The sequence below is a fragment of the Phyllobates terribilis genome, unplaced genomic scaffold (genome assembly GCF_046119375.1).
Source record: "Phyllobates terribilis strain yellow unplaced genomic scaffold, ASM4611937v1 Scaffold_3__8_contigs__length_932513732, whole genome shotgun sequence".
NCBI classification, from domain to species: domain Eukaryota; kingdom Metazoa; phylum Chordata; class Amphibia; order Anura; family Dendrobatidae; genus Phyllobates; species Phyllobates terribilis.
The window spans coordinates 471098398-471360995 of NW_027362763.1; the positions used below are offsets into that span (position 1 = coordinate 471098398).

Consider the following 262598-nt stretch of genomic DNA (forward strand, 5'->3'; position numbering starts at 1 on the left):
GCCTCACTCTGCTGTGTTTGTCCGCCACATCTGTGGTTCTGTTCCAGAGTCCCAGTGTGTACTGGGTCCTATCCCGCCTGTGTTCCTACCTGCTAGTGCCTTCCTGTCTGCACTCTAGCCGTGCTTGCCTGTACCCCCCTGCCTGCATACCCGCCTGCCCGCATACCAGTCGTGCCTGCCTATTCCCACCAGTCTGTGTGCCAGCCTAACCAGTCTGTTCCTGTATTCCCCTGTGTGGGTCAACAGCCGTGTCCGGGGTCTGTCCTGGAGTAGCACCTGGTCCCTCTGCTCGGTTCCTCCTGGGTGCACTGGCGTCGTATGCCGTCGTGCGACCCTGGTCGGATCGGGTGAATACCTAGTTACGCCCCTCCAGGCATTCACTCTCCGGCACGGTCCAGTGGAATCACACGCACACGCCGCTCAGCCCGGGCGTGTGCATTACAGCATGCTCAGGCCATGGTTCCCGTTGAGCCCCACAGCCTTCGCTCTCTGAGATGTTTTCCAGCGAATACGTGCATTAAAAATAAATAAATAATTTTTTTTTCCCTTAGCTGAGTTCCAGGCGAATTACGCACCCGTCCAGATGGATCTATCAGCTCTCGTTCCTGCGGATCCGCCACGTTACTATGGGGATCCAAGACAGAGTCGTGCATTTGTGGAGCAATGCATGCTACACTTCAAGTTCTACCCTCTATGTTTTCCCACAGATCGGGTTAAGGTGGGATTCATGATGTCTTACCTAGCGGGTGATGCCTTGAATTGGATCATTCCCCTATGGGACGCACAGGATCCTATCGTCCTAGACATAATGGCCTTCCTGGTGGCCTTTCTAATGGTCTTCGATGATCCTAACCCGGAGGCTCCTGCTGAAGCTTCACTTCCCAGTATCCCAGAGCAGCCCCGATGGGTAATGTGTGTGGGTAGCGCAATAGTCCTCCAGCCCAATGAGACTACTGCCCACCCAGAATCCTCACAGGGTGACTACACTCTCCGGAATACTTCTCCCAACCTCAAGAGGCAGTCCAGACGTGCTAGACGTAGAGGCAAGCCGTCACGCCAGGGTCTGTCCTCCCTGAGACCTCCTGACCCCAACCTTGAAGTCCCTACTGAAGCTTCATCTCCCTGTATCCCGGAGAAGCCCCAACGGGTAATGTGCGTTGGTAGTGCACCAGTTCTCCTGCCCGAAGAGACTGCTGCCCACCGAGAATTCACACCGGAGGACCCCCTGTTGCCTCCTGAATCCCCCGAGATACCACTTGAGGACAATTGGAGAGAGACTTCCCTATACCCTGCACCTGATACCTCGCCCGCTTCGTCCAGTGAGTCCGACCTAGTGTTCTCCGAAGCAGAGGTTACCCCTGAGTCTCTACACCCCTCCGATCAGGCGGAGGATCTCCAGTTGTCTCCTGAACCCTTCGGGGTGCTACCTGATAGCGAATGGACAGAGACTTTCCTATACTCGGTACCTGATACCTCGGTTGCTTCGTCCAGTGAGTCCGACCTAGTGTACTCTGAAGCAGATGTTTTCCCTGAGCCTCTGCACTCTTCTGACCCGGCAGAGGACCTCCAGTTGTTTCCTGACTCCTCCAGGGTACCACCAGATAACAAAGAGACAGTGACTTTTTCTCACCCTGTACCTGATAACCCGTCTATTTCTTCCTGTGAATTTGACAAGATGTACCTTGAAGCAGAGATTACCCCCAAGTCTCTGCTCCCTTCCAACCCGGTGGAGGACTTCCAGTTGTCTCCTGTACCCTCTGGGGTGCCACCTGAAAATATGTGGAGAGAGACTCCCTTGTGTGCTGTTCCTGGTACTCCACCCGTTTCGTCTGTTGCTGAGGATGGCTGGATAGGAGGTAGCATCCTAGCTAACCAGATGAGACCAGTTTTTCCTGTGGACAGTGGAAGTGATCTCCTTGAAGTGAAGGATTGGCCCTCGAATTCCCTGCGGAAGATTCTGGCCGGCCTGAAGAAGAGGGGGCGTAAGGGGGGGGGTACTGTAACATACCTGGCGGCGCCCTTGCATGGTGGTCCATCTCCCACTGTGCAAGAGCGCGCACTTGATCTCCAGTCCAGAATGTCTCTCTGGCTTCCCTCCATGCTGTCTGTGTCTGTTTCTGCTGCTTAAGGGCGGCGCCCGATCACTTCCTGCTTTTTGTACCTGCTGTGGGTCACACCCCTTGTGCGTCCTCAGCCTATTGCTGTCTGTCACCTGGTATATAACCCAGCTGCTCCAATCAATCCCTGCCTGAGCATTGTGTTTCATTCAGTGTGTGCTTGCACTCTGAAGGTGTCAGGTCCCGTTCTGTGTTCTCTTGTCTGCCTATCCTGGAGGCTGTATTTCCAGGCCTGTCTGAACACGCTCCTAGCCTGTTCCTCCCGCCTTCTAGGGGCCGATTACCTAGACCCGCTCCTGTATCTTGTCTGTCCTATCTGAACTCGCTCCTAGCCTGTTCCTCCCGCCATCTAGGGGCCGATTACCTAGACCCGCTCCTGTATCTTGTCTGTCCTGTCTAAACACGCTCCTAGCCTGTTCCTCCCGCCTTCTAGGGGCTGATTACCTAGACCCGCTCCTGTATCTTGTCTGTCCTGTCTGAACTCGCTCCTAGCCTGTTCCTCCCGCCATCTAGGGGCCGATTACCTAGACCCGCTCCTGTATCTTGTCTGTCCTGTCTGAACACGCTCCTTGCCTGTTCGTCCTGCCTCTCTGGGGGCCGTATTCCCAGACCCGCTCCTGTATCCCGCTGCAGTGTCGGTCTCTTCCGTACACTCAGTTCCAGTCAGAACTCTCTCCTATCCTTTACCTGTTTTGCCTCTATGTCCGTTCCTTTCCTTTTTCTGCAGAGTCTGAACTCGTACCTAACTCCTGCTTGTTGTCTCTGTACTCCCGTTTGTGTGTTTGTGATCCACTCGCTACTTCACTGCAAGTTCCTTGTGGGTATCTGGCTCTGCCTTTCCCTTCCTGTCTGTTCCGTGTGAACAGAGCCCTGTTCCCCCTGCTCAGTCTCGCTCTGCTCCAGGTGGCCTCGTCCTGCTCTGACTCCTTGCTCACTGCTCCGGCAGTCTCGCTCAGCTCTGACCCTTTGCTCACCGCTCCTGGCGGTCTCGTCCTGCTCTGCTCTTGCTCACCGCTCCAGGCGGCCTCGTCCTGCTCTGCTCTTGCTCACCGCTCCAGGCGGCCTCGTCCTGCTCTGCTCTTGCTCACCGCTCCAGGCGGTCTCGTCCTGCTCTGCTCTTGCTCACCGCTCCAGGCGGTCTCGTCCTGCCCTGCTCTTGCTCACCGCTCCAGGCCGTCTCGTCCTGCCCTGCTCTTGCTCACCGCTCCAGGCGGTCTCGTCCTGCCCTGCTCTTGCTCACCGCTCCAGGCGGTCTCGTCCTGCTCTGCTCTTGCTCACCGCTCCAGGCGGTCTCGTCCTGCTCTGCTCTTGCTCACCGCTCCAGGCGGTCTCGTCCTGCTCTGCTCTTGCTCACCGCTCCAGGCGGTCTCGTCCTGCCCTGCTCTTGCTCACCGCTCCAGGCGGTCTCGTCCTGCCCTGCTCTTGCTCACCGCTCCAGGCGGTCTCGTCCTGCCCTGCTCTTGCTCACCGCTCCAGGCGGTCTCGTCCTGCCCTGCTCTTGCTCACCGCTCCAGGCGGTCTCGTCCTGCCCTGCTCTTGCTCACCGCTCCAGGCAGTCTCGTCCTGCCCTGCTCTTGCTCACCGCTCCAGGCGGTCTCGTCCTGCCCTGCTCTTGCTCACCGCTCCAGGCGGTCTCGTCCTGCCCTGCTCTTGCTCACCGCTCCAGGCGGTCTCGTCCTGCCCTGCTCTCGCTCACCTCCCTGGGCGGCCTCACTCTGCTGTGTTTGTCCGCCACATCTGTGGTTCTGTTCCAGAGTCCCAGTGTGTACTGGGTCCTATCCCGCCTGTGTTCCTACCTGCTAGTGCCTTCCTGTCTGCACTCTAGCCGTGCTTGCCTGTACCCCCCTGCCTGCATACCCGCCTGCCCGCATACCAGTCGTGCCTGCCTATTCCCACCAGTCTGTGTGCCAGCCTAACCAGTCTGTTCCTGTATTCCCCTGTGTGGGTCAACAGCCGTGTCCGGGGTCTGTCCTGGAGTAGGACCTGGTCCCTCTGCTCGGTTCCTCCTGGGTGCACTGGCGTCGTATGCCGTCGTGCGACCCTGGTCGGATCGGGTGAATACCTAGTTACGCCCCTCCAGGCATTCACTCTCCGGCACGGTCCAGTGGAATCACACGCACACGCCGCTCAGCCCGGGCGTGTGCATTACAGCTGTCATGTTGGAGAACCGCAGTCCTACCCGGTAGCTCTGAGAACACAGTATTCTGCTGCACCAGCGAGCGAGCTTCCTGTCGCTGCTGTTTAGGGAGAGCATCACTTATCCTGACCTCTCCCCCGGACGCACCCCTGGCTGAGGGTACACGTACTACCACCTAATCGCCCTTGTTACAAGATCTGACCATGGCTCTTTTATTATATGTGCGCCTCCGTGCTGCCTGGGCATCTAACAGATGTTCTTTCATGATGGGCATGACCGCCGCGATCCGGTCCTGCATACTATCCACATGTTCAATTATACTCCTATGTGGAGTCGGCTCTTGTTCCCACGTCTCTTTGGCTACGTCCAACAGACCTCTAGGGTGTCTGCCGTACAATAACTCAAAGGGAGAGAACAATGTGGAAGCCTGGGGTACCTCACAGACAGCGAACATCAAATAGGGTAGTAACATGTCCCAGTCCCTTCCGTCCTTAGAAACCACCTTTTTTAACATGGACTTGAGGGTTTTATTGAACCGTTCTACTAGCCCGTTGGTTTGAGGGTGATACGCCAAGGTGCGCAATTGTTTTGTTTTTAGCAGTTTGCACAGTTCCCTCATCACCTTGAACATAAAAGGGGTCATTTGATCCGTCAGGATCTCCTTAGGTAGTCCAAGGCGACAGAACATGGCAAACAGCTCCCATGCAATCAGTTTCGCCGAGGTGTGGCGTAGCGGTATAGCCTCCAGGTACCTGGTGGCACAGTCGACGACCACAAGTATATATCGTGGCCACGAGTGGATTTTACAATGGGCCCTACCAAGTCTATTACAATCCGTTCAAAAGGTACCTCTATCACTGGCGGAGGTACCAATGAGCTACGGAAGATTGAGGTGAGTGTGGTCAGCTGACATTCGGGGCAGGATTCGCAGTACTTTTGAACCTCCGCGTAAATCCCGGCCAAAAGAACCGTTGCAAGATACGCTCTTGCGTCTTTTTAACCCCTAAGTGTCCACCCAGCAGGTGTGTGTGTGCCATTTCCAGAACTGCTCGACGGTACGACTGAGGTACCACTAACTGTTCCACGACCTCGTCCCTGATTTTGTCTACCCTATAGAGCAACTCACCATTGACCACCATGCGTGGAATCACAGTATCTGCACCGGGCTGTTGAGCTACACCATTTACCTCTAGTACCCTTTTCCGCGCCCGAGTCAGGGTGGGATCCTGTAGCTGAGCTGTCCCAAATGTGCCCCGGGACACTTCCAGCTCTGGGATCAATGGGGTCTCCTCGACCTCTCCTGCCAGCACCTCTAGGGGAAACCTAACGGGGTTACACTCTGTCCCTAGGTTGGACACCTCTACGGCAGGTACCCCTGACTCGGGTTCTTCGGGTACAGTGCCCGTAATAAGTTTTACCGGGGAAGAGTGGTTTTTGTTTTTCCACAGAGACCAGAACAGGGGCAAGTCTCTTCCCAACACAGTCCCATAGGGAAGAGTTTCTACCACCCCCACCACATTGTTAGAACCCTCCTGTTTGTTTTTTCCATCTTGTGTTTTGCGGTCACGTGACCATCTGCCTTTATATTCCAGCTCCGCCCTTTTGGCTGTACTGGACTTCAGTGTTTGACTGTTTCTCTAGCCAGGTGCTTCTGTGCCTTTCTCTGTCAGTTCGTTTGGTCCTTCTGGGACCTCTAGTACTTTTTTGTCTGTTTGTCTTTTAGTGTTCTGCAATAATTTCTCTGTTTAGGAGGTGTCCCATTTTTGTCCCAGTCCTCAGTTCTTTTAGGGACCCCTCCCCTTAAGCTATAGGTCTTCGTTCAGACTAGCCGAGGACTAAGGCGGGTCTGTTCGCTAGGAACAGACAGCCCGCTACACCGTAGGGATTCAGCTTAGTCTTACTGTAGGGACAGCTTTCCACTATCTTTCCTTAGTACATGTTGCAGATTATAACAGTAAGTCCAGCCGAAAAAACTAAAAGGAAAGAAATTCGTGGATCAGTATGGTTTCCGTCCAAGATTTGGCTCAACGCCTGCAGGGATTGTCTCTGGAGGTGGCCGAGCTCCAGCAACACGTGAGTAGCTGTTCTGAAGCGCATTTTGTGGAACCCAAGGTAGGACTGCCTGATGTTTTCTTATCGTAAACAGCAAGATTATTTTTCCTTTAAAAATGCTTGTTTGTTATATTTTCGTTTGAGACCAAGATCCTCTGGGAATGAATCACAGCGCATTGGTTTTATGTCACTTTTGCGCAAAGAACCACAGGGGTTGGCCTTTTCTCTCCAACCTAATGATCCATGTTTAAGGTCTGTAGAAGATTTTTTTTCTGCTATGAGGCTATTATATGACGATCCTGATCGAATCTCTTCTGCTGAGGCAGAACTCAGGCGTTTGAATCAGGGGTCAGGTGATGTAGCAAATTATTGCACATACTTCAGAAGATGGGCCTCAGAAGTTAAATGGAATGATCCAGCTCGGAAATGTCTATTTCTTGCTGGTCTGAGTGAAAGGGTTAAGGATTTGCTAATTGCATTCCCCGCACCTGAGACTCTGCAGGATGCCATGCAGTTAGCTGTTCGTGTGGATAGGAAACTGAGATTTAGACAGAATGAGGTAAAGACTCCTGTAATGCCAGGTCCTAGTCCCCAGAAAATCTGCTCTAACGGCAGAGAACCGATGGAGGTTGGGGCGAAGTCGCTCCCCTCTCAGGAAAGAGACCGGAGGTTCGCCGAGGGATTGTGTCTTTATTGTGGTAAAGCTGACCATTTGATTAAGTATTGTGAGCTTCGTTTAAGTAAAGAAAAAAAAAAGGTCAGTTACGCCCGTATAGCTTGTTTATGCTCTGCAGGAGTATTTCTTTCTGGGAGTACTACTTTGCAGGAAAATGTGATTGAATTTCAGGTATTTGTGGATTGTGGTTCAACACTTAATGTGATTGATAAAGGGTTTTTGAAAAACCTTAAATTGAAATCCAAACCTTTGTCATCACCTATTTCTGTGATTGCAATTGATGACACTCCCTTGAAATGTATTATTCACAAGGTTGCTGCATTTCCCCTCACTATCAATGGAGTTCACCAAGAAATTTTGGACTTGGTTGTATTAGATAATTTACCCTCTCCAGTTGTTCTAGGATTGCCTTTGTTAAAACTGCACAATCCTTTGCTGGACTGGTCTACTAATGTGATTAAGTCTTGGAGTCCGAAGTACTATGATAAATGTTGTAATGGTCTTATTGCGGCTGTGGAAAAAGGGGAATTACCTGTACCTATTCAAGATTTTTGGAGTTTTTTTTCAGAGGAGAAGTCGCAAGTTTTACCTCCTCATAGGGATTATGATTGCGCCATTGAGTTTGTTCCTGGAGCTACTCTTCCCAAGAGTCGCTTAATTAATCTGACTATCCCTGAAAGAAAGGCCGTGGAGGAATACATACAGACTAGCCTGGCTGCTGGTCACATTAGACGTTCTAAGTCGCCTGTGGCAGTTGGATTTTTCTTTGTTAAAAAAAAAAAGGACGGGGGTTTACGTCCATGTCTGGATTTTCGTGAAATTAATAAGATTACCGTACGCAATTCCTACCCATTGCCGTTAATTCCTGACTTGTTTAACCAGTTGGTGGGGGCCAAGTGGTTCTCTAAAATTGATCTCCAGTGGCATACAATTTGTTACGAGTGAAGGAGGGTGATGAATGGAAAACTGCTTTTAACACTCCGGTAGGTCATTTTGAGAATCTGGTGATGCCTTTTGGTCTTACCAATGCACCTGCATTTTTCAGAACCTTATTAATGACATCCTGAGAACGTTGATTGGTAAGAATGTGGTTGTGTATTTGGATGACATTTTGATTTATTCACCAGATCTAGAGTCCCATTGGCAGAGGGTACGTGAAGTTTTGCAGTTATTGGGTGATAATTCACTCTTTTCTAAGCTGGAGAAATGTGAGTTCGCTGTGCAGAAAATTAGTTTTTTTGGGCTACATTGTCTACAGCGAGGGCTTTGAGATGGACCCAGTGAAGGTTCAGGCTATGCAGGAATGGCCTAGGCCTATTGGTTTGAAATCTAAACAGATATTTTTGGGTTTTGCCAATTATTACAGGAAATTCATTAAGAATTTTTCTGTAATTGTTAAGCCTCTGACCGATCTCACCAGGAAATGTGTGAATACGGTCCAGTGGACTACTGAGGCCATTGAAGCTTTTGAGTATCTCAAAGAGAGGTTCAGTTCTGCCCCTATCCTTATGCAGCCTGATGAGACCAAGCCTTTTTTGGTAGAGGTCGATGCTTCATCGGTGGGGGTCGGAGCAGTTTTGTCTCAGGAGAACAAGGATGGAGTACATCCTTGTTCCTTCTTTTCGAAAAAAATTTCGGAAACCAAACTGAATTATGATGTTGGAAATCGGGAGTTGCTGGCTATTAAACTCGCGTTTGAATATTGGCGTCATTTTTTGGAAGGCGCTAGATTTCCTATTCAGGTTTTCACAAATCATAAGAATTTGATCTATCTGGATGCTGCCAAGCGCTTGAATGCCCGTTAAGCTAGGTGGGCACTTTTTTTTCTCTATTTCATTTTTCTGTTACCTATATCCTTGGTACTAAGAATGTTAAACCCAATGCTTTATCTCGCAGCTTCTCTCCTACAGTCGGTGCCGAGGAGGAGGAGAGCATTTTACAGAAAGGAGTTGTGGTGGCGGCATTGGACTCCGTTTTGGAGAATGGGATTCTGAAAGCTCAAGATGATGCTCCATCTAACACTCCCCATGGGAGGTTGTTCGTGCCTAGAGCCTTTAGGAGAGATTTGTTTGTGGAGTGTCATGAGTCTCGGTTGGCAGGTCATCCAGGAATTTCGGAGACTAAGAGACTTATCAGTTGCAGTTTTTGGTGGCCTGGATGGCAGAAGGAAGTCATCAAGTGGGTGCGTCATTGTACTGTGTGTGCTAGGTCAAAGGCTTCACATACTCCTGCTGCGGGGTTGCTTTGCCCTCTGGAGCTTCCTAGTGCGCCTTGGACGCATCTCACAATGGATTTTATTACTGATCTTCCTGTGTCCGAGGGTTTTACTGTCATCTGGGTGGTCGTGGACCGTTTTAGTAAGATGTGTCATTTGGTTCCATTCATAAAGTTGCCCTGCGCCAAGACACTCGCTAAGGCGTTTGTTAAGGAGATTGTCAAGCTCCATGGCGTTCCCACGGATATTGTTTCTGATAGAGGACCTCAGTTTGTGGCTCGCTTTTGGCGTACTTTTTGTGACAGGTTGGGAGTCCATTTGTCATTTTCGTCTGGGTATCATCCTGAGTCTAATGGACAGACTGAAAGAAAGAACCAGGATGTTGAACAGTTTTTGCGTTGTTTTATGGTGGACAATCAAGAGGTGTGGTCTGAGTTTCTGCCTCTCACAGAATTTGCTCTTAACAATCATACATCCTCCTCTGCTGGGTGTTCTCCTTTCTTTTGTTCTACTGGGAGACATCCGTCTTTTGGTTCGTTCTCCAAATTGGGGTCGGCGGTACCGGAGGAGGAGAATTTTTCCGGTGATTTGGAGAGAGTTTGGACTAATGTACGTTGCAACCTTCAAGAGGCTAACAAGAAGTCCAAGAAGTATTTTGACAGGAAACGTAAGGAGGTTTTGTTTACTGTGGGTGACATGGTTTGGTTGTCCTCAAAAAACCTGCGATTGAGGATTCCCACTAAAAAACTGGGTCCTAAGTGTGTGGGTCCATTTAAAGTGCTTCAGGTTGTTAACCCGTCTGCTGTTAGGTTGGCTGTCCCTACTTCCTGGAAGATTAATCCTGTGTTTCATGTTTCCTTGTTGAAAAAGGCTGATGTATCAGATAGGGATGCCACTGTCTCAGTTCCTCCTGTGGTGGAAGATGGCGAATATGAAATTTCTCGTATCTTGAATTCTAGATGGCATAGAGGGAAATTACAGTATCTTGTCTCCTGGAAGGGTTTCGGTCCCGAAGACAACTCCTAAATAAGGACGGATGATGTCTCTGCTCCTAGGCTTGTTAAAGCTTTCCACAAGAGGTTTCCGGATAGGCCTGGGCCTGGAGGATCCTGAGGATCCTCATAAAAGAGGGGGTACTGTTAGAACCCTCCTGTTTGTTTTTTCCATCTTGTGTTTTGCGGTCACGTGACCATCTGCCTTTACATTCCCGCTCTGCCCTTTTGGCTGTACTGGACTTCAGTGTTTGACTGTTTCTCTAGCCAGGTGCTTCTGTGCCTTTCTCTGTCAGTTCATTTGGTCCTTCTGGGACCTCTAGTACTTTTTTGTCTGTTTGTCTTTTTGTGTTCTGCAACAACTTCTCTGTTTAGGAGGTGTCCCATTTTTGTCCCAGTCCTTAGTTCTTTTAGGGACCCCTCCTCTTAAGCTCTAGGTCTTCGTTCAGACTAGCCGAGGACTAAGGCGGGTCTGTTCGCTAGGAACAGGCAGCCCGCTACATCGTAGGGATTCTGCTTAGTTTTACTGTAGGGACAATTTTTCCTTATCTTTCCTTAGTGCATGTTGCAGATCATAACACATGTTTCGTGTCCACACATGGCGTTGACAAAAACTACCTCCGCGGTTGGGTATTCTCGAAGGTCCACATGGATACACACAACCCTGACGGTCCGTCCTCTGGGGTTTTCTCCTGCCACCAGCGACTCATGTACCAAAGTCACTAGGCTCCCTGCGTCTAAGAGGGCCTCCTTTGTGTACCCATTAACCAGTACCTGGCACATTTGGGGTTCACTCTCCGGGGAATCGGCACTCGCAGAGCAGACGGTCTGGGTGTACAGTGAAACCCGGCGGTTATACCCGCAGTCCATGGCCTCTGTAGTAAGGGGGCAGTTAGCAACCACGTCTCCCGGCCCCTGACACCACCAGCATCTAATGGTGGAGGTGCTGTTAGATCTTGTGACCTTTTGGGAGGGAACCGGTCTCCTGCCACTCTCACTCCGGGGTTCCCCTTCAGCACGGGTACGGTGCTGACTGTCCTCAGCAGAGGGACATGCCCCCTTTCCCGGTTCCTGGTCTGGCAGGGTCCGGCGTGACACCTGCGAGGGGGCAGAGTTCCGTATAAAGTCCTGAGTGGCCGAGTACCGCTCGATCAGGCTGACCACCTGGTCGAGGGTGCCGGGGTCCCCTTGCCCCATCCAACGTTGGATAGCGGCCGGCAGAGTCCTCACCAGCCGGTCGACCACCACCCTCTCCATCATCTGGGCTGGAGTCAAAGTCTCAGGCTGGAGCCACCTCTTTACCAGCTGCAGAAGGTCATAAGCCTGAGACCGGGTGGGTCGAGTCTCCACAAAGGCCCATGAAAATACGCGCTGAGCCCTCATTTATGTATTGACCCCCAGTCGGGCAAGGATCTCACCTTTGAGCCTCTGATAGTCCTGGGCGTCCTTCCAATTGAGGTCGAAGTAGGCCTTCTGGGCATCGCCGACCAAAAACGGAGCCACCACTTCTGCCCACTGGCCGGCTGGTAGGTTTTCCCGCTCTGCCGTGCGTTCATAGATGGTAAGGAAGGCTTCCACGTCGTCCTCCGGTCCCATCTTCCTCAACGCTGAGTGAACCTTGTCCCTGGCCTCTCGACGTTCTGGGGCTGGTGCCGTCGGCGTCTCCTGCAGGGCTGTGAGCTGCTGCACGATCAGCTCATTGGTGTGCTGCTGCTGCTTGAGCTGCTCCTGCTGCCTGAACTGCTCCTGCTGCTGCCGCTGCGTGAGGACCAATTGCCTTAACAGCTCCTCCATTTTGTCCACGGGATTGGGCTGAGGGTGGCCAGCTGGATTGTGGTCATGCAGCTGCCGGTGGGGTATGCCTCATTCACAATGCCCTCATTCTCCACCAAGCTGTAAGGCGGCGGTGTTCACACCATGCAGTAACTGAGGCAGTGACCCAAGCAAGTCCAACATAAGCAGCTTTTATTCAGCAAAACTTACAGGTAAACAGAAAGTCCTCCGGTTTGCAGCCAGGTTAACACAAGTCCATAACAATGGTTGCCGGGGGCAACAGCCACGCCTGGCCACTCAGAGCCTGACGGGTGCAGAGCCTTCCCAGGCGTGGGTTCAGCTACGCACAGGCCCGCCGAGCTTTCCTGCTATGCTCCTAGCAGGTCCGAACACTGAACAACACTAATCCTTAATGCAGGGTTTTTAATCCCTTTACCCCCGAGGGTGGTTTGCATGTTAATGACCAGGCCAATTTTTACAATTCTGACCACCGTCACTTTATGAGGTAATTACTCTGGAACGCTTCAACGGATCCCCCTGATTCTGAGATTGTTTTTTCGTGACATATTGTACTTCATGATTGTCGTAAAATTTCTTCGATATCACTTGCGTTTATTTGTGAAAAAAACTGAAATTTGACGAAAATTTAGAAAATTTTGCAATTTTCAAAATTTTAATTTTTATGCCCTTAAATCAGAGAGATATGTTACACTAAATAGTTAATAAATAACATTTCCCACATGTCTACTTTACATCAGCACAATTTTGGAGCCAAAATTTTTTTTTAGTAGGGAGCTATAAGGGTTGAAAGTTGACCAGCGATTTCTCATTTTTTACAACAAAATTTACAAAAATATTTTTTTTAGGGACCACATCACATTTGAAGTGACTTTGAGGGGCCTTTATAACAGAAAATACCCAAAAGTGACACCATTCTAAAAACTGCACCCCTCAAGGTGCTCAAAAACACATTCAAGAAGTTTATTAACCCTTCAGGTTCTTCACATGAATTTTTGGAATGTGGAAGAAAAAAATTAACATTTAACTTTTTTCACAAAAATGTTACTTTAGACCCAAATTTTTTTATTTTCACAAGGGTAACAGGAAAAAATGGACCCCAAAATGTGTTGTGCAATTTCCCCTGAGCACGCAGATACCCCATATGTGGGGAAAAAACACTGTTTGGGCGCACAGCAGGGCTCGGAAGGGAAGGAGCGCCATTTGACTTTTTGAATGTAAAATTTGCTTGAATAATTAGCGGACGCCATGTTGCGTTTGGGGAGCCCCTGATGTGCCTAAACAGTGGAAACCCCCCACAAGTGACCCCATTTTGGAAACTAGACCCCTTATGGAACTTATCTAGATGTGTGGTGAGCACCCTGAACTCCCAGGTGCTTCACAGAAGTTTATAACATTGAACCGTAAAAATAAAATGTTCACATTTTTTCAACAAAAATGTTTTTCAGCCCCCAATTTTGCATTTTCATAAGGGTAACAGGAGAAATTGCACCATGAAATTTGTTGTGCAATTTCTCCTGAGTAAGCCGATACCCCATATGTGCGGGAAAACCACTGTTTGGACGCACGGCAGGGTTCGGAAGGGAAGGAGCGCTATTTGACTTTTTGAATGTAAAATTTGCTTGAATAATTAGCGGATGTCATGTTGCGTTTGGAGAGCCCCTGATGTGCCTAAACAGTGGAAACCCCCCACAACTGACACCATTTTGGAAACTAGACCCCTCAGGGAACTTATCTAAATGTTTGGTCAGCATCTTGAACCCCCAGGTGCTTCACAGAAGTTTATAACATGGAGCCGTAAAAATAAAATTTTCACATTTTTCCCACAAAAATGTTTTTCAGCCCCCAGTTTTGCATTTTCATAAGGGTAACAGGAGAAATTGCACCATGCAACTTGTGCAATTTCTCCTGAGTAGGCAGATACCCCATATGTGGGGGAAAACTACTGCTTGGGCATACGGCAGTGTTTGGAAGGGAAGGAGCACCATTTGACTTTTTGAATGTAAAATTTGCTTGAATAATTAGCGGATGTGCCCCTGATGTGCCTAAACAGTAGAAACCCCCCACAAGTGACACCATTTTGGAAACTAGACCCCTCAGGGAACTTATCTAGATGTGTGGTGAGCACCCTGAACCCCCAAGTGTTGTACAGAAGTTTATAACATGGAGCCGTGAAAATAAAAAAATCAAACTTTTTCCACAAAAATTATCTTTTAGCCCCCATTTTTTTATTTTCACAAGGGTAAGAGGAGAAAATGGACCTCAAAAATTGTTGTGCAATTTTTCCTGAGTACGCCAATACCCCATATGTGGGGAAAATACAGTGTTTGGGCGCACGGCAGAGTCCAGAAGGGAAGGAACACTGTGTGACTTTTTGAACGCAAAATTAGCTGGAATCGAGAGTGGATGCCATGTCGCCTTTGGAGAGCCACTGATGTGCCTAAATAGTGGAAACCCCCCACAAGTGACACCATTTTGGAAACTACACCCCTCAAGGATTTTATCAAGGGGTATAGTGAACATTTTGAACCCAGAGGTACGACACAGAATTTGATAACATTAGGTCATCATATTGAATAAGTTGTCATTAGTCTTGAATGCAAGTGCTCGCTATTTGAGTTTGCATCGAGTGCTCAGGTATGCACCAAGTATCGCGGGTGCTCGAGTGACATGCTCGAGTCCCCGCCCAGCATGTTTCACGGTTATTAGACACCCAAAAAAAAACATGCGGGGATCGCTCGTGCATGGTAGGCAATCCCCGCAAGGTTTTTTTGGCTGTATAACAGCTGCAAAACATTTGGGGCATGTCACTCGAGCACCCACTATACTCACCCGATGCAAACTCAAGTAGCGAGCACTTGCGCTCAACATTAGTCGCCATATCGTCATTTTTTTTTCTTTATTTCTGAAAAAATCCCAACCCCAACCCTAACCTTAGCCCAACCCTTGTCCAACTCTAACCATAGCCTAACCCTAACCTTAGCCTAACCCTAACCCTAGCACAACCCTAAACCTAGGGCAACCCTAACCTTAGCCCAACCCCAACCCTAACACAACCCTAACCCAAACCCTAGCACAACCCAAACCCTAGCACAACCCTAACCCTAGCACAACCCTAACCCTAAAGTTCATTTTTTACGCCGTTCCTCGTGCGGTAAAAGTGATTAGACGACTTTATTCTTCGGGTTGGTGCAATTACAGCAATACCAGATTTATAGAGGTTTTTTATGTTTGACAGCTGTCACACACTAAAAGACGCATTTTTTTTCCAGACTAGTTTTTACATCGCCATATTTTGAGATCTATAATTTTTCCATATTTCGGCCGGCTTGTTTTTTGCGGGACAAGTTGACGTTTTTATTGGTACCATTTTCGGGCACGTGACATTTTTTGATCGCTTTCTATTATGATTTTTAGAAGGCAGAATAAACAAAAAACATCAATTCAGGAATTGTTTTTTTGAGTTTTGTTTTATGCTGTTCTGCGTATGGTAAAATTGATAAGATAGCTTTATTCTTTGGGTCAGTACGTTTATAGCGGTACTACATTTATATATTTTTTTATATTTTGGCGCTTTTACACAATAAAAACTATTTTATAGAAAAAAGAATTGTTTTTGCATCGCTTTGTTCTGAGAGCTATAACTTTTTTATTTTTCGACCGTGCCATGCCATGCAGCCTGTCAGTGCTGCACAGGGAGAAGTTGATTTGGTCGTGCACTGCACATAACCAAAGCAACTTCCTGCCTCCTGGTGTCCCGGATGTTGTCATGATGACGTCGGGTCACCATGGCAACATCCGGGACCAGACTCAGACGCCGCGAGACGCCGGCAGAGAAAGTAAGTATAGCGCTTGCCTCCTCTTGCCACCGGAATGCTGCGATTGATTTCGATCGCAGCATTTCGGGGGTAAATGTTCTGGGAGCGGTGCGGGACCGTTCCCTGCACATAGCACCGGGTGTCAGCTGTAATAATCAGCTGACACCCGGCGGCGATCTCGCCCGCACCGCTTGTGTGCGGGCGAAATCGCCAGGGCGTATTAATACGTATCAGTCCCATAAGGCCCAGGGCACAGATACGTACTAATACGCCCTGGGCCAGAAAGGGGTTAAAGGACCTGTGGCAAGAGCCACTGGAAAACCGGGTTGGAGGGAGGAGACCGCCCCACTGCCTTCCTATAGCCTCCTCCAAGAAATGAAGGCCCTGCCAGGTTTTACTAATCTGCCTTAGCCAGATAGCCTGACCAGGTCAATGCTCACCTTCATTCCTGCATTGCAGCTGCAGGTGTGTCTGTGACTGCAATGCACTCCAATGGATTTAATAGGTCTCTGTACACTTTCTGGGGATATATAACGTCCCTCGTATACGATCCCAGTCACTGCCTCACATCATGGACAGTATATCCTCAGCAGGAGCTATTCTCCACATATATTTACATTCCTGTGATCACATGGGAATACAACCATAAAACACTGCAATCAATACTAATCATGCTCTCATCCTAGAACAGTGTTCTCCAACTCTAGTATTCAGGGACCACCAACAGATCATGTTTTCAGGATTTAATTGTATTGAACATATTATGGAATTATCACCTGGGCATTTAAGGAAATCCCTAGAATTATTACCTGGGTAATAGTAAGGAAATCCTGAAAATATGATCTGTTGACGGTTCTTGAGGATACTGACCTAGAGGGATCTCCTTCTGTTATCCATAAAAGAACCCTGATTTAGCAACTGATGATGGTGATAACTGTTTTAAGCAGTTATATGGTGCAGCCGGACGGTCCCATCTCTTTTAATGAGGCTACCCAATGCACACAATGATGTCATCGGCCTGGGTCATTTCAAGCCAGTTCCTCATCTAGTTGATATCATGCTATTATTTTGTGCTGGGAACCTCCACTAATACAACTTTGCTACATCGTTGTTCCAGCACTGCTACTACAATTCTCCTACATCAGTCAACGCTGTTCCAGACCTGCTACATTGGACAATGCTGTGCCGTCTCTGCTACATCTTTCAACACTGTACAAGTTATTTTATAACAGTCATCACTGTTCCTGCTTTGCTACATCTTTCATCATTGTTCCTGCTCTGATTCATCAGTCATTGCTGTTGCACCTCTGCTGCATCAGTCATTGCTGATCCAGCTTTGCGACATTAGTCATTGCTGATTCAGTGCTGCTACATTAGTCGTTGCTGTTTCGGTCAACACCGTTCCATCTCTGCTACACCAGTTTGGCATATCCTCTACAGCCAGTTACATCTTGAACACCACATCCCTCCACTTCCCACGAAACTGTCCTGCTGCACCAGCATCAAATTGTCCATATTACTCAAGAACCGTCCTTCTGGACCAGGGTTCCTTAGAATGCACCTCACCAGATAAGACAAAACAACAAAAGGGGGATTCAGCTAAAGTGAACTTGTCCCTTTTGGGGACTGTATGTGGGAGAATAGGCTTTTGAAGTATCACCCATTTACCTATCTACTCTGTAGGCTTGGAAAGAGGAAATGTACATACTCAAAAGACATGCAGATAAATGAAAAAACACCCTAAAACACAGGTTAGACTGTATGACATCTAATGTAAATCTACAACTTGTCTAGTGAGGGAATGTTTAATATAATGCATTAATAAAAAGTTTTCTAGGATTTTACTATAAAGAGGACCTCTCACCACATTTATAAAAGGGGAACAGGGAAGAGTTAGATTAGTGAAAGGTGATAGACCTGTCCAAAGAGATGTGTTTTAGAGCACGCTTAAAAATATGGGTTCTAGGTATTAATCAGATTGTCTATGGTAGTGCATTCCAGAGAACTGGTGCGGCACGAGAGAAGTCTTGGAAACGTAAGTGGGACGTTCGGATTACAGAGGATGTTAGTCTTAGCTCAGTTGCTGAATGGAGAGCACAGGTAGAGTGATAGACAGAGATGAGGGAAGAGATGTATGGCGGTACAGAACTGTAGATAGTTTTTTTGGTGAAAGTGATAAGTTTATATTGTACTCTGAAGTGGATGGGCAACCAGTGTAATGACTTGAACAAGGAGAAGGCATCAGTGTAACGACTGGACAGAAATATGATCCTGGCTGCTGAATTCAGGATGGATTGGAGAGGAGAGTGTTTAGTAAGAGGGAGACCAATCAATAGAGTTGCAGTAGTTCAGACAAGAATGAACAAGATATTCCAAATAAAGTTGAGGGCCTATTGAATGCAATACTTCATTCAAAGCAATCCAATCATGAAAAAAGAAGTATAGATGCAAATAAAAATACTATTCAAATTATTAAAAAAAACAATCAATAAAAGTACATTTCTACAAAGGAGAAGTAAATAGAAGGATACCACAGTAAGTAGGTTGGAGGTATAATCCAACAAGATAGTAGACAGATATAAACACATCCAAGGTTATGTCAAGGCAGGAGAGGCCTGTCCAAACAAACAACCTTAATAAAGTGTCACATGCAATAAATAATAATAGTACTATAACAGTTCATAATAAAGAGGACCCAAATTATTAGGTTACTCAAAGAGATTCAACGGTATAAAAAACCTGTAAAGAGAAATTGTCATAGAACTGTAAAGTGTAGCGTGCAATGATAAGAAAAGTCCACGGATGATGCTATATCAGGCCTTAAAAATGGGGAAAGAGCCTCAAAATTACCACTGCCACAAAAAGCCCTGAAAAAACTAAGAGTTATGATAAAATGACATATGGCTAAGTGCCAGTTTGGAATATGATGTAGACACGTGTCAAAGAAAATCCATCATAAAATAAACACAAAATATATCATGACATAGTAGGTATATAGGGAGTGGAGGGAAGAGGCAATACAACCTGGTCACTGTGGAAGGAGGGATAACCCCAACGCGCGTTTCGCGTTCCGCTTCTTCGGGGGGAAGAATGAACAAGAGCAGATTTAAAGGTGAGAAAATGTCAGATTCTGGAGATGTTTTTAAGGATGAAGGACTGAGCAATTTAGGGAATAAACATCTCCTTAGAAGGTCTTAAAAATTAGACAAATACAACCTCAAATGAACAACAACATGACAAATTATACACTGTACTTATTTATTTAACAAAAATTAAGCCAAAATGCAGAAGCAGTGTGTGAAATATTAAGTACACCTTTACTGCTTCCATAGGAGTTAGGAGGGTAACTTGCAGCCAGATGCTGCTAAACAAATGCCACCTCTATGAAAGCAGAAGTTTTGGAAGTTTGCTGGTGTGGAGCATTTAGGTGTGTGTCAACACAATACCAAGGAGGAAATGTGAGCAATGATCTTAGAGAAGCAATTATTGCTGTCCATCGATAGGGAAAGGGCTATTGGGCCATTTCAAAACAATTTAGAGTCCATCATTCTACCGTGAGAAAGATCATTCACAAATAGAAAACATTCAAGATGGTTAACAATTAGGGTTGAGCGAGTATGTTCTGTCCGAGTATGCTCGGGCCGAGCTCCGAGTATTTACAGCTGCTCTGTGATAAGGTTAAATCGCTCCCGTGTGCATGATTTGCAACTGTTTCACAGATTTATTACATGTGAGGAATGTGTAAGAAATAGACATTCCTCACATGTAATAAAACTGTCAAACAGTTGCAAATCATGTTCACGGGAGCGATTTAACCTTATCACCGAGCAGCTGTAAATACTCGGAGCTCGGCCCGAGCATACTTGGCGAAAGGGTTAATAGAACATACTCGCTCAACACTATTAACAATCTTCTCAGGAGAGGACATCTCGTCATATTCACCTCAATATCAGGCCATGCAATACTCAGAGAAATGGAAGAAAACTACAGATTTTACCATTAGGGTATGTGCACACGATGCAGAAATGAAGCAGAAAATTTCTGCATCATTTCTGCATCTCCCTGGCAGAAAAAACGCATGCAGATTGTGCATGCGTTTTTCCTGCGGAATACATGCGGATTCACATGCGTTTCCGCATGCGGATTGACAAGCGCTTTCCAGGCGATTTTAGCATCACCTGGAAAGTGCTTAGGTCACACTATATAAATCCATGCAACCGGCATGAATTTATATAGTGTGACCCGAGAGAGTGGTAAAAATAAAAAATAAATGTATACTTTACCCTCTGATGGCCCGCGCTGTCCTGCTCAATCCGTTCTCCCTCGCCGGCAACTTTGAATTGAAAGACCTGCCGACGTCAGCGTCACGTGACCCGTCACATGACTCTGACGTCAGCACAGGTCCTTCAACTCACTGCAAAGTGCCGGGAACCAAGCAGGAGCGGTGCGCGGGCCGACAGAAGGTAAGTAGACATTTATTTTTTATTTTATTCTTTTTTTACAGCTATTTTAATAGTACCTGGGTGTGGAGGAGACTCTCCTCTCATCTACACCCGGGTACCATCCGCACATTAGAACGCGCCAATAGCGCAAGTACAAATGCAGTCTTGCGGAATTGGCGCGTTCTAATGCAAGTCAATGGCGGCGAAAACGCCGCGTTTACGCAAAATTAATTGACATGCTGAGGATTTTTGAGCGCAGCGTTTACGCTGCGGAAAAATCCGCATCATGGGCACAGCACATGTGGATTTCAATTGGGGAACATTGCTGCCCTTCTACCATGCGTTTTTAATGCGTTTCCGCAACTGCAAAAACGCAGCAGAAACACATTAAAAACGCATCGTGTGAACTCAGCCTTACTGGGATAACACAGGGCCGTTATTACTGATAAGATTATATGCAGATGAGAGGAGGGAGGAGCTCTGCCTCTAGCTCCTTTGTCTACATAGCAGCTGCTACTGATAAGATTCTATCTCCTATCTCAGTAATGGGAAAGTCTGTCTTCACCGAATACCGATTTTAGCCGCGGAATTGAGAATTTTTGATAATTACTGATCAATTCTGGTGGACAAAGAAGCAAATTTGTCTGATAAAATATGTTACAAAGTTGCTTATTTTCATGTGTACTAATGATTTATAAAATTAAAATGATGGTTACGCTTTAATTTCTGAGTGGGCTTTCTCTTACTCAAATTCTGCTAAAATATACATAGCATCTTTTTCTCCAAAAGGAGCCGGGCCCCTATAACCCTTTTACCTTCCAGGCTGGAAGGTGCTACAAAGATCATACTCTCCCTTAGCAAAGCTTTGGTCTGTATGATCAGACTAGGACATACGGACACCAGGTGCTGGTCGTACAGGCTTCAGTTGGTCACTGATTGGTTGCTGCAATCACATAACATTCACTGTTGAAAGAGAAAGCAAGGTGACAGGTGGGGGACATGGGTAATGCTACAGATGAGCACTAGGGCATAAGTAGTTGAGCATAGATTTGTTTATAATTATCTTCGAGCAAGCTGGGCTTTGTATTAGAAAAAAAAGTGATGAACAATTCCTTCAAACAGCCGAGCACACTGCACTTTTACTATATTAGCTGGAAGTCCACAATGAATACGCAACATCTGATCTCACTTAAAATGTTCCAAATTTGCTTGACATTATGATCTATTAATACGGGCATATTTTGTCAGCTCTTGGTGACAAATATTGCCGAACTAGCAGTACTGCTTTCACAATGAGTACTGTAATATAAACTGAATGCCAAGTTATAGAGATTGCACACTAAAATAGCCACAACAAAACTGCTCCAACAAATGATCTTGCAGCTGGAGTGCCAAGAGTTAATAAAACAAGCATTAGGCCCCCTTCACATGTCTGTGTCTCCAGTACGGGTGGCATCTGTTTTCACATTTACCAGAGACACGTATCCACAAGTACCTATTAAAACCTATGGTGATCTTCACATGTCCGTCTGAACCACACAGAGACATGTCCATTTTTTTCCTGGCCGCACGGATGACGAGGGCCAATACTGGTCAATGGGTCCATGTAAATTAGTACAGCACACGGATGACATCTGTGTGACACGTACCGGAATTAAATGTATTCAAGAAATCGCTGATTTTTATATGTTAAAGATGTGCAGAGATAATAGATATGAGATTAGATAGATATCAAAAGATATATAATTTGTGCCTTGCATGTGAAACTTATTGTACGGCTTTCTATTAACCTAATAAATGAAAAAAAATGACGTGAGGTCTCCCCTATTTTTGGTAACCATCAAAGGTAAATCAAACAGCTGTGAGCTGATATTATCAGGCTGGGAAGGTCCCTGGTTATTAGGCCCTTCCCAGCCTAAAAATACCAGCCCTCAGCCACCCCAGAAATGGAGAATCACATGAGATGCGCCAATTCTGGTGCTTCGCCTTTGCTCTTCCCGATTGCAATGCTGCAGTTGCAATCGGGGTAATGGGGCTTGGGGTTGATGTCAGCGGTGATTTGTCCAAAAACCCTGCTGCCATCAAGCCCTGGTGCTAGTATTGCAGAGGTGTCTACCAGACACCCTCATTACTAACTCAGTAATAAAAAGGAAAAACACTCATAAAATATTTTATTGAAATAAACACTCCCCGTCCACGGAGTCCAGCGAATCCGCCATACAAAGTTATGGAGCCTCACTTCGACGCTCCCTAGGCTTTGCAAACAACTTTCCAGGTCACGCAGCGCTGCACGAGACCCGACATGTATGTTTCCTTTTTATTACTGGGTTAGTGATGAGGGTGTCTGATTATCACTAGGGCTTGATGTCAGCTTTGTTTTTGGCCACATTACAGCTGACATCAACCCCAACCAGCATTACCTCGATTGCTAAAACACCATGGTATCGGGAAAAACAAAGGTGGAGCATCAGAATTGGAGCATGTAATGTGACGCTCCACTTCTAGGGTAGCTGAGGCTGGTATTTCTAGGCTGGGAAGGGCCCAATAACCACGGCCCTTCCCAGCCTGATAATATCAGCTCACAGCTTTACCTTTACTGGTTACAAAAAATGGGGGGGGGAACCCCATGTCATTTTTTCCCTTTATTAGGTTAATAGAAAGCTGTAGGATAAGCTATAGACTAAAGGCACTAATTCTATATCTGATGGATATCTATCTATTATCTCTGCACATCTTTAACACATAGAAATCAGTCATTTCTTGAATGCATTTTATTCTGGTACGTGTCACACGGATAGTAGACAGACCCTCTCACGCATACTTTTTTTAAGCGAATGTGTGTTCCAGAACCTGTGACTCTCCAGCGCCTGCAGAACTACAATTCCCAGCATGCCTGGCATCCTGTGGATTTCAGGACATGATGGGCGTTGTAGTATTTCATTAGCTGGAGAGTCACAGGTTGGGAAACACTGCTAAGAATAAACTAAATGATAAAGTAGTCCAAAGAATTCTTCGTAAACCGCATGTATTTCCCCCGGTCCAGGAGGGGCCGGGTAATAGTGAGCATTGCTGCGCTGGTCTGAGACACTGAGGCCAGGGAAGGTGATAACACCGCATCACTACACAGCACTGCTGCTCGGATTGTAGCTGTGTTGTTTTTTTTTTAACAACTAACTTTATTAAAACAACTGCGGCGAACACTCAGTTTCCGTCTGGATGGCTTCCCATGAGGCCGTGCGTCAGCGGGGATTGAATGACGTACTTCCGTCGGTGTCATGGCAGCTGGGGCTTCCCTTGTGTCTTACAGCAGTGGGTCTGAGTCTGAATGTGATGAAGACGAGCGGGCTAGCGCTCATTTACAGCCGAGCTCTGGAATAGTACGTGTGGTGGACTCTGCGCCGGAGGTAGCAGTGAAGGTGGGTGAGGGATGGGCGCTCTGCTCCCCTGTAGCAGGGGAACTTCTACTACACAGTCCAGAGCAACCGAGCAAAGGTTAACCCTTCCATGCCCCGGCTGCATAAGGAATGCTTATGGCTGCATTGTCGCCTTTGGTGGATTTTGTCCACGATGTTAATTAAAGGGGTTTCTAAGAATTGACCTGTACTTCCTATGGGAATAGATCAGTGTCTGATGGTGAGGACTAGACCTGTATGAGTGCAGTAAGGGGGCTCTGATTGGAGATGCACAGTACATGGCTCAGCTCTGCACTACGAGATACCCAAAGCATAACTGGCGCAGTAACCAGGCGCGGATGCTGCCCTGCATCTAAACATTAAAACTGAAGAGCCAAGGAGATGGTTTCGTGCCCGATACAGCAGAGGTGGACACTCCATTGGTGCAGCCTGGACAAAGAGATAAGTGGCCCACTTACACCTCCGAAGCAGCTACTGTCATAGAAACATAAAGGTGGGAATTATGATGGGTTACTGGACTTCAAAGGGACCCTCTTTTGTCTGTCTGTCCCCTCCACTTGTGCCTTGGATCTACATGCGCCAGCACACTCATGCAATGTAACTGATGTCTGGACTGAGCTGTGTATTTTTTTTTCTCCCAACTGTATACATTGAGATATATAAAATTATAGTTTACACCCGATTTGGACTTATGGGGCTGGACTTATGGGCTTTAGGAGGCTGCAGTTAAGCACACTAGGATGGTCATATAAGCAAATGTCTCTTCTGACACATATCACATGACATGTATGCGTTCAGGGTTTAACTAAGCATTTAAAATGCTTTTTTGACATTGTAGCCATTTGAAGGGGGGGGGGGGGGGTTGTAGGTCTGTACACCACTGTGTGCACAAGATAAGTACTTCTGCCCTGCTGTTTCAGTGATCTGTGGGTGTCTCATTGCCTGGACTGCTACAATTTAAAGGGATCCGGTCATGTAAAGAGATGCTGTTAACCTGCAGATATGGGGTTAATAGCATTCTGAAACTGTCCAGCGCCTGTAGTGAGATCCCCGTTACCGGGAGGAAATGAACTTTATTCCTCCTGGCAGCCTTGGGCTTTCAATCATAGGGGTGCGGCCGGCAGTCATCGCTCAGTGCATAGTGAGCGGCGCCTCATACCACACCCCCGGCACTGACTGACAGCACTGGGGTCCCAACATTGCCTTTTGTAAGTGAAGTGATAATGTTTATCACTAATGGATATAGATGATCAGTCACATAGGGGTTCTTCAGGACCCTTGTTCTCAGCAGGGCTGTGCAGTCGCTATAAAATGGACCAACTTCAACTCCTAAGAAGATACAGTGCATTGTGAAAGTATTTGGCTTTGAACTTTTCTACCTTTTGCCACATTTCTGGCTTCAAACATAAAGATATAAAATCCTATTTTTTTGGGAAGAATCAACAACAAGTGGGACACAATCATGAAGTGGAACGAAATTTATTGGATATTTTAAACTTTTTTAACAAATTAAAAACTGAAAAGTGGGGCGTGCAATATTATTCGGCCGCCTTGAGTTAATACTTTGTAGCGCCACCTTTTGCTGCGATTACAGCTGCAAGTCGCTTGGGGTTTGTCTATTAGTTTTGCACATCGAAAGGCTGAAATTCTTGCCCATTCTTCCTTGCAAAACAGCTCGAGCTCATTGAGGTTGGATGGAGAGTGTTTGTGAACAGCAGTTTTCAGCTCTTTCCACAGATTCTCGTTGGATTCAGGTCTGGACTTTGACTTGGCCATTCTAACACCTGGATACCTGATCTAAGGGTCTAGACTTTTAGCTGAGATGATTCTGTGCTACAGTAAATTTATCACTTAAAAATGAGCCATGTACAGTACAGACCAAAAGTTTGGACACACCTTCTCATTTAAAGATTTTTCTGTATTTTCATTACTATGAAAATTGTACATTCACACTGAAGGTATCAAAACTATGAATTAACACATGTGGAATTATATACTTAACAAAAAAGTGTGAAACAACTGAAAATATGTCTTTTATATTCTAGGTTCTTCAAAGTAGCCACCTTTTGCTTTGATGACTGCTTTGCACACTCTTGGCATTCTCTTGATGAGCTTCAAGAGGTAGTCAATGGAAATGGTTTTCACTTCACAGGTGTGCCCTGCAGGTTTAATAAGTGGGATTTCTTGCCTTATAAATGGGGTTGGGACCATCAGTTGTTTTGTGCAGAAGTCAGGTGGATACACAGCTGATAGTCCTACTGAATATACTGTTAGAATTTGTATTATGGCAAGAAAAAAGCAGCTAAGTACAGAAAAACGAGTGGCCATCATTACTTTAAGAAATGAAGGTCAGTCAGTGCAAAAAATTGGGAAAACGTTGAAAGTGTCCCCAAGAGCAGTTGCAAAAACCATCAAGCGCTACAAAGAAACTGGCTCACATGAGGACCGCCCCAGGAAAGGAAGACCAAGAGTCACCTCTGCTTCTGAGGATAAGTTTATCCGAGTCACCAGCCTCAGAAATCGCAGGTTAACAGCAGCTCAGATTAGAGACCAGGTCAATGTCACACAGAGTTCTAGCAGCAGACTCATCTCTTCAACAACTGTTAAGAGGAGGCTTTGTGCAGCAGGCCTTCATGGTAAAATAGCTGCTAGGAAACCACTGCTAAGGACAGGCAACAAGCAGAAGAGACTTGTTTGGGCTAAAGAACACAAGGAATGGACATTAGACCAGTGGAAATCTGTGCTTTGGTCTTATGAGTCCAAATTTGAGATCTTTGGTTCCAACCACCGTGTCTTTGTGCGACGCAGAAAAGGTGAACAGATGGACTCTACATGCCTGGTTCCCACCGTGAAGCATGGAGGAGGAGGTGTGATGGTGTGTGGGTGCTTTGCTGGTGACACTGTTGGGGATTTATTCAAAATTGAAGGCATACTGAACCAGCATAGCTACCACAGCATCTTGCAGCGGCATGCTATTCCATTCGGTTTGCATTTAGTTGGACCATCATTTATTTTTCAACAGGACAATGACCCCAAACACACCTCCAGGCTGTGTAAGGGCTATTTGACCAAGATGGAGAGTGATGGGGTGCTACACCAGATGACCTGGCCTCCACAGTCACCAGACCTGAATCCAATCGAGATGGTTTGGGGTGAGCTGGACCGCAGAGTGAAGGCAAAAGGGCCAACAAGTGCTAAGCATCTCTGGGAGCTCCTTCAAGATTGTTGGAAGACCATTTCTGGTGACTACCTCTTGAAGCTCATTAAGAGAATGCCAAGAGTGTGCAAAGCAGTCATCAAAGCAAAAGGTGGCTACTTTGAAGCACCTAGAATATAAGACATATTTTCAGTTGTTTCACACTTTTTTGTTAAGTATATAATTCCACATGTGTTAATTCATAGTTTTGATGCCTTCAGTGTGAATGTTCAATTTTCATAGTCAAGAAAATACAGAAAAATCTTTAAATGAGAAGGTGTGTCCAAACTTTTGGTCTATACTGTATGAGGGAGTCGGTGTCATGGAAATTGAAGAGTCAGAGGTCTGGCTTACCGACTCCACAGCCCTGGTTCTCAGGGTCAATGGGGGGGTCCCAGCAATCATTCACTTTTTTTCCGTATATAGGTGGCTACTCCACTCAGTCACCTCATCAAGACTAGTGTGAAAAACGCTGGTGTTGATGAATCGGGACCTACGTTTTTTTTTTCTGAAATTTCTCTTTTTTTCCGCTATTAGAAAAAAAAGATACAATTTTGGTATCACCGTAATCGTACTGAGATGAAGAATCATGTTGCCAGGTCATTTGTAACACAGTAAACGGTATAATAGCCCAATAATCAATGGCAGAATTCCTCACACTTTGATTTTTTTTCCCCATTTTTCAGTACATTAAATGGTAAAATGAATGGTGATATTCAAAAGTACAACTCGTCTCACATAAACAAGCCCTCGTATATCTATATAAACAGGAAATTAATAAGATATAGCATTTGGAGTAAGGAGAGGTAAAAACAATAATTGACCATCATAGTTTGGTCAGAATTTGATTGTTTTGTTTTTTTTCTGAACAAAAAAAACTGATGCTGGTTTTTCAAGCTTCTCGTATCAAACATGCCATGCAAAATGGAGAGCACATGGATGGGATCTGAATGCTTTCTGACTTTTTTTTTCACTTACCCATAGAAATGCATTGACAAGCTCAATCCAACACTCGGAACAAAATCGGACATGTCTCTGTGATTTTGTGCGGACCACTCAGCCGCAAAAAATACATGGACATGTGAACAGCCCAGTACACTACAATAGGTAGGAGTTCTAACCGTGAGTTTCTGGTTCTGGCTTATATCTTAAATCATGTGGTAAGGCTCGTTAAAGGGTCACTATTTACTTTTAGGATTGCTACTTCCTGTAGGTGGCACTAGAGTTCTAGTCCTCTTCCTCTCTGAAGAGACAATTTGCTTCTATCCATGAAAAACATGGATAGAACTCGTACGAGAAAAACTGAAATGGGATTCTTCACTTCGTAGAACATGTTTCCACCACACCGGAGTAGATGGTAGGGTGTTTTACGCCACTCCAGCTGATGCTTAGCATTGTGCATGGTAAACTTGGGCTGCTGCTCATGCTGATTAATCCTTACCATGACGCTCATGACACAGTTCTCCTGATGTCATTTGCAGAGGCAGGTTTGAACACAAGTGAAGGTGTAATAGGGGATAGCTGACTGTCACCAGGTTAAAAGTGACTGTATTTGTTATTTTATTCCCACTGACCCCCTGAGTATTCTATTTTATTTTTTTTTGTTCACCATATGGTTTTAAATGACGCTTTATATTTAGTGCTAATTTTTATTGTGCCAAGGCTCACAGGATTCTCTAAAGGTAACTTTGGACTTCTCCGCATTATTACCCTGTGACCCACACCTCCTTGTAAAGGCTAAACAAATTTGCACCAAATAAAGTGAATACTTTTATTTTTCCCCTGTCATAGCTGTGTAAGGAGTTGTACTTTTGAATGATACCATCCGATTTTACCAGAAAACAGGGGAAAAAAAATTAAAAGTAAGCTAAGATTGCAAAAAAAAAAAAAAATGCAATTTATCAAGTGTGTGTTATAACAGGGCTGAGGAGTCTGAGTCGGAGCCCATTTTGGTGGAGTCGGTATAAAATGGACCGACTCCTAAAATATATAATAAATTGAGTACAGTAGTAGTGTTGAGCCACCCCCGTAGTGTTCGAGTTCGGTTCGGTTCGTCGAACACCCGTGTGTTCGCCGAACTGTTCGTCGAACTGTTCGTCGAACACCTTCGAGCACCGTTAAAACCAATGGCAGGCAAACAAAAACACATAGAAACACATAGAAAACACCTTCAAAGGTGTCCAAAAGCTGACAAACTGCTCAGAAGACACAACTAACACATGGAAAAGTGACAAGTACATATAGTCATGCGAAAAGAAAAGAGGTGGAGGAGTAAAAGGAGGGGGAGACACAGATATAGGCATGTCATGCCCTTCTAAAATCCAAAAAGTGAGAAGCCGAGACGGCCAGTCCGCTCCTGCCCGTGCCACCTCCGTGTCGCCGGGTTTGTGCCAGAGCCGCGGTGAACCCTGACGGCCAGCCCCCCTCTCCCAATACTGGTGCCTGTCCGCTGGTGGGTCGAGAGAGCCCCCCTGTGGTGGAGGCAGCTCTAAGCTTTTTAATTTAAATTGTCCCTCTAATTTGAATGAATACACTTTAAATCCATTTACAAGGATCTATTGGAGGGCAAGTCTCATGCCAGCAGCCGCGTAATTCCAGCTCCAGTAGCGTCCACTAAAGCTGCTGCAGTTAAAAAGCTTTTATAAGGATCGAGCTCGGCTGTCCACCGCAAGGCATCCTAGTGCCAGTCCCAGCCCCTATGCCTTGGGGTGCCTCCTGATGCTCTTCACTAAGTATCCCGTGGTCCCGAAGCATTTCCTTTGAAAAAATTAAGTGTCCAAACTACAGGTGGTGTAGCTTGCTTAACAGCCTGGATAATCCGCTGACTAGCAGACACTGCTACTAGGCACAAAGTATTTCCTGGGCTAGATGCAGTTAAAAATTTGTAAGTAGATACTCTCGTTGGATGCTGAGAAAGCATTCCATAGAGTCTCCTGGCACGCCATATATGATTCTCTTAAAAAGCTTGGGGTAGGGGTCTAGGGGACCCTTTTATAGCCAAAATCACGGCCCTGTATCACAATACGTCACCTAGGCTGAAGATAAATGGAACTGTAGCACCGAGGGCTCGGTTGCTACAGACGTATTGCACCTCACCCAGAGGTGTGATATCTCACTCTCAGATAAGGATGGAGTGTGGATCAGGACCCGACACCTGCATGCATTACACCACATTGCCGTGGGGCAGGGCGACCAATATGCCCCTGAGATGGGCACGACAGTCCCTGTCCCTGGCTGGAGTGGGGGGAGGGAACACTGAGGAAGGGGAACCCTGCAGTGCAGGAGCAGGGAGGAAGCAGTTCCTGGGTGCATTGAGAAGGGAGTATAAAAGGTGGGCACCATCTTAGTTCAGTGCAGAGAAGTCTGAGCAGAAGTGGCAGGGAGCAGGGGCTCTGCATGAGCTCTGCTCCGGAGGCGGGCCTAGTAACAGAGGCCCAGGCCTGCAAGAGGGAGAAGGAAGGAAGAGGAGCGGAGAAGGCTCCAGGAACGAGGAATGAAGGGATCCCAGGGGTGCGGACGGGCGAGTCGCCACCGCACGCCCGAATCCACCTGCGTGGAGGGGTCAGGCCAAAGGGGGAGACCGGTCCCCGAACTAGTGGAGGCAGGAAACGACCCTCAGCTAGAAACCGGAGGCTCTGACATTTTATGTGGCGCAGCCCCTTGCTCCACCCGCTAGGAAGGCACCACATAGGGTCAGGGAAACTGGCGCCAAGTTTACCAAGAGGAGGCCCGAGGCAGCCGGACAGAAGTGTTGGTAAGAAAGGCCAGACAAAGGACACACAAAGGGGGTCCTGTGAAGCGCTCCAAAGTTATCTGGGAGTTGTCTGAGCCCCTCACCTGGTGAGCACAGTACGACGTGGGCAGCCGTTACCTGCAGACGTGGTCTGGATAATAAGAACTGTGAGTAAAGGCCCTGAACTGCATCACTGACTCCGTGTCGTTACTGCTGCTGCCCTGCACCATCACCCCCATCCTCCGCATACACTGCCCTGAGGCTATACTCCTCCCGTGGGGAGTTATGCTACGCTCTGCTGCACCCACAACACCAGCCTTAGCGGTCTGCCCTGTAGCGGCGGTTCACTCTGACCGCAATCCACGGGTGGCGTAGTCGGACATTTAAACATCAAAACCACATAAATAGTTCCGCCACTGGTTTGACCGCCCTGAGCCACGGAACCGGATCGCCGCCACGAAGACTACAACCACCAGCATCCACCAAAAAGGGTCCGGCTCCGGGTGTCCCAAGGCCCAGGGGGTGCGTCAGAACATTTTCATCACCTTTCACAATCACCAATGGGACAAGGCAGGAATGTCCTCTGTCCCCTCTCTTATACATCCTAGTGACGGAGCACCTGCTCTCATCAATTCGCCATAACCCCAATATTAGGTGGATTGAGGTGGGAGGCACCGAGTACAAGTGCTCTCTATTTGCTGATGATGTCCTAGTATATATCACTCAATCACATATATCCATCCCTGCTGTTATGGCTGAAATAGATCACTTTGTTACATGGTAAAATTTTAAAATCAATGCAGCGAAGTCTGAGGCCCTCGATGTCTCCCTCCCTAAATCCATATAGGATTCCATCCAGTCCAACTTTCCCTTTGCCTGGCCCTCACAGGGTATCAAATACTTAGGAATTCCTATTCATAGAGACCTCTCCCATCTATGTTATCTTAATTTTGGGCCCTTTATTGAACAATTCCATACAGACCACGGTTGGCAAGTTAGAACTGTAAGATTCACTACGTGAACCACTGGTGTTTTGTGGAAAAGCACATGTAAGATTCTGCAACAGTCTCTGCTGATACTCCTGCATGCGTGCATCCCTTTCTATGGCAGGAATAATTTCTGCAAATTTACTTTTGTACCGGGGATCTAACAGTGTGGCAACCCAGTAGTCAGGATTATTTCTAATTCTCACAATTCGAGTTTCATGTTGCAGGTAGTGCAGCAAGAAGGCACTCATGTGTGTTGCGCATCCAGGAGCACCAAGTCCCTGTTGTGTTGGTGGCGAGGTAACAATCATGCTTCCTTCCTCTGTCCTCTCCCCCCAACCTCGCACAACAGAAATGTGATCAAGGTCTCCCTCATCTGATGAGTCTTCCATCAGTTCGTCCTCCACTTCTTCCTGGGCTCCTGCACCTTCCTCACTAGTTTGGCTGCTACCATGCGCCCTGGTAAAATCATCTCCCCCACCCTCACATGCCTGCCGCCCTGGTGCTGCCGACCGTCTGGACCTTGCAGGTGTTAGCCCTTCCGCATACAACTCCTCCTCCTCTACTTCCTCCACCTCCTCTTGTGCCACCACCTGACTCCGAATTCTGTTTAACATGTGCTCCAGCATGTAAATCACCGGAATAGTCATGCTGATAATGTCATCGTCAGCACTGAACATCTTCGTCGCCATTTCAAAACTGTGCAGAAGGGTGCATAGGTCCCTGATCTGAGACCACTCCTCCAGCGTGATTTGCCCCACCTCTGAATCTCGTTGGCCCAGGCTATACGTCAGAACGTATTGCACCAGGGCTTGTCGGTGCTGCCACAGTCGCTGCAACATGTGCAGAGTTGAATTCCACCGGGTAGGCACATCGCATTTTAGCCGGTGAAGTGGCAGGCCCAACGACTTCTGTAGAGATGTAAGTCGCTGAGCTGCGGGAAGTGAGCACACAGCGACCGTGCCCTCTGCAGAAGGCCATCTAGTCTGGGATAGTGGGCTAAAAATTGCTGGACAACCAGGTTCAACACGTGAGCCATACAAGGCACGTGTGTGACATTGCCCCGGCGAAGGGCCGCACCCAGGTTTGCAGCATTGTCGCACACGGCCTTCCCTGGTTTCAGGTCCAGTGGAGACAACCATTCATGAAATTGGTTCTCCAGAGCTGACCACAACTCCTCAGCTGTGTGACTCACATTTCCCAGACATTTCAATGTAAAAACCGCCTGATGACGTTGAGCCCTACTGCCAGCATAGTAAGGAGGTGTGCAGGATCCCTTCTGCGCAGTTAGAAAGCTTGTAGCATGACCAGACAGGCTTTGGGTGCAGGTGGAAGACCGAGAGGAGGTTGAGGAGGCAGAAGCAGTGGAGGAAAAATGACATAAAGAGGATTGACGCACAACTCGTGGGGACGGCAAGACTTGGACAGCAGCCCCTTGTCCTGCTGTCACCATAGTTACCCAGTGCCCAGTCAGCGACATGTAACGCCCCTGTCCATGCCTACTCGTCCAAGTGTCTGTGGTGAAATGCACCCTGTCACACACAGAGTTTCTCAAAGAAGCGGTGATGTTGTGTGCGACATGCTGGTGGAGCGCAGGCACACCTTTCTTTGAGAAGTAGTGCCGACTGGGCATCTGGTACTGGGGCACTGCGACGGACATAAGGTCTCGAAAATCCTCTGTGTCCACCAGGCGGAAAGGCAGCATTTCTGTAGCCAAGAGCTTGCAGATGGTGAAATTCAACCTCTTAGCTTTCTCATGGCTAGGAGGAAATGGTCTTTTACTTGTCCACATCTGAGGGACCGAGGGCTGGCTATTGTGCTTAGACGGGGTTGATAAGGGTGTCCCCGGCAAACTGCCGGTCTGTGAGGAAGATGCAGGCGGACATGTTAGGTTGCCTTGATCCAAAGGTGGTGCTATCGATGTCGGACAGCGCTCAAGACCAGCTGGTGTTACCACCTCCAAAGAAAATGATGACCTGCCAATCACGCTGGCTGTTGCGGGTAAAGAGGTGGCAGGTCTGCGCCCCAAAACAGGTGTGACTGCTGTCCCCCCAGTCACAGAGGATGAAGAGGCCGCGGATGCACAAGATATGGCAGACGGTGGTTGGCCCGGCCGGCTAGACCGCATTGTAGCACACTGAGCTTCCCACTGCAACTTATGCTTCATGTCCATGTGCCGGTTCATGCATGAAGTACTCAAACTATGTATTTTTTGGCCTCTACTTAGCTTTTGCTGACAAATGTTACAGATAACACGAGTTGGGTCATCTTTATCGATCTGAAAAAATGCCCAGGCTATGCAAGGCTTAGCACCCATGCGACCTGAAGAGCCACCACGACTTGTGGTGAGAGGCAGAGTTGTGTTTGAGGATGCAGTTGTTGACGTGCTTCCAGTACTACGTCTCTGTCCAGGAAGGCGCAACCTGACCTCGTCGTCACTAGCATCTTCCTCCACCTCCTCTGCTGACCTCATCTCTTGGCTGACTGTGGGTTGACAGTAAGTGGGATCTCCGACCTCATCATCATCACCCTGTGCATTATCACACCCGTCGTCCTCAGAGCCAACCTGTTCCTGCCCTGACAAAAAACTAAAGTTGTCGCTCCAATCAGGTATTTGAGTCTTATCATCGTCTTCCTCATTGTCTCCACCAACAGGAGTTACAGTTTGGGAATGAGGGTCTACATTATGGTCAGAACCTTCTGCGTCTGGTCCTGGATCCGACTCATAAAGATTCTGGGCATCAGTGCAGATCATTTCCTCGTCTGGATTCACAGAAGCGCTGGAGTCGACCTCTGATTCCCAGGCTATAGTATGAGTAAACAGCTCTGCAGACTCAACCATCTGTTCTACCTCATACTCAGACGGGCAGCTGGAGATTTGGGAGCTGTGAGGAAGCAAGTGCGATTTGGGTGACACCTTTGAGGACTGGAGTATTTGTGATGTTGAAGTTGATGTGGAGGAGAGCCCACTTAAAGGAGCACTTGATATCCGTTGAAGCACCTGCTGTTTTTGTGCCTCATCTGGAATTTGTAGCGATTGGCGTGGCCGTAAGAAAGGGATCTTATCACATTGTCCGCTAAAAGAAGTAGACATTTTAGTTTGGCTGGAAGATGGTCTTTCTTCTGCACCTACCCCACGGACACAACCTTTTTTCCCCTTCCCAACACGCCTATTCCCCTTTCCACCAGCAGCAGGCCTTTTTCCACTCATTTTGGTGGTTAACTAATTCACAACTCTGGAGTTGTTTGCACAAAAAAACAATGGATGGTAACCGAGCAGAGCTGAGTGGCCAAACTGTGGTATTAGGCCAAAACTATTGGCTGGGTTAGATGCAGAAAAAAATTATTTTTAATTTGCAACCTGATGGAGGTCAGTATAGATGGACTAATAGACCAAGTCCCACACACCGCTAGAAGCCCAAATATTTTTTCAGAGCTAGATGCAGAAAATTTTTTTATTCAATTTGCAACCTGATGGAGGTCAGTATAGATGGACTAATAGACCAAGTCCCACACACTGCTAGAAGCCCAAATATTTTTTCAGAGCTAGATGCAGAAAAAAATTATTTTTAATTTGCAACCTGATGGAGGTCAGTATAGAAGGACTAATAGAACAAGTCCCACACACTGCTAGAAGCCCAAATATTTTTTCAGAGCTAAATGAAGAAAAAAAATATTTTCAATTTGCAACCTGATGGAGGTCAGTATAGATGGACTAATAGACCAAGTCCCACACACTGCTAGAAGCCCAAATATTTTTTCAGAGCTAGATGCAGAAAAAAATTATTTTTAATTTGCAACCTGATGGAGGTCAGTATAGATGGACTAATAGAACAAGTCCCACACGCTGCTAGAAGCCCAAATATTTTTTCAGAGATAAATGAAGAAAAAAATTATTTTTAATTTGCAACCTGATGGAGGTCAGTATAGATGGACTAATAGACCAAGTCCCACACACCGCTAGAAGCCCAAATATTTTTTCAGAGCTAGATGCAGAAAAAAATTATATTCAATTTGCAACCTGCTGGAGGTCAGTATAGAAGGACTAATAGAACAAGTCCCACACACTGCTAGAAGCCCAAATATTTTTTCAGAGCTAGATGCAGAAAAAAATTATATTCAGTTTGCAACCTGATGGAGGTCAGTATAGATGGACTAATAGAATGATGCTATGCCCAAAAGATTTTACTTCACTAGGTGCAGTAAAAAAATTGGTATTCTATACACAGGTGGTATATCTTGCAACACAGATAGGCTACTCCACTGACTAACACACTCTGCAATAGGCCAAAAAGGATTAGCTTTGCTAGATTCAGCCAAATGCTGTGAAAAAAACTTGCACAGCACTGGCACAGACCTGCCTGGCAAAAACTGATAGGAACTGATGTAACCTAGTCCTGAAAAGGACTCCAATTACAATTAGTCTTTACTCCCACAATCTATCTATTTAAGAGCACAGACCTGCCTGATAAAAGTCGTAGGAAATGCTGTAACCTAGTCCTTAAAAGGACTGCAATCACAACTATTCCCTACTCCCAAGGTATCTGTATATTTGTGCGAAAATTGGCTTGAAATTAACAAGGTATAGCGCACACAGCAACAGCGGTGCCGTCTAACACGCAGCTGCAGCAGTGAGAAAATGGTGGCGACGGGGAAAATGGCTTGGTCTTATAGGGCAAGGACATGAGACATACACTGCCAATCACACATGCCCTTGCTTGTGTGAAAAAAAGCACTTCGCTCCGTGTGTGCGCTGCTGATAGGCTGACAGATTGCACCTCCCCACTGCAAATGCGGGAAAGAGAATAAAAAATGGAGATCTTCATTGTTCCTGCAGAGATCCATCCCCTGCCCCTCCCCCCGCCCCGCTGTACACTCAAACTGCGTATTAACATTAATTTTCATCATTACTGAGAAAAAATCCAGTTATGATTTTGGTGCACGAACAGTTATCGAACATAACCTCGAACAGCCGAATTTTTCTCAAATTGTTCGTGTTCGCCGACCGGCTCGAACACCGCCCAAAACAGCTCGAATTTGAGATTGGCGAACAGTTCGAGTAGAACAACGCTCATCTCTATACAGTAGTTCAATGCAGTTTGTGGGGAATATTTTTTCAATAGAATTTGGGAAAGTTATGAAATGTCCTATAAATGTCTGTCCTATTCCTGATCTAAGGGTCTAGACTTTTAGCTGAGACGGTAAATTTATCACTTAAACATGAGCCATATATGAGGGAGTTGGTGTCATGGAAATTGAGGAGTCTGAGTCGGAGGTTTGGCTTACCGACTCCACAGCCCTGGTTTTTAGTGGCATTTAATGTGCAGTAAAAATGAATGACTTGGAAATATAATTCTTAAGATTATGGCGATCCCAAACTTGCATATTTAATACATTTTTCTTGTTTCAACATTTTCCAACTTTTTTTTTTCATTGCTGACTTTTTTATTGATGGTTATTGATTGGGGTAAATGACGCGTTTTGTTGCATTTTTTTTGACGGATTTTTCTTTCTCTTTACAGTTTTTATTGATCTATTTAATTTTTGCATTCTGATAGATTAGACTTTTATAAACTCAGCAATACCAAATGTTTTGTTTTTTTTTTCTCTTTTTATAACTTTCGTGGGTTCGGGGTGATTAAAATATATCTTTTTAAATATTTTGTAAAACTTGTTTTAATATTACTTTGTTAGTCCTTGTAGAGGACTCCAACATGTGATTGTCTGATCATGTGGTATTTAGTAAAAATTGCTGTCTCCTATCAATGCCAGACACTGGCTGGTCTTCATAGGAGCACCTTCATGACAGTCCCTGGTTCTTCAGCAGACACAAAGCTTTCTTGGCAGCCCATCAGCACGTCTTGGGTGGCCGGTGGGTGTTTAGAACAGTGGTATTTAACAGGTCAACAGCAGTGGAGCTCGGCTCCACCTGCTACTGTTAAAACAGCCATCATCTTCTCGGAATTGGGCATGAGATTTCCAGGCATGCGCACTGGGTGTACGTCCCGGCTTCATTGCGCATGTGCGCATGCTCCGGCGCCGCCGAACGTCACAATGATTCACGCGTCCACCAGCCACTGACTCTCAGTGGCTCCGGAGTATTTGCACGTATGATATGAAGCCGGGATGTACACCCAGATTCAGTGCATATGCCCGGAAAGCTGATAGACACTGCACAAGTGCGGGATCTGCTGGGAGATTTTGGTGACGTAGGGAGCAGTGAACAGAAGGAATTATGATGCGATGGGAGTGGAGAATTTGAAAAGGCATTTGACTGACCGTGCCTGGAAAGCTAGAGATCCCCACCCCTATGACTGAAACAGAAGGTATGTGGGGCAATCATCAAAGCATAAAAAATGTTTTTCGCCATAAATACTGGGACGTTTTGCTTGAGAAAAACATGTTAGTGATGCAATGTGATTCACTAACAAGACATTGGGGGCAGTTCAATATAAAAAAAGGACATAACAGGTTCCCTTTAAGTGTAAGCCACTCCATGGCTCAATCTGAGAGATTTTATGGACTGCTGCTATGTGATTGAGCTGGTATTACTCCCAGATACCTCTTCTTCACAATAAATGAATTTGCAATGGCTGGGAAGCTAGTAGTTAAACAATTTGATGAAATTCCATTTTGAGGGTTATGGGAATGCATCACTGTTGCCATCTGTTTGAAGTCAGGTTGCAGCATGGGGCCTTGAAATGCAACACAGGTAAGTAATGGGATAGTTAGGCTTGGCTCTGTCAAAGCATAGTTTAACCTCTTTAAGAGGGTGGCATGATTGTTGTCAGTGAACTCTTCAGGACGACCCATACTACTACAATTGTTTGTCTATAAGATTACGTGGCTGTGTTAAATGTATTTTGTCACTATATTTTCGCCTAATCTGAGAGCAGCTGTAGTTTTGATAAACTCATGCTGATGAAACGTAATTTTATTACCAAGGTCTAGTAAACCTGCTGCTATGTAGTCCTCCATATTCATGAGCTCTGCATAACTTCGCTGTCAGCACTGATTGGCAGCTTTCTGTGTACACTGGCAGCTTTCTGCCTATGCACAATCAGTGGTGTGGGCGGGGTTATACTTAGCTCAGTATTTAGAGAATTGATAGATCTGCAGCAGATAAAACTACAGCAAAAATCCAAGTAAAGCTAGGTTCGCAAGAGATTTTTTTTTTTCTTCTCTTACAAGTTCGGGTCTCTTTTATTTACCAGAACCCGAACTTCCACCGGTCCACCCATCCCTAATCAGGAGGTGTGCACAGTCAGGTTGGATCCTGACGAACCCGTCCATCAGATAGGCTCACTGTAGAGAAATAACTGCATGTTATATTTTTCTTTGCTGTGGCCCTCTGTATAAGAAAGCTCAGTCTGCTGCACTTTCCTATCCAGTTAAACAAACTGTGTGGAATCACATACCAGCCAGCTGGAGGCCCATGACACATTTTCAGCCTCTGTCTGGTGAATGGTCGTCAATAGTGATGTTACAGTATACATCAGGAAAAGCTCCTGTCAAATACTGTAGGCTATTTGAACAGATATAGTGTGCACCTAGACTAAGTGACACTTTGCTGGAATCAGGGTCTCTACCTCTATATCATGCTGCTCTCAGATTGAGTAGCAAAAACCTATTGACGGATTCCGTTTTAAGGAGTATTCCATTTTCAGAAAAAAAACCCTGTCACCAGGCAAAGTTTCAAAAAAACAAAAAACTTGTGTTACTCACCCTCCCTGGGTCCAGTGCAGAGTCTCCATTATTGCTTCTGGTGTATGTTATTGTCTGTAGCACTGATGTCACCAATTGGTGAATTTAGTGACTCTGCTTGACGACACAAACTGCTCAAAGCCGTTGAGCTCACTGATTGCCACTTTTCCCGGTATCTGTTATTGTCTGTACCATTGATTTCATGTTGATAGCACTGCAGTCAAAGTCTCAGGGGGTAGAGCCAAGCACAGTTGTGCTTTTTTTTTTAACCATGTGGTGATGGGTTTTCTGAAAACAGAACAACCCTTTAAATTTGTTTGACAGTTTGCATTGTATGAGGCTTAAACACCTGCTATGTTATTGGGATGTAACAATGCTTAGTGCATGAGGGGGCCCAAATACTCCCAATTATGTGTATGAGAATTGTATAAAAATTGAAGTCTAGCTGCCCTTACAGTTGTGCTCAAAAGTTTACATACCCCGGTAGAATTTTTCATTTCTTGGCCTTGTTTCAGAGAATATGAATGATAACAAAAGAACTTTTTCTCCACTTATGGTTATTGGTTGGTTGAAGCCATTTATTGTCAAACTACTGTGTTTTCTCTTTTTAAATCTTAATGACAACCAAAAACATCCAAATGACCCTGATCAAAAGTTCACATACCCCAGTTCTTAATACCGTGTATTGCCCGCTCTAACATCAATGACAGCTTGAAGTCTTTTGTGGTAGTTGTGGATGAGGTTCTTTATTTTCTCAGATGGTAAAGCTGCCCATTCTTCTTGGCAAATAGCCTCCAGTTCCTGTAAATTCTTGGGCTGTCAAGCATGAACTGCGCGCTTGAGATCTCCCCAGAGTGGCTCAATGATATTGAGGTCAGGGGACTGAGATGGCTACTCCAGAACCTTCACTTTGTTCTGCTGTAGCCAATGACTGGTCGACTTGGCCTTGTGTTTTGGATCGTTGTCATGTTGGAACGTCCAAGTACTTCCCATGCGCAGCTTTCGGGCTGATGAGTGCAAATTTGCCTCCAGTATTTGCTGATAACGTGCTGCATTCATCTTTCCTTCAACTTTTACCAAGTTTCCTGTGCCTTTGTAGCTCACACATCCCCAAAACATCAGTGATCCACCTCTGTGCTTTACTGTAGGAAAGGCGTTCTTTTCATCATAGGCCTTATTGACCTCTCTGCAAATGTAACGGTTATGGTTGTGGCCAAAAAGTTAAATTTTGGTCTCATCACTCCAAATTACCTTGTTCCAGAAGTCGTGAGACTTGTTTCTGTGCTGTTTGGCGTATTGTAGGTGAGAAACTTTGTGGCATTTGTGCAGTAATGGCTTTCTTCTGGCGACTCGACCATACAGCCCATTTTTCTTCAAGTGCCTCCTTATTGTGCATCTTGAAACAGCTACATCGCTAGTTTTTAGAGAGTCCTGAATTTCAGCTGATGTTATTTGTGGGTTTTTCTTTGCATCCCAAACCGTTTTCCTGGCAGTTGTGGCCGAAATTTTTGTTGGTCTACCCGACCATGGTTTGGTTTTTACAGAGCCCCTGATTTTCCATTTATTAATCACAGTTTGAACGCTGCTGACTGGCATTATCAATTCCTTGGATATCTTTTTGTATTCCTTTCCTGTGTTATATAGTTCAACTACCTTTTCCCGTAGATCCGTTGACAATTCTTTTGCTTTCCCCATGACTCACAATCCAGAAACGTCAGTGGCTGGATGAAAGATGCAAGAGTCTGTCTGGATCCCAGAAAGTCACTCAGCTTTTATGCACACACACCGATTACAAGCAAACAGGTCACAGGTGAGGATGTTACCTTTAGTAGCCATTCAAACCCATTTGTGTCAAATTATGTGCATGTTATCAGGCCAAAATCACCAGGGTATGTGAACTTTTGATCAGGGTCATTTGGATGTTTTTGGTTGTCATTAAGATTTAAAAAGACAATAAATGGCTTCACCCAACCAATAACCATGAGTGGAGAAAAAGGTTTTTTTTGTTATCGTTCATATTCTCTGAAACAAGGCCAAGAAAGGAAAAATTCTGCCGGTGTATGTAAACTTTTGAGCACAACTGTATGTATTCATAGCCCCATCTCTGGTGGATGGATTGTAGAAGCTAAAATCCCCATGCTTGGATATTGAAGGCTGAGATGGGAATAACCATTTAACCTCTTCCTGATACTATAATTTCTTGATTTTTCACTTTCCCCATCTTCAAAGAGAAATAAGTAACTTTTTTTTTCCATGCAGCTGATTTCAGGTCAGGTACACACGATAAAACTTTGTTACATGTCATATTTTTGGCAGATAAGTGAACTGTAGAATGAAAATTCTGGCATTGTTTTTTCACTACATCATTCACTTTGCAGGATATTTGAAACTTTGCATGTGATATTTTAAAATGTTGGTTTTACACATACTCAAATATGTATTTATTTTTTAGATTCATTTTTTTATTGTTTATTGGCTTAATGGGAACAGGGGGTTAATTTGAACTTTTATGAGCTTTTTACAATAATTTTAATCTGCTTTGCAGTGTATTGCTATGTTACTTACTGATTTTATGTGAAGCTACTAAGCCTGCTGAATGCACAAGCTTTTAAAACACACACACACACACACACACACACACACACACACACACACACACACACACACACACACACACACACACACACACACACACACACACACACACATTTTTCTTTCAGTCACATCCGCTTTGGCAATCCACACCAAAAACTGCATGCAAACTGCACATGTGCTTCCATATGCTGGGGCCCCGTATTTATTGCCTAGTTTACTGATGCCAATGGTTTTGAGAGTTTGGATAAATACCTGTTTTTGAAAGGGTTTCTCTAACTATCCACATAAAATGTTCTTTTTGATGGAACAGTGGAATTTTAATTTGTCACCTTGGAAACACGCTGCTAAGTTAAAAGCCGCTCTCCCACGCACAGCAGTTACCAGCTTTTCACTTTGTGGAGGCTGATAATTCATTGCCTCGCAGTACACCTATTGTAACACTGACGTTTGATGGATTTCAACTCTTGGGGGATATCTATTAACATTGTTGACCTCTAAAAAGAAGCAATGTTTAGCTGCTCAGAGAACTGGTCAACGTACAGAAGGTTACATGCTTCTTTTGCGTCATTAACATTTAATTAAAGGGGTTATTACACCAGGAACACCCCATGTAATTAGCTTCCATATGTGAAAGTGTTAATCTTCTTAAATACATTTATTTGAAAAATGCAAAAGTTATTAGTCAATGGGGCTCTGTGTGAATTGGGCAAGTCTATGAGGTGGAGATGACTGCTTAGAGGGGTTTAGGAGAAATCTGCAGTCCTGTAGAGTGAAGATCGCACACTCACAATACCGTGATCGCACACTCACAATACCGTGATCGCACACTCACAATACCGTGATCGCACACTCACAATACCTTTGCTTTTCCTGTGTGGGTTTGCAGTCACATTACTGCATACATATGGGCAAATGCCGACTAGTCTCATCCGTTTTCTCTCATTTTTCTTCTACTGAATGTTGTGCTCACAGTGACTACAAGAAATAACTTTCTCCCAAGCCACATCAGATACCGTTTTTTCTACAGTTTTTTCCTATTACTTACCTGATTGTACAGCTTCATAAAAAGGGGACCATTAAAGATTGTAAGGTAGCTTTCGATGTCAATGAATTTCAGCAATGTCATACAGATGGCAGGGTTTTGCTTTACATAAAACACAAAAATTCCTATCACAGCTATAAGGTGTGGTATAGTGTCGTGTCCAGAAATGCCCAAAACACTACAATTTTTGCAAATGCGCAAAGTAGTGATTTTCATGTATTTCTTTTTAGGGTCTGTGCACACATTGCAGATTTGTCATGTTTTCTTCGTGTTTTCTGCACAGATTTGTCACAAAACCTGAAGGGATTCCTGATGCCAGTAAAGTGAATGAGAATACTACAGTCTCATGCACACGTTGCTTATTTGTGACTTGCAGATTTATATCTGCAGCATGTCAGTTCTTCCAGCATTTTTGCTGCAGATTTCACCCATATGGGGAAAAGTCTGTATGAAAAACACTGCATTTTTCCTGCCAAGAGATGCAGAAATTTTGGCACCAAATACTTAACGTGTGCACATACCCTTACACAAGCTAGGAGTGGATTCTTCGTGGACAGGAATAAGCGCAGTCACATCCCCATTCAGCCATGTGCTGTAGTCCTGCCGTGTGCCATGTCCATCACGCTCTCTTCAGTTGTTCTGCATTGAATTGGTGGATATTGCACCACTAAAGACAGAGTATTTTTCCATACGAACATTTTGCTAATACTCCTGAATAGATCCAAGATTTTGGCAAAACTGCAATAAAATAATAAAAGTACAATAATGTAGCTCATGACTGTACATGGCATCCTTTTATTTACCATGGACCTTGAAGAGCATTATCCAAACTTACATACAGTTTTTAATTTTGTTCTTTGTTGTTTTTATTTTCATTAATAAATCCGACCGTTGTGATGAAGCTCTGCTGATAATTTGTACTTTGGATGTGTTGGATGGAAGCCGCTGAGTGCTACAAGCAGCCTTCTTCAGCTGGCTAATACAATAAACGAGAACATGTATTTATTGTAATTAAGCAGTGTGAATTTTAACTTTTTCCTCTTTGAATCATTGGTATAATAATACACTGTACTTTAGTGGTTGTTTTCCAGTGGTAATTATCAGTTTCCAATTAATTAGTCCTTACCATGCAGAATAAGGCCTTCTCCATTTTATATGCTTTCTACTTTGCTCAGCCATTTTCAGAACTCCCATCCAAGTGAATAGATTTTGGCCACCTCTTCATTACCAACGGTGCAAGATGGGGCCCGGGTTTTGACAGATGCAGGTCCCCGTGGGAACCAACTTATACTATTATTATTATTATTATTATTTATTATTATAGCGCCATTTATTCCATGGCACTTTACATGTGAAGAAGGGGTATACATACAAGAACAATTACAATAATCTTGAACACAATGTGACGGCGACTGGTACAGGAGGAGCGAGGACCCTGCCCGCGAGGGCTCACAGTCTACAAGGGATGGGTGAGGATAAAGTAGGTGAGGGTAGAGCTGGTCGTGCAGCATTATTTGTGGAGTGGTGGTTACTGCAGGTTGTAGGCTTGTCGGAAGAGGTGGGTCTTCAGGCTCTTTTTGAAGGTTTCCACGGTAGGCGAGAGTCTGATACTTTGGGGTAGAGAGTTCCAGAGTAGGGGGGAAGCACGGGAGAAATCTTGTATGCGATTGTGGGAGGAGGAGACTAGAGGGGAGTAGAGAAGGAGATCTTGTGAGGATCGGAGGTTGCATGCGGGTATGTAGCGGGAGACTAGGTCAGAGATATATGGAGGAGACAGGTTGTTAATGGCTTTGTAAGTCATAGTTAGGGTTTTGAACTGGAGTCTCTGGGCAATTGGGAGCCAGTGAAGAGATTGACAAAGGAGAGGCCGGGGAATAGTGGGGGGACAGGTGGATTAGTCGGGCAGCAGAGTTTAGGATAGATTGGAGGGATGCAAGCGTGTTGGAAGGGAGGCCACAGAGCAGGAGGTTGCAGTAGTCAAGGCGGGAGATGATGAGGGCGTGCACTAGTGTTTTTGCAGATTCATGATTGAGAAATGTGCGGATCCGGGAGATATTTTTGAGTTGGAGTCGGCAGGAAGTGGAAAGGGCTTGGATATGTGGTTTGAAGGAGAGTTCAGAGTCCAGGGTTACCCCAAGGCAGCGAGCCTGAGGGACTGGGGACAGTGGGCAGCCATTGACTATGATGGATAGGTCAGTTGAGGGGGTTGAATGAGATGGCGGAAAGATGATGAATTCTGTTTTGTCCATGTTAAGTTTTAGAAATCTAGCAGAGAAGAAGGATGAAATAGCAGACAGACATTGTGGGATTTTGGTTAGTAAGGAGGTGATATCAGGTCCAGAGAGGTAGATCTGTGTGTCGTCAGCATAGAGGTGATAATGATAGCCATGAGACTCTATGAGCTGTCCTAGGCCTAAGGTGTAGATGGAGAAGATCAGGGGTCCTAGAAATGAACCTTGGGGGACACAGACAGGGGGTGAGATGAGGAGGTGGTCTGTGAGTGAGAGACACTGAATGTCCTGTCTGTTAGATATGAGGAGATCCAGGATAGGGCCAAGTCTGTGATGCCGAGAGATGAGAGCGTTTTTAGTAAGAGGGAATGGTCCACCGTGTCGAAGGCAGATGACAGGTCTAGGAGGAGGAGGACAGAATAGTGTCGCTTAGATTTGGCGGTTAGTAGGTCATTGGTAACTTTGGTCAGTGCAGTTTCAGTAGAATGGTGCGGTCGGAAACCAGATTGTAGGCGGTCAAAGAGGGAGCAGGAGGAGAGGTGGGAGGACAGCTCAGAATGGACGTGGTGTTCCAGTAGTTTTGAGGCATAGGGGAGAAGTGATATGGGGCGATAGCTAGACAGAGAGGATGGGTCAAGGGAGGGCTTTTTGAGGATGGGTGTGATTGAGGCATGATTGAAGCATGAGGGGAAGACACCAGTTGTTAGTGACCAGTTGAAGAGGTGGGCTAGGGCTGGGATGAAGATATTGGTAAGGTTTGGGATGAGGTGGGACGAGATTGGGTCAAGTTTACAGGTGGTGAGGTGTGATTTGGAGAGTAAAGAGGAAAGTTGATCTTCCGTAATGGTGGTAATTATACCAGCCGTTCATGGAATATATCACCTACAGCTGTACTGAATATTATTGCGGATTTCAGTGCAAATTCTGCAACCAAAATTCTCAAACTTGCAATGTCTGAATGAGTCCCAACGGACATATCTAATGTCGATAGAAGCGCTATAGCTACCTGCAAATTGATGATTGATCTTTCACCAGAAGCTTTTGTGTGTGGGCCTAATTCTGTCATGCTTGTTAATGTGGTTTCTGTAATGTATTTACTTTTAGATATTTAGTTTCACTGCAGTGAATACAATCTTCTTTCTTTTGCAGGAAAATGTTGATATCGGAATTCATCTTGATCCCTCTCTTAAAGAAGTACAATTCAATCCAACATATGAAACCTTGTTTGCACCCGAGGTGAGTTTGTAACTTTTCGAAATCACACTCTCAAGCTCTTGGCTGGATTTTCACCAGGCATTTTCATTGTGAGTTTAACAATTTTTTTTTAGATGTACTTAATATGTACATAATAAATTGCATCTTTAAAACCGCATTTTTTTAAAAAAAATTTATAAAGTCGGATTTTCACGATATTGGCATGCAATTTTTGGTGAAATGGGTTCTTACAGATAAAACACATTTTTGGAATGTTTTTCATCTATAAAAACTATTTTTTTTTTTTATAAAACTTCTGCAACTCCCTGTAAAACTTCATAAAAAATGCAAAACTAATGTAAGTCTATGCTCACATGCAGCGTTTTTTGGTGCATTTTTTTTTTTATTGTCAAAACCTGTTCTCTTGACAGGTAAAACACTGCCTTAAAAACTTCTGTTTTCCGAGTGTTTGCTGTGTCTGTGACTTTTTTTTCTTGTGGATTTCATGTTTGCTTTCTCTATTATACATGTTTAATAAAGTTAGTTTTCTTCACTAGAAACGCCGCAAAAAATGCCATTGTGTTTTTTGCAACTTTTTAATTTTTTATTTATTTATTTTTTTTAATGAATTGACACGCTGCAAATTTAAAAACCGATGCAGTTCACAATTTCAGTCAGGAAAAAGAAAAAAGTGTGTGCATGAGATTTCTAAAATCTCATAGCTTTTGCTGGTACTGTAAAAAGCAGCTTTTAAGTTGCATAAGAAAACTTCAAAAACGCCGCATGTGAACATAACCTAAGGGGTACGTTCACATAGGGTGAAATTACTGTGGGAAACTTATGTAAAAAATTCCACCAAAAACCACAGTGACATTCACTACAGAAAATACGCACCAAATCATCCTGATTTTGTAGTGAATTTGCCACTGTACATGGGTACAAGTATGAAAAAAATAACTATACTTATCTTCCCTGGTAATACCAGCCTGTTTCACCCTTTCCTTGTCCTCTGCTGATTTCTGTAAAACTTGGCCTTCTGTAATGACGTCTTGACCTATGTGATTGGTAAGCATTCACGTGGGTATAGAGACTCCGAGAAGACCAGAGATGGGCGCAAGAGAAATATCAGGGGAGGCAAATCTTAAGTGTGGGGGTTTTGTTTGCTTTTCCTTTTAGGAGTTGTGAATAATATACAACAAATTAAGTTTGTAGGAAATTTTTGATTCCCAACCGGTTAGAAGGGGTGAATCTGCAGGAGTTCCACAGAAGACTTATATTCATCAATGGATTAACAATCTGCACCTCAGTTCCTGCGCGAATATACTACAATTATTTGGTATCACAGCATTCATAAAAGCCCATACTCTAAAGCTTCTTTATTTTTATACTGCGTGATGAAAAATATGAATAACAATGCCAGAATTGCCATTCCCATATATCTTGTCTCACAAAATTAATAAAAAGTGATCAAAAAGTTGCAAGAACCCCAACATGGTACCAGAAAACTACTGCTTGTCCTAAAAATAAAAAAAGTCTCTAATAGCTCTTAGATGATGATGACCGATTTTAAAATGTTTTTTTTTTCTTTAGTGATGTTCTTGTGAAAAAGTAGCAAAACCTAAAAAGACAACTATAAATTAGGTATAAAGATGATCATTTGGAACAACCCTTACCCCATCTAGAATAAATTTAACAGGTCAATTATACTGCATGCTGAACACTGTGAAAACTAAAAATTCCAGATATATTTTCTCTTTAGCAATCTTATCAAAAAAATTGAGTTAAATTTGATCATATGTCCCCAAAAAATGAGAGCTGCAAAGACCACAGGTTGTAAAAGAAAACAAGTACTCATGCAGTTGTGTAGCAGAAAAAATGGTCATTGTCATAATTGTGTTCACCCACCGAATAAAGTTAATGTGAATTATACTGAATGGTGAGCTGTGTTTAATAATTAAAATCCAGAACTGATGTGTGATAAAGTGATCAAACTCATGCATGCCACAAAATGCTATTCCACCATAAACTACATATTGTCTCGCAGAAAATAAGCCCTCATACTGCTCAATTGACAGAAAATTGTAAAATGTATGGCTGTCTGATTAAGACAACTCAAAAACGGTATTTATTGATAAAAGTAATGAAACCTTTGGAAAACTCTCTAAATTTGATATTGCTGTCATCACCACTGTCCAATGGGATCAAGTTCACTCTGTTTTTTCATTTGCTGCACGTACTGGCAGAATTGCTGTTAACTTTTGCTAGCTTTTTAGGCATAAAGCAGAAAATAATCTGAAAATGTATGCATACTCCAAAGTGGTGCCACTGGCAAACACAGATCATCCTGCCTGTGTACAGCTACATTGCCAAAGGATGAAAAATATGTCTCCTGGAATGCGATGATGAAAAAAGTGTGCCCCGTATGTCCGGACTGTTAGTTAAAGGGGTTGTTCCAACTTCCTTTCTTCAGGAGTGCACCGCTCCTGGCACTCAGCTATCTGCTTTGCAGAGGGCAGTGAGTTCCTGAAGATTTACAGTTTGTACCAGCGGGATGGTCACGACTTGCATCACTGGTCTCAACTGAGCACTTTCCCAGGCTGCTAGAAGGGGGTAGCTTTGCCTCTGCATCATGGGAGAAGTGCATTGGGACTGAGGTTTTTTTTAATAGAGGTAATTTGCAGAGTTGCTTGTTTTACAAGGACTTAGCAACTTTAACCACATAAGACCTTATTATTATTATTTATTTATATAGTGCCATTGATTCCATGGTGCTGTACATAAGAAGGGATTACATACAAAATACAGATATCACTTACAGTAAACAAACTAACAATGATAGACTGGTAAAGAGGGGTTGCTGATAACCCGCAGCATGGACCTCCTGAAGTCTGTGTGGCGGGCTCCATTAAACTAAGCAGCGTCCTGCTGCTAGGCTACTGTCTTGTGTGCGAGAATGAGCGTCATAGTATTTTACCGCACTCCCACACTGAAGACTGTAGCCTAGCAGCAGGAGCAGATCACTGCTTAGCTTATTGTAGCCTTCAGCACAGGCGTCAGTTAGCAGCATAAATTGCTAATATAGTGATTTAGAGAAATGATTATACTGCAGAGTATTTCACTATAATCATTTTCTTGTGACCGTGTTAGGTACACTTTCAGGAGTAAACCTTCTGTGCTTTGATTTAAAGTCTGTGTATAAAGTAGTCTCAAATTTGACAGCTGAGCTGAAGGAATGAAGCCACCTCACTTATTACTATCATTATATATGTAGTATAGAAGGTTTGATTAAAGTGTGTGCAGAAAATGATTTTATGTCATGTCATTGCAGCTTGGACCCAACAATCCATTTAAAAGTCAGCAGATGGCAGCTCCAAGGAACATGCTTTCAGGATATGCAGAACCAGCACACATAAACGACTTCATGTTTGAACAACAGAGAAGAACGTTTGCAACATATGGTAATCTATAGTTGTATATGAAAATCACCTTGCGAATGTTTGTGGAGGTATATCTATAGCATGTTTGTGCTTGCCGTAGATTCCAAAATTTGCTATCTATATCTATATCAAATAGACCAAGCGTTGCATATCGGAATCATGCTTGGCGTACTCCACTCACAAATATGATTCTGATATGCTTGGTCTATTTGATCTTATTTAGTCTCTATTTATGTTTAATGCTGCTAATAACTATATTCAAGGCTAGATGTGGAATTTATTAAATAACTGTTTTTCTATAAATGTAGCAAGTACAATAGTAAATGAGAAAATGGTCTTATTGGTGGCTTTTTAAGAGAATCTGTCACCCCCTGGGACGTATATAGCCTATTAATATAGGCAAACAGGTGATAGAAATGTTACTCTAGTCCTACCTGTATGCCTCGTTTAATGGTCTTTGTGTTGAAATCTTATATCTTTGTTAATGATTCTTTCCAGGCCTCAGGGCCAAAAAGAATCCCCTCCTCCTCTCTTCATTATAATACCATCCCCCTCACCTGCACATCAGTGTCCTGTGACGTGCTGTTGCGGTTCTATAATCTCACGCCTGCTCCTTGAACTCCCTCCACGATCCTCCCTTCTATGGGCGAAAGTCTCCGTGACTCAACGGCACCTGCGCAGAAGATCACGGACTAGTGTATGCCGTGATCTTATGCTCAGGCGCCGGCGGAAGGAAGTGCAGGGTGCAAGCGCGGGATTACGGCGCCGCAACTGCACATCACAGGGCACTGTCGCATGCAGGGGAGGAGGAAGCTATTATAATGAAGACAGGAGATGGAGGATTTCATCTTGGGCTAGGAGGAATCATTAACATAAATATATAAAATAAAATTTCACAACAACAAGACCATTAATATGGGGCATACAGGTAGGACTAGATTAACATTTCCATCACCTGTATGGCCATATTAATTGTTTATATATGTCCCAGGGGGTGACAGAGTCCCTTTAAAGAGGACCTTTCATCAGTTTTAGAATGTTATAGTGGCTGCAGAGCTAAATTAAAATGTTTTATTAATTTCTCATCTCTGTTTTAGAGAGATTTATTTATTTTACTCATGTAGCGCCAATAATTCCACAGCGCTTTACAGACATCATCATAACTGTCCCCATTGGGACTCACAATCCCTATTCCCTATCAGTATGACTTTAGAGTTGGCAGGAAACCAGAGAACCCGAAGGAAACCCATGTAAATATGGGGAGAACATACACACTCCTTGCAGATGTTGTACTTGGAGGGAGCTTGTATAGTTTGGATCCTAATTTCCCCTTCAACCAAGGGTTGTGTTAGCATTGAGTCACCTCTGGGAGTGAGCTTTTACTGGTTCCCCCTGTAATGTATGACGTTGATCAATTATAAGCAGGAAGTGTCATGTGGGGAAAAAAATTACATTTTCCCAGAGAATTCCCAGAACCATTTTTCTGTGTGAGGCATATATTGACACACAGCCCTATTCTCCTCCTTGGTCTCACTGCCAGTATGTACTGTGATTACAAGCTTGAGAGGGGAGTAGAGCAGAGATGTCATTACAAACACCTGCATCTGAAGCTCTGATCCCACAGCACTGTCAGCTCTGCTCTACACCCCCACACTAAGGGCTTTTTCACACGTTAGTGTCTCCGGTACATGTGGCGACACTGATACATGTAGACCCATTCAAATTAATAGGCCTGTGCACATGTCAGTGAGTTTCCATGGACCATGTGTACCCGTAGCGAGCAAGCCATGGACCTCTGCTGAGCTCAGCGAGCAGTGTCCTGTCACTCACTGAGCGCAGCTCCGGGGCCCGCTCACTGCAGCGCATCATTCTCTCCGGCTCCTCGGTGTGAGCGGTTACATGGATTACAGCGGGGGACACTTAGGATAGCTGAGTATAAGGATTTTTTTTATTTTATTATTTTTACACTTGGAGACAGCGGGAACAGACTACTACTATCAACATTGTCCCCTGCTGGTGCTGATCACAGCGCAAGCAGGGGACAATGATGAGGGCAGCTTTCAGCACCCGGCGTTTGGGAACAATGCTAACTGTACACTGATTCCCAGGCGCCGGTACGTGTGCTCCTGATGCGGCACACGGTTGCCACACGTGTGCACACAGACACGGATATCGCCAGTACTGGTTTTTCCAGTACCGGAAATATCCGAACGTGTGAAACCAGCCTTGCAGTGCATTGGGATGAGAGCTTAGGTGTAAATAGGTGATAACTTTTTTTTTTTTTTTTTCACTGAATAACCCTTTTAAGAAAACAAAATAGTTCTCAAAGGTGGACAACCCTCTTAAGTTTGTGTGTTGTCATAATGTAATGAAATGAATGCTCTGTGGTATGTATTTGTCATTGTTAATGTAGTTATTTATGGGAAATCCATTTTATCACATCTACAGGATGGGTGACAAATGGGACCCTTATTGATCACTAATGAGGGTCCCCTGTTCCTTCTACCTGCATATCTGCAGTAAGAAGACGATTGGATGGAGATGTGGATTGAGCCTGGACCCTGCCACTTCATTCATTGTGACGAAAACTGCCATTACAGCAGCCTCGTATTGAGGAGCAATAGGGGATTTGAGACTTCTGTTCTAGTGACTGATGGGGGTCTCAGAAAGCTTAGATTTATGATCTATCCTGTGAATTATTAAATGTTGTTTGTTGTACATTGTTTTATTTAAAAAAGTTTTCCATCACTATATTCCTGGATGTTACTCACATTTTATCAATAAAGTCTTTTTAGAATTCAGAGACTTTTACATTAATACAATTCTAGACATTTACATAATTTTCAAAATAATGACATTGTAATCACTTTCTGTTCCAGGCTATGCTCTTGATCCATCACTAGATGTTCAGGAAACATCCACAAAATACATTGGCTCAGTTGATGATGCTGAGAAGAATCAAGGTAAGAACATAACGGTGTATTTAAAGACTATTTTGACAACTCCACATTTATCAACATTTTAATTGTTTAATTGAATGTACACTCAAAAGTGAATTAAAAATGACAACCTCTTTATTGACATCTCTATTTTTGGATCCTCTGTTACTGTAGTTTGTCGCAAACCATGCTCCTCCATCACGCCTATCTCCTATAGTGTTGTTCCAAGCATGTTAGTTTTTCCCTCGTTTACTGCATTGTTTTTGTCCCTCTAGGTCTAACAGTATTTGAAACAGGGCAGAAAAAATCTGAGAAGCGGAGAAAGGTGAAAGGAACTGATGCTTCAGATATAGACGGCTTCTTGGGTCCTTGGGCAAAATATATTGATGAAAAAGATATTGCCAAACCATCTGAGGTTAATATTGAGCTTTCTACATGCATAGTAAAGGGGTTGACATTACATTTCAGTGCTGACTTTATGCATATACTGCTTTATTAATCCTAGGACGAGCAGAAAGAGCTTGATGAGATAACAGCAAAAAGGCAGAAGCGAGGCAAACAGGAGGATGATAAGCCTGCCGATGAGAAGACCATTTTGCATGGTAACCTATTTATAAATATTCACTATAGTTTTGTGTGAAGCATATTTATCACCACCTTCTAGATACATTTTCATGGTTTAAATATATATTATTAGTAAAAAATCCCTGCTATTTGTATAAAGATATGAATGTAGTCTGCTATTCCCAGCATAATTCGGTCACCAGGTTTTTGCTATGCCATTTGAGTAAAGCATGATGTAGTGGCAGAGACCCTGATTCCAGGGATGTATATCTTACTTTGCCTCTTGCTGCAGTTTTGGTAAAATCACTATTTTATCTGCTGCAGATCTACTATTTCTTTGAATGCTGGGCTCTGTATAACCCTGCCCACACTACTGATTGGCAGCTTTTGGTATACACTGTTCATAGGCAGAAAGCTGCCAATCAGTGGTGGGGGCATGGTTGGACTATATGGCAACAAGTTTACTAGTTCTCTAGTGATAATCGCTTGCTGTTAAAATAGTGATTTTATCAAAACTTTTCCAATCAGCCCAGTAAGTGACACATTGATGGAATTAGGGTCTCTGTCTCTACATTATGTTGCTACTAGAGTAGGTGGTAAAACCCTGCAGAGATTCTCTTCTCTTCTCTCTAAATAGATGATATGCATTCTTATAAAAGCTTCTTGAAACAGGAGAAATAACTTCATTTTTTATGCCACAGAGTCTTGCAGAAGGCTGACACATCTTGCTTTGTAGATCTCAATTTTCAGCATTCATAGAATTATCAATTGCAAGATTACACTTATAGACTTCTATATAGGTGTTGATCACAGCTGAACCTCTCCCCTCTCTGCACAATGACCTCTGCACAGATCACAGCATGCACACTACACTCTCCAATAAAAGTCAGAAAATCCTCTCCAAACCACAGGCTCCAATGGTCCACCAATCAAGTTTCTAGTTTGTTAGCAAAAATATATATGTAGAGATATATTGCCTATTAAAATGTGATTATTTAGAGACTAGGGCATCTGTATAAAGTTAGTTAACACTTTCATAATTACAGACTGGTTTCATGTACTGTGCTGTAAGCTTTCTGCCAAGAGTCATGTAGGGATTTCCCTTAGGCCGCGGCCCCACATTTTTAGAAAATGCATCACAAAACTCAGATTTCACTTAATACTGTCCATTTCACTATTTAACAATACCGTGAACTGTACAATGCTAGGCGCTACAATTTTTGTTTGCAAGCCAATTTCTTAGCGTGTGTGTGTGTGTATATAGATATATATATATATATATATATATATATATATATATATATATATATATCTAAATCTATGTGTGTGTGTATAATATATCAGCAATGCATAAAACTGTAGACTTTCTTTTTCTTTCAGTCAAAGAAATGTATGACTACCAAGGCCGATCATATTTGCACATTCCTCAGGATGTTGATGTTAACCTGCGTTCTACTGAACTGCCTGAGAAATGTTATCTTCCCAAGAAACAAATTCATGTTTGGTCCGGACATACAAAGGTAGTGTTACCATTGTGAATTAATAAATGGTTACAGAATGTATTTTTATTAACAGTTGAATTCTGTGTGAAAGAGGCTGGAATTCATAAATATGATCATCTATGAAACACAAATAAATATGAACACTGGACATATAGCTTAAAAAAAAAAAGTAGTAAAAAAAAGCAACAACGGAAGAGTACACAAATCTTGGGAGCAGGGTTCTCTCTCCTCCTGGTATCTGTTGATTTATGTGATTATTGTTATTCTGTAATGTCTTTTATTGTCTGTACAAGTCCTTTCTAAAAAGTAAGGTGCTGCCGAATATGTTGGCGCTATAGAAATAAAAATTATTATAGTTAATTAAACCTAAAATCACTCAATACATAGTAGAAAAATCCTTTTTAGAAGAAACCCAATACAAATACAGTAACTGGTGTAGGTATATTCTTAAAAATGCCACATAAAAACCCTTAGGACAGTGTGTACACTTATAAATGGCACAAAGCACAATGTTAATTGCAATCACTAATTCTATAAGGAGGGCAAGAAATCGCTGTAGTGCACAAGCAACCTATGGGAACTCAATTAAATCCCAAATGATAACTAAAGCCTAACTGGCCTCACTTAAATACAACTCTCCAGTATGTAGCCACCGAGCGCCATCACTGTGCCACATCTCACACACTGTCCAGCACCCATACACGTACTTCGCATCTCACAGGGGGGGGGTCAGAACTAAAATATACACTATGTTGGTGAGAATTTTGTAGGTTTTATGAAACGGTAATAGTCTAGTCAGTTTTCACATTTTGAAATATAAAAATGGAGAATAGCATTAACGCTTTGTATACAATCTGCTTCAATCCATTAACGCCTTATGATCTTTTTTAGTCTCAATCAAAAAAAGTGAATTGTTTTCAGTATTTTACTTTTTTTTGCATGAAAAAAGCAGGTCATTAAAAGGTATACTGCTTTTACAATGTCTGAAAGGTTTGCTATCTGTCTAACCAGTAGGGAGTCACTACCCCAGAATAGAATAAATCCTGTTGAGAGCGATCACAATTATCACAGCAATCCACTGAGACTTGATGTGTTCCATTAAAAAGTGCAGCCAGCAAAGTATTGCCTCCCCGTGTGCTCATTCCTGTGCTCGGCACTTTTTTGACATCCGATGAACAAAAAGAGCCTTAGTAATAAAGAACAAAACACATGTTAAAGATAAAGAATTAAAATAAAAGGAATCATTTCCTGCTTCTCTGCAAAACCCCTAAATATTATGAGCCCTGTCTCTTACTGAAAGGGGAAAATGAATGCAAAAAATAAAACACTATAGGTTGGGAAATGAAAGAAGTTGCCCATAAAAATCATTAATCTGCTGACCTGTTTTGTTTTAAATCTCTGTTTTTACTACGGCATGCACTTGCAGCTAGGATAAAAGTAGATCCAAAATTACATTTCATTTGAAATTGTTTCTAGTTTTATTTATTCTGTCTTTCTTTCAGGGTGTCAGTGCTGTAAGATTATTCCCCCTCTCTGGCCATTTGCTATTGTCTAGTTCCATGGATTGCAAGATCAAGGTTAGTAATAATTCTCAGACATGCACTGATCTTTAAATTAAAGTCCTTATTTGGGATCAGCCTAGGTGCGAGGCAGGGCTGTGGAGTCGGTAAGCTAAAACTCCTACTCCTCAATTTCCCTGACTCCCGACTCCAACTCCACAGCCCTGCCTCACTACTGAGCGTGTACTTAAAGTGCAGCACAGATTAACCTCAACCAGAAGCCGAGATCTTTACATCAGGAATACAAAAGACATTTATTGGACATTTCATAACTTTCCCAAATTCTTATGAAAACATTTACAGCAGATCCTGCATTTTCAGAGTCAGTCCATTTTATTCCGACTCCACCAAAATGGACACTGACTCCACAGCCCTGGTGTGAGGTCACCAAATAATTGCCAGTATAGTTGTGTCAGCCTGAAGCTTGAGCTTATATATACATTCATAAAAGGGTTGTCCAGTCTAAGGCCACGGCCCCACTATCAGTATTTGGTCAGTATTTTTTCTCAGGAGTGGGAGCCAAAACCAGGTGAGGAACAATCAGAGAAAAGGTATAATAGATGCAGAATTGGTTCACTTATTTCTATCAACCACTCCTTGTTTTGGCTCCCACCCCTGAGTTAAAATACTGACTAAATACTGTCAGTGGGGCAGTGGCCAAAGAAGAAAAGTCTGCAGTCACTTTTTGTAACTGCAGACTGCTTAGTCATAACAGTGTGCGATTCACCTGTATTTCGAGTGCGGCTGGTCACGAGACCGCAAATATGCAATCTGCTTACCAAACTCTCCTTGGCCTCTCAATATTTTAGCAGAGAATAGTCTTGTCTTATGTGACCTGTAAGTATGCTAATCGCTTACATGCATGACGTGACCACTCGCATGCATGGAGAAAACTGGAATTGAGTGTGCATCACCATTGATACGATTCGGCCAGTCTGCAGTCAGTGATTGCAGACTTTTCTTCTTGGACTGGACAACCCCATGTAATGCTTTTGTCATTTGAATATGCATTAATTAGCCTGGTACTTGGTAAACATTGATTTTTCAGTATCATTCCATATGACCTTTTTGAGGTGTTATTGTCATTATAAATCTGATCTTTTTACAGCTTTGGGAAGTGTACAATGAACGAAGATGTTTACGGACATTTATAGGTACAGTATGAAATCTAGTAAATGTCTAAACTTCCATGATGTCTGCTTGTAAGAAACTTCTGCTTAGTCACACAAAGCATCCTGCCGTACTGGGACTACTTATGTGTGCTCAATATTAGTGTGCATGTGGTCAGTAGGGTTTCATATGCAAACCACATCTTGTTCTGGTTTTGTATGCTTATTCCCATACTTATTGTACAAATGACAGCTCTTGCAACTACAGTCTATTGGGGTTGAACCATGCTTTAAAAACCCCGTTATTTCACAGGAAATTTGGCCGTCGGAAAACTTGTCAGAGTCCTTTCATATCTGCTTCATTTATTAGTTGGCTTGTTTGGTTATAAGGAAAAGAATGTTAAGAAATGGGAATCAATTTATGTCGTTATTCGTAACCTATCCAGTGGATAGGTAATTCACTGGACATTCGCTTCAAAGCGTCTGTCAGGGCAAAATTACATCCTTAAAGTACCACTCCAGCGTTTTTGTTTATTTTCCAGCGCTGGAGTAGCATTTTAAATGTAAGCCCCCTATCTTTGGTCATATACTCCAGCGTCTTCAATATTTTTTTAAGCACCACGACGGTCACCTTGTGACAATATCTTCTGACTGGCCGGAAGTCAGAAGCTGCGTCACAAGCTCTCAGTGCAAGTCTAAGCGAGCCAGAACGAGGTTTTCATAGATTTGCATTGAAGTGACCTCAGCTCTATGAAACACTGGAGCTACAGGTAGCTCACTTTTCACCAGAGACCAATGGAAGTGGTGATGAAAACGCCAGAAAGAGAGTATCAGACAGGTGGCATGGGAACACTCCAGCGGTGCAATTAATAAAACAAAAACCGCTGGAGTGCTGCTCTAAGTGATGGACATATTAATGTAGGACAAATTTATAGTCTAGATGTCCTGATAAACTTTTAAAAGTCTGAAAATTGGATGCTCGGTGCACCTCAGTCAGCCAGTTTCTCCCCCACTTCTTGATTCACTATGCTTGCTTCACTTTCACACATTGCTAGATTTTTGTCTTATAAAGTGGGTACAGAAAGTATTCAGACCCCTTTTAAATTTTTCAGTCCTTGTTTCATTGCAGCCATTTGGTAAATTCTAAAAAGTTAATTTTTTTTTCTCATTAAATTAAACTCAGCACCCCATCTTGACTGAAAAAAAAAAACAGAAATGTAGAAATTTTTGCCAATTTAATAAAAAAGAAAAACTGATATATCACAGTCCTACGTATTCAGACCCTTTGCTCAGTATTGAGTAGAAGAACCCTTTTGAGCTAGTACAGCCATGAGTCGTCTTGGGAATGATGCAACAAATTTTTCACACCTGGATTTGGGGATCCTCTGCCATTCTTCCTTGCAGATCCTCTCCAGTTCCGTCAGGTTGGATGGTGAACGTTGGTGGACAGCCATTTTCAGATCTCTCCGGAGATGCTCAGTTGGGTTTTTATTTCAGGGCTCTGACTGGGCCAGTCAAGAATGGTCACAGAGTTGTTCTGAAGCCACTCCTGTGTTGTTTTAGCTGTGTGCTTAGGGGCATTGTCTTGTTGGAAGGTGAACCTTTGGCCAAGTCTGAGGTCCAGAGCACTCTGGAAGAGGTTTTCATCCAGGATATCTCTGTACTTAGCCGCATTCATGTTTCCTTCAATTGCAACCAGTCATCCTTTCCCTGCAGCTGAAAAACATCCCCATAGCATGATGCTGCCACCACCATGTTTCACTGTTGGGATTGTATTGGGCAGGTGATGAGCAGTGCCTGGTTTTCTCCACACATACCGCTTAGAATTATCACCAAAAAGTTCTATCTTCGTCTCATCAGACCAGAGAATATTATTTCTCATAGTCTGGGAGTCCTTCATGTATTTTTGAGCAAACACTATGCGGGCTTTCATATGTCTTGCACTGAGGAGAGGCTTCCGTCGGGCCACTCTGCCATGAAGGTCCGACTGGTTGAGGGCTACAGTGACTTTGTGGAACTTCCTCCCATCTCCCTACTGCATCTCTGGAGCTCAGCCACAGTGATCTTGGGGTTCTTCTTTACCTCTCTCACCAAGGCTCTTCTCTTTTGATTGCTCAGTTTGGCTGGATGGCCAGGTCTAGGAAGACTTCTGGTGGTCCCAAACTTGTTCCATTTAAGGATTATGGAGGCCACTGTTCTCTTAGGAACCTTGAGTAATGCAGAAATTCTTTTGTAACCTTGGCCAGATCTGTGCCTTGCCACAATTCTGTGTCTGAGCTCCTTGGGTAGTTCGTTTTGAGCTTATGATTCTCATTTGGTCTGACATGCACTGTGAGCTGTGAGGTCTTATATAGACAGGTGTGTGCCTTTCCAAATCAAGTCCTATCAGTTTAATTAAACACAGCTGGACTCCAATGAAGGAGTAGAACCATCTCAAGGAGGATCACAAGGAAATGGACAGCATGTGGACTTAAATATGAGTGTCTGAGCCAAAGGGTCGGAAAACTTACCATATGATATTTCAGTTTTTCTTTTCTAATAAATTTGCAAAAATTTCTACATTTCAGTCTTTTTTCAGTCAAGATGGGGTACAGAGTGTACATTAATGGGACAAAATTATCTTTTTAGAATTTACCAAATGGCTGCAATGAAACAAAGTGAAAAATTTGAAGGGGTCTGAATACTTTCCATACCTACTGTATCCTAGCTAGTGATTAGCGAGCACTAAAATGCTCGGGTGCTCGAAGCTCGAGTCGAGCACATTGGAATACTCGGGTTCTCGACCCGAGCAACGAGCCCAATGTAAGTCTATGGGAAACTCGAGCATTTTTCTGGCGGTCCCCCCCCAGCGGTCTGCAAAAGGTCAAAAATTGCCCAAATCGATGGGAACAGTGCTCAATTAAATGTCAGGCAGGCAGGGTATATAGGAGGGTGCATGAAAAACATAGCAGGGCACTTAAAACACACTAGTGCCCTCCGATTTTCATGCACCCATCTCTTTAAAAAAGCCGGCCAGCAATTCATCAGCGGCATACACTGGTACCCGACAATTTAGAACAGAAAGAATAGAGCATCACACATAGATTAGATAGATATTATATAGGTGACTGACATGTTTCTAAGTACAGTGACAGTGTTGGTTACTGTACTTGTTATTTAGTATTAAAATAAAGGATTTATTAAAAAAAATAATAATAATGTTTTTGTCTCTTTAAAAAAAGCCGGCCTGCAATTCATCAGCGGCATACATCGGTACCTGACAATTTTAGAACGGAAAGAATAGAGCATCACACATAGATAAGATAGAAACATGTCAGCCACATGTATAATAAGTACAGTGACAGTGTTGGTTACTGTACTTGTCATTTAGTGATTTAGTGTTAAAATAAAGGATTTATTAAAAAAAAAATTGGCGTGGGATTCCCCGTAATTTTAGTATCTAGCGGAGGTTAAGCAGACGGCTGTGGCAGATGTTTGAAGCCTGGGAAGGGGGTAATACCCACGGAGCTTCCCAGGCTACTAATATCAGCCCCCAGCTGAATACCTAGCCTTTACTAGCTATTAAAATGTGGGGCCCAAAAAAAAATGTGGGGTCCACCCTATTTTAATAGCTAGCAAAGGCTAGGGAGACAGCTGGGGGCTGATATTAATAGCACAGGAAGGGTGCCATGAATATTGCCCCCCCCCCCCCCCCCCCCAGGCTAGGAACACCAGCCGTCAGCCGCCCCAGAAATGGCGCATCCAAAGGATGCGTCAATTCTGGCACTTAGCCTTGCTCTTCCCACTGCCTTGTTGCAGTGGCAGTGGGGTAATAGGGTTGGGGTTGATGTCAGCTTATAATGCCAGCTGACATCAAGCCCAGGTTAGTAATGGAGAGGCGTCTATAAGACACCCCCATTACTAACCCCATAAACACAACACAACACAAACACCCAGAATAAAGTCCTTTAATTGAAATAAAGACACATTCCTTTAACCCCTTAATAACATCTGACGTACTAATACGCGTCTGTGCCCTGGGACTTAAGAGCCAGACCCATATTAGTACGTCATCGCGATCGCGCGCGCGATCGCCGCCGGGTGTCAGCTGATTGTCACAGCTGACACCCGGTACTATGTGCAGGGAGCGGTCACGCACCGCTCCCAGCACATTAACCCCCGTGATGCTGCGATCGAAGTCGATCGAAGTCGATCGCGGCATTGCGGGGGCAAGGGGAGGTGATCGGCGATACTCACCTCCTCTTCCGGCTTCCAGCGCAGTCTGCAAAGGCTTCCCGGGTGTTGCCATGACGACCCGATGTCGTCATGACAACATCCGGGTCACCAGAGAGCAGGAAGATTGCTTGGACATGCGCAGTGCATCTCCAAGCAATCTTCACACTGTGCACTTCTGACAGCCTTCATGGCATAGGGATGGTGCTCCATTCCTGTGCCATGCAGGCGATCAGAAAAAAAAAAGTGAAAGTCCCAGAGTGGGACAAAGTAATAAAGTGTATAAACTGTGTGAAAGTGGAAAAAAAAATGTGCAAAAATATTATAAAAAAATTAAAAAAATAATACACCAAAAATAAAAATATAATGTACCCATCAATAAATATTATTATAAAAAAAACAAAAAAAAAACAATAAAAGTACACATATTTGGTATCGCCGCGTCCGGAACAACCTGACCTATAAAACTGTCCCACTAGTTAACCCCTTCAGTGAACACGGTAAAAAAAAAAAAAAAAAAAAAAAACCAAGCAAAAAACAATGCTTTATCACCATACCGCCAAACAAAAAGTGGAATAACACGCGATCAAAAAGACGCATATAAATAAAAATGATACCGCTGAAAACGTCATCTCGTCCCGCAAAAAACAAGCCGCCATATAGCTCCATCAGCCGAAAAATAAAAAAGTTATAGCTCTCAGAATAAAGCGATACTAAAAAATATTTTTTTCTATAAAATAGCTTTTATTGTGTATAAGCGCCAAAACATAGAAAAATGATACAAATGTGGTACCGCTGTAAACGTACTGACCCGAAGAGTAAAGCTGCCTCATCAATTTTACCACACGCGGAACAGAATAAAAAAAAAAAAAAAAAACAATTCCTGAATTGTTGGTTTTTGTTTATTCTGCCTCCCAAAAATCGGAATAGAAAGCGATCAAAAAATGTCACGTGCCTGAAAATGGCACCAATAACAACGTCAAGTCATCCCGCAAAAAACGAGCCGTCACATGACTGTCTTCCAAAATCTGGAAAAATTATAGCTCTCAAAATATGGCGATGCAAAAACTAGATTTTACAAAAAATGGGTCTTTTAGTGTGTGACAGCTGTCAGTCATAAAAACCCCATATGATTCTGGCATTGCTGTAATCACACCGACCCGAAGAATAAAGTCGTCTAATCACTTATACCGCACAAGGAACGGCGTCAAAAATAAACTCTTGAGTTAGGATTGGGCTAGGGTTAGGGCTGGGTTTGGGGCTAGGGTTGTGCTGGGGCTAGGGTTGTGCTGGGGCTAGGGTTGTGCTGGGGCTAGGGTTGTGCTGGGGCTAGGGTTGTGCTGGGGCTAGGGTTGTGCTGGGGCTAGGGTTGTGCTGGGGCTAGGGCTGGGGTTGGGATTTTTTTCAAAAGTAAGAAAAAAAGATGACGATATGGCGACTAGTGTTGAGAGCAAGTGCTCGCTACTTGAGTTTGCATCGGGTGCTCTGGTATGCATTTAGTATCGTGGGTATTTGAGTGACATGCTCGAGTCTCTGCCCCATATGCTTCGCGGCCAAAAAACTTTACGGGGATTGCCTGCCATGCACGAGCGATCCCCGCATGTTTTTTTTTGGGTGTCTAATAACCGTGAAACATGCAGAGCAGGGACTCGAGCATGTCATTCGAGCACACGCTGTACATGGTGCATACCTGAGTACCCGATGCAAACTCAAGTAGCGAGCACTTGCGCTCAAGAATAATGAAAACTTATTCAATATGATGACCTAATGTAAACAAATAATGTGCCGTACCTCTGGGTTCAAAATGTTCACTATACACCTTAATAAAATCTTTGAGGGGTATAGTTTCCAAAATGGGGACACTTGTGGGGGAGCTCCACTGTTTAGGCACATCACGGGCTCTCCAAACGCGACATGGTGTCCGCTAACAAATTGAATGGAAAATCGGCTCAAATTGTTAGCGGACGCCATGTTGCGTTTGGAGAGCCCCTGTGTGCCCAAACATTGGAGCTCCCCCACAAGTGACCCCATTTTGGAAACTAGACCCCCCAAGGCACCTATCTAGATGCATAGTGAGCACTTGGAACCCCTAGGTGCTTCACAAATTAATTCGTAAAAATGAAAAAGTGTTTTTTTTTTTCACTTTTTCATTATTACGAATCAATTTGTGAAGCACCTGGGGGTTCCAAGTGCTCACTATGCATCTAGAAAGGTGCCTTGGGGGGTCTAGTTTCCAAAATGGGGTCACTTGTGGGGGAGCTCCAAAGTTTGGGCACACAGCAGCTCTCCAAACGCAACATGGTGTCGCTAACAATTTGAGCCAATTTTGCGTTAAATTTGTTAGCGGACACCATGTTGCATTTAGAGAGCCGCTGTGTGCCCAAATATTGGAGCTCCCCCACAAGTGACCCCATTTTGGAAACTAGACCACCCAAGGCACCTATCTAGATGCATAGTGAGCACTTGGAACCCTCAGGTGCTTCACAAATTGATTCATACAAATGAAAAAGTGTTTTTTTTTTCACTTTTTCATTGTTACGAATCAATTTGTGAAGCACCTGGGGGTTCCAAGTGCTCACAATGCATCTAGATAGGTGCCTTGGGGGGTCTAGTTTCCAAAATGGGGTCACTTGTGGGGGAGCTCCAAAGTTTGGGCACACATGGGCTCTCCAAACACAACATGGCGTCCGCTAATTATTCAAGCAAATTTTACAATCAAAAAGTCAAATAGCGCTCCTTCCCTTCCGAGCCCTGCCGTGCGCCCAAACAGTATTTTTTCCCCAAATATTGGGTATCTGCGTGCCCAGGGGAAATTGCACAACAAATTTTGGGGTCCATTTTTTCTTGTTACCCCTGTGAAAATAAAAAAAATTGGGTCTAAATTAACATTTTTGTGAAAAAAGTTAAATGTTCATTTTTTTTCTTCCACATTCAAAAAATTCCTGTGAAGCACCTGAAGGGTTAATAAAGTTCTTGAATGTGGTTTTGAGCACCGTGAGGGGTGCAGTTTTTAGAATGGTGTCACTTTTGGGTATTTTCTGGCATAAAGACCTCTCAAAGTGACTTCAAATGTGATGTGGTCCCTAAAAAAATGGTTTTGTAAATTTTGTTGGAAAAATGAGAAATCGCTGGTCAACTTTTAACCCTTATAGCTCCCTAACAAAAAAAAATTTTGGTTCCAAAATTGTGCTGATGTAAAGTAGACATGTGGGAAATGTTATTTATTAACTCTTTTGTGTGACATATCGCTCTGATTTCAGGGCTTAAAAATTAAAATTTTGAAAATTGCAAAATTTTCAAAATTTTCGCCAAATTTCCGTTTTTTTCACAAATAAACGCAAGTGATATCGAAGAAATTTTTCCACAATCATGAAGTACAATATGTCACGAAAAAACAATCTCAGAATCAGGGGGATCCGTTGAAGCGTTCGAGAGTAATTACCTCATAAAGTGACAGTGGTCAGAATTGTAAAAATTGGCCCGGTCATTAACGTGCAAACCACCCGCGGGGCTTAAGGGGTTAATGTTCTAAATTAAGCCCTACTTATCGTATTGCCCATTCCAGCTGATGCCAATGTCTTCTGCAATAAAAGTAAAATAATAAACCAACCTCATCCTTACATTTCCATGGTTCCCAGGACAGCTTCAGCTCTGCTACATTGACATGACAGGCTGGATCATAGCAGAACGCTGCCATCCAGCTTGCCATGCCGCAGACACTGAGAAGCTGCTCAGTGTCTCGCTGTGACAGCATCCAGATGAGCCGAGTTCATGTCCAATGAACTCGGCTCACCTCATGCACGTCACTGACAGCGTGGGAGAATTCTCCTGCACTCAGCGCTTGAGCAGGAGAATTCTCCCACGCTGGGATGGCATTGAGATGACAGGCTGGATCGCAGCTGAGCGCTGCAATCCAGCTTGTCATCCTTCATAGACACTGCAGAGCGCAGGCATGACGTCACCGCTTGAGCAGGAGAATTATCCCATTATTATTATTTTTTTTTTAACTTTCACTATGGGGTTAGTAATGGGGGTGTCTTATAGACTCCTCTCCATTACTAACCTGGGCTTGATGTCAGCTGGTATTATAAGATGACATCAACCCTAACCCTATTACTCCACCCACACCGCTACAGAGCAGTGGGAAGAGCGAGGCTAAGTGCAAGAATTGGAGCATCGTATGGATGCGCCATTTCTGGGGCGGCTGACGGCTGGTGTTTCTAGCCTGGGAGGGGGCCAATATTTATGGCACCCTTCCTGGGCTATTAATATCAGCCCCCAGCTGTCTGCCTAGCCTTTGCTAGCTATTAAAATAGGGGGGACTCCACGTCATTTTTTGGGGGGGGTCCCCCATTTTAATAGCTAGTAAAGGCTAGGTATTCAGCTGGGGGCTGATATTAGTAGCCTTGGAAGCTCCGTGGGTATTACCCCCTTCCCAGGCTTCAAACATCTGCCCCAGCCGTCTGCTTAACCTCCGCTAGAGACTAAAATTACGGGGAACTCCACGCCAATTTTTTTTTTTTAATAAATCCTTTATTTTAACACTAAATGACAAGTACAGTAACCAACACTGTCACTGGTCTTATTATATATGTGACGGACATGTTTCTATGTATCTAATCTATGTGTGATGCTCTATTCTTTCTGTTCTAAATTGTCGGGTACCGAGGTATGCCGCTGACGAATGGCTGGCCGGCTTTTTTAAAGAGACGGATGCATGAAAACACTATTATTATTATGTTTTTTTTAATAAATCCTTTATTTTAACACTAAATAACAAGTATACACTGTGTGCAGAATTATTAGGCAAGTTGTATTTTAGAGAATTATTTTTATTATTGATCAACAACTATGTTCACAATCAACCCAAAAGACTCATAAATATTCCAAGCTTAATATTTTTGGAAGTTGGGAGTGGGCTTTTTTTTAGATTTGGCTATCTTGGGAGGATATCTGTTTGTGCAGGTAACTATTACTGTGCAGAATTATTAGGCAACTTAATAAAAAACAAATATAATCCCATCTCACTTGTTTATTTTCACCAGGTAAACCAATATCAGTGCACAAAATTTAGAAATAAACATTTCTGACATGCAAAAACAAAAACAAAAAAAATTAGTGATCAATATAGCCACCTTTCTTTATGATGACACTCAATAGCCTTCCATCCATAGATTCTGTCAGTTGCTTGATCTGTTTTCGATCAACATTGCGTGCAGCAGTCACCACAGCCTCCCAGACCCTGTTCCGAGAGGTGTACTGTTTTCCCTCCCTGTAGATCTCACATTTTATGATGGACCACAGGTTCTCTATGGGGTTCAGATCAGGTGAACAAGGGGGCCATGTCATTATTTTTTCTTCTTTTAGACCTTTACTGGCCAGCCACGCTGTGGAGTAGTTGGATGCATGTGATGGAGCATTGTCCTGCATGAAAATCATGTTTTTCTTGAACGATACCAACTTCTTCCTGTACCACTGCTTGAAGAAGTTGTCTTCCAGAAACTGGCAGTAGGTCTGGGAGTAGAGCTTCACTCCATCCTCAACCCGAAAAGGTCCCACAAGTTCATCTTTGATGATACCAGCCCATACCAGTACCCCACCTCCACCTTGCTGGCGTCTGAGTCGGAGTGGAGCTCTCTGCCCTTTACTGATCCGGCCTCTGGCCCATCCATCTGGCCCATCAAGAGTCACTCTCATTTCATCAGTCCATAAAACCTTTGAAAAATCAGTCTTAAGATATTTCTTGGCCCATTCTTGACGTTTTATCTTATGTTTCTTGTTCAAAGGTGGTCGTTTTTCAACCTTCCTTACCTTGGCCATGTCCCTGAGTATCGCACACCTTGTGCTTTTTGATACTCCAGTAACGTTGCAGCTCTGAAATATGGCAAAACTGGTGGCAAATTGCATCTTTGCAGCTTCACGCTTGATTTTGCTCAATTCATGGGCAGTTATTTTGCGCCTTTTTTGGCCAACACGCTTCTTGCGACCCTGTTGGCTTTTTGCCATGAAACGTTTGATTTTTCGGTGATCACGCTTCAAAAGTTTGGAAATTTCAAGACTGCTGCATCCCTCTGCAAGACATCTCACAATTTTGGACTTTTCAGAGCCCGTCAAATCTCTCTTCTGACCCATTTTGCCAAAGGAAAGGAAGTTGCCTAATAATTAAGCACACCTTATATAGAGTGTTGATGTCATTAGTCAACACCCCTCCTCATTACAGAGATGCACATCACCAGATTTACTTAATTGGTAAATTTCATGTCATCAAAATACTCATTTGCCTAATAATTCTGCACGCGGTGTAGTAACCAACACTATCACTGTACTTAGAAACATGTCAGTCACATATATAATATCTATCTAATCTATGTGTGATGCTCTATTCTTTCTGTTCTAAATTGTCGGGTACCGGTGTATGCCGCTGATGAATTGCCGGCTTTTCATGTGTCACTGTGAGCACTGTTCCCATCGATTTGGGCAATCACTGTAATGCCACAACCACCATGGCTGTGACATTAAAGTGAGTGGCAGACAATCCCTGCATGATTGGTGCTCTAAAGAGCTCCAAACATGCAGGACGGGGACCCGAGCTCCCGCCCGAGCATCTCGAAAGTACTCGGCGAGCTCCGAGCATCTCGAGTACTGAGATGCTCGGGCGAGTACCGAGCAGTGGCGAGCATGCTCGCTCATCACTAATCCTAGCTGGTCCAACTGACTGAGGGAAGGTGCTCTGGACTGTGGACTTTTTTTTGCATGCCCTACACAGAGATTCTTACTTTAGGATGTCATCTTGTCTTAACAAACTTGTCATTTAAAAAATCGCTAAATTATAACGATATATCGTTTGATTGTTCATTCACTACATTAGATCTATATAATTGTTTTTATTGATTTTTCAGGCCACAGTAAAGCTGTTCGTGACATTTGTTTCAACAATGCTGGAACCCAGTTCCTAAGTGCGGCATATGACCGCTATCTCAAGCTATGGGATTCTGAGACAGGTACTGGCTTCTATTTCTCGAGGGTTAATTTTTATTGCTGAAAATTGTCCCTTTAACGTAAGAGTACAGTGGCGACCAAAAGTTTAGCTTTTTTTTTTTTAAAGTGTGATTTTTTTTTCTGTTTGGTTGTTGTGATGCCATTTCCCTGGTGATGAACTGAAAGTGCATGAAGTGGTCATCATGCAAGACCTTAATTTTAACCAAAATGCTTTTGAATATAGGTATGGTCATTTAATTAAAGAAAACTGCCTGCCAAAAGTTTTGCATATACTATTTATTGATCACAACATAGAGAGCAATGCATTGCTAACAATGCCATAACTTTTAGTATTTTGTAGCATAACCTCTTGCTTTAGTTAATGCACCACATTGATGGGGCATTAAAGCCACTAGGGTATTCAAGACATCTTGAGGGATCTTGCTCCATTCCATTTTGCAAATCTGAAAATAATTCATCTTTATTGCTATGGGTACGGGCTCCAACTAGGTTGCCCTAACTCATCCCAAAGGTGCTCTATAGGTTGTAAATCAGGTGATTGGCTTGGCCATTGCAACAGGAGAACATTTTTCTTTGCTAACCAATTTTTGACTAAATTGGATGTGTGCTTAGGAACATTGTCTTGCTGGAATCTCCATCCCCTGCTTAGTTTGCTTTGGTTTTACCATGTGGCAGCATTACATTCTCCAGTATATCCTTGTACATGGTAGCATTCATATATCCATCAATTCTTTGCAGAGGGACAATGGCAGATACAGAAAAATAGCCCCAAATCATGACATTGCCACCACCATGTTTCACTGTAGGTGTTTGGTACCTTACATCATTAGGTTTTCAAATTGGGCAGTATATATAGTGCTTGCCATCACTACCAAATAGATTGAACTTGGATTCATCCAACCACAACACCTTAGACCAATCTGTCGCGTTCTGTTGCCTGTGTTCTTTGGCAAACTCAAGTCTGTCCTTCCGGTTCTTTGCAGAGATGAAAGGCTTCTTGACTGGAACTCGTGCATTCAGCCCTACTGCTCTTAGCTGTCACACCACAGTTTGGGCCTCACTTTGACCCCATATTCTTTGTTTATTTCGTGTGAAATCTGTACAGCACTTTTATGGATATCAGATACTGACTTTTCTTAATAATGTGATCAACTTTGGAGGAAGTTTTCCATGGTCGTCCACTTCTAGGTTTTTCAGATGTTCCATAACCTTCTTTTTCTTTCTTTAATATACATGATACTTTACTCAGAACAGTTGAATTATCTTCCTGACGTCTAGTGATAATTTTGGCTTTGTCTTTGCCACCTCAAAGCGCACACTTACACAAAAAATAAATACATTTTAGTCTAAATTCGACTACCCATGAAAAAATATGCCAAACATTTGGCCCAGCAAATGTTGAAAACTAACACATAAAGGGATAAAACAATATTAAACACAATAGCTGACAACCATTTGTTTCCGGTTTACTAAAATCACCAGGGAAATGGCATCACAGCAACCAGACAGAAGTAATCACACTTTAAAAAAAATGCTAAACTTTTGGTTGCCACTGTACATATTCCATGTTAAGACTATAGTCATGTGTCTATCTTGGAAGAGACTGTACTTTAATGATGAGAATCTTTAATTTCTTATTTCATATTTTTCCTGTAGAATATTTTTGGGCTCATATATTTGTAGGGTATTCTATAGCTCATATGCCAATCATCTCCTATAAGAAAAGTGTGTGGAATTGAGGGGTGCTTCCTACTTTAGACATCTATGGCACATCTGACAAGTTGGCGAGTCCCTTCAAAGAAAAATGTCTTCTAGGAGGAGCATCCAGGAGACAACTAAACAGAGGATTTCATTGCTCTCATACACTTCTATGAGGCAAGAAATCCGCTCTTCTGCTACTAGACTAGAAGACCCCTGTGCAAGGACAAGGCGAATCAGGCTGAGTCTCCACGCTATGCTCCTATCTGTTTTACTAGATAACATAAGTTAGAGCAAGGAATGTAATATGTTGGACTGCTGAGTTAACTTTTCATAAAAGGTTCTTAAAATGGTGTGTAGAGGATGAGCCTGGTCTTACACCGTGCAACAATAAGGTAAATATGCATGTGGCGCTGTGTAAGTGACTGTACAGGAGCAGAGTATGCCCTCAGAAAATTACTGATGTATTCCATGGAACAGAAGGCTTTACATATTAGATTTCTTTGAAACTCCTCATGTTGCTTGTAAAGTGTAATTTATAATCTTTTGTAGCGATGTGATAGTTAATGAAAACATAGATTATGTACGATTTGTGCACAAGCTGCATTACCTATGAAAGTCTTAAAAGTACCATGTCAATTTATTAAATATATATATTTTTTTATCAGGGCAATGCATATCCAGGTTCACAAACAGAAAGGTGCCATATTGTGTCAAGTTCAATCCTGATCCAGACAAACAGAATCTATTTGTGGCAGGGATGTCTGATAAAAAAATTGTTCAGGTGAGTAGCAATGTAATTGACATAGCTTTTATGTTTTTAATAGAAATTTGTCACCAGGTTTTTACTAATCCATTTGAGAGCAGCATGATGGAGGGGAAAAGAACCTGATTCCAGTATATCCGTGCATACTGCACTGCTTGCTGTCATTTTGATAAAATCACTGTTTTATCTGCCTTGGATCTACCAGTTCTCTGAATGCTGAGCTCTGTATAACCCCCGCCCACACATCTGATGGCCAGCTTTCTGTGTATACTGTGCATAGGCAGAAAGCTGCCAGTCAATGGTGTTGGCGGGTTTATATAAAGTTCATGAGTATGGAGAACTACCGGACAGCACGTTTACTAGCGCCATAGGGATAATCTTTTGATGATAACGAGTGATTTTATCAAAACTGCAGCCAGCAGCCCAGTGAGCGACACATTGCTGGAATCAGGGTCTCTGTCTCTATATTATGTTTTGCTGCGATTAGGTAGCAAAAAACTGATGACAGATTATCTGTAAGGCTGTGTGCCCACGATGCGGATTTCATGCGTTTTTGGTGTGGAAATTTCCGCAGCGTAGACGCATGGTAAGCCTTCTGCCATGGTCCCCTATGCAATTCTGCACTTTCAATGCCCATGCTGCGGATTTTTCCGCAGCGTTTAGCTGCGCTCAAAAATCCGCAGCATGTCCATTAATTTTGCGGAAGCGCAGCGTTTTCGCCGCCTTTGACTTGCATTAGAAAGCGCCAATGCCGCAAGACTGCATCTGTACTTGCGCAATTGGCGCGTTCTAATGTGCGGATGGTACCTGGGTGTAGAGGAGAGGAGAGTCTCATCCACACCCGGGTACCATTAAAAAATCTGTAAAAAAAAAAAAAGAATAAAATAAAAAATAAATGTATACTCGCCTTCTGGCGGCCCGTGCTGTGCTCCTCCTTGCTTCCCGGCACTTCACGCGACGCTGACGTCGGCAGGTCTTTCAATTCACCGCTGCCGGCAGCTGGGACCGAGCCAAACAAGCCAGCGCGGGCCATCGGAGGGTAAGTATATATTTATTTTTTTATTTTTTACCATTCTTTTACGGTCACACTATATAAATCCATGCCGGTTGGATGGATTTATATAGTGTGACCAAGTTGTCACAAGCACTTTCCAAGTGATGCTAAAATCGCTTTGAAAGCGCTTGACAACCCGCATGCGGAAATGTCAGTAAATAACGCTCCATTTCCGCTTGTCCCTGGCAGGAAAACGCATGTACAATCCGCATGTACAATCCGCATGTACAATCCGCATGTACAATCCGCATGTACAATCCGCATGCTTTTTTTTCTGCCAAGGAGATGCAGAAATGCTCAGGAAAAAATCCGGAGCATTTCTGCATCGTGGGCACATAGCCTAAGTGGGTTTTGCTCTCTTTGTTCAGCTGTTTTCTTTTTCTTTTAACCTTCAGTTGCTGCACAAACAGATATAATAGAAATGTAATTGTGTTGTTGGCTTGTGTACCTGACTTTTTACCCAGCTCCTATTACTGATAATCAAGGTTAATTCTAACAAAAACAGCTCAGGTAAAGATCAGACCTGTTTGTTTCAATTACTACTTTAAATATATATTATAATGTGTGTGTGAAAAAGTATTTGCCCCCTTCCTGATTTCTTATTCTTTTGTATGTTTGTCACACTTAAATGTTTCAGATCATAAAACAAATTTTAAGTATTCGACAAAGGTAACACAAGTAAACACAGAATGCAGTTCTTAAATGAAGGTCTTTATTGTTAAGGGAAAAAGAAATTCAAGCCTACAGGGCCCTGTGTGAAAAAGTGATTGCCCCCTAAACCTAATAACTGGTTGGGCCACCCTTAGCAGCAACAACTGCAATCAAGTGTTTGCGATAACTGGCAATGAGTCTTTTCCAACGCTCTGGAGGAATTTTGGCCCACTCATCTTTGCAAAATTGTTGTAATTCAGTCACGTTGGAAGGTTTCTGAGCATGAACCACCTGTTTAAAAGTCATGCCACAGCATCTCAATCAGATTAAGGTCAGGACTTTGACCAGGCCACTCCAAAGTCTTAATTTTGTTTTCTTAAACCATTCAGACAAACATGTAAAAGAATCAGGAAGGGGACAAACACTTTTTTCACACCACTGTGTGTGTGTAGGCAATTAGCAAGACAACCCCTATAAAGGAGTGGTTCTGCAGAAGATGACCACAGACCATTTCTCTGTCGTCATCCATTTTGGCTGTTTTGGTCACTTTTACATTTTGTCATTGCTCTCATCCTAGACCACAAATGTCAGACTCTGGCCCGTAACACCAGAACCACCACCACTATGTGAGGCCATTATTCTGTATGCAGGAATTTGTGGGGCCCTTTATACTGTATAGAAGGCTATATGGGGCCCATAAAACTAGGAGGACTATGTGGGGCTCATTATACTGTACATAGGACTATGTGGGGCCCATTAAACTGTATGGATAGCTATGTGGGGCCTGTATACTGTTTGCCAAAAAAAAAAAAAAGCATGGACCGCACCTCCAAAAAATCATACATTTGATCTAATTCCTCTCAGCAAAAATATATATATAACTGAACATGAGGTTCTTAAGTTTAAAATTCTGGTCAGACTGTATGAAGCCCACTGCCACGTCACAACAAACCTCGTAGTGGGTCTTAAAATTTCCTGCCTAAGAGAAGCAGCACCGTGCGCCAACCACAGCGACAATGCACCAGCAGGGCGGGCAGCCTGGTGCCTCACAACACCGATGCTGCAAGACTGAGTCCCCATGACTCCAGACCACGCCACGCCACCCCACAAGCACAAAACCACAGCAACAATGGTTGACACACTGCACCAACACTGCATGAAAGGAGCATTTCTACTGACCTACCTCAAGCTCTCAAAGGCTAGACCCTAACGTAGGACAGTCTGTGGTGCAACGTTGGTGGATGCAACGAGATATGATGATCCTGATGTGCTTGATTGGATTTAGGTCTGGGGAACGGGCGGGCCAGTCCAAAGCATCAATGCTTTTATCATGCAGGAACTGCTGACACACTCCAGCCACATGAGGCCTTGCATTGTCATGCATCAGAAGGAACCCAGGGCCAACGGCACCAGCATATGGTGTCACAATGGGTCTTAAGATCTCATCCTGATTTCTAATGGCAGTCAGGGTACCTCTGGCTAGCACATGGAGGGCTGTGCAGCCCGCCAAAGAAATGCCTCCCCAAACCATTACTGACCCACTGCCAAACCGGTCATGCTGGAGGATGTTGCAGGCAGCAGAAGTTCTCCACGGCATCTCCAGACTGTCACGTCTGTCACATTTGCTCAGTGAAAACTTGCTCTTATCTGTGAAAAGCACAGGACGCCAGTGTGGAATCTGCCAATCTTGGTGTTCCCTGGCAAATGCCAATCGCCCTGCACGGTGTTGGGCTGTGAGCACAACACGCACTTGTGGACGTTGGGCCCTCATGGAGTCTCTCTTTATGACCGTTTGAGCAGATGCATGGATGTTAGTGGCCTGCTGGAGGTCATTTTGCAGGGCACTGGCACTGTTCCTCCTTGCACAAAGGAAGGAGGTAGCGGTCCTGCTGCTGGGTTGTTGCCCCCCTATGGCCCCCTCCACGTCTCCTGGTGTACTGGACTGTCTCCTGATACAATAATAATAATCTTTATTTTTATATAGCGCTAACATATTCCGCAGCGCTTTACATACATTATCGTCGCTGTCCCCATCGGCGCTCACAATCTAGATTCCCTATCAGTATGTCTTTAAAGATATCTGCTCCATTCTCTGGATACTGGGCTGACAGACACAGCTACCCTTCTTGCCACAGCTCACATTGATGTGGCATCATGGATGAGCTGCACTACCTGAGCAACTTCTGTGGGTTGTACTGTAGACACCGCCTCATGTTACTGTATATCTATGGGTGAGAGCAATGACAGAATGCAAAAGTGACCATACCAATAGCCAAAAAGGATGAGGACAAAGAAATGGTCTGTGGTCACCACCTGCAGAACCACTCCTTTATAGGGGGTATTTTGCTAATTACCAATCATTTCTACCAGTTGTCTGTTCCATTTGCACAACAGCAGGAGAAATTGATTCACAATCAGTGTTGCTTCATAACTGGACAGGTAGATTTCACAGAAGTGTTATTGACTTGCAGTTACATTGTGTTGTTTAAGTGTTCCCTTTATTTTTTTGAGTAGTGTATATTTTATAGCGTGTATGTATGTACATAAATATATATGTACTTTTTTTTTCATAATGCATTGTAGTTTTGCTAGTGCTAAATTTAGGTTCTCTTGGGTTTGATTTTGAAACGTAATTACACCAGATCGTAATACAACACAAAATAGTTGATTAAATAAAATTTACTATTTGTCTACTTGACATCAGCATCATTTTGCAAATGTCCTATTCGTCTGTTAGAATGTTTTAAAGGGTTGTCCACTACCAGGACAACCCCTTCTCAATCTGAATGTTTGCCCTTGTTAAAATAAAAACACTTATACTCACCTCTGGCGCCGTCACCGTTTCAGCAGTGTTGGCACTCGCGTTCCCGGGGCTTACATGAGGATGTTACGTCACATGAGATCTGCTGTCGGCCTCTCACTTGCTCTTGATTACTTATATGTCCGAAGGCAGGGACAGTGACGCCAGCGCTGATTTGGATAACTTTTGAACTTTTTAATTAAAAAATCTTAACCAAGCCACCCGTGATTGTTTGAGGCAGGTCTTGGCTGGTAATGGCTGTGTGTTACAGCCGTGTATGGGGCGAGCTCACCCTATGAGCCCTCTCCATACACTGGCTTCCCACTTGTGCCATGATGGGGTTAATAGCTCTTAAAAGAGAACTTTTTTTAAATTTTTTTTTAAAGATATTAAAAAAAAAATGTGCCCTTTTTTTCACCGGCTATACATGGGGCTTAATTTTGATGCCTAAAGACACCCCTTCCAGGGAATCCTTTGAGCCACGCCCCTTGTAAAGACCATAAAATTGAGCACTTACTAAAACCACCCATATCTCTCGAACCATATGGCGGATTTGAAAAAACAAAAAATGGAGTACTCACGGAAGCAGTGGGAATGAAATAAGAGCATATTAATTTTGTTCTGGAGACTGGTCGTATTGTGAATTTGTCTTAAAGGGGTTGTCCAGTCAAAATTGAGAAGTCTGCAGTCACTGTGTGTGACTGCAGACTTATGAATCCCCCCAGCGTACGCACTGTGCGGGGTTTGGCCGGTTTCAGACCTGGGACCAGGAGGGTATGTATGAGTTATACATGGCCCCGGCCTCGCTCTCCATACACTTGTATTGAGTGAGGCTGCGCCCTGGCTGTTTGCGTCACTAGACGGGGCTCGGCCTCAGCTCACTGGCTGTTTGCGTCACTAGACGGGGCTCGGCCTCAGCTCACTGGCTGTTCGCGTCACTAGATGGGGCTCGGCCTCAGCTCACTGGCTGTTCGCGTCACTAGATGGGGCTCGGCCTCAGCTCACTGGCTGTTCGCGTCACTAGATGGGGCTCGGCCTCAGCTCACTGGCTGTTTGCGTCACTAGACGGGGCTCGGCCTCAGCTCACTGGCTGTTCGCGTCACTAGATGGGGCTCGGCCTCAGCTCACTGGCTGTTTGCGTCACTAGATGGGGCTCGGCCTCAGCTCACTGGCTGTTTGCGTCACTAGATGGGGCTCGGCCTCAGCTCACTGGCTGTTTGCGTCACTAGATGGGGCTCGGCCTCAGCTCACTGGCTGTTCGCGTCACTAGATGGGGCTCGGCCTCAGCTCACTGGCTGTTCGCGTCACTAGATGGGGCTCGGCCTCAGCTCACTGGCTGTTCGCGTCACTAGATGGGGCTCGGCCTCAGCTCTATACAAGTGAATGGAGTAAGGCCGCACCCGCTGGCCAGGGTGCCGGTCTGAAACTGCATGCTGCTGGGGGGATTCATAAGTCTGCAGTCACACAGATAACCTCTTTAAGCCACTTCCACTTCATGGCTGGTCAAGCAGTCCCTCTTAAGTTCACTTGATATCCGCTTACTTGCTACAGTTATAAAGGCTTTCTGCATTGAGGATGACTCACAGAACTATGGTTGATTCGTGTAAAGTACACTGCAGTTCTGCTGATAAGTTAGAATGTAAGTGACACGTTCCTGTGTTTGTATGAGTTGTTATGGTTTGTACTGTCGGACTGTCCTGGAGTATATCCATATTCCGTTTGGGCAATGATGTCTTCACCATTCAATCTTACAGTGGGATAGTCGAAGTGGAGAGATTGTCCAGGAGTACGACAGGCATCTGGGAGCTGTCAACACAATTACCTTTGTGGATGAGAACCGGCGTTTTGTAAGCACTTCTGATGACAAGAGCTTGAGAGTCTGGGAGTGGTAAGTCCCACATTTAATCCCTCATCTGCAGTATTCAGCGCATACTATATAAAATGGATTGGTGCAGGCATGAACACTTCTTGGGGATAAGCAAACCTCTGTCCCATCTATGCTTTAGTCTTCCAGATGGAATTGATTGTAAATGTCACAAAGTTTTTGTTTTTCTGTTCCAGTGCTGCATACATTTGCATCTGTAATTAATGTTGAACAGCTTGTGCCTGTTTTGACAACTGCAGTGTATTTACTACAGTAATTGAATCATGTGCCTGAAGAGGAGCCGCTTTGATAAAATGCCGTTCCTCCGAGCAGTCTAGAGTCTATATTTGTACATGGTTAGAAGTCTGTTGGATCTGGAGATGAAGCTTTTATTTTTATAGTCCTTTTGTTTTCTCCTCAAATCTTTCCTTTGCTTTTAAAACTTAACCCTTCATCCCCCATGTTTCTGCACTTGTACATGATACCGGCCTTTCAGATTGTAGCAGACAAATGATTTTATCCTGTTGGCAAAGTCTTTAAAGGGGTTGGCCACTTTTTGACACCATTTTGGAAAAGCGACAAACTGATGCCTAATGGTATATGTAAATGCTAAAATCTCTCCCCTCTCCTCCAGGTTGAATCTCATGAGTACCCATATGACAGCTTCTCACTCTGCATGTGCAGGAACAGGCAGCCAAATCTTTTGACTGCATGTGCTAAACACTGTTCTACACAGAAGCGGGCACAGCAAGAGAGGTCGTCCTATGGGTAAATATTGTGGAGCCATAGACATGGCTATTGCCACACTTACTGGTTAGACAAGGCATATATGTGCAGAAGCAGAACTGTGTGTCCTCCGGGAAGAAATGAGGCATTTTAGCCTTTTCACATTATTTATGATGAGTGAAACTGGCTGGAAATGTCATTAACATATGGTTGGAGCAACATACCTTGCACAGAAATTGTAGAATTGTTTTATTTTGGACATTTAATACCAGAGATGCTTTGGTTTCATCACCAAATGTTTTTTTTTTTTCCCCTTTCAGGGACATCCCTGTAGATTTTAAGTATATAGCGGAGCCAAGTATGCACTCCATGCCTGCTGTTACCTTATCACCTAATGGTAAGTACGATTGCTAATGAAGCTCAATAGATGTCCTTTCTACATATTACATGTATCGTGTACATCTTACTGGAAGCAGACTGACAACTTGTAACAGCACTAGAATGCCACGTGGTAGTACACTGTTATACACACGTGGTCAAAATTGGTGGTACCCCTCTTTTAATGAAAGAAAAACCCACAGTGGTCACAGAAATAACTTGAATTTGACAAAAGTAATAATAAATTAAAAATCTATCAAAATGAACAAATGAAAGTCAGACATTGCTTTTCAACCCTGCTTCCACAGAATTTAAAAAAAATGAAACTGAAATAGGTTTGGAAATATGAAAAATTTATATGAAAAATGCTTGAAACCTTTTTAAATGCTTGGATACACCAACAGCAAAGTGCACTCTATAGTTATGGGAGACATATTTTCGGCATCGTGGTGCAGTGCCGGAGGTAATGCATTTACTTGCATTATGTCTGAGCATCAGCCCAAAATTAATATCGGCCAGATGGATTAAGTTTTATATGCCATGATCATCTTACTTCAGCGGTCCCAATCGCTAAAAGGCACATGCCACTTAATGAATTAGGTGCATCTCATACCTTGCACTGGCGTAATTTACTAAAGTGCTGTAAATTATGTTAAATCTGTCTTGCCCAGTTCTGCCAATTTTAGCAAAATGTACCAGGACTGACGTAACATAGCCAAAAGTCACAGCATGTTTGTGGAACTTCGTGTTGTGCAAAAAAGTTGCGACATTTGAAGGTGTTTTATGACAGAATTGTGCCAAAACAGAGTCCCCCCATCCCTCAAATGATATCAAGAGAAATGGAAGGGTGGACTGCGCAATTTGTGTGAAAGGTGTCTGGCTGGTATCTTAAGATATAAGGGAAACGTTCTTCTCTGGTATGTCCAAGGATCACGTAGAAGTGAAATGTTAGCATGTAAACTTTGACCTAATGTCATTTGTTGAATATCTCTCAGAATACGTACTTACTTTTCTTCACATTTGATTAACAGGTAAATGGTTGGCTTGTCAGTCCATGGATAACCAGATCCTCATTTTTGGAGCGCAAAACAGATTCCGATTAAATAAAAAGAAAATATTCAAAGGTCATATGGTGGCAGGTTATGCTTGTCAAGTGGACTTTTCACCAGACATGAGGTAATATTCGGTTACAATTCAGATTTATCAATATCCTTTAATCCTTTTACAACAATACAGATTTAACTTGGAATTTGTTAGTTCTCTGGGGTTGTCCAGTGATGACGATCCTTTTCAATGTCCCTATGCTATTGTTTGTCTCATGAGTGCTGCAGTAATGGAGTGGAGGGGTCAATATCACTGGTTGTGATGCACTAGTTTAGATTAGTGAGGTACCCTCACATATCAGATCTATGCAGCACACACGCTGTGCACACATGCAGATGATGACCCGCGTACATATCAGACACATGCAGCTGACACGTCACATATTTTAATCACTAGTGCATTGGACAAATGTTGGTAACATTATGCACATCAAGAATTTCAATCATCACTCTAAGGGGTTGTCTATTGCTCTATTTCCCCTGTAAAATAAAAACAGGCTATAATCACCTCCGACGCCTTTCCAGTGGCACTGGTGTTGGGGCCAATTTAGGCCTGCAGCCAATCAGTGGCTTCTTCACTCTCATTTCTTTTAGACGTAAACGACATCTGGAGAAAGTCAGAGTGGTTCTCACTTCTTCCCAATGTAAGTTTTTTTGTCTGAAGGAATTGAGAGTGAAGCAGTCACTGATTGGCTGCAGGGCTCTTGTGGCATGGCAGCCTCATGTGAGCCCCAGCGCTGATGTCACTGGAATGGTGGGTCCTGGTAGCTTTCTCTTCTGCCCTGCATAAACAGACTGATCAATATCAGAAGCAGAGAGAACTTTGCTCCCAAATCATCAAAACTCTCATGCCAGAATTCTGGCATAAAAGCTTTGAAAAGTCCTAAATTTTTTATTTTTCATTTTTTGCGATTTGTCATGTTTACGCCAGCTCCGCCGAAATAGGCAGAGCTGGGCGGGACGGGGGCTTAGCAACCGCGTCAAATTCATGACGAGTGTCGGAATTCGCTACACCAAAAATCTTACTTCTGGCGAGGTGTACACATAGGTGAACACTGCTCGTCCGATGCTCCTGATTCATGAAGAGATGTTCACCTCTTCATGAATCAGGAGCATCTGACTCCAGCACACCCCCTCATCAAGACCAGCGCGAACAATGCCAGTCTTGATGAATCGGGCCCTATGTTGCCACATAGTGAGCTTCCTGATCACTGAGAGAACTGTCAGCAGTCTCCACAATCATAAGAAGCTTCTCTCAGACTATAAGATGTGCACAATTTTTAGCAAGAAAAAAATCTTGCTAAAGAGTGCATCCTGATGGTCTAGAAAATGTGGCAAATGAAAAAATCAATATTTAGACACACTATGTTTTAACTCTTCATTAATTGAGACTTGATATAATCCTAGGAGCTATTGGTATATTCATGATCATAACTACTGTATTTCTTTTTGACCAGCTATGTGGTGTCTGGTGATGCTGATGGAAAGCTGAACATCTGGGACTGGAAGACTACTAAACTATACAGTAGATTAAAGGCCCATGATAAAGTGTGTATAGGTGCAGTATGGCACCCTCATGAAACATCCAAAGTTATCACCTGTGGATGGGACGGTCTCATCAAACTGTGGGACTAAATCACAAGTGCCTGTGCCGGATGAATGAACAGTTATTTTATTTAACGTACTTTAAACTTTGAGTGGGTGAACTACCAAGATTACAGAGCCGCTATTCTGAAAATGAATGGCCCACCTTGAAAGTAGATGGGCCCACTTCTTCTATCATATCTTTTTGAAGATTTGTTTTTCTCATTATTTACTGTGAGACTATAAATTCCTTAAAACATCAATGCTAAGCGTTCAGTGGCATCATGCAAGATGTGTGCGCTGTACTGTGTCCAGGTGGAGAAGTATCTTCTGCAGCAGGTGCAGTGTTTTGTTTCCATCTCTGTCCTTGTATGTGTATATGGAAGCTCAGACAAGCACATTATTAATCTGTACAGAAGTTTTATTTTTAAGTGAAAAATAAAATTGTAAATTGCTCTTTTATACATTCTGGCTTCTTTGCAGTTAATGTAATTTTAGTTATACAACTACTTTTTCTGCAGAGGAAAGCATTTTGTCATCTGTGTTATAACTCATGTTTTTCTAGTAACACTGATAAAGGCAATAAAATATCCATATGGATTCTGCTGGTGGCTGGTTTAATATGCTAGCAATCTTTCTTCAATACAAATATCTTGTAATATAATATATAGCACAAACGATCAGACGATCACAGCTCCAAGTCCCCCAAGGAAACTAATAAGAATAGTGAAAAGTAAAAAAATAAATAATAATAAAAAAAAAAAAATGTAAAAGTTCAAATTACCCCCCTCTTCCTCCAATGAAAATAAAAAAATACATGTGTGGTAAAAGTCCAATCTATCAAAATATAAAAAATAATTAACCTGGTCAGTAAACACCGTAAAATAAGAAAAAATTCAAGAACGCCAAAATTACATTTTTTGGGTCTCTGCAATACCACAAAAAATGCTGTAATAAGCGATCAGAATATCATCCCAAACTGGTATCAATAAAAACTGTCTTGCCCTGCGAAAAAAAAATAAGCAGTCACACAGCTCTATAGACCAAGAAAATAAAACATTATGGCTCTCATAACATGGCGACAAAACACCCACATTTTTTTTTTCATCACTAAAATTGATAGTTACCGGACTTGTACTGATATGGAGATACGACATGAGTATTTCATTTTTTTTTTAGATCTATTATTAGTAAGGCAAGATGCGGGTCGGTAAAAAAAAAAAAAAGTGTGTGTACATACATACATACATAGTACAGACCACAAGTTTGGACACACCTTCTCATTTAAAGATTTTTCAGTAATTTCATGACTTTGAAAATTGTCAAAACTATGAATTAACACATGTGGAATTATATACTTAACAAAAAAGTGTGAAACAACTGAAAATATGTCTTAAATTCTAGGTTCTTCAAAGTAGCCACCTTTTGCTTTGATGACTGCTTTGCACACTCTTGGCATTCTCTTGATGAGCTTCAAGAGGTAGTCACCGGAAATGGTTTTCACTTCACAGGTGTGCCCTGTCAGGTTTAATAAGTGGGATTTCTTGCCTTATAAATGGAGTTGGGACCATCAGTTGTGTTGTGCAGAAGTCAGGTGCATACACAGCTGATAGTCCTACTGAATAGACTGTTAGCTGCTTTTTTTTCTTGCCATAATACAAATTCTAAGTAAAGAAAAACGAGTGGCCATCATTACTTTAAGAAATGAAGGTTAGTCAGTGCGAAAAATTGGGCAAACTTTGAAAGTGTCCCCAAGTGCAGTTGCAAAAACCATCAAGTGCTACAAAGAAACTGGCTCACATGAGGACTGCCCCAGGAAAGGAAGACCAAGAGTCATCTCTGCTTCTGAGGATAAGTTTATCCGAGTCACCAGCCTCAGAAATTGCAGGTTAACAGCAGCTCAGATTAGAGACCAGGTCAATGCCACACAGAGTTCTAGCAGCAGACACATCTCTACAACAACTGTTAAGAGGAGACTATGTGCAGCAGGCCTTCATGGTAAAATAGCTGCTAGGAAACCACTGCTAAGGACAGGCAACAAGCAGAAGAGACTAGTATGGGCAAAAGAACACAAGGAATGGACATCAGACCAGTGGAAATCTGTGCTTTGGTCTGATGAGTCCAAATTTGAGATCTTTCTTTCCAACCACCGTGTCTTTGTGCGACGCATAAAAGGTGAACGGATGAACTCTACATGCCTGGTTCCCACCCTGAAGCATGGAGGAGGAGGTGTGATGGCGTGGGGGTGCTTTGCTGGTGACACTGTTGGGGATTTATTCAAAATTGAAGGCATACTGAACCAGCATGGCTACCAAACTTTTGGTCTGTACTGTATATGTATACATACATATGTATGTATACATACAGTACAGACCAAAAGTTTGGACACACCTCATTTAAAGATTTTTCTGTATTTTCATGACTATGAAAATTGTACATTCACACTGAAGGCATCAAAACTATGAATTAACACATGTGGAATTATATACTTAACAAAAAAATGTGAAACTACTGAAAATATGTCTTATATTCTAGGTTCTTCAAAGTAGCCATTTTTTGCTTTGATGACTGCTTTGCACACTCTTGGCATTCTCTTGATGAGCTTCAAGAGGTAGTCACCGGAAATGGTTTTCACTTCACAGGTGTGCCCTGTCAGGTTTAATAAGTGGGATTTCTTGCCTTATAAATGGGTTTGGGACCATCAGTTGTGTTGTGCAGAAGTCTGGTGGATACACAGCTGATAGTCCTACTGAATAGACTGTTAGAATTTGTATTATGGCAAGAAAAAAGCAGCTAAGTAAAGAAAAATGAGTGGCCATCATTACTTTAAGAAATGAAGGTCGGTCAGTCAGTCCGAAAAATTGGGAAAACTTTGAAAGTGTGCCCAAGTGCAGTTGCAAAAACCATCAAGCGCTACAAAGAAACTGGCTCACATGAGGACCGCCCCAGGAAAGGAAGACCAAGAGTCACCTCTGCTTCTGAGGATAAGTTTATCCGAGTCACCAGCCTCAGAAATCGCAGGTTAACAGCAGCTCAGATTAGAGACCAGGTCAATGCCGCACAGAGTTCTAGCAGCAGACACATCTCTACAACAACTGTTAAGAGGAGACTATGTGCAGCAGGCCTTCATGGTAAAATAGCTGCTAGGAAACCACTGCTAAGGACAGGCAACAAGCAGAAGAGACTTGTTTGGGCTAAAGAACACAAGGAATGGACATTAGACCAGTGGAAATCTGTGCTTTGGTCTGATGAGTCCAAATTTGAGATCTTTGGTTCCAACCACCGTGTCTTTGTGCGACGCAGAAAAGGTGAACAGATGGACTCTACATGCCTGGTTCCCACCGTGAAGCATGGAGGAGGAGGTGTGATGGTGTGGGGGTGCTTTGCTGGTGACACTGTTGGGGTTTTATTCAAAATTGAAGGCATACTGAACCAGCATGGCTGCCACAGCATCTTGCAGCGGCATGCTTTTCCATCCGGTTTGCGTTTAGTTGGACCATCATTTATTTTTCAACAGGACAATGACCCCAAACACACCTCCAGGCTGTGTAAGGGCTATTTGACCAAGAAGGAGAGTGATGGGGTGCTACGCCAGATGACCTGGCCTTCACAGTCACCAGACCTGAACCCAATCGAGATGGTTTGGGGTGAGTTGGACCGCAGAGTGAAGGCAAAAGGGCCAACAAGTGCTAAGATTGTTGGAAGACCATTTCCGGTGACTGCCTCTTGAAGCTCATCAAGAGAATGCCAAGAGTGTGCAAAGCAGTCATCAAAGCAAAAGGTGGCTACTTTGAAGAACCTAGAATATAAGGCATATTTTCAGTTGTTTCACACTTTTTTGTTAAGTATATAATTCCACATGTGTTAATTCATAGTTTTGATGCCTTCAGTGTGAATGTACAATTTTCATAGTCATGAAAATACAGAAAAATCTTTAAATGAGGTGTGTCCAAACTTTTGGTCTGTACTGTACATGTGTGTATATACACATTTTATATATGTAATATATAGATATAGATAGAGAGATGGATAGTATATAGTAGGTATATGTTCTTCAATACAAAAAGTGAAACTCATGTTATACTGAGTCATTACAAACAGAGTGATCGATTTCAAGTGTTTATTTCTGTTAATGTTGATGATCCTGTCTTACAGCCAACGAAAACACAAGTCATTATCTCATTAAATTAGAATACTTTATAATAACTTGAAAAATGTTATTAAAATCTGAAATGTTGGCCTACTGAAATGTATGTTCAGTAAATGCACTCAATACTTGGTCGGGGCTCCTTTTGCATCAATTACTGCATCAATGTGGCGTGGCATGGAGGCGATCAGCCTGTGGCACTGCTGAGGTGTTATGGAAGCCCAGGTTGCTTTGATAGCAGCCATCAGCTTGTCTGCATTGTTGGGTCTGGTGTCTCTCATCTTCCTCTTGACAATACCCCATAGATTCTCTATAGGGTTAAGGTCAGGCGAGTTTGCTGGCCAATCAAGCACAGTGATACTGTTGCTTTTAAACCAGATATTGGTACTTTTGGCAGTGTGGACAGGGGCCAAGTCCTGCTGGAGAATGAAATTTCCATCTCCAAAAAGCTTGTTGGCAGAGGGAAGCATGAAGTGCTCTAAAATTTCCTTGTAGACTGCTGTGCTGACTTTGGTCTTGATAAAACACAGTGGACCTACACCAGCAGATGACATGGCTCCCCAAACCATCACTGATTGTGGAAACTTCACACTAGACCTCAAGCAGCTTGGATTGTGGCTTCTCCACTCTTCCTCCAGACTCTGGGACCTTTATTTTCCAAATGAAACTTGGAACTCTGGGACCTTGTGGAGTGTGTCAGTGACTGCCTTCTGGACATCTGTCAAGTCAGCAGTCTTCCCCATGATTGTGGAGCATACTGAAACAGACTTAGGGACCTTTTTAAATGCTTAGGACGTCTTTGAAGGTGTTTTTTGTTAATTATTTTAATTTACTGATGCGATAATGACTTTTGTGTTTTCATTGCCTGTTAGCCATAATCATCAACATTAACAGAAATAAACACTTGAAATAGATCCCTCTGTTTGTAATGACTCGGAGTTTCACTTTCTGTATTGAAGAACTGAAATTAACTTTTTGATGGTATTCTAATCTAGTGAGATGCACCTGTATATACTCGAGTATAAGCCGAGGTACCGAATTTTACTACAAAAAACTGGGAAAACTTATTGATGCGAGTATAAGCCTAAGGTGGTAAATTTCACCATCCTGGTACACATTGCTGCCTCATCCCCAATCCTGGTACGTATGGCACCCTCAGACCCCTTGTGAGAGCATATGCTGGTGCGGTTGGCCCTGGGTTCCTCCTAATGCAGGACAATGTCAGACCTCATGTGGCTGGAGTGTCAGCAGTTCCTGTAATATGAAGGCATTGAAGCTATGGACTGGCCCGCCCGTTCCTCAGACCTGAATCCATCTCACAAGGGGTCTGAGTATCTCATCTCGGTACCTAATTGCAGTCAGGCTACCTCTGGCGAGCACATGGAGGGCTGTGCGGCCCTCCGAAGAAATGCCACCCCACACCATTACTGACCCACTGCCAAACCGGTCATGCTGAAGGATGTTGCAGGCAGCAGATCGCTCTCCACGGCGTCTCCAGACTCTCACGTCTGTCACATATATGCTCAGTGTGAACCTGCTTTCATCTGTGAAGAGCACAGGGCGCCAGTGGTGACTTTGCCAATCCTGGTGTTCTGTGGCTAATGCCAAGCGTCCTGCACAGTGTTGGGCTGTGAGCACAACCCCCATCTGTGGAGGTCGGGCCCTCATGGAGTCGGTTTCTAACCGTTTGTGCAGACACATGCACATTTGTGGCCTGCTGGAGGTCTTTTTGCAGGGCTCTGGCAGTGCTCCTCCTGTTCCTCCTTGCACAAAGGCGGAGGTAGCGGTCCTGCTGCTGGGTTTTTACCCTCCTACGGGCCCGCTCCACGTCTCCTGGTGAACTGACCTGTCTCCTGGTAGTGCCTCCAGCCTCTGGACACTACGCTGACAAGACACAGCAAACCTTCTTGCCACCGCTCGCATTGATGTGCCATCCTGGATGAGCTATACTACCTGAGCAACTTCTGGAGTTATATTCTGTTGTTTAAGTGTTCCCTTTATTTTTTTGAGCAGTGTATTTATTTTTGCCTAAAATAAAGGAAATGTGTCATCTTTAACTTTAGGCCTTTTAGAGATCATTTCATCTTCAACTTGCTTAACTGTTCAAAAAAATAAAGGGAACACTTAAACAACGGAATATAACTCCAAGTAAATCAAACTTCTGTGAAATCAAACTGTCCACTTAGGAAGCAACACTGATTGACAATCAATTTCACATGCTGTTGTGCAAATGGAATAGACAATAGATGGAAATTATTGGCAATTATCAAGACGCACTCAAAGGAGTGGTTCTGCAGGTGGGGACCACAGATCACATCTCAGTACCAATGCTTTCTGGCTGATGTTTTGGTCACTTTTGAATGTTGGATGTGCTTTCACACTTGTGGTAGCATGAGACGGACTCTACAACCCACAGAAGTTGCTCAGGTAGTGCAGCTCATCCAGGATGGCACATCAATGCGAGCTGTGGCAATAAGGTTTGCTGTGTCTGTCAGCGTAGTGTCCAGAGGCTGGAGGCGCTACCAGGAGACAGGCCAGTACACCAGCAGATGTGGAGGGGGCCATAGGAGGGCAACAACCCAGCAGCAGGACCGCTACCTCCGCCTTTGTGCAAGGAGGAACAGGAGCAGCACTGCCAGAGCCCTGCAAAATGACCTCCAGCACGCCACTAATGTGCATGTGTCTGTACAAATAGTTAGAAACCGACTCCATTAGGGTGGTATGAGGGCCCCATGTGCATGTGTCTGCACAAATAGTTAGAAACCGACTCCATGAGGGTGGTATGAGGGCCCGACGTCCACAGATGGGGGTTGTGCTCACAGCCCAACACTGTGCAGGATGCTTGGCATTTGCCCCAGAACACCAGGATTGGCAAAGTCGCCACTGGCGCCCTGTGCTCTTCACAGATGCAAGCAGGTTCACACTGAGCACATGTGACAGACGTGACAGTCTGGAGACGCCGTGGAGAGTGATCTGCTGCCTGCAACATCCTTCAGCATGACCGGTTTGGCAGTGGGTCAGTAATGGTGTGGGGTGGCATTTCTTTGGAGGGCCGCACAGCCCTCCATGTGCTCGACAGAGGTAGCCTGACTGCCATTAGGTACCAAGATGAGATCCTCAGACCCCTTGTGAGATGGATTCAGGTCTGAGGAACGGGCGGGCCAGTCCATAGCTTCAATGCCTTCATCTTGTGAGACCAAATGCTGGTGCGGTTGGCCCTGGGTCCCTCCTAATGCAGGGCAATACCAGACCTCATGTGGCTGGAGTGTGTCAGCAGTTCCTGCAAGATGAAGGCATTGAAGCTATGGACTGGCCCGCCCGTTCCCCAGACCTGAATCCAATTCAGCACATCTGGGACATCATGTCTTGCTCCATCCACCAACGTCACGTTGCACCACAGACTGTCCATAAGTTGGCTGATGCTTTAGTCCAGGTCTGGGAGGAGATCCCACAGGAGACCATCCGCAACCTCATCAGGAGCATGCCCAGGCATTGTAGGGAGGTCATACAGGCACGTGGAGGCCACACACAATACTGAGCCTCATTTTTACTTGTTTTAAGGCCATTACATCAAAGTTGGATCAGCCTGTAGTGTGTTTTTCCACTTTAATTTTGGGGGTGACTCCAAATCCAGGCCTCCATTGGTTAATAAATTTGATTTCCATTGATGATTTTTGTGTGATTTTGTTGTCAGCACATTCAACTTTGTACAGAACAAAGTATTCAATGAGAATATTTCATTCATTCAGATCTAGGATGTGTTATTTGAGTGTTCCCTTTATTTTTTTGAGCAGTGTATATTATATATATAAGTTTTTCATTTTTTTCATTTGAAAGATTACAAAAAGGAAAATGAGCAGATGCAAAACTTTGGGCATCATTGGAGATTTGTATGCTCATCTAGCTTTAACCATGGTTTCAGACCTTAATTAGCCTGTTAGGGTTATGGCTTGTTCACGATCATCGTTAGGAAAGGCCAGCCTCCTAAAACCTTGTGCCAAAAAACAGCAGCCATGGATTCGTCTAAGCAGCGGCCTAACACTCTGAAAATGGTGGAGGCCCACAAAGCAGGAGAAGGCTATAAGAAGAGAGCAAAGTGTTTTCAAGTTGCCCTTTCCTCAGTTCGAAATGTAATTAAGAAATTGCAGATAAAGGCCCCGTCACACTAAGCGATGCAGCAGCGATCCCGACAACGATACGACCTGTCAGGGATCGTTGCTGCATCGCTAATACATCGCTGATGAGCTGTCAAACAGGCAGGCTCACCAGCGATCAGGGGAGCAGCGATATCGTGGAAAGAATCGTTCCACGATGTCCTGCTCCCGTTGCCAGCCTGCTGCAAGCAGGAGCAGGCTGGTAACTATGGTAAATATCGGGTTACTAAGTGCGCGTGTGCCCCTAGTAACCCGCTGTTTACCATGGTTACCAGCCAGATCGTTGGTCCCGCTGGTCACACACAGCGATGTGTGCTGTCCAGCGGGAGGCCAACGACCAAAAAATGGTCCAGGACACTTTGCAACGATCAGCGACCTCACAGCAGGGGCCTGATCGTTGCAAAGTGTCACACATAGCGACATCGCTGGTGAGGTCGCTGGTGAGTCACCAAAACCGTGACACAGCAGCGATCTCGCTAGCGATATCGCTTAGTGTGACGGGGCCTTAACAGGAACAGTGGAGGTCAAGATAAGGTCTGGAAGTGCAAGCAAAATTTCAGGCAGAGTTGTTCGTAGGATTGCTAGAGAGGCAAAGCAGAACCCTCACTTGACTGCAAAAGACCTTAATAAAGATTTATCAGACTCTGGAGTTGTGGTACATTGTTCTACTGTTCAGAGACACCTGCACAAATATGGCCTTCATGGCAGAGTCATCAGAAGAAAACTTCTCCTGCGTCCTCACCATAAAATCTAGTGTGAGAAGTATGCAAAAGAACATCTAAACAAGCCTGGTGCATTTTGGAAACAAGTCTTGTGGACAGATGAGGTTAAAATAGAACTCTTTGGCCACAATGATCAAAAGTATGTGGAGAACAAAGTGCACAGAATTGCAGGAACAGAAATTTAACAACCATTAAGCATGGGGGTGGATCAATCATGCTTTGGGGTTGTGTTGCAGCCAATGGCACGGGGAACATTTCACGGATAGAGAGAAGAATGGATTCAATGAAATTTCAACAAATTCTTGATGCAAACATAACACCATCTGTAAAAAAGCTGAAGTTGAAAATAGAGGATGGTTTCTACAAATGGATAATGATTCTAAACACGCCAAAATCCACAATAAACTTCCTCAAAAGGCGCAAGTTGAGGGTTTTACAATGGCCCTCAGAGTCCCCTGATCTGAACATCATTGAAAATCTGTGGTTAGACCTCAAAATAGCAGGTCATGCAAGACGATCCAAGACTCTCTCAGAACTGGAAGAATTTTCCAAGGATGAATGGACGAAAATCCCTCAAACAAGAATTGAAAGACTCTTGTCTGGCTACAAAAATGCATTTACAAGCTGTGATACTTTCAAAAGAGGGTGCTACTAGGTACTAACCATGCAGGGTGCCCAAACTTTTGCATCAGACCATTTTCCTTTTTGTAATTTTTAAAATGTAAAAGATGAAAATATATATGTTTTGCCTTAAATACAAAGGAAATGTGTCATCTTTAACTTTAGGTCTTTTAGAGATCATTTAATCTTCAACTTGCTTAACTGTTCACAATAACAGTAATTTTGCTCAGGTGTGCCCAAACTTTTACATGCCACTGTAAGAGTCAAAACCCAAGCTAGCTCAGATCGCTGCTGTTTACCCATTTAGATGCTGCTGTCAATCTCTAACAGGGGCCTTTAAATGGTTTTAAATTGTGCAGGGAGCGCCTATTAGCCCATTTGTGAAGCTACTACGGGATGCCAATGGGTTACCATGGCAGCTTGAAGGCCCCCATTGCTGCCATCTTGGGGCTCCTATGAAACCTGTGGCTGTGGTTTATAGGAGATTATTTTCCCTAAGTAGTGCAATACTGAAGCATTGCAGTATATAATACAAGCATGTAGTCCCAAGGGGAATGCCGAAGATTGAGTATAGCCCTCAGGTATCTCCAGCAGTCCCATATAGAATAAATGGAGTTGAAGTGTGCTCTATTTAGTCTTAATGAGTAGGGGAACTAGTGCTCAGGGAGATTAATATCCTCTATCCTAGTGATAGGTGGTAGATAACTTATTAACTTGATGCAAACCCTAAATTAAAAAAAAGTGTCCCTCATTCATACTACTGCTATTAGTACAGTGCCTGTGTGATATTTAAGGATAGAAGCATCATTAAAAAGAACGGATAACAGACTGACACATGAGGAAGTTAGTTTCCCTTTGATTTTTTTTTTTAAATAGTTTAAACAATTAATGTTCAGCACTATAACGCACAGTTCAGCAAGTGGGAAGCATGTTTATTTTTCCTCATCATCTCTGGATATTCATACCTTTGGAGCATAAAAATAAGGGTCTATGGTCTGCACTGGCAAGAAACTTCTTTGGATCCCTACTGTTTGTTGAGATCTCCAATTCTCCATATTAACCCCTTAACGACCGCAGTAACACATTTTCATAGCGGCGGTTAAGGGTACTCATTCCTCAGCTCCGTGAAAATGCGTCGCTGAGGAATAAGGCTGTAGCGACCCCCAGAGTTGGAAATTCTCCGGGGTCTCAGCTACGGTAGCTAAGACCCTGGAGAATATGATCAGGGCCGGTTTTTACGGTCCCCTGTCACATGATCGCCGTTATACACCGAATAAAGGTGATCACAAAAGAAAAAAGTATGCCCGTGGTTTACAATAATTTCTCTCTCCTCTGACATGATATACATGTCACAGGAAAGAGAAATGAAGCCCCCCGGATCTTCCCCAGGCTCTCCGGCATCTTGCCGCAGAAAAAAAAATGGCGGGCGCATGGACGGTGCGCCCGCCGAGATCTGCCGCTCGGCGCCTGGCAACAACAGGGAATTTTTCCCTATTGGTTCATTTTGATCACTGTGATAAACCCTATCACACTGATCAAAATAAAAAAATAATAAATAAAAACCCCTTTTGACCCCCTTTAGGTAAATAAAATTTATAAAATAAAAAATATATTTTTTGGTAGGGTTAGGGTTAGCCCATGGTTAGGGTTGTGTTAGGGTTACGGTTAGGATTAGGGCTAAGGTTTGGTAGGGTTGTGATGGAGTTGGGATTTTTTCAAAAGTAAAAAAAAAATTATGACAATATGGCAACTAGTGTTGAGGGCTACTTGAGTTTGCATCGGGTGCTCGGGTATGCACCGAGTATTGCGGTTGCTCGAGTCCTCGCCCTGCATGTTTCGTGGTTGTTATACAGCCAAAAAAACACACGGGGATTGCCTGCCATACACGAGCAATCCCCGTATGTTTTTTTTGGGTGTCTAACAACCGTGAAACATGCGGGACAGTGACTTGAGCATGCGATACTTGGTGTATACCTGAGTACCTGATGCAAACTCAAGTAGCAAGCACTTGCGCTCAAGACTAGTGACAACTTATTCAATATGATGACCTAATGTTATCAAATTCTGTGTCGTACCTCTGGGTTCAAAATGTTCACTATACCCCTTGATAAAATCCTTGAGGGGTGTAGTTTCCAAAATGTGGTCACTTGTGGGGGCTTTCCACTGTTTAGGCGCATCAGGGGCTCCCCAAACGCGACATGGCGTCCACTAATTATTCAAGCAAATTTTACATTCAAAAAGTGAAATGGCGCTCCTTCCCTTCCGAGCACTGCCGTGCGCCCAAACAGTGGTTTTCCCCCACATGTGGGGTATTGGCGTGCTCAGGAGAAATTGCACAACAAATTTTGTGGCCCATTTTCTCATTACCCTTGAGAAAATTAAAAAATTTAGGTCCTGAAGTAAAATTTGGTGAAAAAAAGTTAAATAGTAATTTTTTCCTTCCACGTTGCTTCAGTTCCTGTGAAGCACGTAAAGGGTTAACAAACTTCTTGAATGTGGTTTTGAGCACCTTGAGGGGTGCAGTTTTTAGAATGGTGTCACTTTTGAGTATTTTCTGTCATAAAGACCCCTCAAAGTCACTTCAAATGTGATGTGGTCCCTAAAAAAATAGTTTTGTAAATTTTGTTGGAAAAATGAGAAATCACTGGTCAACTTTTAACCCTTATAACTTCCTAACAAATAAAAAATTTTGGTTACAAAATGGTGCTGATGTAAAGTAGACATGTGGGAAATGTTATTTATTAACTTTTGTGTGACCTCTGATTTAAGGGCATAAAAATTCAAAGTTTGAAAATTTTCTAAATTTTCGTCAAATTTTCGTTTTTTTTCACAAACGCAAGTCATATTGAATAAATGTTATCACTATCATGAAGTACAATATGTCACGAAAAAACAATCTCAGAATCAGGGGGATCCGTTGAAGCGTTTCAGAGTTATTACCTCATAAATTGACACTGGTCAGAATTGTAAAATTTGGCTTGGTCATTAAGGACATAATTGGCTCCATCCTTAAGGGGTAAAATCCATTTTAATCACTCTTTGTATTTTCATATCGCCAACATACGATAAAACACATGGTATGGAACTGCAGGGATTATTTTGTACCACCATTCAGCCTCTGCCAAGTAAAGGAGGTCTGATATCTACGCGGAAAAAATATCCCTCTTCTATCCAACCCACCAATAAATTAAGTAAACAATTCTGTACAGATACTGGAAGTCATGTGAAATTGTACGAATTTTTATTTTTTTGAAATAATTCCAAATTATTTATATTTCACTGCACAATGCTGATCAATAACAAATAAACCATCATAAATATTGAAACAAATACTTAGCCAACACAATCCAGCTGTGTTATTACATAACAATCTCAACACATTCTCCTTAGATAATCTGATACACAGTACTGTGCAAAAGTTTTAGGCGCTGGTGGAAAAAATGCTGCACTATAAGACTGCTTTAAAAAATAAGTGTTAAAAAAAAAAAAAAATCAATTAACAACATGCAATAGAATGAACAAAAGAAAAATCTAAATCAAATCAATATTTGGTGTGACCACCCTTTGTCTTCAGAACAGTATCAATTCTTCTAGGTCAGTGATGGCAAACCTATGGCACGCGTGCTAGAGGTGGTGCTTAGAGCCCTCTATCGTGGGCCTCTATTACCGTTGCCCCAGTACTATGACTTTTTCTGGGATTCAGCAGTCCTCTGTGCTGGCTGTCAAGCTGACAGTCGGCACAGAGAAGGTGCAGCGCACCTTTCAGATGCAAGTATAATTGAAGCCCTGAACGGTCAGGACGACGTCAGCAGCACGATCAGGTCATCTGATCACGCTGATGTCACTCGCCAGCAACAGAGGCGCAGGCAGCGTTGGTGTTAAGTGGTCCAGTGGAGCTGAAGACATCGAAGATTTATTGTAATTGGAAGATAGTATGGGAAGCATGTATGTGGACACAGAATGGGGAGCAAAGGGGTGGAGAAATCTGAGGATTGGAGAGTGAGGAAGTGTAGGGTGCAGACACAGGATGTGGAGTAGGGATAGGAGGCATGTATGAGGGGGATGGGTGCAGACACAGTATGGAGAGCGAGGGGAGGGGATGGGATGCGGACACAGTATGGGAAGCGAGAAATTTGAGGACATAGTATGTGAAGTGAGGGAGGGGATGGGTGCAGACACAGTATGGGTAGCGAGAGGGGGGTGGATGCTGACAGAACGAGGGGCGAGTGGGGATAGGTGCTGATACTATGAAGAGCAAGGGGGGAATATATGCAGACACAGTATGGGGAGGAGGATGGGTGCCAACAGTATGGAGAGCATGGCGGATGTGTGAGGAGACAGTATGGTTAGCAGGAGGATATGAGAGGAGACAGTTTGAGGGGGGAATGTGTGAGGAGACAGTATTGGTGAAGAAAAGTGTGAGGGGCACAGAATAGAGACTGGGTAATGTGCGTTCTCGGTATACAGAAGAGAGGGCAGCATGGGGGGACAGTGTAAGGGCACAGCCAGGAAGAGACAATATGCCGTGAAGGGGGGATTGTGACGAAGGGGCACAGTATAGAGAGTGGGTAGTATAGGGGGGACACAGTGTGAGAGGACAATGTGAAAAGGAGGCCCATGATGAAAAGGAGAGGGTAGTGTGGAGGGCGTGTACCATAGGAGGAACAGTGTGTGGGTCATATTTTGTGCAGGGTGGGTCATATTTTGTGCATCTAATATAGTGAGGGGCAATTGTTTATTCAGGGGCTCAGTATAGGCATATATTTTTATTCAGGAGCATTATGATCACTGCCATTTTTAAGGGCTTTGTGTCAGGATGTGCTGCAGAAGACTGGAGAAGAGGGAAGTCTGCGGAGACAAGCTGTGGATGAGAAAAGTCGTCTTGGCATCTGGACAAGATGAAGAAAAGAAAGAGAACAACTTCAATCAGAGACAATGTCATCTAGAAGGTACTGGATGTAAATGTTTATTTGTGATACTGACTAATTTTCATCAGTATCGTGGTTCCTGTATGGTCCGCAGTCTGATAATCACTGATAATTCCCAACATCTCATTACCATTGTTAAGGATATACATACTGGTCATTGCAGATTCATGTGATACAAATGTATATGAGGCTGACCAGACAATATAATTAGTGTACCATGAACTGTTGGTGGTCCTGGTGATGTATTCATGCACTGATGGTGGTTCAGATGATGTATTCATGTACTGATGGTGATGTATTCCTGTATTGAGGGTGGTGCTGCTGTGTTTGGGGGGTCTACTGATTTCTGTACTACTAGTGGTTCTGGTGATGTATTTCTGTACTGCTGGTGGTTCTGGTGATGTATTTCTGTACTGATGAGGGTTGTGATGCTGTGTTTCTGTACTGATGGGGTTCTACTGACGTATTTCTGTATTGCTGGTGATTCTGGTGATGTATTTCTGTACTTCTGGTGATGTATTGCTGTGTTTCTGTACTGATAGGGTTCTATTGATGTATTTCTGCACTGCTGGTGGTTCCGGTGATGAATTTCTGTACTGCTGGTGGTTCTGGTGATGTATTTGTTAGGATAGCGCCGGCGCCTTTGCTTGAGTCTCCATCCTCCTCTCAGCAGGGTCACCGGTGTGTTTACTCACCCTCCTGTGCTGCTCCGGTCCCTGCAGCGTCTGCTTTCACCTAGTTCCTGCGCACGACAAGCAGATCTCCTGGGAGGATGGTTAGGGCGTGCGCGTGCTCCCTGCTTCTTAAAGGGGTCGCACCCGTGCTTCTGAAAATCTCCCCAGCCAATAGATGGGCGACATCAGGTATTTAAGGAACCCTCCCCTATTGCCTTAGCAACTCTAGTCTATTAATATTTTCACGTCTAAGTTGTAAGGTCCCTGTACCCGTGCTTCCTGTTCTTGAACCCATCCATCTGCCTGTACCTGCTCCTGATCCCATCCCGCCTATACCAAGTCCTCATCCTGACCCGCCTGGTCTGCATCTGTTACCGCTCTCTCATCCGTCCAGTCTGAACCCGCTCCTGCACCTGTTCGTCCTGCGTTCCCGTAACCTGTCCCGTCTGTTCCTGCTTTCCAGTTCCAGTCCTGTCTACCAGTCATGCAGTATCCACCCTCCGGCTATTCATTTCCTGGCGGTTATGCCTGAGTCCATCCCTGCTTCCGTACATTCCTTTTGGGGTCAGCTGCTACGGCTCCGGAGTCTGTCCTGCAGTAGTACCTGGTGTCCACCTGGATCAAAGTCTAACCCCACTATTAGGGGCTCTAGTTAAGAACCAGGTGGTCACTTAGTTACACTCCTCCAGGCTTCATCTCTGGACCGTGGCACAGTGGTTTCACAACCAAGCGCATAACAGTATTTCTGTTCTGCTGGGGGTTCTGGAGATGTATTTCTGTACTGATGAGGGTTGTGATGCGGTCTCTCTCTACTGAAGTGGGTTCTACTGATGCATTTTAGTACTGCTGGTGGTTCTGCTGATGTATTCCTGTGCGGCTGGTGGTTCTTTTGATGAATTTCTATACTGATGAGGGTTGTAATGCTTGTGTTTCTGTACTGATGGAGTTCTAACAATGCATTTCTGTTCTGCTGGTGGTTCGTGATATATTCCTGTTCTGGTGATGTGTTTCTGTACTGATGATAGTTCTGGTGATATTTCTGTACTGCTGGGGATTCAAGCTGATAATTTAGTACAGCCCCGTACAAAGTTATAAATATCCAAATGGCTCTAGGCAGAAAAAAGGTATCCCACCCCTGGTCTAGCACAAGCTGCTTTAGTGGTCTCTAGCAGGACAGCAAGTAATGACATCCATTCTTTTGGTCACCTGGCCACTAAGACCTCAAGTGACAGGAACAAAACATCGTCAGATTTGCTTCTGCTGCTGGCCTGTAACAGGCCTGAGAAGTCAAATGGTCAAAGAATAAGATATTATTTCTCCTTGTCTAGCCGGAGACCACCAGAGTGACTTGTACTGGAGGCAAGGAGTCAGTATACAGTGCCTTCTGGAGAGTACCCATAACACAGTGCCTTCCTGAGAGCAGCCATAACACAGTGCTTTCCGAAGAGTATCTATGACTTTTCAGAGAAGCATGCCAAATGCAAATTTTACCTTTCAATAATAAGTTGTTTATATCATTGAAAATTCTGTTATTATGTTTTTGTTTTAAGACAAAAAAAAAATTAATGTACGAGTTTGGGCACTCGGCCTCTAAAAGGTTTGCCATCACTGTTCTAGGTAGACCTGCAAGTCTTGGTTTTGTAGAATTATAGTAACATGTATAATATCCTATTGATAAGTAGGTTTAAATACAGTCAGAAACAACTGTGTGGTAGGCTTTAAACTAGATGGGGAACAGCCAAACTATGCTATAAAGTAGAGGTTGTGGAAGACTGTTTTATGTCACAGATCATACACCATGGCAAGACTGAGCATAGCAGTAAGACACAAAGTAGTCATACTGCATCAGCAGTAATGAGTATCTGCAGGTAAAAGTGAAGCATGGAGGAGGTTCTTTGTAAATTTGAGGCTGCATTTCAGCCAATAGAGTTGTGGATTTGGTCAGAATTAATGATGTCCTCAATGCTGAGAAATACAGACAGATAATTATCAATCATGCAGTATCCTCAGGGAGGCACCTGATTGGCTCCAAATGTAGTCTTCTTCAGGACCATGACCCCAAACATACAACTAAGGGCATTAAGAGCTATTTTCAGCATAAAGAAGAACAAATCGTCCTGGAAGTGATATGTTGCTCACAGAGCCCTAATCTCAACATCAAGTCTGTCTGGGATTACATGAAGATACAGAAGTTTTTGCACATGCCTACATCCACAGAAGATCTGTGATTAGTTGTCCTAGATGTTTTGGAACAACCTCCCTGACGAGTGCCTTCAAAAACTGTACAGGTGTAACTAAGAGAATTTATGCAGTTTTTGGTGGTCACACCAAATAGTGATTTGATTTTGATTTATTTTTTGTGCATTTTGTTAACTGATATACATAAACTATTAACACTTCTATCTTTGAAAGCTTTCTTAATTTGCAGCATTTTTTTCTACATCTGCCTAAAACCTTTGCAGAGTTCTTCATGACATTAAATGTTTGCTGTACACAGGTTTAGAGGCCACGATAATTCCTCTTGTATACAATTTTACAATATGTTTTTAAAAAACCCTGGGAACGTTGCTTCAGCTGAATCTCCACTGTTGTTTAGAGTCACAAGGTTATGCTGCAGCTCAGACAAGCCATTACATAACAGTGGCAGGCTTCACACAGTGCAACAGCTTGGCATTTATTTATCTTTTATTTTTTAAACCCAAACCACAAATTCAGCTTAAAGCAAATCTGTCTTTTCATTCAAAACCTGAGTAAAAACATGGTCTTGCTGCCCACAAGTTCAAACTGCTTTTGGTGAACATGGTTTAGTCTACTCAGGAACGTTATTCAGGATTCTCATGCTCTGTAACTTTATATCCACAGTGGGTAGTTCCTCTTCATCAGCATTCTTCCACCACGACTGGTGCTAGTATTTTTTGCCTGACTTCCCACAATGCACTTATCTGCCAATGTCCAAAAGCCCATCCTAATATGGCAAAATGCAGTTTGACAGAAATTGATTACATTTGACAAAAGACAGAAAACTGCACAAAAGAAAAACAGTGGCTGACATTTTGCAGTTTTGGGTTTATTTGTTTGTTTGTTTTTGCTAAAAACATCATCACAGATAAAGTACTCTCTAATTTTGTTAGTTATTGCATTTGCCATTCATTGAAATAAGTGGGGTGGGAGGTGTGTTCATGGACCACATTTTGTTGAATGTGTTTAAAGGAAGATGTCACAATGAACATAATTCTCCTACCTGCGGGCAGCATGTTCTCAAGCATATTTGGCTTTTTTTTTAAGTGCCAGAATATAAACTTTTACAAATTGCATCATGTAGATCGCAGGCTTTATAGACTATAGATTATTCTTTGTTTAATTTAACAAATGTTCATTATTGCAATAATTATACAGCTTCTGTAAAACTGTGGTGTCTGATTTTGAATTAAAGCAATATTGGCTATCCCTCAGTATGAGGGGCACTGCTTTCATATAAACTGCAGGGGGCAGCATAGATATAACTGAAGCACATGTTAGAAGCAGAAAGCATTGCATGTGCATTCATTATATATGGTGATACTGTTAGGTTTTATCTGAAAAAAACTATTTACTTGAAAATGTTACTTGTCTTCGTAACCAAGTCATTAGGTAAAAAAGATAGACTACTTTTCATAATACCTTTTGGTTGGAACGGTCCCAATTACATACGGAGGTTTTAGGGTGTCCTGTCCGAAAAACGAGGCCCTCTACATTAAGACAGAGTTCTCTAAAGGGTATTTTGAAATCCGTTTTAAGTCACACAATTCATTTAATATTAGGATTAAGAAACCTTTGCCTTCACTCATGTTTTGTCTGTTGTTTGAAAGTCTAAAAAAATGACATCTGCCAGCTAAAATCACACTATTTTCTTAAATAGACTATGAAGAGAGATTTGAAATGACACATCTGCCAATATCGGGAATATCAATATTTTACCAGCAGGGGAACCTTTAAGCTTCCTAATCTATAAGAGACAATTTTCTGAAAAAGACAAGTTGGCTGATGAGCGTTATTGAGAAAACTGAATTACTCATTTTACAGAATATAAATCCTCACTGACTTTTTTTTTTTCATTCTTGGAGCAGCATAACGAGAGCAAGTTTAATTCTGTGCAAGTCTTCTGGTATCTTTGTATTATGTCCACCTGGTATTTACCCAGCTAAGTATATAGCAACTACTTGCATTAAAAACCTCTTTTTTAAGGAACATTTGTGGTTTCGATAAGTCCTTGAATGAGTAGAAAAGTTTAAAGTCCTTGTGCTCAAGCTCTTTGAACAAGCTGTACCAGTACCTGACAACACTGCTGTCATTTCCACTGATCTCGAACCCAGGCCAATGGAGATGGATCTCCAAAATAAGCTGTCCAATCTGCTCGATAACACCCTCTAGAACGAGATTTTCCAAGATCTTCCACTCTGCGCTTTCCATGTCTGCTTTCAGAACATCTATCTGAATGAAAATACACATTTATTAGTCGAGTCACATCACTTATATCTGTCTAAAAAATGTTGTTTTACCTATAATTGCAGATTTATTAAGCCCAGAAAAATACTCAAACTTTAATAAACGGTTGGTCAGGTACTTAGTATTTCCTTTCTAAGTATCCATCTTTACACCCCAACCACTTTTGTAATTAGCTTTATTATAAAATTCACTATAGTTCTCCCTACCTAGCTAATCAGTGAATGTGTTTGTTTTTACTTCACTTCCTGTGACCTTTCATTTGAGAGGAGTCTCAGACAGGATGTCACAGGAAGCTGGGGCTGCACTCACTCCCTGCAGTTTCCATTGCCACTCCTGGAACAAGGTGTCATCAGGGGGCGGCGCTGCAGTTACTTAGTACAGTTTCTTGCATAGCCGTCCTCTCAAGATGTCCTGGATCCATGGTCATGTTGATAGAATCTGTGGAAGATCTGAGTACAGCGCTCACATTTTGGTAAAAGAAGTGAGTCCACACAAGCGCCACCTCACAGCTTCTAGCACCGCCTTTATCCCGAAAAATGGAGACGCTACGGGCCTCGGAAAATGGCGACTTTTTTTTACCAAACTTTGGATTTTTTTTTCACTACTTAAATAAAAAAGAGCCTATACAAGTTTGGAATCTATGAACTTGTAATGACCTGGAGAATCATAATGGCAGGTCAGTTTTAGCATTTAGTGAACATGGTAAAAAAACTGTGGAATTGCATTTTTTTGCAATTTCACTGCACTTGGAATTTTTTTTCCCATTTTGCAGTACACGATATGGTAAAACCAATGGTGTCATTCAAAAGTACAACTTGTCCCTCAAAAAATAAGCCCTCACATGGCCATATAGACCAAAAAAGAAAACAATATGGCTCTGGGAAGAAGGGAAGCAAAAAATAAAAGAGCAAAAACAGAAAATGGCCCGGAGTGAAGGGGTTAATGAATCAGGAACGTTTGATGAGTTGCGTGCACCACTCCAGAAATCTCACTCCGGTCCCTGAAAAGAGAAAGATTTCTGACGTAGGGCACGCCACAGCCTATCATGAATTAGACAAGCTGTGGCTTCACGCCAATGCCACAACCCCGTCCATTTTAGTGAAGCTGGGAGAAACCGGACTAAATTGCTTTGAATAGTTGCTAAATTTTTACACAAAAATGTTGGAACTTTATAAAGCAATTTACACCAGAATGCAGGTGAAATTGCCTTGATGAATCGTGTCTTAAAAGGTTGCGCGTTTGAAGAATCTGCTCCCCTTCATCAGATCAAAAACATGTAGTTTTGCTCTGATGACGGGCAGCAGATCCCTAAAATGCGTAATTTTTTACTCTACATTTGGACTGATGACACGTTCTGAGGAAGCCAGGACCCAATGGCGTAACGCATAGGGTTACGCATCGGCGACATCCCCTGTATGCCAGTGTGAACCCACATGGTTAGTATCATACTTTTTGATTGATTCATGTAGCCTCTCTGTTAGATTCTTATCTGATAGATATGCATTTATTTCTGGGAGGGTATATTCTTCCCTGAGGTTAGAATTCACTATTACAGTGATATTTCTATTCATTATTTAGAGGGCTCATCATAGTAATCTGCTCGCATTATTAGGATTATTGAATCTTATATTATACTATACCTACATCATACAGATCATCCAGAGGGCTTATTATAGCAGTTTGTTTATACTACCAGGATCATTGGATCTCACATTATATTTGTACCATATATTCTCTGATGTATATATCTGTATGCAAATTATATTGGATTCACATGTTAGAACTTTCTAGAGGGTTATTTTTGTCCATGCGTTTTTTCTTGTCTTATATGTTTTTTAACTGTACTTTTTTACTAAGTGGTGTTGTATGTCTTTTCTATAATAAAATTTCTACAATGTTTTCAACACACTGCCTCTATATTTGATTATTTACTATGCTTGGTGCCTGTTCTACCCTTTGCTTCTTTTCTCTCATTTATTTCTCAGGGATTTTGGCACAGGTGTATGTCTTATCATAAGGTGGTGCTGGGTCTTATATATTTTTCACTGTTGGGAGTGACAGCGCCTATTTAGCATCTTCCTTTTACTACATGCCAGGCACCAGCTGTCTACTGTTCCTCCTACCCTGTAACAGGTTCAGATATGCTTTTAAGCAACAGTTAAAAGGTGAAAATTCACTCATTAGGAACCTCTGTTTTCTATATTAACTTATCAAAACATATCACACAAGGCGCTGTCCTCTTTCTGTTGTTTTATTTTACATGTTATGAATGAAGTAGCGATCACACAGGACCATTCCACAGCACGTCTTTTGTCTCTTCATTCTAATCTATGGTAGTTGTGTAAAAAAGTATAGTATTAATTATTATAAAACAATTTTGACTTCTCTGGATTCGCGTTATTACAGATAAACGTAATGACTAAGTATTTCTCCTAAGTGTTTAATATGTTCATTAAATATAATTCATGCCCTATATATTTCTAAGATTTCAATTTAAATATATCCATTACATACATTTTATTTAGTTGCTATACAGTAGGTTATTTTCGATTTCCATTGTATGTTTTAGTCAAGGATTTATTTTCAGGCTCACAATTTGTCCTGAGGATATATGGACAGTGCTTTATGAACCCCTGGCTAACCACACCTTGCATGTCAAGATAAGAAACAGATAATTACTAGGGCTTAAAAGTGGTAAACTTTTGCCCTGTAGGCATGGCTGATAAGTGAAAGGTCCACAATAGTATAAGTTCACAACTGTGAAATACAAAACTAAAATAAAATATTCAGGATTGACTAGGATTTCAGTTTCATAGTCCCAGCCTGAGGCAACTCATGCGCAGGATATGGCCATTGTGCTAGAAGTCATGCAACATTTCATTACTTGAGTTGCACTTTTATAGAAAAGTTAGTTGCAAGGTGGATCAAAATGCAACTCTTACATGTATCCATATTGACAGCAGTATATAGCATGCAATTCAATGTATTCTAGAAGCCTCTAATATAAAACCTTTGTATAACCTAAGCTTTAGTTTACTGAAGTTGATTAAAATACGTATACTTAATACTGATTTTACAAGCAGTTAAAGGGAATCGGTCAGTAGGATCGACCCTCCTAAGCCGTCTATATGGGCATGCAAGTCATAGGAAGCTGAATAACATGATACCTTGATATCTACGATCAGATGTCTTATTCCAGAGAAATCCATAATATAAGTACAATCTTATATGTAAATGAGCTGTAGAGATCTATGGGCCAGACATTGATCTGCATAAGAATCTGCTTATTTTTAATAAAAGAGGGTGTTACCAGTGTGAGAACAGTAGAACTGAACTTTCTTACAAACACATTTGATGCAGCTCTCACAGCTGTGCTGTAATGTAACAATACTGCAACCCTGTCTGCCTGTGAGATGGAGGCTGAGAGGAACCTGCAGATGTGTTAGTTATAATCACACACAGCTCTGCAGTGAGATCAGTACAGAAGCCATTATATATCACACTGGTAACGTTTTTTAACAAACTGGCCAGCTAATATCTGATAGCTGGACCAAATTCAATTATATTGAAGCCAATATGTTATTATTAGTGTTGAGCGAGTATGTTCTATTAACCCTTTCGCCGAGTATGCTCGGGCCGAGCTCCGAGTATTTACAGCTGCTCGGTGATAAGGTTAAATCGCTCCCGTGTGCATGATTTGCGACTGTTTGACAGTTTTATTACATGGGAGGAATGTCTATTTCTTACACATTTCTCCCATGTAATACAGCTGTCAAACAGTTGCAAATCATGCACACGGGAGCGATTCAACCATATGACCGAGCAGCTGTAAATACTCGGAGCTCGGCCCGAGCATACTCGGACAGAACATACTCGCTCAACCCTAGTTATTATACTATGCGACACTATGTTTCACTTGCCTATAAGACAAAATAAAACAAAACAATAAAAAAGTACCATTTAGCTAAAAGGAACAATCAGAGAATACACCAGACACATAGCTAAGGTCCCCTGTAAAAACACAGTACTCATGGTGATGCATGCCCCTCTGGCTGCTGTACATGCAGATACACAGCAGACAAACATCAATCAGTGCCCTGAGGTGCCGGAAAAGGTGGTGGGGAATGTCTGGAGGCCCCTATACACACCATATAGTCAGCTGGTATTGACACAATCGGTGAGTTTTGGTGACCTTTATTATCTACTGTGTATGGGGGCCTGAAGTCTCTGCTTTGCTCAGAATAGTCAGAGGAGTCCACAGTTCACTATATGAATAAACTACTTGATATGCTCTAAAAGACATCCAGAAATTTGGTTAAAGTTGGCCACAGTCACCAAATGCAACTGTTTTAGCGGTCGATCTCATCCTTCGTCATCTAACTTTCATTTAATGTGTATGCGGGTCTGTAGTTGCTCTGGCAGTATTCTGCATTGAAATGATACAGTGTTATCTCTATTGGTTATCGATTTATTGTCTATCTACAAACAAAAAAAAAAAATGACAACATACACACAGTTCTTACAAAATACATTCACAAAAGGGACTTGCATTTCTGATGGCTTCGTTTCTAGGTCTAATCTCTCAGATCTCTTGTTTGTGTAACCTGAATCATATCACTCCAAACTTTCAATGTGAGAAAGAAAATGTAACACTCTTTGCAGTCATTATCGGCATATGGTATTAATTACCCACATCTTCTGCAGACTTTAGTTTGGCTACAAAAACTCATAGCTCCTTATAGATAGTGAACTCTGGGCAATTGTGCAATCCTAACTGAAAGCAGAACTGTTAATTCTGCAAATTTAATATGAATAATTTTTCAATATAATAAAAAATACAAACTCCGAGCACCAACTATAAATGTCAATTTCAGTTCCAATTACAATCTCAGCCCTGGGTTATATTGTAAATAAAACAAAAAAAAATGCTTACTTTTGAGACATACAATTATAGTAATTAAACACATACACGGATAATTCTAAGTGAACACATTCAGAGGCCATAGTGTATGCCATTATGTTTCTACATGTATCCTAATATTATATGTGAAATGGAAATGTTATCGGTGTACTAAAAAATTAAAGTATCATTTAAACACGATTCTTTCTGAAAATATTATACTTTGTATAGAAAACAGGAAGAAATATCATGCAGCCTTTGGCTAAGTGCCCACGATGCAGAAATGCTGCAGATTTTTTCCGCTTCTCCCTGGCAGGAAAAGTGCATGCGGATTTTACATGCGTTTTTCCCGCAAGGTAGAAGCGTTTGTCAAGCGTTCTTCACATGCATTTCCGCATGCGGGTTATCAAACGCTTTTCCAAGCGATTTTAGCATCACTTGGAAAGTGCTTGACAACTTGTTCACACTATATAAATCCATGCAACCGGCATGGATTTATAGTAGTGTGACCAAATTAGTTAAAAAAAAAGAATAAGAATGGTAAAAAATAAAAAGATTATACTCACCTTCCGATGTCCTCCGGGTGTTTTCTCTGCTGCGTCCGGTGTCTTGGGCGGCTCGCGGAGGTGTGAAGGACATCATTGAGTCATGTGACAGGTCACATGACTTAATGATGTCATGGCAGGTCCTTCACAACAACGCGACCCATATAGCAGACCAGATGGAGGGGAGAAAACACCGGGAGGACATCGGAAGGTAAGTATAATCTTTATTTTTTATTTTAAATATTTTTTTTTACAGTTTCTATGGTACCCAGGTCTGGATTAGAGTATCCTCTCCTCCAGACCTGGGAACCATCTGCACATTGAACCGTGTGATATCCGCATGTACAGATGCAGTGATGCGGATGTCACGCGGTCCAATGCAAGTCAATGGCGGCGATTACTCTACGTGTCCGCAAAATTAATGGACATGCTGCATATTTTTCCGCAATGATAATCTGCTGCGGAAATTTCCGCAGCATGTGCACAGCACATGCGGATTATCATTGGGGACCATGGGGCACGTATTACCAAGCGTTTTTTTAAGCATTTTCGCTGCGGAAATTCCACGGCAAAAATGCTTGAAAAACGCATAGTGGGCACGCAGCCTATAACTCAACACTATTATAGAATAATAAAATAAAACAGTAAAAAAAAAAATGGCAAAAACAATGCTTTTTCATCATACCGCCAAAGAAACAGTGGAATAAAACGCAATCAAAAAGTCAAATGTAAATAAATATGGTATCCATGAAAACGTCATATCGTCCTGCAAATAACAAGCCGCCATACAGCTCCATCAGTGAAAAAATAAAAAAAGCTATAGCTCTCAGAATATAGAGATGCAAAATAATTATTTTTTTATAAAATAGTTTTTATTGTGTAAAAGCGGCAAAACATAAAAAAAAAATTATACAAATGTGGTATTGCTGTAATCGTACTGACCTGAAGAATAAAGCTGTCTTATCAATTTTCCTACACTTTGAATGGCAAAAAAAACAAAAAAACATTTCCTGAATTTCAGGGTTTTATTCATTCCGCCTGCCAAAAAATCTAAACAGAAAGCAGTCAAAAAATGTTATGTGCCCGAAATTGGCACCAATGAAAAAAGTAAATTCAACCTGCAGAAAACAAGCCCTCACATGACTGTCGGCAGAAATATAGCTCTCAAAATATGGCGATCCAAAACTTTGTTTTGCAAAAACAAAAAGGATTTTCTAGTTTGTGATAGTAGCAAAACATAAAAACCAATATAAAACTGGTATCGCTGTAATCGAACTGACCCAAAGAATTAAGTCACCTTATCACTTATAGAGCATGAGGACCGGCATAAAAATAAATAAAACCAATTCTTGGCCTGCTGTTGATTTGTATATTCTGCCTCCCAAAGATCGCAGTAAGGCTCGGCTCACATTTATCCTGCGCTCTACACTGAGCGCTTACACAGGGCTTTCTGTCTAAATCTCTGAAATACCCAATTCAGACAGAACCTCCGGTGGAAGATTCCCTATAATGAGGCAGATGGAGACACTGTGGATTCAGTCTGGCCTATGATCCAGCAGTGTCCGTCTTTTTAAGCGTGCATAAATGCGTGGTTGGCCACAGTTTTGTGCACCTCTGAAAAGACGAACACCGCTAAACTGAGGCCAGATGGAGTCCAGAGTAACTTTGCTGCCTCATTTTAGTGAATGGATTCCCCAGGGGTTTCATCTGAATTACGTAATTTGGAGATTTAGATGGAAACCCCAATGTAAGTGCTTAGCATAGAGCGCAGGATGAATGTGATCCAAAATGTTATGTAAAATGTTCCCAATAAAAGCTTCAACTTAATCCATAAAGAAAGCAAGTCCCCACTCAGGTCCGTCATCTGTCAATGGAAATATGAGGGGCTTCCACGTTACTGGTAGTACAAAGGCTCTAGAAAAGAGCTATGGCTCCTCGCCCCCCAAAAGAAATCCAGTGAATTCTACAATCCCAAATCAAAATGTCCCCTTCCCTTCTGAGCCCCACAGTGTGTGTAAACCACATTTAGCGTCCACATGTCTGGCATTTCTGTAGCGATGAAAGCCAGCTAAATTACTGGGTGAATGTCTCCAGAAGCATGAGCTGGGCATAATGTATGGGCACTACAATGTACTGGGCACTACACTCGCAGATTTGCAATTTTCTCTCAGCAACTTCCACTGCTACTTGTTTCTGAAAAATATCCGTCTAGTGAAAATCGTCACTACACCTGTAGATAAATTCCCAGAGGGGTATAATTTCCAAAATGGGGTCACTTGAGGGTGGATTCTGTACATGGAGTCCGCAAACTATTCTATGATAATTTGTTCTATAAGAGTCAAATAGCGCTCCATCTCACCCCAGCCCTGCCGTATGGCTAAGCAGTACTGCACAGCCACATATGGGGTGACAAATTTTGTGCCATTTTTTACCCATTTCCCTGTGTGAAAATGTAAAATCTACGGCTAAAACAAAATTTTTGTGGAAAAAATGAAATTATTTTTCTCTTCACTGCCCAATAGTATAAAATTCTGTGACATTCCCATAGTGTCAATATGATCACTGCATCCTTAGATGAATCAATTGAGAGGTGTAGTTAGTAAAATTGGGTCACTCATGGGGGTTTCTGCTGTTCTGGCACCTCAAGGGCTCTGCCAATGTGACATGGCATCGGCAATCTATTCCAGCCAAAATTCCCTTCTGAGGCCTGCCGTACGCCCAACAGGAGTTTTCCACTACATATGGGTTATCGATGCACTCAGGAAAAATTGTACAGTCCATTTTATCCTGTAACCCTTGTGAAAATGAAAAATTTCAGGCTAAAGCAACATTTTTTTGAGAGAAAAATTTTTTCATTTTCACGGCTCAACGTTATAAAATTTTGTGAAGCACCAGAGGGTTCAATGTGCTCACCACATCGCTAGATAATTCCTTGAGGGGTATAGTTTCCAAAATGGGGTCATTTGTGTAGGTTTACACTGAGTAGACACATCAAGGGTACCGGCGTACTCAAGAGAAATTGCACAACAAATTGTATGATCCATTTTCTCCTGTTATCCTTATGAAAATTAAACATTTTGGACTAAAAGGAACGTTTTTGCAGAAAAAATTAAAAATGTTAATTTTTTCTTCCCATATTGCTTTAATTCCTGTGAATAACCTGAAGGGTTATTAAACTTCTTGAATGTGGTTTTAAACACCTTGAGGGGTTCAGTTTTTAGAATGGTGTCACTTTTGGGTATTTTCTGTCATATAGGCCCCTCAAAGTCACTTCAAATGTGATGTGGTCCCTAAAAAAAGGTTTTGTAAATTTTGATGGAAAAATGAGAAATTGCTGGCTGATAAACTTTTAACCCCTCTAACTTCGTATAAAAAAAAAAGATTATGTTTAAAAATGATGCTGATGTAAAGTGGACATGTGGTAAATACTATTCATTAACTATTTGTAACTCTCTGGTTTAGGGACATAAAAATTCAAAGTTGTGTAATTTTTAAAACTTTTGGCAAAATTACGATATTTTCACAAATAAACACAAGAAATATTGGCTTAAATTTACCACTAGCATAAATTACAATGTGTCACAAAAAATAACAATCTCAGATTCACTAGGATATGTTGAAGTGTTCCATAAAAATGACACTGGTCAGAATTGAAAAAATTGGCCTGGTCAAGAAGGTGAAAATAGGTTTCATGGCAAAGGGGTTAAAAAAACATTTTATGTTAAAGGGTTAGACCCACAATCACATTCTTTTTCACATAGCACAGTAAATGCAAACTTATTGTTAATATACAGACTAGGCCCAACATACCGTATTTTCCGGCGTATAAGATGACTTTTTAACCCCTGAAAATCTTCTCAAAAGTCAGGAGTCGTCTTATACACTGGGTGTCATCTTATAGGGAGTATAATTTAATTTAATTTCTAAGCCCTCCCTGTCTCCAAGACTATCAGAGTGGTAGCACATCCCTCTGGCCCGCCCTTGTATCCTATTACTGGTACCTCCTTCTCTGCCTCTCTGATCTCGCTCCTGAGGACTGCAATCACGAGGTAGGTGTAAGTGAAGCAAGCTGCAGGCGTCCACGAAGCCCGGAGTATGGAAAAAAGAGAGAGCGGCGCTGTGCCCAGAAAAACACGCCTCTTTCACTCGTCTGGCCTGCCTTGTATTACCTCCTTCTCTGCCTCTATGGGACCCATGAGCGGAGGAGAGCGGTGCCAGAGCCCCCCCCAATGCAGGGCCCCGGCAGCCGGCACAATACTTACCTCTCCCCGTGCTTCCGCAGATCCGCTGTCTTCCTGCTGTGCGCTCCCTGTGATGTCTCAGGTCAGAGGGTGCGGGGACATTTTCCCACCGCGCCCTCCCCTGAGCCGTCACAGGCAGCGCAGAGCAGGGAGAAGCCGGCAACGCTGGAGTCCGGACCTGAGCAGCGGCAGCAGGTGAGGAGGAGTGAGGTGAGTATTTGATTTTGATCAATGGGGGAGTGACATACTGAATGGGGCATCAAAAGTGGGGGGAATGACATCCTGCATAGGGCATTATATAGGGGGGGGAGTGACATACTGAATAGGGTATTATAAGGGAATGGGTGTGTGACATCCTGCATGGGGCATTATAAGGGAGGGGGTGTGTGACATCCTGCATGGGGCATTATATGGGGGAAAAAGTGACATCCTGCATGGGGCATTATAAGGGGGGGGTGGGTGTGACATCCTGCATGGGGCATTATATGGGGGAAAAAGTGACATCCTGCATGGGGCATTATAAGGGGGGGTGGGTGTGACATCCTGCATGGGGCATTATATGGGGGAAAAAGTGACATCCTGCATGGGGCATTATAAGGGAGGTGGGGGTGACAGCCTTCATAGAGCATTATGCGGGGGCCAGTGTCCTGTATGGAGCGTTATATGGGGGCCAGTATCCTGTATGGAGCATTTTATGGGGGCCAGTATTCTGTATGGAATGATTTGCCGGTTTCTGAGCTATTGTAGAATTTACAATAGATATCGCCCATGAATTGTAAGAAGTGAAATCTTTGGCATTGTACTATATATATATATAACAATGAGGTGGAATAAGATTCTACAGGTGAACAACTGGCTACGTCGATGGTGCCGTCAACAAGGATTTGGATTTCTGGATCACGGAATGAATTACCTATACGATGGACTACTTGCTAGAGATGGGGTGCACCTTACGAAGACTGGAAAACATGTATTTGGAAGTCGCCTTGCTACACTCATCAGAAGAGCTTTAAACTAGAACAATGTGGGAAGGGAAGCAAAAGGCCAGAAAAAGCCATACAGCTGACAAATACTATTGAGATCTCTGCTACTGGAAGTGGAAAAGAAGAACAAACACAAAAAAATCTAAATAATAAAAATATGGGAGGAAGAGAAACCAATCACAAACTAAAATGTTTTTATACAAATGCACAAAGCATGGGCAACAAACAAGGAGAATTGGAACTACTAATGCAGGAAAAGGAATATGATGTCATTGGAATCACTGAAACTTGGTGGGACGATACACATGATTGGAATAAAAGGCTAAAAGGATACAACTTATTTGCAAGAAACAGACTTGATAAACGAGGAGGAGGTGTTGCATTTTATGTTAGAAAAGCGTATATCTGCACAGAGATTGAAGCTTCAGAGACTGGGAGTTCTGTGGAAACTGTTTGGGTAAGAATACAAGGAGAGAACAACGGAAAGGACACCATTGTAGGCATTTACTACAGGCCACCTGGGCAAGCTGAAGATATGGATGAACTCTTTATGTATCAAATGACCAAGTTCTCCAAAAAATATGACGTAGTGGTCATGGGAGATTTCAACTATCCAGACATTTGTTGGGAATCTCTCTCAAGTAAAACTAACAGGTCAAGCAAATTCTTATCCTCTCTTGCTGACAACTTTATCTTCCAAAAGGTAGGGGAGAAAACAAGGGGATCTGCTACTTTGGATCTAATTCTTATAAACCGGGAGGAAATGGTTGAGGAGGTAAAGGTGGCTGGGACCCTAGGAGGCAGCGATCATGCTATTATAGAATTTTGGATAACTAGAGGAGGAAGACATGTGAAGACTCAAACTTCAAGGTTAGATTTTAGAAAGGCAGATTTTAAGAGACTCAGAAAGAGAATAGGAGGGATCCAATGGCTGGATGTCCTTAAGGACAAAAATGTCCAGGAAGGATGGGAAATTTTTAAAAATGAGATTCTCAAAGCACAATCGTTAACAATCCCGAAAAGTAGGAAGAATGGGAAGCATTTAAGGAAACCAGGATGGATGAACACAGAACTTAAACACATGCTAAAAAGAAAGAAAGAAATGTTTATTAAATGGAAAGAGGGAGGCATATCTAAAGAAGATTATAGTGCAGTCTGCAGATCCTGCAGGGCACGTATCAGGTTAGCTAAAGCTGACAATGAATTAAGGCTTGCAAGAGATGTCAAAAGCAATAAAAAAGGATTTTGGGGGTATGTCAAAAGTAAAAGAAAAGTCAAAGATGCTATAGGATTTTTACAGGATGAAAATGGAGAAATGGTAAGAGAGGATGTTGAGAAGGCCGAACTTTTTAATTCCTATTTTGCATCTGTTTTCTCTCAGAAAGAAAATGTAACATCAACTGATCTTCACTGTCCTTTTAAAGGAATAGAGGAATCCAAGTTATCAGTAAACAGAAAGATTGTGAGGGAATATTTAGCTAACATAAATGAGTTCAAGTCTCCAGGTCCAGATGAATTACACCCCAGAGTACTGAAGGAGATTGTAGAAGAAATTTTAGAACCACTCTCCATAATCTTTGAAAATTCTTGGAGAACAGGAGAAGTCCCAGAAGACTGGAGAAGAGCAAATGTTGTTCCTATCTTCAAGAAGGGGAAGAAGGTGGACCCAGGGAACTATAGGCCGGTGAGTCTGACTTCTATACCAGGAAAGATCTTTGAACAAATTATTAAACAACATGTATGTAAGTACATGGATAAGAATGAAGTGATTAACCAGAGTCAGCATGGGTTTGTAACTAACAAGTCATGTCAGACTAACTTAATTTCCTTCTATGACAGAATCACTGACTGGGTGGATCAGGGAAATGCTGTAGATATAGTATATCTTGACTTCAGCAAAGCATTTGACAAAGTATCTCACATCATCCTTATTGAAAAAATGACCAAGTATGCAATGGACCAGGCAACTGTTAGGTGGATTCATAACTGGCTTAGTGATCGGACTCAAAGGGTGGTTGTAAATGGCTTCACATCCAGCTGGATGAATGTCTCAAGTGGGGTACCACAGGGCTCCGTCCTGGGACCTGTATTGTTCAACATCTTTATCAATGATTTAGATGAAGGAATTGAGGGTAAACTGATTAAATTTGCTGATGACACAAAGCTAGGAGGGATAGCTAATACTAGAGAAGAGAGAGAGAGGATTCAAAAAGACCTAAATAAACTGGAGCAGTGGGCAGCAACCAACAGAACAGGTTTTTAACAGGGAAAAATGCAAAGTACTACATCTGGGCAATAAAAATGAAAAAAGCATATACAGAATGGGAGGAATAGAGCTAAGCAACAGTACATGTGAAAAAGACTTAGGTATACTAATAGATCATAGACTGAACATGAGTCAACAGTGTGATGCAGCAGCAAAAAAGGCAAATACAATTCTGGGATGTATTAACAGAAGCATACAGTCTAGATCACGTGAAGTCATTATCGGTCTTTACTCCTCTTTGGTCAGACCTCATCTGGAATACTGTGTACAGTTTTGGGCACCACATTTTAAAAAAGACATAGACAAACTGGAGCAAGTTCAGAGAAGAGCGACCAGAATGGTGACTGGTCTGCAAACCATGTCCTATGAGGAACGGTTGCAGGATTTGGGAATGTTTAGCTTGCAAAAAAGAAGACTGAGAGGAGACTTAATAGCTGTCTACAAATATGTCAAGGGCTGTCACATTGTAGAAGGATCATCTTTATTCTCATTTGCACAAGGAAAGACTAGAAGCAATGGGATGAAACTAAATGGGAGGAGACACAGATTAGATACTAGAAAAAACTTTTTGACAGTTAGGGTGATTAATGAGTGGAACAGGCTGCCACGAGAGGTGGTGAGTTCCCCTTCAATGGACGTCTTCAAACAGAGGCTGGACAGACATCTGTCTGAGATGATCTAGTGAATCCTGCTTTGAGCAGGGGGTTGGACCAGATGACCCAGGAGGTCCCTTCCAACTCTACCATTCTATGATTCTATGATATATATATATATATATATATATATATATATATATATATATATATATATATATATATATATATATATATATATATATATATATATATATATGTATGATGGTGGCCCGATTCTAACGCATCGGGTATTCTAGAATATGCATGCAGCCGACCGGGCGCGACTAATGAGATCCGGCGCCAATTGGCCGGAGAGCGGTGTTTAAATTTGGTGCCAATATCACTGATTGGTCGCGGCTGGCGAACAGTGTTAGTGAGGACCGGGGAGCGGTACTGCCTGTGCGGGTACTTCCGCTGCGAGCAGCCGGGAGATGACCGGCTAGCGCCAGTCATCTCCCGGCTGCATCACCGCTGACCTCCATGCTTGCACCGGTCATCTCCCGACGGTGGCCTGCGTGTTTCAAATCCGGCGCCAATTCGCGGCCGGGCAGCGACCAATCAGAGAAGCGGTGTTTTAAATTTCAAGCCAATATCGCTGATTGGTCGCAGCCGGGCGGGTGCGACCAATCAGCGAGGCGTGTTTCAAATCCGGCGCCAATTCGCCGCCAGACTGCGCTTGTTGCTGATTGGTGGCGGCCGCGACCAAACAGGACAGCGGTGTTTTAAATTTCGCGCCAATATCGCTGATTGGTCGCGGCCAATCAGCGAACCATGTTAGTGAGGACCGGGGAGCGGCGCTACCTGTGCGGGTACTTCTGCTGCGAGCAGCCAGGAGATGACTGGCTAGCGCCGGTCATCTCCCGGCTGCATCGCCGCTGACCTCCATGCGGAAGGAGGCCGCCATCTTGTTCTGAAATCCTGCGTCGCTGATTGGCCGCGGCCAGACCAATCAGCGACGCGGGATTTCCTGGACGGACAGACAGACGAGATAAGCCGATTATATAGTAGATAGATATATAGATATATATATATGCGGTATCTGTGCATCATGAATCGTGGTATGATGTGTTGAAGGGGCCCACTGAGACTCTTTCGCCCAAGGCCCACAAAAACCTGGAGCCGACCCAGCAGGCAGTAATACTGATATAGTGAGCTCCTCCCCGAGAAGAAGGTTAATCTGAAACATGCGTTGGGGCATTAGGGCACACATCGTGGGCCATGAGTAAGAGATTATACTCAGTACCGTACTCTTTGCTCGATCTGTAGTCACCTAATCTATTACTTCTATATACTCACCTGATCTGAAAACCTTTTTCATTACCTATTAGCCCATGTATTTAGTCAGATAATAAACATAGGCATCCCTGTTTACATATATACAATTGTCTATTCCTCGTGACTTATTGATTTTCATGTTACATGGTCCTTTTTGATCAGTGTTTTTTGTGAGATATATGCATTTATGCCCTTAGCTTGTGGAAGGACGTATTATTATGGTGATGTGATCGCAATGTATTACTTTCATTACTATACCCCATGTACCCAGGCTCTGCCTCCATGGAATTGTTTTGGGCTCAACCTGCTAAACCCCAATCTATGTATCAATATGGAAAAAAAAAATCCTGTTCAGGGCAATGCTACTTAGTATCGCTTTTGTTTTAAGCCCTATGTATATGTTGATTTAAATAAATTTTTGATTTTTACATAATTCTTAAAGAGTTATTGGCTCAGTTTGTGGTTCTCGATAGGATACATTATACTGAGTCTTCTTCGTCTATCATGATATGGTCCTGAGATTCTCATTTTCCTTTATGTAGATGGCAGAAGATAAAATTGGTCAGATAGGGTACTGTAAATTAGCCTGCAGTGCACAGATGCATAGAATGAATTTTAAAGGTAGAATATCTATAATCTAGCCAGAGATGTGTCCTTGTGTCAAAAGCCTTGGCGCCTGCACAGTGTGGCGCCGGAGTAAGCGCATGCGAACACCGCACTACGCATTTTATTGAAGACACTCTTAAATAAAATGGCGCCATAGTGCGGACACTGCAGACGCCAGCTGAAGTGTATTGCAGCTGAAGACATCCAGCTGAAGTGTATTGCAGCGCACGAACTTGCCGGGTCCGTGCGCCACCATACACGCTGCTGACCAATCAGAGATAAGCAGCTGACGTCGGCTTGCACGTGACTGGGTGCATGGCAGTGACGTAATGCGCCCCTGTCGCTTGGACGCTGAAGTCCGCGCAGCACAGTGGCCTTGCAGCGCTGGAGTCCTGGGTTCAAATCCCACCAAGGACAACATCTGCAAGGAGTTTGTATGTTCTCCCCGTGTTTGTGTGGGTTTCCTCCAGGTACACTGGTTCCCTCCCACACTCCAAAGACATACTGATAGGGAATGTAGATTATGAGACCCAATGGGGACAGTGCCGATAACGTCTGTAAATTTTCTGAATTGTAAAGTTCTGCGGAATATGTTGGTGCTATATAAATAAAAAGATCATTATTGTTATTATTATTATAAGTCAGCTGCTGGCTTCGAAGGCAATGACGCGCTGCAGAGGAGCAGCGGAAAGGTGAGTAGGAGTGTTTATTGTTTTTTTTCTATATATTGAACAACAGCAGCGCAGGCAGGATGGGGGAGCATATGCCAGGATGGAGGAACATAAAACAGGATGGGGGAGCATACACCTGGATGGGAGAGTATACATCGGAATGAGGGACCATATACAAAGATGGGGGAACATATAACAGGGTGGGGGGAACATATAACAGGGTGGGGGGACATATAACAGGATGGGGGAACATATACAAGGATGGGGGACCATATACCAGGATGGGAGAGTTTATTCCTTTATATCTGCGCCTGATACCCCTGCTTCTGTCTGTGTCTGCACTTTGTTGCCCCCGCCTGCTCTCTGTATGAGTTGTTTTTTCTAAACCAAAACCTCAGAAATCAGGTTAAATTGGCGTGTTGGCACTTTGCGATAAATAAGTGGGTTTGGGGTTGCAGTTTGGGCACTCGGTCTCTAAAAGGTTCGTCATCACCGTTGTAGTACATTACATCAACAAAATGGCGCCGGAATCAGAGCGTGCGTATACCACGATCTCCGGCACCATTTTATTGAAGACACTGTATATGTGAATTCGCAGACACAGTCTCTTCAAAAAATGGCATAAAATTAAAGTACCAATAAAAATGCTCGCCACACGGGCGTAGAATGGGTTCAATTACTAGTACTCTATATTAGTGCTGGAGTTAGAGCTATGCTGACACAAAGTCAGCTGAGATACACTGCAATGTGGATAAGTGACAATGAGCAATAGAAGTACATCAGCATGGGTCCAATGGCATCTAGATGGTAAATAGCGCCTGGAGCTGAAGCCTTTGAAAGATGATATGTGAAAAAATGGGGCAGATTTAAAAATGAGTCTTGGCACCATGAATAAATATGTGCGCACATTATTATAAGACTACACTGTGAGCAGGAGAATAAGCCTTTACATTAATTGTTAATAAATCAATATTTTATAGTAAAAAAATGCATTCAGCATAAGAATCTTTTCAACCATAGCTCATTTTATCATTACAGATTCCTTTTTAGATATTTGCCAAGCAATGCATGCATGTTGTCACCATATAAAGAAAAAGATGGACAGCCTGATATTAGACCCTCTGGAAGTATTTATTTCACAAGAGAAAAAAAAAGAATTGGGAATGTGGAAATCCAATATGTGCTATTTTTGTACCCTCTAATTGTCGCAGACTGTAAATGAGATTTGTCTCTATTTACTGATTACACCTTTTTATTAGGACTGCAGCATCAATCCCATCAAATCTACATTCAGTCTGTGCTTGCAGCACTCATTCAGCGTATGTGTCACGTAAAATCCTTCCTTACGTCACATGTACCCATAAACTCCTATTAATAAGAGATCAAAAGTCCGTCCTTTTCTAAAGCTGGTCATTCACATTAGATGGCTGGTGGCCTAAAGATACTTTGGCTAACAGCCATCACAGTCGACTATCACATACACAGGAGAGCTCATTCGGCTGAGTACTCCGGTGTTCTCTATGCAAAAGCTGCCGGTTGACATGTCGGCTTGTCTCCGGTAAAACAATGTGATCAGTATTTCAAAATAGGACATGCATATCCACATCTCCTCAGTTGATCAGTCAGCTGTTGCTCCATACACTTTAGGTTGTCAGCCAAACCTGTCGATATCAACGGGATCGACCCACCTTAGTCTAATGTGTATGGGGCTCTTAACTGTATAGGAAAGCTCAGTTGACTGTCTATTGTATGCAGAGGCATTCTGAAAAAAGCACATTGCACAGCATAGGCTTTTTTAATATGGCAGCTGCTGGGTGAGGTATGCCACTGCCATACATGAGGTCTCATCCTGCCATATACTTTGGAAGGCTCATCTGTGAAGTAAACAGGGTTACAGATCTTCACAATATATTTAGACCGGATTCACAGTGAAGAACTGGAGAGAAGATGGTCAGAACACTACAAGTTAATGGTGATTAGTATCTTGACGGAATAATAGCAAACAAAAGCGATCTTATCGATTTCTTTGATGACCTGCTATGAATCATTTCATTCTTTATTAAATAATGTAATTCTTGACGCCTTCGGTTTTAGGCTGGGTTATTTTCCTAACTACCAAGCAGTCTCGTGCAGGCGTCGGCAATGTTTGTACATGTAGCCACTCAGCCTCTGTATTATGAAGTGTATATGATAATTCTTATTCCAATTATTTTTAATAAAATGGTTTCCACACTTTACAAGGCAACTCAATTTATATAGCTTTCCCTTTTTTTAACACTTTGCAGTACTGATTTTGAATGACAACAAGTTTTCTTGTCTCTTCAATTGCCAATCCACAATACTATGGTTCTCAGAAATGTTTGGTTTGTGTTAGCCTCAATACAAATACATGTCACAATTTTCAGACTTATATTTTTTAAATAATTAGAAAACCATGCGTAATTTCCTTTACATGTCACAAATACTTGATAATTTGTGTTGGTATATCACATAAAATCCAAATAAAATACATATAAGATTGTGGGTGTAACGTAAACAAAAATGTGGAAAAGTTCACGGGGTATGAATACTTTTTCAGTGCACTGTATATGTCATACCTTCCAATGTCCAAAGTCATTCAGAATGGTCTTCAGCTTCTTAGTATTACTATGCAATCTATGTGGAGCTATGGCTGGGTTGGGATCTCTCCAATCTACAGACAGACGATGATGCCAGAGTCGCTCGGCTTCATGGATGTGAGCAGATGGGATTCCCGGATCAAACCGATGAACTTCACACCCTCCAGAAGCCATATTTAATTCAAATATGTTGTCATCTTCACCTAATCTGAAAATATTGTAATTGAATAAAAATTATTTCTGGAATACAATTCACATCATAAAGATGTGATACAGCTATTTTCTTTAATACTTTTGAAAGTTAAAATGTTCAATGATTCTGATTGGTGATTATATTGTACTATATTCCAGATTATTACAAAGGAGAAAAGTAATAAAATATTTAAAGTGATACATATTACGTATGCTGGGAGTCTTAAACTGCCCAACTTTCCTCTGATAAAATAGCAACACTGCCAAGAACCCCTTGGCGACATGAATGGTTATATATACAGCGCTGTAGTCAGGGGGTTACAGACAGATGCTGTATACAAACTCCACTGCACGGCGTGAGAGCATGACATAATGTGAACAAGAATGTGTCTTCGGTACTTAATGACAGCAAACAGAGAACCTGAAGATAGTGAGGAAGTGCAGCAAAAGTATATATTGCAATGTGTCAGTACCTACATCATTAAAAAATGTTCTGGCTCTAGGAGTCATTCAAATCATTATGTATACCCCAAAATTGTGACATTAAAATACCACTCATCCCACAAAAAAAACAAGCTGTCACGATACTGTTATCTGATAACATGGGACCAGGAGCTCCTACCCTGTGCCTAATGCTAGGGGCACCCTAGCAATCCCTGCTCCCGAAGTTACTTCAGATGGCGAAGATGCTGGGGCCATGTACCTTGCTGTTCTCCTGAATCAGCCATTATCTGCCCCCTCCCCCACCCAGGGAAGTGGGGAGGAATAGTGTATGTAAATACACAAACCAGACAAACAAGGAAAGGACAGACAGGGATGAATGAAAATACCAAACATACAAAATATGCACTCACAGACAACAGAGGGAAAACACTGAAGGGATTAGGAAGGTAAACAAAAATAGAAGAGGAAGGGACTATGCACACAGCCAAAACACCAAACAACAGTCACAGAACAACTCTCCTTAAACACCTCTACTGAACACCGAATCCTCCACTTCTCACTAGGCAGCACAAGACTTAACACTGGCAATCCAGATTGCCAGAGCAAAAACTATATAGGAGAGGGGAGTGGCTAATACTGCACAGCTGAAAACTTCCAAGAAGGAAGCTACAGAGACTCAAAGCTGAGCAGTTTAACTCCTGCATTGTTAAAGAAACCAGCACCATTTAATAAGAGGGAGAAGGGCTTCTATTCAATGCAGGAGTACGTGAACTCAGACGCTGTGGTCTTCTGGCTCATCTTTGTTGCGGTAAACCCGTGACACAAGCCTTCACTAACTAAAAAAATAAAAAGTTATGGCTTGTGGTGTGTGGTAATGGAAATATAAATAGGGGATTAATACTGATAGTTTATAATAATTTTATCTATATAGCGCCAACATATTCCGCAGCACTATACAATTAATTACACTAAGAAATAAGAGTTATAGGGTGTACATGGACTGATGTATAACTTGGATACCTGCTAGGTACTTGCAGATTCTACTCCTCAAGATAAATATTCTAGATTTAGCTTGGAGGATCCCTTTTAAATATAACTTTTACTAATACTAATAAAATCACATAAACCCAATCAGACGTAAATATTCAATAATTAAGACCCATAGGAGGGCCCACTGAGTCTTTGATATACAAAGTGGGACATATCACATATAAAGTGTCATTGTGCATAGAAGATAGAAAAAAAAATGTGTAGATCTTCCCCATTTGAGCTATAGGGACATCAAACGTCAAGGGGTTCTGTCAGCAGTAGAAGAGTTGATCCAATCTATCTACCCTGTCTTGCTCTTTGTGTGTGCTCCCGCCCTAACAAGGCCAGTACCCAAGTGTAACTCTCATGTTGTATGCCCCAGAAAAAATCCCGCCTGAAGCGTTTCTTTCTCAGTAAAGAGAAGTCATCAGGGAAATGTACTTGTCAAGGGGGAAAGGCACAAACAAAATGAGGCCCAGATTGTGCCAAACAAACATACAATAAGAAAGTGTCTCAGTGTTCATAAAGTGCTTAGTGTCCAAAAGGAAAAAACAAGAATAATAAACAAAAAATAAATGAAGATCCCACAGTGGTGGGTATTCCTGCTGGAGGTGCAGAGTGCTGCCACCTCCCTGTAGAAAATGGGGAGATGCCCACCTCTTCTATATAAGTTTGAATACCCACAATTCCCTCCCTTTGAGGGCATCATACCCAACTTCCGGGGACAGGGTCCCACTCTAATGCGGCTCTCGATCACCATATTGTTTATCGTTACCATAGCAACCTAGTTTATCTGGGTAGACAGAGAGCCTTAAAAGAGTTTTCCCACAAACGAAAGTTGATTTTAATCAATAGTTCTTGGAATAATAATAATTTCCACAATTGGATGAGTTTAAATTTAAGTTCCTGTGTTGAGATAATCTTATACATGTGCCCCTGCTGTGTATTGTGTAATGACCGTGTCTGACTGTGCAGGAACATGGTCTGATCATAACACAGCTCCTGGGCAGGGGAGGACAAAAAGAGAGGATACAGATATTACAGCACAGGGTGACAGCTGATTCTTTTTGTGAGGTATAACATTTCACTGCCTGTTTTTAAACAATGTTTTACTTCAAAGAAAGAATCAGCTGTGATCCCCTGCTGTAATGTCTGTATACTCTTTTTTCTCCTCCTCTGTCCAGGAGTTGTGGTATGATCAGATCATGTTCCTGCACAGTCAGACACAGACATTACACAGTACACAGCAGGGGCACATTTATAAGATTATGTCAGCACAGGAACATTTTATTTAAATACATTCAATTGTTGAACTTATTATTATTCAAAGATCTATAGACTAAAAATGAACTTTTGTTCGTGGGAAAACCCCTTTAAGTTCTCACAAAATACACATGATGTCACCATCCAATTATAGCTTGTACCATGGGATTGCTTATTTGAAAACTCACGTGTATCACCTACTTTTTCCCAGAGATTGAATCGCCATGTCTAGAGACGACAGGTCAGATTTAAGCTCAGTATACATTCGTCACATCCGGTTGCGTGTCCCTAATATCCGGTTATCTCAAATGTTCAGCGCGTCCGGTCATCTCCATGGCACCCGGCAGTAATTTAAATGCACGAGTCATTGGCAATCACATGTTCAGAGTGTCCGATCCTCTCCATGGCGACCGGGTTTTGTCACACCAGGAAGGATTGATCAAAACTCCACCCTCTGAGTCGGCAGCCATTCATCCATCTAAGAGGGGTGGATAAATCATGCAAGCACCGCCAGGATTGGGATCAGCCTGCCACTCCGCTCTCAGATTCTATGTGGTGCAATTTAAATCTATTCTTTATCATGGCTCAAAAAGATTATGTTCCCCACCAGGGCTAGATCTTATCATTAGGAATTTGTTCTCCCATAATATTAGAATAAGTTAATATATTGTCTTACCATGGTTGCAAATCGTGGTTTACGGACTGGATAACCCCTAACTTATTGACTACTTCAGCCTATTGTAATATTGTATTTTCATACCGATGTCAAGATTAGGGTGGCCCATTGGCCGGATATATATCATTACCTTTCTTTATGAACAAAAACAAATATACTTTTATATTGTTGCACAGGAGGTGTCATGTGATTATATATTTACAAATAATAGATTATCAATAGCAATGCTTTAGACAAGTTGACTATTTACGTCTGATTGGGTTTATGTGATTTTATTAGTATTAGTAAAAGTTATATTTGAAATGGATCCTCCATGCTATATACAGTGAACATGGAATGGGTAATTAACTAAGGGATAAGAATCATTGTCATGAATTTATGGTTTTATCTAGTATTCAAGAGCATATTCGTAAGCAACAGGGTTATATAAAGCTTCAATAAGACATATGTTTCCAATAATCTGAGAAATGTGTGGTGTAAACTGTGACTGGAGTTGCTAAGAAGAGTGTCGCCAAGTGACACAACTTCTCACATTATCCCTTCAGATGACCCATGGCATTTAATGAAACATTTTCTGTTTTATATTCTTGACATTTCCTGAAAGTAATAGTGCAAAGAGAAGTGGTATGAATCACTGATCTCAACTTATATCGAAAGTTATATTGTGCATATCTCCCATTATGGACAATACAATAATATAGCAGCACCACTTTAAGTAAGTATGCTTTAGTAGTGTGGAAAGAAACTTACACAAACCCAGGAGCCCAGGACTTCAAGTAGACGGTGATAAAAAAAACCTTTTACATGTACATGTAAGAGGAAGCGATGGGGTCTCTGAAGAGTCCCTGCATAATGTGACATTAGTGAGGAAAGACTGCCATCTGATGGCTGGGGAAGAAACCAGGTGGAACCAATTTTCACCAGAAGAATTGCAGAGAGTGAATCCTTGTGCCAGACCTGGTCAGGTGCCTCGCATGACAGAGTTCCTGGATATAAAAGCCCTATGCAGCGAATCACAGGAGGCTCTGGCGCCAAGAGAGCGAAAGGTGCAGATGTGCACAGGAGAAGGTGCTGCAGTTAGAGTAACAAGCCGCAACAGGAAGCATGTGCCAGCAGAGTGCTGGCTGCTTGCAGACAGGACCCAGACGACACTAGATAAGAACTGGAGCCCCGACTACACCGGTCAAGACCCAATGACCCAATCTATGCCTGTCCAGACTTAGAGTTCAGACTGTACCGAACCCTGATGGCACCAGTCAAGATCCAGAGCCCAGCCCCCTGGTTACATAAGGACGACACGAGTGAGCCGGGCCGTCGCTTCCAGCACTGACGTACAATACAGGGGTCGGGCTCGGTAGGACAGCAGACAGGGTGGGGGTCAGCTGGAGGCTCAATGTGCATTGGTAGACTTTGAATTGTATAATTTACTTGTAATTACCCTGTTTATTTCACCAATCATTCTACCACATAGTGCACTGGAAAACGGGAAAAAAATTCCAATTGCGTTGAAATTGCAAAAAAAAAGTGCAATCTCACAACTGTTTATTGGGTTTTTTATTTACTATGTTCACTATATGGTAAAATTGACCGGTAATATGATTCCCCAGGTTAGTATCAGTACGCAGTTATAAAGCATGTATAGGTTTTTTTTATTTAAATGCTGAAAAAAATTTTGGGAAATTTGTAAAAGAAAAAAAAAAGTTTTGCTATTGTCCGAAACCTGTAATGTTTTCATTTTTCGGGATATGGGGCTGTGTGATAGCTATTTCTTTTGGGCACTGAGTTGATGTTTTTTACTGACACCAATTTGGGGTAGATACAATGTTTTGATTAATGCAATGTTGCGGCAGCCAAAGCACCGTAATTTTGGAGTTTCAATTTTACTTTCTTGTTATGGCGTTTAACGATTGGATTCATTTATTTTAAATTTTGATATATTAAACTATTACGAACGCAGCGACACCAAGCATGTGTATATTTTTAATTGTTTTATTTTTAACCTCTTTACCCCCAAGGGTGGTTTGCACGTTAATGACCAGGCCAATTTTTACAATTCTGACCACAGTCACTTTATGAGGTACTAACTTTGCAACGCTTCAACGGATCCCCCTGATTCTGAGACAGTTTTTTCGTGACATATTGTACTTCATGATTGTGGTAAAATTTCTTCGATATCACTTGGAAATTTGGCGAAAATTTCGCAATTTATAACATTTTAATTTTTATGCCTTTAAATCAGAGAGATACAGTACAGACCAAAAGTTTGGACACACCTTCTCATTTTAAGATTTTTCTGTATTTTTATGACTATGAAAATTGTACATTCACACTGAAGGCATCAAAACTATGAATTAACATATGTGGAATTATATACTTAACAAAAAAGTGTGAAACAACTGAAAATATGTCTTATATTCTAGGTTCTTCAAAGTAGCCACCTTTTGCTTTGATGACTGCTTTGCCCACTCTTGGCATTCTCTTGATGAGCTTCAAGAGGTAGTCACCGGAAATGGTTTTCACTTCCCAGGTGTGCCCTGTCAGGTTTAATAAGTGGGATTTCTTGCCTTATAAATGGGGTTGGGACCATCAGTTGTGTTGTGCAGAAGTCTGGTGGATACACAGCTGATAGTCCTACTGAATAGACTGTTAGAATTTGTATTATGGCAAGAAAAAAGCAGCTAAGTAAAGAAAAACGAGTGGCCATCATTACTTTAAGAAATGAAGGTCAGTCAGTCTGAAAAATTGGGAAAACTTTTAAAGTGTCCCCAAGTGCAGTTGCAAAAACCATCAAGCACTACAAAGAAACTGGCTCACATGAGGACCGCCCCAGGAAAGGAAGACCAAGAGTCACCTCAGCTTCTGAGGATAAATTTATCTGAGTCACCAGCCTCAGAAATCGCAGGTTAACAGCAGCTCAGATTAGAGACCAGGTCAATGCCACACAGAGTTCTAGCAGCAGACACATCTCTTCAACAACTGTTAAGAGGAGACTTTGTGCAGCAGGCCTTCATGGTAAAATAGCTGCTAGGAAACCACTGCTAAAGACAGGCAACAAGCAGAAGTTGTTTTGGCTAAAGAACACAAGGAATGGACATTAGACCAGTGAAAATCTGTGCTTTGGTCTGATGAGACCAAATTTGAGATCTTTGGTTCCAACCACCGTGTCTTTGTGCGACACAGAAAAGGTGAACGGATGGACTCTAAATGCCTGGTTCCCACCGTGAAGCATGGAGGAGGAGGTGTGATAGTGTGGGGGTGCTTTGCTGGTGACACTGTTGGGGATTTATTTAAAATTGAAGGCATACTGAACCAGCATGGCTACCACAGCATCTTGCAGCGGCATGCTATTCCATCCGGTTTGCGTTTAGTTGGACCATCATTTATTTTTCAACAGGACAATGACCCCAAACACACCTCCAGGCTGTGTAAGGGCTATTTGGCCAAGAAGGAGAGTGATGGGGTGCTACGCCAGATGACCTGGCCTCCACAGTCACCAGACCTGAACCCAATCGAGATGGTTTAGGGTGAGCTGGACCGCAGAGTGAAGGCAAAAGGGCCAACAAGTGCTAAGCATCTCTGGGAACTCCTTCAAGATTGTTGGAAGACCATTTCCTGTGACTACCTCTTGAAGCTCATCAAGAGAATGTCGAGAGTGTGCAAAGCAGTCATCAAAGCAAAAGGTGGCTACTTTGAAGAACCTAGAATATAAGACATATTTTCAGTTGCTTCACACTTTTTTGTTAAGTATATAATTCCACATGTGTTAATTCATAGTTTTGATGCATTCAGTGTGAATGTATAATTTTCATAGTCATGAAAATACAGAAAAATCTTAAAATGAGGTGTGTCCAAACTTTTGGTCTGTACTGTATGTCAAACTAAATAGTTAATAAATAACATTTCCCACATGTCTACTTTACATCAACACAATTTTGTAACCAAAATTTTTTTTTATTAGGGAGCTATAAGGGTTAAAAGTTGATCAGCGATTTCTCATTGTTACAACAAGATTTACAAAAACACTTTTTAAGGGACCGCATCATATTTGACGTGACTTTGAGGGGCTTTGGTGACAGAAAATACCCAAAAATGACACCATTCTAAAAACTACACCCCTCATGGTGCTCAAAACCACATTCAAGAAGTTTATTAACCCTTCAGGTGCTTCACAGGAATTTTTGGAATGTGGAAGAAAAAAAATGAACATTTAACTTTTTTCACAAAAATGTTACTTTAGACCCAATTTTTTGTTATTTTCTCAGGGGCAAAAGGAAAAAATGTACCCCAAAATTTGTTGTGCAATTTCCCCTGAGCACGCAGATACCCCACATGTGGGGAAGAAACACTGTTTGGGCACACGGCAGGGTTCGGAAGGGAAGAAGCGCCATTTGACTTATTGAATGTAAAATTTGCTTGAATAATTAGCTGACACCATGTTGCGTTTGGGGAGCCCCTGATGTGCCTAAACAGTGGAAACCTCCCACAATTGACACCATTTTGGAAACTAGACCCCTCAGGGAACTTATCTAGGTGTGTGGTGTGCACCTTGAACCCCCAGGTGCTTCACATTCGTTTATATCATTGAGCCGTAAAAATAAAATTTTCACATTTTTCCCACAAAAATGTTTTTCAGCCCCCAATTTTGCATTTTCATAAGGGTAACAGGAAAAATTGCGCCATAACATTTTTGTGCAATTTCTCCTGAGTACGCCGATACCCCATATGTGGGAAAAAATACAGTGTTTGGTCACACTGCAGGGTTCAGAAGGGAAGGAGCACTGTGTGACTTTTTGAACGCAAAACTGGCTGGAATTGAGAGCGCACGCCATGTCGCGTTTGGAGAGCCCCTGATGTGCCTAAATAGTGGAAACCCCCCACAAGTGACCCCATTTTCGAAAATACACCCCTCAAGGATTTTATCAAGAGCATAGTGAACATTTTGAACCCAGAGGTACGACAAAGAAACTGATAACATTAGGTCATCAAATTGAATCGGGTACTCGGGTATGCACCAAGTATCTCAGGTGCTCGAGTGACATGCTCGAGTCCCCGCCCCGCATGTTTCACGGTTGTTAGACACCCAAAAAAAAACATTCGGGGATCGCTGATGCATGGCAGACAATCCCCGTGAGGTTTTTTTGGCCGTGAAGCATATGGGGTGGAGACTCGAGCATGTCACTCGAGCACCCGCGATACTCGGTGCATACCCAAGCACCCAATGCAAACTCAAGTAGCGAGCACTTGCGCCCAACACTAGTCATCATCATTTTTTTTACTTTTGAAAAAATTCCAACCCCAACACAACCCTAACCCTAGCACAACCCTAACACAACCCTAACCCTAGCACAACCATAACCCTAGCACAACCCTAACGCTAGCACAACCCTAATCCTTGCCCTAGCACAGCCCTAACCCTAGCACAACCCTAACCCTAGCACAAACCTAACCCTAACACAACTCTAACCCTAGCACAACCCTAACCCTAGCACAACCCTAACACAACCCTAACCCTCATACAACCCTAACCCTAGCAAAACCCTAACCCTAGCACAACCCTAACCCTAGCACAACCCTAACCGTAGCACAACCCTAACCCTAGCACAACCCTAACCCTAGCAAAACTCTAACCCTAGCACAACCCTAACCCTAGCAAAACTCTAACCCTAGCATAACCTTAACCCTAGAGTTTATTTTTTACGCCGTTCCTCGTGCGGTATAAGTGATTAGACGACTTTATTCTTCGGGTCGGTGGGATTACAGATTACCAGATTCATATTGGGTTTTTATGATTGACAGCTGTCACACACTAAAAGACGCAATTTTTTTGCAAAGACTAGTTTTTGCATCGCCATATTTTGAAAGCTATAATTTCTCCATATTTCGGCTGACAGAGTCATGTGATGGCTTGTTTTTTGCGGGACAAGTTGACGTTTTTATTGGTACCATTTTCGAGCATGTGACATTTTTTGATCGCTTTCTATTCTGATTTTTGGGAGGCAGAATAAACAAAAACCTGTTATTCAGGAATTGTTTTTTTATTTTTATGCTGTTCCGTGTGTGGTGAAATTGATAAGGCAGCGTTATTCTTCGGGTCAGTACGTTTACAGCGGTACCACATTTATATAGTTTTTTATGTTTTGCCACTTTTACACAATAAAAACTAATTTATAGAAAAAATAATTTTTTTGCTTCATTTTATTCTGAGAGCTATAACTTTTTTATTTTTCGGATGATGGAGCTATATGGCAGTTGTTTTTTTTTTGTGGGACAAGATGAAATAAACTCTTTTTTTTATTGCGTTTTATTCCATTTTTCGTTTGGCGGTATGATGATAAAGCATTGTTTTTTGCTTCGTTTTTTTTTTTTTTTTTTACAGTGTTCACTAAAGGGGTTAACTAGTGGGACAGTTTTATAGATCAAGTAGTTCCAGACGCGGCGATACCAAATATGTGTACTTTTATTATTATTTATTTTTTCATAATAATATTTATTGATGGGTATATTATATTTTTATTTTTGGGGGATTATTTTTTCTTCTTTTTTTTTATATTTTTACTATTTTTTTTTCACTTTCTTACACTTTTTTTACTTTTACACTATGTCCCACTATGGAAGATTCACTTTTTGCAGCCTGCTCCCTATGCTGTGCAGCCTGTCAGCACTGCACAGCGAGGAGTTACTTTGGTCATGCACTGAGCATAACCAAAGTAACTTCCTCTCTCCTGGTGACCCGGATGTTGTCATGACGACATAGGGTCGTCATGACAACATCCGGGAGCCGCTGCGGGACACCGGCAGAGGAGGTGAGTATCGGCACTTATATCCCCTTGCCCCCGCAATGCTGCGATAGATTTCGGGACCGCTCCTGGCACATAGCACCGGGTGTCAGCTGTAACAATTAGCTGATACCCGGCGGCGATCGCCACACGCGTAATAGTACGTACCTGGTCCATAAAGCCCAGGGCGCAGGTACGTACTATTACTGACTTTGTCATAAAGGGGTTAATGGGGCAGAAGGTGGGTGATTTGAACTTTTTTCTATTTTTTCATATTTTTAAAAACTTTTTTTTCACTTTTTACTGATTTATTGATCGCACATGCTGGCTTTCACAAGAGGATTGTAATGACAGGCACATCATCATCAGCAGACCCCGGATGTCATGAAAACCCATCGGTGACCCGCGATCACATCACGTGCATGTCGATGGGAGTGTGGAACGACGTGCCCCCCCCTAAACTGACGTCTCAGTTGACGCTTCTCTTCAGGGAGGGGGCAGAGGCTATGGCAGTGACTGCAGCCTCTGTCCCCTAATGATGCCTTATTTGACTATACCAGCATGCACTGGGATTCTCAAATGAAGAGTCATCAAAGGAAGCAGTAAAAAAAAAATAAAACAGATTAGAGAAGGAACGGTAGGGAATTTTTAATCAAAGTGTATTAAAAAAGTGATTAAATTATTACATTAAATAGATAGGCATTTAGAACTGAAAGAGATTTTACTTTTGGACCACCCCTTTAATAGATCTCACACTGTTTTTAAAACTACTATTTTTTTTATATGTGTTGATGGCATTGTATATTGTGTTTTCAAATTAACTCTACAGCCTTATAATGGGATTACAAGGCCAGGAATAGTGGAAAAATGGGGAGTTGGGCTTTGAGTGGTACCCCAATAGTTTGTTGCACCACTTAGGTCTATATGCGGTCACAGCCAAGTTACCTTTACCATTTAATTGTATTAATAAATGTAAATATCAATTACTGAGAACTCTCAATTGTTATATTTTCTGTCACGTTAAAAAGATATATTTTATATGAACAGACTGGAAGGTATAAAATATGTACTATATCATCATGGAATTTATCCATCACTTGTCTTATTTATCACACTACTCCTATGTCTTTTTGTGTATAAATTAGTGACTCCTAAGGTTTGGTGTTGAACTATGCCTGATGAATACCTCCGTAGTCTCAAAATGTGTGATTAACCTCTCAGTTGCCTATTAAATGGAATTAATGAGTTATGAGTTGACAAAGCAAATATTTATCCAACAGCTACATGTCAGTTATGTCCCTCACCTTTACCAGTATTATAACATTTATTCCTTACATATATACTGGCAGCATACAACATAAGGAATATTAAAAGTCAATTTCCAAACAGTTGAAATAAAAATATCTTTTTGACTTGATCCAGCTTCACAAAGGATTATGCCAAATCTTAGACTGCCAACAGTCAGTGCTGCCAAACGTCTAGATGGATACGATGCAGTCCACAGGGAATTAATAGGCTTCAGAGCTGTCAGCGTGAAGGAACACATAGCATAAACATTCCCTGCGTTCTGCCACTTGCAGGATCCTTGAGCCCGGCTCTTACTTCAGACATGGTATAGCTTCCACACAAATAGCACATTCATGATCAAGCTGGGCATGTAATGTCAGAATTCTTTAACCCTTTGTGGTACAGGAGAACATTACAAACATTATATGGGAACAAACAGCACATTTGAAATTCAATACCTTACAATCTAACAGACGGTTGGGCACTCAGGAGAGAAGAGAGAATCAGATTTTCTGTCTTCTCTATTTTTTCATATACAGCTCTCAATGCCTGCTGTGTGTAAAATAGAGGTAGCAGCAAAGAACGTAACATCTGACCTATTAGCGGTAAAAATTTGCTGGTTCTCAGAGCCAGTTTTGACAAAAGTGCGGCCTTGATCAAAAGTTAAAAATGTGGCTCCAACTGCTAACATATTGCACCATTACAATTTAAGATACATTTACAGGAGCTGATTTGACACCTTTAAACAAGCGCAATCAGATACATTAAAGTATCTTTCTTAAAGTAAAGTATCTTACTTAAAGTAGCCTTCTCACACAGGCTGACAAACAACAAAGGGTCTAGAACGATCACCAATAGATCCCTCTGTTCCCATACATATCATCTCTCATTTAAATTGGGCAATGTGCTGCCGAGAACAATACTCCTGAATCATTAAGGGCGGCTGCAGACGAATGTATGAAAAACTGTCAGATTTTCACCCAGAAAACTCAGACGATTTTTATCTAATTTTCATCAGATTTTCATCCATGTGCCATCCGTGTGCCCTTATTATCTCTTGCAGGGTAAAAAGAAAATATTCACTTATTACATTAAAATCTTCGTTCTCTATCATCATTTCGGTGCTGAGTTTTTTTTCCTACATTCCACTACACTACATTAGCACGTGCACTTTAGGAGCAGTAGTGCCAGTCTTTCCTCCAAAATGTAGATAACATAAAGACAAACATGTTCGCCCCCATGTAATAATGTCCCTCGCTCCTTCTTGTAATAATCTCCCACATCCTGGGCACCTTCCTGGTATAATGTCTCCATCCTGGTGTAAAATCCTCATCCTGGTATAATGTCAGTCATCCTGGTATAATGTCCCCAATTCTGGTATAATGTCCCCCATTCTTGTATAATGACCCCATACTGGGCCCCTGCGTTCTTCTCCAGCACATTTTAAAAATAAATAAACCATTCTACTCACCTTCTCCAGCCCCAATGCGAGCGGCGTCCTCTTCTGTAGCCAGCGTAGGAGCTGGCAGAGTACTTGGGCATGCCATTATGGGCAGCGCACGACGTCACTGCCTTGCACCTCGCGTCACTTGCAAGCCGTCATTTGCTGCCAGCCTTTGCTTGGACGGCGACGTGTATTGCTGCACAGGGACCCGGCGGGTCTCTGCTCCTCAATACATTTCACTTGAATGTGCGTCCAAGGACGTGCATCCAAGTGGAATTGGTGTCTGTGGGCCCTCCTCCCACATGGGCCTGGCTGCACCCTTTGCAACCGCAATCTTTATGCCCCTGGATCTTGGCCATGCCAAGAGTGATCCAAAGCCCCCCTCATTTGCATACACAATTAATAGTTTTTTAATGTCAACTAAACTACTAAAAGAAATACTAGAGTTGTGATCGTTATGGGGGTTAAGTTCCCTACAAACTCTGTTTATCTGGTACAAATCACATTATTATGCCATTTGGTATGGTTGACAGAATTTATATATATTGGCATTAAGGCATCTAGAGCGGCTCTGGGCTTCAGCAGAGGGAAGATAAATCCATTTTTATCCTTTCTACTGCCAAAATTAATAACTGGAATAAACTGATGCACTCTACCATAGCGAGCTTGAGTCTGGTTAAAATGACCCTCTTATCCCAAATTCTTTATACTCTCCAATATTCCCCGATGATATACCTCTTTGAACACATACTGAGGGAGCATAAAATCTGCATTTGTAAGGAACACTAGCTACTACCATATAGCTACTGAACTCTTCAGGCCCCATTGCAAAAGAGTGGTACCGCATTTTCCGGACTATAAGACGCACTTTTTTCCTCCAAAATTTTGGAGGAAAGTGGGGGGTGCATCTTATAGTCTGAATACTACATATAACACTATATGTATGGCCACATGGTGGTGGGTGTGGGGGAGCGGCAGCAGGGGATCAGCAGGGCACAGGAGGCAGCAGCCGCCTGCTGCAGCTTAAGCTGTGCCCGCTACTAAAGAAAATGAATAGTCCCTGCTCCCCACGCCCATGGGCGTGCAGAGCAATGAATATTCATTTTTCTTACTGGCCGGCACACTGGAGCCGCATCGCCATGTGCCCTCACACAGTGTGAGACGCTGTGCTGGAATAGTCACTGCTCCCCACCGCTGGGACTCTCTGCGTGGGGTTGTAGTGAATATCCATGGTCTTTAATAGCAGGCACACAGAACACAGAGCGGCAGCAGGAGCCGCGCTGCGGTACAGTGCGCCGGCTATTGAACAGACTGGATGGTCACTGCTCCCCACGCAGAGAGTCCCAGCGGTGGGGAGCAGTGACTATTCCAGCACAGCGTCTCACACTGTGTGAGGGCACATGGCAGGGACGCCATGCACACCCTGCCATGCGCGGCTCACACAGTGAGAGTGTCGGCAGCAGAGCGGGACGGCGCTGGAGGAGAGAGGAGGCGAGTATGAATGTTTATTTTTTTTTTTGTAGGCAGCGTGATGGGGGCTGAGAGGGTGACATGCATACCAGGATGGGGGCTCAGAGGGTGCCATGCATACCAGGATGGGGGCTCAGAGGGTGCCATGCATACCACGATGGGGGCTCAGAGGGTGCCATGCATACCAGGATGGGGGCTCAGAGGGTGCCATGCATACCAGGATGGGGCTCAGAGGGTGTCATACATACCAGGATGGGGGTTCAAGGGGTGCCATACATACCAGGATGGGGGCTCAGAGGGTGTCATGCATACCAGAATGGGGGCTCAGAGGGTGTCATACATACCAGGAATGGGGGCTCAGAGGGTGTCATGCATACCAGGATGGGGGCTCAGAGGGTGTCATACATACCAGGATGGGGGCTCAAGGGGTGTCATACATACCAGGATGGGGGCTCAAGGGGTGCCATGTATACCAGGATGGGGGCTCAAGGGGTGCCATGCATAGCAGGATGGGGAATCAAGGGGTGTCATGAATACCAAGATGGGGTGTTAAGGGGTGCCATGCATACCAGGATGGGGGCTCAGAGGGTGCCATGCATACCAGGATGGGGCTCAGAGGGTGTCATACATACCAGGATGGGGGCTCAAGGGGTGCCATACATACCAGGATGGGGGCTCAGAGGGTGTCATGCATACCAGGATGGGGGCTCAGAGGGTGTCATACATACCAGGAATGGGGGCTCAGAGGGTGTCATGCATATCAGGATGGGGGCTCAGAGGGTGTCATACATACCAGGATGGGGGCTCAAGGGGTGTCATACATACCAGGATGGGGGCTCAAGGAGTGCCATGCATACCAGGATGGGGGCTCAAGGGGTGCCATGCATACCAGGATGGGGGCTCAAGGGGTGCCATGCATAGCAGGATGGGGAATCAAGGGGCGTCATGAATACCAAGATGGGGTGTTAAGGGGTGCCATGCATACCAGGATGGTGGATAAAGGGGTGCCATGCATACCAGGATGGGGGATCAAGGGGTGTCATGCATACCAAGATGGGGAATCAAGAGGCGTCATGCAAACCAGGATGGGGGATAAAGGGGTACCATGCATACCAGGAAGGGGGATCAAGGGGTACCATGCATACTAGGATGGGGGATAAAGGGGTACCATGCATACCAGGATGGGATGGGGGCCACTTATACCAGGAAGGAGGGGCCATACATAACAGGATGGATGATATTAACAGAATTGGGGGACATTACCCCAATAACAGTGTCAGCAGCAGACCCCCTCCCTCATAACAGGGCATCATGACCACATTTTTTGCTTAAATATTTTTTTCCTATTTTCCTCCTTTAAAACCTAGGTGCGTCTTATGGTCCGGAGCGTCTTATAGTCCGAAAAATACGGTATATTGCAGCCTTGGGTTAATTTGTAGTATCTAGCCAATTAGCACATCTCCCCAGATGGTACATTGGCAACTCTACCTTAGCACATGATCTGGTTATACATTTCTATAGCTGTAATTATTCTCATTCCACTGTATTGACCCTATCCTTCTGATATGGAATATCATAGAAGAAGATCTATCACCAGATCTAACAATATGATCTATATACATGATGAAACAGATCACTTGGAGCTGATGAAAATTATGTACCTACTTTGCAAATCCATCTCAGTATAACTCTATAATCCTTTGTGAGTTACTATGAGTCCACACATACACTGCCAGATTTTATTGGGCTTAAAGTCTGGCAGTGTATAGCTGGACTCATAAAATGCTGAGTGTTCAAAAAGGATCTTCAAAGTATATTTTCACTGAAATGCCAGAGCATTTACTATAACTATACCTTGCTGCAATCGGGCAGCCAGGCTGTAATTCATGGTGCCCTCGGTTTAGCCTGATAGGTTCCTTTTAAATATCGATGAAGAACAAGTGCACAGAACCACCTCCTTAATATATTTTAAACATTACAGGAATAAACTTTTTCAAAACGAGCAGGAGTCTAGAAACATTCCATCAAACACTGTGTGTAGTGTTTAATGAACCTGACACTGGTGAAATTAGACGGGCATGGTTGTTCTAGTGAAAGATCCACTTTTATTGTATATATGCCTATTCGCCAATTCATAGAAATCCTTAAGCTACTTGCATTGTAAGGTAGGGAATCTGCAAGTAACACCAGGAAGAAAAATCACAGCACATTAGTCATCTTTCCTCCTGTCCAGTACTCATTGACCTCGTGCTGGGAAACCGCAACATTTCATCATGTTATCACACCCTTAGAAATTAGGAAGGGTATTTTCTCTCTGATTTTCATTTTGTTTTCAATTTCTAATAATAGTGAGAATATAAGCAGAATTATACACATTATCCCCTGGCCCTAATTAGGACACATGTTGACATTGTGGAGGCATCTGGATAATTTTGGTTTATTTAGTTTTAGTGACTACATCTGCATTTAGACAGAAGGCATAAGTGACAGCTGACTGTATATTCTAAACTTTACATTTAGGCTGTGTGCCCACGATGCATTTTTTTAAGCGTTTCCGCAGCAGCAAAAACGCTGCAGAAACGCTTAAAAAACACATGGTAGAAGGCCTGCCATGTTCCCCAATGATAATCTGCATGTGCTGTGCACATGCTGCGGAAATTTCCGCTGCGGATTATCATTGAGGAAAAAAACGCAGCACTACCAATTATTTTGCGGAAGAGCTGCGTTTTCGCCGCCATTGACTTGCATTAGAACGCATGTATTCCCCTTCACTAGATAAGCACATGCAGAATGCATGCGTTCAATGTGCGGATGGTACCTGGGTCTAGAGGAGAGAAGACTCTCCTCCGGACCAGGGTACCATAGAAACTGTAAAAAAAAAAAAGAATAAAATAAAAAATAAATATTATACTTACCTTCTGGTGGCCCTCCTCCCATGCCGGCAGATCGCGATGGACTGGAGGACCTGCGCTGACGTCATAGTCATGTGACGGGTCACGCGACGCTGACGTTGGCAGGTCCTTCAGTGTACTACCATCTGCCGGCAGTCAGGACGGTGAAGCAAGACTCCGGGGGCCATCGGAAGGTAAGTATATATTTATTTTTTCATTTTTAACCATTCTTTGGGGTCACACTATATAAATCCATGCCTTTTGCATGGATTTATATAGTGTGACCAAGTTGACAAGCACTTTCCAAGTAATGCTAAAATCGCTTGGAAAGCGCTTGTCAACCCGCATGCGGAAATGCATGTGAAGAATGCTTCACATCCGCTTGTCCCTGGCAGGAAAAACGCATGTACAATCCGCATGCGTTTTTTCTGCCAGGGGAGATGCAAAATCCGGAGCATTTCTGCATCGTGGGCACATAGCCTTAGAAGGTGTTGCATGTTTCGGGCACTGCATGGGTGAGATTTTAAGCCACAAACATTTGGCTTTTTTTTTTCCAAAACATTAAAGGACCACTCCAGCATTTTTTATTGCACCTCTGGAGTGGTGCTTTAAATATAATTCCCATGTCCTGTCTCATACTCACCTTGCGGCATTTATTTATTTATTTATTTTGTTGCCGCTCCCGTCGGTCTCCGGTGAAAACTGACCTGCCCACAGCTCCAATGTTTCGGACACTGCTTGGGTGAAATTTTAAGCCACAAACATTTGGCTTTTTTTTCCAAAACAAGGACCACTCCAGCATTTTTATTGCACCTCTGGAGTGGTGCTTTAAATATAATTCCCATGTCCCGTCTCATAATCACCTTCTGGCGTCTTCACCTGTTTTTGACACTGCTCCCGTCGGTCTCCAGTGAAAAGTGACCTGCCCGCAGCTCCAATGTTTCATGGAGCTAAGCGGAGGTCATTTTTCAATACTTGTTCTGGCTCTCATAGAATTGCATTGTGCTCTTGTGACGTAGCTTCTGACTTATGGACAGTCAGATGCTGCGCTCACAAAATGGCGCAGGGGGACCGGAGTGGCACCGAAAAAACTGTGAAGACGCTGGAGGGTGAGTATGACTCACCCCCTGGGCCATGTTGCAGTGCGGCGCACGTGTGCGCGGGGGAATACCCGGAGCCGGATCCGATGGGGGTTGTAGTCTCCGAGTGGCGGGGACCCGGTCCGTGCCCAGGGTGGTCAAACCAAGTGGCGGTTATTGCTATGATGGTATTAGTGTCCGACTACGCCACCCGTTGAATGCGGTTACGAAACCGCCGCTGCAGGGCAGACCGCTGAGGCCGGTGGTATGGTTGTGCAGCGTGGATGGTATAACCCCCAACGGGAGGGGTATAGCCTCAGGGCAGCTGGTGAAGCAGGAAATGATGATAGTGGTAGTGGTGGGGTGACAAGGAATCGCAGAGACTTGTAGTGCAGGTTTAAAGCTTTACTCACAGTTGGTGTCCAGATCACTTCGGCCAAGAGTGACCACCCGAGCCGTGCTGCGTCCACCAGGTGCGGGACTCGGCCAACTCCCAGGCAGTTCCAGAGCGTGGTCCTGAGCTCCCCTCTCCTCCTTCCTACTGGTCGTCCCCACCAGGGATCCACCTTTGTCCGGCTCCCTCGGGCCTTCTAGTGGTGAAACCTTTCCCGGCTTCCCTGACCCTATACGTGGTTTGCCTTCCTGGTGGATGTGGCGAGGGGTCGCGCCAAAACTTGACCACGACCTCCGGTTCCTGGCTAAGGATAATTGGCCTCCACCAGTTTGGGATCCGGTACCCTGTTCTGCCAACCCTTCACCCGTTAACTCGTGGGATCTCAGGGTTCCCTCTCTTCTTGCGTCTCTGGGCCTTTCTTGGTGTTCCTGTTTCTCCTTCTTCTTCTTTCTCTCTCTCTCTCTCTCTCTCAGGCCTCCTCTCCAGGCCTGGCTCTGGAGCTGGGCCCAGACTGAGCCACAGCTCCCTGTCAGCCCTCTCTGGCTGAGCTCCTCTCTAGACTGACCACTGATCCAAGATGGTGCCCCCCTTATATACTCCCTTCTGACACCCGAGCCCAGGTGACTAGCACCCAATGGGCTCCTACCTATGCCCAGAGTCCCTCCCCTCTCTGCTCCTACACCACTGGGATGTTCATCCCCCCCCCCCCACTCCAGCCGGGGACAGAAGCTGTCGTACCTGCACATCTATCTGGTGGGAGTACCGTTGGTCTGTCCCCCGGAAATGGGGTGAGTGTAGTGCATGCAGCTAACTGAGCCCAGTTCCACGCCCCATCCTTACCCGGGAGTGGAATTCCACACCTCTGGTTCGAGGTGCAATACCCCTGTAGCAGCCGAGTCCTCGGGGTGCTACAAGTATATGCCCGGGGCCAGCAGGTTTAGATTTAAAGCACCCATCCAGCTCTGAAACCCAAAAAAATGCTGGAGTGGTGCTCTAAGCTTTGATCCAAAATGTTATGAATGCCCCCATGACAGTAAAGCATTGGTTGACATGAGTGAATAATATGAATTTTTATTTTAGAATTCATATTTTATTTGTGTTCAGCAAAAGTGTAAAACTATCAAAACTGACACGCTAACCACTCACCACTGTTATATTATTTACCAAAGTGATTTGCTACATAAATTCAAAATTACAAATAAAAAAAAAAATCATAATCCTAAAATTATTGTAAGGTTTAATTATTTGATGAACTAAATATATAGTTCTTACCCCAAGGAGTAGACACGACATTGCTGATTTCTGATCTGGTGTGCTAAACTGAATTTATTATCCAGACAGACTGTCCAGGGCTTCTTGGAGTCTACATAATTATCAGTCAGTCCATTTGTCATCAAGCGAGAACAAGAGATCTAAGGAGGAAGAATATCCTGTCATTCTTTTCCATACAGTAATTAATATAGGGAAGTCAATCTTGTATACAGCACAACTTCCGTTTTAATTGTTTCTTCCCCTTCTTCCCTTTTTTAGTTTTCTTTCCACATAGACATGCGAGGGCTTGTTTTTTGCAACACGAGTTGCACTTTTAAATACCACGTTTAATTTTACCAACTAGTGAACTGGAAACCAGTAAAAAAATTCCAAGTGTGGTGAATTAGCAAGAGTAAAAAACCCCGCGATTCTGACATTGCTTTTTGGGAGCTGCTTTTACAGTGTACATTTGTGGTAAAAATGGCCTGGCAGAATGATTTTCCTCATCAGTACAATAATGGCGATACCAAACTTATGAAATATTTTCATTATTTTAGTGGTGAAAAAAATCTGAAATTTGTAGAAAAATATATATATTTTCTTTTATTGTGTCGCCATTTTCTGAGACCCATAACATTATCATTTTTCGGTCGATAGAACTGTGTGAGGGCGTATACTTCGAGACACAGTGTTTTTTTTAATACTATTTTGGGATTGATATGTCATTTTGCTTGCTTCTTACAGCATTTTGTGTGTTATTGCGGCAACCCCCAAAAAAGCAATTTTTGGAGTACATGCTTGGCGGATGTCGGTAAGGGGTTAAAGTATGTAATGATAGATTGTATTCTGTAGAACCCCATTATGTTTGATGCTACAGTACATATTCAAGTCAAGATTACTTTTAAATATTATTTTGCACAATACTTTAGCTGTGAATTCAAACCATCATGCATGCATACTCACTTGCCTAGATAGCTAGATAGATATGTGATAGATAGATATGGAATAGATAGATATGGGATAGGTAGATATGGGATAGGTAGATATGTGATAGATATTAGGTCAAAAAGGCAGCACTCCAATAGTTCTTTAGTGGAAAAAAAGGACTTTATTAGCCCATGTGGTGTGGCGACGTTTCGGCTGTGTGTACAGCCTTTATCAAGCCATTTATCATGGCTTGATAAAGGCTGTACACACCTCCAATTGACACTTACACTCCAACATTTTTGGTGGTTCGACATACTATAACACTAAATAAAGTATACAAGCTATCTGCTAATTTTAACTGCAAGTTTGAATTAGCTTTTACTCAGTTAAGTAAAGAAGTAAATAAATACTAATCCTTAACAGAAACTCCCAACGGATATTATCCTTACCCCCCCTTTCAACCATCCCCTTTTACCTTTGTTACCCTTAAGTTTTGTACACCTGCTTTAATGTTATTATATATCTATCTGAATGTAAACTTTCATATCCGATTTTTTCCCTCCGTGGAAAAAATGTCTTTATTTCTCATAATGAAGAAAGCTTATATTCTAAACTGTTATGAAAAAAAGTGTAATAAAACAAGTTTTGAAAGTAAAGGCTGTACACACAGCCGAAACGTCGCCACCCCACATGGGCTAATAAAGTCCAGTTTTTTCACTAAAGAACTTTTGGAGTGCTGCCTGCCTTTTTTACCTAATATTACTTTTGCAAACGAATATTTGTGTGGGGGCCTCGCACCCGGAATTTGTAACTTTGTCGTGCTGTTCCGTTTTTCTTGTTAGATAGATATGTGATAGATATTAGATAGTTAGATTGATAGATATGTGATCAATAGGTAGATATGAGATAGATAGATAAGATAAGAGCTCTCTAAAGCTCAATGGTAAATACAAAATGTCATTTTTCTGTTTACCTGAGATTTTGTGATATAGTGTAGGAATCGTCTTGCTTCTTCTTCAAGAGAATGTGAAGAACCAGCCCACGGCTGCAGGTCAATATGCCAGCGGGCAGGCTGAAAGGAACAACAAATGTTAATCAATTCTGAATATATACAATATGCCTAAATAGCAGCGTGCTTCACATCTGAACTTTTTAAGCTTGAAAGCCACAATCCTTTATAGTAGGTATATTTGCACACTAGCAGGATCCCGAGGGGGCGTGGCCTGGAGCTCATGGAGAGAGGGCGTGTGTAGCTGAAGCTCTTGCCATCCAGCCTTAAACCTACAGGATTTGACCCCTTATAGGGGTTTGGTTCCCACCACAACGACAGATCATCGTCTGGGATGTCCTCCTGATTAGTGTTGAGCCACCCCCGTAGTGCTCGAGTTCGGTTCGGTTCGTCGAACACCCGTGTGTTCGCCGAACTGTTCGTCGAACTGTTCGTCGAACACCTTCGAACACCGTTAAAACCAATGGCAGGCAAACAAAAACACATAGAAACACATAGAAAACACCTTCAAAGGTGTCCAAAAGCTGACAAACTGCTCAGAAGACATAACTAACACATGGAAAAGTGACAAGTACATATAGTCATGCGAAAATAAAAGAGGTGGAGGAGTAAAAGGAGGGGGAGACACAGATATAGGCATGTCATGCCCTTCTAAAATCCAAAAAGTGAGAAGCCGACACGGCCAGTCCGCTTCTGCCCGTGCCACCTCCGTGTCGCCGGGTTTGTGCCAGAGCCGCGGTGAACCCTGACGGCCAGCCCCCCTCTCCCAATACTGGTGCCTGTCCGCTGGTGGGTCGAGCGAGCCCCCCCTGTGGTGGAGGCAGCTCTAAGCTTTTTAATTTAAATTGTCTCTCTAATTTGAATGAATACACTTTAAATCCATTTACAAGGATCTATTGGAGGGCAAGTCTCATGCCAGCAGCCGCGGTAATTCCAGCTCCAGTAGCGTCCACTAAAGCTGCTGCAGTTAAAAAGCTTTTATAAGGATCGAGCTCGGCTGTCCACCGCAAGGCATCCTACTGCCAGTCCCAGCCCCTATGCCTTGGGGTGCCTCCTGATGCTCTTCACTAAGTATCCCATGGTCCCGAAGCATTTCCTTTGAAAAAATTAAGTGTCTAAACTACAGGTGGTGCAGCTTGCTTAACAGCCGGGATAATCCGCTGACTAGCAGACACTGCTACTAGGCACAAAGTATTTCCTGGGCTAGATGCAGTTAAAAATTTGTAATTAGATACTCTCGTTGGATGCTGAGAAAGCATTCCATAGAGTCTCCTGGCACGCCATATATGATTCTCTTAAAAAGCTTGGGGTAGGGGTCTAGGGGACCCTTTTATAGCCAAAATCACGGCCCTGTATCGCAATACGTCACCTAGGCTGAAGATAAATGGAACTGTAGCACCCTGAGGGCTCGGTTGCTACAGACGTATTGCACCTCACCCAGAGGTGTGATATCTCACTCTCAGGTAAGGATGGAGTGTGGATCAGGACCCGACACCTGCATGCATTACACCACATTGCCGAGGGGCAGGGCGACCAATATGCCCCTGAGATGGGCACGACAGTCCCTGTCCCTGGCTGGAGTGGGGGGAGGGAACACTGAGGAAGGGGAACCCTGTAGTGCAGGAGCAGGGAGGAAGCAGTTCCTGGGTGCATTGAGAAGGGAGTATAAAAGGTGGGCACCATCTTAGTTCAGTGCAGAGAAGTCTGAGCAGAAGTGGCAGGGAGCAGGGGCTCTGCATGAGCTCTGCTCCGGAGGCGGGCCTAGTAACAGAGGCCCAGGCCTGGAAGAGGGAGAAGGAAGGAAGAGGAGCGGAGAAGGCTCCAGGAACGAGGAATGAAGGGATCCCAGGGGTGCGGACGGGCGAGTCGCCACCGCACGCCCGAATCCACCTGCGTGGAGGGGTCAGGCCAAAGGGGGAGACCGGTCCCCGAACTAGTGGAGGCAGGAAACGACCCTCAGCTAGAAACCGGAGGCTCTGACATTTTATGTGGCGCAGCTCCTCGCTACACCCGCTAGGAAGGCACCACATAGGGTCAGGGAAACTGGCGCCAAGTTTACCAAGAGGAGGCCCGAGGCAGCCGGACAGAAGTGTTGGTAAGAAAGGCCAGACAAAGGACACACAAAGGGGGTCCTGTGAAGTGCTCCAAAGTTATCTGGGAGTTGTCTGAGCCCCTCACCTGGTGAGCACAGTACGACGTGGGCAGCCGTTACCTGCAGACGTGGTCTGGATAATAAGAACTGTGAGTAAAGGCCCTGAACTGCATCACTGACTCCGTGTCGTTACTGCTGCTGCCCTGCACCATCACCCCCATCCTCCGCATACACTGCCCTGAGGCTATACTCCTCCCGTGGGGAGTTATGCTACGCTCTGCTGCACCCACAACACCAGCCTCAGCGGTCTGCCCTGTAGCGGCGGTTCACTCTGACCGCAATCCACGGGTGGCGTAGTCGGACATTTAAACATCAAAACCACATAAATAGTTCCGCCACTGGTTTGACCGCCCTGAGCCACGGAACCGGGTCGCCGCCACGAAGACTACAACCACCAGCATCCACCAAAAAGGGTCCGGCTCCGGGTGTCCCAAGGCCCAGGGGGTGCGTCAGAACATTTTCATCACCTTTCACAATCACCAATGGGACAAGGCAGGGATGTCCTCTGTCCCCTCTCTTATACATCCTAGTGACGGAGCACCTGCTCTCATCAATTCGCCATAACCCCAATATTAGGTGGATTGAGGTGGGAGGCACCGAGTACAAGTGCTCTCTATTTGCTGATGATGTCCTAGTATATATCACTCAATCACATATATCCATCCATGCTGTTATGGCTGAAATAGATCACTTTGTTACATGGTAAAATTTTAAAATCAATGCAGCGAAGTCTGAGGCCCTCGATGTCTCCCTCCCCAAATCCATATAGGATTCCATCCAGTCCAACTTTCCCTTTGCCTGGCCCTCACAGGGTATCAAATACTTAGGAATTCCTATTCATAGAGACCTCTCCCATCTATGTTATCTTAATTTTGGGCCCTTTATTGAACAACTCCATACAGACCACGGTTGGCAAGTTAGAACTGTAAGATTCACTACGTGAACCACTGGTGTTTTGTGGAAAAGCACATGTACACTGCGTTCCAAATTATTATGCAAAAAGTGTTTAGGAGTGATAAGGGAAGAATTTGTTTGTTTGTCAGTTAAACTCATTGATGGTGATGTGTGTCAGGGCTCTTTATATCACTGTAAGCAATTGCAGACACCTGTGCTAATTAGTTTGGCAGGTGTGTCCAATGAAAGGCAAGACTACTTAAGAAGGCTCTCTCACATTATTAAGCAGCCTACATTTTCTGCCAAAATGGGAAAGAAAAAGGATGTGTCGGCTGCTGAGAAGCAACAAATTGTGGAGTGTTTAGGTCAAGGCATGACTACAATCAACATTGTGCGATGATCAGGATGAAGTGTCTTGGCAATCAAGAAGTATGTAGCTGATTCACAGTACACACGTGTGCGTGCTGATAAGGGCAAATTGAGGACTCTTTCCTACAGGCAATTACGTCAGGTTGAAAGAGCAGCGGCAAAAAAGCCTTGTCATAGCAGCAGACAAGTTTTTGAAGCTGCTTGTGCCTCCAACGTCCCCCGAACAACAAGATGCAGGGTCCTTCAGAGGTTTGCAGCTGTGCATGCGCCATCCTGTCGACCTCCTCTATCCACTTCACACAAGCAGAAACGGCTCCAGTGGGCCAAACATTACATGAAGACTGATTTCAAAACTGTTTTGTTCACGGATGAGTGCCGTGCAGCGCTCGATGGTCCAGATGGATGGAGTGGAGGATGGCTGGTTGATGGACACCCCACGCAAACACGGCTACAGCGCCAACAAGGAGGAGGTGGAGTAATGTTTTGGGCTGGAATCATGGGGAGAGAGATTGTCGGCCCCTTTAGGATCCCTGAAGGCGCTAAAGATGAACTCCATAATGTATGTGGATTTTCTCAAACAGCACTTCCTGCCATGGTTCAAGAAGAAGAACCGTGTATTTCACAGCAAGATCATTTTTCTGCATGATAATGCACCATCTCATGCTGCACATAAAACATCTGCATCTCTGGCTGATATGGGTATAAAAGGGGACAAACTTATGGTGTGACCCCCATGCTCCCCTGACCTCTACCCCATTCAGAACCTTTGGAGCATCATTAAAAGGAGTGTCTATGATGGCGGGAGGCAGTTCACATCTAAGCAACAGCTCTGGGAGGGTATTCTGTCCTCATGCAAAACAATTGAAGCAGAAACCATCCAAAACCTGACAAATTCAATGGACGAGAGAGTTCAGAAGCTCCTTTCGAACAAGGGGTCCTATGTGAAAATGTAACATCACCTAGAATAAAGTTTTGAGTTGAAAACTGTTTGATTTCAGTTTCTAACAACCTGCTAATGCTTATAATTTCAAAAATGACCATTTTTTTGGTCTTTATTAAAATGAAAAGGTTGATCGAAAAGTTTGGGGGATCTAAGAGTGTGGCAACCCAGTAGTCATGATTACTTCGAATTCTGACAATATGAGGGTCATGCTGCAGGTAGTGCAGCAAGAAGGCACTTATGTGCCTTGCGCATCTTGGAGCCCCAAAATTATTTTCCGGGCTAGATGCAGCTAAAAATTATTTTTAATTTTAAATCTGGTGAAGCTTTAGTATAGATGGCCTAATAGGATCAGTGCTGCACACTGCTACAAAGCCCAAATTATTTTCCAGTCAAGATACAGATAAACATGATTAGTAATTTGAAAGCTTAAAACGGTTGGTAGGGTGATTTTAACCAATCATCAAGCTTTTACTCTCCCCAGGATGACACAGGGGTAGAAAAGTCGTTTCGGATCCATGATTTGTTCATCTTTATGAACGTGAGTCTGTCTACATTATCAGTGGAGAGCCGCGTGCGCTTATCTGTCAGCACACCACCAGCAGCGCTGAACACACGTTCAGACAGAACGCTGGCTGCGGGGCATGACAAGATCTCCAAGGCGTAAGTGGCTAGCTCCGGCCATTTATCCAGATTGGAAGCCCAAAAAGAGCAAGGGTCCAGTGACACAGTCGTGGCTTCAATGTTTACTTGGAGATACTCCTGTACCATCGTCTCTAGGCGTTGACTATGTGTCAGACTTCTTGTCTCCTGTGGCCTTGCAAAGGATGGGCTAAAAAAGTGGTGAAATGATTCCGCAAAATTGATGTTACCAGCAGATACTGTGGTTCTGTTACGGTTTGAGTGCTGAACACTTGACGGTCCCACGGTTGGCAAGTTGGAACTGTGAGATTCACTACGTGCACCACTGGTATTTTGTGGAAAAGCACATGTAAGATTCTGCAACAATCTCTGCTGATACTCCTGCATGCGTGCATCCCTTTCTATGGCAGGAATAATTTCTGCAAACTTACTTTTGTACCGGGGATCTAACAGTGTGGCAACCCAGTAGTCAGGATTATTTCTAATTCTCACAATTCGAGGGTCATGTTGCAGGTAGTGCAGCAAGAAGGCACTCATGTGTGTTGCGCATCCAGGAGCACCAAGTCCCTGTTGTGTTGGTGGCGAGGTAACAATCATGCTTCCTTCCTCTGTCCTCTCCCACCAACCTCGCACAACAGAAATGTGATCAAGGTCTCCCTCATCTGATGAGTCTTCCATCAGTTCGTCCTCCACTTCTTCCTGGGCTCCTGCACCTTCCTCACTAGTTTGGCTGCTACCATGCGCCCTGGTAAAACCATCTCCCCCACCCTCACATGCCTGCCGCCTTGGTGCTGCCGACCGTCTGGACCTTGCAGATGTTAGCCCTTCCGCATACAACTCCTCCTCCTCTACTTCCTCCACCTCCTCTTGTGCCACCACCTGACTCCGAATTCTGTTTAACATGTGCTCCAGCATGTAAATCACCGGAATAGTCATGCTGATAATGGCATCGTCAGCACTAAACATCTTCGTCGCCATTTCAAAACTGTGCAGAAGGGTGCATAGGTCCCTGATCTGAGACCACTCCTCCAGCGTGATTTGCCCCACCTCTGAATCTCGTTGGCCCAGGCTATACGTCAGAACGTATTGCACCAGGGCTTGTCGGTGCTGCCACAGTCGCTGCAACATGTGCAGAGTTGAATTCCACCGGGTAGGCACATCGCATTTTAGCCGGTGAAGTGGCAGGCCCAACGACTTCTGTAGAGATGTAAGTCGCTGAGCTGCGGGATGCGAACGGCGGAAGTGAGCACACAGCGACCGTGCCCTCTGCAGAAGGCCATCTAGTCTGGGATAGTGGGCTAAAAATTGCTGGACAACCAGGTTCAACACGTGAGCCATACAAGGCACGTGTGTGACATTGCCCCGGCGAAGGGCCGCACCCAGGTTTGCAGCATTGTCGCACACGGCCTTCCCTGGTTTCAGGTCCAGTGGAGACAACCATTCATGAAATTGGTTCTCCAGAGCTGACCACAACTCCTCAGCTGTGTGACTCACATTTCCCAGACATTTCAATGTAAAAACCGCCTGATGACGTTGAGCCCTACTGCCAGCATAGTAAGGAGGTGTGCAGGATCCCTTCTGCGCAGTTAGAAAGCTTGTGGCATGACCAGACAGGCTTTGGGTGCAGGTGGAAGACCGAGAGGAGGTTGAGGAGGCAGAAGCAGTAGAGGAACTTTGACATAAAGAGGATTGACGCACAACTCGTGGGGACGGCAAGAATTGGACAGCAGCCCCTTGTCCTGCTGTCACCATAGTTACCCAGTGCCCAGTCAGCGACATGTAACGCCCCTGTCCATGCCTACTCGTCCAAGTGTCTGTGGTGAAATGCACCCTGTCACACACAGAGTTTCTCAAAGAAGCGGTGATGTTATGTGCGACATGCTGGTGGAGCGCAGGCACACCTTTCTTTGAGAAGTAGTGCCGACTGGGCATCTGGTACTGGGGCACTGCGACGGACATAAGGTCTCGAAAATCCTCTGTGTCCACCAGGCGGAAAGGCAGCATTTCTGTAGCCAAGAGCTTGCAGATGGTGAAATTCAACCTCTTAGCTTTCTCATGGCTAGGAGGAAATGGTCTTTTACTTGTCCACATCTGAGGGACCGAGGGCTGGCTATTGTGCTTAGACGGGGTTGATAAGGGTGTCCCCGGCAAACTGCCGGTCTGTGAGGAAGATGCAGGCGGACATGTTAGGTTGCCTTGATCCAAAGGTGGTGCTATCGATGTCGGACAGCGCTCAACACCAGCTGGTGTTACCACCTCCAAAGAAAATGATGACCTGCCAATCACGCTGGCTGTTGCGGGTAAAGAGGTGGCAGGTCTGCGCCCCAAAACAGGTGTGACTGCTGTCCCCCCAGTCACAGAGGATGAAGAGGCCGCGGATGCACAAGATATGGCAGACGGTGGTTGGCCCGGCCGGCTAGGCCGCATTGTAGCACACTGAGCTTCCCACTGCAACTTATGCTTCATGTCCATGTGCCGGTTCATGCATGAAGTACTCAAACTATGTATTTTTTGGCCTCTACTTAGCTTTTGCTGACAAATGTTACAGATAACACGAGTTGGGTCATCTTTATCGATCTGAAAAAATGCCCAGGCTATGCAAGGCTTAGCACCCATGCGACCTGAAGAGCCACCACGACTTGTGGTGAGAGGCAGAGTTGTGTTTGAGGATGCAGTTGTTGACGTGCTTCCAGTACTACGTCTCTGTCCAGGAAGGCGCAACCTGACCTCGTCGTCACTAGCATCTTCCTCCACCTCCTCTGCTGACCTCATCTCTTGGCTGACTGTGGGTTGACAGTAAGTGGGATCTCCGACCTCATCATCATCACCCTGTGCATTATCACACCCGTCGTCCTCAGAGCCAACCTGTTCCTGCCCTGACAAAAAACTAAAGTTGTCGCTCCAATCAGGTATTTGAGTCTTATCATCGTCTTCCTCATTGTCTCCACCAACAGGAGTTACAGTTTGGGAATGAGGGTCTACATTATGGTCAGAACCTTCTGCGTCTGGTCCTGGATCCGACTCATAAAGATTCTGGGCATCAGTGCAGATCATTTCCTCGTCTGGATTCACAGAAGCGCTGGAGTCGACCTCTGATTCCCAGGCTATAGTATGAGTAAACAGCTCTGCAGACTCAACCATCTGTTCTACCTCATACTCAGACGGGCAGCTGGAGATTTGGGAGCTGTGAGGAAGCAAGTGCGATTTGGGTGACACCTTTGAGGACTGGAGTATTTGTGATGTTGAAGTTGATGTGGAGGAGAGCCCACTTAAAGGAGCACTTGATATCCGTTGAAGCACCTGCTGTTTTTGTGCCTCATCTGGAATTTGTAGCGATTGGCGTGGCCGTAAGAAAGGGATCTTATCACATTGTCCGCTAAAAGAAGTAGACATTTTAGTTTGGCTGGAAGATGGTCTTTCTTCTGCAGATGTTACTGTTGCTTTAACACCTACCCCACGGACACAACCTTTTTTCCCCTTCCCAACACGCCTATTCCCCTTTCCACCAGCAGCAGGCCTTTTTCCACTCATTTTGGTGGTTAACTAATTCACAACTCTGGAGTTGTTTGCACAAAAAAACAATGGATGGTAACCGAGCAGAGCTGAGTGGCCAAACTGTGGTATTAGGCCAAAACTATTGGCTGGGTTAGATGCAGAAAAAAATTATTTTGAATTTGCAACCTGATGGAGGTCAGTATAGATGGATTAATAGAACAAGACCCACACACAGCTAGAAGCCCAATATTTTTTCAGAGGTAGATGCAGGAAAAAAATATATTCAGTTTGCAACCTGATGGAGGTCAGTATAGATGGACTAATACAACAAGTCCCACACACAGCTAGAAGCCCAAATATTTTTTCAGAGGTACTGTAGATGCAGATAAAAATTAGTTTTAATTTGCAACCTGATGGAGGTCAGTATAGATGGACTAATAGAGAAAGTCCGACACACTACTAGAAGGCCAAATATTTTTTCAGAGCTAGATGCAGAAAAAAATTATATTCAGTTTGCAACCTGATGGAGGTCAGTATAGATGGATTAATAGAACAAGACCCACACACAGCTAGAAGCCCAATATTTTTTCAGAGGTAGATGCAGAAAAAAATATATTCAGTTTGCAACCTGATGGAGGTCAGTATAGATGGACTAATACAACAAGTCCCACACACAGCTAGAAGCCCAATATTTTTTCAGAGGTAGATGCAGAAAAAAATATATTCAGTTTGCAACCTGATGGAGGTCAGTATAGATGGACTAATACAACAAGTCCCACACACAGCTAGAAGCCCAAATATTTTTTCAGAGGTACTGTAGATGCAGATAAAAATTAGTTTTAATTTGCAACCTGATGGAGGTCAGTATAGATGGACTAATAGAGAAAGTCCGACACACTACTAGAAGGCCAAATATTTTTTCAGAGCTAGATGCAGAAAAAAATTATATTCAGTTTGCAACCTGATGGAGGTCAGTATAGATGGACTAATAGAGAAAGTCCGACACACTACTAGAAGGCCAAATATTTTTTCAGAGCTAGATGCAGAAAAAAATTATATTCAGTTTGCAACCTGATGGAGGTCAGTATAGATGGATTAATAGAACAAGACCCACACACAGCTAGAAGCCCAATATTTTTTCAGAGGTAGATGCAGGAAAAAAATATATTCAGTTTGCAACCTGATGGAGGTCAGTATAGATGGACTAATACAACAAGTCCCACACACAGGTAGAAGCCCAAATATTTTTTCAGAGGTACTGTAGATGCAGATAAAAATTAGTTTTAATTTGCAACCTGATGGAGGTCAGTATAGATGGACTAATAGAATGATGCTATGCCCAAAAGATTTTACTTCACTAGGTGCAGTAAAAAAATTGGTATTCTATACACAGGTGGTATATCTTGCAACACAGATAGGCTACTCCACTGACTAACACACTCTGCAATAGGCCAAAAAGGATTAGCTTTGCTAGATTCAGCCAAATGCTGTGAAAAAAACTTGCACAGCACTGGCACAGACCTGCCTGGCAAAAACTGATAGGAACTGATGTAACCTAGTCCTGAAAAGGACTCCAATTACAATTAGTCTTTACTCCCACAACCTATCTATTTAAGAGCACAGACCTCCCTGATAAAAGTCGTAGGAAATGCTGTAACCTAGTCCTTAAAAGGACTGCAATCACAACTATTCCCTACTCCCAAGCTATCTGTATATTTGTGCGAAAATTGGCTTGAAATTAACAAGGTATAGCGCACACAGCAACAGCGGTGCCGTCTAACACGCAGCTGCAGCAGTGAGAAAATGGTGGCGACGGGGAAAATGGCTTGGTCTTATAGGGCAAGGACAAGTGACATACACTGCCAATGACACATGCCCTTGCTTGTGTGAAAAAAAGCACTTCGCTCCGTGTGTGCGCTGCTGATAGGCTGACAGATTGCACCTCCCCACTGCAAATGCGGGAAAGAGAAAAAAAAATGGAGATCTTCATTGTTCCTGCAGAGATCCATCCCCTGCCCCTCCCCCCACCCCGCTGTACACTCAAACTGCGTATTAACATTAATTTTCATCATTACTGAGAAAAAATCCAGTTATGATTTTGGTGCACGAACAGTTATCGAACATAACCTCGAACAGCCGAATTTTTCTCAAATTGTTCGTGTTCGCCGAACGGCTCGAACACCGCCCAAAACAGCTCGAATTTGAGATTGGCGAACAGTTCGAGTAGAACAACGCTCATCTCTACTCCTGATCCCTTTGGATCCTTTGGATACCACTTATATCCTGATTCAACCCGCCGCATCCCATCCGCAGTTGTAACAGTAGCCCTGCTGCTGTCGGACCATTACCTCATTGCCCTTAATATACTGAAGGATTACTGTTATCCATTATACTATCTCCATTATCCTGGAAGCCTCCTAACACATGGAAGATACCGGAGTTACACAGATTGGGCCGCCCGCCATTTGACGCGATTATCCAGAGCCTGGAGTGAAGAACACAAAATGGCGGCGGCGATTTACCTCAGCACTACACTGCTGTGATTCTGACAGGAGTCTGTCAAATAATCTCTGAACTGGACTCTGGAAAATTCTTATTTCACGGATTTTATGCATTTATATATCTGCTGAACTTCTACTCTAAAACCACTGAAAAAGGAATCTGGACTCCTCAACCCTTAGATGATCACAAACAGGACCGACCTCTCACTGAAGCCTTGGATTAGGTCTTATATTGTGATAGTCATTCTCACTTCTTCTCTATCTTAACTCTTTCCTGTTCTTATTCCTCTGTAAAGTAATTAATACAACTGTTTGCCTTAACTGCCCATTGCACATATAGCTTGATAATTTGCCATTGCTTAGTATAAAACGATTTTCCTATACTATATCTGGGGTATTGTTACTAGTGTCGTACTTTTGTGTTATTGAGTAATTGTTTATCTAAATTTACCACCTGAGACTTACTCTCCTATTTACTCATTTGATCATCCTTGTCTTACTGTGTAACTGATAAGTAGTATAGACATATTTGCATATGTCTACAATATATCAATGTAAACTCTAATATTTGGGAAGGCTCTCTGAAAACCATGGCGTCCCAGAAATCCAAGCTAGATAAATCCAAACCCACTTATAAAGACTCAGCTCAACTAGGAAACCCACATAGGAATAGATCTAGATCCCCTACTAAACAGAGTGATAATGACTCAAGGTCAAGGGATCGAGGCATGAAATCTGATGACTCCACAAATCCAGAATTTGATCCCCAGAAACAAAGGAGAGAAAAGAGGAAGGAGTCGGCCTCTAAACTAGCATCTGCACAAAAACCGACAGTGCACGAGAGTTCTGACTCAGATGAAGACTCGTCCCTTATAACTAGTCCTCCTAAGCAACGGATAAGGACAGACAGCCCTCCGTCTTTATAAGTTACGGACCTGTTGCAGAATTTTGATTGGAAACAGCCAATTGACCAATCATTTTTTAAAGGGATATTCTCTGCCTTCAAGGAGTCCCTTCGCATTGACTTCGACACTAGGTATGATAAACTTCAGAAACAAAATCGACTCAGTTACCAACAAAATAGATAAGACTGAGTCTGAGATCTTTGAATTGGAGCAAAAAAATAACAGACTAGAAAAAGAGTACCACCTCCTCAAGGAGGAATTTAGAACAGTAAAAAATAAGCTCACTGACCTGGAGGACAGAGGTAGACGACAGAACTTAAAATTCAGAGCTATACCAGAGTCTGTCAAATCTGACCAACTTGCCCCCTACATCAAAAATTTGATTAGAACGGCAATTCCATCTTTATCTGACCTAGAAGTAACACTGGACAGGACACATCGGCTTCCTAAGCCTAAACACCTGAAACCTGATGTCCCAAGGGACGTTATCACTAAGTTCCATTTTTACCAGACTAAAGAGCAGCTCATGGAGTTTCTTAGGCACAAAAAATCCTTCCCTAAACCATACGACTCCATCAAGATCTTTGCTGACTTGTCGAGAGAGACAATGACCCAACGTAAAAACCTAACAAAGGTCACCGACGTATTACGAAATAATCAGATCCCCTATAAATGGGGATTCAACCCCACAAAGGTCCTGTTTTACCACCAGGGGAAAAATTACAGTATTTCTGACATTGCGGATGGGGGTAAACTCTTCAGGGACCTAGGAATTAACATCACCTAACGTTCCAATCTAATTAATGGGCTGAGGCATTAGGCCATAACTTTAGTCCCGCCTAGGAGGTCATCATCGAAACGTTAGTCCCTCCTTGTTTGGAACTTGGTATTTAGTTACTGGATTTAGACCTGTATTGAGGTATTTTATCGCTCAAGTTAAGTTGTTTTTTTTTTTTTTATTATTTAATTTCTATCTTTGTCTAAGGTTGTAGACTTGATCTGATTTATATTCTTTCTGGACATTTTATAGTTAATTTTTGAAAACATGCTTTGGAAAAAACAATGGACGATTTTATTTCACCAAATATTGAGCTTTTACCATTGCTTGTACAGTATAAGTCATGTCACTTAGATTTCTAACACATAATGTCAATGGCCTCAATACTCCACAGCGCCGTTTCTTTGCCTGGAAGACAATTAAGGACTATAATGCTGATATAGTAGCTCTCCAGGAAACTAAATTCTCCTCTGTCAAGCCAACCCATTTCGCTCATAAAGAATTCCAAAATATATTTTACGCCAATAATATCAAGAAAAAGTGGGGAGTAGCCCTGTTAATCAAAAATTCTGTCTCGTTTGAATTAATCTCAAGCCTTAAAGATCCAAATGGGAGGTATATTATATTAATCTGCAAACTGAACCACCAAATTTTTACCCTCGCTAATGTATATGTACCCAACCAAGGCCAAATATCCTTCCTGAATAAAATAATGCGTACTATTACCCAAAATAAACAAGGTGATTTAATTCTCTTCGGAGACTTTAACATTGTACCAAATTCTCTCCTGGACTCTTCTAACAAGTCAAGGCGTCAATCTTCCTCACTAGGCCCATGGTTGCTCAAAATGGATTTATACGACGTTTTTAGATGCCTTCATTCGTCTTCCCTGGAATTCACTCATTACTCTGGTACTCACAATTCCCACTCTAGGATAGATCTAATTCTCACTAACATATTCTCACTTCCTAAATTTAAAAATATACTAATAGCACCCAGAGTGTGGTCAGATCACTCACCTGTAATATTCGAAGTAACAAACCCCCAAAATACCATTGTAGAAAAAATCTGGCGTAATAATAGTTTCCTCTATAACCATCCTGTCTACAAAAAAGAAATCGACAAAGCCATCCAGAACTACTTCAATGAGAATGACACTGATGATATCTCTATATTCACACTTTGGTCGGCCTTCAAGGCAGTACTTAGAGGCAAGCTTATACAATTAAACTCACAACTAAACAAATCTAATAGAGAAAAAACTCAAAAATTAGTTCATGAAATTTATGCTTTAGAGCAAAAACAAGTCTCCAATCCTTCATTTGACTATTCAAAAGATATCCTTAAATTGAGAACAAACCTTAAATCTCTCCTGACCACCGAGTATGACAAATTTATACAGACTACTAAATCTAGGTACTATTTCTCTGCTGACAAACCATCGAAACTGCTTGCAGCTAAGATTAGACATTACAAAACTAAGTCACGTATTAGCGAGATTAGAGACCCCCTAGGCCATTCCTATAACCATCCTAAAGATATAGTCAAAGTTTTTGCAAATTTTTATAATTCCCTATATAACCTAAAAGATGATCCAAGCTTCTCAAAACCTTCTGATTCAGACATTAATAATTATTTACACAAACTACATTTACCCACACTAACCGACCAAGACCTACAAGATTTGAACCTCCCATATTTACCGAAAGAGATTTCGGGAGTAATCAAAGGACTTAAACTGGGCAAATCTCCAGGCCCCGATGGACTACAGAATGAGCTATATAAAACTTTTGAAACTCGTTTAGTTCCCTACCTAACCAAATTAGCCAACCATACAACACAACAGGCCTATCTTCCTCAGGATATGCTTGAAGCGATAATAACCATAATCCCAAAAGAAAAAGGTGACCCACTCGACACAAAGAACTATAGGCCCATATCCCTCCTAAATTCGGATACAAAAATTTTAGCGAAGTTGGCTGCGGAAAGATTAAAAATTCATATCGGTAAATTGGTGCATGAGGATCAGGCGGGTTTTATTCCTGGCAGAAATACTGCCGATGCCACCAGAAGAGCAGTCAATCTCATTACCCTAGTTGAGCGTGCCAATCTTCCTTCGGCCTTCCTTGCACTGGATGCAGAGAAGGCTTTCGACAGGGTCTACTGGCCATTCCTATTTAACACACTACAAAAATTTGGTCTCAAGGGTAATATTCTCAACCTAATTAAGTCAATGTATTCTGCTCAATCAGCTCGTGTCTATTCCAATAGTTCTTTGTCACAAAGATTTTCCCTGTCTAATGGCACTAGACAGGGGTGCCCTCTTTCCCCCATTCTTTTTGCCCTGTTTATAGAGCCATTTGCCTCTTCTATTAGAGAAAACATTAACATTACTGGCATCCCTGTCAATACTAAGCAAAGCAAAATAGCCCTATTTGCGGATGATATTTTACTTACCATCTCAAATCCCCTTAAGTCCCTGAGGCATATTACCACCACAATTGACGAATTCTCACACCTATCACTATACAAAGTTAATAAGTCTAAATCTCAAATAATTGACTTTAACATAGAAAACACATTTCTACAATACCTAAAAAAAGAATTTGAGTACATATGGGAGGAGAAGAAAATTATATATCTGGGAATTAAGTTGACTAAACCTTCTTCAGATCTAGTCTCAGAAAATTTGACCACACTATTCAACACTTTTCATTTAGATTACATTCGCCTGGCTAAGCTAGAAATCTCATGGCTAGGTAGAATTGAAGCGTTCAAGATGCTCTTACTCCCAAAATTTATTAATGTCATAAGATCTATTCCCATTTTTAAACCAAAACAATGGTTCAAGAAACTACAATCTCAACGTTTGAAATATATTTGGAACCATAAAAAGGCAAGAATCCCTACCCTCTCATTATTAAAACATAAAAAGATGGGAGGACTGGGTGTTCCCAATTTATATAATTATTATCTGGCCACCACATTAAAGCTTTCTCAGGGATGGTTAATTGAATCTAATAACACATCCTGGATCAACATAGAGACGTCAGCTGCTAAAACTGAACAATTAAGGTCCCTAATTCTCGCCCACCTTATTGAGCCTTCTAGGCCCCCGCCAAACTACCCCACCTTAAAAGCCGTTATTCTGGCCTGGAGAGACTTGGTAAACAAATCCTCTACACACTTCCCTTTAATTAAAATTAAAAATATCCCTTTGGTTGTACTAGAAATCTTAATTACAAACCTCGACCTGTCAACCTGGCTAGATAAAGGCATAAATACTGTTAATGACCTCATTTCTGATGATACCCTCTTACCCTTTTACACATTACAAACTAGATACTCTCTCTCAAGAGATGAGAGGACGAATTGGAAGCTTATCTCTAATTTGCTTACGAAACCTTCCCTCACGTTTGCCATGCCACAAATAGTAGTACAATTAATAAATAATCCAGAGAAAACATCTATTTGGAAGACAAATGCATTGTATAAAATTTTTAATGAGGAAGTGAATTTGCCTTACCACCCCTTTTTTAAAACTTGGGAGAAAGAACTTAACATTAAAATAGATCTGAATAAAATGAGTAAGACCTTAAACATAATATATTCTCACACAGCTTCAGCGACAATGCATGAGTCTTACTTCAAGGTTCTTTCACGGTGGTACTGGACTCCAATAAAACTTCATCGCATTAACCCCACCAATTCGCCTTATTGCTGGAGGAAATGCAATAATCAAGGCACATTAACCCACATGTTCTGGGGATGTCCTAGACTGCTTAAATTTTGGATGGATACTAAACTCTTAATATCAGATATCACAGGAATGACCATATTCATTACTCCACAATTAGCCCTCTTGTCAATTGGAATAGAAGACTTCCCAAAGCAGTTACGATTTATAATTTCGCATATTATAGTGACTGCTAGACTCATTATTGCTACGAGATGGACTAAACCTGATCCACCCGGTATAGATGTACTTATAGACCGAATTACCCAACATAGCGTGTATGAACACAATATAGCAATTAGAAGCAACTCTTTCTCAAAATACCTAGATCGTTGGACCCCCTGGATCTCTAAATACTTACCGCTACTCTTACATAAGGCCAATTGACATTCCATATATTATCAAGTGAACCAATTGTTTGACTCTCTCCTTTGTTCTTTTTAATGGTAATACAGAACTTCCTTTAGCTCAATTAAAATCTAAATTTTTTATGAATCTTTTTTATTTTTATTTTTTTAGACACATTTAATGTATTTCTTTAATAAACCTAAAGTTTATGTCTTCATAGATTTTATGTCTAGACTCATTAATAGAGTACTTATCTATTTTCTGTTTGTATTTGAAACTATACTATATTGTACAATACAGTGATTTCTAAACCTTTTTGTCTACAATATGTAGATTGTTTGTTTTCCTTTTCCCCCCCTCTCCCTTCCCTTCCCTCCCTTTTTAATTTATGTACCCTACTCCTTCCCATCCCCTGGCTACTTTAAAAACTTTTTCAATAAAAATATTTTGAAACACACTAGCAGGATCCCATGACAATCAGGTGACTGTAGATAACCCCGTAAAGAAGACTAGTGGCTCTGCAGAAAAAAACTGTCCATTTTGACCTCTTAAGGGTATGTGCACACACTGAGTTTTGCTGCATACATTTCTGCATCAAAAACGTGTCTTTTGGCAGGAAAATGCTGCTTAGAAAACATTTTAAGCATTTATTCTCATTCATTATAATGGATGTTAAACAGTGAAAAAATGCTGAAGGAATTACCATACTGCAGATTTGAAACTGCTTCAAATCTGCAAGGAAAAATAAGCAACGTGTCCATGAGATTTCAGAAATCACATTCACTTTGCTGGCACAGTAACATGCTGAATTTTTTGTGGCAATAATGCGACGTGTGAACATACACTAAAAAGAAAAGGTCAGCTTCCCTAAGCCTCCTAAACTGTAGCCATAACGTTAACTAAGACTTTTCCTTGATTAGAACAAAGGTTATGAATAGGTGTCTGCAAATATCTGCGTTCTGTCGGCCAAGTGGAGGCATTGGTCATGAAGATTACAAGCTAGTGGGGAGCTCATCAGTGGATGCCTGCAAGCCTAATGACGTTCTGAATGAATCCCTGGGCAAGCACAGTAAGTTGAAGAAGCTGAGATGCATGCACATGTGCTCGCCCTAGAACATGGAGATTTGCAGGAGACACTGTGATTGTGTCATTTGTGTGGTATCAATCAAGTGCATGGTGGCATGATCACAATTGCAAAGGCAGGACTAGTCTGGGGGAATCAGTGTCCTGTCATACTACTACTGGCTCATTTTCATAGCACAAGCAAGTATTAAAGTTGATTTTTAAAAAGTAGGAACCATTACATGGTACATTAGAGGGAATCTGTCAGCAGGATTTTGCTACCTCATCTGTGAGAAGCATGATGCAGGCAAAAAGATCCTGAACCCAGCAATGGATCACTTAAGATTATGGGGTGCAGCAGTTGAAATACAATCAGAGTTTTTAGATTTAGCAATGCAGCAGAGCTGAGAAAGCTAACCCCATCCACACCAGGCTCTGTATTTACATTGTCTATTGAGAGTGAGCTGCTTATCACAGGAGGAGTCAGACTTGCATGTGCACCAGCTAGTCACAGCAACTTTATGGAACACTATAAGTATCAAATTAGGAGAGTGAAGTACTGGCATTAACTGCAGTTTTACCTATATTTTTTATTAAATTTGGTGAATTTAGGCTCCATGATCCATTATGGAACATACAATGTAACTTCATTGAAAGAAAAAACACCAAAGATCATTTGAACTTTAAGGGCATTTGAGTTTATTTAATGATATATGGCAGCCCCAAATCACATCTTCAATATAACAAGAGCAACAGAACTCCATATTTACATTTTAGTCAATGAGAACATAAAAATATTATCTTCCAGTAACAAAACAAAGCTGTTACTTGTCCAAGCCAAAAGAGTGATGTCAGCATTTGTAAGCGATTTTGGACAATAAATATGTTTTAGCACATTACAATACATACAAAGTAGAGTTTTTATTATTAATGCATGTGTCTTTCATTTATAAAGTTTTCTATTATATAAGGTCTAACTATTATATCATACATATACATATATTATATTGCCTAACAGTGTAGACACAAGCATTTATTGCACTGTCTGTGATGCAGTGATCTGTAGCTACCTACACAATACTATATTTTTAATCGATAACTCTGAGATCTTACTAACACAAAGTTTTTAGAACAATGACAAAACAAATGTCATGATTATGAGATATTATTTGTCTACAATTATGAATAAAAATTGCTTCCAATAAAGAATTTCATTGCTGCAACACAGTGAAAAGAATTCTCTAACTTTCCAACAAATTAATAAAAACATCCAACATGTTTCTAATACTAATAAAAATATATTGAGGCATTTTATTATCTTTATTTGCGTTCTTCTTTGGCGACAGATGTAAAAAAAATACTGAAACTACATTTCCTATGATGTAACAGTATATGGCCTAAGAGCTCCGTACACTCCTTTACTGAGCATGTGCTCAGTAGCAAGGAGACTGTAGCCATTGAAATCCTGAGCAGCGATGGGGTGTCATCACTGCTGCTGATGTTACAGCATCCCCAAAACTAAGTGACCACTTCGGTGAAAAAGGAATACCAAGAGTTTATCACTTCAGACAGTTTTTATTTGTTAAAGGGATATATTGACAAATAGCTGATGACAAAGCGCCTCCCTGCTGAGGCCCTTTGCAGTAAGCTGTGTGGAAACCTGGCAGCAAGTATTACATTTCCTTGCAGAGCTGTGTCAGTGAAAAATTAAAGGGATGGTCCACTACAGCAAATCTCTTTTTTTAATCAATTCAGTACCTCAAAGACAATAAAAATATATACTTACTTCTTTGCGCTATTCCAGCAATGTCGGCGCTGCTATTCCTGGCGGGTGTTGGACATAGTTGTGTCATGTGAATGCTGCAGCCAATGATTTAGTAAAGGCTGCAGCGGAATAGCAATCGCTGATTGGCTAAAGTGGTCTTGTGACACAACAATGTTACATCACCCACAGGAAACAGAAACATAGACAATGTATAGATTGTTTTTATTTTCTGTCGGGTCCTGAATTGATTAAGCAGTTGTCCAATAGTGGAAAATACCTTTAAGTGTTATCTGTGACCGTTCAAATCAATTCTTTGTGCAATGCAGGACAGGTCATGCAAAGACACTTTTTCCAGTCACTCTGGTCAAGAGATGAGTAAACTGAAGAGGGGATCCCATTTTATTTACTCAAAATATCCAAAAAAGAGTATATGAAGAATGCTTTTCTAATCTGGACAATTTGTTTAGTATTCAAAGAAGCATGAAATTTCCCCAACCATTGAGATAAAGAGGACAAGAAACATGTTACAAAATAACCTCTGCCTTCCTTATTTTCCGTGTGCTTCTTTTATCCCCCATCCTTACCCCCTTTTTTTTAGTTTGCCCATACTTTATACTGTGGTTCTGATGTTATTTGCCATTGCTTTCTTTTATGTTCGCTGTAACATGATCTGTACAATGTGCTTAAACTCTATATCTACATTTATTTTTGGTTATATTGAAAAAACATAATAAAATATTTGAAAGAGAAAAATAACATCCATCTGAAGAGAAGTGCTAAGTAGTGATGAGCAAGCACTAAATTGCTCGGGTACTCGTTGCTCGGGTCGAGCAAATTATAATAGTCGGGTGCTCAACCCGAGCAACGAGCCCAATGTAAGTCTATGGGAAACTCGAGCATTTTTCAGGCGGCTCCCCCGACAGTCTGCAGAGGGCCTAAAAATTGCCCAAATCGATGGGAACAGTGCTCAAATGACATGGGAACAGCATGGGGAAGACCCTTGGAAGCATTTCTGACTCCCAGGTCACTGCTGTCAACAACGTTGTCAAAGTGTTACGCCACTTTTACGGACTCACAATAAAACATACAAAAACAAAACCAAAATGGATTTTCCATTATATTAAAGAACATGCTTTCCAGGGTAATGACTTGTATATAAGGCAAAATAAATAACCAAAACCAAAAATACTCCTCCACACCTTGGGCTATGTTCACACGTAGCATTTTTGATGCGTTTTTTCACTTTTGCATTGCTTTCAACTGTGACAAATGCATTCACTGGGAAATGTCATTTTAACATTTTAAAACCTTATCTGGCCATGTGGTGTGTGACACATCATCAGACACATGCATACAGTGCTGAAAAGACATGGGAACAGCATGGGGGAGACCTCTGGAAGCATTTCTGACTCCCAGGTCACTGCCTAAAAGTGTGCCCATCATAAGTGATCCTTGGCGCATGCGAAGATGCCTCCCGCCATGCACCTGTCGTTGCAGACTTGCAACAATCACCGTCCACGTCCTTGTCCCACTGCAGCGTTCAGTTGTCCCTACCCCATTCCTTGGAATGCAAGCGCAAGTATGCAGGCAGCCAGCCACCCACCCACAGGCTGCAATACTATACTGCCAAATTTTTGACAGCTGCTTGCACTTGAAATGTGACCTTTTAGGCTCGTGGAGGCGGAAGCTTTTCATAACCTCATGCCGGCGGCGGCCAGGTGTCCATACTTGGTCCCCAGCCGCCACTATTTCTCCCGGTATCGTCTCCGCCTTCCACAAGCACGGGTCCCACAACATTACCCGTGCCCTCCCCAGTGCACTTACTGGGAAGGACCGCCTAACCACAAACACGTGGACAGGTGAATGTGGCCAGTGACGGTACGGAGCCAGTCAACAGCTTTTTTTGCTGACAGTTGTATTTAGCTCGGTGAAAGGACTGGCATAGAGGGAAACCGTATCTACCCTGGGTGTCATTTCTCCCAGGAAGTACTCTAATGCAGCTTGTTGCAGAAGCAATGGCAGCCCGTCCAACATCAACTCGCACTTGTCGGTGGTGCTTTGACAAACAAACATCTCTCTTTGCGCATTTAATTTCATGAACACAGAGTTGGACAATGGCCTCATCTGCAATGCGGTTTAAGAAATAACATGCATAAGCCCGTCTGATCCACATTAAAAAAGCAGCCATAGAGTGTCCGGGAACCTTCCCCCACACTTTTCTTAACCCGGGCTGTTTCTCGGCAGGGTTGGACGGGCCCACCAGAGAAATGGAGACTTCTCTGGTGGGCCCTGGCTTCTCCTTCAGGAGAGTTCATAGTGCCGAGGTAATGCCATGATGATGATATAGGCCACCATCTGCTTACTTTTCTTTTACTTGGAATTCAAGCGCAAGTATGCAGCCAGCCAGCCACCCATCCACCCACAGGCTGCAACACTAAACTGCCAGATTTCTGGGCAGCTGCTTGCACTTGAAATATGGCCTTTTAGGCTCATGGAGGCGGAAGCTTTTAACAACCTCATGCTGGCGGCGGCCGGGTGTCCATACTCGGTGCCCAGCCGCCACTGTTTCTCCCGGTGTCGTCTCCGCCTTCCACAAGCACGGGTCCCACAACATTACCCATGCCCTCCCCAGTGCACTTACTGGGAAGGACCGCCTAACCACAAACACGTGGACAGGTGAATGTGGCCAGGGACGGTACGGAGCCAGTCCACAGTTTTTTTTGCTGAGTTGTATTTCACCACAGCCAGATTCTTTAGCTTGGTGAAAGGACTTGGGAAACCATATCTACCCAGCTGTCATTTCTCTCAGGAAGTCCTCTAAAGCTGCTTTCACTTGAAATATGGCCTTTTAGGCTCGTGGAGGTGGAAGCTTTTCACAACCTCATGCCAGCAGCGGCCGGGTATCCATACTCGGCCCCCAGCCGCCATTATTTTTCCCGGTATCGTCTCCACCTTCCATAAGCACGGGTCCCATAACATTACTCGTGCCCTCCCCAGTGCACTTACTGGGAAGGACCGCCTACCCACAAACACGTGAACAGGTGAATGTGGCCAGGGACGGTACGGAGCCAGTCCACAGCTTTTTTTGATGAGAGTTGTATTTAGCTCGGTGAAAGGACTGACATAGAGGGAAACCGTATCCACTCTGGGTGTCATTTCTCCGTCACCAGGTTCCGCCCATTGTCACACACGACCATGCCTGGCTGTATGTTCAGCGGTGAGAGCCACAGATCAGGCTGCTGTGTTACAGCTTTCAACAACTCTGCGGCGCTGGGCGGTTTGTCAATTAAGCATTAAGCATGTTATCTTCAGCACAGCCTGTTGCCGCTTGGCCAAGGAAGTGCTGCAGTGCTGTCAGCTTGTGACTGATGTGGTCATTTTCGGAGATGGAGGAGGAGGTGCAGGAGCTGAACAATGTGATGACATTGAGGTTAAATTGGTGACGCTGTTTTTTATACTAAAGAAAGATCCTATTGTTTTGGTTTTTTTACGTTATTTTTGAAGACAAATGCATTCACCGGAAAATGTCATTTTAACATTTTACAACCTTATCTGGCAATGTGGTGTGTGACACATCATCAGATACATCCTGTTTTCTTCATGATGGAGGGACTCTGAAAGTCATAAAGCCTATTTTTATAGGGCCATCAGACGGCCCTTACTATTCTTAAAAGGCTAGCAGTCGGCCCTTGCTATTGTTAGAGAGCCATCAGCCGGCTATGCTTTGTTGTTCCCATTATTAATAAGTGGGTCTCCTATACTGTTATTGCATATACAGTGACTGCAAGGGCTGCCAAAAATTTGGACGCAACCCAATACCCCTTTGAAGAGACAAAGAGGAGGGTCTCAGTAAAAAAAATGTTCCCATTATAAAGGAGCGGGTCTCCTATAGTGGTAATGCCCATGCTGTGACTGCAAGGGCTGCCAAAATTTGGGAAAAACCCCACTAAGAATTTAAAGACACATAGAGCAGGGCCACAGTAACGACAAATTCCCATTAGAAAGGAGAGAGTCTGCTATACAATTATAGGGTAAGCAGTGAGTCCAAAGGATGATGTAGCGCCCCGAGGGTTCGGCCGCTACAGGGGTATTGCACCTCAGACCAGAGGTGTGATATTCCACTCCCTGGTAAGGATGGAGTGTGGACCAGGGCTCGTTTAGCTGCATGCATCACACACACCCCATTTCCGGGGGACAGCTCAACGGTGCTCCCATTAGACAGTAATGCAGGCACGACAGAATCTGTCCCTGGCTGGAGTGGGGAGGGGGGAGGAAAACCCAGTGATGTAGGAGCAGGAGGGGAGGGTTTCTGGGCATAGGTAGGAGCCCATTGGTTGCAAGTCACCTGGGCTCATACACAGAGAGGGAGGTATATAAGGTGGGCCACCATCTTAGATCAGTGTTCAGTCTGAGAGAGAAGGTGACAGAGCAGGGCCTCTGTGGAGCTCTGCTCCGGAGGCGGGCCTAGCCTGTGAGGCCCAGCCAGCACTGAAAGAGAAGAAGTCAGTGCAGAGAGTTGGAGAAGAGAAGGAGCTCAGCCAGAGAGGGCTGACAGGGAGCTGTGGCTCAGTCTGGGCCCAGCTCCACGAGGCAGGCCTGGAGTCGAGGCCAGAACCAGCAGAGAGGACAGATACTGAAAGGAAGAAAGGAACAGAATGCCCATAGAGGCCCAGAGACACGAGGGCAGAAGGAACCCCAAAGGCCCAGGAGATTGCGGGTGACGGGTTGGCAGAACAGGGTACCGGATCCCAAGTTGGTGGAGGTGACTAATCCTCAGCCAAGGACCGGCGGTCGTGATCATATCTTGGTGCGACCCCTCGCTACACCTACTAGAAAGGCACACCACATAGGGTCAGGGAGGTGAGCACGAAGCCCTCCCAAGAGAAGGCCCGCGGGAGCTGGACAGACGTAGTGTCACTGGTGGGGCACGGCCAGAGAAAGGAATAGAAGGGAGTCCTGTGACACACTCTGGAATTGCCTGGGGGTTGACCGAGCCCCGCATCTGGTGGACGCAGCACGGCTTGGGCAGTCATTGTCGGCGGAGTGACTTGGAATATAAAGAACTGTGAGTAAAGAACTTGAACTACAACCCCACGTCTCTGTGCTTCATCGCCGCACCAGCACTACTAGTGCTGGGACGCCCGTGCACCATCACTCCCATCATCCACTCTTACTGCCCTGGGGCTGCACTTTTCCCGTGGGGAGTCACATTACCTCAGCTGCATACACCATAAGCCCCAGCGGTCTACCTTGCAGCGGCGGTCCACACTGACCGCAATCCACGGGTGGCGTAGTCGGACAATTAACTTAAAACCCTATAAAGACTGCCACTGGTTTGACCGCCCTAAGTCACGGGACCGGGTCGCCGCCACGGAGAGTGCAAACCCCCCCAGAGACCTGGTTCCGGGTAACCCACTACACGTGTACGCTAGGCCCAGGGGGGCGCGTCAATGACCAACTTTAGAAAAAAAAACACTAAGAATTTGAAGACACACAGAGCAGGGCCACAGTAACAAGTACGAAATGTTCCCATTAGAAAGGAGAGGGTCTGCTATACAGTTATAGGGTATGCAGTGAGTCCAACGGCTGAACAATTTTAGGAAAAGCCCCACTAAGAATTTAAAGACACATAGAGCAGGGCCACAGTAACGACAAATTCCCATTAGAAAGGAGAGAGTCTGCTATACAGTTATAGGGTATGCAGTGAGTCCAACGGCTGACCAATTTTAGGAAAAACCTCACTAAGAATTTAAAGACACATAGAGCAGGGCCACAGTAATGACAAATTCCCATTAGAAAGGAAAGAGTCTCCCATAGTGTTGGCCTATGCAGTGAATACAAGGCTGCCAAAAATTTGGAGGCACTTCAATGCCCCTTGGAAGAGACGTGGAGGAGAGCCTCATAAAAAAATGTTCCCATTAGAAAGGAGCGGGCCTCCTATACTTGTAATGCCCATGCACTAAGTGTATGGGCTGACAAACATTTACCCCTGGGGGGTAAACATGAACATACTGTATAAAAATTTTTTTTTTACGGGCATCATTAACACCCTTTAAAAAAATTATGTGGATGTTGCATCGCGGACCACGGTCACCCTGGTGATATGGTGGTGGAGGATGAGGAGATGGAGGAGGACAAGAGCAAATGGGAATATACCTCCCAAGAAAATACACTGGTTTTGAGTTTATGTTACGCTGCTATCATTCGGTGGTGTTGAGAAGTCTGGCCCAATCCAGCCCTTGTTCATTTTTATAACAGTCAGCCTGTCAGCATTTTCAGTTGACAGGCAGATGCACTTATCAGTTATAATTCCACCAGCGACACTAAAAACCCGCTGTGATAAAACGCTGGCGGCAGGGCAGGCCAGGACCTCCAAGGCATAGAGAGCCAGTTCATTCCACGTATCCAGCTTGGATACCCAATAGTTATAAGGCACAGAGGAATCACGGAGGACGTTGGTACGGTCGGCAAGGTACTCGCTCAGCATCTTCCAAAACTTTGCACTCCTCAGGGCCTGTGCGATGGGAGGGTCTGTTCTCTCCCAGAACTTTGACCGTGTTCTCCTGCCTCTGCTGGATTGGAGTTGTGTCTCTTTCGCCTGTACTCCTTGGTTGTCCAACGAAGTGTGCCCTCTGCCACCAGCGTTTTCAGATGGGAATTTTTTTAATAGTTCCGCAACAAGGGCCTTCTAGTACAGCCCCATTTTTGTAGACCTGTCCGCCTCAGGAATAAGAGATATAAAGTTCTCCTTGTAGCGTGGGTCTAGAAGTGTCACCAACCAGTAATGACTGTCACCCAAATTTTGAGAACGCGAGGGTCATGGGAAAGGCAGTGCAACAAACTCAGCCATGCGTGCCAGACTACTAACAGGCAAGACTTCCGTGTCCTCACCAAGAGGATGACTGACCATGCTCTCCTCCTCCTCCTCCTCTCTGTCCTCTGGCCATCCATGCTGAACAGACGGTATGACAGTTGTGCAGGTAGTACCGTCTATATGGAGGATGGTACATATGTCTGACATCCATGTCCACTCCTGAGGTCTTATGTGTGGAGTCTGACCTGAATACCGACAGCCTTGTTGATGCTGGTACTCAACAACTGCCCTTTTCTGCTCACAAATCCTTCCCAACATCTGCAGTGTAGAGTTCCAATGTGTGGGGACATCACACACCAGTCTGTGTGCCGGAAGCTACAAACACTGCTGAAACTAGGCAAGGGCGGCGGAAGCTGTAGCTGACTCTCTAAAATGGGCACACAGGCGGCGCACTTTAACAAGCAGATCCGGCAGCTCCAGGTAGGATTTGAGAAACCGCTGAACCATGAGGTTAAGCACATGGGCCAGGCATGGTACGTGTTTGAGCTCGCCTCGCCTCAGAGCCGCCAACAGGTTCCGGCCATTGTCACACACGACCATGCCTGGCTGTAGGTTCAGCGGTGTGAGCCACAGATCTGCCTGCTCTTTCAGAGCTGTCCACAACTCTTCAGCATTGTGCGGTTTGTCACCTAAGCATATTAGATTCAGCACAGCCTGTTGCCGCATGGCTGAGGCAGTGCTGCAGTGCTTCCAGCTTGTAACTGATGTCATTTTGGAGATGGAGGCTGAAGAGGAGGAGGAGGCTGAGGAGGATGAGGTGCAGGAGCTGTAGACCGTGGGGGCAACCCTGATTGACCTAGGGCCCGCAATCCTTGGCGTCGGGAGGACTTGTTCCGTCCCAAGGTCCGACTGGGTCCCGGCTTCCACTATGTTAACCCAGTGTGCCGTCAGCGAGATGTACCGTCCCTGCCCACAAGCACTTGTCCACGTGTCCGTGGTTAGGTGGACTTTCCCAGTAACTGCGTTGTTGAGGGCACGGCTAATGTTTTTGGACACGTGCTTGTGTAATGCGGGGACGGCACACCGGGAGAAATAGTGGCGGCTGGGGACCGAGTACTGAGGGACGGCCGCCGACATTAGGTTGCGGAATGCTTCCGTCTCCACGAGCCTAAAAGGCAACATTTCGAGCGCAAGCAGTCGTGAAATGTGAGAATTTAGTAGTGTGGCCTGTGGGGTGTTGGCTGCATATTTGCGCTTGCGTTCCAAGGACTGGGGTATGGACAACTGAACGCTGTGCTAGGACATAGATGTGCTTCTTGATGCTGCTACTTGAGAGTGCGCAACGACAGGTGCAGGGCAGGAGGCATCTTCGCATGCACCATGGACAGGGGATTGGCTTGCATGCACAACAGCGGAAGAAGCAATGGTGCCACCCGCAGACACTGTTCCTGGACCCTGGGGTTCGGCCCACAAAGGCGGGTGCTTTGCTGCCATGTGCCTGATGATGCTGGTGGTGGTCAGGCTGGTCGTTTTGCCACCCCTGCTGATGCTGGCCTGGCAGGTGGAGCAAATGGCCTTTTTGGGGTTATCGGCAGAGTCTTTAAAAAACAACCAGACTCGGGAAGACCTAACAGTTGTACTGGCAACTTCCTTCGTGTTGGTGTTACGGGGAACGGTTGCCAGCCTTCTGTCTGCGGCCACCACACTGCTTCTTCCTGCCTGTTGGGGTGCTCTGCCTCCCTCCCCGTGTGCGGCTGTCCTCGCTCTGCATGTCCTCCTGCCAGGTTGGGTGAGTTACTATATCATACACCACCTCGTCTTCCACTTCTGCATCCTGGTCCTCCTCCTGACTTTCTGCCAATTGTGTCTCATCATCATCCACCTCTTGTTACACTTTCCCACCGTCGCCTTTTTGTGACCGTGGCTGCTCAAATCATTGGGCATCACTACACGCGATCTCCTCTTGCCCCGCTTCAAGTGGACCGGGCGAGAGGTCCAAATTTATAAATAGAAAAGTGAACAGCTCTTCAGAGTGTCCAAGTGTGGGATCAGTTGTCTCTGGGTGGGAGGAAGGAGGATCAGGGTGACGAATATGCGGTCCAGACTCACGGCTACTGAGACTTGACCGTGTGGAAGACAGGGTGGTGGTGGTGGTGGCTAAGTGACTGGAAGCATTATCCACTATCCAACCAACAACCTTTTGACACTGCTCTGGGTTCAATAGTGGTGTGCTGCGGTCCCTAGAAAGGTCAGGCGAGAAGATGTGGGTGTTTGTTGTGGCACAATTTCGGCTTGCCCACGGCCTTGTCCTCGGCCTCTGCATGCATCATTACCATCACGTCCAGTTCCCCGTCCCTTGCCACGTGCCTTGTCCATTTTAAATGGAGGACAGTATCTTCCACGCTCACTACAAATGACTGAGTTTGAAGCGAACTTATATGTGATCCGTGTGACGGAGAAAACAGAGTTTTAAATACCTGGCCTGTCGGTAAGTAGTTTGAACAGCAAACTGCTGTAAATTGCTTCACTGACACACTGAAAGAAATTTTTAATGGAGGCCATAAATGGCAGTATTTTCTGACAACGTATATGTGATCCGTGTGACGGAGAAAACAGAGTTTTAAATACCTGGCCTGTAGGTAAGTAGTTTGAACAGCAGACTGCTGTGAATTGCTTCACTGACACACTAAAGGAAATTTTTAATGGAGGCCAGAAATGGCAGTGTTTTCTGACAACGTATATGTGATCCATGTGACGGAGAAAACAGAGTTTTAAATACCTGGCCTGTAGGTAAGTAGTTTGAACAGCAAACTGCTGTAAATTGCTTCACTGACACACTGAAAGAAATTTTTAATGGAGGCCATAAATGGCAGTATTTTCTGACAACGTATATGTGATCCGTTTGACGGAGAAAACACAGTTTTAAATAGCCGGATTTCTAGTGCTGTAATATGGAAAGGACCTGGCTGTATTCTGCAGTGCCAACAAGCAAATGGCACAGAAAAACGGTGTTCTCTGGATTGCTTTTTAAGGAAATAATGAGGATTAAGATCCAAAGAAAAGTATTCCTGGCCCCTGAGACCTGGGTTTTTGTATAGAAATATCTAACAGCAGCAGAAGGCAGAATTGGAATGGAGCCTCTTGTGCTATCTGCACTGCAGTCTGCTATATACCCTGCCTGCCTGCCTATATGCACAGCCTGCCTGATATCTCTCCAGATGGATTAGTTAGTCCTCAAAAGGACTGTTTGTTAAGATGGATATGTGTAATGTACGTTTTTTCTCCCTACACTACCTAATACACAAGCAAATCTCTCCCTGACGCTGCAGCACCTCTCCCTACATTGTCTAATTCCGGAGTGACTGTGACGAACATGGTGGCGCCAGGTCTGATATAGACCCGATGACGCTATGCGGCCAGCCAATCACTGTAATGCCACAACCAACATGGCTACGGCATTACAGTGAATGGCAGGCAATCCCTGCATGTTTATTGGCTCTCTAAAGAGGGCCAAACATGCAGGGAGGAGACCCGAGCTCCCGCCAAGCAACCCCGGAAATACTCGGGGGTTGCTCGCCCGAGATACTCGGGCGAGCACCGAGCAGTAGAGAGCATGCTCGCTCATCACTAGTGCTAAGCATCTCCATTAAATGTTGGAACACATTGAAAAAAAATCCTCAACAGATTAAGGCTCTGTGCACAACGAATCTATGGCTTTTGTTGGCAATTTATGTAGAGAAGATTTCTTTAATCAAGTTTACTACCGTCAAAACAAGGTTCTAAGAGAGATCAGTCTATCACGCCAAGGCTTTCTGATCCCGTGCCAAGATTATTCTTCCTGTACCTTGCTCATTTTTTCAAATGATGTTGATATTTTGTTGCATTGTTTCAGAGTGAAACATAATTAAGCCTATCTATGTTTAATGCTGTCATTGATTCGGGCAGCATGGTTTTGTGTTAGCTGTTGCCCATTTTACAGCAAGTAGCTGCAAGGCAACTATATTTATCAAGATATTTTACATTCCATGCTTTTGCTTTTACCTTGTTGGTTAATACTTACTGAATAGTTATGCATTAACACGCACATTCCATAGTTACTTTTAATGAGAAGAATCAGTGCAGTCATTTCTACATCATCATTGACTTACTTTATTCCTCCTACTTCTCAATTTAAGCTAGAATACGAATTGGCAACTGTTCAAAAAAAACAATAACAGATTTCTCATACTTGCCTAATCAGTTATGTCCAAAGACGAGCCATTTATCAACATTCTGTAAAATGAGTGCGAGAGTAATTCAAACTATACACACAGAACATTACTATACACTAATACTATGCACAGGGCCTTGTTATTCATAAGGCTGACTAAGCTGAAACCAAGGGGCCACGCAAGGACTAGGGATTTGTCCAATTTTTTTGCGGAGGAAATGTTAACTGTGCCTTAGAGCTCCAATGGTTAAAGGCACTTTGCACTCTGTGCATTATTTATTGCAGCAAAATAATATAGCATTAATGGCAAGGTTGTGACGCTATGACACCTTCTCCCTTATTACATTTTCATGAGCAATTCAGTCTAGTCGTGACCTTGATCGCATTTGCTGAATCGTTCCCAAGAGCTATTAGGAAAAGCCAAAACAGATATATATATACTGAACAAAAATATAAACGCAACACTTTTGCTTTTGCTCCCAAGTTTCATGAGCAGAACTCAAAGATCCAAGACTTTTTCTATGCACACAAAAGGCCTTTTTACTATCAAATATTGTTCACAAATTAGTCTAAACCTGTGTTAGTGAGCACGTCTCCTTTGCAGAGATAATCCATCCATCTGACAGATGTGGCAGATCCAGATGCTGATTAGATCCATGATTATTGCACATATGTGCCTTAGGCTGGCCACAATAAAAGGCCACACTAAAATGTGCAGTTTTACAGTATTGGTGGGTTCCAGAGGGGGCAGTATCTGGTGTGACCACCATTTACCTCACACAGTGCAACACATCTCCTTCACATAGAGTTGATCAGGTTGTTGATTGTGGCCTGTGGAATGTTGGTCCACTCCTCTTCCATGGCTTGGGAAGTTGCTGGATATTGGCAGGGTCTTGAACACACTGTCATATACTATGATCCAGAGCATCCCAAACATGCTAAATGGGTGATATGTCCGGTGAGTATGCTGGCCATGCAAGAACTTTACAATGCCACTGAAAAGGAGTGGACCAACATTCCACAGGCTACAATCAACAACCTGATCGACTCTATGAGAAGGAGATGTGTTGCACTGCGTGAGGCTAATGGTGGTCACACCAGATACTGACTGGTTTTCTGACACCCCCCGCCGGCCCCACCAATACTGTAAAACTGCACATTTTAGAGTGGCCTTTTATTGTGGCCAGCCTAAGGCACATATGTGCAATAATCATGTGTCTAACCAGCATCTTGATAAGCCACACCTGTCTGGTGGATGGATTATCTCAGCAAAGGAGAAGTTTTAGATTTAGACTAATTTGTGAACAATAATTGAGAGAAAAATGCCCTTTGTGTACATAGAAAAAGTGTCAGATCTTTTTCAATTCATGAAAAAAGTGTTGCGTTTATATTTTTGTTCAGCGTATATTGATTTTTAAAAAAGAACAAGCGGAACCCAACATGTACAAGAACAAGTAAAGATTTCAAATGAGAAAAAAAGAGATCAATCGAGATGTGAAAAAAGAGGTCAACACTTTATTTCAACAGGGTATCGGTGCCCATGTGTATACTGAAAACGTAAATGATTGCGTAAGTTCTGATTCCTAAATATTTTCCTGTGAATATGAAACAGAAATGGACACTAATTGAACAAAGTCAAAACTGTAGTTGGGTGAAAGACAGAAGTGCTGGAGGGCAAAATGCCTGAAAGACTAGGGGCCCAATCAAAGGTTAATACAGCATTATCAAATATCATTAGGAACTACATCAGTAGGAAGCAGCATTAGTGAACCGTCAAAATGGCTCTCTTAGCCCATGTTGATGGTGGATTTGCTGCAGATTTTCTTTGCATAGTCTTCACTTAAAATCTGCAGCAAATTACAATGCAATACAAGTAAATGGCGCTTTCAAAATCCTATATAGAGAAAAAATATAATGCAGGTTTTGCCATAGATATATAGATTTCCACGGTGTATTTTCCGATGTCTACATGTGGCGTAAACCTCATACAGCATTATGATAAATACTTGCCTTTATATGACATGTATCCTGCCTCTATTGGTCATTTTCAGTTGTCCTGTCTGTGGAGACTAACTGCTAAGATGAGTACCAGACACAGAGGCATGAGGGATTCTTGCTCTGCTCTGTCTATGTAGTACTTGTTTACAAGCAGTAGCACAGAGGACAAGATACTGTAATACTGAGCAGTGTAGCTGTAAATTTGACTCTAAGGTGAGATAAACATTAACAAGCTGCAGAAACTGTTTGTGAGTCTGTGCCTTTCTTTCTCACATCCTCCTATTCATCAGTTCATCTTTGTTTTGAGCAAGAATTATTTTAGCAGTTATCAGAGAGAGTGATGAATTTGGGAAGTGGCTTATATAAGTGGAGAAAGAAGTATATTTCACTGATAACATATATATTAATGTTTCTTATACATGTTGCAGTTCTATTCAAACTGATGTATTCTTATGATGAAACAGAGGGGCAGTGTATAATATCTCATGCTAAAAACAATGCTTACACTCCTTGTAAAGTGCAATTGAACCCACCACACAATTTTCAGTACAAAAGAGAAAAAAATATTAAATGCTGAGGAATCCCAGATCCAGCAAGAAGAGCTATCTGCACTGGGACATTTTCCACCCCAGGCAGATAAACTCCTGTCTTGTACACTCACCTACACTGTCAATCATTTTTTTTGTTCGGAATATATTTCAACAGACATGGACCACCCTGAAAGTGAAAAGAAGCTTAGCAGCATATCAACTACATCATGATTCTTAAGGCGTTCTAGAATACTATTCTTAGAAAAAAAAATACATGAGCACTTGAGATATAATATTACGGACAGTGAAATCTACATAAAACTAATATGTCTCATTAAGGCAGAATTCACAAGTCAGGGTTTTTTTTTATCTTGATTATAAAAAAAATAAATAACTGACCCGATTTTCATCCGTTTTTGGCTTATTTTTACTAGCCATGTATAACCCATTCTCCAGATGAGAAAAAATACTTATGGAGGTTTCCCATGCTTCTTCTAGCTTTAGTCAGTTATAATCGGACATCACATTAATGCAACTCAGATGGCTTCTGTGCGCTGTTTTTTTTTCACTGACTGGGCCGCACACCAGACCGAAATAGGACAGGTCTAATTTTTTCCATACGTGGGCCATCAGTCAGCAAATAAGAAACAAAAAAAACCTGACATGTGAATGGTTCCATAGAATACATTGTGTCAGTGTAAGTCAAGGACACTACGTGAAAAATAGGCAGCCTTTTTTTCTAAATTCTGCTGCTGAGGTAAGCCATTTTTTAACTTAGCAGCTCTCTACTCTGCCTTATAGCAGGTGGGGGTTGTAATATTATGTATTATGGAGCTTCATTTACAATTCTGTGGGCTTTAGCGCTCAAATCTCCTAGCATTCTATTGCTGATTCAATGTCTGTGCAAAGCTCAGTCCTGTTACTTCCATCTTTACCTTAGCAATCTGATGTAAGAAAAACTGTCATATTGCAAATTAGAGCTTGGCTAAAGCTGGCCATACACATTAGCAGTCTGTTCAACGAATGATGCATTTGCTGATTGATCGGCCAATGGCCATCTCAGGTGATTCTCCCATACACATGAGCGCTTGCTGCCACCCTGGAGGACGAGGTTTCGCCTTAGCTTCAACAGGGGCTGACGGATTGGTAGCCCAGACACATACAGATCTACACCGCTATAAATGTAAGTGACATTGCTCCTGATCATTTCTGTGTGTTTTCCTATACATACTTTTCAGGGATTAATATGACTTGTCCTTCATGTTTCTAAGGAATAAAATCTTTGTGCTGTCCCATTAGCACTTCCATCTTATACCTCCTTTTTTCATTTCACTAGCGCACCTTGATTACCTAAAATCTCCCAGAAATGTAATCCACACATTACTATATCAATAAAGTTTTGTCAAAGCTAAATAACGGGGAGTATCAAAAACAGAGCAGCTTTATTTAAAGTGTGACACACAAACGAGAGACAAAAAACATAGCGTAAAAAAAGTGATAAAAACACATGTAAAAAAAAACGCACTCAAAAACGTAAGTAACCTAATTTACATAATAGGTGCAGAAATGGTAAAGAAATTCTGCACCATCAAAAACTTACCAAAAGCTCATGGTGAGAATGTAGCCTGAGGGCTTGCTTACACGATCGTTGATTCTCTCATGCTAGAGATTGTGCCACTCGAATCCAACTCTGTCAAAGTTTGATCCAAGTGTCACCTTAGTATGACATGCTATCCTAGAGCAGTCCGATGTTTCACATGCACTCATAGACTTGTACGGGTGCACATGCTGCAAGTGTTTTCTCATGGCAAATAAACATGAGAAAAAAAAGCAGATCTGCACTGCCCCATAGTATAGCATTGGGCCAAGTGCTAGCTGATAAAACATAGGATAGCACTCACCTGTGTTATACGCTTGGGTGAGCGTATCATTAAGGCCACGGCCCCACTATCAGTATTTGGTCAGTTTTCGGTCAGTATTTTTTCTCAGGAGTGTGAGACAAAACCAGGTGAGGAACAATCAGAGAAAAGGTATAATAGAAACAAGTCACCAATTCTGCATTTATCACCCACTCCTGGTTTTGGCTCCTACTCCTGAGAAAAAATACTGACCGAATACTGACCAAATACTGATAGTGGGGCTGTGGCCTTAAGTGTAAAAATGGACCGAAATTGGAAGCAACATGAATGGGTATCTAAAGGCCTTACTTTTTTTTTCACAAACTCATTGACTTGAATTGACTATTTTGAACTGCAAATTGGACGTCACCCTTTCTGGACCGCAAAAAGCAGACATGTAAACACTATCATAGACTATAATAAGTATGAATTCTATCCAAATAAAACAAACAAAAACAGAAAACGTTTGTGAAACATGGAACAATGGAGATGTGTTAAAGGGTAGGTTCACAATATGATATTTTCAGTCCAAGTGTTGTCCGTGAAAGAACGGACAGTACTAGGACCAATATTAATAAATTGTTCAGATGAGCATTTTTTTCACTGATCGAATCTGAAGGTGACAAAAACTGCATCATTCGCTAGTTTCTTCCATGTCGGATCAAACCTGACCAATCAAGTCTATGAGTGTGCAGAAAAAAAACGAATCCCAAATGGAACATTTCCAATTCCGTAACATAAGAAATTGTAAATGGTCTTGTAAAATATTAATAGCTGCGGTAAAAAATGGATTACATACGGTCTGCACATAGTTGACAAGTGTGGAAAAAAATATTGAGATTTCTGAATGAAACTGACGATTTTTAATACACTCTTGTGAACCCAGCCTACTGAAAAGATGTTTCCAATGATAACCAGCAGAACTGAAAACGCAATTTTGGGACAAAATATATGTTGTACCTCCGGAGCAGAGCACAATAGTGCAATGTTTTTACAAAGTTACCTAACTTTTGACTTAGATTATATTTATATTCATTTCTGAAATGATGCAGAAATATTTATCGTTCAAACTCCAGTTAGGATTCTGCAGACATCTTAATGGGAACATCAGGCCAGACAGATATCTAATCCAGCCAGATATATATTTAGCAACCATCTACCTACAATATAACTGGATATATTGTTATCTTTTTCATTACGTCTGAGTCACATACTGTGTTCTCTATGAAATTACATTTACATCACCTACTGCATGTTGCAATTGAAGAGAATATTAAAACAATCCTTTTTATAGTCGGAGACAAAGGTACTGAAATTCCTTACTAGCAACAAAAGAAACCCATTTAAAACCACCTCCTGAGGCCATAAAGAAAAATTGCAGCGGATTTTGACAGCACTAATTATGGTTGTCAGCAACTCCTCAGCAGTGAGTCAGTGAATTGTGTCTGCAGAAACACCTGGCATGTGTATGAAGAAAGGTGTGCTCAGCCTGGCACAAGTTCTTACATTATCGTCACTGGCAGGTTGGCAAGTCTGCTATTCCTAGTTATTTCAATAACGCCTACATGTCTGCAGTATTATTCTGCATCATCCATGACTCAGTTGTGCTCAGGGCTGGCGTTTAGGGGAAAGGTAACTGGGCAATTGCCCAGGGCCCCCACACCTTTGGGGCATCCAGCCTGTACAGCAGGAGCTACACTGTTAATAGTATTAAAACAATAAAAAAAAAAAAAAATAAACATATTTGGTATCGCTGCATTTGTAAAAGTCTGATCTATCAAAATATCAAGTAAATTAATCTAGTTGATAACCGCGTAACGAGAAAAAAATCAAAACGCAAGAATTATGGGTTTTTTTGGCTGCCGCAACATTGCAATAAAATGCAATAAAAGGAAATCAAAACATTGTATCTGCCCCAAAAATGTTATCAGTAAAAATGCCAGCTCTGGGTGCAAAAAATAAGCCCTCACACAACCCGATATCCCGAAAAATTAAAGCATTACGGATCTCGGAAAATGGCGAAAAAAGTAAAATATTTTTTTTTACAAATTTCAAATTTTTTTTCATCTCTTAAATAAATAAAAATGAAGAATCATATTGCCAGGTCAGTTTTACCATATAGCGAACATGGTTTATAAAAAACTCAAAGCACAATTGTGGAATTGCACTTGGAATTTTTTCCCACTTTCCAGTACATTATGTGGTAGAATGAATAAGTACAACTTGTCCCACAAAAAAACAAAAATAATCATATCTATAAAATGTAATTAAAGGGAACCTGTCACGTCCTAGCTACTATCTACACTGCCCCCATAGCGTTGTTAGTGATGCAATGGGCATCATTAATAAGCTTTTTTCATTAAGATTAGTGGTAGTATAATGATTTTATAACATTATATACACTTTGTCCTACCTGCTTGTTTTCAGTCATATGGGTGTGATCCTCACATTCAGTTATGGGCAGGTGCAGCATTCAGTCACTGCTGGCGTCGCACATGTATTTGAATACTTCTCCCGGCAAGCGTTATCATTGTGGGGCGCATGCGCATTTGTACATGTCCGGCCGCTGGTCCCACGTCTACGCAGTGAGGCTGTGATATTACCAGCTTCACTGCGCACGCGCTATGTTCCCTGCGTGTGCACAGTGAAGCTGTGTAGTTCGCAGCTTCACTGCGCATGCGCTAAGATGCTCTATTCCCCGCGCGTGCGCAGTGAGGCTGTATGATTATCAGCTTCACTGCGCACGCGCTATGTTCCCGCGCGTGCGCAGTGAGGATGTGTAGTTCGCAGCTTCACTGCACACGCACAGGGAACAGAGGGTCATAGCGCATGTGCAGTGAAGCTGCGAACTAACAACGCTATGGAGGCAGTGTAGATAGCAGCTAGAACGTAACAGGTTCCCTTTAATTACATTTTATAGATATGATTATTTTTTTAGTTTGTTAGTAAACCCATCATGAACATCGAAGAATGAAGCCTGCAGGGAGCTCTCGTGCTGCTATTATATGGTTATTACAAGGATTTTTTTAACCCCTTTATCCATGGATGATTTTCCGTTTTTTTGTTTTTTCCTCACATTCTTCCATGAGCCATAATTTTTTTGTTTTTCCATCAATATAGCCGTATGAGGGTTTGTTTTTAGCGGGACAAGTTGTACTTTTGAATGACACCATTCATTATACCACATATGTGTGTGTGTCTGTCGGTGTGTCTCTCTGTGAGTCTCTGTGTGTGTGGTTGAGCCTAGAATGTATGGATTCTTGACTTTATGTATATGTGAAGACATATATGTGTATGTATGGGCTCTGTATATATGTATGTGCTTTGTGTATACATGCATGTGTACTGTGTGTAACATACAATGTATGTGTCACATACCCAATGAACAAGCAAAATGCTGCTCATTCATTAGGTGATTGGATTGTTTATGGCGGAACAAAAATTTTTGTTCTCAGGAGCACATCGCCCAGTGTAAACCTAAAGTCTGCACAGTAAGCAATGTCGCATGACGTGGGTATCCCGAAGTGAGCAGAGACTGAGACGGTGGTTAGCGTGAACCGGAGTAAAGAGAAAAGGAAAACTGACAGAAGGACAAAGTGGTCAACTGGAGATGGGTTCTGGAAAAGGACACTTAGCAGTATGGCCCCGAGTTTATAACTCAAGAGAGATAACGGATAAAGACGGGACAGAGCGTGAGACTAAGAGAGTGAGCTGAGCTCGAGTTCCAAGGCATCAGTAGCAGAGAAGCTAAGGACTGGCCATATTGGCAACATAGTTCCCTTGAGAGAAAAGAAGACATGGAACTGCGGGTTTAGAATAGGACTTTTTCTAATTGAACTGTAGTTCTGAGCTGGGTTGTGGTGAAGGACAGTGACACAGTGGAGACAGAAATAAATGAGTAACGAGAAAGGAATTAAGACAGTATGAAAAATGCTCCGTAATGTGAAGGAAACGATCATATAGTTGTGTTCTCCACTACCTACTGTACATAATCCCCACAAAGTTATCGTTAAGTACAAAGTTTACTTTCGACTGGTCATCTCCCTAATTGAAGTCCTCAACATCTGGTCCTGGCCAACCAAAGTCATTGGTAACATGCGGTCTGCAAGGGCGTAGCACCCCCATAGAACAAGTCTACACACTCAGCCAAGACCCCCACCTTCATGTAACGTGTAAGAGACAAGTACCTCACCCACGGCTACCAACCCACGTCACGTTACAGATGTTTTCCAAGGAAACGTATCAGGTTATCTAAAGCTGACAATGAATTAAGGCTTGCAAGAGATGTCAAAAGCAATAGAAAAGGATTTTGGGGGTATGTCAAAAGTAAAAGAAAAGTCAAAGATGCTATAGGATTTTTACAGGATGAAAATGGAGAAATGGTAAGAGAGGATGTTGAGAAGGCCGAACTTTTTAATTCCTATTTTGCATCTGTTTTCTCTCAGAAAGAAAATGTAACATCAACTGATCTTCACTGTCCTTTTAAAGGAATAAAGGAATCCAAGTTATCTGTAAACAGAAAGATTGTGAGGGAATATTTAGCTAACATAAATGAGTTCAAGTCTCCAGGTCCAGATGAATTACACCCCAGAGTACTGAAGGAGATCGTAGAAGAAATTTTAGAACCACTCTCCATAATCTTTGAAAATTCTTGGAGAACAGGAGAAGTCCCAGAAGACTGGAGAAGAGCAAATGTTGTTCCTATCTTCAAAAAGGGGAAGAAGGTGGACCCAGGGAACTATAGGCCGGTGAGTCTGACTTCTATACCAGGAAAGATCTTTGAACAAATTATTAAACAACATGTATGTAAGTACATGGATAAGAATGAAGTGATTAACCAGAGTCAGCATGGGTTTGTAACTAACAAGTCATGTCAAACTAACTTAATTTCCTTCTATGACAGAATCACTGACTGGGTGGATCAGGGAAATGCTGTAGATATAGTATATCTTGACTTCAGCAAAGCATTTGACAAAGTATCTCACACCATCCTTATTGAAAAAATGACCAAGTATGCAATGGACCAGGCAACTGTTAGGTGGATTCATAACTGGCTTAGTGATCGGACTCAAAGGGTGGTTGTAAATGGCTTCACATCCAGGTGGATGAATGTCTCAAGTGGGGTACCACAGGGCTCCGTCCTGGGACCTGTACTGTTCAACATCTTTATCAATGATTTAGATGAAGGAATTGAGGGTAAACTGATTAAATTTGCTGATGACACAAAGCTAGGAGGGATAGCTAATACTAGAGAAGAGAGAGAGAGGATTCAAAAAGACCTAAATAAACTGGAGCAGTGGGCAGCAACCAACAGAATGGTTTTTAACAGGGAAAAATGCAAAGTACTACATCTGGGCAATAAAAATGAAAAAAGCATATACAGAATGGGAGGAATAGAGCTAAGCAACAGTACATGTAAAAAAGACTTAGGTATACTAATAGATCATAGACTGAACATGAGTCAACAGTGTGATGCAGCAGCAAAAAAGGCAAATACAATTCTGGGATGTATTAACAGAAGCATACAGTCTAGATCACGTGAAGTCATTATCGGTCTTTACTCCTCTTTGGTCAGACCTCATCTGGAATACTGTGTACAGTTTTGGGCACCACATTTTAAAAAAGACATAGACAAACTGGAGCAAGTTCAGAGAAGAGCGACCAGAATGGTGACTGGTCTGCAAACCATGTCCTATGAGGAACGGTTGCAGGATTTGGGAATGTTTAGCTTGCAAAAAAGAAGACTGAGAGGAGACTTAATAGCTGTCTACAAATATGTCAAGGGCTGTCACATTGTAGAAGGATCATCTTTATTCTCATTTGCACAAGGAAAGACTAGAAGCAATGGGATGAAACTAAATGGGAGGAGACACAGATTAGATATTAGAAAAAACTTTTTGACAGTTAGGGTGATTAATGAGTGGAACAGGCTGCCACGAGAGGTGGTGAGTTCCCCTTCAATGGACGTCTTCAAACAGAGGCTGGACAGACATCTGTCTGAGATGATCTAGTGAATCCTGCTTTGAGCAGGGGGTTGGACCAGATGACCCAGGAGGTCCCTTCCAACTCTACCATTCTATGATTCTATGATTCTATGACTCATTGATTTGCATGGCTGAGTACGATCAGATAATCGGATCCAACTCGGGCATGCTATGATCTTTTCCTCAGACACTATCAAAGTTCAAATGAACTCTGTATAGGTTTCTGTGCCCATTAACAAAAACACAGTCTGCTATAAATGGGATTCATACAGAATCCCCCAAATGCACTGCAGAAATAAAGTGTGAACAGGGCCTTACTGAAACGGTCTATTACACCTTACAGCATGTGACGCGCCCCCTGGGACATATTCCTTTTTGAGGGGAATACCCGGCACCGGATCAGATGGGGGGGGTTGTAGTCTCCGAGCGGCTGTGACCCGGTCCCGTGCCCAGGGCGTCAAGCTCAGTGTTATGTGGCAGCTTTACAGATGTTACTAAAGTTCTTTTGTGTCGACTACGCCACCCGTTGTGATGCGGTCACTGTGGCCGCCGCTGCTGCAGGGTCCGCTGAGGCTGATGGTGGGTGCGCAGCTTGGTGAGATAACCCCCAACGGGAGGGGTATAGCCTCAGAGGGGACAGGCGCAGAGGATGGGGGTTGTGGTGGTGCGATGCAGCCGGCAATGAAGACAGACTCGGGTTATGCAGTTAAGGGTGTTTACTTACTGCTGATGTTGTACTGGTCACTCCAGCTGCTAGTGACCACCCGAGCCGTGCTGCGTCCACCAGGTCCTGGATCCGGCCAACCCCCAAACAAGTCCAGAGCGTGGCCCTGAGCTCTCCCTCTGTCCTTTCTTCAGCCGTCCCCACCAGTGATTCACCTAGGTCCAGCTCCCTCGGGCCTTCTTTTGGGACACCCTTGGCCCTGGGTTCCCTGACCCTTCATGTGGTGTGCCTTCGGGGTGAATGTGGTGGGTGACCGTGACAGACACTGCCCACGGTCTCCGGTCTCTGGCTGGGGAATGTCTTTGCCCCCACCAGCTTGGGTTCCGGTACCCTCTTGCTGACTCCTCACCCGGTGCTCTAATTTGGGTTCTTGGGTCCCTTCAGTCTTCCCCCTCTGGGTCTTTCTTTGCTCCACTCTCTCTCTCTCCAGGGCTGCTGTTTCCTTCTCTCTCCTCTCCAACTGACTTGTTCTCAGCGTCTGACCCTGATCTAAGTTGGTGCCCTCCTTATATATCCCTCTATGTGTGAGCTCAGGTGACCAGCACCCAATGAGCTCCTATCACTACCCAGACTGCTCCCCCTATCTGCCCCTACACTACATGGGATGTACCACCCCCCTCCCACTCCAGCCAGGAACAGGCTCGGTTGTACCTGCACATTTCCAAGTGGGAGTACCGTCGGCCTGCTCCTCTGGAATGGGATGTATGTAGTGCATGCAGTCTATCTGAGCTCAGTTCCACACTCCTTCCTTACCCGGGAGTGGAATATCACACCTCTGGGTTGAGGTGCAATACCCCTGTAGCAGCCGAATCCTCAGGGTGCTACATTCCCCCCTGGTAAATCACAGCACGTCCTCGGGCTGTAAGACATAAAACACCAAAACATACAAAATTTTTATATGAACATATAAAACATATAAACATTATATATATATAAAACTTTGTATATAAACATTCTCGTAGACTTCTCTTGTCTCTGGTTCCTCCTCCGGACACTGTGCACCGTGTGTCCGGGAAAAGTGCGACAGTCTCTTAGAAAATCTGGTTTTCTATAAAACCGGTAGGGGGCGCTTTAGGACGCGCAACTATATACAGGGAAAGTTGGCCGCTCTCAGTCCTCGGCCAGGTAGAGGGAAGGGAATGGCTGCTCACAGTCCTCATCCTGTGGGATTAAGGGGTTAACGGGTAACAGTTCACACATGCTGGTCCCAACGGGGACTATATTAGCAACAGCAACAGTTCCAGTTTCAGTTTCTTTATACCCCGATTGGGTAACTTATTTACAGCACTTCTCTGCCGCACTCAACGGCGTCTTCCTCCTGCTCTTTCTTGATATGGTGTTGCTTCAGACCCGTCCGGGTCCTCTGGCTCCTCCTCTCCGTACCGCAACTCCTTCTCCGTCAAGCGGTGTACGTGGAGGGCGCAAGGTCCTTTGGCACACTTGTGCCGGGTAAAAGTGACTTCGTCTCCTACGTAGAGGTCACGGCCTTTGTGACCTTCCGGCAGGTGGGACTCGACGTCTCTGCGGGTCACAAAAACGTCACCGCGGTTGTTACGGTCCCGAATAAAGCCCCACCCATGCTGCGGGTTGAACTTTATCACCGTCCCGATGGTGCGGGGACAGTGCGCTGCACGGGGGTTCCTCCTAGTCCGGCTCTTCTGCTCCGCGCTCTGGATTTGGGCCTGTTGTTCTCTGACCCGCCTCTCCTCCCGTTCTCTCTTAAACTCTGCCAGCTGTTGACGGCAACACTCTGTACGTTCAGCTGCGGCTGCCCGAGTTTCTCCGGTGAACCCCATCAAATCTTCTCCCGTGGGGTCCCACACGAATTGGGCTTCTGCTAGAGGAGGCGAGACCCGAGCCACGGGCTTCGGAGCCGGGATTAGGGGCTCACACAAGGGCCCTAGTCTTTGCTGCCGCTCCAGCTCAGGGTACCCTTCGGGCCTGATGAAGGGCCGCCCGTCCGGCCATGTGAGCTGGCCGAAGAGGTCCTCCCCCAGGTGTGGCACCCTAGGTATTGCGGGCGCGGGCGCGGTGGTGGTGGCGCCCGGGTTGCCCAGGCCTTGCGGCCAGGCCTGGGGCACCTGGAAGGTGAAGGGCACCGTTAGGACGGCGGCGCCCTGGGCTACCTGGCCTTGCGGCCAGGCCGGAGGCTCCGCGGAGGTAGGGGGCGCTGTTGGTGGTGCGGCGCCCGGGGGTACTAGGCCTTGCGACCAGGCTGGTGGTAATTCCTGCTTTGTCACGCTCCGGGTCGAGGCGCGTGACGTCACAGGGGTCGCTGCGGCGGCTTCCGGTCGGGGCCTAGTCCATGGCGGTGACCTGGCGGCTACGGGCACAGCAGGGGGACTTTCGGGCTCTGCGACGGGGAGCTGGGGCAGGTAAGCGGTGTCACGGCTTGGGGTATAGGCGTCCCCTTTACCTGCCTCCATGCGTTCGGCTCCCTCCTCGGCGCCGTCTCCGGCCTTGGGTCCTCCTGCGCCATCCTCAGAGGCGGTCTGCTTCCTCTTCCAGGGTAGCGTGCTCCGTTGACTGGTCTCTGCTTGCTGGGTCATCTCCCGGCCCCACTCCGCCAGTATCTCGCGCTGTACCCGGGCCATCCTCCTTGCGAGGCCCTCCAGGGCAGTTTGTGCACACTCCCGGTCTCGGGGGAGCTGCGCTAGGATCTCCGCTAGACCTAGCGGGGTTGTGGACTCTAGCAGGCTCCTGACCATCGGGTCGGTGCTGCTCTGCTCTGCTTCCGGCAGGCTCCTGGCCAGCGGGCCGGTGCTGCTCTGCCCTCCTTCCTCGGTCTCTAGCAGACTCCTGGCCAGCGGGCCGGTGCTGTTCTGCTTTCTTTCCATCTCCGGGTGAGCTTCTCCGCTACTCCTTGTTAGACCTCTTGCCTCCGGGTGCGCTCGCTCCAGACTGCTCCAAGCGACACCCATCTTTTCTCTTCTCTTTCGTCTCCTCCCACTTCGAGGGCGGTCCCGGGGCAACTCGGTGACTGTCAGCTCCAGGGGTAGTTCTTTCACGCTGACAGACACCTCCAGCATCACAGTCTCTGTTGGTGGGGGCGGTTTCCACTTTTGGCGCCATTTTCTGTCCCGGCCCACGATGGGAGGTGGCCTCTTGCCCTCCTTTGGCACGCCCATAATGGCGTCCGCTGCTCTTCCAAGGCGGGAAATCTGCGGTTTTGGCGGGAAGCGTCGCCCAGTGGCGGGAAACTCTGCAGATGGCGGGAACAAGCTGGAAATGGCGGACAATCGGCGGGAAACGACTGGTGATGGAGTCCGATGGCGTGGACCCTCCGGAACCGGCGGGAGACTTCTTTCTGAGGTAAACTTGCACTTTTCTTCAGGCACGCAGTACCCGGTTGTTGTGGGCACGTAATCCTGCCGACTACGCCAAAGTTGACGCGCCCCCTGGGACATATTCCTTTTTGAGGGGAATACCCGGCACCGGATCAGATGGGGGGGGTTGTAGTCTCCGAGCGGCTGTGACCCGGTCCCGTGCCCAGGGCGTCAAGCTCAGTGTTATGTGGCAGCTTTACAGATGTTACTAAAGTTCTTTTGTGTCGACTACGCCACCCGTTGTGATGCGGTCACTGTGGCCGCCGCTGCTGCAGGGTCCGCTGAGGCTGATGGTGGGTGCGCAGCTTGGTGAGATAACCCCCAACGGGAGGGGTATAGCCTCAGAGGGGACAGGCGCAGAGGATGGGGGTTGTGGTGGTGCGATGCAGCCGGCAATGAAGACAGACTCGGGTTATGCAGTTAAGGGTGTTTACTTACTGCTGATGTTGTACTGGTCACTCCAGCTGCTAGTGACCACCCGAGCCGTGCTGCGTCCACCAGGTCCTGGATCCGGCCAACCCCCAAACAAGTCCAGAGCGTGGCCCTGAGCTCTCCCTCTGTCCTTTCTTCAGCCGTCCCCACCAGTGATTCACCTAGGTCCAGCTCCCTCGGGCCTTCTTTTGGGACACCCTTGGCCCTGGGTTCCCTGACCCTTCATGTGGTGTGCCTTCGGGGTGAATGTGGTGGGTGACCGTGACAGACACTGCCCACGGTCTCCGGTCTCTGGCTGGGGAATGTCTTTGCCCCCACCAGCTTGGGTTCCGGTACCCTCTTGCTGACTCCTCACCCGGTGCTCTAATTTGGGTTCTTGGGTCCCTTCAGTCTTCCCCCTCTGGGTCTTTCTTTGCTCCACTCTCTCTCTCTCCAGGGCTGCTGTTTCCTTCTCTCTCCTCTCCAACTGACTTGTTCTCAGCGTCTGACCCTGATCTAAGTTGGTGCCCTCCTTATATATCCCTCTATGTGTGAGCTCAGGTGACCAGCACCCAATGAGCTCCTATCACTACCCAGACTGCTCCCCCTATCTGCCCCTACACTACATGGGATGTACCACCCCCCTCCCACTCCAGCCAGGAACAGGCTCGGTTGTACCTGCACATTTCCAAGTGGGAGTACCGTCGGCCTGCTCCTCTGGAATGGGATGTATGTAGTGCATGCAGTCTATCTGAGCTCAGTTCCACACTCCTTCCTTACCCGGGAGTGGAATATCACACCTCTGGGTTGAGGTGCAATACCCCTGTAGCAGCCGAATCCTCAGGGTGCTACACATGCAGTCAGCAGTAGCACTGGGCAGTGCCGCACACCCCACAGTTATTAGACACTCTTGCAGTACAGTCCACAGTTATTAGACACAATGCAACTCACTAATCTGCAATTTCACTTAGGTTAGGTTTTAGGTCACTGCAGAAATTTTGTTTGTTCTTTCGATTAGTAATCTATGTAGTGGTGTCGTTTTATAATAACTTATTTAGGATTTCAGTTCATATGCCATAGTATATTAGTAATTAGCTGAATCACAACACCCATTGGACTAAGAAGTAGAATTGTTTTACTGGCCAGCTTTGATGCTTTGCAGAATAACTGAACCATGACCTCCAAAGGGTGTTCTGTAAGATGCACAAATCACCAAGACTATTACAAATACAATACAATGAGATTTTAGGTCTTTCCTTCATTCTCTTTATGCATCCAAGTGTATGACAACACAGCAAATGTATGCCAAGATTTTCTGTGCTGACGTAGAAGATACATCTGCTTCAAATACTTCAGTGCTAAGCTCATTGGCCATTGTCATACTAGTTTTCCAAGTAAATCTTATGTTAAACTATAACATACTACCTGTAGACGTTTCAAACGCACACGAAGACAGACTTTGTGGCACACAGCAAACAACAGGCATGACCAAACCACGACCAGAGAGGATCACTTATACAACATGTGCACTCCTGCCTTATACTCCATTAGAAAAGTGACTGGATACTATGCAGCTAGTGAACAAATACAGAATCCAGAGTATAGGACCATGTTAAAGGGAACTTGTCAAGAGATTCATGCTGTTCATACCCCAGACATCATTGCCACTGAGTACGTTTTACCCAAAATACCTGCGATGTTTGAGAGAAAACATGCTTTGAAAAGCTGGCTGAGGACTACGCTTCTCAGATGACTAGTAAGAAACAGGTTCCCTGAGGTTTCTCCCAGCCCCAGTGCACTAGAATGGGGGTTCTCTACCTATTTCTGGATGTAAATCGTATTTTTATACGCTTGTGTGAACTTAGTCTATGTGTGTGTAGAGGGAGAAACCTGTCCAAACTGAGGAGCAATACAAGGAAAAGCCTTGCCATCCGAGATACAGTAACAACCAAAAGTTTTGCTTTTTTTAAAAAATTTTTTACAAAGTGTGATTACTTCTGTCTGGTTGCTGTGATGCCATTTTCCTGGTGATTTTAGTAAACTGGAAGCAAATGGTTGTCAGCTATAAGGAATAAAATTGTGTTTGATATTGTTTTATCCTTTTATGTGTTCGTTTTCAACATTTGCTGGGCCAAATGTTTTGCATATTTTGTCATGGGTAGTCGAATTTTGCATAATTTTTTTTTTTTTGGGTGTGTGTTTTTAGGTTAAAACATAGTAAAGACAAAGACAAATTTATCACCAGATGTCAGGAAGCTTATTAGGCCACAATCCCACTATCAATATTCGGTCAGTATTTTTTATCAGGAGTGGGAGCCAAAACCAGGTGGGGAACAATCAAAGAAAAAATATAATAGAAACAAGTGTTCCAATTCTGCATTTATCACCCACTCTTGGTTTTGGCTCCCACTCCTCAGAAAAAATACTGACCGAATACTGACCAAATACTGATAGTGGGGCCGTGGCCTTAATCTGAGAGTGAAGTCAGGCAAAAGCCAAGAAGAGGCAGCTATGGAATTCAACTGTTCTCAGAGTCAAGTGTCACATACAGTCATATGAAAAAGTTTGGGCACCCCTATTAATCTTAAGCTTAATGTTTTATAAAAATTGGTGTTTTTGCAACAGCTATTTCAGTTTGATATATGTAATAACTGTTGGACACAGTAATGTTTCTGCCTTGAAATGAGGTTTATTGTACTAACAGAAAATGTGCAATCTGCATTCAAACAAAATTTGACAGGTGCATAAGTATGGGCACCTCACCAGAAAAGTGACATTAATATTTAGTAGATCCTCCTTTTGCAAAAATAACAGCCTCTAGTCGCTTCCTGTAGCTTTTAATGAGTTCCTGGATCCTGGATGAAGGTATTTTTGACCATTCCTCTTTACAAAACAATTCCAGTTCAGTTAAGTTTGATGGTCGCCGAGCATGGACAGCCCTCTTCAAATGATCCCACAGAAGTTCAATGATATTCAGGTCTGGGGACTGGGGTGGCCATTCCAGAACATTGTAATTGTTCCTCTGCATGAATGCCTGAGTAGATTTGGAGCGGTGTTTTGGATCATTGTCTTGCTGAAAGATCCATCCACTGCGTAACTTCAACTTTATCACTGATTCTTGAACACTATTGCCAAGAATCTGCTGATACTGAGTGGAATCCATGCGTCCCTCAACTTTAACAAGATTCCCAGTGCCGGCATTGACCACACAGCCCCAAAGCATGATGGAACCTCCACCAAATTTTACTGTGGGTAGCAAGTGTTTTTCTTGGAATGCTATGTTTTTTTGCCACCATGCATAACGCCTTTTTGTATGACCAAACAACTCAATCTTGGTTTCATCAGTCCACAGGACCTTCTTCCAAAAAGAAATAGGCTTCTTCAAATGTGCTTTTGCATACCTCAGCCGACTCTGTTTGTGCGTACTTGCAGAAACGGCTTCTTTCGCATCACTATCCCATACAGCTTCTCCTTGTGCAAAGTGCGTTGTATAGTTGACCGATGCACAGTGACACCATCTGCAGCAAGTTGATGCTGCAGCTCTCTGGAGGTGGTCTGAGGATTGTCCTTGACTGGTCTCACCATTCTTCTTCTCTGCCTTTCTGATGTTTTTCTTGTCCTGACACTTCTGGCCTTAACAAGAACTGTCCCTATGTTCTTCCATTTCCTTACTATGTTCCTCACAGTGGAAACTGACAGGTTAAATCTCTGAGACAGCTTTTTGTATCCTTCCCCTGAACAACTATGTTGAATAATCTTTGTTTTCAGATCATTTGACAGTTGTTTTGAGGAGCCCATGATGCCACTCTTCAGAGGAGATTCAAACAGGAGAACAACTTGCAAGTGGCCACTTTAAGTAGCTTTTCTCATGATTGCATACACCTGGCTATAAAGTTCAAAGCTCAATGAGGTTACAAAACCAAAAAAAGTGCTTTAGTAAGTCAGTAAAAAGTAGGCAGGAGTATTTAAAACAAGAAAATGATAAGGGTGCCCATACTTATGCACCGGTCAAATTTTGTTTGAATGCAGATTGCACATTTTCTGTTAGCACAATAAACCTCATTTCAAGGCAGAAACATTACTGTGTCCAACAGTTATTACATAAATCAAACTGAAATAGCTGTTGCAAAAACACCAATTTTTATAAAACATTAAGCTTAAGATTAATAGGGGTGCCCAAACTTTTTCATATGACTGTATATTAAAAAAAGAAGGTTATGGAACAGCTGACAAACCTAGAAGTGGACGACCACGGAAAACTTCCTCCAAAGTTGATCACATTATTAAGAAAAAGTCAGTATCTTATGCCCATAAAAGTGCGGTACAGATTTTGCACGAAATGAACAAAGAATATGGGGTCAAAGTGAGTCCCAAACTGTGGTGCGATGTCTAAGAGCAGTAGCGTTGAATGCAAGAGTTCCAGTCAAGAAGCCTCTCACCTCCGCAAAGAACCGGAAGGTCCGACTTGAGTTTGCCAAAGAACACAGGCAACAGAAAGCGATAGATTGGTCAAAGGTGTTGTGGTCGGATGAATCCAAGTTCAATCTATTTGGTAGTGATGGCAAGCACTATATATACCACCCAATTGGAAAACATAATGATGTAAGGTACCAAACACCTACAGTGAAACATGGTGGTGGCAATGTCATGGGGCTGCTCTTCTGCATCTGCCTTTGGCCCTCTGCACAGAATTGATGGAACTATAAATGCTACCATGTACAAGGATATACTATAGAATGTAATGCTGCCACATGGTAAAACTAAAATAGGCAGGGGATGGAGATTCCAGCAAGACAATGATCCTAAGCACACATCCAATTTAGTAAAAAATTGGTTAGCAAAGAAAAATGTTCGCCTGTTGCAATGGCCAAGCCAATCACCTGATTTACACGCTATAGAGCAGAGGTCCCCAACCGCCGGTCCGCGGACCAGGACCGGGCCGTTGGGGTTTTTCAGCCGGTCCGCGGCGCCGCTGACAGCTAGCTCCGCGGCCCTGCGCCTGGTCAGAGCTCGCTCTGTGTGGATTTATAATGTTTTCTGCCATAGCCGTGACAGCTCGCAGCTCCTGGCAGAGAACATTATGCAGGACGGGGTGGGGCGTCGGGCGGGTCTTAGTGACGCGGCCCTCCACAGCACAGCATGGTGTGTTCCTGACGGGGTGGGGCGGCAGGCTCTCCTCACTGACACGCCCCCGGCAGAACATGTTATGTGGGGCGTGCTGGGGCAGCAGACTGGCTTCAGTGACGCGGCTCCCGGTACCGGTGTTCAGTGTGTAGCGCTGCTAAGCAGCAGCGCTGTATACACTGACGCTCAATGTACAATGCTGCTACTTAGCAGCGCTGTACACCGAGGTCCCGCCAGCATCCTCCCCATACAGCTCCACCCCTCCATAACCCCACCCCCATATGACCAAAGCCCCGCCCTCACCCCCACCGGGCCATGGAAAACTGGTCTTCCTTATAGCCGGTCCCTGGTGCAAAAAAGGTTGGGGACCTCTGCTATAGAGCACATTTGGGATGAGTTAGGGCAACTAGTTGCGGCCCATACCCATAGCAATAAAGATGAATTGTTTGCAGATTTGCAAATGGAATGGAGCAAGATCCCTCAAGATGTCTTGAATACCCTAGTGGCTTCAATGCTCCGTCGGTGTGGTGCAGTAATTAAAGCAAGAGGTGATGCTACAAAATACTAAGTTATGGCATTGTTAGCAATGAATTACTCTCTATGTTATGATCAATAAATAGCATATGAAAAACTTTTGGCAGTCAGTTTTCTTTAATAAAATGACCATACCTATATTCAAAAGTATTTTGGTTAAAATTAAGGTCTTGCATGATGACAACTTCATGCACTTTAAATTCATCGCAAGGTAAATGGCATCACAACAACCAGACAGAAGTAATCACACTTTTAAAAAAAATGCAAAACTTTTGGTCACTACTGTACATAGTCCCTGGCCAGCTGCTCAAAAGTATGTTTTCTCTGAAACACTGTAACATTTCACAATAAGGCCACGGCCCCACTGTCAGTATTTGGTCAGTATTCCGTCAGTATTTTTTCTGAGGAGTGGGAGACAAAACCCGGAGTGGGTGATGAATGCAGAATTGGTGACTTGTTTCTATTATACTTTTTCTCTGATTGTTCCTCACCTGGTTTTGGCTGTGTGCCCACAATGCGTTTTTGGTGCGTTTTTTTGGCACGTATTTGCAGCACGTAAATGCTCCAGAAACGCATTGCATACCTTATCCCATGACTTCCTATGACATTCTGCAAGTTCTGTGCACATGGTCAGGATTTTTTCTGCGCAGATTTTACTTTCAGAAAAAATAAGGACATGACCAATTCTTGTGCGTTTCTGCATGCGTATTTGCCTATACAATGCATTGGAAAAACGCATGGCAAATACGCATGCAAAAACGTGTCAAATATGCGTCAAAAACGCATGTAAAAACCGCATGCGTTTTTCTGCCAAGGAGATGCAGAAATGCTCAGGAAAATTTCTGCTTCATTTCTGCATCGTGGGCACTGAGCCTTTGGCTCCCACTCCTGAGAAAATACTGATAGTGGGGCCGTGGCCTAAAACATACATGTCTCAAATAGCAAAGCTGGTGTCTGATTCATGTTGCCATGGTTCGTTCTGCACACAAATCTGTATTTCATACATACATTGCAGATTTTATCCTTTTACATTGAAAAAGTTAAAGCATGCGGAGTTAGGCTAAGTGCCCACGATGCAGAAATGCTGCAGATTTTTTCCGCTTCTCCCTGGCAGGAAAAACGCATGCGGTTTTTACATGCGTTTTTCCTGCCAGGTAGAAGCGTTTGTCAAGCGTTTTTGCATGCATTTCTGCATGCGGGTTATCAAGCGCTTTTCCAAGCGATTTTAGCGTCACTTGGAAAAGTGCTTGACAACTTGGTCACACTATATAAATCTATGTAACCGGCATGGATTTATAGTAGTGTGACCAAGTTAGTTAAAAAAAAAGAATAAGAATGGTAAAAAAAAAAAAAAGATTATACTCACCTTCCGATGTCCTCCCGGTGTTTTCTCTGCTGCGTCCGGTCTCTTGCACTGCTCGCGGTGGTGTGAAGGACCTGCGGTGAAGTCATTGAGTCATGTGACAGGTCACATGACTCAATGACGTCATGGCAGGTCCTTCACAACACCGCGACCCATAGAGCAGACCAGACGGAGGGGAGAAAACACCGGGAGGACATCGGAATAATCTTTATTTTTTATTTTAAATTCTTTTTTTTACAGTTTCTATGGTACCCAGGTCTGGAGGAGAGTCTTCTCTCCTTCAGACCTGGGTACCATCCGCACATTGAACCGTGTGATATCCGCTTGTGCAGATGCAGTGATGCGGATGTCACGCGGTGCAATGCAAGCGGCGATTACGCTGAGTGTCCGCAAAATTAATGGACATGCTGCGGATTTTTGAGCGCAGAATAAATGCTGCGGAAAAATCTGCAGCATGGGCATTGACATTGCGGCTTGTCATTGGGGACTATGGGGGACAGATTACCAAGCGTTTCCCAAGCGTTTACGCAGCGTAAATTCCGCAACATAAACACTTGGGAAATGCTTCGTGGGCACGCAGCCTTAAAAATAATGACTTCTAAGCCAAGCACTTTTTATTAGCTGAAGTTCTATTGGTTTCCTGTGAATAGATTGTAGATAAGTTGCCTTTGTGGGATTTGTACAAGCTGCCATTATGATATGGGTTATTTGTCCTTTCTTATTGTTTTACCCTGAGATAAGATGTGCTGAACATACACATAAGACAGCTATGCAAAAAATGCTTGTTCAGTTGAAAGTTATCTCTCCCTGTCCCAGATAAATCCGACAACCCCCACTCCAAATATCTAACATGTCTGATCTTTTTTAACCCCCTAATTCTACTGTCAGGGGGCTTATCTAGTTGCACTCAAATATTAGATCAACAGTTTCAGTCATTCCTTCATGAATTCAAGTGACAAAGGCTCTCGATTCATCAAGAATGCCGTTTGGATGCCACTATTGAAGGTTGCGCTGGAATAAGATGTGTCAAATTCATTAAGATCCTAATGAATTTGGCACATCTTTCAGCAGCAGTGTCCCACCGCAAGAAATGTACTCATTTTTTTGTGGAGTAAATTATGACGAAATTTTGTGGAGTAAATTATGATGAATTTGTTGACTTGGCTACTCCAGCTCATAAAAATGCAAAATTGCACCTGCTCTGGAGGTAGAAATGGGCCCCCTTACCTCTTGGGCCCTTGTACGGCCGCACAAGTTGCATCAATGATATGTTCACCCCTGTGTATCATTATCAAGGTATGTTACACTTGCAACTGCACAACTCACCTACCGCTTCCCATATAAATGCCAATGCTGCCCAAGCTTTTTCTAGACTACTAGAGAATATATCTCGTTGTACTATGCTGCGCTCACAGAAAGCATATTAGCAGATGAACCATTAGGTCACGTTCACATCTTGAGTATTTGGTGAGTTTTTCACCTCATTATTTGTAAGCCAAAACCAGGAGTGGGTGATAAATACAGAAGTGGTGACGTGTTTCTATTATACTTTTCCACTGATTGTTCCTCACCTGGTTTTGGCTTATAAATACTGATATAAAAAACTAACTAAACACTCAATGTCCGCACATGGCCTAAGTGTATGTGCACACGTTCAGGATTTGAAGCTGAAATTTCCTGAGCATTTTTGCCTCTCCATGGCAGAAAAAAAACGCATGCGGATTTACATGCGTTTTTGAAGCATTTTTACATGCGGTTTTTGAAGTGTTTTTTTCAAGCGCTTTTGAGCATCAATGAATGCTTTTTGGAGCTAAATAAAGTTATTTGGCGGGACATTGCTTAATGGATTACCATAAGAACTGGGGTGAGTATATTGGTTCATTTAAATGATTAAATAATGGGTCTGTTGTATTTCAAATAAAGTGTTTACACTGTGTCTGTGTGTTTCTTTACTTAGTTTGGTCATGAAAAGGTGATTGACACCTTGACATCACCAAACAAAAGAGCTGGGTGTCAGCTAGTCCCATTCACCCAATCTTCATTAGCATTTCTATTCATGTAATTTATGCGACTGCTGTGAGCGTTTTTTTTTAGCCTGGGAAGGTGCCATTAGAAAAACATGGTCCCTGGCCATTAAATAACATCTCACAGCTGGTTCATTAGCCACTATGTCCCCACGAACAGCACTCAGCAGCGATTTGTATGCAACGTATTTATGTTGTGTCCAAAACGCGGTGTTCTAATGCCACACTTTTGTTATCGGTACATGTGAATCCACCGCATATAATGACACTTCAATCGGTCAAAATCTGCAGCAGAGACTAGTGTGTCCACTACAGAAATTGACATGCTGCGGGTGAGTATGGGTACGTGGCCACGGTCAGGAGCCGTTGCGTGTTTATACAGTGTCAAACCCGCAGAGCCCAGATGTTACGTTATAGTGGATGGGATCTCTAGAAATCTCATGTCCACTATGCGTGCATCAGAGACTGCGAATCACCCATGGACACTGACAGGCCGCAAGTCTTTCAGGACTGCAGCATGTCAACTTCTCTGGCGGAGTCGCTAGTCTCCGCAACAGAAATTTGACCACTAGAATGTATTGAATGCGGTAAATACGCATGGTTCAGTGAGTACATGTGGATTTACCTGCGTTCAATAGAATGCAGCAAAAATTTGCGTCCAAAGCGGTGCTACGTCTGAATTATGGGCACAGAGTCTAAAATTTAAGAAAAAAAATGGCATGGGCTCCAGCATCATTTTTATAACCAGCAGAGGGAAAGCCGACTGCTGGGGGCTGATATTAGTAGCCGCGGAAGGGGCCATTAGCCAACAATGTTCCCTGGCTATTAATATCAGACAACAGCTATTTGTTTAGCCTTTACTGGCTAGATTACAGGGGGACCCCAGAAAAAAATTGATGTGGGGTCCCCCTATAAAATCTAACCAGCAAAGGCTAAACTAGACAGCTGCGGGCTGATATTAATAGCCAGGGAAGGGGCCATGGATACTAGCCCCCTCCGCAGCTATTAGTATCACCCCTCAGCAGTCCCAGAAATGGTGCATTCATAAAATGTGCCAAATCTGACGCTTAGCCTTGCTCTTCCCACTGCCCTGTAGTGGTGGCGAGTGGATTGTGGTTCACGTCAGCCTTGTAGTGGCAGCTGACATGAAGCCCAGGTTAATAATAAGACGACCCCATTACTCACCGCGTAGTAAAGTGGTCGGCGCTTTTTCAATAAAAACACGGCCAGAATAAAGTATTTTATTGAAATAAAAAACATACGGTTTTTAATTTTTTTTTTTAATTGCACGCCTCCACAAAGCCCTCGATCTCCTGAAAAAAACGTAAAATAACAAACAACTGTATCCCTCACCTGTCCGCCGTCAACGACGCAGTCCACGTAACGCTAAGTGTCCCACGACGATACGGGTCAATTCTACAGCTGTGACATCAGATATAAGACAGTGTTTTTGACTGCATGGCATAAATGTAATTGGCCAATTTAGTGACTATGGAACACCTGTGGTAATAACCATAATAACTATGTGCAGCTTTGTACTCGTCAAAACTGTGTTAAAACTGCACTGTGAGGCCTTACCTTAAGGGTATATGCACACGGTCAGGAGCCGCTGCGGGTTTGAAGCTGCGTGTTTATGCAGCGTCAAACCCTCAGCGTCCAGATGTTACAGCACAGTGGAATAGTGGATGGCTACAAATCCCATGTCCACTATGTGTCTCGGTGCACCTGCGGATCACCCGCGGAAACTGACATGCAACCCGTAGCATGTCAATTTCTCTTGCGGGTCCGCATGTGGGCTTTTCCCATGGACTAACATCAATGAGGAAAGTCTGCATGTGAAAAAAAAATGGTGCTGCTTTTTTGCATAATGAGGGCGAAAGCCGCGCGGCTATTCCGCAGCGTCGGGGACGCAGGGGACTCCTGATCGTGGGCACATACTCTAACAACTGGCTATTAAAAATTGTTTAAAAGGCAATTTGAGAAACACGATGACACATGGCTGAGACACGAACATCACATCTGGCCTTTCCCTTACATATTGTGGTTTAAAAAAATACTGATTTATTCCATTGTATAAGGATTGGTGACCAAATAAAAAAAAAAAAATGGACAACGTATCTTGAATGTATAGCCAACTTAATAAGTTACATTTATTAAACCGTTTATTTCCTCCATGTAGAGAAGCTCAACGGCGTACCCTTAACCTCAGGTGAGTAATGTTCACACGTTAGTGTCTTTGTTGGGGCTTTCATCTGAAGTCTTATTATTCGGACAGAACTCTCGAAGTAGCCAGACACTATAATGAGGCAGACAGTCACTTTGTGCTCTCTGTCCCCAGTTTCACTAGTGTTTGCAAAAAAGGAAGACAATGCCAAGGAGGACAGAGGGCACAAGTGACTCTGTCTACCTCATCATAATTACTGGTTCCGTTAGGTATTCCTTATAAATCCCGTTTTCGAACTTCAGACGAAACCTCAAACATGTGTCCCAAAAATAATGTGAACATAAAATTAAGAAACATTTAGGCTGTGTGCCCACTATGCGGTTTTTAAGCGTTTCCGCAGCGGCAATTCCACTGCAGAATCGCTTAAAAAATGCTTGGTAGAAGGCCTGCCATGTTCCCCAATGATAATCCGCATGTGCTGTGCACATGCTGCGGAAATTTCCGCTGCGGATTATCATTGCAGAAAAATCTGCAGCACTACCAATTATTTTGCGGAAGCGCGGCGTTTTCGCCACCATTGACTTGCACTGGAACGCATGGAATCCGCATCACTGCATCTGCAGATGCGCATTCCATGCGTTTCAATGTGCTGATGGTACCCGGGTTTGGAGAAGAGAAGACTCTCCTCCGGACCCGGGTACCATAGTACCTGTAAAAAAAAGAATAAAATAAAAAATATTATACTTACCTTCTGATGGCCCCCGGTGTCCTTGTCTCTGCTTGCCGGCAGCTCGCGGTGAACTCAAGGACCTGCGGTGACGTCATTTAGTCATGTGACGGGTCATGCGACCGCTGACGTCGGCAGGTCCTTTAGTCTACCGCGAGCTGCCGGCAAGCCAAGACAAGGACACCGGGGGCCATCAGAAGGTAAGTATAATATTTATTTTTTATCATTCTTCGGTCACACTATATAAATCTATGCCGTTTGCATGGATTTATATAGTGTGACCAAGTTGTCAAGCACTTTCCAAGTGATGCTAAAATCACTTGGAAAGCGATTGACAACCTGCATGCGGAAATGCATGTGAAGAACGCTTCACTTCCGCTTGTCCCTGGCAGGAAAAACGCATGTACAATCCGCATGCGTTTTTTCTGCGAGGGAGATGCAGAAATGCTCGGGAAAAATCCGGAGCATTTCTGCATTGTGGGCACATAGCATTACACTTCAAGATGATTGTGCATCAGCTTTCCTAAGAATGCTCACTTCATGATAACCTTTCAGTGTAAGGCTATGTTCACACTAGGTGTTTTTTTCAGCGTTTTTTTCCTGCAGCAGAACCCGATCTCTTGCCAGGAAGGTTTGTTCAGGATTTTGCTTGTTTTTTTGCTGCATTTTTGGTGCGTTTTTGATGTGTTTTTTTTCACTGTCCTTTTGTCTCTTTATGCATGTACATAAAGTTCAGTGAAAAAAAAAATCTCATTCTATTTCATCAGGTTTTGGCACAAACGCAAAAAAACCTGACACCTGCGTTTTTTCACTACCCATTACTTCCAATGAGTGAAAAACGCTGAAATAACGCTGAAATAAGTGACATGCTCTATTCTGAAAAAAAAACATGCAAAGCACAAAATACTGATGAAACAAAAACCAAGATGTGTGCTTGAGATTTCTGGAATCTCATAGACTTTAAGGATACTGTAAAACCCAGCAGAAAATTTGCACAAAAAACGCATAAAACAAAAACCGCTGAAAAAACGCCTCGTGTGAACATAGCTTAAAGCCTCATTCAGACGTCAGATTTTTTTAAAATGGACCGAGTTTCATCAGTGATTTTTATCAGTGTCATCAGTTTTTTTCACTAATTAGAATAAAAAAAAGTTTCACCACCTTCTATTATCTGTCAGCGAGTGAAAAACTGAAAGCACATGGATCCGAGTGCTGTCAGATTTTTTCACCGACGCCTAGACTTGCATTGCCCATTTTGATCTGACACTTAAATCAATATTGGGCATGTCTCCGCATGGACCGCTTGGTCTGAAGAAAAAATCTAACATGAACAGTCCCATATACTGTGCTATCTGTGAAAAAAAACTGAAAGCAAAGCACTCGCATATGAAAACTGACATAAAATGAGGCCTAAATAGGCTGCCGATCACCAATTGAATGAGCTGGGTGAAATCAACCTTCTCAGGATGAAATCGTCCTGTGTAAACACGACTCATGCTGGCAAGAACAATGGCTGCCTATGAGCAATTACAGATCTCTCAGTGCACAACATTTACCATGGTCTACCTGTGTAAACCAGCTAGTAAATGACCGGTAAATATTTATTTTTTATGCATTGCTTTTATAGCACTAACATATTCCACAGCACTTTACATACTTATCATCACTGGACATAATGGGGCTTACAATCCATATCAGTATGTCTTTGCAGGGTGGGAGGAAACCAGAGAACCCCCATGTAAACACGGAGAACATACAAACTCCTTGCAGATGTTGTCCTTGGTGGGATTTGAACTCAGGACCCCACCACGGCAAGACTGCAGTGCTAACCACTGAGCCACCGTGCTGATCAGAGGTCAATAAGTGCCGCTGGTTGGTCAGTAAAAACAGATCTTAAGTTATAGTACATAGTTGTTCGATTAGCTGTTAAGTTTTCAGATAAAATATCAGTGATTCTATGATTTATTTATTTTTTACGGGCTTTAGCTCAATCTTGAGCCATGACAACTTGATGGATGAATGATCCGTAAGAAGATGGATGATTCTATTATAAGATTCAGTAATATTTAAGTCACTCAATAGACATAAGACCGAATATCGCTAATATTGATGGGTTCGAACAACAGTCTAATGCATATGTAATGAGTATTGAAGCCTCAGACAATTTATTCTCGTGGAAAATATCAATCTGACATGTCCGATTTTGGACGGCTGATCGCATTGTCTTCTGGAGATAAGCTGCCACCAGATATTCCTGGGCGATGGCTCTCTCATAGAGGACACAGGAGTGCTCAGCTGAACGAGAATATGTATAAGAAAGCCGACTGAGATGGCTGTCAGCTAAATGATAGACCGAAGCATGATTCCAGCAACAGCCATCTAACTGCATAGCTGTTCTTAACTCTTGAGATCAAGGACAAACAGTTCATTGTGAGACATAGTGTCCCAAGGTTACTTGAAGCAGACACTTCTTTACAGCAGACAATCCGCATTCTAGTGCTTATTTGTATGCATGACCTTCATTTAGTATACACTCCTCCACATCTATTTCCTACTGTTTAACTCACATCTGTTTAGAGTGTGTGTACTTTGATGAACAGATTTTTGGCCACTGTGCTGTCCATATGCACAACGGACTTAAGCCCCCGTCTCACATAGTGAGATCGCTGCTGTGTCACGGTTTTCGTGACGCAACAGCGACCTCACCAGCGATGTCGCTATGTGTGACACTTTGCAACGATCAGGCCCCTGCTGTGAGGTCGCTGATCGCTGCAAAGAGTCCTGGACCATTTTTTGGTCGTTGCTCTCCTGCTGGTCAGCACACATCGCTGTGTGTGACCAGCGGGAGCAGCGATCAGGCTGGTAACTATGTAAAACATCGGGTTACTAGGGGCACACGCGCACCTAGTAACCCGTTGTTTATCATGGTTACGAGCCTGCTAAAGTGAGCGGTAACCTCCCGCTCACTGTAGCAGAGTGGTAACCATGATAAACAACGGGTTACTAGGAGCGCGTGTGCCCCAAGTAACCCGATGTTTACCATAGTTACCAGCCTGCTCCTGCTTCAGCAGGCTCGTAACCAGGAGCAGGACATCGTGGAAAGATTCTTTCCACGATGTCGCTGCTCCCCTGATCGTTGGTGAGCCTGCCTGTTTGACAGCTCACCAGCGACCACATAGCGACGCAGCAACGATCCCTGACAGGTCGTATCATTGTCGGGATCGTTGCAGCGTCGCTAAGTGTGACGGGGCCTTTAGGCAGCACTGACCAATGTAAGTCAATGTGCTACTGCACATGAGCAATTCTCCACAAGGACCATCAGTAAAAAAAAAATATAGCAGTAAGGCCATGGCCCCACTATCAGTATTTGGTCAGTATTTAGACAGTATTTTTCTTCAGGAGTGGGAGCCAAAACCAGGTGAGGAACAATCAGAGAAAAGGTATAATAGAAACAAGTCACCAATTCTGCATTTATCAACCACTCCTGGTTTTGGCTTACAAATTTTGAGGTACAAAACTCACCAAATATTCAACGTGTGCACATAGCTTAAGTGTGTCAAGAGGTGAAGTTTTAGGATAATACACAGTTGGCCATACAGCGAAACTGTCTGTTGCCCATAGTATCAAGCTTTTACTTTTAGGGTATGTGCCCACGATGCGAAATTCATGCGTATTTTGTGCGGAAATTTCCGCAGTGTAAACGCATGAATTACTCATGTAAGCTTTCCCCCATGGTCCCCTATGGCATTCCGCAATTGCAATGCCCATGCTGCGGAATTTTCCGCAGCGTTTTTGATGTGCGGAAAATTCTGCAGCATGTCAATTCTTTGTGCGTTTACGCATGCGGAATTGGCATCTACAATGCAGTAGAATACGCAAGGCAATCCCGCATGTGCAAAACGCACGAATTCCGCGCGAAAAACGCATGTCAAATTCCACATGCGTTTTTCCGGGAAAAGGACATGCGGAAATGAAGAGCAAATTTCCGCTTCATTTGCGCATCGTGGGCACATACCCTTATAGAGCAGTTTTAGAAATGGTTGCATTCTGTTGCTTTACTATTAGGCAGTTTTGATAAATGAGGCTCACGTATGCAGCACATTCCTTTATGGTTTGCCCATCTAAATACAAACATGGAACAAAAAGATAAATAAAGCAACATCTGGGTGCCTCTTAGGGGTTAGCTGCATCCCCACCTTAATCTATTTACCCACATATTAAAATTAGTATCTGCCAGACCTTTCCAAAATGCTTTGATTTGTATTTGACTGAATGTGAAAACCTTAGCATTTCAAAAGATTATTCTAAATCCAACCTTCCAGTTGTTTTTTTGTGAAGCTAACAGTGGGGGCGGGAAGTAATTTACTCCAAAGCAATCCCACAAAAATTAAGAATTTAAAATTAAATTAAAAATCATGTCATGTATTTTATCATACTAATGGAAAAATTGAATAAAGCACAATGCTGTGGTGTATATATAGAGAACCGTGGCTGTGCAGTGAAAACTATAGAGAAATAAGAGGAGCACATGTAGGAACAGGGCAGCATTCCTATGCCTGGAGTGATTATTGGAGGAACTGCTGGGAAGGACACAACAGAGGTCATATACAAGTGTGTGTGTTCTAAGTGTTTGCAAGAGGACAGAGAGAAGATATCTAACCTATCACCAATCTGGTGCTGCACTTTAATTTTAGAAAAGAATGGGTAGCCCCAAACTACTGAATTTTCTATAGAAAACCAATTGACAAAAGTGCTCAGAAGTAACCCTAATGTGCTCAGAAAAGACCCTACTTTCTAGCAAAAATTGGGTCTGACTTTGTGGGATTCTGGATGGTCTTTGGCCCCTCTACCAGTGAAAAAAGGATATTAGATTCTGTCCTTTGCTTTAAGCCAGGATAACCACTTACTTTACTAAACTGGTAATATCATTAGGGAGTACTGTTTGGTAATAGCTTACTACAGTGTGGCACCCCAGGGGTCCGGTTGCCACAGTGGCATTGCCTCCCTCACAAGAGGTGATGCCATGCCTGGAAGCAAGCAGGGGTCCCCTAGTCAGGTATACTAGCATGCAACACTTTCCTGGCTCCAGACCAGCAAGGGGAGCTCCTCCCCTTAGCAACTGGAATCTGGAGGCGGGGTTAGAAAGAGTTAGTGAGAGGAGTTGAATACAGGACAGCGACGAGGAAAGACCTGGGGAGTGGAGCTGCACGGCATCTCACCCCAGAGAGGAGCGTAGACGAACCGGACACCGGAGTCCGAGGTTGTGGGGCACTGAAAGCCCAGCAGCAGAAACCGGAGGGCAAGAGACAGCAGGTCTCCTGGCCCCACCAGACGCCCGGAGGCTCAGCAGCACATAGGTCCCAGCACCGCCACGTGGGAGCGACGCTCCAGGAAGGCCCGAGCTGCCCGCCATACGGGTGAGCGCAGAAACGTTTTACTCAGGGACGAGGGCCACAGCACAGCTATAAGCAGCAGGGCCAAAGAGATTAGTGCAAAGGGAAGGCCTCCAACTTCACCTGGCGAGGTGGATCCCCAACTTGCTTCCAGGCCACCCGGACCTCTACTACCAGCTAGTACCCGTGCCCCAGTCTGCCTAACCACCGCAAGTAAAGATAAGAGGAAACCACCATTAAGTTGTGGACTGATTATTAACTGCGACATCCCCTGCACTACACTGCACAGAAACATCTACAACGTCACCATTTCCTGCCCTGGAGCTAAGCTATGCCTGTGGAGAGCTGAACCAACTCTGCTGCGTCATCATCAGCTCCAGAGGATCTGCACCGCAGCGGCGGCTCCATATAGCCGCATACCACAGGTGGTGTCACGAACATTTATATAAAAACTCTATTCCCTTTTCTTTAAAACCCCTTTTATTGACCGCCCTGGGTCACGGACGGGGTCACCGCCACTGTGACATCCCCCAGCATCAACCAGCCCGGCTACTGAGTACCACACGGCCCAGGGGGCGCATCAACAGTACGTGGAAGCACTGTGTTAATGCAAAAAGTGAGATCTCACTATATTACTGCGAGAGCAGCCATGGAGGGTTGTGGGATCCTGCTCTGCATGCCTGGAGTCCACAACTTACAAGTTCGGGCCGAACTTTTTCTAGAAAATCAGCCCCTTAAGGTTACTTCTGAGCGCTTTTGTTAATAGGTGTCATTTAGAAAAATCACCAATCTGCCCACTCTTTAATTAGATACAAAGGGCAGCCCCAGATAGGTGATAGGTACTCTTTACCATAAAAATGTTTTATATTTGAAAATCTAAATTTCACTCAAATAAGGTGGAAGTGGCTGTGGCTGATAGCTCATATGTGTCATTAAGGCCATTCTGTCACGGGTGTGTCAGGTTTGACAGTCATTCTGGATCCGGTTGTAGAAGGTAGCTGCACTTGACCTTGCAGACACCTTCTTGAACCTTTAATCATCCCTCCCTCTCTAGGACCCAGCGGTGATCTCCACCTTCTGCTAATTAACACACCCTTGCTGGATCTTTAAATACACTCAGTTTCTGGTGTTGGTGATAGGCTATGTGCCCACGATGCAGAAATGCTCAGGATTTTTTCCTGAGCGTTTCTGCATCTCCCTGGCAGAAAAAAAAGCATGTGGATTGTACATGCATTTTCCTGCCAGGGACATGCGGAAGTGAAGAGTTCTTCACTTGCATTTCCGCATGCGGGTTGACAAGCGCTTTCCAAGCGATTTTAGCAGCACTTGGAAAGTGCTTGTCAACTTGGTCACACTATATAAATCCATGCAAACAGCATGTGACCGAGAGAATGTCAAAAAATAAAAAAATAAATGTATACTTACCCTCCGATGGCCCGCGCTGTCTTGATTTCCTCCGTCCCGGCTGTCGGCAGCGGTAGAGTGAAGGACCTGCCGACGTCAGCGTCGCGTGACCCGTCACATGACTCTGACGTCAGCGCAGGTCCTTCATTCCATCGCGAAGTGCCGGGAAGCAAGTAGGAGCGCAGCGCGGGCCGCCAGACGGTAAGTATACATTTTTTATTTTATTCTTTTTTTACAGCTTTTTTAATGGTACCTGGGTGTGGATGAGACGCTCCTCTCCTCTACACCCGGGTACGATCCGCACATTAGAACGCACCAATTACGCAAGTACAGATGCAGTCTTGCGGAATTGGCGCGTTCTAATGCAAGTGCTGCGTTTTTTTCTGCAATGATAATCCACAGCAGAAATGTCCGCAGCATGTGCACAGCACATGCGGATTATCATTGGGGGAAATGGCAGGCCTTCTACCATGCGTTTCTGCAGCGTTTTTGCCACTGCGGAAACTCTTAAAAAAAAGCATTGTGGGCACACAGCCATAGAGTTAATTCCTCTGTTCAGGTCTGGAACTCCAGCAGTCGGCTAGATTCTCCTTGGAGTTCCTTTGTGGATTATAGTCGTGATCTCTCTGGTGTCTTCTCAAAGCTAAGTGTATCCCCTTGTCTGTTTCCCTGGTTTGTCTTTAGTTGCAGTTGGGCTGACTAGTGCTCACCCCTCTCCCTCCCTAACTAAGGCCTAGCTCTAGGGTCAGCCAGGGCTAAGGTATCCTCCTCGGCGATAGGAGCGGAACCTATTTAGGGACGATAGGAGAGTCATGGTGTTGTTAGATCTGCTTAGGGGTCTCCACTCCCCCTTTCCCTAGTAGCTGGGCTTCCCCCCTTTTCCCATTGTTGTACAATGAGTTCTTCCCATACCTAGCATGACACATTCATGTGCTTGGTGTTTGGAGAGAACATAGCAGATGATGAACCCATATGATACCTCTCTCACAGAATTAAAACTGATGTGGCTTGAAGTGTTTCCTACTGCTCTCCTGAATGATCTCATTTCTTTTGTTTTTTTTATGCCCAGAATAATAGTGAAGTTTCCAGCTGAATCAGCCTTTACTTAGTCCTCTTTTAAAATCCTCTTCTAATAGGTCATTGGAAAACCACCTGTTTAAATCAGGTTTTTATCTTAAAGGCGATCTTACAGTATACGTGCAAAAATGCTATTTACCAGCAGATATTTGGTTAATTTGCAGGTAAATAGCATTAAAATGCTGCCTGCACGCTTTACTGAAGGCATGGCTACAGAGAAAATCTGAGCTTGTAACCTCCCAAGAGCTACTGGCTTTCAGTCAGGGGCGGTGCAGAGAGCATTTACCGTCATAGCTCAGTACACTGTGAGCATAGTTGTAATCACTCCCCGGTACTTTGATTGACAGCTTTCACTGCAGCGTATGTGTGCAGAGTGGGCTGTCAATGACAGTGGTGGGGAATGATTACAGCCGCCTCTAACAGTATGAGCGGCAACAATAACCATTCTGCACTCCACCTCCATGACTGAAAGCCAGCGACTCTCAAGTAGATATATGTTTATTTCATCCCACTAGCAATACCTTCAGGCTGCATTTTAACACTATATCGGGAAGTAAATACATTAGATGTGGAGTCACTGTATTCTAATATTGAGCATTGAGTAGGGTTAATGGCAGTTGACCATTACTTAAGTAGCGACACCTCTATCTTAGATCATCAGAGGCAGTTTATATTGGATGGCATTAATTTTATACGTGTTATAATTTATTTACATTTGCGGGTGCGACCTATCAGCAGTTGAGGGGCTGTGCGATGGGCACCAGATTTGCACCAAGTTATACTTATTTGGTTATGGGGATGTTCGAGTCGGTGAACATAGCCCAGTCCCTCCTGCTGATGGGTCGCATTCTGTTCTATAAACGGTTCATAGACGACCTGTTTTTGGATAGGCTCATTAGAAGAGGCAAATAGCTTCGTACAAGAGCTGAACAATAACAAATTGGGTTTGAAATTTACCTCTACTTTTTCAGATGGGTCTATTGAGATTTTATATTTGGTGATTTCTGTGAACAATGGAACTATTCAGACTTGCACTCATTTCAAGCAGGTAGATGTCAATAGCTATTTGGAAGCTGGGTGAAAAACATTCCATATGGCCAGTTCTGGCGGATTTGCAGGAATTGTACGTCAGAAACTGACTTTTATAAAGAGTCTAAGATCTTAAGGGGGAGATTTTTAGAAAAGGTATACCCCAAACAGCTTATAAAAGATGCTTTTGAAAAGACTAGAAGGCTTACACAGAATGAGTGTTTAGCGAAAATCACCACAAAATCTGATAAAACTGCTTCTACGAACAATAGGTTTCAATTTAGTTTTGTGACAACTTTTAGGCTAAAGCCCATCGTCACACTAAGCGAGATCACTAGCGAGATCACTGCGGAGTCACAAGTTTTGAAACGTAGCAGCGACCAGGCCCCTGCTGTGAGATCGCTGGCCGTGTTGAAATGGCCTGGACCATTTTTTGATCGTTGAGGTCCCGCTGGGTAGCATGCATCAGTGTGTTTGACACCTTACCAACGACCTCGTTGGCGACTCAGAACTGAGACACATAGGCGTGCATTTGCGTTGCATCGTTATACAGGTCGCTACGGGTCGCCGTATCGTTGCTGCGTCGTTGGGAAGATCTGACTGTTTGACATCTCACCAGCGACCACATAGCGACGCAGCAACGATCCCTGCCAGGTCGTATCGTTGTCGGGATCGCTGTAGCGTCGCTAAGTGTGACGGTAACCTAAGTGCCCACGAAGCAGAAATGCTCTGGATTTTTTATGCATCTCCCTGGCAGGAAAAACGCATGCGGATTTTACATGCGTTTTTCCTGCAGGTTGAAAGCGTTTGTCAAGCGTTTTTGCCTGCATTTCCGCATGCGGGTTATCAAGCACTTTTCCAAGCGATTTTAGCATCACTTGGAAAAGTTCTTGACAACTGGGTCACACTATATAAATCCATGCAATCGGCATGGATTTATATAGTGTGACCAAGTTATGATGCTGCAAATGTAGCATCAATAGTAAAAAAAAGAATAAAATGGTGAAAAATAAAAAAAAAACTTTCTACTCACCTTCCGACGGCCCCTGGTCTCCTTATCCGGTGTCTTCGGCGACTCGCAGTGGTGTAAAAGGACCTGCCATGACGTCATTTAGTCATGTGACAGGTCACGCGACTGCCGACATCAGCAGTCGCGTGACCTGTCACATGACTAAATGATGTCATGGCAGGTCTTTTTACACCACCGCGAGCCGCCGAAGACACCGGACGCATCATACAGGAGACCGGGGGCCATCAGAAGGTGAGTATAATGTTTTTTTTAATTTAAATTCTTTTTTAACTACAGGTACTATGGTACCCGGGTCTGGAGGAGAGTCTCCTCTTCTCCAGACCCGGGTACCATCCGTGCATTGAATCTCTTAATATCCGCATGTCTACATGTAGTCATGCAGATATTATGCGATTCAATGCAAGTCAATGGTGGCAATTACACAGCGTTTCCACAAAATTAATGGACATGCTGCGGATTTTTTCGCAATGATAATCCGCAGCGGAACATTCCACAGCATGTGCACAACACATGCGGATTATCATTGGGGATAATGGGACACGTATTACCAAGAGTTTTTTAAGCGTTTTCGCTGCGGAAATTCCGTGGCAAAAACGCTTGAAAAACGCATAGTGGGCACACAGCCTTAATAAATCATATAAAAAAGGTGGAGAAATCCACAGAAAACATTGGTTCATTATGAAGGTTAATCCTCTTTTATCAAAAAATTTGCCTACTGATCCAGTGGTAGTGCACAGACGCAACAAGAATCTGAAAAATATGATAGCGCCTAGTCAGATTAGGAAGAAAAATAATTATCAGGGAGGGGATTGTAGATATGGAGGCAATTTATTGACCAATAATGGAACTTTTAAATGTGGCAATCAAAAATGTAAGAGTTGCAAATGGATAAAGTCTGGTAAAAAAACTATTTACATCCAAAGTCACAGGGGAGTGTTTTCTGATAAAAAGTTTTTTAAACTGTCAAAGTTCATATGTAATTTATGTCATTCAATGTCAGTGCAAATTCAGTATGTGAGACAGACCATTATGTCAATACATCGTAGGATGAATATGCACAAGTCTAACATTAAAAATGGAGTTATGGGTCATAGCCTGTCGAGGAATTTTTTCCATGTACATGAAAAAAATTCCTACTAACTTAGAGCTTACCATAATAGAACAATTATCGGTCAGTTTTACGAATAGATATCAAAGGCTGATAAATAGAGAAAGTTATTGGATTTTTAAATCATCCACATTAGGACTAAATGAATGCATAGAGCATACAGTCTAATACACACTGGTAGTACACAGGTTAACATGCATCACATTGACAATGGGGCATAGAGCATACACGCTAATTCACACTGGCAGTATACAGGTTAACATGCATTACAAGTGCAATGGGGCATAGAGCATACAGGCTAATACACACTAGCAGTATATGGGTTAACATGCATCACATTGACAATGGGGCAAGTTTGCTGTGGAGCTATAGAGAAGTGGTGATGGGTTTAAATGATTCAAGAATTTGAGTATCCACACCTGGTTAAGGCTATGTGCCCACGATGCAGAAATGCTCAGGATTTTTTCCTGAGCGTTTCTGCATCTCCCTGGCAGAAAAAACGCATGCGGATTGTACATGCGGATTGTACATACGTTTTCCTGCCAGGGACATGCGATGTGAAGCGTTCTTCACATGCATTTCCGCATGCGGGTTGACAAGCGCTTTCCAAGCTATTTTAGCATCACTTGGAAAGTGCTTGACAACTTGGTCACACTATATAAATCCATGCAAACGGCATGGATTTATATAGTGTGACCCCAAAGATTGTCACAAAATAAAAAAATAAACCTATACTTACCTTCCGATGGCCCCGCAGTCTTGCTTCGCTCCGTCCCGGCTTGCCAGCAGCTCGCGGTACACTACACTGAAGGACCTGCCATCACATGACTAAATGACGTCAGCGCAGGTCCTTCAGTCCACCGCGAGCTGCCGGCAAGCAAAGACAAGGAGACCGGGGGCCATCAGAAGGTAAATATATTTATTTTTTATTTTATTCTCTTTTTCACAGGTTCTATGGTACCCGGGTCCGGAGGAGAGTCTCTTGTTATCCAGACCCGGGTACCATCCGCACATTGAAACGCTTGGATTCTGCATATACAGATCCAGTGATGCGGAATCCAAGTGATCCAATGCAAGTCAATGGCTGCGAAAGCGCAGCGCTTCCGCAAAATAATTGGTAGCGCTGCGTTTTTTTCCGCAATGATAACCCGCAGCGGAAATTTCCGCAGCATGTGCACCGCACATGGAGATTATCATTGGGGAGCATGGCAGGCCTTCTACCATGCATTTTTTAAGCGTTTCTGCAGCGTTTTTGCCGCTGCGGAAGCACTTAAAAAACGCATTGTGGGCACACAGCCTAAGGGGTTTTATAAGAATGTTGGTTATTTTGAATGTATGTTTTTATTTGTACCTGATGAAGAGAGCAGTGCGCTCTAGAAATGCGTTGTTTTAATAAAAACATTGTTTTTTTTAATAATTCATTGGCGTGACAGCGCCATTGGATCGTCGTTTTTTTAATATATTTTATTTGGGAAGTAAATAACGGGTTTTTTTGCACATGTCAACTTCTCTTTAAATATATCTATATATTTCTTAACATTTCCAATTTTCTATATGACTAAATAAAAAAATATTAAAAATCCTTAAATTTTCACACTGGCTTTGAGAAAACACAATTCCTTTTTTTGATTAGACAAATTTTCAGTAGCCTCATTATTATCACAGGCAGGATTACAATGAAAGGTAACACCTCTGTTCACAGCTAATAATACAGGATCGACTATTCACACAACATGCTATTATGGCTCACCCCCTCCTCCCTTCACAATATCCTTTGCCAGATAAGGCATGTTCACATATTGCTCATATACATACAGCACAAGTAGGGTCTGAGTCAATTTATTACTAGTAAAGGCTATGTGAAGAACAGAAAGGAGTCTAAGATTAGGTCTAATGCCCTGTATGAAAATACAGTAGTGTTATGAAAAAAAGGAAAAAAAAAGAAATGATCAAATGATTCCAAAATAATAGGTTAATATAAAAACCTATTTTAAACGATAGGTCATTTTCCGTTGACAGATTGCCTTCTAGGCTGCATGCCCACTATGCGCTTTTCCCGCAGTATTTCCGCAGCGAAAACACTTAAAAAACGCTTGGTAATACGTGCCCCATGGTCCCCAATGATAATCCGCATATGATGCGCACATCCTGCAGAAATTTCCGCTGCAGATTATCATTGCGGAAAAATCCGCAGCATGTCCAGTATTTTTGTGGAAACGCTGTGCAATTGCCGCCATTGACTTGCATTGAATCACATAATATCCGCATGACTACATGTGCACATGCGGATATTAAGCGATTCAATGTGCGGATGGTACCCGGGTCTGGAGAAGAGGAGACTCTCCTCCGGACCCGGGTACCATAGTACCTGTTAAAAAAAAGAATAAAATAAAAAATATACATTATACTCACCTTCTGATGACCCCCGGTCTCCTGTATGGTGCGTCCTGGCTCCCTGGCGGCTTGCGATGGTGTAAAAGGACCTTCCATTACGTCATTTAGTCATGTGACAGGTCCGGGGGCCATCAGAAGGTGAGTGAGTATGTTTATTTTTTTATATTTTTCCATTTTTATTCTTTTTTTAACTATTAACTTGGTTACACTATATAAATCCATGCCGGTTGCATGGATTTATATAGTATGACCAAGCTGTCAAGCACTTTTCCAAATGATGCTAAAATCGCTTGGAAAAGCGCTTGATAACCCGCATGCGGAAATGCATGCAAAAACGCTTGACAAACGCTTCTACCTGGCAGGAAAAAAGCATGTAAAATCTGCATGTGTTTTTCCTGCCAGGGAGATGCAGAAAAAATCAGCAGCATTTCTGCATCGTGGGCACTTAGCCTTAGACTTTGGTCTCGTTTTAATTTATGGTTTCAGCTTAGTTGAGGATTCAAATATATATCTGAGACAATAGATCTGGACAATATTCAGACTTCGGAACTTTAGTTTTGCTTGGATTTTTTCCCTTTTCCTTGCATAGACGTCAATATTTTAAACCTTTCCCTCATCCCCTTCCTCCTCCCCATAAATTTAATGTTTGTACAGCATATTGGAAAATCAATAAAAATATTTTAAAAAGGAAAATGCAATCTGCCAATGTATGTGTCCTATGTAGTTAATGTACCACTATTGCATACACATACATAAAAGGATTGAGTTAAAAAAGTTCAGCGTGAGCCCTATGATAAATTAGAAATTATCATCTGCCTGCGTGTGCTCTATGGGGGAGATTTTGGTGTATTTAAAAATGACATGGATGCTGAGTGCATTTTCTATATCAGTGAAAGGAGCACTTTTCTAATTTTCAGTAATTTTATTCTTGTTTGTCTCTATGTCAGCTGCAAAGATCTGAATATCTTGAGAGCATTTGTCACACTCACAGATGTAAACTAAGAAGTCTTTCCAAAATACTGTGGGTTTTTGTTCCAATAATATACCAATGCTTATAAAAAAAAAGCCACACAAACAACCGAAGACATCTCCAGCACAGATGTTTCCCATTACGTGTTCTAAAAGCCCCTATAACTCTTGGCAGAGGGCAGACTAGATAAGAAGAACATAGCACCTCCATATGGAATATGGAACTAATGAACAGCAAAATAAAATAGAAGATAGTAAGAACCACAGTTCATTACCCTTCTTCTCTCCATTCTTGAGAAAGAACTTCATGGAGTGTATAGTCATCAAATACTGCTTAGATATCCATATACTTAGCTGTCAAAAAATGTCAAAAGCTGGTTAGAAGCTTACTAGAAACAGATCTTGGCCTTGGTGTGTAGAGTTCTGCCATTTAGGGACCACCTCTACAAACACAGCATGGTGTGAGGTACATTTTCTATATCAAGAAACCCATTGTAAAACAAAAAAGAAACCCATTGTAGGGGGTCTTCACCAAATAACAGAAATTGATAGTATAGTGATAGGATATGATCGATGAGGGTCTGATCAGGATGGGTGGTGGTCCCTCCATTGAAAATGAAGGGGCCACAATGAATAGAGCTGCACATCACCTTTCTACAAAGCTGATCACTATGCTGCTAGGCAGGGAAAAACTGTGATGGGGAAGCAAAAAAAATCAGAATCAGTAAGTAAAGGAGGTGTATATTTTATGATTTCATATTCTGTAATTGAATAAAAATAATTTTAAATCTGAAAGCAAAATTTAAGTTTGCCTTATAATATGAATTAGTGTTTAGAGTGAGTTTCCCATAAGTTTGTCACCTAGAGTGGCAAACCTCTTTCCCCCCCTTCTGTGGTTAGCTGCGGCAGGCAGGAGTGGCTATGAGTAATTGCCAAGTATTGGGGTTTGATGCTATTGTGAACAGATAAGCAAGTTGAAGATTAAATGATCTCTAAAAGGCCTTAAGTTAAAGACAACACATTTTCTTTTGTATTTTATGCAAAAAAAAGAAATATAAATATATACATTGCTCAAAAAAATAAAGGGAACACTCAAATAACACATCCTAGATCTGAATGAATGAAATATTCTCATTGAATACTTTGTTCTGTACAAAGTTGAATGTGCTGACAACAAAATCACACAAAAATCATCAATGGAAATCAAATTTATTAACTAATGGAGGCCTGGATTTCGAGTCACCCCCCAAAATTAAAGTGGAAAAACACACTACAGGCTGATCCAACTTTGATGTAATGTCCTTAAAACAAGTCAAAATGAGGCTCAGTATTGTGTGTGGCCTCCACGTGCCTGTATGACCTCCCTACAACACCTGGGCATGCTTCTGATGAGGTTGCGGATGGTCTCCTGTGGGATCTCCTCCCAGACCTGGACTAAAGCATCCACCAACTCCTGGAGAGTCTGTGGTGCAACGTGACGCTGGTGGATGGAGCGAGACATGATGTCCCAGATGTGCTCAATAGGATTCAGGTCTGGGGAACGGGCGGGCCAGTCCATAGCTTCAATGCCTTCATCTTGCAGGAACTGCTGACACACTCCAGCCACATGAGGTCTGGCATTGTCCTGTATTAGGAGGAACCCATGGCCAACCGCACCAGCATATGGTCTCACAAGGGGTCTGAGGATCTCATCTCGGTACCTAATGGCAGTCAGGCTACCTCTGGCGAGCACATGGAGGGCTGTGCGGCCCTCCAAAGAAATGCCCCCACACCATTACTGACCCACTGCCAAACCGGTCATGCTGAAAGATTTTGCAGGCAGCAGATCGCTCTCCACGGCGTCTCCAAACTCTGTCACGTCTGTCACATGTGCTCAGTGTGAACCTGCTTTAATCTGTGAAGAGCACAGGGCGCCAGTGCCGACTTTGACAATCCTGGTGTTCTGTGTCAAATGCCAAGCCGTCCTGCACGGTGTTGGGCTGTGAGCACAATCCCCATCTGTGGACATCGGGCCCTCATACCACCCTCATGGAGTCGGTTTCTAACCATTTGTGCAGACACATGCACATTTGTGGCCTGCTGGAGGTCATTTTGTAGGGCTCTGGCAGTGCTCCTCCTTGCACAAAGGCGGAGGTAGCGGTCCTACTGCTGGGTTATTGCCCTCCTACGGCCCCCTCCACGTCTCCTGGTGTACTGGCCTGTATTCTGGTAGCTCCTCCAGCCTCTGGACACTACGCTTATGTGCACAGCAAACCTTCTTGCCACAGCTCGCATTGATGTGCCATCCTGGATGAGCTGCACTACCTGAGCAACTTCTGTGGGTTGTAGAGTCTGTCTCATGCTACTAGTGTGAAAGCACAACCAACATTCAAAAGTGACCAAAACATCAGCCGGAAAGCATTGGTACTGAGATGTGGTCTGTGGTCCCCACCTGCAGAACCACTCCTTTATTGAGTGTCTTGATAATTGCCAATAATTTCCATCTATTGTCTATTCCATTTGCACAACAGCATTTGAAATTGATTGTCAATCAGTGTTGCTTACTAAGCGGACAGTTTGATTTCACAGAAGTTTGATTCACTTGGAGTTATAATCTGTTATTTAAGTGTTCCCTTTATTTTTTTTCATCAGTGTATATATTATATATATATATATATATATATATATATATATATATATATATATATATATATATATATATATATATATACACATACACACACACACACACACACACACACACACACACACACTAGCTGTACCCGGCCACGCGTTGCTGTGGCTCAGTCTGGTTAAATGGCAAAGAAAGAAAAGAGAAAGCACACGTTTCTAAAATAATTAATTTCACAATGCTTGTGCGTATACAATATTTTTTGCTGTTCCATTGTCTTTGTAGATATAGAGATTGTCTGGTTTGCCGACTCTAGAACACGCAACATATAATTGTCCATGTGAGAAGCAATCGGTGCCTAGATTTAAACCGCACAATTCTAAAGATTGGCCCTGAGCTTTGTTCATGGTGATTGCAAACGCCAATCGAATTGGGAATTTAAATCTCTTAAATTGAAATGCCATATCCGTTGGAATCATAGGAATGTGGTGAATGAGGACATCTTCACCTTTGAAAGGTCCTGTCAAGATTGTTGCTTCAACGACGTTGCTCATTAATTGTTTTACTGCAAGCCGCGTGCCACTGAAAAGCTTTGGCTGCTTGATATTTCGCAACATGATAATTGGCAGTTCAATTTTCAATTGCTATATGTGCGGTGGCATCCCTGGCTGATCGAGTGAATTCAAAAATTCTGTTGGATAATTAACTGCTTCATCTGCTTCCACAACAGTGTCGACGGACTTGTATGTCACTGCCTCGCTTTGAATGTTAAAACTGAATAATAGAATGTGTTGGTTTTACGTCCAATAGATGGGTACAGCGCGCGTTTCTTTTATGTCCAACAGCTGGTATATAAAAACATAGTAGGTATATAAAAACATGCGTGTATTCAAATGCAATGTTCATTTTTATTTATATATTATATATATATGTATATATATATATACATTTTTATTTATATAGATATACATATATCATATGGGGCAATGCTAGCGCTGGTGATAGTTGTGCCCCTCAGGCAGGCATGGTGGCAGCCTGTACCCTATGACCCCTGCAGGCCTGTACTCTGCACAGGTCACTAAAGAGGTTGGTACTTGCTGTCAGGTGTCACAATGGAGCCGGTCATGTCAGGGATTGCTAGTTATGTAATTCTCTAGTACAGAGGGAATGTGACAGGAGGGGGCGCAGAGATGAAGGCAGGTAGCAGAGGAGGGGGATGATCCTCTTGACATGTCCCGGGTCGGTATCAGCCAGATTATGCTGGTGGCGCAATGGGATTTGCACTCGCTCGCTATCCGCCCACTGCTGCGAGGCTCGGGCCCAGCTCAGCACCCAGAGCAGAGGCCGCGGCCTGCTTCTCTCTATGCAGCCTCCCTCTCTCATTCCCTCCCTCCCCCACTTGTTGTTGTGCAGTCGGAAATAAGACTCACCTGGCGGAGAAGCCGCAGCAGTGGTGCCGGAGAGCAGAGGCGGCCGCCTCTAAGGTGGTGGTGGTGATGAGCAGCAGCGTCTTTCGGCCTCGAACGGATGGTCTTGTCATTCCCCTTCCCCCTAACCCCCATGGGGGACACGAAAGGAGCAGAGCACAGGCAGCGGATGGGGCGAATGAAGGAGAGGGAGAAGGGTTTATGAATGAGATGTCACTAACGGGGGAGAATGCCGGGCGGCCGGGGAGAGTCAGCCTGGGACTGAGCTCGTAACACCCCCCTCTCACTGTTGCGTTTACATCCAACAGCTGGTATATAAAAACATAGTAGGTACAGTACAGACCAAAAGTTTGGACACACCTTCTCATTTAAAGATTTTTCTGTATTTTCATGACTATGAAAATTGTACATTCACACTGAAGGCATCAAAACTATGAATTAACACATGTGGAATTATATACTTAACAAAAAAGTGTGAAACAACTGAAAATATGTCTTATATTCTAGGTTCTTCAAAGTAGCCACCTTTTGCTTTGATGATTGCTTTGCACACTCTTGGCATTCTCTTGATGAGCTTCAAGAGGTAGTCACCGGAAATGGTCTTCCAACAATCTTGAAGGAGTTCCCAGAGATGCTTAGCACTTGTTGGCCCCTTTGACCTCACTCTGCGGTCCAGCTCACCCCAAACCATCTCGATTGGGTTCAGGTCAGGTGACTGTGGAGGCCAGGTCATCTGGCATAGCACCCCATCACTCTCGTTCTTGGTCAAATAGCCCTTACACAGCCTGGAGGTGTGTTTGGGGTCATTGTCCTGTTGAAAAATTAATGATGGTCCAACTAAACGCAAACCGGATGGAATAGCATGCCGCTGCAAGATGCTGTGGTAGCCATGCTGGTTCAGTATGCCTTCAATTTTGAATAAATCCCCAACAGTGTCACCAGCAAAGCACCCCCACACCATCACACCTCCTCCTCCATGCTTCACGGCGGGAACCAGGCATGTAGAGTCCATCCGTTCACCTTTTCTGCGTCGCACAAAGACATGGTGGTTGGAACCAAAGATCTCAAATTTGGACTCATCAGGCCAAAGCACAGATTTCCACTGGTCTAATGTCCATTCCTTGTGTTCTTTAGCCCAAACAAGTCTCTTCTGCTTGTTGCCTGTCCTTAGCAGTGTTTTCCTAGCAGCTATTTTACCATGAAGGCCGGCTGCACAAAGTCTCCTCTTAACAGTTCTTGTAGAGATGTGTCTGCTGCTAGAACTCTGTGTGGCATTGACCTGGTCTCTAATCTGAGCAGCTGTTAACCTGCAATTTCTGAGGCGGTTGACTCGGATAAACTTCTCCTCAGAAGCAGAGGTGACTCTTGGTCTTCCTTTCCTGGGGCGGTCCTCACGTGAGCCAGTTTCTTTGTAGCGCTTGATGGTTTTTGAAACTGCACTTGGGGACACTTTCAAGGTTTTCCCAATTTTTCGGACAGACTGACCTTCATTTCTTAAAGCAATGATGGCCACTCGTTTTTCTTCACTTAGCTGCTTTTTTCTTGCCATAATACAAATTCTAACAGTCTATTCAGTAGGACTATCAGCTGTGTATCCACCAGACTTCTGCACAACACAACTGATGGTCCCAACCCCATTTATAAGGCAAGAAATCCCACTTATTACACCTGACAGGGTACACCTGTGAAGTGAAAACCATTTCCGGTGACTACCTCTTGAAGCTCATCAAGAGAATGCCAAGAGTGTGCAAAACAGTCATCAAAGCAAAAGGTGGCTACTTTGAAGAACCTAGAATATAAGACATATTTTCAGTTGTTTCACACTTTTTTGCTAAGTATATTATTCCACATGTGTTAATTCATAGTTTTGATGCCTTCAGTGAGAATGTACAATTTTCATAGTCATGAAAATACAGAAAAATCTTTAAATGAGAATGTGTGTCCAAACTTTTGGTCTGTACTGTATATAAAAACATGCTTGTATTCAAATGCAAGGTTGTGTCATAATTTCAAAGCAATCGGTGAAGAGCTTTCGGTGATTTAAGATTTTGAACAAACATTTACATTTTTATTTATATATATATATATATATATATATATATATATATATATATATTATCACTTCTTACATTTTAAAAATTACAAAAAGGAAAATGGGCCGATGCAAGGATTTGGGCACCCTGCATGGTTAGTACCTAGCAGCACCCCCTTTTTAAAGTATCTCAGCTAGTAAACTCTTTTTGTAGCCAGATAAGAGTCTTTTAATTCTTGTTAGGGTATGTGCACACGATGCAGAAATGAAGCAGAAAATTTCTGCATCATTTCTGCATCTCCCTGGCAGAAAAAACGCATTCAGATTGTGCATGCGTTTTTCCTGTGGAATACATGCGGATTCACATGCGTTTCCACATGCGTTTCCGCATGTGGATTGACAAGCGCTTTCCAGGCGATTTTAGCATCACCTGGAAAGTGCTTGACAACTAGGTCACACTATATAAATCCATGCAAACAGCATGGATTTATATAGTGTGACCCGAGAGAATGTATATACTTACCTCTGATGGCCCGCGCTGTCCTGCTCACTCCGTTCTCCCGGCAACTTTGAATTGAAAGACCTGCCGACGTCAGCGTCACGTGACCCGTCACATGACTCTGACGTCAGCGCAGGTCCTTCAACTCACTGCAAGTGCCGGGAACCAAGCAGGAGCGCTGCGCGGGCCGACAGATGGTAAGTATATATATATTTTTTATTTTATTCTTGTTTTACAGCTTTTTTAATGGTACCTGGGTGTGGATGAGACTCTCCTCGTCTCCACACCCGGGTACCATCCGCACATTAGAACGCACCAATAACGCAAGTACAAATGCAGTCTTGCGGAATTGGCGCGTTCTAATGCAAGTCAATGGCGGCGAAAACGCCGCGTTTACGCAAAATTAATTGACATGCTGCGGACTTTGGAGCGCAGCGTTTACGCTGCGGAAAAATCCGCATCATGGGCACAGCACATGCGGATTTCAATTGGGGAACATTGCTGCCCTTCTACCATGCATTTTTAATGCGTTTCCGCGGCGTTTACGCAACTGCAAAAACGCCATGGAAACGCATTAAATACGCATCGTGTGAACTCAGCCTTAGAGGGATTTTCATCCATTCTTCCTTAGAAAATTCTTCTAGTTCTGTGAGATGCCTGGGTCGTCTTGCATGCACTGCATTTTGAAGTCTAGCCAGCGATTTTCAATGATGTTCAGTTCGGGACTGTGTGTGCCATTGTAAAACCTTCAGCTTGCGCCTTTTAAGGTAGTCTATTGTGGATTTTGACGTGTGTTTAGGATCATCATCCATTTGTAGAAGCCATCCTCTTTTCAATTTCAGCTTTTTTACGGATGGTGTTATGTTAGCATCAATAATTTGTTAAAATGTCATTGAATCCATTCTTTCCTCTACCCGTGTAATGTTCCCCGTGCCATTGGCTGCAACACAACCCCAAAGCATGATTGATCCACCCCCATACTTAATGGTTCGGGAGATGTTCTTTTCCTGAAATGCCACTGTATACCATATATACATGGATATAAAGACACGCAGGTGTTTCTTGAAGGAGCCCTTCAGATGTCCTAATTAATATTTTTTCTTCATCTATAGCACTGGGGAAAACAATTTTCATTGAGTTAGATCTGGTACTTGTTTTTGATTAATTTTTGGCTTCTGAATCCAAAAGTGACCCCAGATTTTCTCTATCACAACAACTTTTTAAGCTACGGGATACCCTACCTTTGTCTATGAAGCCATACAAATTGTACATACAATGGCAAATAATTAAAAAAATAACCTAAATGTTATGATTATTTAAAGCTATTTTGTTCATGCAAAGGATATATTGTTACTGTAAGTCAAATTGTGTGCAAGTAGTAAAGTTAGGTAGCATTTAAGGTAAAAATTTACACTTTTCCTGGAGTGTTCAATCTGTGGACAATCTCACCTGATGCTCTAACAATAGTCAGCCATCATATGTACATCCCATCTACCCTGATATCGTCCCTCCATGACCTTCAAATCTTGGTGGAATCGTACACGTTACTCATCACTTACTGCACCAAGGTTTTCAGGGAAGTTAGAAAGATGGCTATGTAGAAAATGCACCTTGATGCTCAGGTTGCAACCAAGCATTTTGTAGCTTTCCAAGAGTTTCTGGACAATATCAGTGTAATTGTTTGCTTGTGTATTTCCAAGAAAGTCATTGACAAGGTCTTTGAATGATAACCAAGCATTCTTTTAGAGTTCTGACATTGTTTCAACGAAGTGTTCATTTTTGATGAGCTGCCAAATCTATAGACCATCAAAACACACCAGCCTTTACTTTTTCAAATGACAGGCTAGTAAATGCCAAAATGAGGTACTTTACAGTCTCCTTAACGAATTGCTTCATGAGACCCGGTTTCACGTAAAGAGGTGGGAATATAATGTTCTTTCTGTCAACAAGTGGCTCATGTAAAATGTTTGGAACTCCAGGTTTGAGGTCATATCTTGGAGGCTAATTCCTCTCCACCCAATGCTTTTCACAAGCTTTGCTGTCCTACATGCATAGAAAAAAAGGACACTTGGTGTATCCACGTTGCTGACCAAGAAGTAAGCAGACCATTTAAAGGTCAACACAGATAATCCAATTGTGTTTGTGATATTGCAACAACTTGATGACTCTCTTTTAGTGATGATCAGATTCCGTTAACCCTTTCGGTGAGCATGCTCGGGTGCTCGCCAAGTATTTGCGGCGTGCTCGAATGTTATGTTTTAGTCTCTGTGTGTGAATGATTTTCGACTGTTTGACAGCATTAATAAATATGAGGAATGCCTAATAAACAAGCATTCCTCACATATATTAAAGCTGTCAAACTGTCGCAAATCATGCACACACAGTGACTCAAACATAAAATTCGAGCACGCCGAAGATACTCGGAAAACACCCGAGCATGCTCGTAAATCTCCATTAACGAGCATGCTCGCTCATCACTACTCTCTTTATGTCTCCATATTCTTCATAAATAGAAACTGAATAGCCAAAGGGAACTGCCCCAAATAAATTGCCTTTGTGGAGGAGAACACACTTTAAGCTCCGCTTTGAGCTATCGATGAACAGTCCCATTCGAGTTATAGATTGGAATTCACTATTCCTCAATTAAAGCATGTATGTTATGGCAATACACAAAGTCACTGTCACTTCTAAAGTATTGCAGAAATGCACTTTCTCTGGATCGAAAGTAGAATATCTTTGCTACTTTTTCAAGGTTTTTTCATGCAGTCTTCATGCTACAAGTTCTGAAGCCTTTTTTGACAGTACCAAATCTCATGACAAATCGTTGAACTCATGCTGGTCAAATCCCTTATGAACTTCATCTTCAATTTCAAAATCGTCATCATTGCTGTCACTTTGTTCTTCACCATAAAGCTGTTCTTGAAAAGAGGATAGTTCAAGGAAAAGTGGCACTGAGATTTCAGCTGAATGAGGCACAGGTATGTCTCATGAGGTATAGCTGATGGTAGACTAGGATACTCTATTTTATATTTATTTTTTCGTGTTATTCTGAAGTTTTCACTTTACAAAAGTAATAGTCACTGGAATGATCTCTTGGTTGTCGCCAGACTATAGATATACCAAATTACATCTTATCAAGTGTTCCCTTCATCCACATCCGTAAGCTCGGCTTGCACACCTTGTGAGGGGCCCAAGACTTATCTTGAACACTAAGTTTTACTTTGAAATATGCAAAATAGGCTTGACAAATGCATTGATATTTGTCCTTTGACTGGAAATCGTGAAACTGCCACAGCTATAACAAAAGGAATAAGGGCCGTTTAGGCACCTGATGAGAAATAGCACAGACAGACATGATCTGAAAGAAAGGAAATAAGTGTATAAATTCTGCTAACCCCTTGCATACAGACTTTTGGAATTTGTTTCACTATATAGAGCAGCATACCACCTCTCGCCACACTGTCTCACGTGTAACTAAATAGCCTAAACAAATAACCAGTTTCCGGTCGCCAACGTCCTTCTCCATCCCTCCCCACTCGAAGGCGGTTTGCTCTCGGGCAACAGGAGAGCAGTAGTGCTACCCTTGATCCAGCCTAGAGTAATCGCATTAAGATAAGCTGTAGAGAAAATACCTGACATGATAGAAGAAAACTAACTGCAGTTTTGAAATCAGCATGCCTATTTTAGTCTAAATCAGCAAAAAAAAATCAAACTCAACAAAAATTATGTTCGAAATTGTTCCCTAGTGTAATGTATGACCAAGTGGAGGAAAGCTGCGCCACTTTTGGTGCAGGAAATGTAGTCGCCGTATTCAGGTGAAATATCCAAATGACCAACATCCTACAATCTGACATAAGACTAAAGCACAAATAAAGGAAAGTTATTTTCCTTACAAAGGTGGAGTGCCAAGAATAAAAGCCAGAGCAGACAAAAAGTGGTGCTAGAGTGTTCAGCTAATCAATCACATCACTGCTTTTATTTTATAACCTGCATAGATTAAATGAGAGCTTAGATGCAATTGGCTGCGGTGGAAAAAAAAAACTTTCACTTTTTTGTCTACGCTGTTTATAGTGTAAGATTCTCTTTTTATGTTATTGATAAGATAAGCATGTATGCTTAGGCAAGGTATAAGTTCATCCTCATTTATGCATTTCGCCTTTCCGCCAGAGGCGCTAGTATTTTTTTTACTGACATGAGGACATTAACGCCCTCAAGTTTACTAAAAGTAGCACTTTGGTGATGTTTTTTTTATTATTAGGGTGAGTGCCCACTATGCGTTTTTCAAGCATTTTTGCAGCACAATTTCCGCTGCGAAAACGCTTAAAAAACGCTTGGTAATACGTGCCCCATGGTCCCCAATGATAATCCGCATGTGCTGTGTCCATTAATTTTGCGGACACGCAGCGTAATTGCCGCCATTGACTTGTATTGAAACGCTTATTATCCGTGTCAGCACATTTGCACACACGGATAATGTGCGTTTCTATGTGCGGATGGTACCCAAGTCTGGAGAAGAGGAGACTCTCCTCCAGACCCGGGTACCGTAGAACCTGTTAAAAAAAACAGAATTTAAAATAAAAAATAAAGATTATACTTACCTTCCGATGGTCCCCGGCCTCCTCAGCGATGCGTCCGGTCTGTTGTATGGGTCGCAGTGGTGTGAGGACCTGCCATGACGTCATTGAGTCATGCGGACGTTGGCGGGCGCATGACCTGTCACATGACTCAATGACGTCATCGCAGGTCCTTTCACACCACCGTGAGACACTGGAGAGACCGGACGGAGCAGAGAAAATACCGGGGGCCATCGGAAGGTAGGTATAATCTTTATTTTTGATTTTTTACCATTTTATTCTTTTTTTTTTAACTATTACTTGGTCACACTATACAAATCCATGCCGGTTGCATGGATTTATATAGTGACCAAGTTGTCAAGCACTTTCTAAGTGATGCTAAAATCGCTTGCAAAAGCGCTTGATAACCTGCATGCAGAAATGCATGCAAAAACGCTTGACAAAGGCTTCTACCTGGCAGGAAAAACGCATGTAAAATCCGCATGCGTTTTTCCTGCCAGGGAGAAGCGGAAAAAATATGCAGTATTTCTGCATCGTGGGTACTTAGCCTTAACCTAATTAGCCATAGTTTTCAGGTACACAGTAAATCTACTAATAGAATTACTGATTGCTGTCTTCTCCTTTTCCCAGCACCATTTCCATCTTCTTCTGAACTATATGACTGTAATTCTGACTAGCTGCTTCTCCGTGTCTTCTGTGTGGACCAGAAATTGCTTTTTCAACTCTCGATATGCGTCATACAGACAAAGGAAGGCGGCAACAATCGGTAAGTATTTTAATACATACACTATGCATATAATAACTATACCTAGAGGGGATAAATAACAATAATAATAAAAAAAATTGTGGGCCTCATTCAGACATCCAGGATTTTTTCTCACACGTAAAAACATGGACCGCTGTTCATCTGTATTTTGGATCCCATTTTCATCAGTGTGTCAGTTTTTACCATCAGTGTTTCATCAGTAATTTTCACTGATGAAGAAAAAAACGACAAAGCTTCTCCTACCCATCCGTTACAATGTTAACCATGGCCAGCACACAGATGTGCACTCTGTGCTTTTCACAGACCCATAGACTTATATGTGTAACTAGATGGTGGCCCGATTCTAACGTATCGGGTAGTCTAGAATATGTATGCAGCCGATCGGGCGCAATCAGCAGAGCGGTGTTTAAATTTGGCGCCAAAATCGCTGATTGGTTGCGACCGGCGGCTCGCGGAGATAACCGGCTGCTCGCAGCAGAAGTATCCCGACCGGCGGCGCCGCTCCCCGGTCCTCCCTTCACACTTGCCGTCGGGAGATCAGCGGCCCTAGCCACTGATCTCCCGACGGTAGCCGCATGGTCGGGGTACTGCTGCTGCGAGCAGCCGGGAGATGACCGGCTAGCGCCGGTCATCTCCCGGCTGCATCGCCGCTGACCTCCGTGCGGCAGATGAGCCGGACCAATCAGCGACGCGGGATTTCCTGGACAGAAGGACAGACGGGATAAGACGATTATATATATTAGATTTGATTTATGACTCCAATCAAAATCGAACATGTCTCCATGTTATTTTATTGGACACACAGACACGTGATCAGCATCACAGACTACAATGGGTACTTGTTCTATCCGTAAAGAACAATAGAACACGTACGTGACTTACGGAAGTCTGCATAAACCCCAAAGACTCATTCAGGAGTCAGGTTTTCTTCACGTATGAGAAAAACGGACTCATCAGTGGCTGAGCTCAGAGTTTCATAAGAGTTTGATTCATTTTTCACTGATAACAAAAAATAAAGTTCTCCACCTTCTCCTATCAGCCTGTGATAAACCTACAACACTCGTATGGCATCAGAGTGCTGTGTGATTTTTATCACAGACTCACAGACGTGTGAATGAGCCCTAATGGGTTTGTATGGGATCACTAAAAAATGTCACTAAATAGTAGACGCTTGATTTATCTTTATCATTCTGTTTTGTTTCTCCTCTCAGACCATTTTTTTGTTGCTCATGATGAAAAATTTGCAACATTTCCTCCACCTTTACCCTACCGTGTAGGTGGGCATGATGGTGGCGAACCCTGTGGAAGTTGCAATGGCAGAAATAATGATTGGCACTCAGCTTTCCCATAACCAGACAAGCACCTAGATGGAAGTGAAGCTGTGTGGTAACAGAGGTGGCTGAGAGAAAGCTGTAAGAAGAGCCCTTCCTATGTGATTATTGGGGGTCTCTCCCCAGGGGCTACTGACCTGTAGGGTGTCCTTCCTATGTTATTACTGAGGGTCTCTACCTGGGGGTACTGACCTGTAGGGTGTCCTTCTTGTTATTATTGGGGGTCTCTCCCCAGGGGGCACTGACCTGGTGGGTGTCCTTCCTCCCGGAGCTGGCCCCCTTGCTGCTCCTTCTCACGTAGATCACCTGCCTCTTGCTGGGCACGTCCTCCAGTCTCCGGTTGTACACCTCTGCCCCTGGCACCCTAGCTATGAGCCCGGGCTGGGACATTGCCCTGCGCTTGAGCTCAGCAGTGAAGTGAGTGCACAGCAGGGCGGCCAGGCACAGGGCGAGGAGGCGCAGGGTGCATGTTCTCCAGCGGAGCCTCAGCTCCCTCCACAGCATCCTCCGCTGTATGTGCCCCGCATGGAGGACGCGATGGAGCCTCCGTGTGTGGACTGGGAGCCCCAGAGGTGACAGTCCAGACTCGGGAGGAGGGAGGAGTGACGAGACTTTACCTCATGTGGAGCTCGGAGCCTCCTCTCCTCAGCCTCTCCCCGCCCCGCACTCATTACTGAGCCGCCTCACACCAGTCCTAATGTCTCACAGTGCGGCGCCCCCGCTGACTCCTAGTCCATATTCTCTCTACTGTCTTGGTATCTTACCCTCACAGCCCAGGACCAACACTGGCCCCGAATCCCTCACCACATTGAGCCTGAACTGTCTTTATTTTGGAACTGACCTATAATGTCATGTATGGCCAGCAAACACTTCATGGATGCACACCACTTATATAGGGACCTGGGTAATTACGAACAGTAGCTCTCAGTGTGCAACTAAAGCTCTGTGATGTGCCCCAATTTACAGAAATTAAAGGGGTTGTCCACTGTCAAAGATAATTGCTCCAAAGGCTTAGGGAGGAAAAAAAAAAAAAACTAGCTGTTGTTCACCTTCCTGGGGTCTAGTGCTGCCTCTCGCTGCTCTGGTCATTGCTGATTGGCTGCAGTGGTAATAACCCATCAACAGCACTGCAACCAATCACTAAACTCTGCACAAATTGTACGTATGACCACTTTATCAGGTCCAAAAGTTATATGAACCCTAAAAAGTAATCAAAACCCTAGAAACAGGTCTCCTAAAATAATGCAGACCACTGTGCAGGTCCCCTAAACTAATAAAGACCACAAACTAATACAGGTCTCAGAGCAGACCCCTAAACTAATACAGATCACAGACCAGGCCCCTAAACTAATAAAGATCTCAGATCAGACCCCTAAACTAATACATGTCTCAGAGCAGACCCCTAAACTAATACACATCACAGCACAGACCCCTAAACTAATACAGGTCTCAGAGCAGACCCCTAAACTAATACAGATCACAGAGAAGACCCCTAAACTAATACAGATCTCAGAGCAGACCCCCAAACTAATACAGGTCCCAAAGCGGACCCATTAACTAATAAAGACCACAAACTAATAGAGGTCTCAGAGCAGACCCCTAAACTTATACAGATCACAGACCCTGCCCCTAAACTAATATAGGTCTCAGAGCAAATCAGTCTTGAGATCGTGAGAGTCACCAAGACTCTCATGATCTCAAGACTTTCCCTAGACTCAGACCACGTACAAGACCTCCTTAAAAATACGGCCCAAATACCAGACCCCTAAATAAATACAGCAACCCTAAAAAAATACAGAACCCAGACCAGTCATCCGAAACAAATACAGACCTACAGACAAGGTTCCCTAGACAAAAGTAGAACACTGGGTAGGCCCTCTAAATAAATAAAGACAGGCAGACTTCCTAAATAATTATAGACTTCACCACAGTTCCCTGAAATAGTTATTGTCCCCCAGACTACTGAAATACATGTAGACCTCAGAACATACCACCTACATAAATATAGACCCAGACCCCTGATATACAGATGCACCTACCTAAATACAGACCACAGATAAGACCTCATATTAGGCTGTTTAGTTCTGGTTAGGACACCCATGGCAGGTCTGGTACTTGTGGTTTATATATGGACCATAAAACTCAAACAATGATGTAATTCCATCGCGCCTCCTGTGCGGATGGAGCCTCAGTTGCCATAGTGCACTGACATGAGCAGACAGTGGGGGAATGGAGTAAGGTTACTAGTTTGTATTTTTTTTTATTGACAATACTCCTGGAGGACTTGATGCCTTTTGGGGGCATCATAGTGTGTGCGGGAGCTGTAGTGCTGTGTGTGAGGTCCTCATACTTTGTTGGGGACTGTGGAGGCTCTTATATTGAGTGGAGGGCTGTGGGAGCCATCATATTGTGTGTGTGGGGGGCCCTCATACTGTGCGGGGGTCCTCAAACTGCCTGGTGGGGCTGAAGGGGACATCATATTGTTTGTGGAGGCCCTCATACTTTGTGGGGGCTGTGGGTGACATACAGTCTGTGTCTGAGGGCCCTCACACTGACTGTGGGATCTGTTAGGGACATCATATTGCGTGTGTGGCCCTCGTACTGTGTGTGTGGGGGTGGCTGTGGGATCATTATACAATATATAGTGGGCTGCGGGACTTCCATGTTATATATATGTGAGCTGTGGGTCCATTATACTGTGTATGGGGTGGGGGGCACTTTATGGGCATCATGCTGTGGAAGGACTTATACTGTGCTGGGGTTACTGTGATGTTATCACACATTGCTGGAGAAACAGCTGTGTCATCATAATGCGCGTGAGGGGGAACTGTGAGAGGAATTCATTGTGGGGGTATCATGCAGTATAGAGAGCATTTTTTAGGGCATTGTACTCTATAAAGGCAATGAAAGGGATATAGTAGTGGATAAGAACACTAAGGGACTTCAGAATTGGCAAAATTGCTGGGTATCTGCTGTGATATGTGTCCCTCTCCCTGAGGCCCAATTAAGACATTGCTATGGGGCCCTCATGATTTCTATGTAGGTTACTGATTCAGAGTGAGAGGAATCTGCCAATCAGTGGCTGTATACAGCTCAGCATTACTACTACTGCTACATCTAAAACAGAGAAAACAGGGCTGGTATCAAAACTGCAGCCAGCTGTCCAGTAAGTGATGCATCATCAGATTCATCTCTCAGCAGGTTTTTGCTATGTAATCTGAAGACAGCAGGAGATGAGGGTTGAAAAACAGATTTCAGCGATGTCACCTATTTCAGCGATGTGTCACCTGTTTTTTACTTACAATGAAGGTTTTATCACCAGGACATTATCATTGCTGGGACTGGTGCTCACAGGAGCAGTTGTCCTACTCCGCCCACTTCTCTGATAAGCAGCTCACTGTCAATAGACAATGTACATAGATACAGGTGCATCTCACTAAATTAGAATATCATCAAAAAGTTAATTTATTTCAGTTCTTCAATACAAAAAGGGAAACTCATATATTATATAGAGTCATTACAAACAGAGTGATCTATTTCAAGTGTTTATTTCTGTTAATGTTGATGATTATGTCTTACAGCCAATCAAAACACAAAAGTCATTATCTCAGTAAATTAAAATAATTAACAAAAAACACCTGCAAAGGCTTCCGAAGCATTTAAAAAGGTCCCTTAGTCTGTTTCAGTAGGCTCCACAATCATGGGGAAGACTGCTGACTTGACAGATGTCCAGAAGGCAGTCATTGACACACTCCACAAGGTCCCAGAGTTCCAATTTTCATTTGGAAATCAAGGTCTCAGAGTCTGGAGGAAGAGTGGAGAGGCACACAATCCAAGCTGCTGGAGATCTAGTGTGAAGTTTCCACAATCAGTGATGGTTTGGGGAGCCTTGTCATGTGCTGGTGTAGGTCCACTGTGTTTTATCAAGACCAAAGTCAGCGCAGCCGTCTACCAGGAAATTTTAGAGCACTTCATGTTTCCCTCCGCCGACAAGCTTTTTGGAGATGGAAATTTCATTCTCCAGCAGGACTTGGCACCTGTCCACACTGCCAAAAGTACCAATACCTGGTTTACAAACAACAGTATCACTGTGCTTGATTGGCCAGAAAACTCGCCTGACCTCAACCCCATAGAGAATCTATGGAGCATTGTCAAGAGGAAGATGAGAGACACCAGACCCAACAATGCAGACAAGCTGAAGGCAGCTATCAAACTATCAAAGCAACCTAGGCTTCCATAACACCTCAGTAGTGCCACAGGCTGATCGCCCCCATGCAACACTGCATTGATGCAGTAATTGATGCAAAAGGAGCCCCGACCAAGTATTGAGTGCATTTACTGAACATACATTCAGTAGGCCAACATTTCAGATTTTAAAAACATTTTTCAAGCTGTTGTTATAAAGTATTCTAATTTACTGAGATAATGACTTTTGCGTTTTCATTGGCTGTAAGCCATAATAATAACATTAACAGAAATAAACACTTGAAATAGATCACTCTGTTTGTAATGACTCTATATAATATATGAGTTTCACTTTTTGTATTGAAGAACTGAACTAAATTAACTTTTTGATGATATTCTAATTTTTTGAGAAGCACCTGTAGCTATGGCTCAGTGGTGTGGGTGGTGTCAGCTTACTGAGCTCTGCTACATGCTATATTTAAGAAGTCTGATTGTGTGACAACTGCTGCACCCAGTAAACTAAGTGACACATCGCTGGAATCAGGGTCTCTTTTCTTACATTATGCTGCTCTCATAGGAGGTAGCAAAAACTTGGTGACAGATTCCCTTTAAAGCTCGCCTGCAAAAAAAAGACCCTGCTGTGTACATTATTCCATATTGAATTGCTGTTTATTGAGCCTATTTCTGCATAATCAGCTGATTTTCCTGAGTATAATTAATAATGTGTACAATAAATCTTAAAGTCGTATGTCCAAGACAGACAATCATGGCAAATGAATAGGATATGCCACAAATGTCTGATCTCATGAGAATGAGGAAACATCTAGGATAACTTACGATAATACCTCAGGCACTTTTGCCAGTAATCCCTTTAGGTGCAACATAAAATCTACATGAGCAATGACTGGAACAGTAGGACGGCAGAGTCCAGACAGGAGGTAGGTACGGTGCTGTAATTATGTGCTACAAAGATATGACTGGAATGTGTGGTATCGGAGTATAACCACAGCACACTGGTGAGATGAGGAGTTCAGAATAGATCATCTCAGTGGATTCTGGAACAATGGCCCCCCTACCCGTCTTGTCTGCGCTGACCTGTAGGGAATGCCATTAGACATTCATACCATTTCATGCTGTCTGGTCAGTGGTGTCACTATGCCTGCGGCTTTGAAGTATTGAATTTCCTACTATTTTGTAAAATCCCAGCAAAGCTGATCTCCTGGTTGTATGTTTCTAGAATTTACAGATATCTTTTGTATAAAGATTTGAGATGCTGATAAAATCTATTGCCAAAATTAGGCATGAAAAAGAATCATTGATGCAGAAAATTGTATGAGCGAGGTATTAGCAGATGAAAAACACCTGCTGTGTTACCGTATAAAGGTCAGGCGTCTTCAATAGACCAGCGTACCCTTTATTTAGGAATACACAACAATGATAACATTACTCCCGGGACCTTCTAATAATGAACAAAGCCATTAAGGTCTAACTAGGACCCTCACTGAAAGAATTTCACCTGTTAGAAGAGGCAGATTCCAGGCTTCCCTCCCCTAACAATGGCCCTATTCACCCGTCTTATTTCTAACACTGACACTGCATCGACAAATAAACCACTATGAGGCTCTGCTTTTCATTTTCCATAGCTCTAAACCATCTATTTCTGTTCCTAATGAGCTACCAAGTTTTTAGCTTACAATAGTGATGAGCAAAGATTTGTCCTATTTTTTCTTTTATTAAGCTTAAAGGGAATGTGCCACCAGAAAATAACCTATCGTTTAAGGCTATGTACCCACGATGCAGAAATGAAGCAGAAAATTTCTGCAGCATTTCTGCATCTCCCTGGCAGAAAAAACGCATGCAGATTGTGCATGCGTTTTTCCTGCAGAATACATGCGGAATACATGCGGATCCACATGCGGATTCACATGCGTTTCCGCATGCAGATTGACAAGCGCTTTCCAGGTGATAGCATCACTTGGAAAGTGCTTGACAACTAGGTCACACTATATAAATCCATGCAAATGGCATGGATTTATACAGTGTGAACCGTAAAAATAAAATAAAATAAAGCTATACTCACTCCCGATGCCCCGGCGTGGCTGCAGCGCTGCTTCCTGGCTGGTTCCTGGCTGCCGGCATATCGCGAGACAGAGCGGTGAAGGGCCTGCGGTCACATGACTGTGACGTCACCGAAGGTCCTTCAGCGATGCCGGCATGCAGAGAAGCCTTCGGAAAGGTGAGTATAAACTTTATTTATTATTTTATTCTTTTTTTACAGGTACAATGGTACCCAGGTCTGGATGAGAGTCTTCTCTCCTCCAGAACTGGGTACCATCCGCACATAGAGACGCATAGAATTCGCTTGTAGAAATCTACAGACGCGCATTCTATGCGTCTCAATGCAAGTCAATGGCGGCCATTCCGCTGCGCTTCCGCAAAATTAAATGACATGCTGCGGATTTTTGTACGCAGCATAAACGCTGCGGAAAAATCCGCAGCATGTGCATAGAACATGCGGAATCCCCTTGGGGACCATGGGGTGCGGATTACCTAGCGTTTCACAAGCGTTTACGCTGCGGAAATTCCGCAGCCTAAACGCTTGAAAAACGCTACGTGGGCACCCAGCCTAAATCAGGTTTTTGTGTTACATGTATTTATTTTTTTAAATGTTGGCAATTTTGTTTCATATCACAATCTAGAATAAAACAATATTAGTAATCTTGCAATTTTAGCCACTTTGGCTAGTTAAGACTAATACAGAATTGCTTTTCAGGAGTCTCATTGTCAACACACACAGGATTAACAATGTAAAGGCCCCGTCACACATAACGAGATCGCTAGCGAGATCGTTATTACGTCACGGTTTTGGGATCGCTGGAGAGTCGTTTCGTGATCGCTGGGGAGCTGTCAAACATGCAGAACTTCCCAACGATTTCGGCCGCCCCAGCGATCTAACTAACGATCTCGGCGGTCGTTGGGACGCTTTCACACAGCCGCTATTTCAACGATTCACACCTTGATAGGGACTGTACTGTGTCAGAAAGGCGTGCATAAAATTACGCAAAATCAGGACTCAGTCGAATGAACGGATATCAACAGCCCGGAGAATTCTGCTAGGATCTGCAATCCAGCACGAGGTCAGAAACAAAGGATGGAATCGCTATTCTGTTGCCTTCTTTGTGCACGGCCGAAAATGAGAACGCTGTAGCGACCACCAATCGGGGACGAGGGGCGCAGAAAAGTCCAATTTATGCACGTCTACGTGTCTCAGTTCTGAATCGCTAACGAGGTCGTTGATAAGGTGTCAAATACAGCGATGCACACTGCCCGGCGGGAGCGCAATGACCCAGGAATGGTCCAGGAAGCTTTGTAACGATCAGCGATCTCACAGCAGGGGCCTGATCGTTGCTACCTGTCAGACATAACGAGATCGCTAGCAAGATCGCTATTGCGTCACAAAAACCGTAACGTATCAACGATCTCGCTAGCAATCTCGTTATGTGTGACGGGGCCTTAACACTTCTATATATATCTGATAACACAGGATAAATCATTCACAGCAGGCAATGACACAGTTATCACTGCCCCCCCCCCCTCCCGTTCCTTCACAATGACCTTTGTACTTTCTCATTAGATCTTCAATGCAAAAGATAGAATCTGACTGCATTGTGGCTAATGTACATGTACAGGTGAGGCAGGGGCGAGAAGCCACGGCTTGTCTAGCTCATTATGAGCTGTAGTGTACCTTAAATCAGAAATCTTACTCCAGTCCCTGACTGAATTAAGACTTGTAGCGAGGCGCATGGAGGTGCAAGCCACTTATCAGATGCACCTGATTAATTGATTCCAACATGCACACTCATCATGACTGGCGTTATTCACGTCAGCCTTGATGAATCGGTGCCTTAGAGTGTTAAATAGTTCCAATGGCCAGTGTGAAAATTGCAAGACTTCTAGTTTTTATTTTTAATACATATTGTGATATGGGAAAAAATACATTGCCAACAATTAAAAAATAATATGCTTAACACAAATGCCTGATTTAAACAAGAGGTCATTTTCTGATGACACATTATTTTTGAAGAGTTATTAAACAAAAAAGTTATTCCCTATATGTGGGATAGGATTTACTTGCTGTACCTCAATTTTCCAGATATCGGGGCTCTGCAGCCACATCTTGAAAAGAGTGGAGGTGCTCATGCTTGTCCTTCTCTCCATTCATTGTTTATGGGGCTGTCAGAGAAAGCCGGACACTGTGATAGGCTATTTGAGGCAATCCCAGTGACATTGAATGTAGTGAAGGTCGCTCTCCTTGGCTCCTTTCAGACATGGCTACAAAGCTTCTTTTTTGTGGGTTGCTGGAGGTCCCAGTGGTTAAACTCCCAACAATAAGCACATTATTCCCTATTCAATGGAATATGTTGTTTTTTGGAAATAACCCTTTAATATACCTGAAGAATTTTAGGAGAAGTATAGATTAGATAACATCTTACTATTATGCATTTTATAATCAATATTACCCTTTTTAAAAAAAAAAAAAAAAATTTTGATTATATCACCATTTTCTAAGACCTGCAACATTCTAGTATTTCAGTCAATGAAGTTGTGTGAGTGCTTATTGTTTGCAGGGCGAGACAACGTTTTTTATTGATACCATTTTGAGATAGATATGACATTTTAATCACTTCTTACAGCAACTACAGTTTTTGGTGTTTTCAATTTTCTTCTGTCTACAGTGCTTACCTATCGCATTAATTAATTTTATATTTAGATAGATTGGACTTTTATGTATGTAAAATATGTCAACCTTTATAGATAACACATATATATATATTATTATTTTTATATATTTTTATTTTTAATTGGTTAATATAGAGAATGATTCTGTTTTTTTTTTCATATTTTTAAACTGTTTCTTACTTTTTACTGTACTTATTAGTCCACTTAGGGGACTTGAACCTGTGATCAATCGTCTGATCTCTTTTGCCATATAGTGCATTACCACAGTATTTGCTCTATTAAGCAAAAATCACGGTCTCCTTTGAAGCAGAGCCACAGGCTGGGTTTCATTGGAGCACTATGTTGACAGGCACAGAGGTCTTCAACAGACCCCCGGCTGACATAGCAACTCAACTCACTGTGCCTTTACTGACCTGCCTCCTATTTTACCTAGCCCCACACTACTGGATGCATTATGTAAAAGAGGAGGCAGGTTAGTGAAGGCACAGTGAGCCGTCATAAGAGCATACAGATGAATATATAAGCAGAGCACCAGATAGAGCAGGCCACCCTGGAGCACGAGCATATCATTATCTCCAAACTAAAAGTAAAGATTACACAAGAACCACAGGATGGATTTCATCAACAAAGGTATAATTTTACTCGGTGTAATGTCGCCCACCTGACAGTGTATGTAGTTTACTGAGCACAATCCTGCTAACAGGTGCACTTTAACCCCTTTACAACCCAAGGTGGTTTGCACGTTAATGACCAGGCCAATTTTTACAATTCTGACCACTGTCACTTTATGAGGTAATTACTCTGCAATGCTTCAACGGATGCCCCTGATTCTGAGACTGGTTTTTCGAGACATATTGTGCTTCATATTTCTTCGATATCACTTGTGTTCATTTGTGCAAAAAAATGGAAATTTGATGAAAATGTTGAAAATTTTGCAATTTTCAAAATTTGAATTTTTATGCCCTTAAATCAGAGAGATATGTCACACAAAATAGTTAATAAATAACATTTCCCACATGTCTACTTTACATCAGCACACTTTTGGAACCTATTTTTTTTTTATTAGGGAGCTATAAGGGTTAAAAGTTGACCAGCAATTTCTCATTTTTCCAACAAAATTTACAAAACCATTTTTTTTAGGGACCACATCACATTTGAAGTCACTTTGAGGGGTCTTTATGACAGAAAATACCCCAAAGTGACACCATTCTAAAAACTGCACCCCTCAAGGTGCTCAAATCCACATTCAAAAAGTTTATTAACCCTTCAGGTGCTTCACAGGAATTTTTGGAATGTGGAAGAAAAAAATGAACATTTAACTTTTTTCACAAAATTGTTACTTTAGACCCAATTTTTTTTATTTTCGCAGGGGTAACAGGAAAAAATGGACCCAAAATTTGTTGTGCAATTTCCCCTGAGCACGCAGAGACCCCATATGTGGGGAAAAAACACTGTTTGGGCGCATGGCAGGTTTCAGAAGGGAAGGAGCGCCATTTGACTTTTTGAATGTAAAATTTACTTGAATAATTAGCGGACGCCATGTTGCGTTTGGGGAGCCTCTGATGTGCCTAAACAGTGGAACCCCCCCATAAGTGACACCATCTTGGAAACTAGACCCCTCAGGGAACTTATCTAGATGTGGGATGAGCACCTTGAGCACCCAGGTGCTTCAGAAGTTTATAACATTGAGCCGTAAAAATACATTTTTCACATTTTTCCCACAAAAATGATTTTCAGCCTCAATTTTGCATTTTCGTAAGGGTAACAGGAGAAATTGCACCATGCAGTTTGTTGTGTAATTTCTCCCGAGTAAGCAGATACCCCATATGTGGGGGAAAACCACTGTTTGGGCGCACGGTAGGGTTCAGAAGGGAAGGAGTGCCATTTGACTTTTGAATGTAGAATGTGCTTGAATAATTAGAAGACGCCATGTTGTGTTTGGAGAGCCCCTGATGTGCTTAAACAGTGGAAACCCCCCACAAGTGACACCATTTTGGAAACTAGGCCCCTCAGGCAACTTATCTAGATGTGTGTTGAGCACCTTGAACCCCCAGGTGCGTCACAGAAGTTTATAACATTGAGCCGTAAAAATAAAATTTTCACATTTTTCCCGCAAAAATGTTTTTCAGCCCCCAATTTTGCATTTTCATAAGGGTAACAGGAGAAATTGCACCATGCAGTTTGTTGTGTAATTTCTCCTGAGTAAGAAGATACCCCATATGTGGGGGAAACCACTGTTTGGGCGCACGGCAGGGTTCAGAAGGGAAGGAGCGCCATTTGACTTTTTGAATGTAAAATTTGCTTGAATAATTAGCGGACGCCATGTTGCGTTTGGAGAGCCCCTGATGTGCCTAAACAGTGGAAACCCCCCACAAGTGACACCATTTTGGAAACTAGACCCCTCAGGGAACTTATCTAGATGTGTGGTGAGCACCCAGAACCCCCAAGTGTTTTACAGAAGTTTATAACATGGAGCCGTGAAAATAAAAAATCTAACTTTTTCCACAAAAATTATGTTTTAGCCCCAATTTTTTTATTTTCACAAGGGTAAGAGGAGAAAATGGACCCCAAAAACTTTTGTGCAATTTCTACTGAGTACGCCATTACCCCATATGTGGGGAAAATACAGTGTTTGGGCGCACAGCAGAGTTCAGAAGGGAAGGAGCACTGTGCGACTTTTTGAATGCAAAATTGGCTGGAATCGAGAGCGGACGCCATGTCACGTTTGGAGAGCCCCTGATGTACCTAAATAGTGGAAACCCCCCACAAGTGACCCCATTTTGGATTTTATCAAGGTGTATAGTGAACATTTTGAACCCAGAGGTACGACACAGAATTTGATAACATTAGGTCATCATATTGAATAAGTTGTCATTAGTCTTGAGCGCAAGTGCTCGCTACTTGAGTTTGCATCGAGTACTCAGGTATGCACCATGTATCGTGGGTGCTCAAGTGACATGCTCGAGTCACCACCCCGCATGTTTCATGGTTATTAGACACCCAAAAAAAAACATGCGGGGATCGCTCGTGCATGGCAGGCAATCCCTGCAAGTTTTTTTGGCCGCAAAGCATATGGGGTGGAGATTCGAGCATGTCACTCGAGCACCCGCGATACTCAGTGCATACCCGAGCACCTGATGCAAACTCAAGTAGCGAGCACTTGCGCTCATCACTAGTCACCATATTGTCATCTTTTTTTTTACTTTTGAAAAAAATCCCAACCCTAACTCTAGCCCAACTTTAGCCCAACCCTAACCCTAGCCCAACCCTAACCCTAGCCCAACCCTAACCCCAACCCTAGCCCAACCCTAACCCTAGCCCAACCCTAACCCCAACCCTAGCCCAACCCTAATCCTAGCCCAACCCTAACCCTAGCCCAACCCTAACCCTAGCCCAACTGTAACCCTAGCCCAACCCTAACCCCAACCCTAACTCTAGCCCAACCCTAACCCCAACCCTAACCCTAGCCCAACCCTAACCTCAACCCTAACCCTAGCACAACCCTAACACTTACCCGAGAGTTTATTTTTTATGCCGTTCCTCGTGCGGTATAAGTGATTAGATGACTTTATTCTTCGGGTCGGTGCGATTACAGCGATACCAGAATCATATCAGGTTTTTATGATTGACAGCTCTCACACACTAAAAGACGCATTTTTTTGTAAAATCTAGTTTTTGCATCGAAATATTTTGAGAGCTATAATTTTTCCATATTTTGGCCGACAGAGTCATGTGACGGCTTGTTTTTTGCGGAATGAATTGACGCTTTTTATTGGTACCATTTTCAGGCACGTGACATTTTTTGATCGCTTTCTATTCCGATTTTTGGGAGGCAGAATAAACAAAAACCAACAATTCAGGAATTGTATTTTTTTATTATTTTTTTATGCTGTTCCGCGTGTGGTAAAATTTATAAGGTAGCTTTATTTTTTGGGACAGTACGTTTACAGCGGTACCACATTTATACCGTTTTTCTATGTTTTGGCGCTTTTACACAATAAAGCTATTTTATAGAAAAAAATATTTTTTTGCATCGCTTTATTCTGAGAGCTATAACTTTTTTATTTTTCGGCACTGCGCATGACCAAAATATCTTCCTGCTGTCTGGTGACCCGGATGTTGTCATGATGACATTGGGTAGTCATGGCAACATCCGGGAAGCCGTGACAGACAGTGCTGGAGGCCGGCAGGAGAGGTGAGTATCCCGATCACCTCTCCTTGCCACCGGAATGCTATTATCGAGTTCGATCGCAGCATTGCGGGGGTTAATGTGCCGGGAGCGGTGCGGGATTGCTCCCAGCACATAGCATCGGGTGTCAGCTGTGACAATCAGCTGACACCCGGCGGCGATCGCGCCCGCACAGCCTGTGTGCGGGTGCGATCGCAAAGACGTACTAATACGTGTCAGACTCTTAAAGCCCAGGGCGCAGATACGTATTAATACGTCTTGGGCTTTAAAGGGGTTAAGGGCTAAAACAAGTTGCCTCCATTTCTCCAGCAATATGGTATTCACATTGTGCCATATATTTCTATGACAAAAAAAAAAAAATTAATTACTTTTTGGTTATTGGGATTGGCTATTATAATATAAATAAAAATTGTATAAGTAACAGTAATAATAAACTAATTAGCTGAAAAATTATCAGGAAAATGGTATTTCTTGGAAAAGGTCAATCAATATTCTGATGTTCTACAGTGTGTACCTCCTGGCTTTTTAAGTAGTTTATTGAACAAACAGATTTCAGATCTTATCTTTTTCCATGGATTTGTAAACACCTGTACAGTAAATAATTGTTTTAGTAACTTGGCTGCTTGCCATTTACATGCACAACGTCTATCCCCACAGGCTACTGACCAACATGTCCAGGTAATCGGGTATTTCTTGTGATTATTTCCAGATAACTAGCAAGACATTTACAAATGCTATCTGCCAGATAGTGATGACACAAGATTTAGAAATTCTTATAACAAATAAATAAGCCTTGTCTATTAGAAATCATATTATGACTGAAACAAACATATTTTTCAATATTTATTAATTGAAACATGCTTAAAGGAGAAGGGTGTGTGGCTGTGGTCCTGAAAGAATCATCTAGAAATACTACTTCACATAAAGCGAATATGCTCTTTCAAAAAATGTATGACATGGCAGTGACAGTTCAAATGCATTAATCGGTGGGCGTACAGGTTTTGAGATTCAAATTACATAGTTACATAATGTTACAAAGTTATATACAGGTGCATCTCACTAAATTAGAATAGCATCAAAAAGTTAATTTATTTCAGTTCTTCAATACAAAAAGTTAAACTCATATATTATATAGAGTCATTACAAACAGAGTGATCTATTTCAAATGTTTATTTCTGTTAATGTTGATGATTATGGCTTACAGCCAATGAAAACACAAAAGTAATTATCTCAGTACATTAAAATAATTAAAAAAAAACACCTGCAAATGTTTTCTAGGTGTTTAAAAAGGTCCCTTAGTCTGTTTCAGTAGGCTCCACAATCATGGGGAAGACTGCTGACTTGACAGATGTCCAGAAGGCAGTCATTGACACACTCCACAAAGTCCCAGAGTTCCAATTTTCATTTGGAAATCAAGGTCACAGAGTCTGGAGAAAAAGTGGAGACGCACACAATCCAAGCTGCTTGAGGTCTAGTGTGAAGCTTCCACAATCAGTGATAGTTTGAGGAGCCATGTCATCTGCTGGTGTAGGTCCACTGTGTTTTATCAAGACCAAATTCAGCGAAGCCGTCTGCCAGGAAATTTTAGAGCTCTTCATACTTCCCTCTGCCAACAAGCTTTTGGAGATGGAAATGTCATTCTCCAGAAGGACTTGGCACCTGTCCACACTGCCAAAAGTACCAATACCCGGTTTAAAAACAACAGTATCACTGTGCTTGATTGGCCAGCAATCTTGCCTAACCTTAACGCCATAGAGAATCTATGAGGTATTGTCAATAGTGTTGAGCGAGCATGCTCGACACTGCTCGGTACTCGCTTGAGCATCACGCTACTCGGGATGTTCGGTGAGCACTGAGCATTTCCGGGTTACTCGGGCGGGAGCTCGGGTCTCCGCCCTACATCTTTGGCGCTCTTTACAGAGCCAATAAACATGCAGGGATTGCCAGCCAGTCACTGTAATGCCGCAGCCATGTTGGTTGTGGGCATTACATTGATTGGCTGGCCGCACAGCGTCACCTCGAGTATTTAAAACCGGGCGCCGCCATCTTGGACACAGACGGCCGGGATCAGACAGTGTAGGGTCAGTGCTGCTGATTTAGGGAGAGATATATACTGCGAAATAGTTAGTGTAGGATCTCTAAAGCCTGCCAAATCAAACAAACAGTCCTTCTCAGGACTAATATCCATCCCAGATATCAGGCAGGCAAGCAAGCTGTATAGGAGACGCAGTGGTTATACCAGCAAACGCTGCATTACAGTCGTGTGTGCTCCTGCTGCTCAAATTGCTAGACTTAGCTCCAGGGCTCAGGGGCCAGGAAAAATCCTTTTTTTTTCATCTAAATCCTCTTTTTTTTTTTTCCCTCCTTCAGACTGTACAAATACCCGTCTTATTAACCTTTTGGTGTCCCTGCCCCCCCCCCAAAAAAAAGTTAATCTGTGAGTGTTCAGCCACAAATATATCTATTTAAAGAAGTCTGGTATACGCCAGTAAATTAGAACTGTGGTTTTGCAGTTCCACGGTTCAAATCTCTGTATTATCCAACTTTTGGGTCTTTTGTTACATGAAAAAATAATTGAGTGTGTCGCTCACTGTTCAGCCACAAATATATCTATTTAAAAAAGTCTGGTATACGCCAGTAAATTAGAACTGTGGTTTTGCAGATCCACAGTTCAAATCTCTGTATTATCCAGCTTTTGGTAATTTTTCCATAAAGAAAAACTGTAATATTGTTTCCCTGATTGTTCAGACACAAAAATATCTGTTTGAAAGATTCTGGTGTATGCCACATAACTATAACTATGGTTTTGCAGTTCCACAGTTCAAAACTCTGTATTATCCAGCTTTTGGTATTTTTTCCGTAAAGAAAAACAGTAATAGTGTCTCCCTGATTGTTCAGACACAAATATATATGTTTAAAATATTCTGGTGTACGCCACATAACTATAACTGTGGTTTTAGCAGTTTCACGGTTCAAATCTCTGTATTATCCACTTTTGGGCCTTTTTTACATAAAAAAAAAACAGTTTGAGTGTGTCGCTGACTGTTCAGCGACAAATATATCTATTTTAAAAAGTCTAGTATACGCCAGTAAATTAGAACTGTTTTGCAGTTCCACGGTTCAAATCTCTGTATTATCCAGCTTGTGGTATTTTTTCCGTAAAGAAAAAGAGTAATAGTTTCTCCCTGATTGTTCAGACACAAATAAATCTGTTTGAAAGTATCTGGTGTATACCACATAACTTTAACTGTGGTTTTGCAGTTCCACAGTTCAAATCTCTGTATTATCCAGCTTTTGGGTCTTTTTTACATAAAAAAAAAACAGTTTGAGTGTGTCGCTCACTGTTCAGCCACAAATATATCTATTTAAAAAAGTCTGGTATACGCCAGTAAATTAGAACTGTGGTTTTGCAGTTCCACAGTTCACATCTCTGTATTATTTAGCTTTTGGTATTTTTTCCGTAAAGAAAAACAGTAATAGTGTCTCCCTGATTGTTCAGACACAAATATATCTATTTAAAAGATTCTGGTGTACGCCACATAACTATAACTGTGGTTTTACAGTTCCACGGTTCAAATCTCTGTATTATCAACTTTTGGGTCTTTTTTGCATAAAATTTTTTTTTTGAGTGTGTCGCTCACTGTTTAGCCACAAATATCTCTATTTAAAAAAGTCTGGTATACGCCAGTAAATTAGAACTGTGGTTTTCCAGTTCCACAGTTCAAATCTCTGTATTATCCAGCTTTTGGTATTTTTCCGTAAAGAAAAACAGTAATAGTGTCTCCCTGATTGTTCAGACACAAAAAAATCTGTTTGAAAGATTCTGGTGTACACCACATAATTATAACTGTAGTTTTGCAGTTCCACGGTTCAAATCTCTGTATTATCCACTTTTGGGCCTTTTTTACATAAAAAAAACAGTTTGAGTGTTTCGATCACTGTTCAACCACAAATACATCTATTTGAAAAAGTCTAGTATACGCCAGTAACTTAGAACTGTGGTTTTGCAGTTCCACGGTTCAAATCTGTGTATTATCCACTTTTGGGTCTTTTTTACATAAAAAAACAGTTTAAGTGTCTCGCTGACTGTTCAGCCAGAAATATATCTATTTATAAAAGTCTGGTATCTGCCAGTAAAATAGAACTGTGGTTTTGCAGTTCCACGGTTCAAATCTCTGTATTATCCAGCTTTTGGTATTTTTTTCGTAAAGAAAAACAGTAATAGTGTCACCCTGATTGTTCAGACACAAATATTTCTGTTTGAAAGATTCTGGTGTACGCCACATAACTATTACTGTGGTTTTGCAGTTCCACGGTTCAAATCTCTGTATTATCCAGCTTTTGGTATTTTTCCCGTAAAGAAAAACAGTATTAGTGTCTCCCTGATTGTTCAGACACAAATATATCTATTTAAAAGATTCTGGTGTACGCCACATAACTGTAACTGTGGTGTTGGCAGTTCCATGGTTCAAATCTGTGTATTATCCAGTTTTGGGTCTTTTTTACATAAAAAAAACTGTTGGAGAGTCTTGCTGACTGTTCAGCCACAAATATATCTATTTATAAAAGTCTGGTATACGCCAGTAAATTTGAACTGTGGTTTTGCAGTTCCACGGTTCAAATCTCTGTATTATCCAGCTTTAGGTATTTTTCCCGTAAAGAAAAACAGTAATAGTGTCTCCTTGATTGTTCAGACACAAATATATCTATTTAAAAGATTCTGGTGTACGCCACATAACTATAACTATGGTTTGCAGTTCCACGGTTCAAATCTCTGTATTATCCACTTTTGGGTCTTTTTTACATAAAAGAAAAAAATTTCAGTGTGTCGCTCACTTTTCAGCCACAAATATATCTATTTAAAAAAGTCTGGTATACGCCAGTAAATTAGAACTGTGGTTTTGCAGTTCCACGGTTCAAATCTCTGTATTATCCAGCTTTTGGTATTTTTTCCATAAACAAAAACAGTGATAGTGTCTCCCTGATTGTTCAGACACAAATATATCTGTTTGAAAGATTTTGGGGAACGCCACATACCTATACCAGTGGTTTGCAGTTCCACGGTTCAAATCTCTGTATTATCCACTTTTGGGTCTTTTTTACATAAAAGAAAAAAATTTGAGTGTGTCACTCACTTTTCAGCCACAAATATATCTTTTTAAAAAAGTCTGGTATACACCAGTATATTTGAACTGTGGTTTTGCAGTTCCACGGTTCAAATCTCTGTATTATCCAGCTTTTGGTATTTTTTCCATAAAGAAAAACAGTAATAGTGTCTCCCTGATTGTTCAGACACAAATAAATCTGTTTGAAAGATGCTGGTGTACGCCACATAACTATAACTGTGGTTTTGCAGTTCCACAGTTCAAATCTCTGTGTTATCCACTTTTGGGTATTTTTTATATAAAAAAAAACAGTTTGAGTGTGTCGCTCACTGTTCAGCCATAAATAAATCTATTTAAAAAAGTCTGGTATGCGCCAGTAAATTAGAACTGTGGTTTTGTAGTTCCACGTTAAAATCTCTGTATTATCCAGCTTTTGGTATTTTTTCCGTAAAGAAAAACTGTAATAGTGTCTTCCTGATTGTTCAGACACAAATATATATGTTTAAAAGATTCTGGTGTACGCCACATAACTATAAATGTGATTTTGCAGTTCTACGGTTCAAATCTCTGTATTATCCAGCTTTTGGTATTTTTTCCGTAAAGAAAAACAGTAATAGTGTCTCCCTGATTGTTCAGACACAAATATATCTGTTTGAAAGATTCTGGAAACGCCACATACCTATAACAGTGGTTTTCAGTTCCACAGTTGAAATCCCTGTATTATCCACTTTTGGGTCTTTTTTACATAAAAAAAACAGTTTGAGTGTCTCGCTGACTGTTCAGCCACAACTATATCTATTTATAAAAGTCTGGTATATGCCTGTAAATTTGAACTGTGGTTTTGCAGTTCCACGGTTCAAATCTCTGTGTTATCCAGCTTTTTGTATTTTTTCCGCAAAGTAAAACAGTAATATTGTCTCCCTGATTGCTCAGACACAAATATATCTGTTTGAAAGATTCTGGTGTACGCCACATAACTATTACTATGGGTTTCCAGTTCCACAGTTCAAATCTCTGTATTATCCAGCTTTTGGTATTTTTCCCGTAAAGAAAAACAGTAATAGTGTCTCACCGATTGTTCAGACACAAATATATCTATTCAAAAGATTATGGTGTACGCCACATAACTATAACTGTGGTTTTGCAGTTCCACAGTTCAAATCTCTGTATTATCCACTTTTGGGGGTTTTTTTACAGAAAAAAAAAAAATTTGAGTGTGTCGCTCACTGTTCAGCCACAAATATATCGATTTAAAAAGTCTGGTACAGGCTAGTAAATTAGAACTATGGTTTTGCAGTTCCACAGTTCAAATCTCTGTATTATCCAGCTTTTGGTATTTTTTCCATAAAGAAAAATAGTAATAGTGTCTCCTTGATTGTTCAGACACAAATATATATGTTTACAAGATTCTCGTGTATGCCACATAACTATAACTGTGGTTTTGCAGTTCCACGGTTCAAATCTCTGTATTATCCACTTTTGGGTCTTTTTTACATAAAAAAACAGTTTGAGTGTGTCGTTCACTGTTGAGCCACAAATATATCTACATAAAAAAGTCTGGTATATGCCAGTAAATTAGAACTGTGGTTTTGCAGTTCCACTGTTTAAATCTCTGTATTATCTACTTTTGGGTCTTTTTTACATAAAAAAAAAGTTTGAGTGTCTTGCTGACTGTTCAGCCACAAATATATCTATTTAGAAAAGTCTGGTATATGCCAGTAAATTAGAACTGTGGTTTTGCAGTTCCACGGTTAAAATCTCTGTATTATCCAGCTCTTGGTATTTTTTCCATTAAGAAAAACAGTAATAGGGTCTCCCTGATTGTTCAGACACAAACATATCTGGTTGAACGATTCTGGTGTACACCACCTAACTATAACTGTGGTTTTGCAGTTCCACGGTTCAAATCTCTATGTTATACACTTTTGGGTCTTTTTTACATAAAAAAAAAAATAGTTTGAGTGTCTCGCTGACTCTTCAGCCACAAATATATCTATTAAAAAAAGTCTGGTATTTGCCAGTAAATTAGAACTGTGGTTTTGCAGTTCCACGGTTCAAATCTCTGTATTATCCAGCTTTTGGTATTTTTTCCGTAAAGAAAAACAGTAATTGTGTCTCCCTGATTGTTCAGACACAAATATATATGTTTAAAATATTCTCGTGTACGCCACATGACTATAACTGTGGTTTTAGCAGTTCCACGGTCCAAATCTCTGTATTATCCACTTTTGGGCCTTTTTTTACATAAATAAAACAGTTTGAGTGTGTTGGTCACTGTTCAGCCACAAATATATTTATTTAAAACGTCTGGTATTGTGCCAGTAAATTAGAACTGTGGTTTTGCAGTTCCACGGTTCAAATCTCTGTATTATCCACTTTTGGGTCTTTTTACATAAAAAAAACAGTTTGAGTGACTCCCTGACTGTTCAGCCACAAATATATCTATTTAAAAAAGTCTGGTATACACCAGTAAATTTGAACTGTGGTTTTGCAGTTCCACGGTTCAAACATCTGTATTATCTAGCTTTTGGTATTTTTTCCGTACAGAACAACAGTAATAGTGTCTCCCTGATTGTTCAGACACAAATATATCTGTTTAAAAGATTCTGGTGTACGCCACATAACTATAACTGTGGTTTTGCTGTTCCACTGTTCAAATCTCTGTATTATCCACTTTTGTGTCTTTTTTACATAAAAAAAAAACAGTTTGAGTGTCTTGCTGACTGATCAGCCACAGATATATCTATTTTAAAAAGTCTGGTATACGCCAGTAAATGAGAACTTGGTTTTGCAGTTCCACGGTTCAAATCTCTGTATTATCCATCTTTTGTTTTTTTTTTCCCATAAAGAAAAACAGTAATAGTGTCTCCCTGATCGTTCAGACACAAATATATCTGTTTGAAAGATTCTGGTGTACGCCACATAACTACAAGTGTGGTTTTGCAGTTCCACGGTTCCAATCTCTGTATTATCCACTTTTGGGTCTTTTTTACATAAAAAAAACAGTTTGAGTATGTCGCTCACTATTCAGCCACAAATATATCTATTTAAAAAAGTCTTGTATACGCCAGTAAATTAGAACTGTGGTTTTGCAGTTCCACGGTTCAAATCTCTGTATTATCCAGCTTTTGGTATTTTTTCCGTAAAGAAAAACAGTAATAGTGTCTCTCTGATTGTTCAGACACAAATATATCTGTTTAAAAGATTCTGGTGTACGCCATATAACTATAACTGTGGTTTTGCAGTTCCACGGTTCAAATCTCTGTATTATCCACTTTTGGGCATTTTTTTACATAAAAAAAACAGTTTGAGTGACTCGCTGACTGTTCAGCCACAAATGTACAGTACAGACCAAAAGTTTGGACACACCTTCTCATTTAAAGATTTTTCTGTATTTTCATGACTATGAAAATTGTACATTTATACTGAAGGCATCAAACTATGAATTAACACATGTGAAATTATATAGTTAACAAAAAAGTGTAAAACAACTGAAAATATGTCTTATATTCTAGATTCTTCAAAGTAGCCACCTTTTGCTTTGATGACTGCTTTGCACACTCTTGGCATTCTCTTGATAAGTTTCAAGAGGTAGTCACCAGAAATGGTTTTCACTTCACAGGTGTGCCCTGTCAGGTTGAATAAGTGGGATTTCTTGCGTTATAAATGGGGTTGGGACCATCAGTTGTGTTGTGCAGAAGTCTGGTGGATGCACAGCTGATAGTCCTACTGAATAGACTGTTAGAATTTGTATTATGGAAAGAAAAAAGCAGCTAAGTAAAGAAAAACGAGTGGCCATCATTACTTTAAGAAATGAAGGTCAGTCAGTCCGAAAAATTGGGAAAACTTTGAAAGTGTCCCCAAGTGCAGTTGCAAAAACCATCAAGCGCTACAAAGAAACTGTCTCACATGAGGACCGCCCCAGGAAAGGAAGACCCAGAGTCACCTCTGCTTCTGAGGATAAGTTTATCCAAGTCACCAGCCTCAGAAATCGCAGGTTAACAGCTGCTCAGATTAGAGACCAGGTCAATGCCACACAGAGTTCTAGCAGCAGATACATCTCTTCAACAACTGTTACGAGGAGACTTTGTGCAGCAGGCCTTCATGGTAAAATAGCTGCTAGGAAACCACTGCTAAGTACAGGCAACAAGCAGAAGAGACTTGTTTGGGCTAAAGAACACAAGGAATGGACTTTAGACCAGTGGAAATCTGTGCTTTGGTCTGATGAGTCCAAATTTGAGATCTTTGGTTCCAACCACCGTGTCTTTGTGCGACGCAGAAAAGGTGAACGGATGGACTCTACATGCCTGGTTCCCACCGTGAAGCATGGAGGAGGAGGTGTGATGGTGTGGGGGTGCTTTGCTGGTGACACTGTTGGGGATTTATTCAAAATTGAAGGCATACTGAACCAGCATGTCTACCACAGCATCTTGCAGCGGCATGCTATTCCACCCGGTTTGCGTTTAGTTGGACCATCATTTATTTTTCAACAGGACAATGACCCCAAACACACCTCCAGTCTGTGTAAGAGCTATTTGACCAAGAAGGAGAGTGATGGTTTGCTACGCCAGATGACCTGGCCTCCACAGTCACCAGACCTGAACCCAATCGTGATGGTTTGGGGTGAGCTGGACCGCAGAGTGAAGGCAAAAGGGCCAACAAGTGCTAAGCATCTCTGAGAACTCCTTCAAGATTGTTGGAAGACCATTTCCGGTGACTATCTCTTGAAGCTCATCAAGAAAATGCCAAGAGTGTGCAAAGCAGTCATCAAAGCCAAAGGTGGCTACTTTGAAGAACCTAGAATATAAGACATATTTTCAGTTGTTTCACACTTTTTTGTTAAGTATATAATTCCACATGTGTTAATTCATAGTTTTGATGCCTTCAGTGTGAATGTACAATTTTCATAGTCATGAAAATACAGAAAAATCTATAAATGAGAAGGTGTGTCAAAAGTTTTGGTCTGTACTGTATCTATTTAAAAAAAAGTCTGGCATACACCAATAAATTAGAACTGTGGTTTTGCAGTTCCATGGTTCAAATCTCTGTATTATTCAGCTTTTGGTATTTTTTCCGTAAAGAAAAACAGTAATAGTGTCTCCCTGATTGTTCAGACACAAATATATCTGTTTAAAAGATTCTGGTGTACGCCACATAACTATAACTGTGGTTTTGAATTTCCACGGTTCAAATCTCTGTATTATCCACTTTTGGGCGTTTTTTTACATAAAAAAAACAGTTTGAGTGTGTCGGTCACTGTTCAGCCACAAATATATCTATTTAAAAAGTCTGGTATACACCAGTAAATTAGAACTGTGGTTTTGCAGTTCCACGGTTCAAATCTCTGTATTATCCACTTTTGGGTCTTTTTTACATAAAAAATACTGTTTGAGTGTCTCGCTGACTGTTCAGCCACAATTATATCTATTTAAAAAAGTGTGGTATACGCCAGTAAATTAGAACTGTGGTTTTGCAGTTCCACGGTTCAAATCTCTGTATTATCCACTTTTGGGTCTTTTTTACATAAAAAATACTGTTTGAGTGTCTCGCTGACTGTTCAGCCACAATTATATCTATTTAAAAAAGTGTGGTATACGCCAGTAAATTAGAACTGTGGTTTTGCAGTTCCACGGTTCAAATCTCTGTATTATCCACTTTTGGGTCTTTTTTACATAAAAAATACTGTTTGAGTGTCTCGCTGACTCTTCAGCCACAAATATATCTATTAAAAAAAGTCTGGTATTTGCCAGTAAATTAGAACTGTGGTTTTGCAGTTCCACGGTTCAAATCTCTGTATTATCCAGCTTTTGGTATTTTTTCCGTAAAGAAAAACAGTAATAGTGTCTCCCTGATTGTTCAGACACAAATATACAGTTATATGAAAAAGTTTGGGCACCCCTATTAATCTTAAGCTTATTGTTTTATAAAAATTGGTGTTTTTGCAACAGCTATTTCAGTTTGATATATGTAATAACTGTTGGACACAGTAATGTTTCTGCCTTGAAATGAGGTTTATTGTACTAACAGAAAATGTGCAATCTGCATTCAAACAAAATTTGACAGGTGCATAAGTATGGGCACCTCACCAGAAAAGTGACATTAATATTTAGTAGATCCTCCTTTTGCAAAAATAACAGCCTCTAGTTGCTTCCTGTAGCTTTTAATGAGTTCCTGGTTCCTGGATGAAGGTATTTTTGACCATTCCTCTTTACAAAACAATTCCAGTTCAGTTAAGTTTGATGGTCGCCGAGCATGGACAGCCCTCTTCAAATGATCCCACAGATGTTCAATGATATTCAGGTCTGGGGACTGGGATGGCCATTCCAGAACATTGTAATTGTTCCTCTGCATGAATGCCTGAGTAGATTTGGAGCGGTGTTTTGGATCATTGTCTTGCTGAAAGATCCATCCCCTGCGTAACTTCAACTTTATCACTGATTCTTGATTATTATTGTCAAGAATCTGCTGATACTGAGTGGAATCCATGCGTCCCTCAACTTTAACAAGATTCCTGGTGCCGGCATTGGCCACACAGCCCCAAAGCATGATGGAACCTCCACCAAATTTTACTGTGGGTAGCAAGTGTTTTTCTTGGAATGCTGTGTTTTTTTGCCGCCATGCATAATGCCTTTTTGAATGACCAAACAACTCAATCTTGATTTCATCAGTCCACAGGACCTTCTTCCAAAAAGAAATTGGCTTCTCCAAATGTGCTTTTGCATACCTCAGCCGAATCTGTTTGTGGCGTGCTTGCAGAAACGGCTTCTTTCGCATCACTCTCCCATACAGCTTCTCCTTGTGCAAAGTGCGTTGTATAGCTGACCGATGCACAGTGACACCATCTGCAGCAAGTTGATGCTGCAGCTCTCTGGAGGTGGTCTGAGGATTGTCCTTGACTGATCTCACCATTCTTCTTCTCTGCCTTTCTGATGTTTTTCTTGGCCTGCCACTTCTGGCCTTAACAAGAACTGTCCCTGTGTTCTTCCATTTCCTTACTATGTTCCTCACAGTGGAAACTGACAGGTTAAATCTCTGAGACAGCTTTTTGTATCCTTCCCCCGAACAACTATGTTGAATAAACTTTGTTTTCAGATCATTTGACAGTTGTTTTGAGGAGCCCATGATGCCACTCTTCAGAGGAGATTCAAACAGGAGAACAACTTGCAAGTGGCCACTTTAAGTAGCTTTTCTCATGATTGCATACACCTGGCTATGAAGTTCAAAGCTCAATGAGGTTACAAAACCAAAAAAAGTGCTTTGGTAAGTCAGTAAAAAGTAGGTCGGAGTATTTAAAACAATAAAATGATAAGGGTGCCCATACTTATGCAACTGTCAAATTTAGTTTGAATGCAGACTGCACATTTTCTGTTAGTACAATAAACCTCATTTCAAGGCAGAAACATTACTGTGTCCAACAGTTATTACATATATCAAACTGAAATAGCTGTTGCAAAAACACCAATTTTTATAAAACATTAAGCTTAAGATTAATAGGGGTGCCCAAACTTTTTCATATAACTGTATATGTTTAAAATATTCTCGTGTACGCCACATGACTATAACTGTGGTTTTAGCAGTTCCACAGTCCAAATCTCTGTATTATCCACTTTTGGGCCTTTTTTTACATAAATAAAACAGTTTGAGTGTGTTGGTCACTGTTCAGCCACAAATATATTTATTTAAAACATCTAGTATTACGCCAGTAAATTAGAACTGTGGTTTTGCAGTTCCACGGTTCAAATCTCTGTATTATCCACTTTTGGGTCTTTTTACATAAAAAAACAGTTTGAGTGACTCACTGACTGTTCAGCCACAAATATATCTATTTAAAAAAGTCTGGTATACACCAGTAAATTAGAACTGTGGTTTTGCAGTTCCACGGTTCAAACATTTGTATTATCTAGCTTTTGGTATTTTTTCCGTACAGAACAACAGTAATAGTGTCTCCCTGATTGTTCAGACACAAATATATCTGTTTAAAAGATTATGGTGTACGCCACATAACTATAACTGTGGTTTTGCTGTTCCACTGTTCAAATCTCTGTATTATCCACTTTTGTGTCTTTTTTACATAAAAAAAACAGTTTGAGTGTCTTGCTGACTGTTCAGCCACAGATATATCTATTTTAAAAAGTCTGGTATACGCCAGTAAATGAGAACTTGGTTTTGCAGTTCCATGGTTCAAATCTCTGTATTATCCATCTTTTGCTTTTTTTTCCCATAAAGAAAAACAGTAATAGTGTCTCCCTGATCGTTCAGACACAAATATATCTGTTTGAAAGATTCTGGTGTACGCCACATAACTACAAGTGTGGTTTTGCAGTTCCACGGTTCCAATCTCTGTATTATCCACTTTTGGGTCTTTTTTACATAAAAAAACAGTTTGAGTATGTCGCTCACTATTCAGCCACAAATATATCTATTTAAAAAAGTCTTGTATACGCCAGTAAATTAGAACTGTGGTTTTGTAGTTCCACGGTTCAAATCTCTGTATTATCCAGCTTTTGGTATTTTTTCCGTAAAGAAAAACAGTAATAGTGTCTCTCTGATTGTTCAGACACAAATATATCTGTTTAAAAGATTCTGGTGTACGCCATATAACTATAACTGTGGTTTTGCAGCTCCACGGTTCAAATCTCTGTATTATCCACTTTTGGGCCTTTTTTTAGATAAAAAAAAACAGTTTGAGTGTGTCGGTCACTGTTCAGCCACAAATATATCTATTTAAAAAGTCTGGTATACGCCAGTAAATTAAAACTGTGGTTTTGCAGTTCCACGGTTCAAATCTCTCTATTATCCACTTTTGGGTCTTTTTACATAAAAAAAACAGTTTGAGTGACTCGCTGACTGTTCAGCTACAAATATATCTATTTAAAAAAGTCTGGTATACGCCAGTAATGTAGAACTGTGGTTTTGCAGTTCCATGGTTCAAATCTCTGTGTTATCCAGCTTTTGGCATTTTTTCCGTAAAGAAAAACAGTAATAGTGTCTCCCTGATTGTTCAGACACAAATATATCTGTTTGAAAGATTCTGGTGTACGCGACATAACTATAACTGTGGTTTTGCACTTCCACGGTTCAAATGTCTGTATTATCCACTTTTGGGTCTTTTTTACTTAAAAAAACAGTTTGAGTGTCTTGTTGACTCTTCATCCACAAATATATCTATTTAAAATGTCTGGTATACGCCAGTAAAGTAGAACTGTGGTTTTGCAGTTCCACGGTTCAAATCTCTGCACTATCCTGCTTTTGGTATTTTTTCCATAAAGAAAAACAGTAATAGTGTCCCCGTGATTGTTCAGACACAAATATATATGTTTAAAATATTCTGATGTAAGTCACATAACTATAACTCTGGTTTTAGCAGTTCCACAGTTCAAATCTCTGTATTATCCACTTTTGGGCCTTTTTTACATAAAAAAAAAACAGTTTGAGTGTGTCGCTGACTGTTCAGCCACAAATATATCTATATAAAAAAGTCTAGTATACGCCAGTTTATTAGAACTGTGGTTTTGCAGTTCCACGGTTCAAATCTCTGTATTATCCACCCATCGGTATTTTTTCCGTAAAGAAAACAGTAATTGTGTCTCCCTGATTGTTCAGACACAAATATATCTGTTTGAAAGATTCTGGTGTACGCCACATAACTATAACTGTGGTTTTGCACTTCCACGGTTCAAATGTCTGTATTATCCAGCTTTTGGTATTTTTTCCGTTAAGAAAAACAGTAATAGTGTCTCCCTGATTGTTCAGACACAAATATATCAGTTTGAAAGATTCTGGTGTACGCCACATAACTATAACTGTGGTTTTGCAGTTCCACGGTTCAAATCTCTGTATTATCCACTTTTGGGCTTTTTTTTACATAAAAAAACAGTTTGAGTGTGTCGGTCACTGTTCAGCCACAAATATTTCTATTTAAATAGTCTGGTATACGCCAGTAAATTAGAACTGTGGTTTTGCAGTTCCACGGTTCAAATCTCTGTATTATCCAGCTTTTGGTATTTTTTCCGCAAAGAACAACAGTAATAGTGTCTCCCTGATTGTTCAGACACAAATATATTTGTTTGAAAGATTCTGGTGTATGCCACATAACTATATCTGTGGTTTTCGCAGTTCCACGGTTCAAATCTCTGTATTATCCACTTTTGGGCCTTTTTTTACATAAAAAAAATACAGTTTGAGTGTCTTTCTGACTGTTCAGCCACAGATATATCTATTTAAAAAAGTCTGGTATACGCCAGTATATTAGAACTGTGGTTTTGCAGTTCCACAGTTCAAATCTCTGTATTATCCAGCTTTTGGTATTTTTTCCGTAAAGAAAAACAGTAATAGTGTCTTCCTGATTGTTCAGACACAAATATATCTGTTTAAAAGATTCTGGTGTACGCCACATAACTATATCTGTGGTTTTCGCAGTTCCACGGTTCAAATCTCTGTATTATCCACTTTTGGGCCTTTTTTTACATAAAAAAAAATACAGTTTGAGTGTGTTGATGACTGTTCAGCCACAAATATGTCTTGCTAAAAAAGTCTAGTATACGCCAGTAAATTAGAACTGTGGTTTTGCAGTTCCACGGTTCAAATCTCTGAATTATCCAGCTTTTGGTATTTTTTCTGTAAAGAAAAACAGTAATAGTGTCTCCTTGATTGTTCGCACACAAATATATCTGTTTGAAAGATTCTGGTGTATGCCACATAACTATAACTGTGGTTTTGCAGTTCCACAGTTCAAATCCCTGTATTATCCACTTTTGGGTCTTTTTTATACACAAAAAAAAAAACAGTTTGAGTGTCTCGCTGATTGTTCAGCCACAAATATATCTGTTTGAAAGATTCTGGTGTGCGCCACATAAATAGAAATGTGGTTTTGCATTTCCACGGTTCAAATCTGTGTATTATCCACTTTTGGGTCTATTTTACTTAAAAAAAACAGTTTGAGTGTCTCGCTGACTCTTCAGCCACAAATATATCTATTTAAAAAGTCTGGTATACACCAGTAAATTAGAACTGTGGTTTTGCAGTTCCACGGTTCAAATCTCTGTGTTATCCAGCTTTTGGTATTTTTTCCGTAAAGAAAAACAGTAATAGTGTCTCCCTGATTGTTCAGACAGAAATATATCTGTTTGAAAAATTGTGGTGTGCGCGACATAACTATACCTTTGGTTTTGGAGTTCCACGGTTCAAATCTCTGTATTATCCACTTTTGGGTCTTTTTTACATAAAAAAAACTATTTGAGTGTGTCGCTCTCTGTTGAGCCACAATTATATCTACTTAAAAAAGTCTGGTATATGCCAGGAAATTAGAATTGTGGTTTTGCAGTTCCACGGTTCAAATCTCTGTACTATTCAGCTTTTGGTATTTTTTCCGTAACTAAAAACTGTAGTAGTGTCTCCCTGTTTGTTCAGACACAAATATATCTGTTTGAAAGATTCTGGTGTACGGCACATAACTATAAGTGTGGTTTTGCAGTCCCACGGTACAAATCTCTATGTAATCCACTTTTGAGTCTTTTTTACATAAAAAGAAACAGTTTGATTGTCTTGCTGACTGTTCAGCCACAAATATATCTATTTAAAAAAGTCTGGTATACGCTAGTAAATTAGAACTGTGGTTTTGCAGTTTCACGGTTCAAATCTCTGTATTATCCAGCTTTTGGTATTTTTTCCGTAAAGAAAAACAGTAGTAGTGTCTCCCTGATTGTTCAGACACAAATATATCTGATTGAAAGATTCTGGTGTATGCCACATAACTATAACTGTGGTTTTGCAGTTCCACGGTTCAAATCTCTGTATTATCCACTTTTGGGTGTTTTTTACATAAAAAAAAACAGTTTGAGTGTCTTGTTGACTCTTCATCCAAAAATATATCTATTTAGAAAGTCTGGTGTACGCCAGGAAATTTCGAATTTGGTTTTACAGTTCCACGGTTCAAATCTCTGCATTATCCAGCTTTTGGTATTTTTTAAATGAAGAAAAACAGTAATAGTGTCCCCCTGATTGTTCAGACACAAATATATATGTTTAAAATATTCTGATGTACGCCACATAACTATAATTCTGGTGTTAGCAGTTCCACAGTTCAAATCTCTGTATTATCCACTTTTGGGCCTTTTTTACATAAAAAAAACAGTTTGAGCGTGTCGCTGACTGTTCAGCCACAAATATATCTATACAAAATTGTCTGGTATACGCCAGTAAATTAGAACTGTGGTTTTGCAGTTCCACGGTTCAAATCTCTGTATTATCCACCCATCGGTATTTTTTCCATAAACAAAAACAGTAGTAGTGTCTCCCTGATTGTTCAGACACAAATATATCTGTTTGAAAGATTCTGGTGTACGCGACATAACTATAACGGTGGTTTTGCACTTCCACGGTTCAAATGTCTGTATTATCCACTTTTGGGTCTTTTTTACTTAAAAAAAACAGTTTGAGTGTCTTGTTGACTCTTCATCCACAAATATATCTGTTTAGAAAGTCTGGTATACGCCAGTAAAGTAGAACTGTGGTTTTGCAGTTCCACGGTTCAAATCTCTGCATTATCCAGCTTTTGGTATTTTTTCCATAAAGAAAAACAGGAATAGTGTCCCCGTGATTGTTCAGATAGAAATATATATGTTTAAAATATTCTGATGTAAGCCACATAACTATAACTCTGGTTTTAGCAGTTCCACAGTTCAACTCTCTGTATTATCCACTTTTGGGCCTTTTTTACAGAAAAAAAAACAGTTTGAGTGTGTCGCTGACTGTTCAGCCACAAATATATCTATATAAAAAAGTCTAGTATACGCCAGATTATTAGAACTGTGGTTTTGCAGTTCCACGGTTCAAATCTCTGTATTATCCACCCATCGGTATTTTTTCCGTAAAGAAAACAGTAATAGTGTCTCCCTGATTGTTCAGACACAAATATATCTGTTTGAAAGATTCTGGTGTACGCCACATAACTATAACTGTGGTTTTGCACTTCCACGGTTCAAATGTCTGTATTATCCAGCTTTTGGTATTTTTTCCGTTTAGAAAAACAGTAATAGTGTCTCCCTGATTGTTCAGACAAAAATATATCAGTTTGAAAGATTCTGGTGTGCGCCATATAAATATAATTGTGGTTTTGCAGTTCCATGGTTCAAATCACTGTATTATCCACTTTTGGGTCTTTTTTACATTAAAAAAAACAGTTTGAGTTTTTCGCTCACTGTTCAGCCACAAATATATCTATTTAAAAAGTGTGGTATACGTCAGGAAATTAGAACTGTGGTTTTGCAGTTCCACGGTTCAAATCTCTGTATTATCCAGCTTTTGGTATTTTTTCCATAAAGAAAAACAGTAATAGTGTCTCCCTGATTGTTCAGACACAAATATATCTGTTTAAAAGATTCTGGTGTACGCCACATAACTATAACTGTGGTTTTGCAGTTCCACGGTTCAAATCTCTGTATTATCCACTTTTGGGCTTTTTTTTTACATAAAAAACAGTTTGAGTGTGACGGTCACTGTTCAGCCACAAATATATCTATTTAAAAAGTCTGGTATACGCCAGTAAATTAGAACTGTGGTTTTGCAGTTCCACAGTTCAAATCTCTGTATTATCCAGCTTTTGGTATTTTTTCCGTAAAGAACAACAGTAATAGTGTCTCCCTGATTGTTCAGACACAAATATATCTGTTTGAAAGAATCTGGTGTATGCCACATAACTATGACTGTGGTTTTGCAGTTCCACGGTTCAAATCTCTGTATTATCCACTTTTGGGTCTTTCTTACATAAAAAAAAACAGTTTGAGTGTCTTTCTGACTGTTCAGCCACAGATATATCTATTTAAAAAAGTCTGGTATACGCCAGTATATTAGAACTGTGGTTTTGCAGTTCCACGGTTCAAATCTCTGTATTATCCAGCTTTTGGTATTTTTTCCGTAAAGAAAAACAGTAATAGTGTCTTCCTGATTGTTCAGACACAAATATATCTGTTTAAAAGATTCTGGTATATGCCACATAACTATATCTGTGGTTTTCGCAGTTCCACGGTTCAAATCTCTGTATTATCCACTTTTGGGCCTTTTTTACATAAAAAAAAACAGTTTGAGTGTGTTGATGACTGTTCAGCCACAAATATATCTTGTTAAAAAAGTCTAGTATACGCCAGAAAATTAGAACTGTGGTTTTGCAGTACCCTGGTTCAAATCTCTGTATTATCCAGCTTTTGGTATCTTTTCTGTAAAGAAAAACAGTAATAGTGTCTCCCTGATTGTTCAGACACAAATATATCTGTTTGAAAGATTCTGGTGTACGCCACATAAATAGAAATGTGGTTTTGCATTTCCACGGTTCAAATCTGTGTATTATCCACTTTTGGGTCTATTTTACATAAAAAAAACAGTTTGAGTGTCTCGCTGACTGTTCAGCCACAAATATATCTATTTAAAAAGTCTGGTATACACCAGTAAATTAGAACTGTGGTTTTGCAGTTTCACGGTTCAAATCCCTGTGTTATCCAGCTTTTGGTATTTTTTCCGTAAAGAAAAACAGTAATAGTGTCTCCCTGATTGTTCAGACAGAAATATATCTGTTTGAAAAATTCTGGTGTGCGCCACATAACTATACCTTTGGTTTTGCAGTTCCACGGTTCAAATCTCTGTATTATCCACTTTTGGGCTTTTTTTTACATAAAAAACAGTTTGAGTGTGTCGGTCACTGTTCAGCCACAAATATATCTATTTAAAAAGTATGGTATACGCCAGTAAATTAGAACTGTGATTTTGCAGTTCCACAGTTCAAATCTCTGTATTATCCAGCTTTTGGTATTTTTTCCGTAAAGAACAACAGTAATAGTGTCTCCCTGATTGTTCAGACACAAATATATCTGTTTGAAAGATTCTGGTGTATGCCACATAACTATGACTGTGGTTTTGCAGTTCCACGGTTCAAATCTCTGTATTATCCACTTTTGGGTCTTTTCTACATAAAAAAAACAGCTTGAGTGTCTTTCTGACTGTTCAGCCACAGATATATCTATTTAAAAAAGTCTGGTATACGCCAGTATATTAGAACTGTGGTTTTGCAGTTCCACGGTTCAAATCTCTGTATTATCCAGCTTTTGGTATTTTTTCCGTAAAGAAAAACAGTAATAGTGTCTTCCTGATTGTTCAGACACAAATATATCTGTTTAAAAGATTCTGGTATATGCCACATAACTATATCTGTGGTTTTCGCAGTTCCACGGTTCAAATCTCTGTATTATCCACTTTTGGGCCTTTTTTACATAAAAAAAAACAGTTTGAGTGTGTTGATGACTGTTCAGCCACAAATATATCTTGTTAAAAAAGTCTAGTATACGCCAGTAAATTAGAACTGTGGTTTTGCAGTTCCACGGTTCAAATCTCTGAATTATCCAGCTTTTGGTATTTTTTCTGTAAAGAAAAACAGTAATAGTGTCTCCCTGATTGTTCACACACAAATATATCTGTTTGAAAGATTCTGGTGTATGCCACATAACTATAACTGTGGTTTTGCAGTTCCACAGTTCAAATCCCTGTATTATCCACTTTTGGGTCTTTTTTATACACAAAAAAAAAACAGTTTGAGTGTCTCGCTGATTGTTCAGCCACAAATATATCTATTTAAAAAAGTCTGGTATACGCCAGTAAAGTAGAACTGTGGTTTTGCAGTTCCCTGGTTCAAATCTCTGTATTATCCAGCTTTTGGTATTTTTTCCGTAAAGAAAAACAGTAATAGTGTCTCCCTGATTGTTCAGACACAAATATATCTGTTTGAAAGATTCTGGTGTACGCCACATAAATAGAAATGTGGTTTTGCATTTCCACGGTTCAAATCTGTGTATTATCCACTTTTGGGTCTATTTTACATAAAAAAAAACAGTTTGAGTGTCTCGCTGATTGTTCAGCCACAAATATATCTATTTAAAAAAGTCTGGTATACGCCAGTAACGTAGAACTGTGGTTTTGCAGTTCCCTGGTTCAAATCTCTGTACTATCCAGCTTTTGGTATTTTTTCTGTAAAGAAAAACAGTAATAGTGTCTCCCTGATTGTTCAGACAGAAATATATCTGTTTGAAAAATTCTGGTGTGCGCCACATAACTATACCTTTGGTTTTGCGGTTCCACTGTTCAAATCTCTGTATTGTCCACTTTTGGGTCTTTTTTACATAAAAAAAAACAATTTGAGTGTGTCGTTCTCTGTTGAGCCACAATTATATCTACTTAAAAAAGTCTGGTATATGCCAGGAAATTAGAATTGTGGTTTTGCAGTTCCACGGTTCAAATCTCTGTATGATCTACTTTTGGGTCTTTTTTACATAAAAAAAACAGTTTGAGTGTCTCGCTGACTGTTCAGCCACAAATATATCTATTTAAAAAAGTCTGGTATTCGCCAGTAAATTAGAACTGTGGTTTTGCAGTTCCATGGTTCAAATCTCTGTATTATCCAGCTTTTGGTATTTTTTCCATAAACAAAAACAGTGATAGTGTCTCCCTGATTGTTCAGACACAAATATATCTGTTTGAAAGATTTTGGGGAACGCCACATACCTATAACAGTGGTTTGCAGTTCCACGGTTCAAATCTCTGTATTATCCACTTTTGGGTCTTTTTTACATAAAAGAAAACAGTTTGAGTGTCTCTCTGACTGTAGAGCCACAAATATATCTATTTAAAAAAGTCTGGTAGACGCCAGTAAATTAGAACTGTGGTTTTGCAATTCCACGGTTCAAATCTCTGTATCATTCAGCTTTTGGTATTTTTTCCGTAAAGAAAACCAGTAATAGTGTCTCCCTGATTTTTCAGACACAAATATATCTGTTTGAAAGATTCGGGTGTACGCCACATAACTATAACTGTGGTTTAGCAGTTCCACGGTTCATATCTCTATATTATCCACTTTTGGGTCTTTTTTACATAAAAAAAAACAGTTTGAGTGTCTCTCTCACTGTAGAGCCACAAATATATCTATTTAAAAAAGTCTGGTATACGCCAGTAAATTAGAACTGTGGTTTTGCAATTCCACGGTTCAAATCGCTTAATTATCCAGCTTTTGGTATTTTTTCCGTAAAGAAAAGCAGTAATAGTGTCTTCCTGATTGTTCAGACACAAATAAATCTGTTTGAAAGATTCTGGTGTATGCCACATAACTATAACTGTGGTTTTGCAGTTCCACAGTTCAAATCTCTGGATTATCCACTTTTGTGTCTTTTTTACATAAAAAAACAGTTTGAGTGTGTCGCTCACTGTTTAGCCACAAATATATCTAGTTAAAAATGTCTGGTATACGCCAGTAAATTAGAACTGTGGTTTTGCAGTTCCACGGTTCAAATCTCTGTATTATCCAGCTTTTGGTATTTTTTCGTAAAGAACAACAGTAATAGTGTCTCCCTGATTGTTCAGACACAAATATATCTGTTTGAAAGATTCTGGTGTACGCC

The 262598-nt window shown here is 42.8% G+C and overlaps 3 protein-coding genes and 2 pseudogenes across 5 annotated transcripts; 4 read left to right on the forward strand and 1 right to left on the reverse strand.

The window, feature by feature from the left end:
* Window positions 1–23471: 23471 nt before the first annotated feature.
* CDC40 (cell division cycle 40) lies at window positions 23472–81741 on the forward strand. Of its 2 annotated transcripts, none has more exons than XM_073675852.1 (15): window positions 23472–23656; window positions 46290–46376; window positions 49663–49792; window positions 52651–52734; window positions 52986–53125; window positions 53216–53312; window positions 54655–54794; window positions 56279–56353; window positions 57444–57489; window positions 68556–68657; window positions 71022–71137; window positions 77379–77512; window positions 78535–78611; window positions 79624–79768; window positions 81153–81741. In XM_073675852.1, exons 1-15 carry the CDS (start codon window positions 23516–23518, stop codon window positions 81328–81330), a joined length of 1692 nt encoding a protein of 563 aa, XP_073531953.1. In that variant the 5' UTR covers window positions 23472–23515; the 3' UTR covers window positions 81331–81741. The 2 variants fall into 2 exon arrangements, with proteins under 2 accessions (XP_073531953.1, XP_073531955.1); XM_073675854.1 differs by lacking the exon at window positions 23472–23656 and adding an exon at window positions 40980–41082.
* Window positions 25938–27890, forward strand: LOC141257846 (uncharacterized). Its single transcript, XM_073672858.1, has 3 exons — window positions 25938–26332; window positions 26462–26741; window positions 27834–27890. The coding sequence occupies exons 1-3, from the start codon at window positions 25938–25940 to the stop codon at window positions 27888–27890; spliced, it is 732 nt and encodes a 243-aa protein (XP_073528959.1).
* Window positions 81742–84054: 2313 nt separating the features above from the next.
* LOC141258567 (uncharacterized) lies at window positions 84055–94805 on the forward strand (annotated as a pseudogene).
* METTL24 (methyltransferase like 24) lies at window positions 94203–227604 on the reverse strand. 2 transcript variants are annotated; one of them, XM_073675855.1, is made up of 5 exons: window positions 227137–227604; window positions 141847–141945; window positions 139968–140107; window positions 119730–119958; window positions 94203–100995 (listed from the first exon to the last, which is right to left on the reverse strand). In XM_073675855.1, the coding sequence occupies exons 1-5, from the start codon at window positions 227446–227448 to the stop codon at window positions 100681–100683; spliced, it is 1095 nt and encodes a 364-aa protein (XP_073531956.1). In that variant the 5' UTR covers window positions 227449–227604; the 3' UTR covers window positions 94203–100680. The 2 variants fall into 2 exon arrangements, with proteins under 2 accessions (XP_073531956.1, XP_073531957.1); XM_073675856.1 differs by having other exon boundaries at window positions 227191–227600.
* On the forward strand, window positions 126015–126877 carry LOC141257847 (uncharacterized; annotated as a pseudogene).
* Window positions 227605–262598: the final 34994 nt, after the last annotated feature.

Coding starts and splice junctions, on each gene's coding strand:
- CDC40 (XM_073675852.1), top strand. CDS start 23,516: ATGGCAGCTGGGGCTTCCCTTGTGTCTTACAGCAGTGGGTCTGAGTCT. Junction 71,138..77,378: donor CTGATAAAAAAATTGTTCAG/GTGAGTAGCAAT, acceptor TCAATCTTACAG/TGGGATAGTCGAAGTGGAGA. Junction 77,513..78,534: donor AGCTTGAGAGTCTGGGAGTG/GTAAGTCCCACA, acceptor TTCCCCTTTCAG/GGACATCCCTGTAGATTTTA.
- LOC141257846 (XM_073672858.1), top strand. CDS start 25,938: ATGGCAAGAAAAAAGCAGCTAAGTACAGAAAAACGAGTGGCCATCATT. Junction 26,333..26,461: donor CTGCTAAGGACAGGCAACAA/GCAGAAGAGACT, acceptor TGTGCGACGCAG/AAAAGGTGAACAGATGGACT. Junction 26,742..27,833: donor CCAAGATGGAGAGTGATGGG/GTGCTACACCAG, acceptor ACTTACCCATAG/AAATGCATTGACAAGCTCAA.
- METTL24 (XM_073675855.1), bottom strand. CDS start 227,448: ATGCTGTGGAGGGAGCTGAGGCTCCGCTGGAGAACATGCACCCTGCGC. Junction 141,946..227,136: donor ACAAGAAGGACACCCTACAG/GTCAGTACCCCC, acceptor TGTTCCTTTCAG/CCTGCCCGCTGGCATATTGA. Junction 100,996..119,729: donor ATGACTTTGGACATTGGAAG/GTATGACATATA, acceptor ATTTTCATTCAG/ATAGATGTTCTGAAAGCAGA.